General features: G+C 35.2%; 8 protein-coding genes, 1 long non-coding RNA gene, 1 other non-coding gene and 2 pseudogenes across 11 annotated transcripts; 6 read left to right on the top strand and 6 right to left on the bottom strand.

Moving 5' to 3' along the window:
• Positions 1-19,359: 19,359 nt before the first annotated feature.
• Positions 19,360-26,181, bottom strand: LOC132915608 (uncharacterized). The gene is made up of 3 exons (XM_060975437.1): positions 25,913-26,181; positions 20,115-20,440; positions 19,360-19,530 (listed from the first exon to the last, which is right to left on the bottom strand). Exons 1-2 carry the CDS (start codon positions 26,120-26,122, stop codon positions 20,126-20,128), a joined length of 525 nt encoding a protein of 174 aa, XP_060831420.1. The 5' UTR covers positions 26,123-26,181; the 3' UTR covers positions 19,360-19,530; positions 20,115-20,125.
• On the bottom strand, positions 21,936-23,757 carry LOC132915612 (uncharacterized). The gene is made up of 2 exons (XR_009659924.1): positions 22,572-23,757; positions 21,936-22,475 (listed from the first exon to the last, which is right to left on the bottom strand). It is a non-coding gene; the product is annotated as an uncharacterized LOC132915612 (long non-coding RNA).
• A 6,175-nt stretch (positions 26,182-32,356) lies between the features above and the next one.
• On the bottom strand, positions 32,357-39,245 carry LOC132915639 (cytosolic endo-beta-N-acetylglucosaminidase-like; annotated as a pseudogene).
• Positions 39,246-42,243: 2,998 nt separating this feature from the next.
• On the top strand, positions 42,244-42,316 carry Trnaf-gaa (transfer RNA phenylalanine (anticodon GAA)). Its single transcript has one exon. It is a non-coding gene; the product is annotated as a tRNA-Phe (tRNA).
• A 15,549-nt stretch (positions 42,317-57,865) lies between these two features.
• On the top strand, positions 57,866-58,726 carry LOC132915637 (uncharacterized). Its single transcript, XM_060975474.1, has one exon. It carries the CDS (start codon positions 57,866-57,868, stop codon positions 58,724-58,726), a length of 861 nt encoding a protein of 286 aa, XP_060831457.1.
• Positions 58,727-58,734: 8 nt separating this feature from the next.
• On the top strand, positions 58,735-73,522 carry LOC132915636 (uncharacterized). The gene is made up of 4 exons (XM_060975473.1): positions 58,735-59,207; positions 59,276-60,246; positions 72,782-73,056; positions 73,271-73,522. The coding sequence occupies exons 1-4, from the start codon at positions 58,735-58,737 to the stop codon at positions 73,520-73,522; spliced, it is 1,971 nt and encodes a 656-aa protein (XP_060831456.1).
• Positions 73,523-74,337: 815 nt separating this feature from the next.
• LOC132915641 (cell surface glycoprotein 1-like) lies at positions 74,338-76,425 on the top strand. Its single transcript, XM_060975475.1, has 2 exons — positions 74,338-74,781; positions 75,867-76,425. The coding sequence occupies exons 1-2, from the start codon at positions 74,455-74,457 to the stop codon at positions 76,020-76,022; spliced, it is 483 nt and encodes a 160-aa protein (XP_060831458.1). The 5' UTR covers positions 74,338-74,454; the 3' UTR covers positions 76,023-76,425.
• Positions 76,426-83,132: 6,707 nt separating this feature from the next.
• LOC132915635 (E-selectin-like) lies at positions 83,133-254,385 on the top strand. Its single transcript, XM_060975472.1, has 8 exons — positions 83,133-83,142; positions 84,059-84,291; positions 84,893-85,104; positions 85,842-86,056; positions 87,416-87,619; positions 87,711-87,889; positions 88,676-88,960; positions 254,267-254,385. The coding sequence occupies exons 1-6, from the start codon at positions 83,133-83,135 to the stop codon at positions 87,878-87,880; spliced, it is 1,044 nt and encodes a 347-aa protein (XP_060831455.1). The 3' UTR covers positions 87,881-87,889; positions 88,676-88,960; positions 254,267-254,385.
• On the bottom strand, positions 98,924-101,641 carry LOC132915602 (putative serine protease K12H4.7; annotated as a pseudogene).
• Positions 103,072-106,000, top strand: LOC132915607 (solute carrier family 53 member 1-like). 2 transcript variants are annotated; one of them, XM_060975436.1, is made up of 3 exons: positions 103,072-103,361; positions 104,093-104,184; positions 104,768-106,000. In XM_060975436.1, exons 2-3 carry the CDS (start codon positions 104,116-104,118, stop codon positions 105,020-105,022), a joined length of 324 nt encoding a protein of 107 aa, XP_060831419.1. In that variant the 5' UTR covers positions 103,072-103,361; positions 104,093-104,115; the 3' UTR covers positions 105,023-106,000. The 2 variants fall into 2 exon arrangements, with proteins under 2 accessions (XP_060831419.1, XP_060831418.1); XM_060975435.1 differs by lacking the exon at positions 103,072-103,361 and adding an exon at positions 103,431-103,614 and having other exon boundaries at positions 104,768-105,998.
• Positions 108,856-111,497, bottom strand: LOC132915634 (uncharacterized). The gene is made up of 2 exons (XM_060975471.1): positions 111,306-111,497; positions 108,856-110,240 (listed from the first exon to the last, which is right to left on the bottom strand). The coding sequence occupies exon 2, from the start codon at positions 109,936-109,938 to the stop codon at positions 108,856-108,858; it is 1,083 nt and encodes a 360-aa protein (XP_060831454.1). The 5' UTR covers positions 109,939-110,240; positions 111,306-111,497.
• On the bottom strand, positions 175,614-178,236 carry LOC132915610 (uncharacterized). Its single transcript, XM_060975444.1, has 2 exons — positions 177,997-178,236; positions 175,614-177,464 (listed from the first exon to the last, which is right to left on the bottom strand). Exons 1-2 carry the CDS (start codon positions 178,216-178,218, stop codon positions 177,297-177,299), a joined length of 390 nt encoding a protein of 129 aa, XP_060831427.1. The 5' UTR covers positions 178,219-178,236; the 3' UTR covers positions 175,614-177,296.
• Positions 254,386-288,358: the final 33,973 nt, after the last annotated feature.

The following is a 288,358-nucleotide window of genomic DNA, read 5'->3' as shown; positions in this document are numbered from 1 at the left end:
TGGAAGTTACTGTAAATATATATATATATATGTCGGAGATGAAGGGACACCGGGCCCCCCCGTTGGAATTATTTGGAAAAGCCTCAATACTATAGCATTTACGAAATAACCCAGACACAGTCATTCGAAACTTGAGACAATGAGCTTAGGCTCGAGGCGACAACCGGTCGCCGAGCGTAGCCACGGTCACGGGATAAACATTCCACCTAACAGAGATATAAAGTAACATAGCTTTCCTTTAAAGAATTGGCAGTACAGACACTTGACAATAAGACATTCCAACAGCCCCGCAGCTCGCCACACACAGACCCCATTCTTTGGGCCAGATGATCGCCAGATGCCGATGCATCGTTTACAGTTTATGTTCAGATAGCCTGAGGAACCGTTACAAATCTTAGGACCTAGTTAACTAAAGTCCTTCAGATTGACAAACAGTCTTTATTCTATCAGCCTGTAAATCTGTCACCTATTGCGGGAAGTTATGGGAAAACCTGATTTGGTCACGTACGACGTTGCCTGCTAGGAACTCTCTCTCTAGGGCGGCTAGCATCCTTTTCTAACCGCCAACATAGAAATTGACCAATTAACAGCAGCGTCTATTTCCCTCACCCTCCGAGTGGAGGCTTTCTTTGACGAATCCGATGATCTCGTGCCCTTAGGCACACCCCATCATAGTTTTCCTCTGCAGCGTCGTCGCGACGGAAAGTCATTCTTTTCTGGCAATCTGATTAGCTAAGAATCAATCAAGCGTTCCTAGTATCGCGAGTAGTAAGTTGAGTCCGACTTAGACTTTGAAGCAAAGTATATTCGTTATCCCGTTGACCGTGGATTCGCTATATCGAACCTAGGGCCATTGTCATTAGCGTCCAGCTACCGCGTCCGATTGTCAATCTTGTATCAGCCATACTTGTGTAATAAATATCTGTGCGACAACCATGAACAACACTGGTGAAGATTCATTAAACGCCCCTAACGTCAACCCGACATCAGAAGTGGGATCACCACCGTCTACAATTACCGAGCAGCTTCTGGCCATCGTGAGTCAATTGAAAGAGCAAGAGGCGGGTGCGGAACCTAAGGAAGTATCACCACCGTTCTTCATCACCTGAGTCTGCGCGACGAACGTGTCGAGAAACTAGCGCTTACAAGCGACATCAAGACTCTGGACCAATTTTTGACGGAAATGAATGCTTTCCACTACGCGAAGAAGAGGCTGGCGCCTTCGTCAGGAAATCCATCAACGGGCCCCGAAGTTAAACGGCAGAAGCTACCTGACCCCCGGATCAAGTGTCGTCACTGTGGTATTCCCGGGCATAAGATAGCGGAGTGTCGTACGAGAATGAGAACCGAGAGACAGGAGACTGCACGACGCCAGGAGAAAAGCCGACCGGCTGGATCGCCCAAGGTGTCATGCTTCAAGTGTCGCGGAGAGGGCCACATCGCACCCAGCTGCCCGCTGCTGCAGAAAACAAATCGCAACCCTGATAACGAACGTCGAGTCAACTCCTGCGTGGTGGAGTCTTCAACTGGTAAATTAAGCCATCTGGGTGAGTCGTTCTCGTTTTATTTCGATTCTGGAGCCGAATGTTCGCTAATCAAAGAGTCCGTAGCCTCGAAGTTTTCCGGCAAAAGAACGACCTACGTAGTAGTAATGCGAGGGATAGGAAATCACCGTATTAATTGCACGTCTCAAATTGCATCCATAGTACGTATTAATGGTTTTGCGTTGGAGATAATTTTTCACATCCTTGCCGACGGCTATCTAAATTACGACATCATGATAGGCCGCGAAATTTTGAGCCAAGGTTTTAACGTAAATATTACTCAAGATAGCCTCAGTATTTGCAGGGCAAAAGCTGCCAATGTTTACAATATAACCGCCGAAAGTAAAATCGATATTAATGGGGCCGACACCGAGGTGCTCGGTAAAGATAAAGACCGATTGATCTCCATCCTCGGAGAATTTAAAAGTTCGTTTATTACGGGTTTCCCGCGTGCACGTGTAAATACGGGACAGTTAGGGATACGTTTGATTGATCCTAATATCACCGTACAAAGAAGCCCCCACAGGCTTAGCGAGGCAGAGCGAAGCATAGTGCGCGAACGAATAAGCGAATTAATTAAGGCAGAATGTAATTTTCACAGGTAATGAAACCGTTGTACGCACTTACCTCCGGTATTAAAAACCTAACTTGGACAGATAGACACGAAACCATAAGGCAAAAAATAATTTCCATCCTGACCAACGAGCCGGTGTTAATGATATTTGACCCGAATTACCCGATAGAATTACATACTGACGCTAGTTCGGACGGATACGGCGCTATTTTAATGCACAAAATCGACGGCAGAAACCGAGTAATAGAATATTACAGTAAGAGAACGAGCCCCGCGGAATCCAGGTATCATTCATATGAACTAGAGACCCTGGCAGTTGTAAACGCCGTTAAACATTTTCGCCACTATCTACACGGACGGGAATTTCTCGTTGTCACTGATTGTAACTCGTTAAAAGCAGCTCGTAATAAAGTAAGTCTAAGTGACAGGGTTCATAGGTGGTGAGCTTACTTGCAAACTTTCACTTTCGACATTATGTACCGAGAAGGCAAACGAATGGCCCACGTAGATTTCTTCTCGCGTAATCCGGTAGACACCGACCGCGCCCCCACCAACAAGATCGAAGAAAAGAAAATTAATCTGGCCGAAATCTCGGAAGATTGGCTACTAGCGGAACAACGTCGCGACCCTCAAATTTCTGAAATCGTCAACAAACTGCGAAACGACGAGCTTGCGGAAGACATTGCGAGTACGTATGAGTTACGATCCGGTACCCTTTACCGTAAAATACAAAGGAGAGGCAAGACCCTCTGCCTGCCCATCGTACCAAGAGGGTTTAGGTGGTCCGTCATTAACCACATACACCAGTCAATTATGCACTTAGGTTGGGATAAAACGCTCGAGAAACTGTACGAGTATTACTGGTTCGAAGGGATGGCGAAATATGTTCGCAAATTCATAGAGAACTGTCATGCTTGTCAGATTTCTAAGGCGAATTCAGGCAAAGTGCAAGTTGAATTACATCCCATACCTAAGACCAGCATACCTTGGCATACCATTCACGTAGACATAACGGGAAAGCTGAGCGGCAAGAACGACTCGAAAGAATACGTCATTGTCCTGATCGATGCCTTTACCAAATTTGTATACTTACACCACACTCGTAAAATAGACTCACTTAGCACCGTTAAGGCACTTAAGTCCGCCATATTTCTATTCGGCAGTCCCTCTCGGATAATAGCAGATCAAGGGCGATGTTTTACCGGCAAAGAATTTCAAGATTTTTGTAAGGATAGACAAATTAAACTCCACCTAATAGCAACCGGTGCTAGTAGAGCGAATGGACAGATAGAGCGTACTATGGGTACATTAAAGAATATGTTTACAACAGTAGAAACGACCGGGCGATCATGGCAAGACGCGATCGGCGAAATACAGTTAGCTTTAAATTGCACCACTCATCGTGTGACTAAATCGAGTCCGCTAGAATTATTAATTGGTAAAACAGCGAGACCCTACGGGTTACTACTATCTGAAAATACCGAAGAAAAGGAAATAGATATCTGCAACGTAAGACAACAGGCCATACGAAATATGGAAGATAGCGCTAAGTATGATAAGGAAAGATTCGATAAAACGAAAGCCAAAGTAGTTAAATTCAATCTCGGTGACTTTGTATTAAAGAAAAACGAGGAAAGGAACCAAACGAAACTAGATCCGAAATTTAGCGGTCCATTTGTGATAGCGGAAATTTTGGAAGGAGATAGGTACATTTTAAAAACACTAGACGGCAAACGGTCATATAAATACAGCCATGATAGGTTAAAGAAAATGCCAGATAGTCGCGTTCCTACTGAGTTGGACGTCTGCGGTGATGACGAGAACAGTGACCATGACGATGCGAGTACCTCGGTCCCAGAGGATCATGCTGACCACAGCACTTAGCAGAAAGAGTTTGCATATGCCAGTGTGGCGATATGGCAAAGGACAATGTCTTCATACATGTCCAGTGCGGTAATCAGGTGTCGGATCGAACATAGTGGCTCACATACGCCTTACGGGGGGCATACGGCCCAAACAAAGTAAGTGCGGGATCAACACACCGTTACCGAATTCGATTCAAGTATCATGGAAATAACATCTAACGTAGTGTGGCGATATGGCAAAGGACAATGTCTTCATACATGTCCAGTGCGGTAATCAGGTGTCGGATCGAACATAGTGGCACACACACGCTTACGGGGGGGCATACGGCCCAAACAAAGTAAGTGTGGGATCAACACACCGTTACCGAATTCAATTCAAGTATCGTTAACACTACGGAGATAACATCTAACATAGTGTTTGAACAAAAGCTCAGTGTGGTATCATGATCCAGAGAACTGAGGGTCGTCCAGGTGCGAGATCGAGAATGGTCCATCATGTCATTACGCCCAGACTGATGATTCACAAAATGCGACTAGCACTTCGAATATCAATCGTAACGTTACGGATTTCCACTCTCTTTTAACTCTTTCTTTATCAAACGTCCGACCAGAATTTTTGCTGTCAAACTGGACCCTTGACCTATTTTGACACTTAACTAAATTGTAAATAACGACAGTTATATCGAGTCTAACATTGGGGAAACCCAATATTCTAGATACACCCGAGGACGTGTGATAGTCAGGATGGCCGTGTCGGAGATGAAAGGACACCGGGTCCCCCCCGTTGGAATTATTTGGAAAAGCCTCAATACTGTAGTATCTACGAAATAACCCAGACACAGTCATTCGAAACTTGAGACAATGAGTTTAGGCTCGAGGCGACAACCGGTCGCCGAGCGTAGCCACGGTCACGGGATAAACATTCCACCTAACAGAGATATAAAGTAACATAGCTTTCCTTTAAAGAATTGGCAGTACAGACACTTGACAATAAGACATTCCAACAGCCCCGCAGCTCGCCACACACAGACCCCATTCTTTGGGCCAGATGATCGCCAGATGCCGATGCATCGTTTACAGTTTATGTTCAGATAGCCTGAGGAACCGTTACAAATCTTAGGACCTAGTTAACTAAAGTCCTTCAGATTGACAAACAGTCTTTATTCTATCAGCCTGTAAATCTGTCACCTATTGCGGGAAGTTATGGGAAAACCTGATTTGGTCACGTACGACGTTGCCTGCTAGGAACTCTCTCTCTAGGGCGGCTAGCATCCTTTTCTAACCGCCAACATAGAAATTGACCAATTAACAGCAGCGTCTATTTCCCTCACCCTCCGAGTGGAGGCTTTCTTTGACGAATCCGATGATCTCGTGCCCTTAGGCACACCCCATCATAGTTTTCCTTTGCAGCGTCGTCGCGACGGAAAGTCATTCTTTTCTGGCAATCTGATTAGCTAAGAATCAATCAAGCGTTCCTAGTATCGCGAGTAGTAAGTTGAGTCCGACTTAGACTTTGAAGCAAAGTATATTCGTTATCCCGTTGACCGTGGATTCGCTATATCGAACCTAGGGCCATTGTCATTAGCGTCCAGCTACCGCGTCCGATTGTCAATCTTGTATCAGCCATACTTGTGTAATAAATATCTGTGCGACAACCATGAACAACACTGGTGAAGATTCATTAAACGCCCCTAACGTCAACCCGACATATATAATAATTATATATATATATTTATATATATAAATTTGCTCAGTTTCTGAAAATTATTTGTCTCTGAATTAAGATAACTTGCCCATCGATTAATAATGGTTCGTGATTTAAATAAATAAAGGAAAAGTAATTGCTAGATAGCTTAATAAGACGAAGTAATCGCAAATAAACGAGTAATTAGCGGAAGAAATATAATAATATTTTGTTGACTGTTAAACATAACTCAATTCGCATGAAAAGTTGTTCTAAACTGATATTCGCACTGATTTTTTATTAACTCTTTAACGTTCAAATCTTGTTGTCGAGGGACGTTATACACCATCGCTCAAAAGTCATAAAACAGTTATTATATTAGCTCAAAATTGGAAAAAATTAAATATATAATAAAAACATCAAGAAATAGTATTTGTACAGTGAAGAAATTATACACTACTAATATACATAATGATTTTATTAAAACAGGCTTGTAATTGAAAATTCATGATCTATACCAAATACCAACATTTTATTAAAAATACGAGATGTCCTAACACTTTTGAACAAGGGCGTTCAAGAGATAGTTTCGATTCGATAATATCAATGTTTAAATCAAATAAACCGGCACGTGATCAACCTATTGACTCCATTCGTGAATTATACGGACTTGAGCAAACTGGATGTTTCTACTTGCTTGCTGGTTTATGTTATAGGTTTGCACAAACTAGATATTTCCACTATATGCCAATTTATGCAATATAGAAATATATATCTTTTGTTTCCTTTTTTGTTTTTAATTTAATTTTAAATAGAATTTGTCGTTACATTTAAATTAGATTATATATTTTGTTAGTGTATTAATACCTAATTCTAAGGTTTTAACTTTTCAACTTGAAATGTCGCTGTACTTCCATATTTTATTTCCCACTATGTTCCCTCTGTTCAATACATGTGAATTGTTTCAACAATTTAGTACTAATGCACATATTCAACTGTTTTCGAACTTTCATTTAATTATTTGTATTTCGATATTTCATTGGTCGTAAAAATACTTCCTGTTGTTATATTTGATATAACTCTTCTATTACTTCGGGTTAAAAACGTGGAGCATCATTAAATTGTCAGATAACTTTAATTAACTGATATTTATAGGCTTAAATAATAAGAAATAATAGCATGATATAATTATGACTCAATACGATAAAACTGAATGTATAAAATTCCAGCGACATTCAAAATTACCATACCCATTGAGACTGAATAACCTTTTTAAAATTGGACCAAATGATTTGGATTTTTTTTAGAAATTAGGAAGATTATTTTACTAGATCAAGTATAAAAAAATTTTTTGAAAAAACTACAACTGGTCGGAATCGCCAAGAAAGAAAGTAAACATTATATTTTCCGCAACTTCTTTGTCTGAGCTTGTAATGAAAATTGAAACGATACATTTTAGACATTTATATCAGTTACATACATGCTGAAAATTTCATCGAAATCGGTTAACGTTGCTATGAGCTGCAAACGTTTAAAGATGGTGAAAAATGGCCTGAAATTTACGTCTTTCGGTGCCTGTCGCTTGTTTTCGCGTCAACCAATTTTAATAAAATTTTCGGCATATATGTACATGTATAACTGATAGAAATGTTCGAAATGTTGTTTAAAGTTTCATTACAATTCCAAGAAAAAATTTTGGGAAATGCGATCCTTACTTTTTTTCTTGACGATTCCAACCAATTGCAATTTTTTTAGAACTTTTTTTATACGTCATCTAGTAAACCAATCCTCCTAACTTATCAAAAATATTCAAACCGTGCGGTCCTATTTTTAAGCAGTTATTCAGTTTTAAAGAGTGTTACAACAATTTTGGAAGTTACTGTAAATATAGAACTTTAAATTGACAACTAAACATATTTGTATAATCTCAACAAATTAAAATTTACTATCTCTGTATTCACAATTATATCTGTGAATATTAAAATTTATTTAATAGCATAGTTTGATAATGTTTCATAAAGTTTCTGGTTGTACAATAAGCTATGCTGAAGGAAAAATGCGATGATTACTAGAAAATGGCTCACTATATATAGTAAAATAATTTTAATAAAAATCACAAGAGATTTAAATTATAATAAACTCCTAATATATCTATATCTAACTATTTGGTGCTCCTTCCATCTTCAAATTGGTGATGGTATTGCTAATGATTTCACTACAAATTGCTTCAATTACACTTCGCTAAATTATGTTTCCCAAACAAACATACATAATACAAAATGAAACAATCGATTTGGCTTCAGTTTCTCAACTAAAGTGTTATAATAAAAACCAGAAATATTTGAAAAAGAATTTTCTATAAGGAACAATCTAAATATCTGAAAGCCAAATCGACAATACAACAAACCGCATATATATCTTGCTTACTGTATATATATGTTCCTAAGAAGAAAGAAGGAAGATCATAAATTATTAATTAGAAATACACTATGGGTCTAAAGCGAATGAAATCAGCGAGATTCTAAATTCAAAATAAAAATAACAAAATTACATCGAAGCATTTATTTTCGAAAAAATGTATATGTGTTACTTTTCAAGTACATATATATTTGCTTCATTCCCAGCTATACAGGAATAAATAATCGACAAGAGACTATTTTACGTATAAAAATGTAAAATAGAAATTTTTCGTTTGAAGCTTCCTTTTGAAGAAAATAAAGTTTGATCCTATTCGGTCAAGAAATCGCATATTCAACAAACTTTCAAATTTTATTTTCTTGAAAATTAAACTCTAAGCGAATAAATCTTATTCTATATTTTCGGGTCGAAAAAATTTAATTTATTTTCGTATGTAGAATAACATCCTGTCAATTCCTTACTCCTACCCAGTCGAAAATCAATCAAATACATGAATACCTATGTGATAAGTTTCCAAACACGATTTTCTATAAAATGAAATCTTCGACGCAATTTTATCTTTTTATTTTCGTGTTATTTTGAACTAGAGAATCTCTCCTGACTTCATTTATGCTATAAATTTAGATCCAAGGTGTATAAATTAAACACAACAATAATATTGTATTGTTTTCAAGTTAGAAAAATAAAACAGTAATATAAAATATTACTTGGCCCCTCTTGCACAATACAACTAATGTTATTAGTGAAATTTTACATATTACAAATTATAAGTTACCTTCTATACATTAGTTTTCTAGAAAACTACTTCTGTACATCAATTTAACAAATTACCATTCAATAGTCTTATTCGACTAATGTTCTATATAAAATAGAAAAATTGTACAACTTATCATTTTGTCAACCTACAGATATTACCAGTAAATCATTATGCATAAAGGTCTCGAAGTTGAAATAATAATAAATATTTGTTAAACTATTCACACAGAAATCGCGGTAGAAGCAGCAAGCATTACCGACACCGTGCATCTCCAGATTGCAATACCGTGGCCAGCTTTGGAAGCAGTTCCTCTGAGAGTCGAGGAGGACTGAATCGATATTACCGTCAAGCTTGGGAAAATCTGCATGAGACGGCCGGTCATAAGACCAATCATCCTCCTCTTCGTCGCAAGGAGACCCTGGATGAACCAGGATACCGAGAAAATTACCGTGGCAACAACACCGAGAGAGATGGTTCAGAATTAGTTGTGAGCGATGTAGCCACGTACCCGTCTAACAAGCACGCCAGCATTTCTGACAAGAAACGCCATCATCATCATCATCATCATCACCACGGTAACTCTACGCCCGAGTGGAGGCAGTCTCAGTCTCATCACAGATACTAAACATAAAATCGATTACCTAGAACCGCTTATTTTTTTGAGATTTTCGGTGAATCGATTATTGTGACGAGTCGCGATTAGATCACGAGCAAGTTGTATTTTTTATGCTGTATGCATATTTTATAAATGGTGACGCACTGTAAGATGGTGACTTTATGTTAGGAAATACGTACAAAATGTAAGGTAAATTTCTTTCAATATAGAGTTTTAATTTCAGCAAATGTATTTTTGATTATTTGTTGAATGTGAAAGATATAATTAATTGAATGTTTATTTGGTAATATTTGGATTTAAAAATATTTGTACAGACAAATTTGTTTACATAAGTGAAATACTTCTTGTGTATGTGTATTTTTATATATAAGAACATCTCTTTTTTATTTCTTCAATACAGTAGTATGTCAATTTTATATATTAATCTGATTCTTTAAGAAAAAAATTGATGAATTCATACATTGCTTTAATTTCAATTTTAATTTCTAAATAACTTTATTTTTTATAGAAAAGCACATCTATCTCAAAATCTTTTGAGGTGGATCGTTGACATTTTCTATAATATTCTAGATCTAAATTACACATATACATTTTGAAACATGTATAAAATCTTGTGTTTAAAATTCAACTAACTGTTTCTAGTAATTCAGCTAATTCTAAGTTAGAATATCAAAAATGTATATTGTTTTTCATTTACAATTCAAAGTTTACTTAGAAGAATGTATATTTAACATGAATTATAAATCTTTGTCCCAAATTTTTTCAAGAAATATGTATATGTATATCTAATATTCTTAGAACAATATTTTGTAGTCATTTGACGAAGAAATTAGTAAAATAAAATATTACCAAATGCATATATATCATAACAAACGTTTAACAAATATTTAAAATCATTTTTTTTAGAAATAAAGTTTCATGTGGATAAATTTTCTTATATTTCATCTTCTTTTTAGCATTAAATCACCATCCATCCATGTATTCTGCTATATCATTTATGAAATAATTTGTAACTCCATTTAAAATGGAAACTTAAAAGAACATGGTGAACAATTCAAACGTTGCGTAGGAGAATTTTTAAGCGTGATTCATAGATAGAAAAACTAATTCATCCTACATTTATTGTTCTGTTATACAGTAAATTATTTACGACTACCTTGTTACGTAATGTAAATACCGTATACTGCAGTAGCGTAAGTCAAAGATGAAAGTTGTGAATGTAGGAGGATCACGAGTTGATCGAAGGATATGCCAAAAAAATGAGAAAGTAATATATGTATATGTATAATTACTGATCAAACGAATTCTAATAATTTTTAAACGAATTCGATACAAACTATTATAAGAATGTTCGATTATAATAGGATTGACAATATTTTATGAAAATCATACGCATACTCGGTTGATCAATATCTGTAATGGGCACCTTGGCCTCGCCTTAAAGGAATCGAACAAACTCATAACGAAACGATATTCGAAGATGGTACCGTTAAGGAAAGGCCGACGCTATACATATCAGAATCAAAATTCATTTAGTTATGGTGCTCATTTTAAGACACTTTGCACTTATTCAAATTCATGTCGGATCTGTTTTTGCAGATTTTAAAACACCTTAATTAATTATTTGTGTTTAGTATTATTTTAACCAGTTGAACATCTTTTCTCATGCTTGTCAAGAATAGAACATATATAATTAATAGATATGTATTTATTCATTGATTGACGTAAGATATTCGTAGTAAGTTTGTACATGTATTTATTTAATACTTCAATAATCTACAAAAAATTGTAATAGTGCCATTATGGGCAAACTTGTTTGATTGTATCTATACATGCATTCTAGTTCTTTAAACATAAACACAGAATGGTGAACACTCGTGTATCTTCAGTAACTTGTTATGTACGTACATAGTTAGTTTTAGTCTTAGTTATGCACGAATTGTTTCAACTAAAAATATTTATGTATCATAATTGTTTCACAGAGGTTCATAAAGGAAAATACAAATTGTTCAAAAAGTTAATAAGATAAATTTAATTCTTTTAATACATCATTTTTGTTTAAAAAAATAAAAAACTACTTATCATAAAGTAGTTAAATGTAGCACACACAGCGTTAAAAATATCATATTTAATTATGCAGCCTGTTGCGACCGTTCGCGGAGAGACGCGGTCGCGAGGAAACGCGTCAGCGAGAGTCGTAAATTCTCGCTACGATTCGGCTAATCGACGCCGCGAAATGGTCGCTCCCCGCGTTTCGTTTAGGATAACCGGGGTGATTTACTGAATGCAACTTATTCTACGATTGTAGAATAAATATATATTTGTATCACAATAACACTTACAGTTTATATACGGTGTCGGTTTAAATAGTATCGGAAGTTACCGCTAGAATGTTCGAGTTATATCTTATACAATGTGACTGATTTGGACGCGACCGTACAGAGAGTTTTCGACTGCGACTGATCGGTTAGAATGTTAGATTGCGACTTTACGATGCTTCTCAGTGAGTTCGTTGGACTGAGCGATCGTGGTATACGTGTTGATTGAATTGACGACGAAGACGAACTGACTTGATCGTGACGATGCTGTGTCGGAGGTGAGCTAAGGAAGGGTGTGTCTAACGCACGGAATCATCTGATTTGTTGATGACAGTTTTTGGTTGGAGAAGTGAGGGTAATAGAAATTGTTTCTATTGGTTAGTGAGACTATCGATGGACTAGGAAGGGTATTAGCCACCCTCGATGGAAAGTTGGGAGTAGGAGGCATCGCACGTGTGAACACTTAGCGTTCACGTGTTTTCCAGACGTTAACCAGAAACCTTAGAAAACGCTTTCGTGGAAAAGCCCTTGTTTGCAATGAAAGACTTTCGCCAGAGTTTTCTGAGATTTATAGTCAGGCTGCGAGTGTTTTCAAGAGTACGCGATAAGGATGTGCGGACATCTGGCTGCCATCCGTCCGCGATGTGAGGTCCGGCTCAGGTAGAGAGTCGGCCGACGTAACATCCTCCCCCCGTTGAGAGGGTACCGATCAAAATGATGTGATTGATTTGGTGAGGTGGATCTCGCATTAGACCGCGTTGCTGCTGATTAGGTCGGAGTCATCTGGTGTCGATCTGCTCGGTAGTGGTGCCATCCGCATGATGCCAGTTGAAGACAGTTGGATGGGGTATCCCTGTCCAAGAGCGATGACTCTGGATTTTGTGGCGGTTGCGATCCTTTTGCTCGTTGACATAAAGTGGTTTGCAGTGGTTGATTCCGAGGCTGATGAATGGATGCTGTTCCATTCGGAGAGTCCAGATTATATCTGGAAAAATAACAGAGTTATGATACTTTGACAAGTATGTTGTTTATGTCCTGTTCGGGAGTCGTTGGAGTCGCGACCGTCGTGATCCTTGTGGTTGTACAGAAACTTGCGGTTGTGATTATTGACCCAGGAAGTGTCCTTGGATGATCGTGGACCGTCTCGGTCCTGGAATGTAGTGGACCAGCTTGATCCAAGAGGTAGCGTTGAACGGAATTCCAGTGTTGCTTGATGCTGATTCGTCTGACACGATGCGGGGTTCGGTAGTTGATTGGGAGGCTGGGCTCCCCCCGATGAGCCGCCCGACTCGAGTTCTCCCAGTGATGTTCCTTGGTAGTTAACGAGCGTTGGATGTCGCTGCGTTGGGCGTCGCGGCGTTGGACGTTGTGACTGCGACTTGCCTTGGTATTGGCGGGTGTGTTGGCGTTTTGAGTTTTGTTGAATCTGATTGATTCGATAGTAGTATAAACTAAGTGGCACTTGGATCCAAAAAGCTTGCTGCCGTAGAAATGTTGGCTGGTTCGATGATGGCGTCGTCATCAGGGCGAATTCGATTGTACGGCCGAAGGATTGAAGGACCGTTGCGTTGAAGGTGCGTGGCCAGCCTTGGATTTGGGATCGTTGTGATCCTCGGTATTGCCAGGATCTTTGCCGTTGAAGTTCACGATCCATGAAGTGTCGTGATATAGCTCGGTCCCTGAATTATCGTGGAACACCTCGGCCCAGGAGGTGTCGTCATACATTTCACCGTTTTCATCGCGGCAAATGCGATTGACATGTAGCTGATTTGGAGAAGCGTCTTTTTGGTTCAACTCCTTCCACCTGATTGGATACAGTGAGTTAGAATGAACAGTTGCAGACATCTGTAGCCACTCTGCGTTATTGCGTTGATGATTAATCAGTTCTGTATCCTTCTGGAGTTGTCCGTTTGGCATCGTAGTATTGTGGGGTAGAGCGCCCGATGGTTCCGCATAACCCGGGGTATGCCTAAATCTCAGTGTCTGAGGGCAGTGATTAGGCAGGAAATGCGATGATGCGGCCTTACTAGTGAGTTCATTAGAGGTAGGCCAGATGAACCATTTTGATTGCTTCAAAGGTTCTTCGTATTCTGATGGTTTGGGCATTGGAGACCGTCCTGGTTTCGTTGGAGCCAAGGTCGACGCCCGATTGAACGTGGTGTACAAAGAGTTGCCCGATGTAGCGATGTAGGTAATAAGGTAGTGATCATTCCGATTCGGATCACTCGCGCGTGTGGACTCTTTCGGCCGTGGCGAAGGCGGAGTCCTCAGGTCATTTTCTGGAGATTGAGTTTCCGGCATGATATTTGCTTCATGTGTTACAAATGCCGTGATGCAGGATAGGTTGTTAGCCGTCGAAGTGATGATCGAGGAGCACCTGTTCCTGGATAAATCGAAAGTCGTGGATTCCGGAGAGTTTGTCGTTGATTTCGACTTCGGATAGACCTCGGTGCCATTGACGGAGTTTAACACGTTGTTCTCTACTTTATGAATTACCGTGATAGGGCATGAGACATCCTGTGACGGATTCGTAGAGATCAATGGCGGAGCCGAATTGTCGTCTGATGAGATTCTCTCTTCTTCGCGATCCCGCCGATCGTGAAGGATTGTCTGATTCAATGCGTCTGGTGGCGTTGAATCAGAGTGTTGTGGTGCTGACGATGCGAACGTGGTTGTCGTCAGGTCGCGTGTCGGTGACGCGGTGCGAGTGTCGTGCGTTGAGTTCCGTGTATCATGCAACGGAATCGTCACTGGATTTGATAAGATATTCTCCATCGGCGGAGTATGACCATAGTTGTTCTGGACGGGATTCAGTTTTTTCCGGTCCGGAGGATCGTGAGAGGTTGTCCTCAATTCGCGTGTAGGCGAAGAGTTGCGAGTGTTAGAGATTGTCTGATTCAAGGAGTTTGCTAGCGTTGAATCAGATTGTTCCGATAATAATGTCGCGTGCTTGGTCGTCGTCGAGTCGCGTGTTGGTGATGAGAGAGAGGCAAGTCGTTTCATTGCCATTGTCTTAGATGATCCGCGTGAAGGCAGTTTTTCGTTGAAGGGGAGTGCGACGATGGATCGCCCTTCGTTGATGCGTTGGACGTGATTTTGAATGTGTTCCTCGTATTGTTGATTCGCCTCTGATGTGGGTTTTGTTCGTGGTTTATCGTCGAGTTCCCCAAGGCGAGTGATGTCCGCTTCGAGATCTGCTGTGGAGGTGTGAAAGACCCTTGCGGTTAATGGGAAGAATGAGCTCCCCCCGTTGACCCTTCCGAATTGTGTTTTCTGCAGGCGTCGGTCGGGGCCTGTTGGTAGCGTATCGTTTGGATGTTTCAAGGTATTTCTATTTTTGCCAGGGAGTGTCGTCGCGGGTGCCCCGTTGCTGGAAATGGTTCGATTCGTAATCTGAGCGTCGGATCTATGTAGAAGAGTATGATGACGTTGTCCGCAAATGCGACAGGACCCGGCGGAACACTGTGGGAGTGTATGTCCTGTCGTCAGACAGTTAGTGCATGCCGATATTTCTTCGGCGGCCCTGAAACGTTCCTCGATGGTTTTCGTTCTAAAGGTTCTACAAGTCCAGATCTTGTGCGGTCCGCTACACATTGGACAAATTGATGACGATCGTGATGTGACAAACGCCTGCCCGCGTGGCTGGCGCGTCGTCCTTGAGGGTTCGATGATTAGACACCGATCGTTCAAGAAATTGAGGAATTCCGTGAATGTGGGGAACGGTGTGTGTTGTGTTTTATCTTTCCAGATGAGATCGGTATCCCGGTCTAATCTAAAGGTGCATAGATACAATAGCACGGAGTCTGCCGTCAAATGTCCGAGCGATTCTAATGCCTTGTAATGCCATTCTAGTTTGGTCGCGTAGGATTGCAAGTCTAGGTGTGCTGTGCGCGATGCGAGGCCTGTGTTGAATATCTCTTGCAGGTGTCTCTGCACGATCTTCTCTGGCCTGTTATACCTTTTCTCTAGTATTGCCCACGCGGCGGAATAATTGGTTGCTACGTTATTCAAAGATGGTATGGTTAGCGCCGCTGCGCCCGTTAAGCAGGATCGAAGATATGTCAAACGTTTGCAGTCGTCGATTCGCGGGTTGTCGTGAACCGTGTTACGAAATTGATCCGCGAAACCTGGCCAATCCTCGTAGGCTCCCGAAAAGGTGGGTAACTGAATTGTCGGCAACTCGACGGGTTCCGGCGAGGAAATGTTCGAAGTCGGACCTCGGATCGTCGGCTCTGATTGTTTCGTTGCGGTGTCAATGATGGCCGACGCGTCCCCGAAGATAGTATAGAATGTCCGTTGTAAATTCACGCGATCCTGCTGTGTCGGGCCTTCTTCCCTATCGTCTAGGTCACGCTGATTCTTTTTGAATGATGCGAATTCTATCTCTAACTCTTTCAAACTACGTTGGATGGTGTGGATAGGGGCCCCTTCCTCATAACTGTCGAGTATTGCGCGAACTGCCTCTAATTCTTTTCTGAACCCCTCTCGTTTTAGTATCAACTGTTTTGTGCGCTCTTCCAGATTGGGAGCCATGACTGATTTCGATATTTTGAAAGAGCTTACCTTAGAGTTGCGGTATGAGACCGAAGTTGTTCCGGCTGCAAGATATCGCTTGTCACTGTGCAGCGGAATGTGGTTGATGTGCGCTTCGCGAGGAAGGTGATCCTTCCCGAAGGTGACACATTGGTAGTGAAGTCGAAATGGTTGTACTTGCGATGTTGATGATTGTCCCGCTGCGGCGGGAGGTTGAGTGGTTGCGTTCCTCGACCAACGGGTTGTATCTCTTCGAAGGTGATGCACCTGACTTCGCTGGAGTGGTAACGCTTCCGCCAATTATGTTGGATTCACGTGGCACTGTATGGTCACTGATAAGTCCACTTTTTCACTGACACGTGATCCGGCTCGAAGGACCAAATGTTGCGACCGTTCGCGGAGAGACGCGGTCGCGAGGAAACGCGTCAGCGAGAGTCGTAAATTCTCGCTACGATTCGGCTAATCGACGCCGCGAAATGGTCGCTCCCCGCGTTTCGTTTAGGATAACCGGGGTGATTTACTGAATGCAACTTATTCTACGATTGTAGAATAAATATATATTTGTATCACAATAACACTTACAGTTTATATACGGTGTCGGTTTAAATAGTATCGGAAGTTACCGCTAGAATGTTCGAGTTATATCTTATACAATGTGACTGATTTGGACGCGACCGTACAGAGAGTTTTCGACTGCGACTGATCGGTTAGAATGTTAGATTGCGACTTTACGATGCTTCTCAGTGAGTTCGTTGGACTGAGCGATCGTGGTATACGTGTTGATTGAATTGACGACGAAGACGAACTGACTTGATCGTGACGATGCTGTGTCGGAGGTGAGCTAAGGAAGGATGTGTCTAACGCACGGAATCATCTGATTTGTTGATGACAGTTTTTGGTTGGAGAAGTGAGGGTAATAGAAATTGTTTCTATTGGTTAGTGAGACTATCGATGGACTAGGAAGGGTATTAGCCACCCTCGATGGAAAGTTGGGAGTAGGAGGCATCGCACGTGTGAACACTTAGCGTTCACGTGTTTTCCAGACGTTAACCAGAAACCTTAGAAAACGCTTTCGTGGAAAAGCCCTTGTTTGCAATGAAAGACTTTCGCCAGAGTTTTCTGAGATTTATAGTCAGGCTGCGAGTGTTTTCAAGAGTACGCGATAAGGATGTGCGGACATCTGGCTGCCATCCGTCCGCGATGTGAGGTCCGGCTCAGGTAGAGAGTCGGCCGACGTAACACAGCCATTCATCTATTAAATGTCCAACCTCAACTCTGGCAGCTTTCAACTGAAGTGGATCATTTTTGGAAGGAGGATACATGTTGGCACAATGAGCAGTACCTATGGTCATAATAATAAATAAATTTTTTGTATTACACGAAAAATGAAAAATTTCAATTAATATGTACACACCATCAATATAAATGACAGGTATTTGCGGATTTGCTGATTTTGTAATTCCCAAAACATGCCAAGGATCAATTGATCCATGTACAAATACTACATTTGTAGTCTTTAAATCTAATCCTCCATACAGAATATTTGTTCTATTCACTGCCGAATTCAGCAAATGAATATTGTACCTGTTAGAATACGGAAATGTTATAATTTTATAGCTGATGATTTATCATAATTGAGAAATGTATTTATCGTAATTTTAAATAAACCTTGGGCCAAATATATCAATGCATTGTTGTACAAAGAAATCTACTGGGAAAGTTTCACTAAATAATTTTGGGCGTGCTGTCGAAGTTTGAAAGAATCCAAATTCTGTACACGTTTGGTACGTCCATTAACGTCCTACAAGAAATATATTTTAAAATACAATAAATAAAAATTAAAACAGCAATAGTATAAGTAAAAAAATACATTACCCCCTTCTGCTTCTTCGCTAGCCCATGTTATGTTCCGAAGTTTATGAATCATTTTATTATACATATAATCCAAACACTTTTTTTCTGATGCTTGTAATATTTTAGTGCTCAAAATTGCAAGTCTGTCAATAGCAATACCCAATGTTTCGTTCGTTAATATGTCGCAGGCACTATCGATAGTTAAATTAGCCATTGCGGAATTATTACGATTGTCTTTATTGTACTGTACAATACCAGCAAAGATGCTTGCTATTGTTTCATACAAATTCGAAATATCATTACGTTTGGTATGTTCGTTGATTGGATCACATAAACTATAAGTAAAAATAATTTTTCAATAATGATATATTTGATTTGTAAATGAAGAATTTTACTTTTACTTGCATAAATTTTTTAGCTATTCCTTGTTGACCGATAGGACGATGTAACATTATATGAAATTGTTTGTTTGCTTCTAGTATTGCATTTACACATGCTTCAGAATATTCTTTGAGGGCATTTTCAACAACAACAAAGTATTCTATAAAGTATAATTATTAATATAAAACACTTCTGTTTTAAATAAAATATTTTTTATATTTAAGTGTATCTTATATTTACCCTGAAAATCAATTTCTGCTAATAAAGGACCACTAGCAGAAACAGCCCCGTGTACTAAATGAGGATATTTATTACGCAACCAAGCAGCTAATGATCCAGCATATGATCCTCCAAATGCAATCCATTTAGTACCAGCTGGTAACTTGTAATTAATATTCATGAATTCTATAAAGTAAGCCAAATCTGCAAGTGCCTGTTGCGATGAAAGATACATTAAATTTTTCACGCCGAGATCCCTGCAGATAACAAAAACGTAACATTATAACTTAAAATGTATCAATTATATATTTTATAAACAATGTTACATACGAAGTAGGATGACTTTGTCCATAAAAGCGGTGTTCCACTTGAAAACATAGCGCCCCAAATTGCTTAGCATATTCGATCCATTGACCTTCTGCCATCCATTTAGCATTTGCTGCAGCTTCACCACTTATGATCAAAAATACTGGACCACCTTTCTTATAGTGCTCTCCAACCTAACCACAACCTAACGTTTACGAAATATCTCTGAAAAAATAATAAAAAGATTTATATTATAAAATAAAAATTAAGAAATATTTAATATATTCTTATTACCTGTTGCCAAACACGCGCATCAGTTGGATCAAAGTGATCTAGAAACTGTGTAAACCATTCAGCACTTGGAAGTTCATGATCTTCAGATAAAATTGGAGCACCTAGATTACCATATTTGCTTCGACCCCTCATAAAAGTCTACTAGTAAAGAAGACAAACGGGCATTGCTGAAAGAAGAAACAGTTGATATAGATATATCAAATGCCAGTTAAAAATAGTTCAATTGTTTTATTATCAGAACCTACGCAAAGCAATATTATTCCAAATTTAATGTAATTTTTATATAGGCAATAGTTTGCCAGAAAGAGTGCAGGTCGTACTTTATGAACAATTAATATTTCCTTTGTGCATCAAAATTGAAGATTGTGAGGCTGAACTGAACAAGTGCCTTGTATATATCCTGTTTATTAAACTATGAATTTGATAACTTAGTGTAAAGATATAGAAGGGATTCGGAAATTCAAATAGTTCACTTTATTCAACACACAACAGTTATACACATATGTTATACTCTGAAGACCTCGTAAACCTACTCGCACGCTCGCTTGTTGTCAACCGACTCTTCCAGATGCTTCTTAACGACTGCTTATCGGATTTATATGATTCGTCGAATTACTTAATAGAACCTTTAAACCTTATTACTTTATTTACATTCCTCTTAGTTTACATTCATCCATGACCTAAACCTTTCAAATTTCTCTCTACACAGTGCCTTCGTAAAAATATCCGCAGTATTATCGCCTGTACTTACTTTAATTATATTTATCTTGTTTTGTTGTTGAAGAGTGTGCTATATTTCGCGTCCTTTATTTGTTGATAATATATACGTTCCAAGCAAGGCGGTTGAATACCCGGCATCTCGCTGTGTCGGGCGACCCACTGCTGGACCATGTCACGCATCTCGATTTCATCATTGTTTCCTACGTCGTCGATTGTCTCTATTTGGAAACAGCTGTGCACCCTCGGATACAAAGTTGAATAAAAGTGGCAGTTAAGCAGTACCAGGATGAAGTCTGCCAATACCTCACTGATGTTAAGGAGTAACACGATCCAGTTATAGCTTACAGAGTCTGTATTCTGTAAAAAGACAATAGTTCGTAGTCATTTATCAATTTATCATTTATCAACTTGTCATTTATCAATTTTGATAAATAACAAGAGATGTAAAAGACATGTAAACTGCGTAAAATTCTCGGAAGAATTAGAAAGAAGATATTAGTATTAGAGAACAAAGATATATCACGATTATTCTTAAATAGATTGAAAAAGGAGAAAAAGAAGATTCACTGGACAATCATAAACAAAAAAAAAATTATAACATACTAGAAGTATATTATAAATGATGGTCTTTGCAATTTGTAATGGCATACGGTACTTTCATTTTATTAATGATTGATGTTACTTTAATTACGAGGTCATTAGCTACAATTACATTTGATTATTTACATTAATCTGGGTTATTAATCACCTTAGACTTTCTATAAATTTTGGCATTTTATGAACCTTTTTCGACTTTAAATATGGTAATTATCTTCAACAAGGAATTTTAGTGCATATTATATTGTAAAATATATATTTACGATTTATAGATATATAATCTTTATTATCACTAGAATATAAAATATGGAATAATTTATTGTAATAATTAATATAGAATAATTTTTATTATATGGTATAATAAAATTATATATTTATTACTCAATATGTTTACGTTTATTATATATTTTTCAACAGATAAATAATAAATAGTTTTATTACACGTACGATTACATTTGTTTATGGATTATGTAATTTAACTAATGTATTAGTATTTAAAAACACATTAGTATAAATGTCTATCTTCATAAAAGATATAACTTGGAAAACACGAGGCTGGCACCCCGCTGGGGGTGGCCACCCACATGCTATATTTATTTTATTTTATTTTTTTTTTTTATTTACCAATGAGATATAACACTTTACCAAATGTCCTTCAGGACAAATTGTAAAAAAAAAACAACATTAAAGAAAAAAAAAAGAAAAAAAATGTCTATCTTGAAACTTTTGTCAATCGATATTCAGCCGAGCTGAATTTGTTTCCTCTCCTATTATTTCTGCAACCTCACTGCATTGAGTGTCACACGAAAATATGATGTAATTTAATGTACTAACTTGAACTATATAACTATTGTTATATAGTAATATAAACAGCAAGTTTCAATTTTCTTCGTTTGATAAAAGTGTGAGGTTTGATTGATTTTTAAAAAATCTTTTGGTAAAAAAAGGTGGGTCATAAAGTTTAATATTATCTCGATGAAAGACAAATGAGGCATAAAGACGTATGAAATATTCGGAATAATTAACGAGGTACGTTACTGTAGAAGAATGGTAAGCTGGTACTTGTTCGACTGAAAAGTAAAGATAAATATACAGGTACAGGGTACCTACTTCGGAAGAACTCTTGTACTCTTGTTAGGCGGTTGAACGAAACTACTATAGCAAATTTATATTCGTCAAAGTCTATTTACTTTGACCCAACAACGTTACATTTCAGACTCGTTTAACACCAACAACAACAAATTAATTAAACACAAATTATATTTATCTTGTTTTCCTCTAAGCACTCGTGAACGTAGTGGTAATTCATACTTGAGAAATGTATAAAGTATATCATAATAGTTGTACATAGATATTAATGAGTTGTATGTAGAAACAGGGTTGATATTTTAAGATGTTCATTTTGCAACGAGCAACAGTGCAGTCTATCTGTTATTATAGTATTATAATTTTAATTAAAGGGAAAGCGCACATTACATTATAATGTTCATAATTTTTGGTGACAAATATAAGTTCTAGATTAATTGTCACTGGGAAGTGGTATTTGTAGCTTATCTCATCAAACAATTGTATTTATTTTATATGTGATTATATATAATTATATGTGATTACATATAATTGTATGCAGTTTGTAGCGAATTAAATATGTAAATAATACTTGCATATAGGCTATTTATAATTCATTAGTAAAATGTTCAGTATTAAGAGAAGAGTGTGCTGTATTTCGCGTCCTTTATTTGTTGATTATATATACGTTCCAAGCAAGGCGGTTGAATACCCGGCACCTCGCTGTATTCTGTAAAAAGACAATAGTTCATAGTCATTTATCAATTTATCATTTATCAATTTATCATTTATCAATTTGTCATTTATCAATTTTGATGTAGCTTACTCTATCGGAGCCTCTTCCATTTCAATGTCTCCTTCTTCCTCCTCACTAGTCGTGATAACATGAATGGGGGCCTGGTGGTCCACCCCCATCCGGCCACGGTCACAAGCTAACGACACAGCGGAGCCCGCTTGTCCACCCACGTCTGCGCCGGTACTGGGGTATCCCTCCCCTGCACCGTAAACCTCATTATTTATATTTTCCGACATATCATCATTATCTTCATCATCAAGGGTTTGTTTTATCGTCTTCTCGTCTTGGTGCCACTCACTCTTTCGCACCCTACCCCGGTCGGGACCGATGCAGGGTGACGGGGAGCCCCACGTGAAGGTGAGGTGAGTGGTCTTGACAGATATGGGCCCACCAACTTCTCCGAAGTTCTCCGCACCGGATCAGCGATCTGACGGGCGCCACAGCGCCGACCAGCCGCCACCCGACTATAGGTGAACATCAGATACATCGGGGTTTCTCAGGGCATGATGCTACGCACTGAGAACCCATACCCGCCTCGTGCTCCCCATGTGAAGTGTGTATCTATGTAAAGTCCAAGGTATTTGACTTGCCTTGGTATTCATGGTTGCCTTGGTTTCCATGGTATCCACGGTATAACTTAACTTTCTTAACATAACATACTTTCGATCCATCATTAATTCTCTAATTCCTTTTAACCTTTTCACCTTTTCACCTTTCACCTGTATACATTTGTATAGATTGGAATTAAATTTAGAAGATTTATAAATCTTTTAATCCATTGTTATTTTTATAATCCTGCTTTCGTGAAAAATTTCCTAGCTTCGAGTCCTCTTATAAGGATTTATGCATCTTTAAAACGGTGTACTTTGAAGTCATCGTTACTTCGACAATCCTCTCTTCCAGTGCTGTTTAAACTCAAGTTAAATCCAAAGATTTATAAATCCTTCGATGAATTATTACTTTTGCAATGCTCTAGCTTTTTAAAAAGTTTCTCAGACTCAAATTATATTAAAAGAACTTATGAATCTTTCAGATCGTACACCTTCGATCCATCATTAATTCCGTAATCCGCTCTTTCGCGAAACTTTACATTTAGATTCTTATTACATAACAAGAATTTATGAATTCTTAAGATAGTACATCTTTGATCTCTACGAATACACACGTACATATTATTAAAGTTTAACTTTTTACGAACAAGTTTTTACAATAGAAAACTGAGTTTCACAAATAATAACAGACATTTATACAAGTATAGTAATTGAGTAGGTGAATAATTGCTGATATGTATAAATTTTCGGTAAAATTAACAAATTTAGTAACAGTGGTCGTTTTCAAAATATTACATTCAAGGTATAAATGTCGAATTGGAGAATAATATAAAACTATATAGTTCATATAAAACATGAAAAGATTCTCTAATTTTTGTTCTTCTCTTTTTTTTTTTTTTTTTTTTTTTTTAAGAAATATTTTAGTATGAAACAGTTAAAAGAGAATAACCTGACAGATTCAAAGATATGAATCTTTCAAAAATAGATGACAAAAACACAGTAATTTGTAAGGAACGATTAACATTATTTGTAAAATGATCTTATTAATATTTTTTAACTATCCAAGAAGCTTTAATTATCCAAGAAGTTTTAACTGTCCAAGAAGTTTTAACTATCCAAGAAGCCAAGATTTAGAAGCTCATTTAACTCGAAAATAAAATGACAGTATAATTTTCATATAGAATTGCTTGACAGCGTATTTTTAAATTACTCTTCCATAAATGATAGATAATGTGGATTATCATGGTTTTCATCTCAGACCTTCATATATCATTTCAGCCAATTTAGTTGGAATTTCCTCAATATTTTTCTCATTATCATTTCTTTCCATCGTACGATCTTCTAAAATTTTATGAAATTGAAATATTTTGAATCGTTGAGTTTCTATTTCAATAAGATATCGTGCTTTTTTACATATAAACTGCATCAAATTCTTAAAAGAAACAGGAAAAGATATACTGATATACACATTGGAAAATAAAAATCTATTAAATAAGAAAATATTTAAAATACGAAAATTTCATCAAGCTTCTTTACATTCCAATTACGCTATAACGATTTCTTAATCTTTAAAACATTGCAGTTCCGATCCATCGATTCCCTCCTTTAAAATTCAGGTTACTGCATCTCGAAAAATGTATCTCGAAAAATAGATCATTGAGCGGAAGAGGCGCGACGCGTTCCATCGGGGTCTAGAGGCGAAGTAATTTTGTGAAATTTCACGATGGTGTGTGCCCTGGCCGCGTTTTAGCCTTGGCATTGGAAACTTTCTCCGGCGATCGAACGGTTCCAGCGGTTTTAAGCCCTGTTCTGGTTGATTTGCGACGCCGAAACTCATCGACCCGACCGATGAATGAGAAAACGATCGGAAACGAATTTGCGCCACCGACGTTGCTTACTAATTTTTCTTTTTTTTTTTCTTTTTTCTTTTATTTTGGTTTTTTTACAATTTGTCCTGAAGGACATTTGGTAAAGTGTTATATCTTATTGGTGAAAAAAAAATTAAAATAAAAATAAGTATAGCGTGTGGGTGGCTACCCCCAGCGGGGTGCCAGCTTCGTTTCTTCCAAGTTATATCTTTTATGGCTTACTAATTAGCGTATGAATCGATCATTGCACTACAAGCTTAAGCATGAAATATAATATAACGTTTGCTATGTTAATCGCTTTCTGTTTTCGCTTTAAGAATTTTTTTATACGAATTTTTTTATCAGCTAGTTAAAATTCTTCTGGTAGAGGCAATAATAACTTATTATTAGTAAGTAGTAAATATTAGTACATTTTCGATAACAATTTTAGCTACTTTTTTAATATTCGTAATACTTTTTAAAAAAAACATTTAATTAATGTAATAAAGCATTGAATACTTTATCTAAGGCGAAGCTATTTTGATAGATAAATTTTAGTTTAATGAAAAAGCATTTTTAAATATATACAATTTTTATCCGGATGAAATTTAATTTAGCATTGTCCTGGCAACAATGTGAGATTTGGCTTACATGAATGTTATCTTATAATTCAAATCGTAATACAAAATATTATTATAATTGTATCATCTATAGTTCAGCACAATTATTGAAAGTTTTCAATAAAAATATGTATGTCCTCTCCAACATTTATTTGATCGTTACTTCAATACTTGTTATTTACTATATAAATAATTGTATAGATTATTAAATAATGAAGAATTTAACTGAAGGAAAAGAAAACAAAAGTAACGTAGAAAAATAGTAATTAACATTTCAGTAGTGCAACATAGTGTTCAGCAGAGAAAAAGAAATAGGAAAGGACAGTACCGGTGAAAGTACAGACAATACGTACCGAATTAGACTTGTCACCATCCAGTGGCATCCCTACGTTTGTGGAAATACGAACGACGATCACAGATAGAGATGTAAACGAAAGGCCAAAGGCAGCGAGGTCGAATACAAGGAAAGCCATGGTAAAGCCGGAAAATCTGTTGCGTGGCGTCATCAACGCATCAACAATACCAGCAAGTCCTGTCAAACTGGCAACTCCGTCTGCGCACATCTGCAAACTCTGGCCGAGAGACTTATAGGGCGTCAGTAGAACTGTGAAGACCAAGGTAATCAAACCTGAGAAACATTAAAATCGATTTATATTATAATGTGTTTTAGCATGATAACAATTAAAATATGATTCAATTAAGTTTTAATATATAAATGTAAATCGTATATAGAGTTATATAAGTATAATAAGATTACAATTACATAAGTTTAAAATACCAATTAAAAAGCACAAACTATATGAGATACTCTGATTTCAAAATTTTCTTTAATTTTTTAAATGTGTAAAATTTTAAACAGTCTTCAAAATTAGAAAGCAATCTATATTATTAGGATATTTAAAAAGCTTGGGAAACCTTTTATTGCAAAGAATTATACATATACATGGTTATCTTAGTTTACTTTCACTTTAGAACTTAATCCTTCTAAAACATAGTAATCAACTTTTTGAAACATTTTTAAATCAATTATGATTCACAATGCAATGTGAAAGATAAAACGTGTGTCTTCTTAAAATATATGAAATTGATTTAAGAACTCTCTTATTCTACAATGAGACTCACTTTTGTCTCTTATACAAATAACAGAGTACACATGAACATTGAAATAATTGTATTCATTAGAGTGTCGCCAGAAAACATCGAATAACAATGAATTGCAGCGCTGCAATTCTCTACGGTTTGCAAACCCGCGGAAAGAGTTACACAAGTATGACCTTCTAAGTGAAATGTTTTCACTTTTACGCCGATTTCTATGCAGTTTGGAGAAATGTATGCTCGGCCGGTCAATGGAATTCGTGTATTTTTCATGTATAGAAATCCAAACCAATCAAGATACTAAGCATGCTCGTGTTACTTGTTCATGTACTATGTGATAATTTCAAAAATATTTTTCCTTTCTTATCGTAAGTAAATGTTTTCTAATATTATTACGGACTCGATGATCAGAACATCAAGTAATCAAAAATTTAAAGATGCTCCCTTGCAAGAAAAGATTTGAGAAACATTGAAAGACATTGAGAAACAAGAACAGAATGTTAAAGAAATTATTACATTCTTATTGAAAAGCTTTGGCGCTTCTTAATACTAATATTTATAAAATAGTTCAAACTAAATTACCTTCTGTCTTTTATTTACAATAAGAAAAGGTGATGAAATATATGGAATAGATAATATTTCGGAAAAATTCAATTCGACAGCAGATCGTGATCAATTCGGATAACCAAAGTCCTAGGCTTGATAAAAATATAGATCTTTTGTGATTGTATGTAATAAATTGTTCATATTTAAATAAACTACAGGTTACATTATTATTTAAATAAGTACAGAATTACATAAGGAAGAAATAAATATTGTAATATCTGTTGTTTAATTTTTGTCATATTTGTAACATATAGTAATTATTAAGAGAACTAAATGCTGCTGACGAATAAAAATTAATGTAAAAATCTGATTGAGACATTTTAAAATATTCCTCCTAATAATTAGATAAACTACTTAAAATAATTACCGTGTTTGATATTTGCAAAATAAAGTATTAATTGTAAAAGAAATATCATATTTAGTATGTTACAGCATTTTTGCTGTAATTTTTGTGATATGAACGATTTTGAGAACTAGATTTTCCAGCAAATAATTCCCTAATTGAATGATATAAATATGTATCATTAAACTAAAAATTAAGTAGAGTACGTGTTAAACTAATTTTATAACTGTATCTTGTACTGTATTTTTATAATTTTGTTTTTGATTCTCTTTCTCTCTTTCCTTCTCTCTCTCTCTCTCTCTCTCTCTCTCTCTATTTGCATTTCATTCATTAAAATATTCAGACTCTTTGATCGAGATATCTTTTCTCCTCATTTCGTAGCAATCAATACGGATTATTATATATCATAAAGGATGACGAATAACAAATGAATCTGTACTTACATGTGTATTTACATGAAATTAAATAACTGATCACTGATCAATGATGACGTTAATTTAATTAATCTGGAATGCGCTATTTGTCGATATTGAAACGGCTGGCAAACACGTTTGCTGTGAATTTGTAATGTTATTACATAATTGGATTAATTCCGATGAAACAGGTTCTTCCTGTCATCCGGATTTTAATCGGTTTTCGGTTATCGAAGTTATCTTGTTATTATTCAAGTATGTAAATAATACGCAAATAATGTGTCGTTGTTGAAAATTAGATTTGTTAAAGAAGATTGATAATTGTACTTTATTTTATAGTATATTGTATGTAATATAGAATCAATTATTCGTTTTTTAATCAATTTTGATGTTAACATTATTTATAAACGTCTAATTAACTTTCTAAGCAATATTATCTTGTCTAAATGGTTAATAATTGCAGAAATTTATTTGAGAACTTGAGACGGAGCTGTTGATAAAAGAAAAAGCTATTACTTTATTGCTGATAAAATTAAATATTTAGTTTTCTAATGTAAAATTTGCATATAATACAACGAAGGAAATTTAACATTTTTGTAGAAAATAACAAGCTTCTCTTTAATGATAATCTAACAGTAATGAATAATATATATGTTTATTAAATTTATTGTCTACTTAATTTTATTATTAATTTAAGAAATCTTGGAATAATTATCGAAGTAATACATGTGTATACAAAATTATATTCAAACGTAGATTCTATTGTAGTGGAAATCAAATACGCATCCCAAGTATGTCTACTTTCCCTTGCTATACACGCGCCATTTAATTATTTGTTTCTAATATCTTGTTCGTACGTCACTTACGTTGCACAATCCTTTGGGAAATATTTTTACTCTACATATACTGGTATCATTTTAAAAATTGCTTTGCATAAAATATAGAATATATATAATATATCAATTTTTATATTACATATTACGTATAAAATATATAATATATCATATAGAAATGCTTGTATATAATTCGATATAATTAGTTGTATATACCATAACGAGTTTTACTTCTGTTCCTTTCTACAATATAGGATTTAAAAACGTATTTCCTGTACCTTGAAGATTTTATAGATTGTTATAGAACAGCTTTCAGATTATTGTTTCGAGTAATAATCATACCATTGAACAAATTTTTCTATAGCGCGTTCCAATCTATTTTGTTATCACAGAGTTCAATAATTCCAGAAGTTACTTTCTGATATCAATCACTTCTGCAAATTTATCATACTCTTCAAATAAACATTGATATACCGATAAATCTCTAAAAGTAAAACTACGTTTATAATAGTACATTAGTACTTTATCCAGAATAATTATACGCTTTCACGAAAGTATTTCAACACTTATTGCAAAGAACTTTTATGTTCATATTGTATGTTGAAAGTCATTAACATTACAAGATGCCACTATCAGTATTATATCGAATAAATTTGAAACCAATCTAGAAATGTACATAGGAGTTACAAGATATTTATCGTGAACATGCATTTAGTAAAAACTTAGTATACAACATGAAACTATCTTAAGCATATAATAAGTATTAAATATGGTGCCGCTGAATATTGACGCTTATTAATATAGTGGATAATGTTATTGAACGCTTAAATACTTTTCTGGTCTTTGTGAAATATAACTTGGGTATTCAGAAACAGGAAGCGACTTGCGATGTCGAAATGAAGTCAAGAAGATTCTATGACTTATTCTACCACGTACCAAAATAATACGTAATAATAGAGTAACTATTACATCGGAGGTGTTCTTTATTTATTTTCGCATGTTGAATAATCTCCTATCAATTGTTTACTTCTGCCGAATCGAGAATCAAACTCGTATACATATGTAGTTGACAGGCTTTTAAGTTTTATTTTCTCAAAACCGAAACCTCCACGTAATATTGTTATTCTTGATTTCCATATTATCTTGGGTCACAGAATTTCGCTGACTTCACACGGATTTAGAACCATGACGTATATTACACATATATAATATAGATAATATAAGGATAAAGGGAAAATCGAAAGAAAATCGACATACCGTAGGATTTTCTTTTATTTAGCATACAACCATTTTTAAGCGGACACGGGATCCCACGGATACAAGACAGACACAATAGTTTATGGAATGATTGAAAGACGCACGAGAAAAATGAACTGCCTGACCCATTTTCATGAAAATTAAACTATGATTCACGTATATATACAATACTAACTCTTCATTCGTCATTTTCAAAATCAGAAAAACCACACAAATTTAAATAATTCATTTTAACGTTAACGTAATGATTAACATTGTTCAATCTTCGCGTATAATTCATATCGATCAACAAATTCCGAATAAGGAAGAAAAGCTTAATAGGTAAAGGCGAAACACGTAGAAGACCGCGATTACGTGAAAGCCGAGTCTCTCGCGAGTCACGCGTTCGAAAATTTCATGAAACAGCCGATAATCGTTCTTTAGAAGTTCTCGTCGATTTCTTGATCCCTGGCACGGTTGAAAATTTCGAAATCGTCTTCTGGTGCGTCCGATATATCTGATGCAAGTGGTATCTTGGGGAGAAGGGGCACGCAGTCCTCTGGCGAACACTCAGCGTGGCCCTCGGATCCACAGCTGTACTCATTGCAGTTTCCGGTCGAATGCGGAAGTGGCTCGCTCACACGGTATTCCCTTCCTGTAATCAGTGTTAGGGTTATTCGGTGTATGTGGAATTAAAGAAATGCGTGGGTAAATTGTAAGGTATTGAAAGTATATATATTGTGAATAATAAAGTACAAAATGTGAAATACAATGTAAGCCGATCCAGATTCTCTCGCTAGTGTCACGAATCAATTTTCCTTTTGCCATGTGGTACGCCAGATGTAACGATCCTTGCGAGATTCCCCGTAGTCCGGACGCCAAGACCTATCTATTGTTCTATTAACTCGCAACAGGCCTAAGAAGACGACATAAACCGAATCTGTTCAGTTTCAGTTTCCTTCACGTAAACATTTTCGGTTTATGTTTGTTGCACGCTCTTACCTAATACGGAGAAAGCGGGTGTCTGGCAAGATAAGAGTTTTCCCATGAACAAGGATGCCCACGAGCCATATCTAGCTCTCCTTGTCTTTACTACCTAATTCATTTACCAATGGGCATCGCGGATCATTACCCTCACTTTTCCACCAAAAAGTGTGGACAACGAATCTGCGTTCTGAGTTCAAAAGGGAACACCCACGCCGAGTTTTCCTCAGTAAGAGCAGTAGAGCAGTCAGATAGTCTTGAACGGTCACGTCTAGAGCTCGGAAGTGTATTGTAAACAAAAGAGAAAAATAAAAGTTTCTTTTCTCCTTAAATTCATTATTATTTTACGTGACACTAGCAACGTTACCCTGAGACTAAAAGAACCGCCGAAACCAACGTAGCACGTGTACCGCTTATGGTCTGTCATCGACGCATTCTTTTGTGCGCTATCTACGCGCTATCGATGACCTTAGCGCTTGAGAAACCGAAGGAAGACCAGATGTAGAGTTTTCTCAGAAGTGGCGATCACTTCAACAATAATAATAAACGAGAAGCATTCGAAACAGGTGATCCATCTATCTCCCAATATTACATTTATATTAGCAGAATGCGGAATTATTTTTTTTCTCGAAATAACTCTATTGTAATTTGATTGTAACTAGACTACTGAAACACCGGAATTACACAAAAGAAAACGTAGAGACGAATTAACATCTACAAAAGGGGCTACTCCTATATATGTATAATACGTATCGTAAGTGATTAATGTGCACGTGAGATTAGGAATGTCAGCTATCCTCGAGAACTCACTCCCATTCTATGCTTCTGTTATTTAGACATTCGTTAGTTAATTCTTTCATTAAATCGTTTATCATAAAAGATATAACTTAGAAAAAACGAGGCTGGCACCCCGCTGGGGGTAGCCACCCACTATATTGCTATATTTATTTTTATTTTATTTTTTTTTCACCAATAAGATATAACACTTTGCCAAATGTCCATAAGGACAAATTGTAAAAAACCAAAATAAAATAAAATAAAAAAAAATTTAATCGTTTACTATGCTAATCGATTCATCTTAAAACTCTGGTATTTTCTCGCTGATAGTTTATTCATTCATGATATGATGCAAATGTACGAGATGTTCGATCTGATTGACACGAACTTTGCATTTTTGCTCGGTGAATTAAAATTTAATATTAATTGAGCATATGTTTCGAATACGTATAAAATTAAATGATATTAATAAAATAATTTTACTACAAATTTTAGTTTCGACTGTTACGATTATTTAGATATATTTATGCCCGTAGATTGATAAAAAATTATTTCTTAATTAAATTAAAAATCGTTATTCATTTTGCAATAGAACTGTGTGAAATGTATAATATTCCTTTGCAACGGTATTAACATTTACATACTTTCCCACTAATGTTCGCAGCCAAAAAAAAAAATATTCACTTGTTTAATAGAATAAATATTCTTATAGGTTGTAAACATAAATGAGTAATGAATTTAAATTCAGAATTTCAAGAAATTTCTAAAATTATCCAAATTTATTCAATAAAAAAGAATGTCTTTTTTATTAATTCAGATCTACAATAAAACAAGCAAACAACAAAATTTTACAATCAAGTATTATTGAGATCTTTAATAAATTCTTCGATTTTAGATTTTTATTAGCGATTTGAAATTTTTACCTTGCTAAACAAACACGGAACATGATTTCTCGCCGATATCCAATTTCCAATATCAGCGAAACAGAAGCAAAAAGCACAGCTGGAACAATATTTTATACACAGTAGAAGCTAGATGGATCAGCTCTTGCAAAGATCGTTTCACCAGATTGCCAACTTGCGAGCCACAAGCCAATTGAGTTTGTTCAATAAGCTTTCTGAACGTCTCGTACAGGTCGTGATTTCTTCGTAGACTCAAGCTACAAGGCCGAACGTATCGACTGTGAACAGAATATGGTTACGTCTCAACTAGGATATGACGAAAGATATGAATGACACGAGTATCATCTATGATCTTATAACGAAGATCCAGAAATATTTAAGCTCTGTGCTTCTTCCCTTAAGACGGGTACTCGATCCCGAGACCGAACAGGCCGGGTTTCTCATACCCGACTTGTTAATTCGGACGTTGTAGGCTGACGTCTACAGAATTATATAGTTTTGTTCATCGTTTGTGTATCGCTAACATAGTGGGAAGTAACCGATTCCATTCTTCCATTCTTCTCGTAACGCGTACAACATACCGTAAAACAGACAAGAGAACTACAACGATTCCTCATTAAGAGAATTAAAGCACGCGGGACCTATCGTTCAAACTTGCGTTTTAACATCTACGGGTGTCTACATCGAAAGCGTGTGACCAAATTCGCCGAGAGTTCTCACTTAATCACGATACTTAGTGACGATCGTGGCGACGATTCGTCAGTATGAGGATAGATCGCCGGTAGAGAAAAATTGTACCGCTCAAGCAAGCTTTTTCGTACATCATTGTGAGAAATAAGAATATCCTGACCCACTTTCATGAAAATTAAACTATGATTCACGTATATATACAATACTAACTCTTCATTCGTCATTTTCAAAATCAGAAAAACCACACAAATTTAAACACTAACAACAAAAAGGAAAATTTCATGTTAAATAGAAAGGGTATAGTATTACGAACATTAATACGAACGTGACTTCTTCGACGCTTTTAGAATTTCGAGATCACACATCAGACTATATTGGCATTTCTATGTATTGTATGATTTTGTTGGGAAAATCATAAACATACAAAATTTTTCTGTATATTCTGTAAATCTAAGAGACTCTTTTTGTTAAAATGTTCTTCCATTGAAAAAGATTTTTATTTTATAGAATTTAGAAAAGTTTATGTAATTTCAGAAAACGAATAAAAATAAGTTTACATAAATCAATAATTTGAATATTGTTTACTTCCTCTTTTTACATAGAATTAATAGTAAAATTATTGTTAATATTCTCCTGTGTGAATTTTTTTCAATTTAAATTGTCGTTTAAATAGAATATTTTTTTGCATTTATGCAACAGTTAAAAAAGATTATGAACTTAAAGACACCTTTTAAAAACTTCAAATTAATTTTCAAACTAAAGGTTTAATATATCTCCATTTACGATTTGAAATTTAAGATAATACCACAACTATCTTTGTTAAAAGCACCACATGAAGCCTTTTATAGAAAGAAGCTGAAAGTAACAGATATAGAAGAATTGATAGCATAGAATAGAATAGCATAGATAGTATAGAATTGCATAGCTCTCCTTAAACAGAAACAGTTGTACCGACATCCAACAGTAAACATTCCAACCGTCTTTGCCCCGTGGCTCGCCACACACAGACCCAATTATTCCCGCAACATGATTGCCAGATGTCGATGCATCATTCACAGTATATGTTTAGCTAGCCTGAGGACCCGCTATAAATTTTAGGATTTAATTGACTAAGGTCCTTCAAATTGACAAACAGTCTTTATCCTAACAGTCCGGAAGATACGGCAGATCTGCTTTCCTCACGAACGACGTTTCCCGCTAGCAACTTTCTTTCAATGGCGGCTAGCATCTTTCTCTAACCACCAACATAGAAATTTCTGTTTTAATTAACAGATTATTTGCGACCAACTCTTATATAGAATTTTAAGTAAATACATAGAAATTAACCAATTAACGGCAACGTCCATTTCCCTCACTTTCTGAACGAGGGTTGTCCTCGACGAATCCGATCATCTCGTGACCTGAGACACACCCCATCATAGTTTTTCTCTGTAGCATCACTGTGACGGAGAGGAACATTCTCGTGCGATCTCATCAGCGAGTAAAACAACGTCCTTACGATCAGTGGATATTTCACGTTTTTAGCAAACAGTCCGACTTAGACTTTGGAAGAAAGTATATTCGTTATCCCGTTAACCGCGGATTCGTTATTGAACCTAAGATCATTGTTGATAGTATCTCGAATATCTAATTATCACGGCTACTTGTTAAATTCTGTGATAATCATATTTGTACTGGTAGATATCTTCTCTATTGCCTAATAACAATGTCTAGTCCAAATGAAGATTGCTTACAGGCAGCTAATCATAATGTTAACCAGACGCATATATATCTGCTTTCTAAACAAGAAAAATATATCTGTGTGAGGTACATTTATTTAGAGTATAATCATAACTCATACTATATAAATATTTAATGTATTAATGTAATGTAATGACATTACATATCCCTACAATTATTTTATTAGAAGAATAAAATTTTATTCTTCTAATAAAATGTTTTTTAGGTTTAATTATTTTTTGTTTCTTATGTTACAAATATTTCAATTTATATTTTGTAGACTTACCATCTTTTCCAGTTGGCAACCAAATTCCTTGATTTATAATGAACGATGGATTTTAAGCCTGTATTATTGCCGAGAACTAGTATTGGTTCGGGTTGACTTCCATTTGCTATGGACGACTCCATTTTTTTATAAGCAATGATTGCTACAATGTCTTGTTGAAATTCGATGTGAACGAGAAATAGTCTGTAAATGAATTTAAACACATAATTAATATATAAAATACAATTGTGCGAGGTATCATAAATTTAATTACAAAATATATAACTCCTTCACCTGTGATATGACCTAGTTGTAAGATCATTTGTAGTTAATTCTATGCAACCACCACCTCTGAAAGAGAACTCGCTGCAAAATTCGAAGCTATTTACATATAGCATTGGCATTTTATTTTCAATATTTACAACATTTTTTAATACTCGAATAACATTCTTCCTCGTTTCATAAACATATTGTATCGGTTCTTTTGAACACTCACTTCGATCGTTTTCACTTTTCGGTTCTGGAAGTTGAGGCGATGATGTAAATTTCATGTGCGGTATAGGTACTGAAATTTGTGGATTTTGCAGGGATAAATTGTAAAATGGTTTGTGTTTAAATCTTTTTCCATCCCTTTCATATAGTGCCTGCATAAACTATGTGCATCTCAGTTATAATATATTCATGTGATAAATTCAGTTTTTTTTTTTTTTTTTTTTTTTTTTATATATATGGTTTATTTTGGTTTTTACAATTTGTCATGAAGGACATTTGGTAAAGTGTTATATCTCATTGGTAATAAAAAAAATAAAATAAAAATAAATATAGCATGTGGGTGGCTACCCTCAGCAGGGTGCCAACTTCGTGTTTTCTAAGTTATATCTTTTATGATAAATTCAGTTTGTTAAAAATAATGTGTTTGTCAAAATTTGACATACCTGACCACAGCGATAATACATGCTACCACTGCCACGGCAAAATGATGTTTTGAATACTTCTTCTTCCTAGATAGATACATGAACGTATAAATAAGGAAACAACTGTGCCCAAAATAGATCTTCTACTTCTTGGAATGTCTTAGATCCGAAAAATTCGTGAGTCCAACCTGGACCAAAAAGTGCAACAGAAAGTCCTTCGTGTCGTATTTTTTGTAAAGCCTGTAGATTATAATGGTTTAATGAAATATTAAACGATATTATATTATATGCTACAATAAAATAAATAATATTGTAATTACATATGATGAATTAAATCCACCACCGCCAGGACAACCTCTTCACCAAATATCAAGTCCTACATAAATATCATAAATATCTCTGCTGTGATTTTTTGCAAGTGCCAAACTGTTTTTCAATTTTGATTTCATCCAGTTATAATTCAAGTAAATGGCATCGCAGTTTAAAAAGAAATCTCTGAAACATTGTATTCAGAACATTAAATAAAATTTACAAACAGAAACAATTGTAAAAGTATAAGAGTGTAATAAGCTTACATGTTTTTACTGTTAAGCTCATTTTGCCAATTTAATTTTCCTTCATTGGTTACGCTATCGTACCATATAATTTCAGAATTTCTAATTACTTCATGAATATTTTCTGTTAGATATTTTACAAAATAAATTAAATTATTAACTTGCTCACTTTTAATGGTATTTTCAATATTTAATAACCAGCCATCAAACTTATAAAATTTTGCAACAAGTATTAGTGCATCTGCAAATCTTCTTACTTCTTCATGATATTCAAGTATAACATCCCAGATACCTTCTCTTTCCGTAATTACAGTACCAAGAACTTTTACACCATGATTATGTGCTGCATTAATCCATCCAAAAGGGGGCACAGTTATGAAATGATGACTAAAATACACAAAAGTGTCAATAACACTCCAGTGATAAAATAGGTAAGAATCATAAGATTCTGATCCATATATAAATCTGAAAAATCACGGGTATATTATGTATAATATATGAATTAATAAATATAGTGATTTCTATTACCTGTCTTCTAGGTAGCCACCTTTCATATCATGACAGAGCAACGTTTTCGGATGTACTTCTCTATCCAATTTTTCTAACCGCGTTCTTCCTGCGCTTATTTCTAAACCACTGTACACATAATCAGTTGAATCTCGTAGTTCTCCAATTTCTGGCCATGGTTTCAAGTTACCCACGTTATCGAATAATTCTTTTAAGTTTTTGAAAGGTTGTGACTCTGTAACTTCCGTCCTCATCTCTCTGAATTATACTGTTCCACAGATCACTTTCAAATAGTTTTTAATTCATTAACTCAAACAAAGGTTTCTCTTCTTATTTTGGTTCACCGGAAACTTGTATATACATGCGAAGCAGATAGTGTTCCCATCTAACAGAACTGGCATATCAAATTACGTCTCATGATATAATACCATTATCTACCAACTGCTAATGGGCAAAAAGATGTTCATTTCTCTATCAAACAAAGTATACAAAATAAAATTATGAATTTATAATGCTCCTACATCAATGTTTATATGATTGTTTCGACTTTGAAAGTAATATTCTTATTTACGCAAGTATATATTCTTTAATATTTTGCAAAAATTATACCGAAACAAACAATTTGGAATAAACATAACTAAGTAAATACTTTAACTTTTTTTTATATTTAATTAAATATTTTATTTGATTTGAGTAGAATTTAACACCTAACCTTTACGTTTAAAATATTACTCTTTCTCATTCTCTCTTTCAATGTTATTTCTTCTGCTTCCGTTTTATGATATTTATGACATTTCTTAGTTCAGATATAAGTAACTTTTTCGTAATTTATAAAAAATGACACTCTTTTTAATTATCGTACACTATTAATCCATTACATGTAATTTAACTTTGTAATTTAACTTTTAGCAACTTAAGATATGTGCATGTACAGAGTAATTTTCTTCCTAAGAATAATCATTCGATATTACGATAATTCCAAAAACTTAAATTAATTTGCAAATAACGTAATGCACAGCCATACACAAGCCATACAAGTTATACTTATGTCCTTTAAGTCACCAGAAATAAATTTTAAATTTTATATTATATATTAATATATATTATAGGGAGAAGCACTATACAAAATAATAATGTTAAAGACATACATGCAATTTATTAGTATAGATACTTACTATATGCAAAGCGTTCTCTTCAAAGATAATATGTCGGCTACCAAACGATCGACGGCAACCGAACGCATTTCTGGTACTGATAATAATAGTATAGTTACAAGACAGTTGTGTATCTATGTCCAACTATAAAATTTGAAAATCTATGCTTGGTCTCGCGGCATGTCGCATGTCTCATGAGACATAAAATGTATCGTCTACGGTCTACTATGTGAATATATTAATAAACTTAACAAATTTGTTATTATTTTCTCTAGGTAATTTTTCTCCCTCAAGATTCCGAGGAAAGTACTGAACTGTTGACTCGTTACCAGTGTTGACAAAATTTCATCATTTATCACCTTTCCTACTTCGTAGACAGGTTTTTCAAACTAAGAGCCACATATGGTACATTTGTATTGTACGTGCGAGAGTGAAGGAACGTATAGCACAACCACACACAAGTATGTATCCCCTTCATAGTATGTATGCGAGCGTTGTACGATGGCCTAGGACTCCGTTGAGAGAAAAGAGAGAAGCGCAGTGTGAAAATCTTATGCCCTAGATCTCTGGCGAGTATCACACGTGTAGAGCAATTACGTGAATATTAGAAAAGTGAAGTTCCTTATAATACCTCTCCAAGTCCTCTCCATATTTTAATAGCCGTAAATTGGCGCAGCAGCGCCAAAATTTGAAAGAATAAGGAAACACATATGTACGTATCTTTCTTTTGTGAGACAGAAGAGCTTTATTTTTCTGGTCTTCCAACGTTGCCGTCTGAAGCGTGCTTTCCATTTGCGATTAGCCACGCGATTATAAAATCCATTGCCGAATATAGCACAATTTTTATTCCTACTACCGCGATTAAGGATCGCGCGCGACTCTAAAGTTGCGACTTACCTCGGCAAGTCAGTCGCCTGCAACTACAAAGTATACGGAACATGTACGTGCTATTATATCCATCGTCAGAAGAATCGCGCGGGACCGAACGTCATTTTGCTGCTAGAAGTGTGGGCACTCCTCACTAAGGACGTCTTAATATATAACACTATTAACTTAAAGCACTATATAATATTATGTAGTTATAAATTATAATATTATATACTATTATAGTATATACTATTATAATTTATAATACCGTCAATATAAATAATTAATATTATAGAGATAAAAATGACAAAAACCTAAAATTCAATTATTTTATTTATATTATTCAGCTTTTCCAAAGGTTTTTCGTTCAGTACTAATGGTTTCTCGACATAAAAGTTTACTATCCTTTTATGAGAAATGCGGATTGATTAACAGATTGATTAACGTGTTAAGAAATGGATGGTTCTATTAAAAAGAATATAGCTGATCTTCATTGGGTGTCGCGCGTGATACTAGCCAGAAATGAAAAGAAGCTGAAAGACGTCCTTATTCCTTATCATTGTACATGCGTCGTGCAGCATCATCAAGTCGAGTTATCGTCACACGTGCATGTTTCCTAAGAATCAATAAGAAGAATATCGGGATCCTTATCGTGAACCGAAACTAAAACATACAGCCAAATTTACACCTTTTCACTTTGGATAATCTGTAAGTAGTATACGTTTTACAACGGTTTGTAATATTTCTCAATTATACAATTTGAATTGCATTTGCTCCTAAGATGCTCAGCTGGTCTCTGACTCGATACAAAACGAGAGGAACGACCCTCCTACGAATACTCTGTTTGAAATAAACTGGTATGTATTCTGATTGTATAATATAATCGAATATAATCTGATTGTATTAGAAACAAATTCCTAATAGAAACGTTTTTGTATCATATGACTCGGAACGATTCAGATTAGATCATATTACTATATAATCTGTATAATCTAATCTACAAGACAAGCAACTTTATAACTTTATAAACGTCATATCGATTAAATAAAAAAAAACGGGATTTTTTCTTACATTTCCTCTGTATCTTAAAAATTATTTATCATACGTGAAAAAGTGTCAATAGAAGATTGTTGTTAATTCGTGCATTCGCGGGGATACGTGTCTCGGTTAGGCGCGTCAACGGGAGTCGTAAATTCCCGTTAGGATATAGGAATCGACACAGCGAGCAGGGCGATCCCCTGATTTCTGTTAGGATAATAGGAGTGGTTGTGGTAAAATAACTGTCGTCTACAGTCATCTAATATAAAGAATTTATTGCCCTTTACAACACGTGGAACGTATACAGATAAGATTGGATTTCGTCGGACCTTACACTGTTTAACTCGAGAGTTGATGTTGTTAGCGCGTTGACTGTCGGTACCGTGTTAGAATAGTAGACTTGACTACCCGATGAGTGTTGTAGCACTGACTTGATTCTCCGATGTGTAGAATAAACGTAATTTGACTCTACGTGGCGTCGTAAAGCAATGTTTGACCGAATGAGCGTAATGACTTGACTCTTCCGCGTTGTTGAAGAGTAGTGTACTTGACTGTCTGCGGAGTATAAGAACAGAGACTGACCCATCTCGTACTATTTAGGAGGAAAGCTCGGTGTGGGTGTACCCTTGCTGAACTAAGGACGCGGATTCGTTGTTCACACTTTTCGGTAGAATAATGAGGGTAACGATCCGCGATGCCCATTGGTTATAGCCGAAGTTAATAAACAAATCCGCGGAGAGAGGCTCCTGCAGATATGACTCATGGGTGTCCTTGGTCTTGGGAAAAATCAGCTGTTTAGCAGGGCACACCTGCTTTCCCCGTAATTAGCAAGAGGTGAAATAAACCTAATGACTGTTCAAATGACCATCCATAAACTGAAAATATTTGTATGAATCGAAGTTAAGCTGAAAAGATTCGGTTTATGCTGGTTCCTTGGGTTTCTTGCAGGTCAGTGTAACGAGGGGTAGGCCTTGGCGGCCAGACCGAAAGGGACGTCGCACGGACCGTCTCGCGCGACGTAACAATTGTAGATAATAAAATTATCTATAAAATGAGACTCGTTACGTAACGATAAGCTCAATTTTTATGCTATACATTAGTAAATGGTGCAAAGACTTTTTTCTTAAATCGTTTATGACGTTAGTTAAAATTGTCATACAATATTGAGGTTTTATGGTATCAGTCATATCAAAATAGGATACCAAATTTCAAATCGATTCGTTTGTTAGTTTTTGTAAAATTAATTAATTAATTTACGAAACGGGAAATTTTTAATTTGTAAGAAAATTATGTGAGTTTACCTTAGTTTATGCTCCGATTTTCTACGCTATGTAGAAGACTTACTCCTCTATTACTAACATTCAACAGATATAAGTATAGTTCAGTGATTCTTTCAGTCTATTAATGAATGTAACTATAATGAATGTAATCATAACATTGCGTACAAATTTTTCTGGAAACGGGATAAAATTAGTATTAACGTCGAATGTGTTATAAGATACTAAGAGGAATTTATACGACAAACAATTAATTTAATATATTTTTACAAATAATTAATTTATTTATATAGGTTATGTTGTTTTCAAACGTGCAACAAAAAGTGAATCAACTTCAAAACAATAGTTAAAATGTACTTTATACTGAAATAAGACACATTTGTATTAACGATATGCTGATGTTACATTTGTCACATAAAAAATATATTATTTATATTTTATAAATGTTAAAAAGTTGATTAATTTGAATATATATAATTTTGAAATTAAATGGAACCGCCTTTATTACAAACCGAAATAGTTCAGTTGGGAGAGCGTTAGACTGAAGATCTAGATGTCCCCGGTTCGACCCCGGGTTTCGGCAGTTTTCCTTTTCTTTCATCTATTTTCTTTGTAAATATTTACGTCTTATGTTCAAGTACATGCTATTCAACTAAGAGATATATTTTGTATGTCTTTGGACGAATCATTTTCACATATTTCCGACGATTAACAAAAATTGTTAATATTATTGATAAAAATTATTTAATTTTCGGTCTGATACACGTTTGAGTATTAAAAATATCCAAAAAATTATTTTTTAAATAAAAAGTCAAGGCGACCTTGAGTTTTTAAATGGCATTTTGGACTCCACAGAGTAGCAGCTAACGTCAAGACGAATTCAACGTCCTACAATACTATGACTTTTAGATGACCTTCAGATTTACAAATCCGATTTACAAATACGATATGGAAAATTATCCCATTTCTATTAAAACATATATTAGATATAAGACTAATACTGCCAAATGAATAAGTTTTTAAACTTATCCAACGATTATAATAATATTGTCTTGTACTACATCATTACACGTTAGAATGAACTAGTACTGTTAACTTAAACTTGTTAAACTTAAATTTCTGAGTTCAAGATCATCTCAAAATGATCTCAGAATCATAATCAATCATGACGATCTCAACTTTTTATCGGAAAAAAATTTGTAATTTACAAACATGTAGTTGATCGAAAATTATCTAACTTTTGTGCAAAACATTCCTTCCAGAAATTGTAGGAAGTGCCGCTCAGAAATACTTGAGTATCAGAAATATTTGAAAATTGGCGGTTAAACTTACAGGATATACCCTGTATATATTATTTGAAACATACGTTTGAGATTGAAATAATACTGCAGTAAGTAATACTAAATGAATATACATATATAAATAATAATAAAATTATTGAAAGAACTAAAAACATTTATTATATATATTTTATTATGTATTTACATATATATTAAGATCTATGTATTTTTGAATGAAATAAGTATGTATAGTAATAATTACATTAGAGATCCTGTTTACCATTTAATAAATAAGATTTCAATAACTTTCTAGCTATTTTAGGTAGTATAACAATTTTTCAGAAGATTATATGCATTCATCTATTACAGATTATCTATGCTAGCATGAACATGAAAACTTATAGCTTTTTGCAAAATATTTAATATTTGATTACATATTTTTTTTTGCTTTTTTTTGTTTTTATGTGATTAGTTTTTTATTTTATTTTGGTTATTTTACAATTTGTCCTTGTGGACATTTGGTAAAGTGTTATATCTCGTTGGTGAAGAAAAAAAAAAATAAAATAAAATAAAAAATAAATATAGCATGTGGGTGGCTACCCCCAGCGGGGTGCCAGCTTCGTTTTTTCTAAATTATATCTTTTATGTTTTGATTACATATGTAGATAAAAATATAAGCAACAATTTTTCAATAGTAACGGTAACAGGAAAAAAATGAAACTATAAACTTAGTATCGTAAAAACATCGTATCTATAATAATATTAATTAATATATATTAATTAATATAATTAAATTAATCATTGGTAGAAATTGGTATCAACAAAAATCTATTATATTTACATTTATTGTTTCTAGCCAATATACTAACAATATAACTTTTATATAATATAACTATAATAATTTATTATAATATAACTTTTGGAATATTTAGAATTGGATTTTATTCCAGTTGTTAGTGAGTAATATCCATTTTCCATGCCGTTATTTCGTATAATGTTCTTTTTTAAGTATTTATGACAGTGAAAAGATTTTTCTATGATAGTATTTACGTTAATACGTGATCATGTTTATGGTTGAAATAATAACGTTCTTTGAAACCGATGGGCTACATATCTGGCTAATGCGTCTGACAGTTACGAATACTCTCATGCGAGTAAACACTAAACGACCCGGTTTTCGGACGAAAAACAATACAGATTGGAATTACTTTGCGTACATAATACACGAAAAAACTGAATCATGGTTGAACGAGAATTTTCAGATAATATATTATCGTTTTAGAATCGGTAAAAAAATTGATGGAAAGCCAATTTGTCTTTTAAACTTATATCGGTATATACACTTACATATGTGGAACGCATAATAATAATATTTTTTAGTGAGTGTTACTGGTGTGCACTTTTCACTCACGAATGAATCCGGCTCAAAGAACCAAGTGTTACAACCGTTCGTGGAGAGACGCCGTCGCGAGGAAAACGTGTCCGACGGGAGGCGTAAATTCTCGCTACGATTCGGTTAATCGATGCCGCGAAATAGTCGTTCCCCTTGTTTCGGTTAACGTAACAGGGGTGGTTTAATGAATGAAACCTGTTAACACTGTGTTAACAGGTTGATATATCGTCTATATTCAACAATCACTTATACAATAATATAAGCGTCACAAAGTATTTGGCGATACGTACAATTAATGTGTTACAGAGAAATTCTACCCGACTTTACGATGTCTCTCGATGAATTCGTTGGATTAAGCGACTTTATTCGTCAGTATGCAGCTCTCGATGTATGCGGTTATACCTTAGAAACTGATTGATTTACGGGTAGAGTGGTTGTTCCACTTATTGATTGCTTGGACAATCAGAACGAACTAATAATAATATTGTGGCATTTTTTAAAGATATGTTTATGATTTTTAAAGCTACTTTCTATTAAATTCTAATGTAATGATAGAATAATGAAGTTAATATTGGTAATTGTTTTCATTCCTTTTTTCCTTTATTATTTTGATACCCTTTCTTGTATAGAATTTTGATATTAAATAACTTCTCATATCTTTGTTGAAATATCGTACATATAACATTTTGTATTAATATCTGTATTTTGTATTATAATTGTTTCAATATTGGCTATATTAAAGATTGATATGACAATTACAATGTTTTGAAATAAATTGGTATATGTATCATCCTTTTTTAACAAAACAAGGATAACGATATCGACATGTGCTGAAACAACATGTCAAAAGTTACCAGTGTCCATATAAAAGATCTAATTTTCCAACGTTAAATAGTTGTAGCGCATAGATCATGGTTTCAGTGTTAGGAACCCTTAATTAAATCCATTACGGAATACAGTTTCTGAAAAATAAATGAAATTTATGTTGCAATGTATATAACGAGGAGAGATTGGAAACCTAATCGCATTAAGCGTATACTTTGTTTAAGTATAATGAATGAAGATTGAACAATTAAACTTTATATTTAAATTTTATTTTTGATATACATATTTTTTATGAAATAAAATAAACACAAGAAAAAATAATGAAATTATGAATAATTCCATCAAGAATAATATTAATATTATTATTAAATTTTATTATTGTTAATATAATGTATAATATATATAATATAAATATTATTATTAAAATTGATATTATTTTAATTTTATTTAATTAGGTAGCAATTGAATTTATTTTATAATTTTCGAAGAAAAAAGCTACATTGTTACATGTTTTTAAATTTAAAAAATTTTTGTTATGTACATTTCATAGTTACATTATTTAATATAGTTTTTCATATTACAAACCTTTTAATTTTTACTCAGTTTTTTTTTTTTTTATTAAATGTAAGTTTAGTCATTTACGAGTTTTTAACTTCTTCTTTAAATTAAATAATTATGGAATTAATTATTAAGTTACAATCCACTTTTATAAGAACATATTTTACCTGAAAGAAGGATCGCAATTTCAATTCATAAACTGAAAGACTGAAAAATTTCCCAAACAATTTCTCATATTCTTTCATTAGAACTTTTAATACAAAAATTCTCCAAATAATTTTAAAGCATTTAGTTGTTACTTGAATTTGATCAAAAGAGAATGTTTCATTTCAGTCCTTTAAATTTCTTTTTTTTCAATGTTCATCTTTTCAGAAAAATATTCGTAGATGACTTCTTCCATTTCGAATTTGGGACAGATTTTGCATGCGCATTAAATGATTATAAAACCAACGATTTTTGTACAATCTATATCAATACAATCTTAATTTTGGGTCAGCTTATCAAATTATGTAAAGCATATAAAAGCCTATGGTTCATACCACTTTGTTTTTAATATACATATGTATGATTAATGCATGGAAATATGTCTTCCATTAAGTGAATTATCTTCTTGAACTGAAAAATTAAAATTTTGTATTGAAATTAAAACAAAGTTCGCTGTTATAAAAATTTATTTCCATTTTTAGTAATGTAGAGATTTAATGTTATTATCTATTGTTAACAAACTTTACATTCGAACAGAATGATCTTATGTATTTATTTCGAATAGCAATGAATTGTTATTTATCTGATCTTTAATATATTGGCAAAGCATATTTACCTATATCTGTAGATTTCAATTTATCGTGAACAATTCGAAAATTTAATTAACAATTAATTTTTTTGAAGAAAGGTCAAATTACAGTTATTCAGATTCTTCTCGCCTCTACTTTTTATTCGTGTTTAAAAAATTTCGCTTACATTGTTCTTAAGGTATATCCTTTCAAAGTCGGGTAGAATTTCTCTGTAACACATTAATTGTACGTACCGCCAAATACTTTGTGACGTTTATATTATTGTATAAGTGATTGTTGAATATAGACGATATATCAACCTGTTAACACAGTGTTAACAGGTTTCATTCATCAAACCACCCCTGTTATTTTAACCGAAACAAGAGGAACGACTATTTCGCGGCGTCGATTAACCGAATCGTAGAGAGAATTTACGCGTCCCGCCGACGCGTTTTCCTCGCGACGGTGTCCCTCCGCGAATGGTCGTAACACATATTATCATATTATTCTCGTAAGTTACTTACACAACTTATTATATACCTGTGTTTGAGAGTTTCGTATACTAAAAACAATAAACATTTTTTGTTTCTAGAAGTTACAATGATTGTCGCATTCCTACCTTAACCTTTACTCTATTAACGAGCAATCGTCTTTCGAAACACGTCGCAGCTCATAAATATGTAAATGCATAATGTCTATAATCATCATAAATGAGAAAATTACGTTTTTCTATAAATGTGTTTTTCAATCTATAAACTCAGATTTGATGTTCTCGCGTGCCTGTTGCTCTGCAGCGCATATGTATGTGCTCACTCGTTAAAGCATATATACGCACACAAGCACACCCATATGCGCGCACATACTCCCACGTTCGAAGTGGAAATCGCGTATTACACGGGGGTAAACTAGAAAAGGAAAACCACGTCGAATGTCAGATTTGCCTGACAACAGGAGCTTGCAAAGTATGTTTCCATGGTATCCACGGTATCCATGGATCTCATATACGCACACAGGCAAAGGTACTTCTTAAATCTGAGAAAAAATTAGGCGAGGGTTGCGTGGGGTTAATAATGGCCATTCGCGCGATCCTGATTGGTCAATACTCGCTCGTGCGCGTTGCTGCTTTTTCGCAAACGGTGCAAGCAGGCTCCGTGCGCTGTGCTCTGTGTTCAGTCGAGTTCAATCGTCTGCCGAAGAAGGTTGCCAGCTGGCGGAAGCTGAGGAAACGTCAAGCGACTTCTCTTCGTTCTAAGTCGTCATAATTGCCACCATTGTAAGTAATGTTTTTTGTCAGTTTGCTAATTTTTTTATTTTCAGCGGTATATATTTCAGAAATCAGTCGATACTTTTTGTGGTAAAGTGTACATAATTTTGTATTTCCTGATTGGGGGTCACTTTATATGTTTGATTTACTCATCCACAGTGAATAACGCGGTCAAATCAAAATAAGTGGAACATTTGAGACATTGAGAGAAGGTAGAAAATTGTTTGAAATTGAAATCCTCTCATTTTCTCTTCGGTATCATCGACCCGTTTCATAATATCGAAATTTACCTATCAAAAATTTATTGTTAGTAAAAAGTTTCAATATGTGCCGTAGAAATCGGCTAAAAAGAATATCTCTGTCACTCTCGATCCTGGTGAAAATAACTATAGAAATGTCCCAGAAGAGCCTAAGATATTTCTAATTCTTGAGAAAATTATTATTAGTTATTAGTGATAAGAAAAATTGTGTTATTACACGATTGTAAAAACTTCCGATTTCGGAAGAATTTAACGCGATAGACGAAGAGATTAATGGAAAATTGCCTTCTTTGAAAAGTAGATTAGAAAAATATGTAGGTGATAGAAATAACAGCGGATGATCATTGAAAGAAATTATAGATACACATAATATAATTATAATATAATGCACATAATCAAGAAATCAAAATGGATAAGCATTCGAGTATTTTATTTTGGATATTGTATATATGTATTTATACAGTCTACCTATGATCTTCCCTAACACGTAAATTAACAGCATTGCATGCGCTTTTATGCGGCAAACGAGCCGCTTATTTCCCAGATTGGTTAATCCCGCGAAGCAAGTTATATATAAGAAATATAGCAAGTTCGCGTCTCGATTTATAAAAAGTCTATGAAATTTACTATTTCCTCATCTTTCGTTGTCTCTTGAGCGTAATCGATTCGTTTCATCTTACGGAATTGCATATATGAAAAACTTATTAGCAAGAATTTTGAGTATATTCCTTAGGAACCGGTTACAAGGAATATCTCTTCGTTATCTAGGCGAAAATGACCGCGGAAAAGTCCCAAAGGAGTCTCAAATAGGATAAAGCGTATCGCAATAGAAAGACAGAGGAATTTCTCTGTCGAATTTGGCCTAATCGACGGGGTAAATTTTAATATTCCGAAATATATCGTCGTGCAAGCGTGAGTAACTCGTAGCTATTGCACACTGCGTCAGAAGATTCTTGCCAGCCACAAGTCTTGATTAAATTTCTTCATTATCTCGTGATTCGTCGGCTATGCGAATGGATGGCGGTTTCAAAGTCGAGCTTTCGTGGCCTTGAAAGTCTGTCCGGCAAATACATAGCTGGTTACGAACTGCAGTTTTCCTTTTTTCTTCTTTTCTTCTTCCTTCTTTTGTTGTGTTGCCTATGGTGATTGTAGCGTCTTTGACGAAGTCCAAAATGTTTAAAAGATCAGAGAAATTCTTGGTTATAAACTCCGATGAATTTACGAATGTCAGAAAACCTACAAAGATGGTCTTATCACGTTTTTGTGATCTTTATGCGAAGTAGTTGAAGTAAGCGATTCGAAGATATAAAGCCTTTTGAGAGTTGATAAATGTTTTGTGGGAAACGAATAAGATTGGTTTAGTTATCTATATTAATTTGTCTTTTTAATATTATTAGTTTGCATATAGTTAATGTTAGTAATACTTTTTAAATGTTCAAGAAATCAATAGAAACGTGCATTTAATTCTGATATGAAATGGAAAGGTAGTTTTAATGTAAAGTCGATTGACAAATTATTATTGAATTTTGAAATTACTCTTCCATAAAAAATGTCACTTAATGTTTCAGAACTCATTTGAAACGTGGAGGTAGATATTGTTGATTTAATATTATTTTAAACCACAGATGATGGAAGCACGTAATAAAGGAAGGGTGAAAAGGTTATAATCTTACAAAATGTGATTGAAAAGTAGGAAAACACGATAAAGGAAATTTTCATAATTCTTTTAGCAAAGAGGAAAAATTCTATGAAGCGATTTTGTGTGACGGAAGAGTTGCAATGCAAAGTATAACTTTATTATTAAGTCATTTTGTATGGAAGAAAGTTTTTTCTGTTTCGAACTTTCAAAATAATACACAGTTTTATTGGATATTATGAAATGCTAGTAACGAAGAATAAACGCATATATAGTTACTTATTTTTAATTCGTATTACCATTTATCATTTTCATTTTTAAATTTATATTATTGCTTACTATCTTCATTTTGTATGAAAAAATGTTTATTTCTTTTTAAATAATTCGCAGTTTTACTAAATATTCTAAGATAACAGTTGAGAAATACAAGCGCACGGTTGCTCATTATTGTCTTTTATCTTCAGTTTTAAATTCGGATACTTATATTTCTTGTATCTTGATTAAAACGTTTACATTTGCAAGTTCGTTGATGCTTCATTTAGAAAAACGAAGGCATTTTGTGCAAACATCTGCAGCTTAGCTTCCGTTTCTTTTCCAAAGTACATATTTTACTTGAGTCGCCTCTTTGTAATTAGCAAATTAATTAACACATTAAGACTTTATTTTTTACATTCTCTATACATTTTTGTGTAAATAAAGGAAGCTGTTGATGCAATGAATTTTTGCGAAAAGTATCATAAGATGTAGTAAGAATGTTACTGAAAAATTAACTTAACTAAAGCTCATCGGATTTAACAATACGTTTATTGGTCCACCTCGGTATTTTACATATTATCATTTAATTTATTACATTTTAATTTATTACATTTAATTTATTACATTTTACATTTTATCATTTAATTATGTATATATATATATATATATAGTATATAGTATATATATAGTATATATATAGTACATATATAGTATATAGTATATATATATAGTATATGTATAGTATATAGTATATTTATATATATATATATAGTATATGTATAGTATATATATATATATATATATATATATATATACTATATATACTATATATATACTATATGCTATATACTATATATATATATATATATATATATATATATATATATATATATATATATATAGTATATAGCATATAGTATATATATAGTATATATAGTATATATATAGTATATATATATAGTATATAGTATATATATAGTATATATATATAGTATATATGTAGTATATATATATATATAGGATTGGTTATCGTAATTTGCCATTTATTTCAATTACTGAATTATATCTATTTAGTGTACTGTTTGTTGAAATTAAATATAAGATTGATGCAAAAATTTAATAATATACCAACAAATATAAGCAGCATAAATTTTGTCAGTATTGATTTATCGAGCATAGAATTATTTATAATTTGTACGAAAATATTTGTTATTATACGCATATTTGTTATTATACGCTGTCTCGTTAATTCGTCTTCTATTAATTGTTGCAAAATTCATAAATACGATTTGTGATCAGTTTAATGCTTGGTGATCATAATAAGTTAACATAATAAATTCTTTTAACTTTTTCATATTTTGCACCGCTATTATGTATGAATACAAAATTCTAGTGGATCAACTATTTCCTTCATAGTCCGAGTTATCGCGTCTTATATGTATGAAATATAACGATGTATTATACAACACCAACGTATTAAAATTTACACTAGTAATTTTACGTATATATGTATTCGCACGAAAGTATCCGGACATTTGCTTCGATAAGACATATCATCACATTTAAGTAGTATACAATAACATTTAAATCGGACCTTCGGTATTTTAAATTAAGTTGTCCCGTTGGATCTCTTTGGGATGAAAACCTTTAAGGATTTTAATCTGTACGTTATCGATAAATAATGTAGTAACTTTACTTTATGCTACAGCACATTGAAATGAAAGGAAGACACATCGAACGACAGTTTACAGAGGTGAAAACAAATTGTTATATTCTGTATCAAAATATTTAATTCTCTCTTCAGATTGGTTCCATCTTTTGCTCGCTTCAACGAGTATTATAACAAACTCTTAAATTATACATTTTATATATTATTTAACGTTTAATACTTCTTTATTATTATTTATATACTATATCTTTATTATGTATTCCTATATTCAATGTAGCGGCTGATGTCAATGTCATAAAAACGTGTAAAATCTAGTTAACTAAATTCTCTCCTAAATTCATTTGAAAAGCTACGTCCAAACGATTTACCAAAATGATATAGTACTATTTAGCATATCTGAAGCTGCAATACCGCACATCAAATTAATCTCGTGTGGCTAGCATTGCACGATAATTAAAACATACAGTTGGCACGAGGTTAATTATTTCAGCGATATAAACAGAGAAATTTAACTACGATTTAAATATGACATTTATTTGTTATTTAACTCTTTGCAACTAGAATTTCGTTTGCCTACGAAGATGCTCTACTCGTAACACCGGTAATGAAAAAGATATTCTCTGTGACACGTACAATATAAAAGATACCTTATGTTGTAATATAATATGGAATAAGCGTCCGAATGTTTTTCTGAATCTGCCTATGTACAACTTTCTTCCTTCCTCTCTTTAATTCAACGTAAGACTCAAATCGATATCGTTTATTAAGTTGCTGCGATTTTTTTTTTCTCATTCTCCCAAGAAGATTAAAAGAAGGAAGAAAAAATAGCTGCTTCTACATTGGAGCAATTAGCTTTCGATCGTATTGGACCTTCGGCCGAATAGCCTAATTAACTTAATTCCACGATAGTAGACACCGTATCAATGTCGCGATGCGGTTTAAGCGCGCTAATTTGTAAGTGGTATCATGTAATTTGCACTCGACAGTCAAGTGCAATTTCCATGGAATCGATCGTCCGACACGTGTACAACACATTGCGTCGTGGAATGCTTTGAACAATCTGCAGCTTATTGCTTCAGTAACGTATGCTTACACTGGATCAAACGATTGTTTGATATCGTTCACAAAGTTGCTATCGCCTTCTTCGTGACTAATCAATAAGTTTATGATGCTCCGTTCTCTAACATTTCCATCTTTTGGAAAGTTTTCAGTCTTTTGAACGAGCTGCATCGGGGTTAAGTGAATGCTCGAATGAGATCGGTTCGGAGCTTCGATTGTTCGAATGGCGTTGTCTCTAATAAATAAGAAGGAGAAATATGTATTTACGACCTGTTGAAGTGGTCGCCACATCTAAGAAAACTCTACATCTGGTCTTTAGTTTTGGCTTCAAGGTTTTTCAGTCTTTGGGTAACACTGCTAGCGTGCGGATCTGGACCAGCTCACATTGTATTCCACACATTGTACTTTAATATACACAATATATATATGTCGGGTTGGCGTTAGGGGCGTTTAATGAGTCTTCACCAGTGTTGTTCATGGTTGTCGCACAGATGTTTATTACACAAGTATGGCTGATACAAGATTGACGATCGGACGCGGTAACTGGACGCTAATGACAATGGCCCTAGGTTCGATATAGCGAATACACGGTCCACGGGATAACGAATATACTTTGCTTCACAGTCTAAGTCGGACTCGACTTACTACTCGTGATACTAGGAACGCTTGATTGACTCTTAGCTAATCAGATTGCCAGAAAAGAATGACTTTCCGTCGCGACGACGCTGCAGAGGAAAATTATGATGGGGTGTGCCTAAGGGCACGAGATCATCGGATTCGTCAAAGAAAGCCTCCACTCGGAGGGTGAGGGAAATAGACGCTGCTGTTAATTGGTCAATTTCTATGTTGGCGGTTAGAAAAGGATGCTAGCCGCCCTAGAGAGAGAGTTCCTAGCAGGCAACGTCGTACGTGACCAAATCAGGTTTTCCCATAACTTCCCGCAATAGGTGACAGATTTACAGGCTGATAGAATAAAGACTGTTTGTCAGTCTGAAGGACTTTAGTTAACTAAATCCTAAGATTTGTAACGGTTCCTCAGGCTATCTGAACATAAACTGTAAACGATGCATCGGCATCTGGCGATCATCTTGCCCAAAGAATGGGGTCTGTGTGTGGCGAGCTGCGGGGCTGTTGGAATGTCTTATTGTCAAGTGTCTGTACTGCCAATTCTTTAAAGGAAAGCTATATTACTTTATATCTCTGTTAGGTGGAACGTTCATCCCGTGACCGTGGCTACGCTCGGCGACCGGTTGTCGCCTCGAGCCTTAACTCATTGTCTCAAGTTTCGAATGACTGTGGCTGGGTTATTTCGTAAATGCTACAGTATTGAGGCTTTTCCAAATAATTCCAACGGGGGGGGGGGGGGTGTCCTTTCATCTCCGACATATATATAGATGACGCACAAATAATTCAATCATATTTTTATTAACTGTGTCGATAGGTTCGTACTTTTCTATCTAATATTAATACACGATTACCTAGGAATATGTACAGAACTGAAGAAAATTAAGCAATAAAATTGGTATGGACCTACGTAACGATCGATAACGATTAACTTTTCAATTTTCATAGTTGAGTATGCGATGCGATATACGAAATTTGTTTAATCTCTCCTTATTGATACAAGATAATAGGTTTCAATGGTTCATTTTTAATTGTAAAATATCTTTTCTCCTCCCTTTTTAACTAAAAGTTACAAATTTGTAAGTATATATATATATATATATATATATATATATATATATATATACTTATTGTTATTATTAAATGTACAATAATACACATCACTTTCATTAATTTTAAAAACTTTTGACCCTCCAAGAATTGTATCAAACAAAATTATATTTTAATAATCCAAAATATATGAAGCGCTGATGGTTTATTTTGTTTAAATATGTCAACGTTTCTTTTATAAATGTAAAAATATTACAACATTGCAATGTTAAACTCGAGAATGTTCTTTTTTTATATAGATCAGATCGCTTCAAAATTATTTTTTTCTATATATTGTGAAACATTGATTATGGAATTCGTTAAGATTTTAAGAACTGGATCAATTTGATCGATCAATGATTAACAGAAGAGTGTGCTTTAATCATGTATGTTAGATAACAATCCATTAGAAAGTTTTAGCAAGTGAAAGAAGATATATCTTGAGAATATTTTGCAAAATTCTGAATATTATGGCTATAAATTCATTTATAACCTATCAATAAATTACGCTATAAAGATAACACAATTTTTTATTTTAACTCTGTAAGTTACTTGTTTTTATCAAAATTTTCTTATTTAAAAGCATTTGATGAGATTCAAACAAATAATGACAAAATATTGTAACATTTTAACTTAATTGTTTACATTAAATATATAATTCAATACGATACTCTTATAACATGATCACGTTTAAATTTTAATTTTTGCATTCATCTAACTTGCTTTAATTTTTTAGGGTCTTCAAAGTCTCTGGATCTCCAAAACCTTGTGCATGGATTTCGTGTTATTCAAATAAACCTATTCTCCTGTAAGGTAAATCATTATAAATCTTCTCTTATGTTGGTATGGTGAGTCTCTTTTTATTATCTTTATTACGAAATGTATGTAATCATGCGTTCTCCTTTTTATTGTGACGGATTTAAATGATGTACTGCATGCCTTTACCAACGAATGCTTACAAATGGCCATGATGCTGCTCTCAATGCGATAAGCGCTGTATTAAAAATATAATTAAAAACATCAGACCAGCGGAGTGAGATCTCTATTTGTAACGTGCCGCCTGCGTATAGAAAGGAGTAAAAATCACCGTGGACTCGTCGCGGTTAGCGGTTGAACTCCAATTTGAAATTGTTTATGTCATGCTGTAACGCCAATCTGTTAACGCCCAACTATTAACGCCAATCGTCGCAACCTTGGGTTCGCAGGTTGATTGCGCCACTTCCTTTAGCAGATGTTTTCCTATTTTTCTTCGGGTAACTAATCAGTTACCCGATTTTATTTATTTCTTTTTTGGAATTCTTTGGTATATAGTTTACATAAAAATAACGTAGTTCTAAAAAACGTTCTCTTTGTCCAACAAACTCCCGATTCCTATACAATCTCCCCTGGTTATCTGGTGCACGCGTAACATTCACGTACTGTTGCATGCGTTGCCATTCCTATTCGTATCCTTCTTTTTATACTTGAATACTTTATTTGAATATAGAATTATAGAAAACGTTTAAGAATACATAAATACAGAAATATAAAAGATATAAAGATATAAAAATAAAAAAATACTGATAGTAAAATTATGATAGTTTGTTTTTGTTCGTTATCGTAGTCTACCGGCGGATCTTGTCCAAATACCAATTTAATTTGAGGGAATCTAGTCGTTAGAAACCTTAACATGAGTTGAATGTTCATTTTTTCTAGTGTGCTAAAGCTATTGTCATTTATCCCTATATGCAAGTGTCCAGTCTGGTTAATAAAGTGTTTAGTTAATTGATGCAACCAGTGCTGTTGGTTGAAGTCTCCTAATTCGGTCTTTGTAATTTGTTTAAAGTGTGGTCTGTTAGTCTTTTGAGTTATTGGAGCTGGGGTGATGTTTGTTTTCCAGTCGACACATTCGTCGTAATAGTTCGGGTTTTCTAAATCGGATTGAACTTTGTCATTGGTGATAAGATACAGTCGGGACAGAGCATCTGCAGCTGTGTTTTCCCTTCCCTTTTTGTATTCTATTTCATAATCATACTCCTCGAGTCTCAAACGCCATCGCATGAGTCTCGATGAGGGATCCTTAACATTTTTTAGCCATTTCAAAGCTTGACGATCACTTTGAATCTTAAATTTTCTACCAAGTAAATATTGTCTCAGTCTTTTGATCGACCATACTAACGCCAATAACTCTTTTTCGGTTGTGGAATAGTTTTTCTCAGGAGGGTTCAAGGTTCGGGATATGTAATAGCATGGATGTCCGTCTTGGGAGAGTATTGCTCCTAATCCTTCGTTACTTGCGTCTGTTATTAATGTGAATGTTTTTTCAAAATCCGGGTATTGTAGTACAGGAGCTTCACAGCTAAATTCAATTATCCTATCGAAAATACTTATAATAAGCGGAGACGATGATGGGAAATGTCTACAATATCTGAAATCTTCTATCGTTTCCAGTTTTTAATCACCCTCTATTCGCCTAATGGATTTCATAAAAATTGACCGTGCGAATCATAAACTACAAGTGATAATTGCTTCCATATGTCCTGCGAGTATTTCCAACAACAATAACTAAAGAGAAACTAAGGAAGAAAAGTATATTGGATCATGATGATGTGCGAGATACTATTCTTGTATATAGAGAATAGTTCATTTTAATCTATAAAGCCAATTATATTCTTGAATTATTTATTGATTCAAGAATATTTCAAACAGGATTTGTTTGGTTGAGAGTAATGTTGGATATTATTGAATAAATTTTCGGACAGTTTAAATAAGAAGCGGAAACGAATTATTTGTTGTTTGAACAAGTCGAAAGACAACGTGTATTAATGTAACGAGATTAATTGTTATTTACAAATACAATTTTATTTTTTGTTTATTACTTTTATTTGCTATTTATCGATCGTAGAGGGAATTTATCTTTACATAAATATAACGTTTCAATCAGAAAGATTTAAACGTTCCTGCTTAGTTACTTTTCAAAGATTCAATGTTTGTCCAGGCAAGCCACTGACGAAACGTTTTAATAAAAGCCCAATAATATGCATATAGTAAATGACAATTAATATTCGGCAATGTATTATGGCAGATGTTATATTACTGTATCTACAGATACAATTTTGGTGGGTCAAATTGAGATTATATTACTGTATCTACAGATACTTGTCCTACCAAAGTTGTCCTCTTGGAACATCATTGTAATTCCGAATAATGAAGGAAATTATTACTTGCGGAAGTTGTAAGGTATAACGAATGAAGAATGTACCATTCGATTTATATAACAAACGAAATTGTAACATATACTAGGCAGTACCGCTACTCACCGATGAATCAAGAGAAGATACATCATTAATTTGAAGCTCTGTTATTCCAAGAAATAATTAAAAAGCCAAACCAAGTCCATGGAAACTCCATGCGGTAGAAAATTTTCTTACTCCAGAGTCAGAATCCAACAATCCCCTCTACATAAGGATGGAACTGGCCATCGACAGGGGGGACACCAACAGCCCTCGAAGAGGAACGAACCACCCCGGCCCAACGCCACCCAGATGGCGCCTGAAGGAGAGGAACAAACAGATGCTACAGGCGGCAGCCATCGTCTCGGCCTGGAGCTGGGACGCCCAATGCACGAGCGCAACCAGTAGTATCGACGAGGAAGCGAAAGACCTCCGTAAATACATGAACGCGGCGTGCAATGCCTCGATGCCGCGCTCCAACCCGAGCAGTGGACATTTGAACAAAGGAGTCTACTGGTGGACACCAGAGATCGCGGAATTGCGAGAGAGCTGCAACAGAGCCCGCAGAAGATTCGCACAGGCACAGCGTCGCAGACAAACTCGCGACGAGGAAGAGATCTCCCACACATACGAGAAATACAGGGAGGCAAGACGTACCCTCCAACGGGAGATTAAGATGGCCAAAGCGCGGTCCTGGACGGAACTCGTGGACGCGGTCGAGTCTGACCCATGGGGGCGGCCGTATAAAGTAGTGACGCACAAACTGCGTACCTCGGCTCCCCCGATAACAACAAACATGGATCCGATGCTACTGGACAAGGTCGTTGGGACCTTGTTCCCCAGACAGGACGACAGTGCAGGGCAGCCAGAAACGTCCCTCCCCTCCACCACACCCAACGATAACGATGAAGTGGCAACGACGACAACGGAGTGGAGTGAGGAGCTGCATGTCACCGAGGAAGAGCTATTAGAAGCGACGAAGAGGACAGCAGCCCGCGACGTGGCACCAGGCCCGGACGGAATCCCAGGCCGAGTATGGGCAGAGACGATAAATATAATGGCTCCCCGCCTGCGACACTATTTGATAGATGCCTGAAGGACGGCATGTACCCACGGGCATGGCGAACAGCGAGACTGGTCCTGCTACGAAAGGAGAGTCGTCCGCTAGATTCGCCGTCCGCATACAGGCCGATAAGCCTGCTGGACGAGGTGGGCAAGCTCCTGGAAAGGATAATTGCAGCGCGTCTAGAGGCTCATATGGAGCGACGAGAACCTGGGTGGCACGACAGCCAGTACGGGTTCCGCCGAGGACGCTCGACAGTGGACGCGGTGAGACGGGTATGCTCTAAGGTGGAGGATATGGTCTCCCAGGAAGGAGTGGCGATAGCGGTCTCACTAGACATAACTAACGCCTTCAACTCCATCCCATGGGCAAGAATCTTAGAAGCCCTGAACTACTACGAGATACCGGAGTACCTCGTAAGGGTTATTAGGGCATACCTCTGCGACAGGTGGATCATATACAACACCAAGGATGGGGAAACGAGGAAACCGGTCGAGTGCGGTGTACCGCAGGGGTCAGTACTAGGCCCAATCCTCTGGAACACCGCTTACGACCGTGTACTTAAACCGTGAACGCTATCAGGAGACTCGGACTGAGCGTGTCACCAACCAAATCGGAAGCCCTGGGGTTCTTCGACCGGCGACGAAGAGAACCACCACCAACCGGACTGTCCATCAATATCAACGGAGAGGAAGTGCCGGTGCGACACCAGATGAGGTACCTGGGTCTCATCATCGACAGCCAGTGGACCTTCGAGCCGCACATTGAACAACTGGTCCCAAGGGTGACTGCCGCGGCCAACGCCCTATGCGGCCTACTGCCGAACGTGGGTGGAGCGGGAGTGGGCGTTCGCCGACTGTACGAGGGAGTCGTAAAATCCCGAGTACTCTACGGAGCCCCAGTGTGGGCCGAAGACATGATGGAGAGCCGGCGCAGCCGGCTACTACTAAGGAGGCTACAAAGGACGACCGCCATCCGCACAGCAAGAAGCTACAGGACGGTGTCATACGCGACGGCGACCGTGCTGGCCGCGCCCCCCCCCCCCTTCGAGCTGCAAGCCCTCGCACTTCGAAGGGTATACGACAAAAGGAAGATCTCACGCCTGGACGGGCGCGCAACGACGCCACCACCCGACAGCAGACCACCGTCGAGTGCACGGGAAGAAGCCAAACGGGAGACATGGGAGCGATGGCGCTCTCAACTGGTCGAGGAAGACACTACACGGCAACACCGGGCTGTTCGCGCCGTGCTCCCCAACTGGGAAACATGGAGAGAACAAGGCGGGGTACCGCTGACATTCCGTATGACACAGATGCTCACAGGTCACGGAGTGTTCGGTGAGTACCTACTACGGATCCGGCGGGAGGTGACCTCCATATGTCACCAATGCGAGGAAGAGGAGGATACGGTACAACACACGTGGGAGCGATGCCCGGCATGGGCAGACCAGCGCCGCGTCTTGCAACTCGACATCGGCGAGAGCGTAGCCCGAGAAGCGATCGTGAAGGCCATGTTGAGAGGGCACCAGGAATACACCGCCGTCCGCTCCTTCTGTGAGCAAGTGATGCTAGCAAAAGAGCGGGCGGAGAGAGAAAGGAAAAGGAAACGCGACCCAGCAAGAGTGGAGCGACAAAGGATACCCAGGCGCAACAGGGGGGGTGGCACCGCCGCCGCCCCAGCTCGAGCGACAAGACTAGGAAAACGGAACAGAAGGGATGTGGTCCCCTCCTAGCGGACCAACACAAATATGGACGCCTCCCTCCTGATAAAAAAGGGGAGAACACGATTACCATTGATTGAAACAAACTTTACACAATACACCGGTATTAGTTTCTAGTGCGTTTTGATTAAATGTATTGCACCCATAAAAATAGACACAACAATACGACACAAATAATAGTAAATTTCAGATTAAATTTAGAAAGTAGTATTTGTAAGATCGTTACTATTTCGCACTTTTCCATGTATGGAATTGACCGATATGTCTTTTAAGGAATTCGTATCATTGTTTTATATTATTATTATGTACATAACGTGTTACTATGTTTACCCTTTTACTATTAGTTTACTATTATCCTATTAGATTGCGTTAGAACAAGAGGACGGTAAGCAGAATCGTGGTAATTTGTCGAATAATCAATAAAGAACTAATTATAATATTATTTTTGAAAATAGATCTGAATTAATGTCAAGTCTCATGGATATTTTTCATCGAGACATGAATATTTGAAACACGTGCATTCTCGTTTCTCACACAGTCTGACAGGAAGAAAGAAGGAAATTAGTGTATGAATGCGCGGTTCACTCACAATCGATGCAGGTAGAAAGTACTTACGAGGGAGAGTGTAAGGCGAGCGGAGAATGGTGGATAAGAATGGGAAACGAATCAGCCAAATGACTGGCAGTCAGAATAATAATAGTCCTGGTGTGTAATTGTAAGTGTGCCGCGTTTTCATGTCGTAAACAATGCACGTAGTAAAAGGGTAAATAGAGAAACGACCTTGTAAATGATTCTTTGTCGATTACACTTTTGTCACGTTTGTTTACCAGCTAGACTATAGTAAGTGCTATTTTAGTAGAATGCAAGAAAATTGTGGGTGTCACGTTTAACCGCAGTTTCATACAAAAATCTGAACTTTAGAGCGAGAACGTTGTTGTGGAAGTAATGATAAGTAGAGTGCAGATGTTTGTATAAATTCATATTTTTATAAATTGAAAAAATGAAATCTGAGTAGACGATTGTTTTGCTATAAATGTTATAATGAGTACTATGCCGTGTATGTTTCATATTTCGTTCGATCTAATACTTCATATATAAAACCTATAGTACTCATTGCTACATATATATCTATTTAATTAATAGTTATTATTAATATTTGTAATAAAACAATTATCTATACAGGAAGCATAAAAGTTTCAGTAACGATATAGTACATGACATTAGCATTATGTTAGGCATTATTTTACATTAGTTTTGGATTCCCGTTTTCTCGCTTGCATGAAGGAAAAGGATTAGACTCTTGCTTCGTTGGAATTGAAACTTAAATAACTCAGTTTAATATTCCTTTGAAATTACTTAACTTGTGACTTAGAGAGTACACATAGATACCCCCCGACCATTACATTAAACAATTGTACGTCCCTGTTTATAAAATATGTACGTTGTCATTTACTATATAACATTTTGTTCAATCTTAATATCCAACTCAGCGATCTCACACCCACAATGATATACCTTTGCCACTCGAGATATACCGATTACTTGAACGTTATCAGTTTGCTACTAATATTCCCTGCTTTCTGTTCGTTAGCCATAAGCGCGCGTCAATTTGTTCACGCGCCTTGGTCTTTCCTGTAGCTCCCGGCTATACGTCGCATTGATTCGTTTTCGCTTCTATTTCCTCAGCAGTCAGTGTAATTAACAACATTGGATTTGTCAAGATGGTTACGGTTATTGGCGATTTTAAAGTAAGATTTCCTCAAGTCCCCGATCAAGGGAACTTGGATGAAGGTGGTCTTATTTGCGCCTTTTGACGTTATATGAGATTTTCTTATTTCACAAGATCTTTACTAAGCAAATCCTTAAGACACGACCTTAAGATTAATCTTCAGTCGCAGTTATGAAATCAAAAGACATCTGAAGACTGTTCTTGAGACGATCTCAAGTATAAGACTGGGCTATGAATATCATCCATAGATTTATATGAAGCAGGTCATATGGGATGCAATTTTGAGCGTGAGAAACCTATCGTTGTATAGGACATAGTAGCAAAGTTCCTTTTCTCAAATATAATATGTGGAAGACAAAGATATTGTAAAAACAAAAGTACCTTTTCGTGTCTTTCGCGTAATTGTTATAGTTAAAGTATCTTCAACTAATTACTTTTTGACATAAATAGGTTAGTATCTTTTTGTAGGGGACGTTGGTACGAATCAATTACTTTATTTAAATCTATATGATTCAATAAAAAAAACGTATTTTGTCATCATATGATTTGCACATGGCCATATACAGAGAAAATTATTATACCAGATTATGTTTCCTTTGAAACTATTCATTTCTTGCCTTAAACATTTTTTCATACAGTGGGTAGTGTTTCAGTAATTTGCATATATTTCTTGAAATCAAACACCCTATATATATTTTAATGTTGGAAGTATAGCTAGAAAGAAAAATATCTGTTCCTTATACTTTTTATTTCGTATTTTCCATTTATTTCTTATTTTCTATCAAATATTATTATATATATGTCGGGTTCTTATTATGATTAGCGTTAGGGTCGTGTAACGAATCTTCGCCTGGGTTGTTCATCATTGTTGTACAATCGAGATAGCGTTTATTATCACAGACATAGATAGTACAAGATTGACAAGTGGCTGCGGTAACTAGACGCTAATGACAATGACCTTAGGTTCGATATGACGAATCCACGGTCCACGAGCTAACTCTTTGTTAAACTGAGAATATATTTTGAAGCACAAAGTAACGTTCGCTGTGACGCTCGGTATATACTGCACGTAAAGACGATGTGTAATTCTCCAAGGAGATCGCAAAAATAAAAGACTGATGAAAACTTTTCTCTCCTTACGATCGCGTTCGTTTTGTTGAATATTGGCCGGGGATACCAACAAAACTGCAGCTGCCGTTGCTAAACTGACCCGCGTAGCTGCGACATTGCTCCTGCTCGAGGTTTGATTGTCAACACAACGTGTGTCTCATAATACTGGCACTTCTCTGTTAGGTGGAACGTTCATCCCGTGACCGTGGCTACGCTCGGCGAACGGTTGTCGCCTCGAGCCTAAGCTCATTGTCTCAAGTTTCGAATGACTGTGTCTGGATTATTTCGTAAATGCTACAGTATTGAGGTTTTCCAAGTAATTCCAATGGAGGGCCCCGTGAGATTCTTGCCTTTCAATGTAACTACTTATTTTATATAAACCATGGTCTTTGAATGCCATCCCTATCAACTTTCCCTATTTGTTATATATCTTTGAAGTATTTCCTGCTGAGACTACCTTATTTTCATTCGTTACTCTCGCATAGCTAACCAAGTTATTATCCATTTCTTTCTAATAAAACACGTTAGACATTATGATTTTAATCATCCTTTTGTTTACTTCAAAGTAAGTTAGAATTTTTCCGACTTTTGTTCCTTTTAGAATTCTACCGCCTCCTAACTTTACATTTATCGGTTTTTTTAAATTTTCGTATTCAACAAAATAAGAGTCGTCATTTACAATGTGATCTGAACATCCACTATCTAATATCCAATCTATTTTTCGCGTATCGCTAGTATATACCGTAATTTCATTCTTACTATTTTCTCGCTCTACTCTCGTTAGGAAAGATCCAAAATTTTATGGTTGTCGTAGCCTTCGTTGTGTGAATAATTTGCGTTGTATTGACTTGCCCCATTGTAGCGTTGTTGCCAGCCTCTGCCTTGTCCTCGTTGACCATATCGCGACCTCTGTTCTGCTCCGGCTGATACGCACCTCCTTGCCGTTGCGCTCCTCCGTTGTTTCCGCCATTGTTCCCGCTTCTGCACGTGTTTGTACAATTTCTTGCCACGTGGCCGTACTTTCCACAGCCATAGCACTTTATGTCCCTTTTTTCAGCTGTGAATACATTTGACCTCGTCCTATCATTATCCTTCTTGCTATGCGTTTCTCACATTGTAATTTTATTTTTTAAAAATTCACACGTTCGATCACTTTCTTTCACTGAGTCGATTAAGTCACCAATATAGCTCAATAATTCTGGTAGTGCTTTCAACATGTAGTCGAGTTTTTCACGTTCACTTATGTTTGCACCAGCACTCTTTAATTCATTTATCGTTTTTTCAAATTCCGTGAAAAATGAATTTGATTCTTCAAAGTCTTTCAGCCTCATCATGTCTAGTCTACTTCTTATACAGATTTGCAATGCTGTTGATTCCTTCATATACATCTCATCAAATTTTTTCATTATTTTTAAAGCAGTGTTCTGATCACCAACAAATTCTAATTGTTCATTCGTTATACTATGATTTTAATTTACACATGATTTACACATTCACTCCCGGTTACACGTGGCACCTTACCCTTAAATCTCAGTAACCACGCTCTGCTACCATGTTAAGAATTGTGGATCTTTGGTGCCGAAACAATGTTGAATGAACATTGACTACACACTAGGATGTAATATTTAAATAATAATATATTTATTACTAGATGGATTTCTCACATGTTCTTCGATACATACTTGGACGCGTCTCCTCACTTTCTCTACACTCGACTGCTAACCGACTCTTCTTTCTAGATGCTTCCAAACTCTCGCCGATCGTCGTTTGTCCTGACAAAAGCCTGGACGCTCATCGACGCTTACACACATGTATCCACACACTGATACTCACATACAAGTAACTCTAACACGCATTTAACCCAGTCCAGCACGAAAGATTATACATATCTCAACAATTTCATTAAACCATTATAATCTACAGGCTTTACAAAAAATACGACACGAAGGACTTTCTGTTGCACTTTTTGGTCCAGGTTGGACTCACGAATTTTTCGGATCTAAGACATTCCAAGAAGTAGAAGATCTATTTTGGGCACAGTTGTTTCCTTATTTATACGTTCATGTATCTATCTACGAAGAAGAAGTATTCAAAACATCATTTTGCCGTGGCAGTGGTAGCATGTATTATCGCTGTGGTCAGGTATGTCAAATTTTGACAAACACATTATTTTTAACAAACTGAATTTATCATAAAAGATATAACTTAGAAAACACGAAGTTGGCACCCTGCTGAGGGTAGCCACCCACATGCTATATTTATTTTTATTTTATTTTTTTTATTACCAATGAGATATAACACTTTACCAAATGTCCTTCATGACAAATTGTAAAAACCAAAATAAACCATATATAAAAAAAAAAAAAAAAAAAACTGAATTTATCACATGAATATATTATAACTGAGATGCACATAGTTTATGCAGGCACTATATGAAAGGGATGGAAAAAGATTTAAACACAAACCATTTTACAATTTATCCCTGCAAAATCCACAAATTTCAGTACCTATACCGCACATGAAATTTACATCATCGCCTCAACTTCCAGAACCGAAAAGTGAAAACGATCGAAGTGAGTGTTCAAAAGAACCGATACAATATGTTTATGAAACGAGGAAGAATGTTATTCGAGTATTAAAAAATGTTGTAAATATTGAAAATAAAATGCCAATGCATCGAACTGTCAGAATTTGATATCTTTGTCCACGGGGATAAGACCACTGAGACAACAGTAACAACATAGAGATCGTCCTCCAGACCATAAATAATAATAATCTTTAAAATTGCTACAAGACAAACACCGAATCTTCCGCACCTTAAATCGGCTGAAGAAGCTCTTCGGTACTCTATGTTACTCTATCCCATCGGTCGTCGAACACGGCAAGGGATATAGAGCCATAAAAATGCTTATCAGTAAGGCCTCTGATAGATCCCGAGTTCTCTGCACTCAGAGAATTAAAGATTCCAAAACCACGTTTCCGCAAGTAAGACGAATGCTATACCTCTTGATCGGCGCCCTCAAATTTTCTTCGGACGATTCTCACCGTCTTCCATAGTTGAATAACCTCCTCGTATGACAGAACAGAAGATACATCGTTACTGGTACCAAGTCGACAAATAAGTCCACTTCGTGACGTCTCCGGTACCGCCGGCTTCCCAGAATTTACTAGTAACGCGATGACATGCCAAGAATAAGAATAAACGTCTACGCAACACGTGCTTCTGTTATTCACGATCTTGTGTCGTTTCTTCCTTTCAAGTTATAAACTGTTCTTTGTACAGGTCTTTAATTAGTATTGTGCTTGCGTGCTATTTCATCACTTCAAACTTGTTAAACTTTTATCACTCGTTCCAACAGCATTTGTTATTTGTATGTAGCGAAGCATTCTTTATCCGGTCTCCTTTCTACCGCGCGAAAAGTTTCGTGAATCCCACAAGACTACTGGGGACAAATTTTGGGAGTGTGCGCCGAAATGTGTATAATGATCTTCTCAGATTCCCAAATTTCATAATCTTGAAAATGCAGATTTTCGTTGAGCCGCTGGAACAGGGTCTGTACCTTCACCTGAGGAAACAGGGCTAGTAACCGCTCCGGCTCCGATGTCTCAGAGAATTATTTCACATCGGTAGATTCGTTAACGATTCAATTTAAGTTGCTGAATGGGATAGGTTATCAGGCTTCGATATCTTCAACGCAGTACCAATATAGCTATAGCTCCCGCAAAGATGCACATTCTTCTTCTCCTTGATGCTCAATGATCTCTGATACCAGCATACTTTTCTAAGATATGGAAGATGGGGAAAGTAGTTCCCTTGCTGGGGAAGGATAAGAACAAACCAACAAACCAAATCCAGCCAGGTACAGATCAACGAGTTAGCTGTTTGCAGAGTATCCATTAGTAAGGTCTTTGAGAGTGTGATACAGGTAGTCTCCTTGTATCTTTAACGGGTACCCTTACCTCGAGTAGAAACTCATACAGGGCCCGGGTCCCCGGACAGGACCAATCGGGGTCGGGATCACGCCCGACCGACGCACAAGGCACCCAGTGCACTTGCTTCCTTTATTAGCTAGGCCTGGCAGGAGCTTTCGCTCGTCTAAGGTAAAACAGGGCCACCTTCCCTTAGGCCTTACCGTCTCCCGGGACGGTTCCGAAGCAGTTGGTACGCTGCTCACCCGCCGGCGTAACCGTTTCCGGAGTACGAGTGGGGAGGCTCGCACCCGGGGGACCGGCCGCCTAACCAGCATTCGGCTATGAACCACGCCACCACGAGTCCATACCCAGTTTCGGACGAGCAGAGGGGTCGCTACTCCCTCCGGGCTAATACTCATCCTGCCCGTGGTACCAGTTTATGTCACTGGTGGGACCACCGTGTGGATGTACGGCCACGTCACTGCTGGCACCTGCGACCTGCTAACAGGGCTCTCAACAGACCAAGAAGGGACGCTCGCAAGCGGGGACCTGCGACACTTTTGTGCCCAGGGATATATCCCGGCGGTCCCCTCATTCGCGTCAGGATCGTGGGTGCGCTACTACCCATGACCGCGTAGAGAGAGCATGGCCGCACTTAAGCGCACGCATACTCCCGGCGATCATCCTTGTGGAGTACATAGGGACTCACGTAAGCGGAACGCTTGTTCCGACGGTCCCCCTGGCTGCGGGAACGTGGGTTTGCCAGCCCCCATAGGCTCACGCCCTCCCTGCGTGTAGAGTGTGATACAGAGACTCATACCGTTTCATTGTAAAGAGGCTGCCATTCCTCCCGATCAGCAATTTGGCTTCCGGGTCAAATACAGTAAGGTCCACGCCATAATAAAATTCGTGACAGGCGTCTGCTGGTAGCAAAACTCTACTCATAGTCCTGGAAAGGGATTTTGAGATGTTTCGATCGAGCGGTTTGCTATAAAAGCTGATACGATACGGTTTCTTTAAACATGCAGTTCAGGTGATTTGGTCCACAATCTTCGAAATGTGTCTCATTGGATGTCAAGCTCGAATATCGTCTTCGGAGTGAATAACGGTCTGCAACAGGGAACGTTCAACACCTCCATCCTGTTCAATTTGTATTTTAGTCGTGCTTCGAGCCTCTTCCATCTGAATAGCGACTTTAACCTATGCGCGTTAGCATTTGCCAATGGCCTCCTCATTTACGCGACGGGAATGTATTCATCCAAAATTAATTCCAAGCTACAGGAAATTTTCGATCGAATTATGGTTTGCTGTGGTAACTGAAAGTTCCGTACATTCTCGCTGATTTCTTATCACCGGCAATAGCCCCTATCCGTTCCGCATAAGAAAATGGTCAAATATCCCGGTATATATTTGTATTGCAAATTACAGATTACACAGCACGTTAAGACGCAAATGTAAAATAAATCAGAAAAGACTATTATAGCAAATAAAGGTTCGGTCCTCTCAAAGCATTTCTGCGTGAAATGTAGCAAATTGGGGCAAATCGGAATGAGATATGAGAAATGCACTGTTTACACAAATATTAAACGTTGCTATTTTATCGTTTGTTTGCAAAGGTGTATCTGAAATGACTGGCATTTCCTTGAGTCCAATTCACGTTAGCTTTTCCTTCTGACATGCATCGCAATTTTTGATACAAGTCTCTACCCTTTCCATTAATCCTGGTATTTTCTATTTTTCTTCAATTCTTTGATAAGTTTTTTGTACTCCCAGGTGTCCTATAGTTTCGTTATGGTTTTCACATAGAATTGTATCTACTTCTTCTTCTGTCGACTCTTTTATTGGTTCCCATGCAAAACTTAATCTTTTGTATGTATCATTGAAATAAAGAATTATGAGTTTCAACTGAATTTTTACAATTTACCGACCAAGCCGTACAAATATACTGTGATATAGCTTGTGAAACTGTGTGACCATATGTTCCGAAATCTCTGCGATACAATGTATTTGATTCGTTACACGGGCTTTCCCATCCAGGGATACGCACCACGCAAAATTTGGTGACGACGCGTTTCGTTTGACCGTCGATAAACAAGCATTGTCGAAACAGGGCACGGCAATGTATCCCCTGCCAGCGATGTAAGGTCACCAGGCACATATCCACGCCCGTTGTAACATTCAAAAAACATATTAACCAATCAACAATATACACAGAGACATTATCGTGATGCAATACCACGTTTTGGCGTACCCTCGAAAATAAGAACCGATCAAGGACGTCAATGTGAATCAAAACTATTCGATGAATTATGCAAGCTGTTCGGCATCAAATACCATTGTAATGGTTTTCTACTGCTTTCCTTTTCAATAATGAATATCATCTATTCCTTTTGAAAAGGTTAAACTGTTAATATGACTTCAAACATGGTATACCTTGCTCCATATCACATTGATATATAGAAATATATAGCAATATAAAAAAATTGAGATTTTAGATAATTTTGTTCTTATAACACTTGGTATAGTATTAACATCATGCACAATACTGAACACAATAGAATCTAGTTAATTAATATAAATACTGAAGTATTTATATATAAAATTAAACAAGCATGAAATTTGTCTTTTGCATTTGAAATTTGTAAATAATAATTAGGAAAGGTAATGAATAAATGGAATTCATCACCTTTTTTAAATGGAATAGCGCATTCTACAATTAAGAGTGGATAAAAGAAACGGACTTACCGTGGCAGCATGGCGAAGAATTTATAAAGTCTTGACTTGCTCAGAAATCAATTTCAATCAGTAGACTCTTCAAATAATTTCCTAAAATATTATAGTCAATTAGAAGAATGAAGTAACTGTCGAAGTAAGAGCTTGAAGAAAACTAATATTAAAAGAAACAGAAATAAGGGAAGATTTGCATGCGAAAGGATGCGTAAGTGTTCATTGACAAAAATCAAATTAACTGATAATATAATTAAAAAGTGAGAAAAAAATATCGTCCCGTTCATGTCAGGGGCATAAATGCGGGATTTTTCATCTAATTGTTTCTGTATGAACTGAAGTATCCATTGAATGTCTCCCTTTCCTCTTAATTTTATGTGACGATGACATATATAAAGTCGATTACAAAGATGTTGGGTCACCAGCATAATTTTGTCTTTTAAGCTCTATATTTTGAGTAAGTGTGCAATTATATAGGAAAATGTATTGAAGTATGTTAGAGTATAATATAGAAAATCTATGAATACCAAAACGACTGATTTATTACATATGTTTCAAGAAACATCAGAAAAATGCAAAATTTTATATCACAAAAATTTGAGGCATTTTATTACTTTGTTACAAAGTAAAAGTTATGCCTCCGGTATAATTCTTTAGTATTTCGTCAGATATTCTTTATTTTTAATTATTTCTCTTAAACGATTGGTATGTATAAGTTACTTTTGTGTGTGTGTGTGTGTGCGCGCGCGCGCGTGTAATTGTGTGTGTAGAAATATACTATAAACAAAAGATAAGAGTTAGATTTCATTTGAATCATTGTACCTGTCGCTATAAGGCTGCCGGCAACTAATTCCGACGCGTACGTTGTCACAGACGCACAATTATAGGCAGAATTCACTGAAGCGGTCTCGACAACTTTTTGCGCATATTGGGGAAACTATGGCCAAACGGCAATTATATATATAGACAAAAGTTATACAAAAAGTTAATTTCTATAACATATTCAGAAATCATCGAAATCAGTAAAGTGGAAATCTTTGAAGGTAGTTTCCGAGATATTATTAAAAATACTTTCGATAGTGTACATTGAACTTTGCCAATATAAACGTTACTAATATAACCGTCTTAAAGCAATATTACGATACGTTAAACACTGTATGTAATTAAATAAACAAAACAGTGTACCGCCTAAATCTTTCTCACGTTAAACTAAACTTTAGTAACTACTAACTAGTAACTAAACTTTATGCAAGTTATGTCAGACTTCAAAAATACACAACCAATGCATGCTTTTGAACCAATGGATTCCTAAACATAAAATCGTTATATTTCGTTTTTATCCATCGAGTACTACCAAAAAACATAAAAAATGTTTGCAAGAAGGCGATGATCTGAAAGCGATATTGCACTGCACGCTACCAAGTGTAAATCTGTATAATACGGAAGTAGAATCTAAAACATTCCTTAAGTGAGCAAAGTTTCAATAACCGATTTTACGTAGGATATCCTGTAGTAACGAAACCAATATCGCTATTGTGTTATATTCGTCGTTAAGTATAAATAGTACGAATATAACCCCTTTCTGTTTCTGGTTCTTTTTAATATGTGGACTTTTCAAAATGGCTTTTAACACTGTTAAGCTCGAATTATAGTTTTACTCAACGAATACTTAAATCTTTAATGGAAAATACGAAGAGGATAATCTTGCAACTCTTGAATACAGTTCTACAGAAGAAGAGATACTTTTAAGCTATTAACCAAGTATAGTGGTATAACATTCTAGCAGTGTATAACAATATACTGCCAGAGGATCAAGCATGATTCGAAACTAACAAATTCTGCGACTACAATATTTCTAGTGCTGGAGATTAAGATAACAGGAATAATGGTGAAACGAAAGCACACTATTATTGGACTCAATACTTTATAGATGTGTATTTTGCAGACAATGTAATGAGAAGGTCAGGAAACTTAATACATTTACATGGTAAAGGGGGCATATTTTAAAGTTATTGTATGCAAATCCTCCTTGAAAAGATAGATAAGCTAAAAATATTAATATAAAGCAAAAAGGAAGAAAATAGAGAAATAAGAATGAAATAAATGAAATTCAATGAAGGAGGTAGCGCCTATTAGCAGACCACCACTGGGATCTCGGTTGTTGTTGTTCTATCGAACTATTATGTTCACAACAGGTGTCCACAAGTTTCGAATGCTTTCTGCACAAAGGATTGGGATTATATATAATATATGTGTGGCAGTTTTTTTTTTTTTTTTTTTTTCTTTTTTTAGTATAACATTAGATTGATATAAATTATTTCATAACGCTGATTAGTATTTTTGCATTAAATTTCAAAATTTCAAAATTTCAAAATTTCAAAATCGTTACGTCATTTTATTGTTTTTCTTAAATTAAGTAACTTTAAATTGTAACTTTTTTCATTGATTCTTTACAGTCGCATCTACCACTATAACAACTTATTAGCCACTTAGTTGAGATCATAGAGTTTTATCATTTTTGGGAAAGATTGATCCGTTGTAAAAATTTCAGCAATTACGTTTGATTAAAAGTTTGCAAGCGTTAGAACATTTTTTGTATTAATTCAAAGGGAAAAGACAAATTCTTTATTCGACAACTTTTATATTTCCGATTTTAATGTTTTAAGAAGTAAGCAAATGTTGCATGATAAAACATGTATCTTAGTATTATTGTTATCTTAACAAATAGATAAATTTTCCACGATGAAATATACATTCCAATATATTATTATTATACTTATATAACTCTATATACGATTTACTTTTATATATTAAAACTTAATTGAATCATATTTTAATTGTTATCATGCTAAAACACATTATAATATAAATCGATTTTAATGTTTCTCAGGTTTGATTACCTTGGTCTTCACAGTTCTACTGACGCCCTATAAGCCTCTCGGCCAGAGTTTGCAGATGTGCGCAGACGGAGTTGCCAGTTTGACAGGACTTGCTGGTATTGTTGATGCGTTGATGACGCCGCGCAACAGATTTTCCGGCTTTACCATGGCTTTCCTTGTATTCGACCTCGCTGCCTTTGGCCTTTCGTTTACATCTCTATCTGTGATCGTCGTTCGTATTTCCACAAACGTAGGGATGCCACTGGATGGTGACAAGTCTAATTCGGTACGTATTGTCTGTACTTTCACCGGTACTGTCCTTTCCTATTTCTTTTTCTCTGCTGAACACTATGTTGCACTACTGAAATGTTAATTACTATTTTTCTACGTTACTTTTGTTTTCTTTTCCTTCAGTTAAATTCTTCATTATTTAATAATCTATACAATTATTTATATAGTAAATAACAAGTATTGAAGTAACGATCAAATAAATGTTGGAGAGGACAATACGTACCGAATTAGACTTGTCACCATCCAGTGGCATCCCTACGTTTGTGGAAATACGAACGACGATCACAGATAGAGATGTAAACGAAAGGCCAAAGGCAGCGAGGTCGAATACAAGGAAAGCCATGGTAAAGCCGGAAAATCTGTTGCGCGGCGTCATCAACGCATCAACAATACCAGCAAGTCCTGTCAAACTGGCAACTCCGTCTGCGCACATCTGCAAACTCTGGCCGAGAGGCTTATAGGGCGTCAGTAGAACTGTGAAGACCAAGGTAATCAAACCTGAGAAACATTAAAATCGATTTATATTATAATGTGTTTTAGCATGATAACAATTAAAATATGATTCAATTAAGTTTTAATATATAAATGTAAATCGTATATAGAGTTATATAAGTATAATAATAATATATTGGAATGTATATTTCATCGTGGAAAATTTATCTATTTGTTAAGATAACAATAATACTAAGATACATGTTTTATCATGCAACATTTGCTTACTTCTTAAAACATTAAAATCGGAAATACAAAAGTTGTCGAATAAAGAATTTGTCTTTTCCCTTTGAATTAATACAAAAAATATTCTAACGCTTGCAAACTTTTAATCAAACGTAATTGCTGAAATTTTTACAACGGATCAATCTTTCCCAAAAATGATAAAACTCTATGATCTCAACTAAGTGGCTAATAAGTTGTTATAGTGGTAGATGCGACTGTAAAGAATCAATGAAAAAGGTTACAATTTAAAGTTACTTAATTTAAGAAAAACAATAAAATGACGTAACGATTTTGAAATTTTGAAATTTTGAAATTTTGAAATTTAATGCAAAAATACTAATCAGCGTTATGAAATAATTTATATCAATCTAATGTTATATTAAAAAAAAAAAAAAAAAAAAAAGAAAAAACTGCCACACATATATTATATATAATCCCAATCCTTTGTGCAGAAAGCATTCGAAACTTGTGTACACCTGTTGTGAACATAATAGTTCGATGGAACAACAACAACCAAGATCCCAGTGGTGGTCTGCTAATAGGCGCTAATAGGCGAAGCTATAGCTGGTTCGTGTTAATCCTTAGCATCAGTGAGGTATTGGCAGACTTCATCCTGGTACTGTTTAGCTGCCACTTTTATGTAACTTTGCATCGGAGGGTGCACAGCTGTTTCCAAATGGAGACAATCGACGACGTAGTAAACAATGACGAAATCGAGATGCATGACGTGGTCCAGCACAGCGAGATGCCGGGTATTCAACCGCCTTGCTTGGTGCAGCCGCTTATGCAGGTGAGGCCGAATCCTCTCCCACGACCCTTCTCGGCTACTTACGGCTCGACCTTACTTAAATCGACGCTCATCGCTGAACCGACGCCCAGCGATGATCTGACGCCCAGCGATGAACTGACGTCCAGCGATGAACCGATGCCCATGGCTCGACCATCTCGTAGAACTTCCGCTATTATATCACGAAGCTGGCAATACCCTCATCCATTGCACGAAGTAGGTATTTCATTCGTCATCCTTCACGCTAGAAGATAAGTATCGCCGTGTAAAAATAGCCATCAGTATCTTTGACATCGATTTCTGCCGTTTCCCTTTCCATATATAATTATATGCGTAACCACGGAAAAAATTCTTGAACCGTTCTTGTCGCTCCTAATTGCTCTTTCGAAATCTTTTTTGGCAGATTTCAATATTTGTGAAAGCGAAACGTAGCGAATTCTATTTCTTAAGATTCCTTTTGTACTTGATTTGATACGTAAGTGTTCTTAAGATTGTTGAAATTCCATGGAAAATGGTTAATCCCCTACTTACTGTGGCTATTTCATACGACTCGTATGTCATTTAAACGTTTCATTTAAAAATGAGAGTATGTGTCAATACTTGTTATGGCCATTGTATTTATTTGAATTCATTGAGAAAATAATTGTCATATAATTAAACCATCAGATTTAATAGAGGTGAAATTCATTTAAGAAATTCATTCATGAAATTAATAAATTCATTATGTCACTTCAAAATTTCTCTTGTATCTTCTTCGAAACTACAATGCTCTCTGATCCAGCTATCGCGAAATTTCTAGAACTATACATCAAATTTTCATCAAATTTTATTCTGCATAATTTACTATTATTTTTGCAATTTAAAGCTTTATATCTTCGGAAGAAATTCAAAACCAATAATGTAATGGCACAAACTCTCCTATCCTACCATACTACCATTATATTTATTATTTCTTAAAAACAGACCAATGAAAATAACATACAAAATTGTTGTATTTTCATTACTGCAAGGAATAAGAATAGGCACATAGAATTGTCATTTACAAATCAATTCAGTTAATCAGTTAACTATTTAGTATTTTTTGATCTTTTAAATAATTAAATATAAAAACAAAAATATATGTGGAATGAATATAAGTTTTGGAAATATACTTATTATACACATATATTTACAGAAAAAATTTCTTTAAAAGAAAATTAATTTAGATAGAATATCATTTCATATATTATCATTTATATTCTTTAACGATAGTTAAAGGAATAATGAATAATGGTATTTAATTTTACATTCGACCCAAACAGAGATTTCAACAACGTACCAGACGGCCGATAATGAGAATGCCGACTATCGGCGAAGAAGAGGAGCACCATATACACTTGTATAATGGTATCGACGGTACAGCGGCAGAAGACTTTGTGCTGATATTGATTGCACCCGGCCGACAGTGGGACAATTAATTTCCGATAATGAAATGTATTTAAAACATTGTTAAACACTGTATCAATTTCTATCATGTTGCAATTGTTCTCTATTGTATCTATTGTTATGTATCATATCCCTTAATTGATTTTCAAAATTCTTCTTTCATTAACGTATCTAAATTTGGTTGATCTAGTATTAAAAGTAGAAAGTTTTTATCATTTCAATTATCAACGCTTTGAAAATTTGTTAGACAATTGTTGTTGTTACACATAGATACATAGAATAGATATATAGATACATGTCGTGTTACTCGATGTATAGATATGATTATATTTAATAAGTAAGATTTAAAAGTTAGTAAATTTATATATTTTTTCTGTTGTTTATCATGTAGCTCTGTGTATTTGTTGTGAAATAAATTCCAAATATAAACTATAATTGTGATATTTCTCGCCAGTCACTATAGGTTCTTACCAGTAATAGCATTTCTTTGTTTAATTAATGAATATATTATGATTTATTTCTTTGCAATATCATAAACAGCATAAGTTAACTTAAGGAAATTGTATTTTCGTCCAGTCGCGGGGAGACGCGTTCGCTTTGAGACGCGTCAACAGGAGTCGTAAATTCCCGTTACGATGTAAGAATCGACACCGCGAGCAGGGCGATCCCCTGATTTCAGTTACGATAATAGGGGTGATTGTGTTGGAATAACTGTAGTCTACAGTTATCTAGTATATATTTATTTATCACCATTAACAACACGTGAGACTTACAGAAATTATTTTTACATCTTACCCGATCTAACCCAGCAAAAGAAGAAAAATTACAACAAACGCAAATACTAGGAGGGCTGCAGAAACAGAAAGTAAGCAGTGGCTCCAAGAAATCCCACTACAAAACCCCTTCAGCATACTACCACAAGAGAAGGAACCAGAAACAATTGAAACAACTGAAAAATCAAAACATAACGCCAAACCACCACCAATATACATCGATGCGCAAGTAATAGACCCCCTCCTCGAACTGCTAAACAATACGGCAGGCAAAGAAAACTACTCAATAAAACAATTAAAACTGGACCAGGTAAAAGTGCAAACCAACGCCCCAGAAACCTACAGAAAAGTGGTAAAAGTGCTAAAAGAAAAAAACGCCGGGTACCACACCTACCAGCTAAAAACTGACAAAAGCTATAAAGCAGTTATCAGAGGGCTACACCCAAGAACAAACACAAGCAACATATGCGACGAACTAGCCAAAATCGGACACCAGGTAAGGGCAATAAACAACATAACAAGATTTGATACCAAACAACCACTACCGCTGTTCCTAATAGAAATAGAACCGAACAAAAACAACAAGGAAATCTTTGACATTAAACAAATCTTAAACACAATAATCACGGTTGAACCACCCAGACAAAAAAAAGACATACCTCAATGCATGCGGTGCCAACAATATGGGCACACAAAAAATTACTGCAACAGAAACCCGGTGTGCGTCAAATGTGCAGAAAAGCACCTGACAACTTACTGCCCATATACGGGAAAAATAAACGAGGTAAAGTGCTACAACTGCAACGGAAACCACCCAGCCAGCTACAAAAGCTGCCCAGCCAGAAAAATACTCCAACGTAAATTGTTTCCGCCGCTTAGAAGCAGGACATATAACTACCACCACACACAACAAGACAGGGCAGAAGCTGAGACACCAATAAAAGTACAGTACGTAATGAACAACAACCACAACAATATCAACACCACTGGCAGTCGAAGCTACGCGCAAGCAACCAAGGAAGTAACACCCGTAGCCAACCAAAACCACAACAATAACACCAACGACGCTACAGAAATAAAAGAACTATTAAAATAATCCATCAAAAGCACCGACATGTTAACAAGAACGATAAGCGAACTAAACGAAGCATTCAAACAGCAATCATTACAAATCACAGCTATGATACAACTGATAACAACCATGCTAAGCAAAAAGTAAAAACGGACATACTAAAAATAGCTGCCTGGAACTCTAACGGCCTACAACAAAGGGCCATTGAAACCAAAGCATTCCTATACCACAACAACATAGACAAACTACTCGTATCAGAGACGCATTTCACAACAAAAAGCTACACAAAAATACCGCACTATACCATATACGATACCAAGCACCCCTCAGGAAAAGCACACGGAGGAACCGCAGTGATAATAAGAAACGACATTAAACACCACCTACACAGCCAAGTTAGTAAAGAACACATACAAGCAACTACCGTTACCGTACAAACTAGCAGCAACCGTCTACAGCTGTCAGCAGTATATGCACCACCGCGACACAAAATTACAGCACAAATGTGGGAAGAATACTTCCAACAACTAGGCGACAAGTTTATCGCAGCAGGAGACTACAACTCAAAGCACACAACATGGGGATCAAGAATCACTACACCTCGAGGCAGAACCCTGGAAAAACACATCAGGAAAAACAATCTCAATATATTATCCACAGGAAGACCGACATACTGGCCGACAGACCTGAGCAAAATCCCTGACCTACTCGACTTTGCAGTCACAAAGGGATTAAACGGAAATAAAATAAATATAGCATCCAGCCTCGAGCTTAGCTCCGACCATACACCCATAATAATAACATACAGAAACAAGCCAATACTCTACAACAACTCAGAGACGCTATGCAAGAAATCCACTAATTGGCAAACCTTCAAAGAAATAATTGAAAGCAAAATCAACTGCAACATCCCACTGAAAACGCCCCAACACATCGAACAAGCTGTAACAACACTTACAAAAACTATACAAGAGGCAGCACGGGCAACCACAAAACCAGCAACTACCACTAGACCAACAAAACAAATCCCATCAGACATCCTCGAAAAAATTAGAGATAAAAGAAAAGCGAAAGCAAAATGGCAAAAACATAGAACAAAAGAAAACAAAAAACACCTAAACAAACTCGCAAAGGAAATAAAAAACGAAATAAAAGAGCACAACAACAACGAATTCACAAAGTTCATAGAGTCACTATCTGCACACGAGAACTACAACTACTCACTATGGAAAGCCACAAAAAAAATAAAGAAGGCGATAAAACCAGCCCCAGCAATCAGAAAAGCAGACAACACATGGGCAAGAAGCAACGAAGAGCAAGCCGAAGAATTTTCCATCCACCTATGCAACACATTTACACCACACAACATCAATAACAGCAACCAGAACAGCCATACGGACGACGACGCGATAGCCACTAGCACTGCAATCGACAAGCAATACACCATACCCAAAACAACAGCACAAGAAATAAGAAACATAATAGAAAAAACAAAAAACAACAAAGCACCAGGAATCGATCTAATCAATGGCAAAATATTGAAAAACCTCCCTCCAAAAGCGATACGGCTAATTACAATAATATTCAATGCAATACTAAGAATACAATATCATCCTACATTATGGAGGCACAAATCATAATGTTACCCAAACCAGGCAAAGACCCACATGAAGCAACATCCTACAGACCAATATCACTACTCCCCGTGCTCTCCAAAATACTAGAAAAAGTAATATACGCCCGACTAAAACCAATAATAGAGAATGAAAAACTAATACCAGACCATCAATTTGGATTCAGAAATAAACACTCCACCATAGAACAAATGCACAGGCTTGTCAACGAAATAATACACACAATAGAAAACAAACAATATTGTACAGCCCTATTCATGGACATAGAGAAAGCTTTCGACAAAATAAACCACGAAAGCCTAATACAAACAATCAAGAAACAATTCCCGGAAAAAATATACCAAATAATAAAATCATACATAAGCAACAGAACCTTCACAGTAAAAATCAAGGACGCACACTCCGAAGCAAAAGACATCAAAGCAGGTGTTCCACAAGGAAGCGTCCTAGGACCCATACTATACACACTATACACGGCCAACATTCCAGCAACTACCAATAGCAAAATACTGACATTCGCAGACGACACAGCCGTGCTAGTCAGGCACACTAACCCTGTAACAGCAGCCACAATACTACAAGAGCACATCACAAAAATAGAAAAGTGGCTACAGGACAAACAAATCAAAGCTAACCATGACAAATGCAACCACATTACATTCACATTGAGAAAACAGATAACACCAAACATCTTCCTGAACGGCACGCAAATAACACAAACAAGGCAAGTCAAATACCTTGGACTTCACATAGATACACACTTCACATGGAAACAGCACATCAAATCAATAATAGACAAGATACAGATAGCAAGGAGACAAATGCACTGGCTAACAAGCCGAAAATCCAAACTAAGCACAGAAAACAAACTGAAAATATACAAAATAATCATAAAGCCAATCTGGACATACGGAATTCCACTATGGGGAACAGCAGCAATGAGCCACATAAACAAAATAGAAACAATCCAAGCCAAAATCCTTAGAACAATGGTAAACGCCCCGTGGTACGTTAGAAACGAGGACATAAGGAAAGACCTCGGAATATCAACGGTCAAGGAGGAGATTACCAGATTCGCAACAAGATACAGAACAAGAATAGAAACACACCCGAACCAGCTGGCAGTTGAAACGTGCAACACAACAAACATCGCAAGAAGACTAAAAAGGAAACACCCAATAGACCTCATAAAAGATATAACTTAGAAAAAACGAAGCTGGCACCCCGCTGGGGGTAGCCGCCCACATGCTATATTATTTTTTATTTATATATTTTTTTTTTCTTCACCAACAAGATATAACACTTTACCAAATGTCCGCAAGGACAAATTGTAAAATAACCAAAATAAAATAAAAAAAAAAAAAAGAAAAAAGACTGACTCGAGATGCTACAACGGACTGTTTTAGCGCTGGTTAGGAAGGTACTTCTACCGAGGGTCTAGTCCCTTTGGAAAGGCCTTTTTAGTTATTGTTTCAACAGACGTGGCATGCAGGGTGTTCGGTCTATTTGGTTACTGAGCGAATGGTTTCCTTGAGTGTGTGACACATGCAACGTGCATGGAATGCTGTGTTCTCCTTCGCTGTTCTAAAAAAGAGATATATTTTAAATAGAGATCGCTTTATACATGTAACGCATACATGTAACACCGTTTGACTTGTATAGATCATGCGCGGTAAATATTTTTAAGAGTTTTGACTGAAACTTATTTGGATTAGATTTAAATTTATTTTTTGTTACGATACCGGAGAACGTAAGAACACTTTCTCGTAGAAACAAGGAAATATTGAGTAACATTAATTGAAAGATCTGAGAGAAAGATCTTCTAGGTATACAGGTATTATCTTTTCACCGACTTTCCCTTTTTTCATTTTTTAAGCAGATTCAGATTTGTATGCAATTTAATATTATCACGTATAAGTATCAATCACCTACTAATCTATGTATCACAACTCACTAATCAATTCACTTACGATACCTCCATACTAATAATAATTTTCTAATTATAAAACCTGCTTATTCCGCGTTTTTATAACGTTATGTCTTCTTTTTAATTATTTAATTTTTTGCGTTTGTTCCAACATTTTTTCTAATATATATAAAGCACTTTGATAACAATCTAATTTTTTTAATTTCCTGTTTTGTTTGATTGTTCAATTTATTTGATTTCCTGGAAAAAAAAGTTACACTTTTGCATTAGAAATCACTTCTTGTTACATCTGCTACAGACTGTTTAGAACCGAAAGTTAGGAAAATAAATTAAAAGGCTAAAATTAAAGTTTTAAGTTATAGTTTTGCTTATCCAAAACTTATTATCTGCGTATATAATGCTTATAGAAATTCTATAAGTTATTAGCTCTGGAAAACGTAATAGGAAATTTTATTAACGATATTTTATTTTATCTATTAATTTCTAATTATCTGTTTATCATACAATTTTATCAGTTTTACGGATTCAGCACCTTAACGCACCCGTTTATTTTAATAAAAGTATGAGAGATCGTCCGCGAAAAAATGTTTGATACATATTTTTTTTATTAATAATATGCAAAACATCTTAAAAACCAGAAGATACAAGAATAAATTTCCTTTAAATCTCATATTGTCGAATAAGGATCCAAAAATTTTAAAAACAAAATTCTCCAAGCAATCATTTATATATGTAATTATATATGTAATATGAATTATTCAGATAATTTTTCTAAATGTTAATCCACTTTCGCGTAAATTTTTGTATGTGGACGTGTATTTTTCGAATGTGCCATATTGTAGATTTTTACTGCTGTAGATAGATACTGCTCACCTGTAAAATACTTTAGTCGCAACCTGTATACAAATAAATCAGGAACAAAATAAAAATACAAGTAAAATATTTAGCAGATAATATAAATATAAATTTATATTCATAAAGTTCGAGAAAGATTTCAGAACAAATTTTCTTATTTTTATTACATTACATTTTATCTGATTCACACTAAATTCAGCAATCGTCTTCAAAAATAAGTGACATACGTGTGTAAGGACCCTAATTTCAACGCTATTTAATATACTATACAAATTAATTCAAATGATTATTAATATTAAGAATATTGTATATAATTATAAATAAATAAAAATAATTATATTATTTCATAAATACCCAATTATACTAACACATAAATAAATGAACACATAAACATGTAAATAAATATATATTAAACAAATTCAAAGAAGCGGAAACTAAACTATCGCTGCAACGATGCATCGTTAGAAACGCGATTTCTAATATCGCAGAATGACTCGAGAAATTTCTCCGGCTGGATACTTTTTTATGTAAACGAGTAATTGTCGCCATTTCGAAGACGATTACAAGGGACAAAGCGTGGAAAGCATGTAATTGGAGTTGGTGGTGGCTATGAACTCGGCGACGACTTGACCATCTGGTCACACCTGAAATGTTTTCCAGGTCGGAAGATGTAGTCCTTACCTAGCAGCGGATTATTGCAGATGATTTTATCCGTTCAAATGCAATTGCCGCGACAGGATAGCAATTTGAGACGCCAGTGAAAGCCTAGATCGATGCGAACTGCATTCTACTAGATTGTTTCTGAAGTATCCTCTTCAGTAATGTAATATAACACATTTTATTATCTTAATATCAGGGTATTCTTCTTCCGTCTTTGATCGATGGAAGCTTGTGAGTAGAATCGAGTTTATCGATAGAAATAAAGAGGGTTATTTTCTGTATATTCGTTCTTGTCGATTCTAGTCTTTTATTTGTTGTATCGTGCATTACTACAATGTAGTTGTTTCAAAACTTGAAATTTCATGAGATCATTTTCTTCCACATTTAGATAAAGGCAAATTTGTCTCGTCGGTGGAAATAATTGTTCTTCGTATTATGGAAGTTTCAATTTGAGGGCATTAGATTCTATCTAACGATTTTGCCAATTTATGATTTTAAATCACTGTAATAAAAAACTGTGTTTTAATGGAATACTAATATAGGAATACTAATATTTACAAGAAAAGGAAATCGGGCGTTTTATTTAAATTGAATTAAAATACTGATAGGATACTAATATATTAATATATAGCTATCGTCATATTTTTTGCTTCTCAAATCACTTTCTCTTTCGTTAGTAATTACAATATTCGTATTTAATTACGATTACCACACTCACAGATATTAAATTTAGGTACTTTTAATTAGCAATAATCGAACATACAAATAAATTAATAATTTAACATTATTACCCAAGTGACTGAAAAAATACATCAATTTCTATAACAATGTTAAAAAAATTACTTAAATAACAATAAAAGTAATACATAAAATAAGTCTAAAAGTATGCAAAGTGCATTAATAAAAAAGTTCCGCTAATCTACATTTTCGAAAAAGCTGATATTTCAATGAAAAACTTGATCTTTTATATATATACTTGATTTTATACACGTATGTATGCATTAAATCAAATATCAATAACTCACTGAAGATATTATTATACACAAATAACGGTGCTTTTAAATTGTCGAGAAATACAATTTCTGAATCACTTTCTATCACTCGAAAGATATCAAGTTCAAATTTTTCACACGTTCTCTGATTGCAGGTGATGGTATACCCGGAACAATTGTTGTTCGTGTGGGAAACAATCGGCCGGACTTGGGAACGAATCCAATTTGCAATCGTTTCACCGATCCCCTCGAAGAAGGGCAACCTCTTTTTTTACCCTGTAATCCGCCTATGCCTGGAACTTTCGTTTCCGTACACTTGGAAGCAAATACACCGGCACTAGTTCCAGTGCAACTTTCATTGTGCGAGTCCTTCGTGTACACTGATCAGGTACGATCAATTTGCTCTACCTGTTTCAAACAAATAAAATTATCCAAGTATCATAAATAGCTTTGTTGTAAGTTATATAATCTATACAATATATATAATATGCAAAAGATATACAAAAACTACGTATAATGCTTGTTATAATATTTAGCAGGTGCAACAAATCTCCACGTAAGTTCAATTTTTTAAATTGTGTTTATAAAAATATAAACTTTCACGAAACTTCCCCTTAGTTACCTTCATAAATTTTGAATCCATGAATGTGAATTATGTTTACTACAGAAGGGACTAATTAATGTGAATTTCAATTGTTAAAAATGGATAATCAAGTTTTAAAAAATATCACATTTCAAAAGACTCTTTATATATACCTTATTTATCATTTCTTATATATATTTTGATAATGTAATTCATTTTGTAGATATAATCAGTATTTTAACACTTTCTACTAATTAAAATGTACCAGGGTTATTAGAAAAACTTGAGTTTTAGGGTTTTTATACTGACTTTTACACCGATTATTCTTTTCTTATGTGTATATTCTTCTTTATGTAAGGTTTTTCCTTTTTATAATTTAAAGAAACGTGACTACTTTTTTATATAGGCTCTTCCCATCGAGAGGTGTCCACAATTTAGAGATCAGCCACCAGGTTCGACAGCAACCTACAATGGAAAATGTTACATATTCTACAATCGCCAACCGATGATATTCCGAGAAGCATTGGCATTCTGTCGTGCACGAGGTGGTACTTTAGTGGATGAAAGTAATCCTGCGTTACAAGGGTTTATTTCGTGGGAACTATGGAGGAGGCACAGGTACCGAATTCATTAATTGTCCACCTCTACGCTTCGCTATCTACTTTCAACTCTTTTCTGTAACATATAACTAGTTCAATTTAATCAAAATCAGACTGATCTATCTAGTTCGTTACAATAGACAATTTATTATATTTAATACTAATAGCAACTTTCATCAAACTGTTATTTTCATATTTAATAGTTAATAAAAATGCTACAGGAAAGGTACAGATATTATTCTATACGGTAGTAATAAAATTTTAAAATAAACACTTTAGCTTCAAAACAAGTCAATTTTCCTATTGTACCATTTGTACCTTGTAATTTGAAATTACTTCTATTACTACCATGAAATAAACTAAACCTACCTTCTGACGTAAATTGTTTACAGTGGCGAGTATAAAAATAGGATAACTTGTACTCATAAATACAAATAACATTAGAGTGAAAACTTTCGTTTCTATTCTTCTTCTTTTATATAGAATTCAAAAATACATCTCTTGTAAAATATTAAATAAATTTTAATCAATATGTAGCAGTTAAATACGAGCAATAACAAATACAAATAATTAGATTAGAATCTTAGATTCTGATACATAGATAATTTAATAAATTATTATAGAAATAGTTTAAGCGAAAGGTAAATTACCATAAAGAGAGTTATTATCATAAACGAAAAAATGTTCAATGTTCATTGTGTAATAAGTGTGTTTTCAACAAGCATTTCTAAAAAGATATACCTTATCTTTATTAAGGAGTGATACTTCGAGTCAATATTGGATGGGTGCAGTAAGAGATCAAAAGGATCGTACGGTTTGGAGGTGGACAGGAAGCGGCGACGAAGTTTCTGTTTCTTTCTGGAGTCTACCTCAAGGCAGCGAAGAAGACTGCGCCCGATATGATGGTAGTAGAGGATGGCTTTGGTCTGATACTCCTTGCACAGCTCGATTAAATTTCATCTGTCAACACCGTGAGTAACAAGTATTTTCTCATTACTATCGAATTACTATCGAATGTCATCTATATAAATGTCATCTTCATTACTATAGAAATATATATATATATATACTTAATTCTTCATAGATATCTTAATACGTACATGATGACACATTGCACAAAACAATTAGAGGACCTTTTCTCATATCACTTTGTCTTTTATATTCGCTTCTTGTGTTTGTACATTGTTTTTTAATTACCATTCAAGATCAATTTTTAGAATACATCATGATATCGTACGAATAGCATGTTGATATATTAGGTTTATAGAACTTCTCCGCTTTTATTTACTTGATTGGTGCGATAATATAGTCAATCCGTTTACTTTTTTTTAGCAACGCGTAAAGAATAGAAAGATATTAAATAAAGGGTGAAAAATATTATGCGAGCCTCTCAAAAGCTAAACTGAACAACTTGGCTTATTGTTCATTTCGTAATTTCATTACACAAGTACACGATTAACGTTCAACTCTCAAGACACGAATGATTTCCTTCCATCAGTTCATTTATCGCAAAATGATGACACTAATGATAGTAAATTCTGTGATAGTAGATTTAAAAAATAATGTTTATATCATCATCAACTTGTTGTATTTTAGAATTTATGGAATTGATCAATATGGTTGCTGAAAAGCTTATGTATAAAAAATGAAGTTCTTATCTCTCTCTTCTGAAAAAGATAGATAGAAAAAGATAGAGAAAAGTAAGCAAATGTATGGAATATCATCTTGTTTTTTAAACGTTACTCATATAAAATCAGTCACATAAAATACAAGATTTTTGTAGGTATTCAATCATACATTTACACTCAATTTAAGAGCAGTCCCATATTCCTAACGTTACGAGCAATCTTCAGTATTGAACTAACATTTAAAAACGCATAAATTATATCTAATAAGAAACAGGTACTCAACTACTGGAAGCTTAACATCAGGTACAATATTTTCATGGAAAACAAACAAAGAGTATTCTTTTTATTAATTATTCTCCTTATTAATTAAGAAGCTACTTTGCTTATAAAATTTTTAAAAAATTACATACCCAAGTATCAAACTCTCGACCAATACGTTCGTCATGTGCACAATGTCCGCGCTATTTTTCTCCGTCAGAGTATCGCGAGAGAAGTTATTGGAAAAATAAACGGTGCCAAGTGAGGCAGTGAGAGAGCCTCATGACGTTTCACAGATAAGTCACCTGTCAGATTCGATTCGTACAATTTATTTATCGGATTTTTACAAATGTCTCTATTCTATATTAGATAGATACTATTCCATACTTGGTCAAACAATGTGAGACAACAAGTAAAACCAAGGAATTCTTTGTTTGCTCTTAGAACCACGAGCGTGTGGTCGACCAGAACAGCCTCCGAATTCCACGATGACGGTGACCACAACAACAGATCGGAATTCCGGAAATGCATATGAAGTTGGCGCGACGGTGGATTACACTTGTAACGCCGGCAGCCTTCTTATAGGACCGTCGACTCGTACATGCCTCGATACTGGCTTCTACAACGAGTTTCCACCGGTGTGCAAAAGTAAGAGAGCAAGAATTAGACACAGAGGCCACTCGGTGAACCATACACGATCGTCCTATCGATGTTAAATTCAACATTCTGCTCGTTTCAGGCATCGAGTGCGGTTATCCAGCGAACATAAAACACGGAGGTTACACACTTATCAACAATACCGTTAGTTATCTCAGTCAGGTGCTTTATTCCTGCGATGAAGGATACGAGATGACTGATGTAATATCGTTTGATACCTGTGTTGAAACGCTTCGCCAACGAGCATTTTGAAGGAAATTGGTAAGAATATTAGTTGGTGTTGGATCCTGATGACATCATCTTTCTGATTGTTTATTGATCCTCTCGTTGCGGCTTGATTTTGTTCCTGATTCTAGAATCGTTTAAATTGGTTTATCATTTTTAGAGATTTATGGTAGAGATTGAAATTAATCTGATTGAAGATAAGCTTTGAATGCGTGCATGATTTTAATATGAGAATTTTTATGTTGCACAACTGACAAATTCCTGTGTCAGTTGCACTGTGTAGTGTTTATTCATGAAAATGAATAAATAGTGTAATAACGTAATGCAATGAATCTTTTCCTTTTTTTCTCCCCATGTTGCGAATCATCTACACAAGCGTTTCATGCGACCGTAAGCGATAAAAGTAAAAAGAAAATCATGGAGTACATTCAGTTTAAGCAGATATAAATATAAATATGTACGCATGTACATTTTCCAAGATACTCATCGATACATTATAATAATATATTATGATCAGATTTTTATACTTTCTCTCTAAGATTTCTAATTTGAGATTAAAACAAAATATTTTCGATTTTTATGAGACATTAAATGCTACAATATTTATTAATGAAACACCGATATAGTAGTAATAAAGCCAAAATGTTGTATAAAACAATTTTATAAAACGGTTTTATAAAAAATAATATAGAAGGATATGTATAACTTATATAAATAGACTTTTCATTTTTAGTTTAACGCTACATAGACATTGTTTACAGCTTATTAATAAATTATAATGGATTAGTAATTTGCAGAAGAAACAATTTGTTCCGATTACAGGTCGTGCAAGACTGACATGCGATATCGATGAGCGCTGGAACGGACCGCCACCACGTTGCGAGCCAATTCTGTGCGATCCTCCTGCTCCTGTTCCACATAGTTATATTCAAATCGATGAAGTCAACGAGACCGAGACAGTACCATCGAAAACGAACTTCAGTCGAAGTCTTCTCGTAGGCAGTATCGTTACATACACTTGCGAGAAGGGTTATAGACTTTCTGGCTTCCGACAAATATTATGCTTGCCTACTGGCTTATATAATCATGTCGCACCCACTTGTACGGGTATGTGATTTAATTATTTTTATGGAATAAATACAAATTTAATTATTTCTTTAGAAAGAGAAGCAAGTCATTTTTCGTGATAGTGTTTGCAATCTTCAAATACGAGGATAATTTAATTTCATAATTAATTATTGAATCTTTATTAATGTAAATGATATAATATGAGAATATTCAAAGGTTGTTTTTCAATCCAATTCATGAGATATTTATTTTATACTTGGAACTTAAATTCATTTATGCATATAACTGTTATGCGCGTAGCAACTCAAAGAATTAATAAGTAATTCATAATTGTTTTAATATATACATATATAAATTTCAAAATGAATTCTGATTTACAACAGTATTGTTTTCAACCAAATTCTACTTAACTATTGTGTACCTTCTGTACCTGACTGTTATATGTGTGTGTCCGTGCGTGTGTGTGTATAAAAATAGTATAATACATATACTATTAATATAATATAAATGCTTATATATTAAAATATTATTTTAAACTAAATCACATATAATACGTATGAAATCTGTATTATAATATATCTGCAATAACTGTAGTTGCAATAATTGCAATAATTAATTTCAGTAATTTCAATAACGATATATGTAGATTATCATTTACATTTAATTTTTTGTTGAAATCGCAAACAATAATCTTTTGTCGTATTGACCTCTTAAGGACTCTTGACCTCTTACTCTACAAAATTCAATCAAAAATGTACTCAATTTTTTCGTTATCAATTTAAAACTATATTAATACGCTAATATATCATAATTAGAATTACAAAAAGGCTCTTTTCACTTAAACCAATACAGGAGGTCTAAGATAACTTGGGATAAAAGAAATTTTACATATGATTGGAAACTGGGAATTTATATATTCCTAAGGGATTATGTGAATACATAATAATAATAATCATTAAATTTTCTTTAACAGAACCTATGTGAATGATTAGAATTACAAGAGAATCAACGTCTCCAAAATTCCTTTATTACAAAAGAACCACGTACCACCGTGACTGTGTCTTCGATGGCAACCTACTTATTTAAAAGACTGGTTTTCTCGTCCTTACCATTGACTGACTATCAATTACCGTAAATATTCAAATATACGTAGCGTAGATGCATGTTACATTGTTCCCATTTTGACTTTTAGATTCTTGTGTCATGAAACATGTTATATTGGTAATCATCTGATTCTCTTGTTATCTGCAATTTAAAAATTGTATTGCCTTCGACTTCTCTAACAGGCATTATTTCTTGGACAGACTATGCATAACTGTAGCTTCTATATACATACAATACATTCGCTCTTTGACCCTACGTGTATATATTGTATCGCTTACTCTACATTTGTTTAAACTTTCTTTATTCTTTCATCTGTCTTCTTGCCTATTTTCTTCTTATCTAAACTCGCGTTTCGTAGCTCCCTCGAAATATTGTAATTTGTAATTCATTCCGGGTGTTGTAATTAGTGTAACAAAGAGTTGTTACGTAAACAGTCTTTGCAGAAGAAAACGTGTAAGAATCAATAACCTCCGAGCCCTCTTAATTTCGATTATATTTTTGTTTTTAATATTGTCGACTGGTAATATTATAAATGTTGTTTCTATGCAGCATGCTGTAAAACATTACATTTTAAGTGAAAAAATACAACGTTACTAGACCAAGATATCTTCTGGAAAATTTCCATCTATATCTAAAATACGCTTTTACGATGTGCATTGTGAATTATTTTGGATGCAGATTAAAAGTTTACAACGAACTACGCTCCAGGTTTTGGTTGATAAAAGAAATATTGTAGAATCTTTGTTATTCGAAAGATTGGAAATTTTTGAATTCATGGAAACGCAATATATTTGTTCTCTTAGTTTCATACATTTTAGAAACATAGGAATCGCAATTTCTTTTTGAATGCAGTTTTAATCCAAACGTTAGTTTTTATAGACATTGAAATCATTGAAATTTCGAATCTGCATAACATTATAATATAGAACATTATATTACCATTGAATTCGTGTAAAGTAATCTGGTTTTGAAAAAAAAAAAGGAAAGAAAAAGAGCAAAAAATGCGTTATAAAAAAATTACGTACCTTATAGAATGATTTAACACGAATTCTTAACAGAAATTCAAATGAGAGGTTCTATTGCATCTTTTATCAAAACATGAATTATTTTGTTTGATTAAAAAATTGACATAAGACGTACATATGATTTTTGCGTTAGAAAATGTAGAACAAGATTTTTGTAAATTTTTGTTATAAGAGAATACAATTATAAGAAACGGCAAAATGATCGACCCTTTCGAAGGTGATTAACACTTTCTAAATTGAAAGTCCATGTTTGTTAATCAAACCATACATGTTCCTAATTATATTCATTACAATTCTTTAAAATTGATATTACTAACATGATCTATTCTTTTCAAAAAGCATAATAATTTAAAAAGTTCTCTGCATCTTTCATTACGTCGAAGATAATTTATTAATGAGATTGCGTACGATATTCTTTTTTTCTCAAGAGAACAAATTATTGTAGATTATTTTCCGTGACGAAAGGGTTAGAAATTTAAAATTAGACAAACTTGTCTACATGGGACATTCAAACTAATCCTTTCATTGCTGTTAATTACCTATTTACCTACACGATATACATATAAAAAAATTATAATTAACTATAACATCGAAAATTACAAATTTTAAAGTATAATATAACATTTACCTCAATATTTACATTGTATAATTTAAAAAGTTAACAAATCCATTTATACACTGCGTTTCATAATTATAAAACCATCCAAAAACTTTCAATTTTTATGTGTCATATTATAATTTTTATATTTCGTCATAATGTCATATTTCAATAAGCTTAATTGTTCGATTTTGAACTTTCGAATATAATTCTAATTTATTTGTATAAGAATTGAAGAGTTTAGAATGGTTTTATAGTTATGGGACGCAGTGTATATAGTGTCTAAAATACTCACTTTTCTTTAACAATATATTTGCCATGAAGATTCAATTATTACATACATTAACAGATGAAGATTTACATTTAAAAATTATCTCAGCAACGAAAGGGTTAATCCAAACAATCATAATAAAACAATCATTCAAGGGAAGAGAAAAAATATCAGCATTAACCCTTTGTGGTCGTATGTTTATTCTCAGCTACCAAAAAGAAAAAGAACCGTTCTAATTGTATAATAATATTAACTTTTCATATTGACAACATATTTCATTTCGAAGATACACCCTAATAGGATTCTGCAAATTAATACAATTAAATATTTTCTTATCTTGAATTATTTGACAAAGGATGCTCCAAAATGCTCCAAATGCAAAAAGAAAACTGAATGATATAATACATATATATATACAGTAAACTGCGAATTTTTATGCAAATGCATATTTTGCATATATTTTTTACATATATCAATATAATTAAAAAGAAATAAAATCAAGACAGATATTTGTTTCATCTATTAAGTGTTATAATGAGCACAGTATTTGGATTATTTTTTATATATTTTCGCACATTATTTCGCACATTCTATAAATTTTTACGCCCTCGAATTTGCAATTTAATTACCAGTATCTGTTCAATGAAAATTAATTCCAACTAGCACGGTGCCCATATCTCGGCTGAATAAGATCGCAAAGGGTTAAAAAAGAAATAGTAACGTCCGCAAAAAAAGAAATAATTTTAAAAAGTGGAAAAAATAAAAGAAAAAAAAAAAGAAAAAAAAGGAAAAGATTGATCGGAGGAAACTAGGTAACGATCAAGAAATAACAATTAACACTGAGCCCATTTGCGTTGCGGTGGCTAGCGGCAGTGGCAGCGTCAGAGGAAGGCGTCGCAGGGGGCTTGGCGGGATTGGTGCGTTGAGGGGTGGCGGTAGTGGTGGCCTTGGAAGGGGTGACACCGGGATGCCCTCGCGTTGGTATACGCTACTGGCGCTGCCCTTCCCCGACCAGCACCTGGGGCGCCGCGACTTGACGGCTCGCCGCGGCACCGATCATCCTTATTCCTTCGGCCTCTCGGCGGCCCATCGCGCTGGATACCTTTCCAACCCTGTCCTTTAAGATTATCAAACAATTACTTCCTATATAGTCTATATATATACATATATAGTCCACCATTATCGCCTTCACCCTCCACGCAACCACCGCCCACCACTACATCAACCATCACCACGTACCACTACAACCGCCATGCGCCACCCTCGCGAGTGATTACTAGTCAAGGTAAACGAGCAACGTTTATAATGAGCACCCATATATAGCGATAGCTCGTTCACCACCGCTCACCACGATTACCACGTATTTTTAAAGCTTCTCCTCTTCTTCCGGACGCACACAGGTCAATGCAGCGTTCACGCACTTTCTTCCCCCCAAGTAGCTTCATCTATGTGTACTGTTCTCTTAGCACATCGTTTAAATAGGATTGGGCACTATCCTTAATGGAAGAGATTCGATTTAAGGGAAGAATATACGTATAGTGAGAAGTTTAGAGTTTGATGGGATGAAGTGTTCTATGAAAAAATTTGCTCAGTTTCTGAAAATTATTTGTCTCTGAATTAAGATAACTTGCCCATCGATTAATAATGGTTCGTGATTTAAATAAATAAAGGAAAAGTAATTGCTAGATAGCTTAATAAGACGAAGTAATCGCAAATAAACGAGTAATTAGCGGAAGAAATATAATAATATTTTGTTGACTGTTAAACATAACTCAATTCGCATGAAAAGTTGTTCTAAACTGATATTCACACTGATTTTTTATTAACTCTTTAACGTTCAAATCTTGTTGTCGAGGGACGTTATACACCATCGCTCAAAAGTCATAAAACAGTTATTATATTAGCTCAAAATTGGAAAAAATTAAATATATAATAAAGACATCAAGAAATAGTATTTGTACAGTGAAGAAATTATACACTACTAATATACATAATGATTTTATTAAAACAGGCTTGTAATTGAAAATTCATGATCTATAACAAATACCAACATTTTATTAAAAATACGAGATGTCCTAACACTTTTGAACAAGGGCGTTCAAGAGATAGTTTCGATTCGATAATATCAATGTTTAAATCAAATAAACCGGCACGTGATCAACCTATTGACTCCATTCGTGAATTATACGGACTTGAGCAAACTGGATGTTTCTACTTGCTTGCTGGTTTATGTTATAGGTTTGCACAAACTAGATATTTCCACTATATGCCAATTTATGCAATATAGAAATATATATCTTTTGTTTCCTTTTTTGTTTTTAATTTAATTTTAAATAGAATTTGTCGTTACATTTAAATTAGATTATATATTTTGTTAGTGTATTAATACCTAATTCTAAGGTTTTAACTTTTCAACTTGAAATGTCGCTGTACTTCCATATTTTATTTCCCACTATGTTCCCTCTGTTCAATACATGTGAATTGTTTCAACAATTTAGTACTAATGCACATATTCAACTGTTTTCGAACTTTCATTTAATTATTTGTATTTCGATATTTCATTGGTCGTAAAAATACTTCCTGTTGTTATATTTGATATAACTCTTCTATTACTTCGGGTTAAAAACGTGGAGCATCATTAAATTGTCAGATAACTTTAATTAACTGATATTTATAGGCTTAAATAATAAGAAATAATAGCATGATATAATTATGACTCAATACGATAAAACTGAATGTATAAAATTCCAGCGACATTCAAAATTACCATACCCATTGAGACTGAATAACCTTTTTAAAATTGGACCAAATGATTTGGATTTTTTTTAAAAATTAGGAAGATTATTTTACTAGATCAAGTATAAAAAAATTTTTTGAAAAAACTACAACTGGTCGGAATCGCCAAGAAAGAAAGTAAACATTATATTTTCCGCAACTTCTTTGTCTGAGCTTGTAATGAAAATTTAAACGATACATTTTAGACATTTATATCAGTTACATACATGCTGAAAATTTCATCGAAATCGGTTAACGTTGCTATGAGCTGCAAACGTTTAAAGATGGTGAAAAATGGCCTAAAATTTACGTCTTTCGGTGCCTGTCGCTTGTTTTCGCGACAACCAATTTTAATAAAATTTTCGGCATATATGTACATGTATAACTGATAGAAATGTTCGAAATGTTGTTTAAAGTTTCATTACAATTCCAAGAAAAAATTTTAGGAAATGCGATCCTTACTTTTTTTCTTGACGATTCCAACCAATTGCAATTTTTTTAGAACTTTTTTTATACGTCATCTAGTAAACTAATCCTCCTAACTTATCAAAAATATTCAAACCGTGCGGTCCTATTTTTAAGCAGTTATTCAGTTTTAAAGAGTGTTACAACAATTTTGGAAGTTACTGTAAATATAGAACTTTAAATTGACAACTAAACATATTTGTATAATCTCAACAAATTAAAATTTACTATCTCTGTATTCACAATTATATCTGTGTATATTAAAATTTATTTAATAGCATAGTTTGATAATGTTTCATAAAGTTTCTGGTTGTACAATAAGCTATGCTGAAGGAAAAATGCGATGATTACTAGAAAATGGCTCACTATATATAGTAAAATAATTTTAATAAAAATCACAAGAGATTTAAATTATAATAAACTCCTAATATATCTATATCTAACTATTTGGTGCTCCTTCCATCTTCAAATTGGTGATGGTATTGCTAATGATTTCACTACAAATTGCTTCAATTACACTTCGCTAAATTATGTTTCCCAAACAAACATACATAATACAAAATGAAACAATCGATTTGGCTTCAGTTTCTCAACTAAAGTGTTATAATAAAAACCAGAAATATTTGAATAAGAATTTTCTATAAGGAACAATCTAAATATCTGAAAGCCAAATCGACAATACAACAAACCGCATATATATCTTGCTTACTGTATATATATGTTCCTAAGAAGAAAGAAGGAAGATCATAAATTATTAATTAGAAATACACTATGGGTCTAAAGCGAATGAAATCAGCGAGATTCTAAATTCAAAATAAAAATAACAAAATTACATCGAAGCATTTATTTTCGAAAAAATGTATATGTGTTACTTTTCAAGTACATATATATTTGCTTCATTCCCAGCTATACAGGAATAAATAATCGACAAGAGACTATTTTACGTATAAAAATGTAAAATACAAATTTTTCGTTTGAAGCTTCCTTTTGAAGAAAATAAAGTTTGATCCTATTCGGTCAAAAAATCGCATATTCAACAAACTTTCAAATTTTATTTTCTTGAAAATTAAACTCTAAGCGAATAAATCTTATTCTATATTTTCGGGTCGAAAAAATTTAATTTATTTTCGTATGTAGAATAACATCCTGTCAATTCCTTACTCCTACCCAGTCGAAAATCAATCAAATACATGAATACCTATGTGATAAGTTTCCAAACACGATTTTCTATAAAATGAAATCTTCGACGCAATTTCGATTTAACGACGACGATTTTCTGATTTAACAAAATTTTTCTACCGATAAATTTCTAGTTTCGCAATTCACTAAAAAAATAAATATGATATTTATAACCGAAAAAACTTCGTGCCTGTTGAAATTAACATTTCACACGATGATGATTATCTGATTTAACAAAACATTTCTACCGATAAGACATTAGTTTTCTAGAAAACTACTTCTGTACATCAATTTAACAAATTACCATTCAATAGTCTTATTCGACTAATGTTCTATATAAAATAGAAAAATTGTACAACTTATCATTTTGTCAACCTACAGATATTACCAGTAAATCATTATGCATAAAGGTCTCGAAGTTGAAATAATAATAAATATTTGTTAAACTATTCACACAGAAATCGCGGTAGAAGCAGCAAGCATTACCGACACCGTGCATCTCCAGATTGCAATACCGTGGCCAGCTTTGGAAGCAGTTCCTCTGAGAGTCGAGGAGGACTGAATCGATATTACCGTCAAGCTTGGGAAAATCTGCATGAGACGGCCGGTCATAAGACCAATCATCCTCCTCTTCGTCGCAAGGAGACCCTGGATGAACCAGGATACCGAGAAAATTACCGTGGCAACAACACCGAGAGAGATGGTTCAGAATTAGTTGTGAGCGATGTAGCCACGTACCCGTCTAACAAGCACGCCAGCATTTCTGACAAGAAACGCCATCATCATCATCATCATCATCACCACGGTAACTCTACGCCCGAGTGGAGGCAGTCTCAGTCTCATCACAGATACTAAACATAAAATCGATTACCTAGAACCGCTTATTTTTTTGAGATTTTCGGTGAATCGATTATTGTGACGAGTCGCGATTAGATCACGAGCAAGTTGTATTTTTTATGCTGTATGCATATTTTATAAATGGTGACGCACTGTAAGATGGTGACTTTATGTTAGGAAATACGTACAAAATGTAAGGTAAATTTCTTTCAATATAGAGTTTTAATTTCAGCAAATGTATTTTTGATTATTTGTTGAATGTGAAAGATATAATTAATTGAATGTTTATTTGGTAATATTTGGATTTAAAAATATTTGTACAGACAAATTTGTTTACATAAGTGAAATACTTCTTGTGTATGTGTATTTTTATATATAAGAACATCTCTTTTTTATTTCTTCAATACAGTAGTATGTGAATTTTATATATTGATCTGATTCTTTAAGAAAAAAATTGATGAATTCATACATTGCTTTAATTTCAATTTTAATTTCTAAATAACTTTACTTTTTATAGAAAAGCACATCTATCTCAAAATCTTTTGAGGTGGATCGTTGACATTTTCTATAATATTCTAGATCTAAATTACACATATACATTTTGAAACATGTATAAAATCTTGTGTTTAAAATTCAACTAACTGTTTCTAGTAATTCAGCTAATTCTAAGTTAGAATATCAAAAATGTATATTGTTTTCCATTTACAATTCAAAGTTTACTTAGAAGAATGTATATTTAACATGAATTATAAATCTTTGTCCCAAATTTTTTCAAGAAATATGTATATGTATATCTAATATTCTTAGAACAATATTTTGTAGTCATTTGACGAAGAAATTAGTAAAATAAAATATTACCAAATGCATATATATCATAACAAACGTTTAACAAATATTTAAAATCATTTTTTTTAGAAATAAAGTTTCATGTGGATAAATTTTCTTATATTTCATCTTCTTTTTAGCATTAAATCACCATCCATCCATGTATTCTGCTATATCATTTATGAAATAATTTGTAACTCCATTTAAAATGGAAACTTAAAAGAACATGGTGAACAATTCAAACGTTGCGTAGGAGAATTTTTAAGCGTGATTCATAGATAGAAAAACTAATTCATCCTACATTTATTGTTCTGTTATACAGTAAATTATTTACGACTACCTTGTTACGTAATGTAAATACCGTATACTGCAGTAGCGTAAGTCAAAGATGAAAGTTGTGAATGTAGGAGGATCACGAGTTGATCGAAGGATATGCCAAAAAAATGAGAAAGTAATATATGTATATGTATAATTACTGATCAAACGAATTCTAATAATTTTTAAACGAATTCGATACAAACTATTATAAGAATGTTCGATTATAATAGGATTGACAATATTTTATGAAAATCATACGCATACTCGGTTGATCAATATCTGTAATGGGCACCTTGGCCTCGCCTTAAAGGAATCGAACAAACTCATAACGAAACGATATTCGAAGATGGTACCGTTAAGGAAAGGCCGACGCTATACATATCAGGATCAAAATTCATTTAGTTATGGTGCCCATTTTAAGACACTTTGCACTTATTCAAATTCATGTCGGATCTGTTTTTGCAGATTTTAAAACACCTTAATAAATTATTTATGTTTAGTATTATTTTAACCAGTTAAACATCTTTTCTCATGCTTGTCAAGAATAAAACATATATAATTAATAGATATGTATTTAATCATTGACTGACGTAAGATATTCGTAGTAAGTTTGTACATGTATTTATTTAATACTTCAGTAATCTACAAAAAATTGTAATAGTGCCATTATGGGCAAACTTGTTTAATTGTATCTATACATGCATTCTAGTTGTTTAAACATAAACACAGAATGGTGAACACTCGTGTATCTTCAGTAACTTGTTATGTACGTACATAGTTAGTTTTAGTCTTAGTTATGCACGAATTGTTTCAACTAAAAATATTTATGTATCATAATTGTTTCACAGAAGTTCATAAAGGAAAATACAAATTGTTCAAAAAGTTAATAAGATAAATTTAATTCTTTTAATACATCATTTTTGTTTAAAAAAATAAAAAACTACTTATCATAAAGTAGTTAAATGTAGCACACACAGCGTTAAAAATATCATATTTAATTATGCAGCCATTCATCTATTAAGTGTCCAACCTCAACTCTGGCAGCTTTCAACTGAAGTGGATCATTTTTGGAAGGAGGATACATGTTGGCACAATGAGCAATACCTATGGTCATAATAATAAATAAATTTTTTGTATTACACGAAAAATGAAAAATTTCAATTAATATGTACACACCATCAATATAAATGACAGGTATTTGCGGATTTGCTGATTTTGTAATTCCCAAAACATGCCAAGGATCAATTGATCCATGTACAAATACTACATTTGTAGTCTTTAAATCTAATCCTCCATACAGAATATTTGTTCTATTCACTGCCGAATTCAGCAAATGAATATTGTACCTGTTAGAATACGGAAATGTTATAATTTTATAGCTAATGATTTATCATAATTGAGAAATGTATTTATCGTAATTTTAAATAAACCTTGGGCCAAATATATCAATGCATTGTTGTACAAAGAAATCTACTGGGAAAGTTTCACTAAATAATTTTGGACGTGCTGTCGAAGTTTGAAAGAATCCAAATTCTGTACACGTTTGGTACGTCCATTGACGTCCTACAAGAAATATATTTTAAAATACAATAAATAAAAATTAAAACAGCAATAGTATAAGTAAAAAAATACATTACCCCCTTCTGCTTCTTCGCTAGCCATGTTATGTTCCGAAGTTTATGAATCATTTTATTATACATATAATCCAAACACTTTTTTTCTGATGCCTGTAATATTTTAGTGCTCAAAATTGCAAGTCTGTCAATAGCAATACCCAATGTTTCGTTCGTTAATATGTCGCAGGCACTATCGATAATTAAATTAGCCATTGCGGAATTATTACGATTGTCTTTATTGTACTGTACAATACCAGCAAAGATGCTTGCTATTGTTTCATACAAATTCGAAATATCATTACGTTTGGTATGTTTGTTGATTGGATCACATAAACTATAAGTAAAAATAATTTTTCAATAATGATATATTTGATTTGTAAATGAAGAATTTTACTTTTACTTACATAAATTTTTTAGCTATTCCTTGTTGACCGATAGGATGATGTAACATTATATGAAATTGTTTGTTTGCTTCTAGTATTGCATTTACACATGCTTCAGAATATTCTTTGAGGGCATTTTCAACAACAACAAAGTATTCTATAAAGTATAATTATTAATATAAAACACTTCTGTTTTAAATAAAATATTTTTTATATTTAAGTGTATCTTATATTTACCCTGAAAATCAATTTCTGCTAATAAAGGACCACTAGCAGAAACAGCCCCGTGTACTAAATGAGGATATTTATTACGCAACCAAGCAGCTAATGATCCAGCATATGATCCTCCAAATGCAATCCATTTAGTACCAGCTGGTAACTTGTAATTAATATTCATGAATTCTATAAAGTAAGCCAAATCTGCAAGTGCCTGTTGCGATGAAAGATACATTAAATTTTTCACGCCGAGATCCCTGCAGATAACAAAAACGTAACATTATAACTTAAAATGTATCAATTATATATTTTATAAACAATGTTACATACGAAGTAGGATGACTTTGTCCATAAAAGCTGTGTTCCACTTGAAAACATAGCGCCCCAAATTGCTTAGCATATTCGATCCATTGACCTTCTGCCATCCATTTAGCATTTGCTGCAGCTTCACCACTTATCATCAAAAATACTGGACCACCTTTCTTATAGTGCTCTCCAACCTAACCCCAACCTAACGTTTACGAAATATCTCTGAAAAAATAATAAAAAGATTTATATTATAAAATAAAAATTAAGAAATATTTAATATATTCTTATTACCTGTTGCCAAACACGCGCATCAGTTGGATCAAAGTGATCTAGAAACTGTGTAAACCATTCAGCACTTGGAAGTTCATGATCTTCAGATAAAATTGGAGCACCTAGATTACCATATTTGCTTCGACCCCTCATAAAAGTCTCCCATGATATACTATTATTTATAAAATTAACGAAGAATAATAATAGTAGTAAACGGTTCATAGTATCCTAGGTTTGGATAAACTATAAAATATGCATTCTGAAAAAATAAAAACTAAATTTATTATTTATATTACACATAAAAAATTAATATATTACGAATATTATTTTATCAATTTTATTCTCTAATAAATTAAAACATAACGATAACATAGTTAATACTACCTTTTTAAAATACAAGTTGTCTTACATTTATTATTTACAGAAATGATATTTTTAAAATTAGTTCTTATAATATAGGCACTAATATTATTCTTGTACAAATTTACACGTGTTTTTTATATATGAGTACTACAATTTATTAACTTGAAACCATGCTTGGAACAAAATTCCAATCTTTCCAACATGATAAAACTAAAAGAATATAAATATAAAAAGCAGAGGAATGTACTTACAAATTTTATAGTAATGATAAGTTGTTCTTTCCTGTTTAGAGCTTCTTTTTCTTTATAGTACTTATTGAATAATTTACTTAGTTCGTTTTAATATATACAATATTTAGAGAAAACATTATAATTTGTAACCTTGATGTAATGAACAATTTTGCTGCTTTGCAAAGGCACTATATGTGTATTGTTAACTTGACTTGTAGCAGCTTGTAGTACGTGCAGTCTAATATATATATATATATTATATGTATAGCTGATATAGTATGTGCATTTTTTGTATAGCGCCCCCTATAAAACGGTTTATTACAATAAATATATATATATGTATATCATATACACGAGTATAAGTTAGCAAATAAAAGTGCATAAATCATTTTACGAAAATAGTTCGTGAAAAAAAGACAGATACAAAAGTTCCAGATAACATTACCAAAAATGGCTCTAAATATATGAAAACATTTTAGATTTTAAATAAATGATACATGTAGTTAAAATATTATCAATGTAAACTTTGTAGTGTTAATTGTTAACGTAACTCGTAAGTACACTTATTTGTCTTGTATTACTTTTTGTTGTACTGGATATTAATTAGATTAAATATGTTATAATGAATAAAATCCAATTTTTTTTTCATTTGAAAAGAGTTACATTAAGAATCTTCTTCTATTATTGATTATACATACACATAATTACTTCTTAAAAGATAATTATCATACAATCTACAAAAACTATATTTTTAATGTTTTATACATTTTTCTACGCATTATACTATTTATCTTATGATATTATAATATTTTATTTTTTATATATTTAATAGTTCCGTTTATATATATTTAAGTATATATTTGTGCATGTTGCAATCTTTTACAAAGTAGAAGATTGAATTCACATATATATTTAATAAAATTTTATTATTGTTATAACATTTAAAAATGCTTGACAAGATCGAAAAAATGTTTTATTTATATCAAAAATTAAATTCAAAGTAAATGTTAATTGAGAGAATATTCTGAGGGTAATAATATAATAAAAGATTGTCTCAATATCTGATAAAAAATACAAAAATCCACATAGCCAACTTCAAATAAAAATGTTCGTAATTATTTGTGTGCTATAGTTCTACTTTCTTATATATAATTAACTATTTGATGGATATAATTCGGTTAAAAAAAATAAAAATAAAACGTTTGTACAAAAACAATATACATAAATATATATATATATATATGAGGATATATTTTTTACATTCAATATGCATGTATACATATGTACGTAAACATATAAACAAAATCTTTTTTTGTAAAGTAAGAATCGAAATATGAATGCTTAACATTATAAACTGCATATAACTATTATAGATTATATACATATCACATATAAGCATTTTATCTAACTGAAATAAATCTTCGAGCGATGACATTATCAAAGGTATTTAATCGGAAAATTCTCGTCAATCCTTACTAAACAGATGGACACTAGAAGCTATCTATATTTGCGAAAAACGTTCTAAATTAAGTAATAAAAAGACTTGTAGCCGTCTAATGAATATCGCCTGTGCGTATGAAGAAACAATGGTGCTATGTGTCGTGTAAAGCTTGACAGTTAAACATAAGAAGTAAGAATAAAGACATCCATATATATGCGTCAGGAAGATGATACAGTTCCACTGTATATGCGAATGTGTGTGTTCAAGCGTCAGGGCGTGTCCAGGCCTGAGTTGAGGCAAAGGACGATTGGCAGTCGTTTAGAGGCATCTGGAAGAGTCGGTTGACAAGAAGCGTGCGTGCGAGTGGATTTACGAGGTCTTCGGAGTATAATACATGTGTATAACTGTTGTGTGTGAAATAAAGTGAATTATTTGAATTTCCGAATCCCTCCTATATCTTTACAATATGTAAGTAATAATAATTTATCATGAAGTAAACGAATTCAGAAAATATTGATTTAGTACTGCCGACAAAGGTTTTAAGTGCATTATATGTGTATGTGACCTCTTTCGTGGTTTAATTCCTTAAAGACGAGCGTGAAACGAAACATTTGGTTAAATTGTTCATCTTTTCATTTTCTACTTTGCAATTATATTATCATAATATTTCACTTTGCTCATTTTATTATATTGTTATTTTTTTGGTATACGCTGTTCGTAATAATAAATTAATACATCGAGTAAATGTTGTTTATGAAGATATATAGACTATAGAAATAAAAAAGTTTCTTCAATTATAATGTATGATTTTCTCACTTTGTACTTCACTTATATATCTCATTCTTTTATGTATGCTTTATTATATACATAATTATTTTATGGAAATTTTTAATATTATACATTTATATCGCTTTAGCAATAATTTAAACGAATTTGTTTATTGCAGATTATTGCATTAATTGAAGCAAGATGAAGTTTGCAGAACATCTGTCTGCTCACATTACGCCTGAATGGCGTAAGCAATACATAAGCTACGAGGTAAAATAAAATAGCCTTGGAAATTAAAATATTTATATTTTAATTGTCTTTGTTAAAAATTTATTTCTATGCTAATGGAGATATACAGGGTGTTTGAGAATAAGTAGGAAATATTTTAGGAGTAGCTTCTGCATATATAAACAATAGAAAGACTTTATATAAATATATGTTACTTGAGTTTGTTTTCGAGTTATAGTGGATTTAATTTTTATTCTTTTATTTTGTATACTACAGTATATACTGCTTTTCATAAAAGGTATTTGAGATGGTATTTTTATATTCCAATGCAAGCTTGCAGATATCTTACCAATGACTGTCTTACCATGTTTAAATATCCAGATGTAATCTGTATTTGCTGGAAACTTGAGAAACACAATACTTGTCTATGGAAAGAAATATGAATTGCAAAAGAAAAACCGTTATAATTTGAAAAGAAAGTCAAATAGGACATATCCTCATATGAACTTTTTATGGTTTAGGTATACAGAAGCCACTCCCAAAATATTTCCTACTTATTCTGAGACACTCTGTACAATGAAAGATCAGAACACTATTAATTAAAATGACCTCTTTGGGTTAATAGGAAATGAAGGCAATGCTCTATACTGCTGTAGAAGAAGCACCGTCAGCTGAAAGTGTTGTTCGTGATATTTCGATCGCACCGATAGAAAGTTCTGATCAAACGCAAATTTTGCGTATGATGGGTGAAGAAGAAAATGGTGTACTCAATAGAGGTAAACGTAAAGTTGGTGGTAAACGACAAGCTACTAGTAAAGAAGACAAACGGGCATTGCTGAAAGAAGAAACAGTTGATATAGATATATCAAATGCCAGTTAAAAATAGTTCAATTGTTTTATTATCAGAACCTACGCAAAGCAATGTTATTCCAAATTTAATGTAATTTTTATATAGGCAATAGTTTGCCAGAAAGAGTGCAGGTCGTACTTTATGAACAATTAATATTTCCTTTGTTCAAAATTGAAGATTGTGAGGCTGAACTGAACAAGTGCCTTGTATATATCCTGTTTATTAAACTATGAATTTAATAACTTAGTGTAAAGATATAGAAGGGATTCGGAAATTCAAATAGTTCACTTTATTCAACACACAACAGTTATACACATATGTTATACTCTAAAGACCTCGTAAACCTACTCGCTCGCTCGCTTGTTGTCAACCGACTCTTCCAGATGCTTCTTAACGACTGCTTGTCGGATTTACATGATTTGTCGAATTACTTAATAGAACCTTTAAACCTTATTACTTTATTTACATTCCTCTTAGTTTACATTCATCCATGACCTAAACCTTTCAAATTTCTTTCTACACAGTGCCTTCGTAAAAATATCCGCAGTATTTTTGCCTGTACTTACTTCAATTATATTTATCTTGTTTTGTTGTTGACGAGTGTGCTGTATTTCGCATCCTTTATTTGTTGATAATATATACGTTCCAAGCAATGCGGTTGAATACCCGGCATCTCGCTGTATTCTGTAAAAAGACAATAGTTCGTAGTCATTTATCAATTTATCATTTATCAATTTGTCATTTATCAATTTTGATGTAGCTTACTCTATCGGAGCCTCTTCCATTTCAATGTCTCCTTCTTCCTCCTCACCAGTCGTGATAACATGAATGGGGGCCTGGTGGTCCACCCCCATAGCGAGTAGAGTTGTAGTTCTCGTGTGCAGATAGTGACTCTATGAACTTTGTGAATTCGTTGTTGTTGTGCTCTTTTATTTCGTTTTTTATTTCCTTTGCGAGTTTGTTTAGGTGTTTTTTGTTTTCTTTTGTTCTATGTTTTTGCCATTTTGCTTTCGCTTTTCTTTTATCTCTAATTTTTTCGAGGATGTCTGATGGGATTTGTTTTGTTTGTCTAGTGGTAGTTGCTGGTTTTGTGGTTGCCCGTGCTGCCTCTTGTATAGTTTTTGTAAGTGTTGTTACAGCTTGTTCGATGTGTTGGGGCGTTTTCAGTGGGATGTTGCAGTTGATTTTGCTTTCAATTATTTCTTTGAAGGTTTGCCAATTAGTGGATTTGTTGCATAGCTTCTCTGAGTTGTTGTAGAGTATTGGCTTGTTTCTGTATGTTATTATTATGGGTGTATGGTCGGAGCTAAGCTCGAGGCTGGATGCTATATTTATTTTATTTCCGTTTAATCCCTTTGTGACTGCAAAGTCGAGTAGGTCAGGGATTTTGCCCAGGTCTGTCGGCCAGTATGTCGGTCTTCCTGTGGATAATATATTGAGATTGTTTTTCCTGATGTGTTTTTCCAGGGTTCTGCCTCGAGGTGTAGTGATTCTTGATCCCCATGTTGTGTGCTTTGAGTTGTAGTCACCTGCTGCGATAAACTTGTCGCCTAGTTGTTGGAAGTATTCTTCCCACATTTGTGCTGTAATTTTGTGTCGCGGTGGTGCATATACTGCTGACAGCTTTAGACAGTTGCTGCTAGTTTGTACGGTAACGGTAGTTGCTTGTATGTGTTCTTTACTAACTTGGCTGTGTAGGTGGTGTTTAATGTCGTTTCTTATTATCACTGCGGTCCCTCCGTGTGCTTTTCCTGCTTGGTATCGTATATGGTATAGTGCGGTATTTTTATGTAGCTTTTTGTTGTGAAATGCGTTTCTGATACGAGTACTATGTCTATGTTGTTATGGTACAGGAATGCTTTGGTTTCAATGGCCCTTTGTTGTAGGCCGTTAGAGTTCCAGGCAGCTATTTTTAGTATGTCCGTTTTTACTTTTTGCTTAGCATGTTTGTTATCAGTTGTATCATAGCTGTGATTTGTAATGATTGCTGTTTGAATGCTTCGTTTAGTTCGCTTATCGTTCTTCTTAACATGTCGGTGCTTTTGATGGATTGCTTTAATAGTTCTTTTATTTCTGTAGCGTCGTTGGTGTTATTGTTGTGGTTTTGGTTGGCTACGGGTGTTATTTCCTTGGTTGCTTGCGCGTAGCTTCGACTGCCACTGGTGTTGGTATTGTTGTGGTTGTTGTTCATTACGTGCTGTACTTTTATTGGTGTCTCAGCTTCTGCCCTGTCTTGTTGTGTGTGGTGGTAGTTATATGTCCTGCTTCTAAGCGGCGGAAACAATTTACGTTGGAGTATTTTTCTGGCTGGGCAGCCTTTGTAGCTGGCTGGGTGGTTTCCGTTGCAGTTGTAGCACTTTACCTCGTTTATTTTTCCCGTATATGGGCAGTAAGTTGTCAGGTGCTTTTCTGCGCATTTGACGCACACCGGGTTTCTGTTGCAGTAATTTTTTGTGTGCCCATATTGTTGGCACCGCATGCATTGAGGTATGTCTTTTTTTTGTCTGGGTGGTTCAACTGTGATTATTGTGTTTAAGATTTGTTTAATGTCATAGATTTCCTTGTTGTTTTTGTTCGGTTCTAGTTCTATTAGGAACAGCGGTAGTGGTTGTTTGGTATCAAATCTTGTTATGTTATTTATTACCCTTACCTGGTGTCCGATTTTGGCTAGTTCGTCACTTATGTTGCTGGTGTTTGTCTTTGGGTATAGTCCTCTGATAACTGCTTTATAGCTTTTGTCAGTTTTGAGTTGGTAGGTATGGTACCCGGCGTTTTTTTCTTTTAGCACTTTTACCACTTTTCTGTAGGTTTCTGGGGCGTTGGTTAGCACTTTTACCTGGTCCAGTTTTAATTGTTTTATTGAGTAGTTTTCTTTGCCTGCCGTATTGTTTAGCAGTTCGAGGAGGGGGTCTATTACTTGCGCATCGATGTATATTGGTGGTGGTTTGGCGTTGTGTTTTGGTTTTTCCGTTGTTTCTGGTTCCTTCTCTTGTGGTAGTATGCTGAAGGGGTTTTGTAGTGGGATTTCTTGGAGCCACTGCTTACTTTCTGTTTCTGCAGCCCTCCTAGTATTTGCGTTTGTTGTAATTTTTCTTCTTTTGCTGGGTTAGATCGGGTAAGATCTAAAAATAATTTCTGTAAGTCCCACGTGTTGTTAATGGTGATAAATAAATATATACTAGATAACTGTAGACTACAGTTATTCCAACACAATCACCCCTATTATCGTAACTGAAATCAGGGGATCGCCCTGCTCGCGGTGTCGATTCGTACATCGTAACGGGAATTTACGACTCCTGTTGACGCGTCTCAAAGCGAACGCGTCTCCCCGCGACTGGACGAAAATACAATTTCCTTAAGTTAACTTATGCTGTTTATGATATTGCAAAGAAATAAATCATAATATATTCATTAATTAAACAAAGAAATGCTATTACTTGTAAGAACCTATAGTGACAGGCGAGAAATATCACAATTATAGTTTATATTTGGAATTTATTTCACAACAAATACACAGAGCTACATGATAAACAACAGAAAAAATATATAAATTTACTAACTTTTAAATCTTACTTATTAAATATAATCATATCTATACATCGAGTGACACGACATGTATCTATATATCTATTCTATGTATCTATGTGTAACAACAACAATTGTCTAACAAATTTTCAAAGCGTTGATAAATGAAATGATAAAAACTTTCTACTTTTAATACTAGATCAACCAAATTTAGATACGTTAATGAAAGAAGAATTTTGAAAATCAATTAAGGGATATGATACATAACAATAGATACAATAGAGAACAATTGCAACACGATAAAAATTGATACAGTGTTTAACAATGTTTAACAATGTTTAACAATGGGTTAGTTTTCGGGCTCCTGCCACCGGGCACTTGACCCACGCAGTCCCGAAACCGCTTCTGGTTGTGCCGATCTCCCCGACCTGCACCTCCGCGTTTCCGCATCCAGCTGCCGATGCCAGCGCTCGCCGCAATTCTTCCTTCCTCATCGAAATGTCAATTCCTGCCAGTCTCAGCTCCGCTGTCTTTATTGGAGCTGCTATTTTCACCACTGTTGGGTCCAACACCTCGTTGAGTTTTGCCGCTAGACGCGACGCCTTCCCTCTGTCTTTATCGCCGGGGACTCTAATTACTATTGCCCCGGTCATTGCTTTCCGCATTTCTACGGCCTCTACGCCGATCTCCTTCAACGGGATCTTCTCCCTCGCCGTTGCGAGCACGTCGGCGTACGACATGTTCGCTCCCTCCCTTATCGTTATAGTCACCGCCGACGTTCGCGGTGTGCGGGGTAGCTTAGTCGTCCTTTGTGTTTTGGCCGCTTCCTTCCTGGTAGCGGTCGTGGTGTTGGTGCTCTGTTTCGGTGCACCTGTGTTCCTGACCTGCGTAGCCGAGGTCGCCCCTTTCTTTGTTTCATCGCCGGCAGAGGCGGGCGTTTTCTTCTCCTTCCTTTTCTTCCGCGACTCCACCACCTTCCATTCATCGTTCCCCTGTTCTTTCGGGGGTGCCGACTTCTGGATGGTCTTGGGGGTGGCAGAGTGGTCTGCCTTTCTTCTGGGTTCTGGGGTGCGCGGTCGTCCGCCCCCATTTCTTTCCTCGATGGCCTCTCGTATTCTTGGGCCGAGTTCCTTGAGCTCCTTCTCGAGTGCGTCTATGCGCGCGCTCTCGCTCTTGCTTTCCCGCGAGGTGGGGTCCGGCGCGGGCCTTCGTGCTAGTTCTTGACGAAGGGCCGCATTTTCCTCCTCCAAAGCTAGCAGTCTCTCTTCCACTGTCCTCATGGTCGCGGTGCCGCCATTTGGTGCTGGACCAGTCTCCTTCATTCCCCGGTCCTTCCATGCGATGGCGATATATGCCGCTGCATCCCTGAGGACTTTTACGTACGTCCCCTTGAGGTTAGACGACGTGTTTGCCACCCTCATTATTTCCGCTATCCGCCGAGTGACCTCGGCGCTAACGTCCGCCGCTGAACTTGTTCTAACCTCCAATGTTAGTTCAAAGGCGGTTGAATACCCGGCATCTCGCTGTGCTGGACCACGTCATGCATCTCGATTTCGTCATTGTTTACTACGTCGTCGATTGTCTCCATTTGGAAACAGCTGTGCATCCTCCGATGCAAAGTTACATAAAAGTGGCAGCTAAACAGTACCAGGATGAAGTCTGCCAATACCTCACTGATGCTAAGGATTAACACGAACCAGCTATAGCTTCCAGAGTCTGTATTCTGTAAAAAGACAATGGTTCGTAGTCATTTATCAATTTATCATTTATCAATTTGTCATTTATCAATTTTGATAAATAACAAGAGATGTAAAAGACATGTAAACTGCATAAAATTCTCGGAAGAATTAGAAAGAAGATATTAGTGTTAGAGAACAAAGATATATCACGATTATTCTTAAATAGATTGAAAAAGGAGAAAAAGGAGAAAAAGAAGATTCATTGGACAATCATAAACAAAAACAAAAAATTATAACATACTAGAAGTATATTATAAATGATGGTCTTTGCAATTTGTAATGGCATACGGTACTTTCATTTTATTAATGATTGATGTTACTTTAATTACGAGGTCATTAGCGACAATTACATTTGATTATTTACATTAATCTGGGTTATTAATCACCTTAGACTTTCTATAAATTTTGGCATTTTATGAACCTTTTTCGACTTTAAATATGGTAATTATCTTCAACAAGGAATTTTAGTGCATATTATATTGTAAAATATATATTTACGATTTATAGATATATAATCTTTATTATCACTAGAATATAAAATATGGAATAATTTATTGTAATAATTAATATAGAATAATTTTTATTATATGGTATAATAAAATTATATATTTATTACTCAATATGTTTACGTTTATTATATATTTTTCAACAGATAAATAATAAATAGTTTTATTACACGTACGATTACATTTGTTTATGGAATATGTAATTTAACTAATGTATTAGTATTTAAAAACACATTAGTATAAATGTCTATCTTCATAAAAGATATAACTTGGAAAACACGAGGCTGGCACCCCGCTGGGTGTGGCCACCCACATGCTATATTTATTTTATTTTATTGTGCTATCGTCTATGGAGATGACATATTAAAATTTATAGATTTATTTTATATAGATTATTAAATAATGAAGAATTTAACTGAAGGAAAAGAAAACAAAAGTAACGTAGAAAAATAGTAATTAACATTTGAGTAGTGCAACATAGTGTTCAGCAGAGAAAAAGAAATAGGAAAGGACAGTACCGGTGAAAGTACAGACAATACGTACGTTTGTGTAAATGTGAACGACGATCACACATAAAGATGTTAGCGAAAGGACAAAGCTAACGAGGTCGAATACCAGGAAAGCAATGGTAAATCCGGAAAATTTGTTGCGCGGCGTCCACAACGCATCAAAAATACCAGCAAGTCCTGTGAAACTGGCAACTACGCCTACGCACATCTGCAAACCTTGGCCGAGAGACTTGAAGGGCGACAGTAGAACGACGAATACCAAGGTAATCAAACCTGAGAAACATTAAAATCGATTTATATTATAATGTGTTTTAGCATGATAACAATTAAAATATGATTCAATTAAGTTTTAATATATAAAAGTAAATCGTATATAGAGTTATATAAGTATAATAAGATTACAATCACAAAAGTTTAAAATACCAATTAAAAAGCACGAAGTATATGAGATACTCTGATTTGAAAATTTTCTTTAATTTTTTAAATGTGTAAAATGTTAAAAAATATCATTTAATTGCCATACATATATATCCTAGATTTGTTTCAAATTTTACAAATATAATCATGATAAGCGAGTTTGCCATTTATAGCCAATACTAATTAAAAATCCAAAATGTTTCGTATAGCACATATAATTACAGTAACACACATATATTCTTAAACGTGTCTATAGGTGTGCGAATATTTTTTTGAGCCTGTGTACTTCAACCTGATCATATATGAAATATGAAATAGTTTTTCAAATGATTATCCATAAATGTGTCAAAAATAGACTTACCAATAAAGCTTTCGAGCATCAATGAAAGGAGGTAGCGCCTATTAGCAGACCACCACTGGGATCTTGGTTGTTGTTGTTCCATCGAACTATTATGTTCACAACAGGTGTCCACAAGTTTCGAATGCTTTCTGCACAAAGGATTGGGATTATATATAATATATGTGTGGCAGTTTTTTTTTTTTTTAGTATAACATTAGATTGATATAAATTATTTTTGCAACGATTTCCGTCAGTAATTTTTATATTTCATATAATAACAGCTAAACTAAACCTTCTTATAGTAGTTCACTTAAACAAGAATTTGTCAATTATTAACAACAACTTCATTAACTTCTCAAACGTGTCAATTTCTAGTTTCACAATTCACTAAAAAAATAAATATGATATTTATAACCGAAAAAACTTCGTGCCTGTTGAAATTAACATTTCACAGGACGACGATTATCTGATTTAACAAAATCTTTCTACCGATAAACCTTTTTTTCAATATAATTCACTAGATTATAATAAGCCAACATCTTTTTCTTTCTTATTCAACAGTGTACATAGTTGTTAAAATCAAAATTATAAAAGAAAATCTCTTATCGTTAAACAACCTACAAGTTAGAAGCAAAATTCGACGTGATTTAATTTTTTGGCTTAAAACGTTCCCAACGATCAGAAATCTCTTCTACTTAAAAAATTTTCTCTTTCAAAACGAGCGACCATTCTACTTGATTTTCTCTGTCAGAACGATCATCCGCCAATCAAATATCATTCGTCGGCAAATTAACTATCGCACGATTCCGTCACCTTCGAACTCAGCCTCGAATAAAATCGCCCGATCTTCACAAACGAATCATTTCTTCGTCAGAAAAATCTCTCACTATCTGAACGACTCGTCGAACGATTCATCAAAAGATGGCAGCGTCAGAAACATTGAAACTGTCGCGGCGCTTGGAAGTTTCGGATTGTCAACTGATAGAAAAAAATCTTTCTTTTTCGAATGTTGGAAAATTGGAAAATTGAATTTTAGCAACGAAATATCGCATTTTAAAACATCGCGCGCTTGTAGGTTGCAGATAAAGTTGCGAAAGGCTCGTGAATATACGTACCAGATAGATGTAGCTGTTCGAAGTTGCTGGTTGATAGGGCCGCAAGAAATCGTAACACGCCTCACTGGTCGAAAGTCACGCATATAATTGCATATAAATGCAAATAAATGCGTATAGATGCGTATAGATGTTGCGGATGCGCCTGGTCCAGATCGCAGTCAGATGCTGAGACCGTGAAGCCAAGGGATGCTTGTGCAAAGTGAGAGCTCGACTGGTGGTGATGTTCTTCTATGACCGCCTTCTTCAACACCCAATCGCTGACTGAAGTCGGAGCGTTGTTGGCTCGAAGAGGACAACTCGCAACTGCTGTCTTCTCGCTCGGGATAGCTCGTGACTACAACACTCCACGCACCTTTCTGCGCCCTTTTATACTTTTCCATCAAGGTATAACCCCTGGTGATTGCCCCCCACTATTCCGATCCCCTCTCCGTACAATAGCCGTCGTTCTTTCCACCATGGAACACCCCTAAAATTGCTCAACGACCGATCAGAAATCCTTGCGCGATACGTGGTTCGCTGGCAGCGTGCGCGCGTGTCGAGGGCGGAAACTAAAGGTTTGCGCCTGCTTGCTTTCCATTTTAATTACGCTTGCAAATTAGGCTAAGCATGTCTGTGAGTTCTTTATGTAACTTAAAAACGGAACGCCCTACGCATAACATATATAAATATGTAAAATATTTTTCGTAGAGTACTTGAGATATTTAAACGAAATAAATCGCTATTTTCGTTTCATTTTTTTAATCGAGTACACAAAGATAGGAAATTGCACAAAAATCCGTTTATCCTAATTATTATATATCAAAGCGTGTAGTTTGAGATTAAACGGACATTATTCGGCTCGTTCGATGCGAAACTGATTGATTTGATTCTGTGCTGAAAATTCGCGGCAATTCCTTGGTTTTTAGCGATCTATAAGTAAAAATAGAGAAATTGCTTTTTTTTTAGTTTCTTTTTTAAAGTTTCTTAAAAGTTGCTTGCTCAGGTCAGAGGAGAACGCGTACAAATAATATTATAAATTCTACAATTTGAGGAAATTCTATAATGCGATAAAAATATTTGTACGTTCTAAAATATTAAACTTGCTGCGCTCTTTGAATTTTTGCATCTTTTGTTTAAATGCATAAAAACTTGAACGCACTCAATTTAATTAATCTGATATTAAACATATCAACAATGATTCTTCTATTTTATCTTCAGTCTTACAAACTGATAATGATTAAATGATAGGAAAATGCGACAGAATTGCTAATGATTTAAAAAAGTAGTAGGTAAAACAGATAAAACACGTTATTATACATATTTATAAAGAATTGGAAATCTATAATAAGATCTTCCAAACACAGTCGTTTTAATCAAATTTTGTATTTATCTTAGTTGTACAAAAAATTATATCCCGTCTTCATCGAAGCTATTGCGATTATCGTATTTAAAGATTTCAATATTTTCAATTTTCAATCTTTAATTTATGTTTTAGATCGACCAACTTTGTCGAAAACTTTATCGAGTTATGTAGAAATCTGAACTGCTACGAGAAAAGTAAACTAGAATTCAATGTTGATCTATAGTTATAGCTAAGAAACTTCATTTTTATTGGTACTGATTTTAACATTTACTTTCGCTAAAGGTGACTATAGTCTTTCATTATTCAACGCTAGCTGAATGCGAAGGGTGTAACTCATAGTAAGGAAAAGATTAAGGTCTTAACTCTATGTTCTGATGTATTATGGTTCTAGATGCTAGATGCAGTTGTTCAATGCCATGCATTATTTGTCATCGTGTTCTTTCGAATTAATATATATTATTTTTCTGAAAGCTTTTTCGTTCACGGATTTTTCTAAATTTTCTAAATTCTATATACGTTTCTATATTATTATAAATTTTACGAATCTAACAATCCATATTTATTCAATTGCTTTTAATTAATATGGAGAATCAGTTTCCTTAATAAACTGTATTGTCTGTACAATTTATTTTTGGAATTTAAGTCCGATGACCGATAAATTTTTTCAATTTTTAAATAAGTATTTCATATATTCTTGCATACGATTTGTATTTTCCATGTTTTTCTAAACGAAATTTCCCATAAATGCATAAACATCCATAATCTAGTAATTAATAAATAATATCTTTTAGTATATTAATAATTATATTAATTATCAATTTCCTAATTAAAATTAACTGACTAATCAAAATATAATTAACCTGGCTGAATACCCTGAGCTAATTTTGATTGTTTATTTATTATTTACGTTAAGGGAATAAAATAAAAAACTAAAAGTATAAAATAAAAATAGAAACGTTAATAAAATAAGATAAGAAATGGTGGTTTAGACGATGTGATATGCATGAGAGATACATTTTCTCATGAAAGAATATAGATGTAATATATTGTCAAATAAAATTATTATTACCTATATAAATTAATCGAAACTTGCTTCTCAATCTTTTCTTGTATAAATGTATGTATAAACATTTATTTATTTAGGAGAATCCTTTTTGCTAAGGATCAAGTATCAAATTCAAATAAATAATGATAGCAATAAGTAATGAAAACGGAATTTCAAATATCAAAATAAACAAATTGATCGCAGTACCACTAACAGCACAATTTCTTGAAATTTTATAAAATTGTACAATTTGAGCGAAAGGGGAAATAGCGACGGAAAAAATACTATGCAAATCCTTCAAATTTCCTTTCGTAATCACAATGTTGCGAAACGGAATTGAATGATATAAATATTAAAACAATTTTATATACCGCTCGATATTAACAATAAGTTTATTCCTTTGATAATCGAAAGTTTCTGAACTTTTTTCTAAGCTTTTTCTTAAATGTGATAACTTTTTACCTCTGATTTTGCCTTTATCTCTATCTGCAAGTATGAAACCGAAATTGGCCAATAGATGGCCCTAGCTGTTCGTCTCACGAACATTTTCCGCTTACACCAATTCAAGTTTCATAGAACAGCATAGTTCGTAATAGCGTTGAATATGTCGAATTTTATGCCTGGAAACTACGACTTGCGAACAGCATTGATTTTCTGTTCACATTTGAAGGAAACTGCTGCAAAATCGCATCGAATGCTTGTCGAAGCTTACCGGTCAAGTAAATTATCTTGGTAAATCACATTGCTGTGAGTGCTTTAAAAAATTCAAAAGTGACAATTTTGACGCTAGGAACGAATGACGTGGAAGATCACGGAAAAAGTTTTAAAGCAGCGAATTTCAAGCATCGTCGGACGAGGATAACGCTCAAACGCGACAACGACTCGCTGATCGATTGAACGTGACACGAGAAGCATACGTTTGAAAGCCAGCAGGAAAACGGAAGAACCACTTGCGAAATGCTGCTCGCTGGATACAGAAGAAAATCGTTTCTCCACCGAATTATGACTGGCGATGAAAAGTCGATATATTTTGAGAATCCTAAGCGTGAAAGATGACGAGCAGCTGCAGAACACCAGAACCATCAACATCGACTACAAGACCAAATTCGTTTGGTGGGATAAGAAGGGTGTGATATATTACTAGCTTCTAAAACCTGACGAAACCGTTAATACCGAGCGCTGCCAGCAACAAACGATCGATTTGAATCAAGCTTTGCGCGAAAAACGAGCAGAATATGAAAAAAGGCAACACAATACTTCGAATAAAATATTTTTAATCATTTTCATACAATAAACGTGTATTTTCTATATAAAAATTCCGGTTTCATGTTTGCATACCTGGTAGAATACATTTTTTAAACTTTAAATGTGCGTTTTTAAACTGCGATATATGAAATCTTTTCAATTGAGAATCAGTTTTCTAAAACTGTTTTATTCAGACCGTTTTCTATCTTTTTAAACTGTTTCTATCCAATTATTTAAATTCCTATCTAATCGTCTAATTATTTACGATACCTAATTCTTTCACAAGACTTCTTTGACCAATGCAATTGTTTTTACCTTTCTTTTGTGGTTGAATAAGAAAGTTTTTAAAGCATAACTGATAATAGATACGACCTGTGCTTTCCAATTCAGATTAAAGTTGTTAATAGTATTAATTTTCTTATAAAGAAAATTTTTCTATCTTTAAATTTCTTATATAAATGAATATAAGCGTCTACAGTGTAGTTATCAAATTCCCATTGTTTAGCACACAATTTGTAATTTTGTTCTGATTGCCCTAAAGCAGTATCCATCCATAAGCACGTATTGATTTCTGGGGCTTGCCCTTCGTGCGTTGCCATATTATTTTATTTGCGCATGTGATATTTCAGGCAAATACACGTGCTTATCTTCATGATCGCGTTATTAGTGAGCAGTCGTATTATAATTTACCAGCCACGCATTATACATATTCCTTAATTTTGAAAAAAGTTTAAAGACTTCAAGAAGTCTACACGTTTATATCTCGATCGCTACAGCAAATATTTTTCTGTTATCGGTTCATTATCATTTACGCTTTCTAAGAAAATATATTTTCTTAGAAATGTTGTTTAACTTGCGTCATGCGTCCTTCATTCGCACGATCCATTAGGAGCGTTTCAATAAGGATTATTCCTAAATTCCAAACATTCCCTCTTCCTCTAGAATGTGCGCTCTTTTTGCGTGCAACACGCTATCTCTCGTGTGTATCACGATATCATGCGCATCTTCCGCATTTGCCTGAGCGAACTCTCACAATTGATGGATCTGTTTTACGAACGTCAATCTGCCACACTGGGTGAAACTAAAACCTCATAATTCTAACAGGTCAGATTATTGTTAACCTTTCACCTTACCGGTCTTCGTAAATTTATTTTGCAACTTTACCCTCTCTGCTGTTACATTTTACTATTTTACTGAACAGCAAAAAACTCTGACTAGGTAATAAAAAACTGAAAAAGGTAATACAAATACTAGGGTTATAATATCAGTATGAAATATATTTCTCTACTGCTTTTTAAAACATCAATCTGATCTATAATATATGCAGACCTCATAACGTAAACTTTCCTTAATATCGTATTATACCTAATATACCTGTTGTGTCATTTCAAGTTTCTACAGTAGCGATTTGTAATTTCATCTATTTATGTTTGAAAAACAATAACTTTACAAGTTGAGAGAACAATGTATCCGTAATTGTAACGAAGAGCGTTCAAAGTAATGTGCGAAATAATTTCATCATGAAATCAAAGGAAAGTTCTTTGTGCAGCTCAACTCTGTGTTATTTAATTAAATTAAAATAACATACATACATACCAAATACTAAAAAAAAAAAAAAAAAAAAAATATTATACCTCGTATCTTTTATACTATTTTTGCATACGTTGCTAAAGGTGTATTCTTTACATTTTTGTATGTTTAGCTTTTTCATAAACGTATAAAAACCAACCAACGTTATTGTTTTATTCGCGGAATAGAACAATGCTACGCAGTTCTCGCTTACGATACGTCTGGCAACAAAAAATTTCACTTCAATATTTTACGCGCACGAAACATTTTTGGAATCAGACAATCGAGATCGCTCATTCACAATAAAGCCCTTCCTCCTGACAGGAGATCGTTACGTTACGTGTTGCACGCTCATCTTATGGTATTAAACTCGGCTCGCTTATGCCTCCCTTCATGTTTATGTATCAAAGTGATCCGTAGGCAGTTTACGCACGAATGTATAATTCATTCTATGTGTATACATTGCTTGGAGTTAGCCGTTCTCTTGCGAAACCTTCTTCCGAGACAATCTCGAGGGCGTGAACATTGGCCAAAATCGCTTCGTAAACGCGATGGGCCAATTAAAAATCAATTTTGCTCGAGAAACATGCTCGAACGATTTGCAATAAAGTTGTTTACTAATTTTTCGTGTTTTACGCGATCGTCGAAGACATTTTTTTTTATATTTAGTTTTATTTTATATTGTTTATTACCAATGAGATATAACACCAAATTACCAAATGTCCTTCGGGACAAATTGTAAAAACCAAAATAAACTAAAAAAAAAAAAAAAAAAAAAAAAAAAAGAAAAGAAGATATCAGATAATTCGCAATCTTCGGTACAGCTTTAATATGCGTAGGAATTGCGTGGGGGATTTATTAAGCTTTTCTTTGAATTCAATAGGCAGCTTATATTGTTTGACAGACTTCCCCTTTGTTGAGTTACTGGATACTGATACATTTAGCGAATGCCTATAAATTTTGTATAAATATCCACGGTGTAGGTGTTTACGATGATGATATCAATGAATGATAATATGATAATATGATATTGTTTTGTTTGATTCTGGGAACTGTAAGTGGGGAAAATATTGGGCAAACTGAGAACATTATCGTAGCAGTTCAAAGGAAATTTTATTTCTGTTTTAAAAATTAACGATGGCGATAGAAGTTTATATGAATTAATATTGGAGAAATACTGGCAATACCGGTTTATAGTGAATATTGTATGTTGATGTTTATATTAAAAATATGAACGTTCACATAATGGTATTTAAATATAATATAATAATATAATATAAATATAAGTATTGAATACAAGCATCGTTAGAAATTAATTAACGGAGGAATGTTAAATATTATGTTCCGTTAAAATTAAATTAATTGTAATTCGGGATTTAAAATAAAATAAAATGAATTAATTCATTTACTGTTTATAAATTTCATTTTTCTTCTACATAGAAAAGAATATACTTCTATAGTTATGCACTAACATTTTAAGAGGCACCATATCTATATGCGTTTCAATCCTTTCAATCATTTCCGTAATATCATGGAATATATCATGTCGGAAATGAAAGAGCACCCGGGCTTCTCCTTTGGAACTCTTTAGAAAATCCTCAATACTTTAATCTCTATAAGTTAACCCGATTATAATTATCTGAGATCTGTGCTAATGAGGTTGGGGGCTCGAGGCGACAACTAGTCGTCCAATGTAGCCGCGGAGTACTCGCTATAAATCTTAGGGACTTAGTTAACTAAGGTCCTTTAAACGGGCAAACAGTCTTTATTCTAACAGTCCTTAAATCCACCACCCACTACAAGAAGGTACGGGAAATCTGCTTGTCTTATTAATGAAGCTTCCCGCCAGTAATTTTCTCTCGAGGGTGACTAGCATCTTTCTCTAACCACCAACTAGAAATTAACCAATTAATATAGGAACGTCCATTTCCCTGACTTTCCGAGCGAAGGTTTTCCTCGACGAATCTGATAATCTCGCGCTCTTAAACACACCCCATTATAATTTTCCTTTGCAGTATCACCGCGACGGAACACGATCTCTCTCTTGCAATCTCATCAGCAAAAAAAACGGCGTCTTTACGATCAGTGAATATTGTTACACGTTTTATTTTAACCAAGACTCAGACTCAGACTTTGGAGAACCGTATCTTTACTATCCCGTTGACCGCAGGTTCGTTATCGAACACCTAAGACCATTAGGCGTCTATATAATCACCTCGGTTGCTTGTCGATGTTGGGATACACTTGTGTTAGGTTAATCAATACCACCTCGATTTGTATAACACGATGACCACCTCCAGTGAAGATTCATTACACACGCCCCTTTTTTTTTTATTTTTTTTATTTGCGTGTGGAGGGGAAAATGTTGTGCCTGGGCGTTGCTTAATTAAATTTTCACGATCGGACGGGTACGAGTGCACTTAACGCGATTTGAGCGTCGGCCCCGTTACACACCCCTGCCCCTTAATCATAATTTCGACCCAATATGTAGAAAAATTAGTCTCTATACTGTATGTATACGTATCAGTAATGAAATTTTTGACACTGCCGCAAAATTCATTTTCATGTATGTACCTAGTATGCATGTAGAAAGGATGCGTAATAATTAATAATATGTATACCAATAGTAAGGAATTTAAAATGATATACGATTGCACGAAGCTGTGCAACGTTCGACTTTCCTGCAACGATAAGCTATTGACATAATAGCAAATTGACGGTAATAAGCAAATGATAATCGTGACTTGAATGAAAATCGACGATCTCTCTACGATTAACGGATACACGATTATTCGAATGATCGCTTATTCAACGAACCGTTTGATTAATTAGAACGTAACTAGCGCGAGGAAATTTCTTTCGCTTCTTATCACTTCCGATATTTACGATCAAATTTCTTTTTATGATACTTCACTTGCATATTATATTTTTATTCCATTTATTAATTAACCGTGATAATATGTTTACTAATGAATTACAGTAATGTTTACTAATATTATTACATTATTATATTTTAATCAAGAAACCAATTAATTAATAGTAAATTACTTCATTTGATTGTTTCTTCTCATATTGTACGTATCGATCTTAATTAAACGTTTTTATCCTACAATATAGAAAAAGAAATAAATGTGTTTTTGATTAATTACATTTAATTCATATATTCCCGAGCCTTTTGTCATATTTTTGAAAATAATGTCACATTTTTATTACTTGGTATCCGATTACAATTTATTATCCAAGTCCTTTTAGTATATTTACAAGAATCACTTAGTTTACAAGAATATACGAATCATTTGAGAAGACGTTGAGCTGTGTCAATAGTGCTCCAGGAATCCTCCAGGAAACGAAATAAATTTACGAAAATAAACAAAATAAATAAACAAAATTATGCTTTCGAAGAAACGATGTTGCATTCCTGGGGTAACAGTTATAATGCTTTTCTTATCGCGTCTTTCTAAATAATCGATATTTATTAGCAAAGTTTCCTCAAAACTGAAAGAATTGGAAATTTCTATTCCTTTGGTGAATTTAATTGTTAATTTCTTCGATTTATTCTTTTACATAGTGATAGTTTTATTCTTTCATCGTTATAAACTTATAAACTTTTAGGCCACCACCAAACTACAGATTTTTATGCATCATTATAAGAAATTTGAAGCAAATAACGTTTTAAAATATATGTAGATGTGTGTTCAAATCACAACGGTGTCACTAATTGTGGAGAATCGTTGGTCCTGTTCAACTCACCACTGGGTTACCAGTGTAGGATTGTAAGCGATCGATAGAATAGCGAGAGCTTGCTGTTGCAACCCGTCAAATATATTTAAAATAATTAAATAAATAAATATAAATGGTGTCGTCGAGACGCTCGTACAGCGTATAAGTCGCAAAATAAGATCGCTGATAAATACTCGATAAATGCTCGATAGATACTGCTCGATAGCTCTAGATAATTAACTCGCTCGTAATCGCATCCGTTGGGGGAAAGACGATTGCACGTAACGGCGACGTTGTTTTGCCCGGAGTTTATTTATTATTATGCTGCGTGTTTCCTAACGATATTAATACTTCGAGGCAAAACAATATGACTTGAATTGTCCTCTGACTCATGTGCTGCTACATATATTAGGTATTTCATATTTTTTAATTTATAGATATAAAAATATGAATTTGCATAGATATCGGTAGTCTAACGAATAAAATTTCAGAGATTTTTGATATTTTTACATTATGCCAGTTATATTAAAAAACGAGTATTCTCCTATTGGAAAATGCTGCGTTTATGGTACAAGAACACATTTGCTAACATTTTCATAATAAGTGAAATCCAATGAAATGTAAACGTTGAGCTGGAAAACAGACGAAAACACTTTAAAACGGATATAAAACGTCTGATGAACTTTAATTAAATTACGTTGATGCCATTGTTTGTTTCTTTCCCCTTATTCAGGGTTCGAGGGTTGAATTACGGAACATTCCACAGGATTAATCATCGATTGATTAATATCGGCTGAAATAACAGTGAGGTCCGTTGCAATGAAAAATGGTAATTAAGTGTTCGCTCTTACAGGAAGAATCTAGTTGAACGATATACATACGTGTGTAGGTATGTGTATGTATCTTCAATGAAACGGTATAAAACAGCAAGATGTTTCCGCGGCCTGGGAAAATCACAAGCGCATATCACTCGTAATTAAGAAATCTAACTTCCGGGTGTATAAATGCAGTATTTAAGTAAAACCTCGTTGTATACGATATTTTACTACAAGACTTTAATTTAATTTACTTCTAAACACTGCATAATTACAACACTTGATAAGCGAAATACGAATCGTAAAAACAAAATCGATCTGTTAGGATCTTTTTAATAATTATTTCCTACCACCGAAATTCATATAGATAGAATACATATAGACGATCAATCAATATTTCAGAAAAATCTCGCCGACAGCTTTAATACAGCATGAAAAGTAAAAAAATATACGTACTGACATAACGTTGATTCCTGCACTCAAAATCAAACGGATACGATCGTTCGATAGAACTTTTAAAACTCTGAACTTATTTGGCCTGCAACATTTTTGGCAAAAATGTTTGAAACAGTTTTAACATTCTGTGTAATAATACGATACATAATACATAAGAATAATTGATTTGGGAACACGTAAAATCACGTAATTAGTTATTCGATCGTCATTTGCGGTCTTATCAAAAATTATTCGATTCACTCGGAGTGCCAGTAGGAAATGAGATGAGACGAATCACAGATAACGTCGCGTTTCGCACGAAAAGTTCGACAATCCTGACGCTGGCTGGCCAAACTTATTTACGATATTTTTCTAATTGACATTCAAGACAGTTTCTTTTAAGAAAAATATTTCCTTAATGTTTCATAATATTTTGTTAATACCTTTTAATGCTTATCTAAACAAAACTCAATAAATCGTTGAATTTAACAAAAAAAGTACTTTAGAAGGTTTTTAACGTTTAGAAACCAGAATCCGAAATAGAATGCGAAAACTGTTCTGAATCAGATGATTTCTTATCTTCATCGTGGCTTACGGTTCCATCGTAATGAGTTTCTGATGGCACAGGTATTTCTATGATTTCTTTTAAAAACGGTTTACTTTCTTTCGTCGGTATCTGTCTCACGCCAATCAAAAGTGGATCTGATGTAAAAAATTATCCGTCAATGACGTCCAGGTCACATGTTTCTGTGGAAAAGTTCGTGCAATAATTTTGCCAGCGCGATCAAAAACGCTTACTCTACGGCTTCAACCGCTTCTTTCGCTAACTGACTGATAGGAAATAAAACGTTCTGTATTTCAATGGAATTTTCTACGTGATTGATACAAATCTATCGATATAATTTGCCAGTGGCCAATGTCCGTTTTGCAAATTTCTACGTATTTATTTTATGGCCAGCACCAGAGATTACTTAGATCCATGTCCATTATTTTTACTTTTGTAAAATTGTTGTAAAATTGGAACATTTTCTAGTAAAATGAAGCGATAGTATTATATATTTTATCATCAACGATAATTAATATCGGAGATGTGCTGGTTAGGATTTTGATTGGCAGCTGATCATCCGATCAAGAAGCCGTCTCCGCCGAAGATTTTCAAACACCGTCAACGAACAAGACGCGTCAAATTTAAAGTTATTTAATATTACAAACTCAAAAAGAAAATTCGTTAGCATCGTTCGCCATGTTTACTTTTTTCATTGCATCTTATTTCTTTTAAAGACATTTCTCTTTTGGAAAGTTTCTTGTTATGGTCAAATTAAGAAATAATTACGGATATAATTTTACGGATTCTAATAAACTTATTGTACGTAACGAAAAAGATATTGAAAAAAATTGGAATTCAATTTCATAAACGCGCTGTAAATTTAATAAAATGGAATAATATTAATCGACTAAAAAGAAATTACGAGTTATATGTTGTTATTAAATCAATATTAGATCCGTGCAGTTTCTACAGTCGAATATTCAGCAAATACGTTCAGCAAATACGTTGAACAAATAGTTGGAAAATTTTGCGCGAAAGTTCCGATTGAAAGTCCGAAAATATAGGAATCGTAGAAAGGTCTGGAAAGTCCAATAACTCCAAATTAACTCTGAAGTCCAAAGTCTGGACGATTTACTCTTGCAATTGTAGAACCTATTACATTTCTAATTCAAAGTGCCAATGTCCTAATTCTTTAAATGACGCGTTAACGTAACTTTAGTCCTTAACGAGTTAATATCGCGAACATTCGGCTGGAAATATTCGCCAGAAAATATTCGAGGTGAAATACTGAAAAATTACGCGAACGAAATCGACGTGCACCGGTAGCTCTGGAAAATCTTCAACGAACGAGTGTTCGTACACGGCCTTCCAGACGTTTTTCCCTCCGACCTTCCTCAAGCGACCTCGAGAGAAATGCACCACCGACGAGAAGCCGGAATCCTCCTTTTAATCCGACCAAGTCAGATCTTTTAATATTTTCACGATTTCTTCCCTCGACGTTTTAAACCATTGTTAGTTGATCTATAATACGTGAGCTTTTAATATGAACTCTTTCCAGAGGAGATTACAGGAGAAAAACATGACAAATACACACGTTTGTTGATGTTTCCGATTTTATGATAGAATAGGATGTTCGTGATTAAATAAAAAGGATTTCAATACGAACAAACTTGCCAGAGAAGTAAATCTGAAAAATAATTTATAAGTTGGTGAAGTTTTGCGAAAGATAAATATTCAAATATACGTACGAGATAAGTATTTTTTGAATTTTTTTGTTTTATCGACACCGTTTCAATTATGCATGAATAGATTAAATTGCAGTGGCGATTTGTAACAACAGACCCTATTCATTTTTGGAGAACTGTGATAATCTTCGTTGATATTTAATACATATGATACGTAATGAAAAACAAAATGTGACTACGACGAATGAGAATAAAGTTTCGAAATTTGTTTGCTTTTCCATCTCCAATTCAGTCATACATGTTTCATAATGCATGACGTAAAAGAAAGATCTCGATATGAAATATAATGTCATACGATATTTCTGTTACAATGCATAATATTCTGTGACGTAGATGCGCGCGCTGCGTCGCTTTGATGAACAAATAAAACGTAGCGAAGAATCGAAAGCGAGGTCGGCACGTGCGGCGCAATTTATTGCGTATTTCGAAAGAGACTCGCGAAGCTTTTGTGCTTTTTTAAAATAAAATTGAAATAAAATGAAATTGTGGAGGTCTTACAGCGTTATTGAAATACTATTTATCAAAGTAAAATACTGCTATATGAATATTACTAAAATATTAGTTATTAAATATAATATAGGAAATTTATAACATTTAAGAAAATATAATATAAAACACAATAAATTTGCATGAAAAAAAATGGTATAAAAACGTAGAATAAAGTAATACCAATCATTAAATTATAGTAAGTTAGTGAAGATAAAGATCGAGAGAAGAAAAAGAAACATCTTTCTTAAAGTCTTTTGTAGACGAGCATAATTTATTAATACATAATAATGCATGATTTTGATATTACTTTTTTTATATATATATATGTATTTAACATTACTTTGATAATGCTGATCGTTAGCAACGCAGGACAATTGACAGTCGCATAATTTCAGACACAATTTTGTAGATCTCAGAAATTAAAGAAGACTCGGCAGATTTTCACTAGAATCCAACAATTCGGTTATTTTGTTAAGCAGTTTAGCGATTTTTCTCTCGTGTCACCAATTCAGAGGGAACATTTTGATATAAATGTATCGTACGTATGGAAATTTCCACGCAATAAATGACAAAAATGAAGCTGCAGAAACGAGCGATGAATTTGTAAAACATGATAAAAGGACGTCATCACTAATTATGACAGTTAAACTCTCTGAAATACAAGAGGAAAGTGGAAACATAAAATTAACGTAATTAAAACTTCTTTCGGAGAAATTCGAAATAAATATGAATATTTTACGCAGCCAGAGTAATTTAAAAAAATATTCAAATTAAAAACATAATATAATGTTTCATCGCTTCGTTTGAATTTTATTGTCTTCTACTTATATGGTTATCATTCTAAGAGTACGCTTCTAAAATAAATGAACGTAGAGAAGGCATGTTTTGAGCAACGTTTTATACGTGAGCAAAATAACATATACGTATAACGATCAGAATTAGGCGAAGTTTTAAATATTTAATAGAAAGGTGAAAATCAAATAATATTATTTTATATTATAGACAACCGTTATATAGACACGTCACACATCAGGACCCGAAGAATGTCAAATTTTTTAAACAAATCTCAAATACTTCGGACAATGATCAGTATACCTAATTCAATTGGTATACTTAATTTTCAATAATAAATACTTTTCTTCACTATATAATTCACTTAAATACTTTACCCCGAAGTAGAATAAACAAGACTAAAATGTAGATCTAACAGTTTAAACGTTTTAATTATTTCGCACCTCTACAATTAATTTGGGAGAAGAGAAATTAAGAGCAAGAAAAATTAATTGCAGCTTTTTCTTGCTCTTTACAAGGAATTGTCCTTTTATTCGCGGTTCGCAAGTTGCTCGACATTCTGTTTACCGAGGAAGAAATTGGAAGATGCTACACTGGCGAAAGTTCCATGTCGTGTCTCTGTTTAATCCTTTATTTGACGAAGGTCAAAGAAAGTAGTCGTTCAAATCGCCAAGCAATCTAATTCATTATTCCTGTCTGTTTGTCTGCTGCATCTTCGGAGATTCACTTTTGACGCGGCTTTTTCCACCTTCTGCAGCCGATTGTATCAAAAAATAAAATTATATTCGCGAAAGTTTCACAAGTATAAAAATTCATATTTTTAGGAACAACATTGAAGAAATGAAACTTGAGTAGAAATTTGCTTCGTATAAATACTAAATACGTATTATTATAATTGATATTCTCCTTTCATATTTATATAATGTTATATAAATATTTTTTATATTCTCATATATGGTGTGTCTACTCCTCTATGGCAAGTATCGAAATACTTTCGCAATTCGCTGTATACATAATATATTGTATTTTTCATTTAATATTATTTCATAATATTTCAATTAAATAATATCTCCAAAGATAAATTTAACGAATTCCCTCAGACTTCATTTTCACAATATCGTTTACGACGTTGCGTCCTATTATCCAACCGATATTAAATCGATACCTCTTTCCTTAACGAGCACTACCAGGAAAGTTTAAAATTATACTTCAGATTCTGGATCTATGTCGGCATAAGTTATTCATTAAAGGATGATTTATGCACAGATTACGAGGGCATGGGCGAAAATTCTACGCGTCTGACTTTTTTCCTTTTCTGTCGCGTCCATTTCTTGAAAATTCATCTTAGCTGAATACCGATGAATGTTAAAAAACGCCGTTCGTGGAAAATCACGAGGACGTTTAACGTATAGAAATCGCAATAGAACACTACAGCGACTATGCATATAAAAGAGCAGATTATCTTTTCTATTACAAACATAACGATGTGCATTTTATATGCATATACGTGCGAAGAGCTCACAGGAAAAATGGGGAAATGTCAAGTTTTAGCATTTCTCAGGAAATAGAAATTTATTTTTCAATATACAGAGTGCCCCGATTTAACTTTGACAGCGAAATATCTCGAAAACTGAATTTTAACGAAAACAATGTTTTAAAGAAAAGCTGTAGAGTTCTGAGGCACACGTTCGATATCAATCTTGTCTCAAAAATCAAATAAAAGAATTAAATACTTTTTATTCTCATTGGCTTTTTTCAATTTGACTTTTCTGTTTTCTAGATACTTAATTTGAAGATTAACCTTCGCACGGCGAGTAAAGAATAGAAACTATGGAAATGACTGATAAAACTTATAACGTTTACGGTGCAGGGGAGGGATACCCCAGTACCGGCGCAGCCACGGGGTTGTAAAGCGGGCCCCATTGCGTGGTCATTGAGCAACCGTGGCAGTCCGGGGGTGGACCACCAGGCCCCCGGACGCGCTCAAGCGTCTGGTGAAGAAGTCAAGCGACCAGTGAGGTCCCGGGGCCGAGGAAGCAGCGACCAGTGAGGTCCCGGGGCCCGGCAAGCGGCGACCGAGGAGAGAGGTCCGACGACGGTATGGCGTCGTGCACCTCCTCTTCGACGATCAAGAGCGCGCCTGGTAGGCGTGCAAGTAGGAGAACTATTGGGCAGACAGACCGCGGAAGGATGATTGGGAGGGCGGTGCACCGTGGCGTCCCGCAGGTACTGGGCCCGTTGCTGTGGAACATCGCGTACGACACGTTACTTCGGACGCCGATGCCCCCGAACTCGGCGCTGACGTGCTACGCCGACGACACGTTGGTGCTAGTATGGGAATCGATATGGGGCAGGATCGTCCGTCTGGCGGAACTGGCGGTGGCCGGCGCGGTGGACGCGATCAAAGGGCTGGGGCTGGATGTATCCCCCGAGAAGTTCGAGGAGATGTGGTTTTGCCGGAGGGCCGATTACGGGACGCCTCCGGCGGACTATCGCCTGAGGTTGGCGGGGGCAGAGATCCGGGTCGGGACCAGTATGAGATACTTGGGCCTGACTCTCGACAGTCACTGGACGTTCGGCGCCCACTTCGAGCGTCTTATACCGTCTTATATCGAGGCGACGGCGAACGCCCTGGGACGTCTGCTATCTCGGCTGGGCCGGTCCGGTGTCGAAGTGCGTAGGCTGTACACCGGCGTGGTGCGAGCAAAGCTCCTCTACGGAGCTCCGATATGGCCAGGGATCGGGAGGCTGCATAGGTGGGTGATGCTTGCACCGTTTCAGCGGCGGCAGCTGCGACAGTGACCTTGCTCGTTGACCTTCCCCTGTTCGAGCTGCCGGGTTCTCCCGGGCAGAGTTGCAGCGAGCAACGCGGATGCGGAGGCGTGAGCTCGGCGAGTACTGCTCAACAGATAGGCACGCTGGCCTTGACACAAGAGCTGGCGCGCCAGGGGTTGAGAGGGGTTGAGAGGGGTTGAGAGCCCTCGGGCGCGCTCCCCTGACCTATAGAGTGACGCAAGTTCTCCCGGGGCATGGAAGCTAGGCGCTGAACTTTCCAGCGCCCGGGAGGCACCAAACAGCTCGGTTGGGGATCCGGACTCGTGTCGCCGCAACGGTTCCCGGGCTCCCCTCGACACAGTAGAGAGACAGTCTTCGTGGAGATTTTAGTCAGTTGGAATCCGACACTACCACACCGCCCTCCCCCCTAGAAGCGGCGGGTGACCGTGCGGATTTCCTCGAAAACATAAAAAAAAAAAAAAGAAACGTCCATCTACGTATCTACAGATCGTTCACGATCCAGGGCTAATCAGAACGATTATCTGTATTGGTAAAGTCTGAGAATTCGACTTTTCGATTTTCGAAGAATTCGATTTTTTTTCTTTCTTTTTCTTTTTTTTTCTATTTTATTTTATTTTATTTTGGTTTTTACAATTTGTCCTGAAGGACATTTGATAAAATGTTATATCTCGTTGGTAAATAAAAAAAAATAAAATAAAATAAAAATAAATATAGCATGTGCCAGTTTCGTGTTTTCTAAGTTATATCTTTTATGAGGTCTATTGGGTGTTTCCTTTTTAGTCTTCTTGCAATGTTCGTTGTGTTGCACGTTTCAGGGAAAAGAACGTGTATGAACGAAATAACGATACTCGACATAGTAGCATGTGGACTGCAGTAAGACGATGTAACTTAATACGACACGCTTGAAGCTCAAGCCAAGACTTTATTTCCAAGAATTGGTGGAGATATGGACGTAAGCTAGACTGGATAAAAATCCGGACGCTAAAGTGGACTGAACAGATACTTCCGTATCTCATCCTTTCAGCGCACAGACATTGTCTTATTGCTCTACGGTTGAAGCAGACATGTAGGAGCGAGATATCTGTCTTTCTTAGACATTTCTTTCTTAGACATACGACTAGTGAATATGACTGAAGAAATTTCTATTTAAATTAATACAACGTAGCCAAAGATAAAGAGCACAGACGGCAGCACATGAAAAAATGTTAAATTCAAAATTCGTTAAAATTTACATTCTCCGTCTTTTGCTGTAGGCCCTTCGTCCAATTATCCCATCAGTTAACGTAAAAATTTTACTTTTTTGCCGGCCGATTGTGGAATCGCGTCAGAGCCAACCACTCGTAATATTCGTATCACAGCATTCGTAATTGTATTAGGAAAACTAATTAGGTTCATCATTTACAAATTCATATTTTTATAAACATAAATAGAAGAAATAAATTTTAAGAAACGATTCATCTACAGTATATATTGTATATGTTCAGACATTTTTTTTATTCAATTTTAAGATTCTACAGAATGCAGATAATATGAAAAAATATATATAATATCGAAAGCAGAGTACTTATTATGATACTTTGTAGGTGAAACAAATTTTTATTCTCATGAAATGCTAGCAAATTTCGGGTGAATGAGAGTTTCATTTAATTTAATCAATCCTGGCCGACCGTGAAGTAACCACCTTTTAAAAAAAAAAGGCATCTATGGAAATCGATGCAAGCGGATACGTTCGGTCCGGTGCCATGCGCCTGTGCAAGAAGAAGCGCGGGTCAATGCAATTCAATACGAAAGCGATAAAAAGGCAAAATCGGCAAAAATTTCTCATTTTTTCTTCAGTGGAAAGTCGTATAAACCGTAAGGCGCGTAATGTAAGCCGCAACCCGACAAATGTGCACGCTTGCAAAATTCTAATTTACATAACGGCTAGCATACGAAATGCGGGAGGCGATGAAGTAAATACTTTACTCGAGACAAAGGAGGATCTCCGTGACGTTGGCAGTGTGTTTCATCACTGTCCTTAGTTCGCGAATTGGACCGACTTTGGACAAACTTCGTGAGAATATTTCTGTTTATTTTCTAATTAGCAACATTATGAGAGAATATTCTAACGTGCGAAACATTAATATCATACTGTAGTTTCTGGCTATCGAATTAAGATCGCATACAGAAGTTTCATTTCTCTAATTACAATATATCGTGCAGAGGAGAGTCGCGCAGTATCGACTGTTACAGACAACGAACTAAAATTAGTTCTGGCTGTTTCACCAAATATTAGCACTTTTATTTGAATAAACAAACAAATATAACAATTCTGTGTAACGTACATAGAGATATGAAGATGGAGTGTACGCGAGCGAGCTAAGAAAGCGATATAGGAATAGAAAGAGAAAATCGTAAGACGAAATGTATTGCACAACTGTCTCCTAAATCATAAAAATCCAAACATTCATGTAGTATATATAATGTAAAAAATGTACAGAATATCCGAAGTATAATGCTCTTTATAATATTTAGTGGCTGAAGGTATTTTTAGTTTCGTTCATAAGAAAGTGAATTTGCATAAAAATACAAGTATATTACATGTAAATGCTATAACAAATACTGTTTGTTCGTCCAGTCGCGGGGAGACGAGTCTCCGTTAGGAGCGTCAACGGGAGTCGTAAATTCCCGTTACGATCTGATGATCGACACCACGAGCAGGGCGATCCCCTGATTTCAGTTACGACAATAGGGGTGGTTTATTGAAATAACTGTAGTCTCCAGTTATATGTTTTTATTTATTTCGCCACTTTTCACAACACTTGGAACGTATATATAAATATGTTATAATGGATATCGGTTAACGTGATGAATCCCGATATCGTGTGAAACTATTAGACTAGCTTGCCGAATGAATGCAAGAACCGTCCGACGTATGTTGACGCGAAGAATCGAATGTCTCGTTCGCGTGAATTGAAGTTACTACTTAGTGCCTCGATGGCTAGAATTATACTTGAATGACTTGCCGAATGTTAGATTGCGACTTTGCGATACTTCTCAATGAGTTCGTTGGACCGAGCGATCGTGGTAGACGTGTTGATTGACTTGACGACGGAGATGAACTGACTTGATCGTGACGATGCTGTGTCGGAGGTGAGCTAAGGATGGGTGTGTCTAACCCACGGAGTCATCTGATTTGTTGATGACAGTTTTTGGTTGGAGAAGTGAGGGCAATAGAAATTGTTTCTATTGGTTAGTAAGACTATCGATGGACTAGGAAGGGTATTAGCCACCCTCGATGGAAAGTTGGGAGTAGGAGGCATCGCACGTGTGAACACTTAGCGTTCACGTGTTTTCCAGATGCTAACCAGAAACCTTGGAAAACGCTTTCGCGGAAAAGTCCTTGTTTGCAATGAAAGACTTTCGCCAGATTTTTCTGTGATTTATAGTCGGGCTGCGAGTATTTTCAAGAGTACGCGATAAGGATGTGCGGACATCTGGCTGCCATCCGTCCGCGATGTGAGGTCCGGCCCAGGTAGAGAGTCGGGCGACGTAACATCCTCCCCCCGTTGAGAGGTTGCCGATCAAAATGATGTGATTGATTTGGCGAGGTGGATCTCGCATTAGTCCGCGTTGCTGCTGATCAGGTTGGAGTCATCTGATGTCGATCTGCTCGGTAGTGGTACCATCCGTTTGATGCTCCGATCTATCGAATTCGTTGCTGTTCGAACGGTAGCCGTCCGGATGATGCCGTCTGCGCCGGGATGGACCTTGATGATTCTGCCCAGTGGCCATTGCATTGGGGGGGCGTTATCGTCTCTGAGGAGGACGATGGTCCCTTCTCGAATGTCGTGACTCCCCTTGCTCCATTTGTTGCGTAGAAACTTGCGGTTGTGATTATCGACCCAGGAAGTGTCGATATATGCCTTGATCCTGGAGGTGTCGTGCAGCACCTCGGCCCAGGAAGTGTCATGGAACACTTCTGCCCATGAAGTGTCATTAAACGTGCCGATCCTTGGATGATCGTGGACCGTCACGGTCCTGGAAATGTAGTGGACTAGCTTGATCCAAGAGGTAGCGTTGAATGGAACTCCAGTGTTGCTTGATTCGTCTGACACGACGCGGGATTTTGTAGTTGATTGGGAGGCTGGGCTCCCACCGATGAGTCGCTCGAATCGCGTTCTCACAGTGATGATCCTTGTTAGATAACGAGCGTTGGATGTCGCGGCGTTGGGCGTCGCGGCGTTGGGCGTCGCGGCGTTGGACGTTGTGAGTGTGACTTGCCTTGGTATTGGCGGGTGTGTTTGCGTTTTGAGTCTTGTTGGATCTGATTGACTCGATAGTAATATAAACTAAGTGGCCCTTGGATCCAAAAAGCTTGTTGCCGTAGAAATGTTGGCTGGTTCGATGATGGCGTCGTCATCAGGGCGAATTCGATTGCACGGCCGAAGGACCTTTGCGTTGAAGGTGCGTGGCCAGCCTTGGATTTGGGATCGTTGTGATCCTCGGTATCGCCAGGATTTTTGCCGTTGAAGTTCACGATCCATGAAGTGTCGTGATATTGCTCGGCCCCTGAATTATCGTGGAACACCTCGGCCCAGGAGGTATCGTCGTACATTTCACCGTTTTCATCGCGGCAAATGCGATTGACATGTAGCTGATTTGGAGAAGCTGGAAGGCGATCTACAAATGACTGGGTGGCAGGGCTCCCCCCGCTGTCCCACCCGTAGCGCGTCTTCTTGATGATATTTGATGGTTGTGCCGGCGTGGCCCCACGATCTATAAAAGACAACATAAGTGACGACTTACCGTCTTTTTGGTTCAACTCCTTCCACCTGATTGGATACAGTGAGTTAGAATGAATAGTTGCAGCCATCTGTAGCCACCCTGCTTTATTGCGTTGATGATTAATCAGTTCTGTATCCTTCTGGAGTTGTCCGTTTGGCATCGTAGTATTGTGAGGTAGAGCGCCCGATGGTTCCGCATAACTGGTGAGTTCATTAGAGGTAGGCCAGATGAACCATTTTGATTGCTTCAAAGGTTCTTCGTATTCTGATGGTTTGGGCATTGGAGACCGTCCTGGTTTCGTTGGAGCCAAGGTCGACGCCAGATTGAACGTGGTGTACAAAGAGTTGCCCGTAGTAGCGATGTAGGCCATAAGGTGGTGATCATTCCGATTCGGATCACTCGCGCGTGTGGACTCTTTCGGCCGTGGCGAAGGCGGAGTCTTCAGGTTATTTTCTGGAGATTGAGTTTTCGGCATGATATTTATTTCATGTGTTGCAAATGCCGTGATGCAGGATAGGTTGTTAACCGTCGAAGTGATGATCGAGGAGAACCTGTTCCTGGATAAATCGAACGTCGTGGATTCCGGAGAGTTTGTCTTTGATTTCGACTTCGGATAGACCTCGGTATCATTGACGAAGTTTAACACGTTGTTCTCTACTTTATGAATTGCCGTGATAGGGCATGAGACATCCTGTGACGGATTCGTAGAGATCAATGGCGGAGCCGAATTGTCGTCTGATGAGATTCTCTCTTCTTCGCGATCCCGCCGATCGTGAAGGATTGTCTGATTCAATGCGTCTGGTGGCGTTGAATCAGATTGTTGTGATGCTGACGATGCGAACGTGGTTGTCGTCAGGTCGCGTGTCGGTGACGCGGTGCGAGTGTCGTGCGTTGAATTCCGTGTATCATGTAACGGAATCGTCACTGGATTTGATAAGACATTCTCCGTCGGCGGAGTATGACCATAGTTGTCCTGGACGGGATTCAGTTCCTTCTGATCCAGAGGCTCGTGAGAGTTAGTCTTCAAATCGCGTGTAGGTGACGAACGACGAACGTTAGAAGTTATCTGATTCAAGGCGATCGGTAGCGTTGAATCAGATCGTTCAGATAATGATGACGCAAACTTGGTTGTCGTCAAATCGCGTGTAGGCGATGAGCTGCGGACTTGATAGTTGTCTGATTCAAACCGATTGGTAGCGTTGAATCAGATCGTTCAGGTAGCGACGATGCGAGTGTCACGTAATTTTTAAGTAATTACACGACTGTTGATTTTTTAGTATAGTCTTTATTCTTTAGACTCAGAGTTTTATTACAAAGGTCAATATTGTGACTGAATTGGAATTAGAAATAGAACCGGATTGAAATTAGAAATAGAACTGTCTAAACGGACTCGTACCATCAAAGAAGAAAGCTCGGTGTGGGTGTTCCCTTTGGAACTCAGAACGCGGATTCGTTGTCCACACTTTTTGGTGGAAAAGTGAGGGTAACGATCCGCGATGCCCATTGGTAAATGAATTAGATAGTAAAGACAAGGAGAGCTAGATATGGCTCGTGGGCATCCTTGTTCGTGGAAAAACTCTTATCTTGCCAGACACCCGCTTTCTCCGTATTAGGTAAGAGTCGAGTGCAACAAACATAAACCGAAAATATTTACGTGAAGGAAACTGAAACTGAACAGATTCGGTTTATGTTTGTCTTCCTAGGCCTGTTGCGAGTTAATAGAACAATAGATAGGTCTTGGCGTCCGGACTACGTGGAATTTTACAAGGACCGTCACATCTGGCGTACCACATGGCAAAAGGAAAGTTGGTACGTGACATTCCCCCCTCCTTAGATTGAACTTGGTCCCTCAAGTTTTCTTCAGGAGGCCCTTTGTGAAATCGCACTCGATGTGATTTGAAATTGCAGCTGATTCCTCTTCTCTTTGGGGGTGGCATGTATTGGTTGAGGTACAGGTGTTGGGTGTTGGTGGAACTGTTAACTAAGATTTCATTTCGGCGAAAAGAAAAGGTTAGATTGATACATATATGGTTATTCTGGCAAAGAGAAGTGTCGACCTGGAAAGTAGGGTTTTAAACGATTCCCATGTATTTTTTTTTCTTGAATTAAATAGTATGGAGTACATACTTTATCAATCGTGTACGGTCCCAACCATTCCACATCGAGTTTGTGTCTTTTATGGTCGTTATGTATTAATACGGAGTCTCCTTCTTTGAATACTGATTGCGGCTTTATGATTTTTCGTTTCTGATCGCGCTGATATCGCTGTTTGCTTTTAATTAATGTTTTACGCGCGCGTTGGAGTCTGGAGTCCCATTCCTTTTTACGGAACGTGACTTCGTCTGCGTATGTGCGTTGGGGATTCTTGGATATTGTGGAAGGGAGATTGGCTTGGTGTCCGAATGTGAGTTCGAATGGCGTGTAACCAGTGGAATCATGTATCATGGTATTGTATGCGAGGCATACAAAATTAAGCTGATCGTCCCATTCTTCATCTGAATTTCGCTGTATAGATTTCAACATGTCCGTTACTACTGCGTGTGTTCGCTCTAAAGATCCGTTACTCTGTGGGTGGAAGGATGTCGTTTTGATGTGTTTAATTTTAAACGCGTCTTCGTACTGTTGCATTAAACTAGATATAAAATTCTGTCCGCGGTCGGTTAGTATTTTCTTTGGAGCGGAAAAGATATAAATGTAGTGGTTCAAGAGTGCGTTCCAAATTGTCTCCGTTTGTTGAGTCTTTAGTGGCACGAGTATTAAATATTTTGTCAGTTCGTCATGTATGGATAAAATGTACTGATTGCCTTTCTTTGTCTTTTTCAATGGCCCTAGTAAATCCATAGCAATTTTATCGTTCGGTTCGAAGGGTGTGTCAGTGATACAGGGTTCTTCGCGCGGTCTGATGCGCGTGGTTTTAGATATTTGGCAGGTGTCGCATGATTCTACGTGTTGTTGTACGCGTTTCATCAAATCTGGTACTCGGTGCCGTTCACGAATGCGGTCGTATGTTTTTTGTATGCCGGGGTGTCCTACTAAGTCGTGATTTTCCTTCAATAGTTCCTCTATTTCCTCGTCGCGGTATGTTTTAATTGGTTCCCACGCGAAATTTAATTCTCTCACGGTGTCGTTCAGGAATAATAAAATTTGTTTGATCGCGTTCTTTTCTGTTTCTGTGAAACTGTCGTCGCCTATACCTATCTTTTCGTTTGCATGGATAATCTCGTTTAACTTGTTCAACCATTTAGTTTCGTCGTAATTCCCTAGCTCTGTCTTGAATAATTGATAGAAAGATTTATGGTTCGGAGGCATTTTGAGAATTTTGGGTAACGCGTCGGTAGATTTTTTCCAATCGTGATATTTTTTTTCGAGTTCTATGTTCAAATTTCTGTTTCGTCTAGTTAAAACATGTATCCTAGATAGTGCGTCGGCTGCGGTATTATCTTTTCCTTTAGTGTACTCTATATCGTATTCGTACTCCTCTAGTTTTAGTCTCCACCTCATCAGGCGTGACGAGGGGTCTTTGCAATTTTGTAGCCATTTTAGCGCTTGGTGATCGGTTCGAATAAGGAATTTCCGGCCTAACAGATATTGTCGGAGGCGTTTCACGGCCCATACGATTGCCAAGAGTTCTTTTTCGGTTGTGGAATAATTCTGTTCGGGTGGGTTCAAAGTTCGTGAGATGTAACAACAGGGGTGTCCGTCTTGTGATAAGATAGCACCTAAACCTTCGTTACTAGCGTCAGTCGTTACTATGAATTGTTTTGTAAAATCTGGGAATTTTAACACGGGTGATGAGCAGAGTTTGTCTTTTAGTGTTTGGAATGCTTCTTGGGTTTTATCTGTCCAATGAAATGGTGCGTCCTTTTTCGTAAGTTCGGTCAATGGTTTCGCGATTTTGGAAAAATTTTTGATGAACTTGCGGTAATAACCCGCTAGTCCTAAGAAACTTTTGATGTCTGTGGGATTGCGAGGCTGTCTGAAATTACTAACGGCTTCTAATTTCTTGGGATTTGGTTTTACACCTTCGGCGGTTACCAAATGCCCGAGATATTCCAGTTCGGGTTTAAGGAATTCGCATTTATCAGGCTGTATCTTGAGTCCGACTTCGCGTAAACGTTGCAATACTATCGCGAGATTGTTATTGTGTTCCTCGATTGACTGTCCGAATATTATGATATCATCCAAGTAAACAAAGCAATGTTTATTTACGAGTCCTCTTAAAGCGGTGTCCATCATCCGTTGGAATGTGGCAGGTGCGTTTTTTAAACCAAATGGCATTCTATTGTAATGGTAATGTCCTTGTGGCGTTGAGAATGCTGTGTATTTTTTAGAGTCTGTGTCCATTGGGATTTGGTGGAATCCAGAGGATAGATCGAGGGCCGAGAAGAATTTTGCGTTGCCTAGTTGGGATAATATGTCGTCTATGTCGGGTAATGGGTATGCGTCTTGGTCAGTTAGTTCGTTTATTTTCCTAAAGTCTATTACAATTCGCCATTTCTGTTTCCCTGAGGCGTCTGCCTTTTTTGGTACTACCCAGACTGGTGAATTGTAAGGGGAGTCAGATGGTTCTATTATGTTCTTTCGTAGCATTTCGTCCGTTTGTCGTTTGATTTCCTCTTTGTGGCATTCGGGTGGTCGGTAAGATTTTGTGTTAATGACTTTGTTTTCTTTTAGCGTTATTCTGTGTTTAGCAAGGTTAGTGCACGGTAAAAGTTCGGTTTCTAGGTTAAATACGTCGAGGTAAAACAGCAATATCTTTTCGATTGGTTCACGGAGAGTTTTCTCTATATGCGAGAGTCTGACTAGATCTTTAAATGTGGAGACTTGACCGTATGTATTTGAATTTTCAATGAGATTAGTTATTCTGGTTGGGTACTTACCACCATTGATAAAGCATATCCTCGTCGGTTTTCCTTCCAGATAGACCATTTTTGACAATGCTTGTTTAGGGGGTACGTTGTTTTCCTGTTGCAACAGGAGAATGTTATCGTCCAGTTTGAGCTGTTGGTTTGAAAGTTCGAATTTAAATTTAGATAGCGCCGGCACACCGAGTATGCCGTCCTCTATAATCGGAAAGTTATCGTCTACCACGAAGAATTCTATGACCTTACCGAATAGTTTTATTAACGCGTGTTCATTAGTCCTAAACTTAGAATGTCCCATCGAGAATTTTTGTTCTTTCACTATTGTTGGTCGTAATACACATCGTCTTTTGAGCACATTAATTCCTGCTCCGCTGTCAACGAGGAGTTCATGTCGTCGTCCGTCGGATCGTAGAACCACTGTGGGTAGTCTTCCTGTTGTGGCGTTAATTCGAAGGTCTGGTCTATTGGTTCCTTTGTTTCCTCCTTGTGTGTCTCGAGATTGTGGACTGCCGGTGGTCTCGGGTGTTGGCTGGGTGTTCGAAAATTTTTACACTGATTGGAGACATGTCCGATTTGGCTGCATTTGAAGCACTTCAGTTGAGTTCTTTGGGTAAGTGGCGTTCGCTCAGCTTGCTGGAAGTTTCTTGGCATTGGTTTAGGTGTTCCTTGGAATCGGGTTTTAGCTCTCTCAATTGGTTGATACATTGTTCTTCCTAATCTTTTGTTGCGTTCGATCTCCCCTATGACTAATTCCGCCTCGAAAGCTGCATCTTGCGCTTCTTGAAGATTCTTCGGCCTTGTAGCTGATGTGCGTATCTCTATTTCGGGTTTTAAATTCAGCACGAAAACTTTGGTTGCTCGTTCAGTTTCAAGATCTATGGCGACTGCTCGGCGTACTGGATCGCGAATTTCATGTTGAAGCGCGTATATCAGTTCGTTGAGGTTGTGTCGGAATCTCTTCACATAATTGTGTACCGATTCGGTTTGTCGCGTACGTTGCAACTTATCACGAGCTCCATTGGAAGTAATACTTACGGATACAAATTTTCTGAGGCTTTCAAATAGGTCCTCGTAGTTCTCGATTTCAGAGTGGCGGATACTACGTTCCGCTTCTCCAATGATTCTTTGTGTTAAAATTAGTCGTAGTAATATGCGTTTTTCTCTACATTCGGCTCGAGCTTCCCTTACCCGTTTAATAAACCCTTCTACTCCTATATCATCTTGTCCGTTGAGTATGGGGATAAAGTCTAAGCAGGTTTTTGCGCTGTACATGGGGTTGTCAACACTTATTACTTCTTCTTCACTGTCCATATCGTCCGTTTTGTCAGATTTTACAGGTGGTCGCTTTATCTGAGTACTGCTGGTATTAATTTCATCTATCGTAACATAGGAGTCTAATTCGGTAGTAGCGTCACGTCCTGAATTTATTTTAGACATATGTTTTCCCAACAGTTCTATCTCCGCTGCAAGTTTTTTGTTTTCACTATCGGTTATTCGTTGCGCCTCTTCCACTCGTACCGCAAGAAGTTCGAATCGTTGAATAAGGTTCTCGCTTTGCTTTTTCATCGTGTCGAATATGTTACGAATCGAATTATCCATAACTCTGGTTGCGGAAACGGTCTCGGTTTCGTCTTTTCGCGATGTAGACATGATTCTGATTAAATTCACTGAGTCTGAACTATTTATTTGAGCTCGAAACGCTCGAAACGCTTGAGAAACTTGATTTTCTCGTACGGTAATGTACAAATGAATCTAGATTTCCAGCTTACCGTAGTAGCTATGGCCGTTGAGGAGTCTCTGGGATGTTTCCTCTCTGGTTGGTTCTAGATTCCGAATCTTATTCGTAGGCTTGCTCTGCGCTGACCGTAGTCCTCTCGTCTAGTTTCACCGTAGTGGAACGTTGAAAGTTGCTGCAGGGCTTCGTAGTAGCAAAGATTCGCAGTGGTCCGCTGATCCTTCAATCTTCAATGATGCGCGTACGCCGAAATCGTAATTTCGTTTTCACTGAAGCGAATGGATCCTGGCAGGATCGCCAAAATGTCACGTAATTTTTAAATAATTACACGACTGTTGATTTTTTAGTATAGTCTTTATTCTTTAGACTCAGAGTTTTATTACAAAGGTCAATATTGTGACTGAATTGGAATTAGAAATAGAACCGGATTGAAATTAGAAATAGAACTGTCTAAACGGACTCGTACCATCAAAGAAGAAAGCTCGGTGTGGGTGTTCCCTTTGGAACTCAGAACGCGGATTCGTTGTCCACACTTTTTGGTGGAAAAGTGAGGGTAACGATCCGCGATGCCCATTGGTAAATGAATTAGATAGTAAAGACAAGGAGAGCTAGATATGGCTCGTGGGCATCCTTGTTCGTGGAAAAACTCTTATCTTGCCAGACACCCGCTTTCTCCGTATTAGGTAAGAGTCGAGTGCAACAAACATAAACCGAAAATATTTACGTGAAGGAAACTGAAACTGAACAGATTCGGTTTATGTTTGTCTTCCTAGGCCTGTTGCGAGTTAATAGAACAATAGATAGGTCTTGGCGTCCGGACTACGTGGAATTTTACAAGGACCGTCACATCTGGCGTACCACATGGCAAAAGGAAAGTTGGTACGTGACACGAGCTTGGTTGTCAAGTCGCGTGTTGGCGAGCTGCGCGTATTATTATTATTATTATGCAATGAACTTCGCTTGTCATGCGACGGAATCGGCGCTAGATTCGATACGACTTTCTCCATCGGCGGAGTATGAACATTGTTACTGTTATTATTGAAATTATTCTTACGTCTCTGGACACTGCTGGAAGTGTTGCTGCAGCGTTCCGGTGGTTTTGGATTCGCCACTGTGTTGGAGGTATCCGTTGAGAAAGAATTAATTTCGTTGAGGTTGTTCAATCGTGTTACCAGCTCTATATAAACATCCCGTAAGTCCTCAGGTTCGTTGTCGTCGATCTCAAGCAATTCGTCAAAGACAATGTTGAATCGTCTCCAAATGTCGTCAACTAGTTTTCGGTAAGTTATTAAGATGTCCTTGTTGTGCTGACCGGACAGTTCGTATTTGTTGAGTAGTCTCCTTATGCTCTTGAAGTCGTCGCTTAGATCGTTCCACTCCTCATGCAAGGCGGTGATTCTTGTTTCGTTTGCCATTATACCGTCGAATGTGGGTATGTGAATTTCTGGCAGCGTAGTCGTCACCGGCTCGGCGATAATGGATGACTTGTTGTCTAATTCATGATTAGATGGCATCCAACATGTTGATTGTTGATTTTTGTCTGCGATGTTTTGGATTCGCGAGCTCAGCTCAGCATAATCCTTCCAGGCTTGCCTTTCCTGTGCGAGGTCCTCGTCATCTAATTCGTCTAATTCTTGTTGGCAGGATTGAAATCTCTGCCACGCATACTGAAGCTGGGATTGAAGTGCACTCACAGACGTGATGTGTGATGCGACGGGTTGATCGGAATCCTCGATGCTTTCCCTTAGGTGCTTGAGGGCAACTTCAAACTGCTTATCGCGCCTTCTTCTGACTTTATTGGCTTTGGCGCTGGTCGGCATTATTATTGACGTAGTTCAAATTGTAACTTCTTATCTTTTGCTTTTTGCCGTCCAAGCGTGGAATGGCGGTGGGATCACGTGGCACTGTATGTTCACCGTTTGGAACACCTTTCGCTGGCACGTGGATCCGGCTCGAAGGACCAATGTTTGTTCGTCCAGTCGCGGGGAGACGAGTCTCCGTTAGGAGCGTCAACGGGAGTCGTAAATTCCCGTTACGATCTGATGATCGACACCACGAGCAGGGCGATCCCCTGATTTCAGTTACGACAATAGGGGTGGTTTATTGAAATAACTGTAGTCTCCAGTTATATGTTTTTATTTATTTCGCCACTTTTCACAACACTTGGAACGTATATATAAATATGTTATAATGGATATCGGTTAACGTGATGAATCCCGATATCGTGTGAAACTATTAGACTAGCTTGCCGAATGAATGCAAGAACCGTCCGACGTATGTTGACGCGAAGAATCGAATGTCTCGTTCGCGTGAATTGAAGTTACTACTTAGTGCCTGGATGGCTAGAATTATACTTGAATGACTTGCCGAATGTTAGATTGCGACTTTGCGATACTTCTCAATGAGTTCGTTGGACCGAGCGATCGTGGTAGACGTGTTGATTGACTTGACGACGGAGATGAACTGACTTGATCGTGACGATGCTGTGTCGGAGGTGAGCTAAGGATGGGTGTGTCTAACCCACGGAGTCATCTGATTTGTTGATGACAGTTTTTGGTTGGAGAAGTGAGGGCAATAGAAATTGTTTCTATTGGTTAGTAAGACTATCGATGGACTAGGAAGGGTATTAGCCACCCTCGATGGAAAGTTGGGAGTAGGAGGCATCGCACGTGTGAACACTTAGCGTTCACGTGTTTTCCAGATGCTAACCAGAAACCTTGGAAAACGCTTTCGCGGAAAAGTCCTTGTTTGCAATGAAAGACTTTCGCCAGATTTTTCTGTGATTTATAGTCGGGCTGCGAGTATTTTCAAGAGTACGCGATAAGGATGTGCGGACATCTGGCTGCCATCCGTCCGCGATGTGAGGTCCGGCCCAGGTAGAGAGTCGGGCGACGTAACAAATACAATACCGCGAAAATACTCTCTATAATCATATATACATTATATATATATACATATATATTCATATATATATTATTTATTTTATTACTATATTTTATCGAAAAATATCTTTACATTCTACCGAATCGCCTGCGTACTGATTTTTCATTATTACATTACGCTCTCTGAGGGCAAACATTCAGAATATTGATTAAAACGCCGACGCAAAGCACCATATATGGAATATGATAAAAAGAATATGAGCTGTAAAGAGCGAATGGTGGAAAAATAAATTATTAACAAAATTGTGTATGACATCAGAGAAGTTAAAAACGTTTATTATTAAAATTCTCTCGTGCGTTTTAACTTTGTTAAAAATATAGGAAATATCGGAGGTTTCGACAGGTTTTAATACAGTGGATAACTGACTCTTTATGCTTTTTGATCCTATTTAATTAATTAATAAATCTTATTCAAACAAAGGGCGAACGTACAGAATCGATATTAATACCAATGAAAACATCACGACCAAATACGCCCGCAGGGAAACCTTGTAAAAAAACCGTACAGCAAGAACCATAAAAGTTGCATCGAATTTATCTTCGGAACTAATTTATTGATCGGTTAGTTGCTTGTGTGAGTGTACTCGTCGTGAGGTAATACCAATATTTTATGTTATAACGAGCCTTATCGGTAATAAAATTACAAAATAAAACATAATAAATAAATTTTATTGCAATTTAGTACCATATTATAACAGCCACACATACTTCCGTATTTACATTTTACGTACATACTTTTCAAAGTTTTCAAGGAGGTTGCAACAGTTAGCTAACTGCTTGATACGTATTGCACTTAATAGGTCCCCTGTGTTTTTGAGCGCTGTATTGGTAATTAGTAGGTAAGTTTCACGAAGTAATACATTTACAGTTTCTATTCGTTTTATTGTAAAGCAAGAGATCGTGTTCGTACGTCACGTTGTCGGGCAGAATTTTGCACGAGGTTACATCAGCATGCGCAATATCGTACGCCGAGTTCCATTGCCTAGCAATTTTCGTCCCGTAATTTGTTTGGTAAATCAAAGAGTTGTGGATTTAAAATTTTAAACATAAGGTTTTATATACATGTATGGGTTTGACAATGATAAAATAACAATAATAAAGATTCCAATATCAGCGCGTATTATTTTCAATGCAAATGAACGAACGCATTCTACATTTGCATTCGCTGAAACAGCTTAAAAATGGAAGGTAAATCGCGGGATATGGAAACTGATCGAATGGAATGTAATCAATCCTCCATTATAAGCAGATAATATCCGCTGGCAAGTGCAATGATCCTATACTGGTACGCGTTAAAAATAAATTGGCCTCGGTTTGCTCTTACTTTCGTTCTGCCTCGAATCGAATCGCTGCATTTCGACTTTCTTAGAATCGAAATCGTCCACTTCCTCTTTGGATGCTTCCGCGAATCGACATTGCAATCTGTATTGGAAAAGCTTGTCTACGTCTCAAGCTGTTAGCTTTCTTTCTCGTGAAAAGCGGATTTTGATAAAGCTCTCACTGCTTATTTTAAAGTTCAGATTGCGATTTAGTTTAGTTCTAGTTTAGTTTTAGTTTAGTTTTAGTTTAGTTTACTTTACTTTACTTTACTTTACTTTACTTTACTTTACTTTACTTTACTTTAGTTTAGTTTAGTTTAGTTTAACACCGAATTTATTGATAACACGATATTATACTGACATTATTATTCTGTTGGAAATAGTTCTTAAAATGTAGATATTGATAAATAGAGTAACATTAAAAACACTAATTATTATTATTAAACAAATATATTATTAGTAATTATAGTAATACTAGTACATTATATATATATATGTACACATTATTACATTTTTAATACACCATTTTGCGAATGAAAAAGCTATTTACAAAAAGATACTCGTAATAAATAAAATCTTCGAAAATTTACCTAGAGATTTCATGGAATACATGTATACACACGCCCACCATTGCATTCTTAGTACACGGTTCTGCAAAGGCAAAACGCTATTTACAAAACGATATTCGTAGAAAATAAAATTATCAAAAATTCATCTACGGATTTCGTAGAATACATGTATACACACGCACACTAGTGCATTCTTAGTACACGATTTTTCAAAGGTAAAAGCTATTTGCAGAAAAATATTTGTAATAAATAAATTCTTCAAAAATTCATCTACGGATTTCGTAGAATACATGTATACACACGCACACTGGTGCATTCTTAGTACACGATTTTGCAAAGGTAAAAGCTATTTGCAGAAAAATATTTGTAATAAATAAATTCTTCAAAAATTCATCTACGGATTTCATAGAACACATGTATACACACGCGCACTAGTGCATTCTTAGTACACGATTTTGCAAAGGTAATAGCTATTTGCAGAAAAATATTCGTAATAAATAAAATCTTCAAAAATTTATCTAAAGATTTCATAAAATAGTTCAATAAGAAGGAGTCGAATATACATTAAAATACGAAGTATTTCCTCCGTCGTTGATATCTAATTTGCTATCCCGTAGTCCCGTAATTGCCTCGACGCGCGTACCTGGCATTTTTTCCTTCGAATAAAATTTAAAGGCGAACAGCAATGGTGAACGTCGCGCGAAAAGCCAAAGAATGTAATCCATGTTACACGAAGTGATCGTGCAGGAAATGTACAGGATCTTGCGTGATCCCTTAGCTGTGTACGGAAAAACAAGTTCAGTTAACAGCTATTCCCGAGTATTGAAATCTAAAAGAATTCAGTTAGACATTCGATGCCATCATAACCACTCTTTAAATTCATAAGATAAATAAAAAATAACGTATAAATTTAATTTTATATCCTAATAAACAAGAAATATAGATATAGGTATGATATTTATGCAAATGAAATATGCAAAGTATGTCGGAAAGATATTTGATATATGTTTATGTTATCGAATATTATCTAGAATATTTTGTTCAGATTTGCAGTTATCAATTGACGACGTTTACATCTATTAAGATATATTCAACGTCTACCTACCTTTTAAAATATTCGTTTATAGAAAGAATTTCCCGTACATGTTTCTTCACTAAAAAGGGAACGCCCAATAGGCCTCATAAAAAATATAATCTAGCAAACACGACGTTGGTACCCTGCGAGGGTAGCTACCCTCAAGCTATATTTTATTTTTATCCTTTTTTTTTTTACCAACAAGATGTAATATTTTACCAAATATCCTTCTGGACAAATTGAAAAAACCAAAATAAAATAAAATAAAATAGAAAAAAAAAACATGTTTCTTGTTTGCCATACAATTTACGTTGCAGATTATGATGCTATGAATTTGATCAAATGGAACTGTCCTGATTCGAAACAAACCCATGGCACGTTATTTCTAACCAAACACTACAAATCGCAAAAAATGTATGATTTCATTTGGTCTGTATCATTTTATATATCTTGAACTATATATAATTTGATGAAATAAATAATTCATGCAATTACGTGATGATATGGAAGTATATCCTCTTACAGTACTTTTACAGGTTTTATTAAATTCTCTTAATCGACATTTCCGATACGGTTTCGAAATGAACGAACGCGCTAATTGTATGCAATTTATAAAGCAGAACTTTAAAGTCCACTCGTACGATTACCTGCCCGGTGAATTATTCTGTTATTTCATTCTGTTTGAAACGCGCGAGCCGAAAGAAAAAAAACACCGTCGACGGGAAAATCAAGTTTCTGCGATGTTTCCCTCCCTTTCTTCTCTGCGAATCACGATAATGTGTTATGAAACGCAACATCCAGTAAAGCCAGGAAAGGGAAAGCCAGGAAAGGGGAAGCCAGGGTAACCTTATCCGATACTATAATTTGAATTTGATTATTTGAATATTTTATTATTTGAATTTTTGATTATAAAATCGAAACGCAGTATCGAACGTGAAAGATTAAGCTGTAATCGGTTTGGATCGTTTGATCCTCCTTTTGAAAATGTGCCCCCGCGAGAAAGGAAATCATTACTTTGAAATTCTGTCAGTCGCCAGACTTTATTTGATTTTAATTTAGCATGCACTCATCGCGTCGTTCAGCTTGCAATTATTTTCGTACCGAGTGTGATAAAATACGTAACGTAATTGTAAATTGTAGACGAATGCTCTCGAGAGACTAAAGGCGTAGGATGGAACTAAGCTTTCGAACATAGTCTTCTTCTTTTTTTTTTCTATTTTATTTTATTTTATTTTGGTTTTTTCAATTTGTCCCGAAGCATATTTGGTAAAGTATTATTTATGATGTTTTAGTGATTAGGGAAAAAAAAGGAAATATAGCCTGTGGGTAGCTACCCTTAGCGGGGTGCCATCTCCGTGTTTGCCAGGTTATAAAGTTTATGGAACATACAGTGGCTTACAAAAATGGATTTATGAATACATTACGTGTTATACGAAATTTTTTGAAATTTAGTCAGCCCTGAAAGAAGATAAATCTTTTCTAAATTATCCGATTTTAAGAGAAGAGGATATTTCCTTCATTTCATACTTTCATTTCATACTTTCATTTCAGACTTTCATAAATTATATTTATACTCTTTCCTACGAACTGAAAATATCTCAAAGCTTTAAAATCTCACATTTCTTCTTCCATGTTATCTCGAGATATAGTATGATGTAAATAAAGTCGTGGAGCTTTACGTGCAACTAATTGCGTTGATCGTATTCGTATTTTACTTATTTATACATATGAACATTTTTAAATTAACGTAGAAACCAGCGCAACCTTTATGATAATATAAATATACTTTTTTTCAGTAATAACGTGATAGACTTTCCTGAATTATAAATTAAATTATTTAATTATAAGTAATATTTAATATATATTTATTACTATTTTAATAAAATTATGACTTTCAATGCCGAGTTGCTCAACATCGAAATACATTCTCATTTTTGATCGTGTTCAAAGTATAACTCGTACTTCGTTATTCGAGATATTTCAATATCTCGTTATACGTTAAACGTAACATTTTCAACATTTCAGCTTCATAATTTTACATTGAAATATACTAAATAGAGTAATAAAAAGCGTTCTATATTTCACTTAACAGAGTAATAAAAGTCGATGCATCATATAAATGCACGTCTGTACGTCTTAATAGTCCCTGCATTCTGCAAAGTTCATGCATCACATACTATTCATCATGTCCGAGCAATTACTTCCTGCTTATATCTTACCCATCGATCCTTTCGATAGAAGAATGTTTGATATCAAAGAGCTACCTATATTCGGTATAATTAAGCAATTAAATAGAAAATTCTATTACAATTTAACGAGAAAAAAAAAAAAAAAAAAAAAAAAAAAAAAAAAAAAAAAAAGAAAAATACAGAAAAATAAATACAAAATTATAAAGATACGAGAGACAAGCTAGGATAATTCAACCAATTCTGCCTCGAAGAATAGATCGATCGAGGATAATTGATAGGCACGTCACGGTCTCTACGTTTCTTCTTAACAATCTATCTATTTAAGGTGCAGTGAGATGAAAGTCTATGTACTCGTACAGTGATTTATGAAAGTACTGAAATATTTATCACAGACGATTTCGACTACGTTGTATCTACAAATATTGTTGTACAAAAGTTTTGAAAATTAATGTTGCAATATAATACTACAATTGTAAATGAAAAATATATAGGTATGTGAGTTACAAGAAATTTATTGTTAACACACATATTTAGGTTAAAAAATTGAGCACAGCACGAGCAGTTGTTTAAACGTAATATTTACGTGTCGCCGCGCCAAACAGCGAAGCTTATTAACAATATGAATAATTGACCGCACGAACATATCAATGTACCATTTGCGAAGTGCACGTTTGCAATTGTCTTGTAGCTTCTATGTAGGTATGTTTCAAATTTTACCAACAATGGTATCATGACTGTAATCATTTATGTTTCAATGTTTCGTTATAGTATTGTAATATTTTATAACAAACATCAGCGTAAGAAGTATTTGTATAGTAATTAATTTCAGCAAAACTATCGTAGAACATCGTTTATTAATAAGAAATATAACGGATTCGATATTGAACATATTCTTACAAGCCTTTAAAATAATTATCATAACAGAAAGAGCGATGTATCTATGTATTCTGTGAAAATGTTAACAAATATTTAAAAAATTCTACAAACATGTACGTAATAAATATTACCTTGTATTTGAGCAAACGAAATTTATTAATTTTAGCTTCGTTCCGCTAAAATTAATTAATTTTTTACTATAATTAATTTAATTAATTTTAAATGTTGGTTTTATTCCGCTAAAATTAATTAATTTTAAATGCTAGCTTTATTCCGCTAAAATTAATTGATTGTAACTTTATTCCGGTAAAATTATTTTATTATTTAGTCGGTTTGTCCTTCGATTTTGTTACGGTTTAAAACCGCCGTAGTATTGAATTTATCAAATTAAAAAGGACTTATAATAATAATCTGAAATATCTTTTCGTTCTTCTCATGTAAGCTCTTTGAATTATTTCTTGACCTGAATCGGATGCAAGATAACAATCCAAAGCAATAATACTATTGATACGTAAGCGTTCAACTTGTTAGGAAACATTTAAAACCACCTACGCAATAGTTAAACAAAAGACGTTATTGGAAATATACGAGACCGCTTGAAAGAAAAAATACCTATATTTCCAGGAACCCATATTTTACAAAGAAATGATTTAGAGAGAGAGAGAGAGCTCTTTTCGAAGAACGGAAAAATATTTCGCGTATTTATTCGTCAATTTGATAAATTCAATGCCAGTTTTTAGATATTTTTTAATATTTTCACAAGGAACATAGATATCTTATGTTCTGTTTTCTGGAAATTATTGTGCAGACTCCTAAAACTATATACATATTTTTTTAGTTATTAAAATTTCCTTAATAAGCGATATTCTACATTTTCTTTTCAAATCAATTACTGTACAAATATTTTTTACTTTGGCTGTATTCCATTCGCTTCCTACGTTCGATTGCACGTGTAGTATTGCCTTTGATATCCTTTACATGTCACTACGTCTAAAGTAAAGGAAAAGCAGAATACAAACAGGAAGAATATTTTCGCTTCTCGATTCGTTCCGTTCATTCTTTTTCATATTCTTTCGTAATACGGTGCAAATGAAGCGTGTTTTTTGCGTAGCAGTCAATATTTTCAACTCGTTTAAAATCGTCAAAGGATGGAAAATCGAGAGATAGCCGTGTGACCAACAATTAGCAAATGCAGCGTTAGCAGCTGCTGGTTCGCCTATGACAGCATTGATCGAAGAACCAGACGGTATCGATAAGGTTCACTCTTCATGGAAAAATTACACAATGCAGGGAAACTCGTTACAAAGATTATGCATGATCAGACTGAATGAAGAAATTTTTTATTGGAAGAATCGAGGGAGCTAAAGTAGTGGGCACAGTAGCCAACTCCTCTAAAAAGCAATTGTAAAACTCAATCCAGTTCAGTTTCGATATCCAGACAATCTTTGAACTGTTAATCAAACGACCGCCCTTCCGGACGAAGCAGTCATCCGATAACAGGACACGATATCAAGTATACATCAAAGTAACAGGCCAAATTAGGTTCAAATGAATGTAGGCTTCGCCGCTGTTAGGTTGAAATATTTTCTTAAATAATTGGAAGCAAATTACGTGAGGTCTTTCATAAAGAAGTTAAACAGACTTTATCTGTATCAGTGAAATTGGGTTCAGTGGAGAAGACTAAGCCAAGATACTGATATATTACGTCTTTTTGCGCTAGGAGGGGAACATGCTGTGTTACGCATGCCCAGTGTGACCCGCGCCGCTGGGTTATGTGGGGGACTCGGGCGGATGTGTTGCCATACCCCCACTAAAAACCTCTCCCTCCTACTTCCACTGCTTCAAGGGCGGACAAACCCCGGTAATACCTGTCGGCATTCATCAGGGTCGTCCTTCCTTTCATGCCCCATTGTATCTTCTTCTTCGGGCAGTTGCTACTCGTGTCATACTCTTAGCTAGTTCAAATACTGGGCTGATGTAAAAAAAAAAAAAAACCAAACACCACACACGGAGTTCCCAAGCGGTCACCCATCTTAGTACTATCCATCCGTGCTGCCCAGCGCGTTGCTTAAAACTTTCGTGATCGGACAGTTTTTTTTTTTTTTTTTATAACGTTTATTGTCCAAGAAGATAAGTATTACATGTGTATGTTATTCACAATAAACAATGAATTTCGGTTGTAGGGTGGATTAGGCAAAAGTACCGATACGCGTCGGTACGACGTAGCCATGGTCTAATATGTGTCGTGGGTTTTAGGTTTTTGCGTTTATTTTTTTGTTTTTTTTGGGTTTAAGTCGCATTGGTGCGTGATTTTTGTGTATTCTTGTGTGTGTTGTATTTTGTCCTGAAACTTGGCCGCAAAACAGGACTCCTCGGTGTATTACTTTTATGCGTCGTGATCGGACAGGAACGAGAGTGCTTTTTTTTTTTTTTTTTTTTTTTTTTTTAACATTTATTGTCCAAGAAGATGAGTATTACATGTGTATGTTATTCACAATAAACAATGAATTTCGGTTGTAGGGTGGATTAGGCAAAAGTACCGATACGCGTCGGTACGACGTAGCCATGGTCTAATATGTGTCGTGGGTTTTCGGTTTTTGCGTTTATTTTTTTGTTTTTTTTGGGTTTAAGTCGCATTGGTGCGTGATTTTTGTGTATTCTTGTGTGGAACGAGAGTGCACTTATCGCGGTTTGGGCGTTGGCCACTGATAAATTGCATCCGAAAGCAAGAAGGAACTGCAAACTAAACAAAAGACGATTCCTATGAAATTACTCCCTGGTCTCAAAGCCAGATATATTGTCAATTTGCCATTTAACAATAGCTGCTATTGCTCACCAATTTTACTAATACAGTCATGATGATCCTATCTCGTTACAGCGTACATGAAATTTCAAAATGTTTCATATGACACACGTACCTAATACATACATTAAAGGTGTCTATGAACATTCAAATACTTTCACTATACACACCTGATGAAGACAAACGAGAAAAGTGTCATGAATTTGTATTGAGGGAAGTTAATGATCGTTCCTCCACCCTGATACGGACTTCCATTGCGCGAATTCTGTCGGCTGATCTTTTTAAATTTCAATCAAGATGTTCGCCGACCGACTGTACGAGCCATTCACTCGTCACTGCCGGTGACAGCATTCGTTTCTTGCGTGACGTGTTATCGATCGCGAATTTTAGGTAGTTCTTGCGCTGGAAGTCTGCGGTTAACACGTATAGTTTCTTTCGCAAGCAATTATTAAGACATTAAGCCTTGTTGCAGCATGCAAGGATGCACTTTAAGAAAATTTTCGTAAGGAACTTTATGATAATTGAAGAAATAATACGTACATATATCAGCAGTTCTAAATTTCTGATATATGAAAGACAGTGGGGTGAATAATTTGTGCGATACACTATACAAGTCATTTATGAATAAAAATTGTATTATCGAAAAATTTATTTTGAATGTTAACGTATGTGATAAGTTTAATTTTGAGCGATTATGCTAGGAGCAATGTGGTAAGGTTGAAGATTGAATGTATCGATCGTAGTAAATTGCTACCTATTGTATACATTATATTTTATACTTCTTTTTGATGGTACGTATTTATAAAAAGGCTGAACTCCTCTTAAATGGCATAAAAATGAATATAGACAGTTATTTTTATGATTTCTTTCTATTAAAATTACGCAACTGATATACGTAACGTTATGCAATATCACGTAACTGATGATAGAAATTGTTTACTTCCTTTTCACAAACCTTTGACAGTATTCCAATTTAAATATGATGTTCCATCAAAGAGAAACTACGATTTTAACGCAATTAATTAAATAATAAACCAGATGTAGATGCTTTTTTGAATAAAAATAGTATAACGATAAAAAAAAAAAAAGATCTTAATATATATTAATAAAATTTCTTTGAATTTTTCGAAATATTCGATAACTCATTGAAATAATACACTTGTGTAGCTTGTATGATCTCGTAAAATTTTGTGCAGCCCTAATCAATAAACATTTCGTAGGATCATTCACAGAATTGCTTTTATGAAATTGTGCTTGAATTATGCCATGTGTAAAACCGGATGTTTAATTAAATCCTAACTTCAAACAGTACGTAATTCTGGGCCGTAATTTATATGCATATATTCTGATATATTTGATGATGTATTAAGTGAAGTACCATTTTAATTTTCAATATCAAACTCATTTTTAAAATCAATTTAATTTCACGATACAAAAATTGGAATAACAAAAATTGTGTAATCACTTCGATGTATTTCAACTGAAATGCAATACTTGCCTTTCGTGTATGTATAAGATCTAATATTATCTTTTAAAAGGGTGAACAATTGTTTCCTTGAAACGTTGAGTTTAGTATTTCGTAATTTCACAAAAATTCATAATAAGACAATTATTTTTCTATCACGAAAACGCAACCAACTCTTGTTAACAGGCTAATATTTAAAAAGGTAATAAAACAATATTTGATGCAACAGAATACTCGTTGTGAGTTTATGAGATCATTCTGATCTTCTAGTATATACAAATGTCCCAAGGGTTTATTTAAATTCCGATCCGTTAAATTTGCATTGTACTATTAAGTAAAGTAAGTGGCACATTAGCGATATTTAGATAAATGATCTCGTACTTCCTGTTATTTCAGGGCTAAAAGAAATTGGCTTCCGTAATTTCATTTACAAACACGAGAGACGAAAGGAATTTGTCCCGCTGTCGGTGTATCTATGCTATTAATCACACGGTTAAATCCCCGGATTTAATCCAAATGTGCTTAAAAGTGAAACTTCTCTATTAATATCTCCGTGGAATTTTATTTTTAGCTCTTTTCTTTTGCTGTAAATCTAACGGATAAATCGATTACTTTGATCTTAAAATTCTGCGAATAAATTGTTTAAAGTCAAAATATATGGACATTACGTCCGATCAAAAATGTTATGAAAATTATAATTATGGGTTGTTCAGAAAATTTACAGCGAAAGTTAAAAAAGTAAAAAAAGAAGTTAAACGAATAATATATGCACCGATTGAGTAATATATTATAGATGACTTTTAATATTTATAATTTCATGAGTCTTCCTTGAAAAATTGTTCGCCTTTTTCGGGAATAAATAATAATTTTTATAGACTTCTAAAGTATCTCGTTTCTCACCGTCGTTTTTTGACTAAGCTTGCTACGTAAATGATACGATAAATAATAATGAGATTATACTATATTCAACGAATGAAACAGCTAAACAGCAACGATGGACAGCTAAGAAGTAAGAATTTCTTTAACATCGTCTGTCACTAAAAGAAAGAAACCAGTTTTATTAGCGAATTTTGGATATTTCTCCTCGATTCTCTTTCGTATTCAGTTCGAAATAACATTTGTTCGAGCATTTCGTTATTTAATGGAAGTTCACAACAAAGACGCTACGATGGTTTCGAACAATACGAAATAGAATTCGAAATGTAAATGAATATATTTACGTAAGTAGATAAGCATGTAGGTGTGTGTAAGCAACTTTGTAGTATAATATATTCAAATAATGTCAAAGCTATTCTCTGTTATTTAACTATAACAAAATGAAGTATAATAGAAAGTGCAAATTGTACCTTGCAATACAGATTTTTAAAATAAAACGAAGAGCATAATTGAAGGTGATCTCCTTTGTTCTATCGTACTCTCGACCTTTATTCTTACAATTTAAATTACACGATTCATTAAATCATATAACGACGTACATTTTCCTCGCTTTCTCAAACAGTTCATGTCCTTGGTATTTTACAAAGTAGCGTAAAATAGACTCTTTTTTTACCAGATAATTATGAAAATATAATACAATAACTGTATTATTATAATTTATACAGACAAATACTTTTAAATAATAGAAATGTAATTTTTCTTAGCAACATTAGCGAATCCTTGCTATAATAACTTCAGCGTGAAGATCCGTTTGATACCTTTCATTTAACACCCTTTAATACGTTTTATTCAAATTTCATTGACTGTTCGTTAAATATACCTGTAACGACTAATGATAATACATATTATGCGAGTTAATTAATGCACGATCGCTTGTATCTCGAGTACGAAAACAATTATTCAAATGAAATGAAAACAAAAGATAAAGTATAATATAATAAATAATGCAATAACACTGTATCATGAAGACGAATAAAAGCATAATTTATTGACTACAAACTTTCAATATAATCGTCGTTAACATTGATACGTTTTTGACGTGTAACAAATTTTTTTTATTCCGTCAGCGGAATTCTGCTGGCCTATTTTTGATGAAAGATTTCACAGCTGTCTTCTGCCCATCGTCGGGCTTCAAATGAATACCCTTCGATATCTTATTTAACTTCAGGCAAGGAATGGAAATTCGATGAATTTTTGTACGTATAACAGACAGTTCAGATCGGGTTGTCAGTTCACATCAGATATGGTTTTTCGATCGGTTCAGAATCTTTGCCGAATTAATAATAACCGAAAATAGCTTTCGCGCAGTGCCGTATCTTCTGAAAATTCAACTGTCACGCGTATGATTACTTCCTTTATTTGTTCGTTCGTTCCGATATTTGTAGTTAGGAAAAATGAATTTAAATATTATTATCGGCGTCGTAGAAAGACAATCAACAGAGGAAATTGGTTATTTCTTATCGTAAAAGATCAACTGAGTTTGTATCGAATTCTCATGTCTCAACCAAGAAGAGATGAAATAAGAGTTTTTAATTATTTCCGGATGTCAATATTTTGATAATCTGTTAAAAAGAGTGGAAAAAGATTTAACAGAAGAGAACACAACTATGAGAACAAGCATCGGTTCCGAAGAGAGATTGATGATATGTTTGAGGTAAGTAAGTTTTATTAAATTTTATACTTAGTTTTATAATTAACTATAATGGCGATGTATTGATGATTTAATTAATGCAGACTGTTATCTTTATAAGGTTTTTATTCATAAAATTCATTTGGTGGTCTGGAAGCCAACCAGCCAATTTCGACTTGTTGGCAACGTCGTTCTAATCGAATCTCCCGAACGAAATTGATTGAACATAAAATATAGTCAAAATTGAACTGACTAAACTTTACTACGTGGCGAAGTTTACTCAACTGAGCAAACTCGGTGATGCGCTTTAACTTCTAATCTCACTAGTGATTTCCATGAAAGGCTCTTACAAACAATCAAAAAACACTTCCTGCAACAAATCCACCGCTCACTCAAATCATACCTAAGCAACTTTACAGTAAAAATAAAAGATGTATATTCTGAATTAAAAAAACATCAAGGCATCAAACACATTGTTACGACCTTTCCCGGCGAGAGCCGGTCGTGGGGGAACGCGTCAACGAGAAGGGTAACTACGATTCTACTAATCGATGCTGCGAAATGGTCGCTCCCCGTGCGGTTCCGGTAGAACCGGGGTGGCTCAATGAATGCAGCTGTGTTCTACATTCACATGCTTCTACACATATTCCACTCTCAACTGTAGAATACAGTTGCATTCATATATATATATATATATATATATATATATATATAACTTATAAGTATATATAAGTATATATGTATATATATAAGTGTTAATCTCATATAAATATAAATATAAATATATATATTTTTTTTTATATCAGATTAATACTTACAGCTTATACAGAAAGTATTGGTTTTAATCGTATCGGAAGATACCGATAGAATGTTCGAGTGAGACCTTGTAAAATGTTACTTTTCGGAATGACAGTTCGCTTTAGACTGACTATCTTAGACCGATTCTTTGTTTTTCGGGAAGACAATACCCACCACCCTAGGATTACGACACCGCACGCGCCAATGATCACGTAGGCCGATTTCTTTATAAAAACGAACAAATCGCAATCGATCTTTCTGGAAGTCGCGGCCAAGTGGCAACCAGACGCTCGTCGATACATTGTATGTTCATTGTATACCCGCCGGGAATGTAATACAGGAGACCCCGGGCGATGGTTAAAAATATGATCCGTAATGAATTCGCGGCGCAAAAACATCCTACGTGGCAAAACGACCGTTTCTGCAGTAACCATAAATGTGGGTCGTAGAGATTATTGAAGGTGCAGACACGTGGATGCCCGCTTGGCCCGGGCGCATGGCGCGTGGCGAGGCAAAATCCCACTCGACGTTACGCCCACCACAGAAAATAAATTAAAAGTCTACAATACAATGGTAAAATCAATTTGGACGTACTGAATACCACTATGGGGGACAGCAGCAATAAGCCACATGGATAAACCAGAATTTCTACAATCCCAGATACTGAGAACAATAGTCAACGCCCCATGGTATGTCAGAAACGAGGATATACGCAGAATTAAAAATACCAACGGTGAAGGAGAACATTTTGGCAGGTATGCAGAAAAATACAAAAGACGAACGACAACACCTCGAAACCAGCGGGCTGCTGAAGCGAGCAAAATTCTCACAGAAAGAAGACTAAAAAGAACTGACCTCGCTGAAGAAATAAAATAATCAAACTCGAATATGGTATTCCGCTGGAGGTAGCCACCCACATGTTATTTAGCAGTTAAATTAAGAAAATTTACCAAATGTCCAGCTCGACAAATTGTAAAATACAAATTAAATAATAAAAAGAAGAAACTAATGATTGACTTCCGACCTTAACTCGAAAAAGCTAAAACTGTTCTGCTGCTCTCACCCGAGATCACGTCAACGAAATAATACACACGATGGAAAATAAACAATACTGTACAGCCGTATTCCTGGACATAGAGAAAGCATTCGACAAAATAAACCACGAAAGCCAACTACAAACACTCAAAGAATAATTCCCGGAACAAGTATACCAAATAATAAAATCATACATAAGCTTACAGAACCTTTACAATAGAAGTAAAGAACGCACATTCCGATGTCAGACATCAAAGCAGGGGTGCCGCAATGAAGCGTCCTAGGGATCGTACACGCTACATACACGGCCAACATACCAACAACTACCAATAGCAAAATATTGAGATTCGCGGACGGCACAGCCCGTACTAATCAGGCATATTAACCCTGTAACAGCAGCCAAATTGCTACAAAAACAGAAAATTAGATACAAGACAAACGAATTAAAGCTAACCCTAACGAACGCAATCACGTCACATTCATATCAAGCTGAGAAAATAGATAACAGCTTCCCGAACGGCACGCAAATAACGCGAACAAGACAAGTCAGCATATCAAATCAATAGTAGACGAAATGCAGGCAGCAAGAAGACAAATGGGCAAATGTTAACAAGCCGAAAATCCAAATTGAGCACAGAAAACAAACTAAAAATATACAAAATAATCATAAAACCAATCTGGACAAAATCTAAACAAAATCGAAACAATTCAAGCCAAAATCCTTAGAACAATAGTAAACGCCCCGTGGTACGTTAGAAACGAGGACATACGGAAAGACCTTGGAAATACCAACGGTCAAGGAGGAGATTTCAGGTGGCAGCTGAAACGTGCAACACAACGAACATCGCAAGAAGACTAAAAAGGAAACACCCAATAGACCTCATACAAGATATAACTTATTTATTTTTATTTTATTTTTTTATTACCAATGAGATATAACACTTTACCAAATGTCCTTCAGGACAAATTGTAAAAAGCAAAATAAACTATTAGAAAAAAAAAAAAAAAAGAAAAAAAAAAAGACCGTGAGGAAGACCGGGAGTGCTCGATATCACTAATTGGCTTGCTCGCCTAAAAAACGAGGATGAATCAGGAATCCCTCCTTTCTGGAACGCGAGCGAAGTGATTCGAGGAGTGGTCGAACGTGGCGGCCTCTCCGGTTACTGTGAAATGATTCCTCCGAGTCTCGATAATTGCCCCTGGTACTTGACACCAGTCGAGATCCCTCGGAATTCTTAATTTATGGCGCGAATACGTGTGGCAAGAAAGAAATCGACCTTTCTATGCGTGAAGTGTCAGCTTATATAATCGCCGAGAGACTTTAACACCGGATTAAACAGCACAGCGAACAGATCGCTAACAAAATTAATTTAGTAATGCAACATGTAATTCATCTTTTAAATATTTTTTGATTACCTGTACGAAACACGTACTTGCATTAAATATTTTGTAGCTTTTACGTAAATTATTGGTTTTCTCTTATATTCATTATTGCATGATAATCCCCATAAAATTCAAAGCATTACGTATTCTATACTTGATATATTGTTAACATCAAGATCTGTATTGATTGTATGTGAAGTTTGACCTACATACCTTGATGGCTGAATATCGTGCATTCTACTTATTAAATAAATAATTATTGAAAGAGTACGTACGTACTCGTATAATCTGTACAGAATGCATCACAGCTTGTTTAAAATTATATTCTCGAATAATTAACAAAACAGTGGATGTTAATTGAAGTAAAGAAAGAAAGTGCGGAAGGGATTATCTACTTTCTAGGTAAGCATAATAAGTTAACAATTAACAAACAATTCAGGATGCAGGAAATCCTATTATAATAAAATACATGTCTATTCAGTGAAAACATTATAAATATTTATTATTATATGTTTAAGATGACTATTCATGCTGTATATTAATTATTTTTTAAATATACAGAGTGTCTAGAAATTTCTGTCATTTGAAATAACTACCAAACGCGAGAGTAAATAACACGAAGAGGTGTTTTTTAAGCTTTTTTTTACGTGGATTATAATAAATATAAAAATTCCAGTTAAAAATTTTCACGTCGCGTTTTTTAAATGGAACATCGTATTTTTGTTCTCGTACGATGAAAGGTCCGAGGACGAATTCGATGCCCTGTTTTCAAGTGGTCTTGAATTAACGCAACGTCGCAACAGAGGAAATGTCGAAACACACAAGGGCTGAGTTTTTTGTTTCTCTATTTTTTCACTTTACATTGCACGTTCGAAATTCGCATATCGGTTAAAACGCTGCAGCACTCTGTTTGAAAATGGAGAACAACCATTTGTTTCGATACACCTACGCGTGTGACACCATACGCGAAAAGCATTGTCTACGAAACAGGACCAACAGCTCTTGAAAATAGGAAGAATCGAATTACTGATACACATGCAAGTGTAGTAGAACAAATGGTTGAAAAATTTGTCCGTTTCAACGATACTTTTTCTATAGCGACGTTGCATCAATTCAAAATTATTTGTCAGTAGCGTTTTGAATTTTTCTTTTTTTTTTTACTCTGTTATGACATGCGAATTAAAATGTGATATCCCATCTAAAAGATGCAAAACGACCTTCGACTGGCTTTGAAAATTTTTAACTTTAACATTTTACATTTTTACACTTCTTATTACTATTTTATTTTATTTAATTTTATTTTTAATATTTTTTTTTCCACTTATTACATTTCTCCGTATCATCTATCGTTTGGCAGTTATTTCCAATTGCAGATATTTGTACAGACGCTACATATTTGGTGTAAACATTTGGCAATCTCTGTGTACATTTTCACATTCGTCTCGATCAATATAATCACGATAATTGCGTCTCATTGGTGTATTAATGACATTTCAGTGTTTTATATAGGATACAGAATGTATGCGAAAATGGATTGATAAATAACGCTCACGCGTCACGTAGCTCGAGGACAAAAATAGATGCAATGGTACTGGTAAGCCGGGAGCTTGTAGCTTCATTCCTCCCCTATACCATACCAAAAATCAATAACTGTACATGACGCAATTACAGATACCGTTTATGGGGAAGTTGAATATTGACACGATGTCAACGAGACTCAAGCAACGTGCAATAATCGATTTAATAACGAGAAACGTTATAACCGTTATATTATAATATTATTACCGAATCGATAATGAATAGCCGAGAGCAGCAGTTCTGTATTTACGCCTTACCTTCAGCTGCCGAACATATGAATTGATGGATTCAATATAGTTTGTAATAGCAATTACCATAAAAGCTTATTCACACTATGGTGGATCATTCATTCACCGCACAAATTATTTGTTTTGCGTAGTACCGCATGACACACACATTTCATATGCGGGCGCACAGTAAAGTTAAATTATTAAATGAATTTACACAAGCCAAGTTCAATTACAATTGTATGTAGCACCTTTTCCGAGGAATCAATTGCCAGTATCCTTTCTTAACAGAGTTGCCAACATGTTCAAAGCAAATTGGAAATCTCAAATTGCGCTCTGCCATGGTATTAGTTTAGAATATTGCCGTTATTATTTAAACTTAATTAGTTAATTGGGAAGCGAGAAACTACAGGAAACTATAATCGAACTTCACTTAAGTGAATTCGTTTAATTATCGCGTTGTATTTGGCGCCCCTTTCTCAAGATCGATTGGCGAATGTTTAAGGCATCTAATACCAACGGACAGAATGTAAATTTAATTCTAACAAAAGGGGAAGAATTAAGATTTATTATTATGCTTAAACATATTATAATATAAGGCATTCAATAATATTCAAATTGCGACTTCTAAACGGATTACAGATTTTTCCTGACAAAGTTCCACCGTTCCCTCGAAAGCCCGTCATAATTCCTTCGGGAACATCTCTTAAGCGTTTCAATGAAATTGTCGAGCACAGCACTCTTCTGGTCCCCAGCAAACTCAATTTCAATAGAACTACATTTAGCATTAATTATATGCGTAAGATGGGATTTATTCAAATCATGTCGTATAATAAATATTCACAAGATATATGTATACATTAAATATATTGTAATTTCTGTTTTCAGCAGTTTCGCTACTTTTATATAAAACAATATAAAAATGTAAATGTATGTAAGGTGGTTGAAACGACATAGCGAGATCATAATATCGGTCAATAACTATTTAAATATTTTTGTGCTAAATATATTATAAAAAAAATATATATGTTTATATGTACTTGTATTAAATATTTGTAAATTCTATATACATTATTAGATTGATTGCAAACTTTACCGATGACCGTAATAGTCGTCTACGTCGGTTAAAACTAAATCATAGATATTTATGCAAATTTTTGTAAATTTCAATATTAAATTTTTGTAACTTACAGAATGAAATTTAAAAAATGTTGCATCTACTAAATATTATAAAATCTACTATGTTCTCAATGGAGTTTACAATAAAACTTTACCGTTGAACAACGATCGTCTAAATAAACATAAGTCTGGCGATGTAATTAAACCTGTGTTTTATTTTGAACTACTGATAACGATGAAACTTTTCATGTTGACGATGGTATAAAGAGATACGTGCATCCGCAAAACGAGCAAATGTAGGAAGCGAGTAAATAAATTTCAGAATTGTTAAATATGAAAATTACCGTTACACTGTGGATTTTATCCAACATCATGTATTCTGAACACGACTAAAGGATTAAAACCCCGACAGATATTTGTTTCGTCCGAAACAAATATATATATATGTATATATATAGAGAGAGAGAGACAGAGTAACATAGATATGTATAGTAACATAATCTCTAAGCGACCTTCATCTCGTGAAGTTTATGCCTATCGAGATCGCAGGTTTTAGCAAACGTGGACGTTGAAACCAAAGAATATAAGGAAATATCTTCTATTGCAGTAATATCATTTATCCCTTACTTTCTCTTAGATTATCGTCTTTCACTTGCTTCGGCTAATTCATTACGGACGGTACTCGACTCGCTGACAAATTGAAAGCGATTACGTCTTCGGATCCTCTCGCGTGTCGTTTCAGATTTCAGGTTTAATTTTCGAAACTAAATTCCACTTCAGGATCTTCTTACGTTATATACATAATCCTATTTTATCATTAATTATTCGAGGCGATAGAAAGCAGAAATGTATGTAGTTGTTCGTGTGCTAAAATGGCCTTGTAAATTCTAAAAGAAAAAAAGAAAAAGAAAAAGCCTTGGAAAAATGAAAAAACCTTTCTCAATACTGGCCGAATTTCATGTAAAATACTTTTCACGTTGTCACAGTTGAAAGAGATACTTTAGTAGACTTACTCGGATGGATCACCTAGCAGATTACTACACACATACGTTCATCCATATACACACACACATACGCTTCTACTATCGTGAAACATATTTTGCGTTAGTTAAAAACTACGCGTAGGAGAAGAAAACATTTTTCCACACAGTTGTTTGTAATACAATTTGGACGAGATATTTTGCAACGCAATATCGTTTACATGACGCTTTGTACGAGATAGCTCGCAGAGAAATATCGCTCATGTGGCGCTTTGAACGTGATATGTATGTTACACGTTTTTCACTAGAAAGAAAGATCTCGCAAATTCGAGGAACGAATCTCGCAGAATGATTCGCAGAAAAATTAATTTGTAAAATACTGCGTATTTATGAATATAAAAGAGCATCGGTTTCCACGAACAAGTAATCCTATTCCTTTGTCGTATGAAATAATTCAAAGCACGGTATTATGCATAATGGTACGTTACAATCGTTACAAAAGTACCTCGTTTTTTCTACGTAACTCATTCTCCTCACAACGTACGCAGTATTTTGTAGGATGGCATTTCTTTATCGTAGGAGCTATTTTCTTAGGGAAACATCGAGATTTAATGCAAAAGAGGAACTTTTTCTGAGATCTTTTTGTTTTGCGATAAAAATTTTCAACTGGTGTAAAATACTTCTTTAATGATCCAGAAATAATGTCTTCTTTTATCTCGCGAAAAGTTTTTCCATCTTCGTGACAAGAGAATATTACAAGACAATTAAATATCGTTATGTTAAGCAAATGTAGAAGATACTTCTCGTGCCATTTCATAAATTTACTTATGGTCAGATTCTCCCGTAAAATTTGATGGATTTCATTTGCTCCACTCATGTATGTGTTATAATCTAGAACGACATTGAGTTTCTGCCGGTATTGTCCCGTACCGTGATCGATATTAGTTGACATCACCAAGCGAGGAGAATGTACAGTAGCAAGGGTTGATACTAGCTTCTTGTCTTCCCACGCACAAAAAGCCACCGTTTCGCTATATCTGACTAGCATTTGTCCTTTTTTCAATTTTTTTATATCTCTTGCAATCGTCCCGTAACGTGGCATTTCCTTTCGTTTTAGACGTACAATACCGCAAACGTTAGTTCCATTTTTATGTAATATTTCGTACAAGGCAGGAGACGAATGGTAATTATTGAGGAACAGAGTTCTTCCTTGTTGAAGCAAATGTTTCGTTAAATGTAATACAATTGAACCGTAGGCATCAAGTGGTTTGGAATTCAAGTCACGTAGCAATTGTCCACTTCGAATTGTATACATAGCCAGTTTCACATTCAGCCAAAACAAAGGTTTTTAGTCCAAAAGTTGCTCGTTTGTTAGGAATATACTGGTTATATGGCAGTCTATCTTCCCATAGCATCACGCTTTCATTAACGACGATATTTCTTTCTGGCCGATACGCGCTTTGAAAGCGTAACGGTAATCTGTCGATAACAGGTTGTACTTTGTACGTTACATCGATGTCTTTTCCATTTATTTTTCTCATTATCCTCGTCGTTAAAATTTAAGAATCGCAGGATTCGCAAGAATTTGTCTCGTGACATAACGTTTCTTATAAATTGAAAGCTGTACATGGGATCGGTATTCCAATACATAGAGATCGTAGGTAAATGGACTATACACGTGTAAATAATAATAGGGATGGCGGAATACATATCAGTAACGGTAATATTATAAGGAACCCTGGAGAAACCGTATTTCTCGAACGAAGCGAAGGAAATATCCCGCGTATTCGTTTATTAGTCAACGATATTGCGTCGACATATGTGTCTCTTTCGTGTTCCAAAGCGATTAACAACATTTGAACCTGAGATATTTTGTTCAAAGCATCGCATGAATAATATACCGTGAGGTATTTCGTATAAAGCGTTATACGAAACGACATTGCGTTGTAAAATATTTCCTTCTCAAATACGAGAGGATTAAAAGGATAAACATAACAAATGGAATATTGAAACGACGAACAGAATAACAAAATAACTGTTTACTTGGAGGTATAAAGTCTGATGAATTTGTTTTGTCCTTGTTTATCTTATCGATTTGAATTAAACGTAATTACCTTTACGTAATTATTATGAATACCTTGTACAGAAACCACTGTACGTTTCAAAAGTCTAAGAAATGAATTTTCGTTTGCAAATTTCACCTATAAATTAGTATACACAAGCAACTTGTACATGCAGATAGAGAAATTCCACTTATTTCCTTGCATTTTGTTTTAAGGATGAAAGGATAAAATGGCTGAACGTAATAATCCTTCTTTCATACCAATTTAATGTAAGAATCGTATCGTTGAATAAACACAAATACCTACAAATCGAAAAATTCTGTTTAAATGAATATGTATGTATACATGCATTTACAATCAAGTTCCATGAATTCGTATCCATGAATTGAAATTATTTTCATATATTCGAGAACAAAAGGACACGTATTTATACGTAACTATCGATACTATCGATTTATACGTAGCTATATATAAGGAAAAAGTATGCTTGTTTCTTTCGTGAAATGCAGATATACACAATTACGTATAATTTCATGGTAAATAAATGTTTAAATAAATATTGCAGAGAGTAATTAGTCGATATACCAATAAGTATTTAAGTATTTATAAATATCGTGTACCAATAAGTATTTATATTTTATTTATTTCATATTTTTAATTTTCTCTTTACGTCAAAAGTTCTCTTCTCCTATCTCAATTATCCCAGAACTTTTCAGGTTTTTCGGCGAAAAACTTTATTGTATAATTTCTTGTGTCGACCAAAGAGTTACGGTCTTTATCATTAAGGGAATTTTGTAATGACCTGAATAGGGGAAAATTTGAGGGTCCAACGTCTGTTGAACACGGTGGGCGTGCTTCAACATCTTTTGTCGAGTAATCAAAGACGCGCAAAGCCACGCATTGTTCTGACGAAACTGAAACTTCTGGACGTTTTTGTTCAATTGCTGTCTCTAATTCGTCTCATTGCGAGCAATATCCTTCCGAATTTATCGTCTGGTCGTTTGTCGTCATAAACAGCGGATATATTGTTTCCTACTTGTGTAGCATTTTTGCCTTTTCGGTAAAAGAAAAGCATCAAATGCCTATAATGAACTTTGTTTCCTTCCATATTTAGATTTGAAACTAACAAAAATTAATGTATTCTAAGCAAGACTTTTTCTAAAGATGCATCAAATATCACCTTTTACGATATGTACACAATTCATTTGTTTTCAATCATTCTGATATATTCAGACCTGTTTTAATGCCACCTACTGAACATCGGCACGAAATTTCCCAACAACCCAATGTATCACGTAATATATAATTTAAATATCTTTATAAAACAATCTCGTAACTCCTGTATATATTGCGTATGATGGAGGCAGACATAGTTTTGCTTCTTTCTCCTTTTTATAATTTATCACGTGTCTGATAAAATCTCATACGAATAGTTCATAGAAATAACTCAAATCTAATTTCTATATCACAATATCGAATCTTGATTCTGTAAGTATGATAATATAACCATAGTGTTCAAAGAATAGGAAATCAAAATATATGACTATTTCAGCTTGTTGAAACAGTTTAATAATATGTAAAAATACAATTTTATAGTTTACATGTACATCTATGTTTATATGTATGTAAGTACATATATACCATTGATCGTTTTAGATAATAAATGCTGTAAACATACTGTAAAATAAAAATAGGGATAGATAGAAGCTTTTTAAGTTTATGTAATATGTAAATAGCAAATCTGAAAGATCCTAAGAAGTGTATCAGAAAAAGTATAGAATCCAAAAATGACCAAATATTATTTCATTTTATAAGAGTTTTATTTGAAGAAGCTATTACATCTTTATATACTGTAACATTAAATTTGAATACAAGTTTATCTTAGGATAAGTTAAGTTAGTAATTTTGTTATATACGTACATAAAATAATACAAAATATATAAAACTAAATTCTATTTGTTTGTTGCTCATATTCTGGAAATATATAAGTGGAGTATAAACATATAAACATATTGTGGAGTTCTCTGATTTTAATACCACCCAATATCGATAAATGTTATATATATACATATACATATATATATATATATATATATATATATGCAGTATCGAGGGAAAACCCTAAGAAATTGAGATCTACTTGACCATGGATTGTTCACGTCTCTGAAACTTGTGCGTGCCGGGCATACCGGAGTCATGTTATAAGGGGAGGCCGTTAATTAATTGAAAAGCGAGTATTGTCAGGTTGCCAAGGAGTGTGGTCAGCGTGAAAAAGAGCGTTGGAACCGTTGTAACGAGAGTAGCGAATGACAAATGGTGACTACGTGTATATAGATTGGCCGTACATCATACTTGATTTTGTGTTGACGTGAACGATATTAAAACCTACTAGCACTATACTCTCCCCCATTACATTACACGATATACACACGTGTACACACACACACACGCACACACACACACACACACACACACACACACACACGCATACACACACACACACACACACACACACACACACACACGCATACACACACACACACCATATCATATCATATATCGTGTAATGTAAAACTTATATACTCCTCTCCGTACCTCTCTGTACCCCTCGGATCAATCTTTGTTTTTAAAGAGAGCTATTCATTTACTTCATACCTCTATTAAGTACACGCCCTTGCCCTGACCGTGACCGCGTCCCATTAATCTAGGGCATCCATAAATCTAGGGCACCCATAAATCTAGGGCACCCATATTCGGATTAAATCATAAATAATTATTTCTCAGCTTTATTATTTAAATACAGCTATAATAATAATAAAAAAAAAACTGGACTAAAGTATCGGGGACCTTTCCAAACATTTCAAAAGAAAAACTCCAATGTCCTTTCATCTCCGACATATATGTATATGTCGGGTTGGCGTTAGGGGCGTTTAATGAATCTTCACCAATGTTGTTCATGGTTGTCGCACCGATATTTATTACACAAGTATGGCTGATACAAGATTGACAATCGGACGCGGTAGCTGGACGCTAATGACAATGGCCCTAGGTTCGATAAAGCGAATCCACGGTCCACGGGATAACGAATATACTTTGCTTCGAAGTCTAAGTCGGATTCGACTCGTAGATTATTCACCGATCGTACAAGCACACTAGGCGTATAGCTAATGAGACTGCCAGAAAGGGAATGACTTTCCGTCACGACGACGCTGCAGAGGAAGACTATATGGGATGTGCCTAAGGGCACGAGATCATCGGATTCGTCAAAGAAAGCCTCCACACGGAGGGTGAGGGAAATGGGCGTTGCTGTTAATTGGTTAATTTCTATATCGGCGGTTAGCAAAAGATGCTAACCGCCTTTGAGAGAGAGTTCCTGGCGGGAAGCGTCGCACGTGAGGAAATCTGATCTCCCATATCTTTCCGCAATAGGTGACAGATTTACGGGCGGATAGAACAAAGACTGTTTGTCAATCGGAAGGACCAAGTCCTAAGATTTGTAGCGGCTCCTCAGACTATCCGAGCATAAACCGCGAATGATGCATCGGCATCCGGCGATCATCTTACTCAAAGAATGCGGTCCCCGTGTGACGAGCCGCGGAACTGTTACAATGTTTCATTGTCAAGTGTCGGTACTGCCAATTCTTTAAAGGAAAGCTATGTAACTTCATATCTCTGTTAAGCGGAACGTTCATCCCGTGACCGTGGCTACGCTCGGCGACCGATTGTCGCCTCGAGCCTAAAAGCTCATTGTCACGAGTTTCGAATGACTGTGTTTGGGTTATTTCGTACATGCTACGGTATTGAGGTTTTCCAAGTAACTCTAACGGAAACCCGGTGTCCTTTCATCTCCGACACGGCCATCCTGACTATCACACGTCCTCGGGTGTATCTAGAATATTGGATTTTCCCAATGTTAGACTCAATATAACTGTCGTTATTTACAATTTAGTTAAGTGTCAGAATAGGTCAAGGGTCCAGTTTGACAGCAAAAATTCTGGTCGGACGTTTGATAACGAAAGAGTTAAAAGAGAGTGGAAACCCGTAACGTTACGATTGATATTCGAAGTGCTAGTCGCATTTTGTGAATCATCAGTCTGGGCGTAATGACATGATGGACCATTCTCGATCTCGCACCTGGACGACCCTCAGTTCTCTGGATCATGATACCACACTGAGCTTTTGTTCAAACACTATGTTAGATGTTATCTCCGTAGTGTTAACGATACTTGAATTGAATTCGGTAACGGTGTGTTGATCCCACACTTACTTTGTTTGGGCCGTATGCCCCCCGTAAGCGTGTGTGTGCCACTATGTTCGATCCGACACCTGATTACCGCACTGGACATGTATGAAGACATTGTCCTTTGCCATATCGCCACACTACGTTAGATGTTATTTCCATGATACTTGAATCGAATTCGGTAACGGTGTGTTGATCCCGCACTTACTTTGTTTGGGCCGTATGCCCCCCGTAAGGCGTATGTGAGCCACTATGTTCGATCCGACACCTGATTACCGCACTGGACATGTATGAAGACATTGTCCTTTGCCATATCGCCACACTGGCATATGCAAACTCTTTCTGCTAAGTGCTGTGGTCAGCATGATCCTCTGGGACCGAGGTACTCGCATCGTCATGGTCACTGTTCTCGTCATCACCGCAGACGTCCAACTCAATAGGAACGCGACTATCTGGCATTTTCTTTAACCTATCATGGCTGTATTTATATGACCGTTTGCCGTCTAGTGTTTTTAAAATGTACCTATCTCCTTCCAAAATTTCCGCTATCACAAATGGACCGCTAAATTTCGGATCTAGTTTCGTTTGGTTCCTTTCCTCGTTTTTCTTTAATACAAAGTCACCGAGATTGAATTTAACTACTTTGGCTTTCGTTTTATCGAATCTTTCCTTATCATACTTAGCGCTATCTTCCATATTTCGTATGGCCTGTTGTCTTACGTTGCAGATATCTATTTCCTTTTCTTCGGTATTTTCAGATAGTAGTAACCCGTAGGGTCTCGCTGTTTTACCAATTAATAATTCTAGCGGACTCGATTTAGTCACACGATGAGTGGTGCAATTTAAGGCTAACTGTATTTCGCCGATCGCGTCTTGCCATGATCGCCCGGTCGTTTCTACTGTTGTAAACATATTCTTTAATGTACCCATAGTACGCTCTACTTGTCCATTCGCTCTACTAGCACCGGTTGCTATTAGGTGGAGTTTAATTTGTCTATCCTTACAAAAATCTTGAAATTCTTTGCCGGTAAAACATCGCCCTTGATCTGCTATTATCCGAGAGGGACTGCCTAATAGAAATATGGCGGACTTAAGTGCCTTAACGGTGCTAAGTGAGTCTATTTTACGAGTGTGGTGTAAGTATACAAATTTGGTAAAGGCATCGATCAGGACAATGACGTATTCTTTCGAGTCGTTCTTGCCGCTCAGCTTTCCCGTTATGTCTACGTGAATGGTATGCCAAGGTATGCTGGTCTTAGGTATGGGATGTAATTCAACTTGCACTTTGCCTGAATTCGCCTTAGAAATCTGACAAGCATGACAGTTCTCTACGAATTTGCGAACATATTTCGCCATCCCTTCGAACCAGTAATACTCGTACAGTTTCTCGAGCGTTTTATCCCAACCTAAGTGCATAATTGACTGGTGTATGTGGTTAATGACGGACCACCTAAACCCTCTTGGTACGATGGGCAGGCAGAGGGTCTTGCCTCTCCTTTGTATTTTACGGTAAAGGGTACCGGATCGTAACTCATACGTACTCGCAATGTCTTCCGCGAGCTCGTCGTTTCGCAGTTTGTTGACGATTTCAGAAATTTGAGGGTCGCGACGTTGTTCCGCTAGTAGCCAATCTTCCGAGATTTCGGCCAGATTAATTTTCTTTTCTTCGATCTTGTTGGTGGGGGCGCGGTCGCTGTCTACAAGATTACGCGAGAAGAAATCTACGTGGGCCATTCGTTTGCCTTCTCGATACATAATGTCGAAAGTGAAAGTTTGCAAGTAAGCCCACCACCTATGAACCCTGTCACTTAGACTTACTTTATTACGAGCTGCTTTTAACGAGTTACAATCAGTGACAACGAGAAATTCCCGTCCGTGTAAATAGTGGCGAAATTGTTTAACGGCGTTTACGACTGCCAGGGTCTCTAGTTCATATGAATGATATCTGGATTCCGCGGGGCTCGTTCTCTTACTGTAATATTCTATTACTCGGTTTCTGCCGTCGATTTTGTGCATTAAAATAGCGCCGTATCCGTCCGAACTAGCGTCAGTATGTGATTCTATCGGGTAGTTCGGGTCAAATATCATCAACACCGGCTCGTTGGTCAGGATGGAAATTATTTTTTGCCTTATGGTTTCGTGTCTATCTGTCCAAGTTAGGTTTTTAATACCGGAGGTAAGTGCGTATAATGGTTTCATTACCTGCGAAAATTTAGGGACGAATTTTCGGAAATAGGAGGCTAAACCTATGAACTGCCTAAGTTGAGCGACGGTCGTTGGTGCCGGTAGAGAACTCAAGGCTTGTATTTTACCCGGATTTGGGCGAACTTCTCCGTTATGAACTACGTACCCGAGATAAAGTACAGACGTCTTGAGAAAGGAACACTTCGAAAAATTGAAGGAGAACCCGGCGTTTACGAGGGTACCTAGTACGATGCGTAATCTTTCTAGAGCCTGATCTACCGATTCAGCGATGATTAGGACGTCATCCAGGTAGACAACGACGTACGAGTGGGCGAGGCCGCCCAAGGCATTGAGAATAGCCCTCTGGAAAACGGACGGTGCGTTTTTCAATCCAAACGGCATCGTCGTATACTCGTATTGCCCGTCGGGGGTGACAAACGCTGTATATTCTGTCGAATTGGGATGAATGGGGATTTGATGGAACCCGCTGGCCATGTCGAGGCTAATGAAGTACTTCGCCCTTTGCAATCTCGCGATTTGATCCGCGATAAGAGGTAGAGGATATCGGTCCGCGACCGTATTTTTGTTTAGCTCTCGAAAATCTACGCACAACCTATCCGAGCCGTCCTTCTTCTTTACGAGTAACATAGGGCTCGCGAACGGTGAGTTACTAGGCCTTATAATTTCTGCCTTAATTAATTCGCTTATTCGTTCGCGCACTATGCTTCGCTCTGCCTCGCTAAGCCTGTAGGGGCTTCTTTGTACGGTGATATTAGGGTCGATCAGACGTATCTCTAACTGTCCCGTATTTACTCGTGCACGCGGGAAACCCGTAATAAATGAACTTTTGAATTCTTCGAGGATGGAGATCAATCGGTCTTTGTCTTTGCCGAACACCTCGGTGTCGACCCCATTAATATCGATTTTACTTTCGGCGGTTACATTGTAAACATTGGCAGCTTTTGCCCTGCAGATACTGAGGCTATTTTGGGTAATATTTACGTTAAAACCTTGGCTCAAAATTTCGCGGCCTATCATGATGTCGTAATTTAGGTAGCCGTCGGCAAGGATGTGAAAAATTATTTCCAACGCAAAACCATTAATACGTACTATGGATGCAATTTGAGACGTGCAATTAATACGGTGATTTCCTATCCCTCGCATTACTACTACTTCGGTCGTTCTTTTGCCGGAAAATTTCGAGGCTACGGACTCTTTGATTAGCGAACATTCGGCTCCAGAATCGAAATAAAACGAGAACGACTCACCCAGATGGCTTAATTTACCAGTTGAAGACTCCACCACGCAGGAGTTGACTCGACGTTCGTTATCAGGGTTGCGATTTGTTTTCTGCAGCAGCGGGCAGTTGGGTGCGATGTGGCCCTCTCCGCGACACTTGAAGCATGACACCTTGGACGATCCAGCCGGTCGGCTTTTCTCCTGTCCCTCGGTTCTCATTCTCGTACGACACTCCGCTATTTTATGCCCGGGAATACCACAGTGACGACACTTGATCCGGGGGTCAGGTAGCTTCTGCCGTTTAACTTCGGGGCCCGTTGATGGATTTTCTGACGAAGGCGCCAGCCTCTTCTTCGCGTAGTGGAAAGCATTCATTTCCGTCCAAAATTGGTCCAGAGTCTTGATGTCACTTGTAAGCGCTAATTTCTCGATACGTTCGTCGCGCAGACTCAGGTGATGAAGAACGGCGGCGTTGATCGTCTCGTCCACGTTCAGATGACCCCACCTTGCCCCGAGGAGGGAACGGAGACGAACACCATAGGCTCCTATGGATTCGTCCTCCTGCTGAGGTTCGGCCACCATCTTTATTAGCGCTGAGGTTGTCGTCTCTTTACCACCATAGCGCATAAAGAAAAATTCCTTAAATTTGGTCCAGGTGAAGCCCTTACCGAACGGTAACCGCGCGAACCATGGTGCGGCACTACCGCCCATTGTACGGCTTAGAATGAAAAATAGCTCGTCGCTACGGATGGGCCTTTCGTCCATGAACTGACTAACAAGTGAGCACCACGCGAGCGGATCGGCGCCCTCGACTTCGGGATTGAAATGCGGCAATGATATTTCCTTAGGATCCGCACTCACCCTTTGCTCTCTCAATTCACTCGCGATGGCCAGAAGCTGCTCCTTAATCGTAGACGGTGGTGATCCCACTTCTGATGTCGGGTTGGCGTTAGGGGCGTTTAATGAATCTTCACCAATGTTGTTCATGGTTGTCGCACCGATATTTATTACACAAGTATGGCTGATACAAGATTGACAATCGGACGCGGTAGCTGGACGCTAATGACAATGGCCCTAGGTTCGATAAAGCGAATCCACGGTCCACGGGATAACGAATATACTTTGCTTCGAAGTCTAAGTCGGATTCGACTCGTAGATTATTCACCGATCGTACAAGCACACTAGGCGTATAGCTAATGAGACTGCCAGAAAGGGAATGACTTTCCGTCACGACGACGCTGCAGAGGAAGACTATATGGGATGTGCCTAAGGGCACGAGATCATCGGATTCGTCAAAGAAAGCCTCCACACGGAGGGTGAGGGAAATGGGCGTTGCTGTTAATTGGTTAATTTCTATATCGGCGGTTAGCAAAAGATGCTAACCGCCTTTGAGAGAGAGTTCCTGGCGGGAAGCGTCGCACGTGAGGAAATCTGATCTCCCATATCTTTCCGCAATAGGTGACAGATTTACGGGCGGATAGAACAAAGACTGTTTGTCAATCGGAAGGACCAAGTCCTAAGATTTGTAGCGGCTCCTCAGACTATCCGAGCATAAACCGCGAATGATGCATCGGCATCCGGCGATCATCTTACTCAAAGAATGCGGTCCCCGTGTGACGAGCCGCGGAACTGTTACAATGTTTCATTGTCAAGTGTCGGTACTGCCAATTCTTTAAAGGAAAGCTATGTAACTTCATATCTCTGTTAAGCGGAACGTTCATCCCGTGACCATGGCTACGCTCGGCGACCGATTGTCGCCTCGAGCCTAAAAGCTCATTGTCACGAGTTTCGAATGACTGTGTTTGGGTTATTTCGTACATGCTACGGTATTGAGGTTTTCCAAGTAACTCTAACGGAAACCCGGTGTCCTTTCATCTCCGACATATATATATATATTAAAATGTCACACCTACTTTTATCATCAAGTGACATTAAAATCAGAAAATCGAGCAAAATGTCATAATCCACAATTATGCTTGTTTCATCTTTAGTTAAAAAACACAATGTATTGCGTTATACCATTCTCTGCAATTTCCGTATTATTAGCGAGAAGGGAGGTAGTATATTCAGGTAGATTACGAAAGGAACTAATATAATTGTGCTCGACAGAGATGTAACAGGTGCAACTACGCTGCGTGTTATTCATAACGAACAGTGCTTCGGCATCTCGAACATCTACACATCTTGATTTCCAAATAGCTATGCACAGTTGCAACAGATTTAATAAGGTCTCAGAACACTTAACTCGTCCTTCAACGTTTTACAACTTGCAAGATTTCTACGTTGAAAGATACATTATCAATTTGCCAATAAGTTACTTTCAAACACAAACTTATTATTTGTATATTAATTGTTGTTAATATCTTCTCTCATTATAGATATACTTATTATTATTTTTTTTTTGCATCGTAATAATTATTATTACGCGTTTTCTTATTATCTGAATGATATAATTTTATTACAATTATTAAGTTGTAAATACTGAATTTATTCAAAAATAATGAAGCAAAGATAATTGTTCAGAATCAATTAAATGTATGAAGCAAATTCAATACATTGTACATTATGCATCGCAACATTTCTTTCGTTACAAAAAAAAAGTTATTAATTCATGAATTTAATTAGTACTGATTAGTATTTTCCTTCTCAACTATAAACGAGTTATATAAGACCTATGTTTAATGAAAGGATATATCTGTTACCCACATAAACTCGTTATTCTCAATAAATTGCAGACATTCGATATTTTATTAAGTTTCCTCATCCACTAGCAGCAGCTCATCAATAATGAAAGTTCGTTATTGATCCAAGAATTGATATATCATAAAGAGTATGTGCGTATAGCAGCATCGAGAAAATGTTCAAAATCGTTTCTTTTTTCTTTTTTCTTTTTTCTTCGAAAACGAAGCGTCTTCGACTTGTTTTCTCACGATTGTATGAAATAGATACAATGGCTCATAAAAGTATTTTGCAACTACTATTTTTATGATAGAAAAGCCAAAAACCAATCTGAAAATATACATAAAAGTTATTTACAAACATATATTTAATAAAGATTAGCACACAGCATTAATAGCCTCCTTGGTATGCCTAGAAAAAATCTCAAAAGTGGTTCCAGTAAATATTTAGGCTTATTTCATACATATGGAAAATGTTTGATGAAATGTTAAATGACTGTTTAAATACTTTATTGATTTCTACAAAATATCTGCATACTTGTGTTAGGTGTTTTGTAATATCTATGTATATTTTCAGATTTGCTAAAAACTTTACCAATATAGCTATGACAATCGGATTTTGTTACAATACTAATGACATTTCAAAATGTTTCTTTCAAGACATATAGTATATTCATAAAAGGTGTCTTCTGCAAGAATATGAATACCTTCATGAGCAACTGTATAAAAAGAATGCCGTTACTTGACTCCTATTTTAATCTTCTAAAAGCTTTCCTGATCTTTCGTGGATTGAGTAATCGAGTGGGACTGATCATTGGGCGGTAATTGATGGTGGCAGTATTTTGTTGTACTAGAGTAGACGCAGTATTTCGTTGTACTCGAGTAGACGCAGTATCTCGTTGTACTTGAGTAGGTGCACTAAAACAACACATGGCAACACATTTTTTTATGGAAAAAAGATCCTGCTATTAATGTGTAAAATAATTTTATATTTTGTAGATACTTAAATTCATAAACACTAAAACGGAACGATGGTCTAGTATTGGGATTAAAATTAAATCCTTCGGACTGGATTGAACCAGGTTCCTAAAAAGGAAATCATATATTAATCATAATAATGTTAATCATTTGTAAAACACAATCATTAACATAGTTGGTATCGCGAACCTCTAATATACTACAATACAATTTTGTAAATTTCTTTCTATACCGCTGTAAAAGTGCTTTCAAAAATAGGAATACGGTAACTCTTATCAGGTCATCGCATTATTCGAAATACTGTTTATCGACAAGTCATGATAGTCATATCTTATGATAGTAGCAATGGAATTTGAAAATGTTACGTATAACGTATATAATATTAGGTTGTCCGAAAAGTTTCTTTCGTTTTATAAGGAAATAATAGATGCACAACATTTTCTGTTTTATATTATTTTACTGAATTTTGAATGAAACGAAAGAAACTTTTGGGACAGCCTAATCTATTGCTAAAAGATTTTTACGAGTGTTCGGTGTGTACAGAAGAGTGTACAAAGGGTGTACAGAATACAACAGAATAAATCGATTATCGAATATGCTAGGAATTTTTTCAGTGACTTAATACTTTTAGTTTACTTACAGCTGTATGATCTCCTGGTGACGAATCAAAATTAAACGCGCATTCTAGAGGAATAGATGATGAAGTAGACAATTGTTGACTTTGGGTAACAGGTTGCGATATAGAAAATGAACTTGTAGTTGGACATTGCGGAAATGCTGCTAGTTCCGGATTAGGTCCGTTAAATGTATAATCGGTGGAATCAATCGATATTTGAATCTGAGTCGATACAGGAGGTATCATATTCGTAGGAAAATTGAATCGAGTCCCATGCATTACAGCCGGTTCAGTAGGAATGGCGTTAAATATAAATTTTTGATGTACACGTATAAGAGGCGTTGACTCGCCGGTAGACGTTCTAACAGTACTATCACCAGATACTACTGATGTCACTGACAATGTGCCACGTACAGTTGGCATCCCGAGTGTTGTATTATATGTTGTTTCTTTTTGGTTTGTTGGTGTTGAATCGCAAGCTGCAGGTTTATTTTCTAGCACCGGAGAAGTGCAAGATTTACGTGAAATTGCGCCACCAAATTCACATTGTTTATTAGATAAACTAAAAGTAGTTGGTACCAAAATCGATGATTCGGGTGTTCCAGAATTATGCAAAGTTTGTGATGCATTAGGTACTTGGAATGCTGGACTTGATAATGTTGTTGTCGTTGTTGATTTCCACCAGAAAGGCGTAGATCTACTTTCTGCGTTATCACACGCTGACTCTTAACTTTTTGACGTTGGAGAACAAAGAAACTGGCTCGTACTTGTGTCACCAAATGAATATTGTTTTTTAGATAAATTAAAAGTAGGTGGTTTTAAAATTGATGATTTGGATGTTCCAGATTTATGCAAAGTTTGTGCTGCAGTAGGTACTTGGAATGCTGGACTTGATAATGTTGTTGTCGTTGTTGCTTTCCAACAGAAAGGCGTAGATCTACTCTCTGCGTTATCACGCGCTGACTCTTTACTTTCTGACGTTGGAGAACCAAGAAACTGACTCGTACTTGTGTCACCAAATGAATATTGTTTTTTAGATAAACTAAAAGTAACTGGTGTTAAAATTGACGATTTGGGAGCTGGAAATTCAAGGTTATTCCATTTATCGGTCCATTCTTCTTGGCATGCACGTGAAACTGGTTCAAGTGTTTGTGCAGTTTTTACGTATTTATTATTTGACAATGTTAGAGCATTAAAAGCGTTGGAAATATGTAATGTATCTACTATTGTACTAGAAGTCTTAATCGCTGGAAATTCTGGCATTGAGTCTTTCTTCAGATTCTCTGAATCTTGCTTTACATCGGCCTTTGCATCATCACCTGCAATTCTTCGAAATTTATTTCTATTTTCTGAGATCGACGAAGCTGTATTTTCAGCTGTCTTTGCTGTATTTGTATTTTTTCCTCCTTCAAACATTGTCGCATATAAAGTTACTTTTAGATATTGTAACATCAATCTCCTGTTGGCCATCTCTGTTAATATCAAATTTAACATTGGCAATATTTACAGAGATAGATTTAGTCGACGTTGTACCTGGAAATGATTAAATCCTGATAGCAATATTAGCAGTACAGTTAGCTATATTACAATTTGGACAAAAATAACAGAAATAATCGAATCAACAATTAATGCAGTGAACTGTATAGAAAATGTTTTATTATATATTTCACATATTTTTATAACGTCTTCCTTTTTTAATTGTCCTCGTAATATTATACAAATTCGGAAATTTTAAATTGTACAAAATAGTAGGTCACATTAATATTCGGATCGTCTAAACCAGAATTACTTTTTAGAAATTGGACCAGAGGACTTGAATTTCTTGGAGAAGTTAAAAGGATTAGATTACCAAATGATATGGAAGATAGACTTGGAAAGAAATTGCAATTAGTTGGGATTGCGAAGAAAACAGTAATAGTCATTTGTCATGACATTTTTATCTAAACCTGTAATGACTATTACGATCTTCTAACGATACGTTTCGTAGACTTATGTAGGTTATGTACATGCTTCAAGTTTCATCGAAATCAATTGATGCAGAAAGATGTAAGAATTGTTAGATAGATGTAGAATTGATAGATGTGGAAAACAGGTTTCGTTATTTGCAATTTTATAAATATTGCAGTTTTCGCCATTTTGAATATTTAGTTTATACCAATATTGATCGACGAACATTGAGCGCACAGTAGGGGTTAATTAATCAAAATGAAACATTTCATACCACATTATTTACGACGATTAAAAGCAGTTCAGTGAGCATTTAAAGGATTAATCAATTAGAATATAGCACGATTTACATATCCACATTTAACACATAGTTAGACAAGCAGAATACACAAATCTGTAGTTAACAGTTATTTTTTTTTTTTTTTTTTTTAAATAGTTTATTTAGCCAATATTTGATTTTTTGTACATTTTTGAGATTCACAATAAACAATGAATTTGAGTATACCGTGTTTAGGCAAAAGTACCGATACGCGTCGGTACGACGTAGCCATGGTCTAATATGTGTCGTGGATTTTCGGTTTTTGCGTTTATTTTTTTGTTTTTTGGGTTTAAGTCGCATTGGTGCGTGATTTTTGTGTATTCTTGTGTGTGTTGTATTTTGTCCTGAAACTTGGCCGCAAAACAGGACTCCTCGGTGTATTACTTTTATGCGTTGTGGGATTTTTTGGGGGGGGATGAGAGGAAAGGGGAGGGGTAGTTAACAGTTATAAATCAATATGAATGATATATGAAATTCGAGATAAAACACAGGATAACCGAATAAGCCAACGCCCAAATCACGTTGAGTACACTCGTTCCCGTCCGAACACGAGAAACTTAAGCAACGCTGGGCACGGGTGGGGTAGTACTCTAAGATAGGTGACCACTAGGGGGGAACTGCGTGTGGTGTTGGTTTTTTCAGAGGAGGTCAGCCCAACATTGAACTGGTTGAGAAGATGAAGCGAGCAGTAATTGAACGAAGAAGGAGATACGGAGCATGAAAAAGGACAACCCTGATGATTGCCGACGCCGGGTATTACTGGGGTTGTCAGCCCTCAAAGCAGAGAAAGGAGGGCGGGGAAGGGTTTTTAGTGGGTATGGCAACAACATCCGCCCGAGTCCCCCACATAACCCCAGTGATGCGGGTCACTGGGTATGCGTAACAGCATTTTTTTCCCCTCCTCACGCAAAAAAAAGAAAAGAAGGACAATCGAATAAAATAGCCAAGCATAATATGATAGTTTGATAATGGAATCTTGAAGCAGTTTCCTTCGTTCAATGTTACACTATTTTCTTTTACTATTTATGAACAAGGCAATTGTCGAAATGATTGCAAAATGTATTATAATAAAACAGATCGTATTTTTACGGATTGGCAGTTGTGACCGATTTGTAGATTTGTTTAACAATTGCAGTGACATCGTGATGAATTGTGGGGATACACTCCGGCATAATACAGGCTCAGAATCGCGTAATGATAGAAAAACTTTTCCTCCTTTTCCTTTTTTTTTTTTTTTTACGAGATTTTAAGATCATCATTTTCCGAAAATGGAATTCTATCGTATGTTCTTTTATATTTTCTCTAATCGATACATTTATTTATTCTTTATAGAAGAATATTGAGATTCTTTGCCTTAAAATGCCTTCGTACTTACGTAACTCATTTTGAGATAGCAGAGGCATGATCATTATGAATATGTTTTCACACACGGACAATAATTCAGTCACGTAGCAGGTGGCAGGTAGCAGGTACATAAAACATATAATTTAACAAACACGAAGATGGCACCCAGCTGGGGGCAGCCACCCACCTGCTATATTTTATTTTTATTCTTTTATTACCAATAAATAAGATATAATATTTTACCAAATGTCCTTCAGGACAAATTGTAAAAACCAAGATAAACTAAAAAAAGATAAAAAAAATAAAAAAAACGTAGCATGCAGAGCTGAATTTTATCTGTCCACTTTGAAGAATCACTACGGTTGAAACGAGGATAAAAAGTCGCATTTATGTTGTTTCATTTTAGTACACACAAATGGAAACAGCGTTTATCCGTCGCATCTGTGCGAAGTGAAATATAAATTCGCCGAAAGCGACGTTTTCCGACGAATCGTCCGCTGTATCGATCCGCAGTGAGAGAGTGTAAATTTGACTTTACTTAGAACTCGCAACTACGAAGGAACAGTAAGTAATTCCAACATAGAAATTCTCCACGAATTCCAATCTAAAACCTTAAGATCCTTAATAAATGCACCTTTGTACGTAAACCCTCCAATTAGTCAACTACTCGAGTTGTTGGAACAGATCCGCAGGCTAAAAAGACATTATATCTTATACCTAAGCACTAGATTCAAATAGAATCAAATATATTATAAATACTTCTTAATCATGTTATAGTACCACGTCAGATAAATTTATTTAAAATTCTCTAACGAGAATTGATTGTAAAATAAACGCAAATAAAAAAAAAAAACATATAACTTGACCAAACTACTGACCATGTTTGACTGACCGCGTTTATACAAAGCATCTGTCGATAACTGCTGCTTAAAACAACTGCAAAACGATTGACAAAGGAAACTAATGTATAAGCATCTTTTGTGTGCTTTATTGATACCGTTCAACGTTCAATATTTTTCATCATATAATTGCAATCCTCTAAAGTTACCTCGAGAATATCGGTATTAAATAACTATTTAATTATTTAGTTACAACTAAAAGTTCCTAACATAATTACAATGTTTCATCTACTTTGTTACAAATGCGTAGCTGATAAAGTTACCTTATTGCAATTACGACGCAATAACTGCAAAATAAAGACTGTACGTATACTTGTATTATAAAAATCGTGCAAATAGAATAACAACGGATTGGTGTCCATTTTTTTCTTTTTCTTTTTTCTTTTTCGATTACCGATAACTGATAAATTAACGTATTACGAACGTTTTACAGATTAAAACCACTAACAAGCTTTAGGATTTTTATCTGATTTTAGTAAGCTCGGTTACCTTCGAATAACAGTAATCCTGTTTTCAACTGTGCATTTTTACACCCGGATGAATATATACTGGAGCAATCGCTTGATGTAAGTTTACCGTTTGACAAGGCACATCCTTGATAAGATCCTACTTACTACCAGTATTATATTCCACTAATTATGGATTAACGAGGCAGCCATTCTACATGGCAGTATAAGCAGGAAATGTAGAGTAGGATTCGTTTATACGATACTAGGTTAAAATTGACTTGAACTTCCCTTGAAAGCTTAAAATGGAGTTAAAATCTTTGCCAAATATGTCTTGAACTTGTATGATTCTGAATTATTTATTAATTCGGTTTGGTTTCTAAAGTGGGAGTGAACGATCGATAAAAGGTTCTACATCCTGAAATAAGTCAAGAATTTATAGAATGTGTTTTCACACGGCGCTTAAGTGAATACAGGCAAAAATGAATCAATAAGAGAAGTTATTCTGCATTTCAAACTAAATCGAAAATGTAGAATAAAATTTCATAGTACCGTTTCTGGGAAAATAAGATTTGAAAATTTATCGAGTAGACGTGCAGCAAGTCGATTCTTAATTCAACGCATTAAACTCTATTTTCTTAAAGACGAAGCTTTACATAGAAGAAACTTGTTTTACATCTTTATTTTCGCAAGCAATAGCCAAATTCACATACATTAAACGAATTCGATTCTCTTGAAAAATCAGATAAATGGAAGAATGTTATTCTTTACTGCATACTTTTTACTTATTTTTGGAGATGGAATACCTCGTATTCCACATCTATCCTTCAAATTTTATTTTCCGTATAATATCTCGTATAATTTCTCGTACTAAGATGCAAGCAAGATGCTAGCAAGCCGCCCTTGAGAGAAGGTTGCTAGCGGGAAGCGTCGTTCCGAGAAAAGTAGATTTCCCGTACCTCCTCTTAGATGGATGGTAGATTTAAGGACTTATTAAAAATAAAGACTATTTGTCCGTTTGAAGGATTTTAATTAACGAAATTCTAAGAATTATAGCGGGTGTTCGGTCTAGCTGAACATGTCCCGTGGAAATGCATCGCCATCTGGTAATTATCTTGCCCGAAGAATAGGGTCTGTGTGTGGCGAGCCTCGGGGTAGATATCCATTACAACGTTCACTGTCAAGTATCGCTACGACTATTTCTTTTTAAAGGGAGCTATACAATTATTCTGTACCTTTGTTAAGTAAAACGTTTATTCCGTGGTCGTGGCTGCATCTGACAACCAGTTATCGCCTCGAATCCAAACTCGTTATCGCAAATCTCAGACAATTATAATCGATTTAATTCACAAAGGTTTATAATAATCGGTTTAATTTATAAAGACAGTATTGGGATATTTTTCAACGAATTCCAAGGGAGGAGGCCCGGTGTCCTTTCATCTCCGACATATATATATATATATATATTGAGGTTTTCACGTACGAAAAGTTAAATTTATATATATTCTATACAATATTCTATAGAGTAACATTAGAAAGCGTTTTGCAATAATATCTTCAATCGTAGTAGTGTACATATTCTTCCACTTAATTTCAATTTCGATTATGCTTTGTGAAAAGGCAGTAGTTCCTACGCTCGATAAGAACATAAAATTACAAATTTCACGTTTTCAACATTAACTGATAATTTAACGGGTAAAAACAATTTTAACGAGCGTTCGATCTAATCTTCAAATCACGTGTTTTTCTATAAATGCATCGAACCACTTCGAAACAATGATGGAAAGATTTTACGATAAAATACAAATATACATAAATATCTTAATAATTACCGTTAATAATTACCTAAATCGTCTAACAATATAATCACGCGCTATCCATTGCAACACGAACCAAATACGCTTAACTTTCAGATTGTAGAAGTTTGATAAAACGTTTCTTCATATATATATATTTCGTTGCATAATTTCGATACGAGATTAAATATTTCTTGTTTGAAGTAAAAATAGCAAATAAAAAGATTAATTACTCCAAGTAACTTTATTTGAAAATAACGCTTGAAAACGAATTATTATTGCTAGAATTGCATTTAATATCGTGCAAATATACATACAATTTCGCCATTACTAGCTTTATTACACATTCTGCAGTAGGTATTCTCAGAAGTAGGTATTTAAACTAAATACTGCGAGATAGAATGCTTGTCTTGTGAACAATTTAAGTTTCCAAGTCTGTGCAAATTATTGCGAAGCTTATAAAACGAGGTATGTGAGATATTCATAAGCTTATTCCACGGAATTTAATACACGGTTATACTGTAAATTTAATGCTTGAAAAGAGGAAGGTTTTTCTTCGAGTCGGGTTGTATACTACCGCATAAAAATTTAATCCTTTACACCACGTTAACGGTTAGATACATTATTTCATTATATATTTCGTCATATACTTTGCAATATATATCGCAAGATATATTTTATTCGCAACATTATTGCAATGATTTTATTCTTTATAACCAATATTGCAATATTCTATTTAGAAGTATTAGGACATTCGTGTGAAATTTGACGATTAACATGCAAAATATAAAAGTCAGAGTATCAACAGAAATCCACTTATATTTTCTCACGTGATCTGTAATTAGAGGTAACTTCAAAATCGTAATTTTATTTTTATACTTCCATGTATAATTCGTTAATTATTATAATAATCTTATAATATAGAATCACTTATTAATCAATCAATAACCGCTGTATACATATCTTGTAGTTTTATCTTTGTATCATCATTTCGTAATATGTTGAATGTAATATACGATAATGTTATTGTATCTTCATGTTAAATAATGTATTCTACTTATTAACTTGCAGTATGATATGATTATGTATTATAATTTAGTCGCTGGAACCGTGTCATTTGCTATTGCCAATAATTAAATTCTGGACGTTTGTGCATATTAAATTTACAGAAAACGTATGATATATATACGCATATAAAATATGCGCAGTACGTCAGCAGTACGTCAGTACATCATACAAGCTAATATGTCGAACATTATTATACATATAATATTTAACGATCAATATTTAACAGCACTTCTATAATTATTCTGATATGCGCAGTTTGCGCGATAAATTATCAGGTTTTTGCCCAAATTTGTAAATGTTAACTGATGAAGTTTATGCAGAACAAGGACGTAAAGTTGGATATTCACTATTATACGCGTATAAGATGACAGTTGGATACTGTTGAAAATATTGATGATAGAAAAAAATGTTAAGAAAATCAAAAATTTTGCACGGGGAAGAAAATTTAGTGTAATTGAATTTTTTGCACGAGGGCATTTCAAGTTCGCTAAACATAATGATGAATTCAACGACTATACTCATTCAAGGTCATTCAAAATCAATCTAAGTCACAGAAAATTTGGTGGTGTTCGTGGTCGATTTTACGAAGCCCACAAGGATTCTCTGTTGCTCGGTACATATTTCCTTGTTCCTTTGATTTTGTTGGTTATGGTACACGATCGCTATCCACGAGGTTCCGCGAAAGGAAATCTACGTGGGCCATTCGTTTACCTTCTCGGTACATTATGTCAAAAGTAAAATTTTGTAAATAAGCCCACCACCTGTAAACCCCGTCATTCACTTTATTACTGGTTCCCTTCAACGAATTACAATCAATAACAACAAGAAATTCCCGTCCATGTAGATAGTGGCGAAAATGTTTAACGGCGTTTACAACTGCCAACGTCTCTAGTTCATACGAATGATACGTAGAATCCACGGGACTAGTTTTCTTACTATACTATACTATTCTATTAGCCGGTTTTTACCGTCGACCTTATTGGTCAAAATAGCCCCGTATCCACGCGATTTAACGTTAGGATGTAATTCTATGGGATAATTAATTAGGGTCGAACATCATTTACGCCAGTTCATCAGTCAGGATGGAAATTACCTTTTGGCTTATATTTTCATGTTTATCTGTCCAATTTAAGGTAAGCAACAAGATACGAGTAGGCGAGGTCGCCCAAGACCTTGGGAACAGCCAAACGACGTCGTTACGTACTCGTATTGCCCGTTGGGGGTGAAAACTGCTGTACATTCTGTAGAATTAGGATGAATGGGAATTTCATGGAACCCGCTGGCCATGTTCGGGCTAATAAGAGGTAGAAGATATCGATCCGCGACATTATTTTTATTTAGTTCCCGAAAATCTACGCACAATCTGTCCGAGCCGTCCTTTTTCTTTACGAGTTTTCTTTACATAACCGTGAATTACTAGGCCTTATAATTTTTACTCTAATTAATTCGCTTATTCTATCACGCATTATTCTTCGCTCTTTCTCGCTCAATCTATAAGGGCTTCTTCCTTGCGCGGCAACGTTTGGATCAATAAACCGTATTTCTAGCTGGCTCGTATCTACACGAGAGCGTGGGAAGCCCGTAACGAATGAACTTTTGAACTTTTCGAGAACAAAGATCAAACGACTTTAACCATGATCAAGTACCTCGGTATCAACATCATAAACATCGATCTTCTTCTCAGCGGTTTTGTCACAGACATTAACAACTTTTGTTTTACAAAGAGCAAGAAATTTTCTGTAATATTCACGTTAAAAGCTTGTCTTAAAATTTCACGATCAATCATGATATCATATTCCAAGTAAGTAACTATCAGCAAGGACATGAAAAATGATCTCCCATGTAAAACCATTAATACATACTGTGAACAAAATTTGTGATGTACATTTAATACAAGTGTTTTCTATCTATACCTCGCAGTATTACTAAATCACTCATTCTTTTGCCGGAAAATTTTGGGGCTACGGATTCTTCAATTAGTGAGCATTCAGCTCCCGAAACGAAGTTAAAGTGGAATGATGATTTAATGTACCAATTGGATCTTCCTCTACGCGGGAGTCTACTCGACGTTCGTTATTACAATCGTAGTTTTTCCTCCACAATAACGGACAATTAGGCGCGACATATCCCTTCTAGCGGCACTTGAAGCAAGATGCCGTCGATGATGTGGCTGATCGATTTTCATCAGAGTTTCGTATATTCTTCACCTGCTCCAATTTTATCCTCTTGCGACAACCCGACATTCGATGTCCGTAGTGGCCACAGTGATGGCACTTTATCCGGGGCTTTCTGACGAAGCCGTCGACTTCTCCTCGTCGCAGAGAAATCACATTTCACTCTGAAATTGATCTTCCGTCTCTATGTCATTCGTGAGTGCTAGTCGTTCGGAGAGTCGATCTTGTAGACCGAGGCAAAGAGCGGCGGCATTAATTATTTCGGCCGTCAATAAATTTTGCCATCTTGTCTTCAGAAGGGAACGGAGACGATTACCGTAAGCTCCTGAGGATTCGCTCTTCGACAGTCCTTCCTTGTATATCTCCATTAGCGCCGAGGTCGCCGTCTCTTGGCCACCAAAACGCGTGATGAAAAGTTCATTAATTACCGGCTAGGTAATTTCTTCATCGTTCAGTACTTGCGTAATCCAATGCGCTGCAGAACCCTCTAAAGCACGATTCAAGGCAGAAAATAACTCGCTGCCTCGTAAAGGATTTTCTTTCATCATTAGGTTAACGATTATGCACCATGCAGCCGGGTCGGGGTTAAAACGCGGTAGCGTTAAATTTCCAAGTCCGCCGCTCGATCTTTGCTCTCGCGGCTGAGTCAACTCGCGCACAATAGGTCACGAGCTGTTGCATCGTTACAATCGGCACTGATCCCACTTCTGTGATGTCTGGTTATCATTAAGATTAAAGTTAGGGGCATATAATGAATCTTCAGAGGAATTATTCATCGTTGTCACACAATCGAGGTAACGTTTATTAACACAAGTATGGATGTGACAATAACTATATAATAAGTATGGATGTTCGATAACGAATCCGCGGTCAACGGGATAACAGATGTACTTTGCTTAGTTTTTATCATTTTCAATAACTATCATCGACGATGGAAATTCTTTTTGACTAAGAATAATCACTAGCGTTATCGGCGATAAAAACATTTTTGGATTATTTCTGACCAAATGGTTGGCAAAGCTAACCTAAGCTATTCTAAGAACAATTTATTTGTTATATATATGCAAAATGGAGAGGATAGTCGTAGTACAATCGGAAACAGGCTGATTCTACATGAAAAAATAAGTCGAAACTGTACAATAAAATTTGTTCATATGACGCTTCGTTTCTGAGAAAATCAAATTTGAAAATTTGTCAAGCATACTTTAATTTTCCTATGTTTTTCCTATATTTTTTTACTTATTTTCAAATGAAATTTAAATCCCTGTCGATTATTTACCCTTATCCGGAATTAAGCAAATTTAGGTATATTTGTCAAATCTTCAAAGTCGATTTTCTTGAAAGCGAAGCCGCAGACGAACGAATACCATACGAAATTGCTTTCATATTTTTCACGTGGAATCACCCCTGCCGGGTCGTACTGCGACTACCGCTCCATCTCGTGTAATAAAATTTTTCGATATGAAATAGCATTTATATTAACTTTTATTCTTACAGTAGATTTCAATTTAATATCTATAATTCGAGAGGGTAACATTTTTGTCCAAATATTGGCTTCGTAAAGACGTCAAAATCCGTAAACGTCAAGCTTTGACAAATAATTTGAAACTTGGTAAACTAGATTGAAGATCTTTCAATTCGTTACGTTTCTATGTTCTCGTGATCCCACGAAAAACAGTTTACAAGCTTCAACGTTCCGTCTCTCATGTTACAACCCCTGGTTAACTCCCCAATCTAATTTTTCTGCGCTGATTTGATTCGCTTGCCGAGCGGATTTCAAATTGTATCGATTTGTTGACCAGGCACGTTTCACTTTCGCGACACGACGACTGCGTTTATTCGCAGCAAACGTATTACGTTACATGGAATGTAAACGCTCCAACACGATACGAGAACAAAGAGGGGCTCTAGTCCCGTTGAAAATGTTTCCGCGGTCGAGGCATACGAGCCGACTCTCCACCTCACTCGCTTTTTCCCTGCCTCGTCCATGATAAAACCAATAGATCGCCTTGGTCGAACAGGAAAAAATTTGATCTCATCTTGTTAATATGAACGTTCCTCCTCCTTAAGCACCAAATGCCGAAGATTTTATGGAAATGGCACGGCTGTTATATTCCTTCGAGGGGGAGCAATGATCGCATAGGCACTATCGGTTTCCATTATACGTCTCGATTCCATATTGTCGATCGCCTATTTGAGGGGGTTGAACGATAGGCGGAAGTATCAGAGGTCGAGGGTTGAAGCTTAGGGAAACGGAGATTGTAACTACAGGTCGGTTAGAGGTATTGCATCGTAATGTTTCGTTGCAGTGTACCGTTGCTCGTAAGTATAGTTCATAAACGTTGGTTAATCTGTGACGATATCATTGATAGCTGATAATGTATCTAGGCAATTGAAACGATTTGCGACAACATTATTTAGATTTATTTGAAGTGTAGAAATTAATGGTAAATATGATTATAATTAGAAATCTAGTATAGTAATTAAAAAAACTATTGGCACATACTGTTATTCTCCAATGAAGCAGTTTTCCGTCAGATTTTGTTCGTCAAATTTTTGTAACCATATTAAAGTACTACTGATATGAAAATGATATTGATAATGAAATGTAGTATATTTTGACCTAATTAATTAGCATGTAAATGCTGTAATAAATAGAATGGTATGCCGATAGTTTCTGTAGCCACGTGTGCCTTTTTATGCAATCACCAAACTATAATAATAAATTATCTATTAAAAAACAGCAACATTATATTTTCCTATCTAGCGTGTACAATTTGCTATTTAAATATCGCTGATTTTAATATCGGAAGTCAAATTACAACTGAAAGAGATCTGCAAGATTTCTCTTTATCTAATTTATAATCAAAAGATTAAAAAGTTAAAAAATTTGTAGCTGAAGACTTCGTCAATAGTTTTGTAATATTTTACGATTACAAACACCAGTTTTATTGTTGCGTATTAGCTTCGAAAAATTAATTCAATCCGACCATAATATATTATTATATGAAACTAAAGTAATTACGAATGTAGTTATAATAATTTATTCTTAATTTTGTAAAATATACATCAAAAATAAACAAGTGTCTTAATACTTTTTAAGAGTAATGCACACTTTGGTCGATTTGTATGAACAAGACACAAATGCTACTAAAACACATGGTAGAACAAATAAACATCCAGGACCACTTTATTCTCTGTTACAGTCATCCCTGAATATCATAACAGCCTGTTATGCCCGGAGCTATCAAATATTATGGAAGAGTCTTGTTACCGAAAGAATCCATTGTTTTTAGCTCACTCGGTGATAAAGCTATATATACAGTAGATATGATGGAAACGGATTGAATAAATTGATAGATAGAATATTGCGATTAACCGAGGCAATAATATTTAATGTTATTTAACACCTAGATCAATCACGTATTCAATTCAATCAGTACGACACTGATATAGTTTTAAATGAATAATTATTCCACAACAGGATTATGAAAGATGATTAATTCATACGTTTTAGTAACATTCGTGCATTGTCAAAACAAATCAATTAACATATCCAAATACATAGGAGCGAAATCCTACGTAAACATTACAATTTGGTTTAGACACATGTTTAATTTCAGAATATTATAATTTTAATTGATGTTCTACACTTTATACGACGTATGTTATTAATAATAACATGCACAGATTTTGTTATATAGTATACTTTAATGTCACGATCGTTTATCATATATATGTGAATTTTTAACAAATTAAAAACGGATAAAATGTAGAATATAGATAAATAAATATGACGGATGTAAGTGCAATGAAACAAATCAGCCTATTTCTACAACAAACTGAAATTTAACTTTCAGAAAGACTTTTAACAAACTAGGATTTAACCTAGCCGTTTAGAATGTTGTTCATCCTTATAAAAAGTAACCAATTTTTGTTCTCTTTCCATCAATCACGTACGTATTACGCGCAAATTCTGTCAAACATTTTTAAATACAAAGTGTAAGAATTGTCGATATTTCCAGGGAAATTCAAATTACTTTTCACTGAAATTTCATTGAAGCTTTGGAACGAAATATTTTATTTTTTGTTTCGACATAAATTGATTTATTTTTAGACATTTACAATTTCTATTTATTTGACAATCATCAAATAACGTGTCACACAAACTGTTGTCGTTTAATATTTTGCGACAGTGCTTAAAGAATTCATAGCTAGAAGATAATGTACGCATTATAGGACTGTGTAAAATAGTACGTAGCAATTGAAATGCTGCACAAAGGAAATTATTTGATCGTTGACCCAATAGAAGTGAAATAGAAATAATTATGTCGTGTCTTATTATCGAGAAATAACCCTTTATCCTTGTTGAAAAATGTATAATAAAATTGGCCAAAATGTACGCCATGCTGTTGTGAGAAATTTATACGTTTCTAACGGATATTCCCGCTTTAAAATTTCATTAGTTACCGCTAAGGACATTTCATTAAATCTTCCGACGAGAAGAGTAAACAGAAAAACAAATTTAAAACCAGAATAATTATTTGCAGAAAGAGAGGAATGTGTTTTTCGATCAAATATGAGAGCATATACATCAGAAAATTTAGTCCACCGTAAAACCAGAGAAAATTAATACCGCTGCAAAACAAATACACGTAATCCCCTCAGATATTAAACCGCCAATGTAATTTATTTTTGCTCCTCGCTACTTTTAATTTAGTTTTTATCTTTCCGCTAAATTTCATAAGATTTTTCATAAATTTTCATAAATTTTCACAAGTCTAATTTCCATATGTGCATAGTATTATAATATTTATACGTATCTAATATTTGCGTATTATTTTTCTATATTATATTATATTATATTAATAAATATTTTTACGTTATCCCTTTTATACGTATACACCTGCTAAATACTATAAAAAATACTACACTTTGAATGTTTCAAATATTTGTATATCGTCTCTTCAATTTTTACGTCTTTAAAATTGAACATTATTGATTATGACATTATTTCCTATTATATCCTATTATGGAAATTGTTAATTTTAGAGTCATCATTCTTGTGGATCTGAATACATTTCTATGTGTACATTATTTTCGTTATAGTCTCCCTATTATCGTATTACAATAGACAGATCCATTGGTTATAAGTTAGACATATACGTACATTCTGCCTGTTTATTCTTTCCAATTTCAAATCTTAGTGCACAAATTGCAGATTTTTCGTATCTGTAGTCAATGATTGACCGGATTTGAAAGTAGTATATAAAAACTGACTGTTGCAGTTTTTCAGCAATGTCATATGATTCTTACAATATGACGACCAGATGCGTAAGTAGATGTGTAGAAAAAAGATGAAAATAGTATAATAAATAGGAACAAGTTATATACATAAATAGATAATATATACACTATATATATATATATATATATATATATATATATATATATATATATATTGCTCTCAACTGTTACAAAGACTTCGCGATATCAATGCTAGTAATATTTACTTATATTTTTATAATTATCGATAAATGTACTACAGAAATTGCGAACCACGCGAATAAGTGATCGCAAAAAAAAAAGAAAAAAAGAAATTTTTTCAGGAAGTACCGAACCCTCTGATAATTCCTGTAAAATTCTACCGTAATTCAACACTCACTTGTAAAATTCTACCGTAATTCAACCCTCACTGTGTTGCTTCCTACGCGCGAATAGAAGCTGGAGGATGCGCCAACGCGGTATGGATGACGGAAGGGGGAAGTTATCGATCGTCCGCCGCAAACACGGTCGAGGAGGCACGCTTCAAAAGAAACGTCCAAGCTACTGATGTTTAGAATAGTTGCGAAAGAACGTTTATGCAATACCTTAAGGACTAGAGACGATATTCTTTCGCTTTACCGACCATAACAGAGCCGATCCTCGCTGTCGAAGATTATACATTCCGTGAATCGACGAGCTGGCCATCGTTGACGTAATTTAACACCGTATCAAAGACCTTAAAAGTATTATAGTTCATGTCAAACGAGCATCTGGTATCGAGATAACGAACCATTATTTTCCTATAGTACGTCATCATACGCCGTTTTATAATAGGTTCGATGGCGCGATGTAACACGATTTTGGTACCGTTTATCGTCTCACATGCGAAATGAATTTTACTTTTACTATGCATGACTTTCTGTATCAAGACTCTGATGAATTTTAACCTATTAACTAGGGTCATCCTTTGATCAAAAACTTCTATAACCGATCAAAGTCAACGACAAAACCAGCACAGCATAGACGCAATAACTTATATTATATTATTATATTATAATAATATAATAATTTTTGTAACCTCTATATAGATTTTCAGACTCGTTACAAATTTGAGCAGCGTAGTCACGATATTTGTGTGTTATTACAATATTGGCGAAACTTCAAAATGTTACGTATAGCAAATAGAATATATGTGAGTCGCAACATGTGGACCATTTTGTCGATTTACATCAACAATTCACGAATGTTACTAAAATATATAGATAAATGACAAATTAATAATCAAAGCCATATTTATTATCTTCTTGTGGAATCATTAGATTTTTTAAATTACGCATAACGGTTGTTACGTCGAATGACACCCTCATCGACCGGATCATCTACCGCGGGCAGACTGGCAACCAGATGTTCGCACACTGTCACGGCGCCCCTTCAATGTCGTGTTTCTAACCGTCGCTAGCGGTCCGCCGGCGTCGTATATCAATACAATGTATCGACGAGTGTATGGTTGCCACCTGGCCGCGAGTTCCAGAGACTTTTATCTCTTGTGACGCTCATATTAGTGTATGACTAATCGTTGAATATAGACGATATTTTAACCTATTAACACAGTGATAAATTCATTAAACCGCTCCGGTTATCCTAATCGAAACACGAGGAACCACTACTTCGCGGTGTCGATTACACGAATCGTAGCGAGAATTTACCCCTCTCGCTGACGCGTTTTCCCCGCGACCGCGTCGCTCCTCGGCCGCGTCTCTCGGCAAACGGTCGTAACAACGTTCGACGAGATAAATACGTCACATAAATACGTGATAGATACGTTTGCATATGGCCTTATACATAAATATGCAAAACATGCATCATACAAATAACGTGAAATAAAACAATACATTTTTATAGTCTGCTAATCATTCTAACAAACTTCTATCTTTATATATTTCATTTTATTTATTATTTATTCATTAATTTCGTTCTCCTATTTGCATTCTATAAAAAAGCACATTTGCATAAACGTCAGCAGTGTCATAACATGTACAACGTACATATCTATAAAAATGTTCTATGGTAAATGTCGGAAAACTTTCATGAGCCACTGTGTGTAAGTAGTACTTGACGTAACTGACAAGCAAAACATACATGGTGAACAAAGGAAAGAGAGAAAAAGAAAAAGAAAAGGAAAAAAAGAAAGAAAGAAAAGGAAAGAAAGAGAGAAAGAAAAAGAAAGAAAAAGAAAGAAAGAAAGAAAGAAATATTATAATGCAAACTGTAACAGCAGGTAGAACCGCAGAAAAATTCGACTCGATAACCGCAGGAATATCAATGAACCGGTCGCATTCTTCGATTACAAATAGTTGTTATTGTGACACACAGCAAGCAGAACGTAATTTGCGTTGCTCGTTCGCGATGTGACTGTTAAAACAAACGAGTAACCGGCCCGTGGCTGTTCACTTCGAGAACATCAGAGCTCGTAATGGATGACAGCTATTAGTGTCTGGTGCACGCCCGAAAATTGCTGGCGTTAACTTTATCATCGTGGTCAGTGAAACTGTTGATTATTGTCGGTTACGGTTTAGACGGTATTGGACCATGCTGCAACAAATCATTGGAACGCATCGATTGCCCGGCTAAGCTTCACGCGATTGCTTTTTTCACGCACCGAGTGTGCCGATGGATACGATTAAAAATCAAATTTCGAATAATTTCATACTGGCCAAGGCAGATAGAAAATTGTTAACCTGTTGATAACTAGGTCATTTCTTAACCAGAAACGTCTACAATTAATAAATTAAAAATTTACAAAAAGAATCAACCTCGGTTAAATTAATTATAGTATTTGCAAATATACGTATATAAGTATTGTATACGTATGTACATATGTATGTACGTATGTACATCATTCGACAAGTAACGTCGAATTTTTAAAATGTAAAAATTTAGTTACATTCATTGACGAGTATATACCACCATTTGTTTCGTTCCTGGAACATGTTCTACCACTGAGCTAATTTTTAAATCCCTCTTTTATAAATATAAATAATGGAAAATATTCCTCTTAACTGGAAATTTTTCCGTAAATGAAACCTGTTAACGTAGCGCTTGAAAATAATAGCATTTATTCTTTTAATTACCAATTCTCGGTTTCTGCAGTTACCATTTCATTTTTATATTGAATTTCTATATTGAAAACATTGATACGTATATTAAATCCCAAATTGAAAACGATATTGATACAATATTTAGCTATTAACCGGTGTATACGGCAGTACACAATGTAGAATATACTAAATTTCATTTTTGGAAGAAATAAAAATTACTCTATAATTTTGAATAAAATTTATATTTAATGCACTAAAATATTGTTTTAAACGAAATAGTTTACTTTCGTAATTTTAAATATACACAAATTCATGTTGTTTCGTATAAAGGAAAAATCAAGCTCTGACTAACAAAACTATAATTATTTATGTTTCGGATCAGGAATCGTAAACGAACAAGTGAGATTTTTATCGGCAAAGCAAAACTTATAATTTGATAGCAAAGGAAGACTATTTTTTAAAGCTGTATAAACCTGCAATATCTTAGTGATTCGATATATGTATCAATATCTTGAATATAAAAATTGTTTTATTTAGGTATAAGATAAAAGTTTGAATATCTAAGCTTAAATGAAGAAAAAAAAAAAAAAGAATTTAGTATATCAACTGAGGTTTTATTCCACGTTTTCATCTAATCGGTGACTCTACTTAATGTTTTCATCGAAGGTTGGAAATTTTAACCACTGTCCGATTTTATGATAATATTTTCACCTAATATTAATATTCGGATATTAATCCATCGTAACCAAGTCGTCCATAGTTCATTTACGCGACTAAAGCGCAAATGTCGTCGCTATATTCAAAATGCCGCTGATTGGAAAATTAACGGTGTACACGGCAACCGATCAATATGCGTCCTGTACAAACCACTTTCAGATGGATGCAAACGAAATCAGAGTTAAACCTATACTGAAACGGTTCGGTGCAATCAAAACGCATAAACGCTTGTAATTTTAGTAGCTCATCGAAGTGATATAATTTACGGGAGACGTCATTTCGACGTATTTCGAATTTCATGCGGAAAATTACACGAGCCATTTACATTTCTCTCCCATTAACTTTTATCCATTTAGCAATATAAATGTATATCGAAATTCATTTTTTGCAAAGCTTTCCAGTTTCCAAGCTTTCTGTGTAGTATACCTATATCTATACGCGTCTATTTGACGCATTCGAAATGTGCGTAAACCTAGTGTTAAAGTTGTTATATTTTAAAATCAAACAAACGATCATCTCCAATCAATTTCCTTAATCCAACAGTTCTCGGGGAAATAAAGAATATCTAAGTTTTTCAAGTTGGAACTAGATGAACAATCGGAGACAGATACGGCAATCCAATTTACACGTTTTGCATCGTTTTGATAAATAGTTACACGAGATATCTCCTCCACAGTGTCACCCGAGGAATATTATCTCGACCATTTATTAAATATTTCAGCCATAGAAACGAAAGAGTTAAGTAAATACCTGAGCTGCTGTAATTAAAAACTGTAACTGAAAAAGAAAATCGTACAATCTGTGTAACCTAACCCCTCCCTATCTCATAGGTACTATATCTTAAAGGAAAAGCTTCTTATCGCTAAAATTTACTCGAAGATGTAATTTAATTTAACAGGAATAAAAAAGTGAAACACAGCGCACAGATTAGTTGATGACACTTTTGTCACGACATTACGACTGTTCAAAATTCTACAGATATTATCAATATATACATAAACAAGTATACACATATACGTAAATATTTCTGTTTTTTATAAAGATAAGGCTCATAACCGCCAGAAATAAAATTTGAATCAAAAATGTTATCCAAATAACATTTTCTAAAGTAAATATCTACAACAAATATTGCAAGAATTATCCGGTTCTAAAATTGTTTGTTCGCTGATATTTCAAGTAGCGCACGCTTTAAATTCTTCCTCCATTTCAGCAGATCTCGAATTTAATTTATTACGAATACAGAGCTTTATCGAAGTGTTGCTTCCTGACCTAAATAATATAATCAACCATAAGGAAACCTTAAAGGAATTTAATAAAACAAAGTCGTAAGAAAAATTAAACAAGTTACCTACCTATTATTGGCATATACATGATACTTGATACTTAAAACAATTCATGGTAATTATTTAGAAAGCTGCCGCCGTCTTGAATTTTTATGCTTTTTTAATATATTGTCGGGCTCATGATTCTAAACAACTTTTTCCAGCACGTATAACCGCTGCTCGGTCTTAATATCCGAAAATTTCATGTTAAATAGAAAGAATATAGTATTACGAACATTAATACGAACGTGACTTCTTCGACGCTTTTAGAATTTCGAGATCACACATCAGACTATATTGGCATTTCTATGCATTGTATGATTTTGTTGGGAAAATCAGAAACATACAACATTTTTCTGTATATTCTGTAAATCTAAGAGACTCTTTTTGTTAAAATGTTCTTCCATTGAAAAAGATTCTTATTTTATAGAATTTAGAAAAGTTTATGTAATTTCAGAAAACGAATAAAAATAAGTTTACATAAATCAATAATTTGAATATTGTTTACTTCCTCTTTTTACATAGAATTAATAGTAAAACTATTGTTAATATTCTCCTGTGTGAATTTTTTTCAATTTAAATTATCCTTTAAATAGAATATTTTTTTGCATTTATGCAACAGTTAAAAAAGATTATGAACTTAAAGACACCTTGTAAAAACTTCAAATTAATTTTCAAACTAAAGGTTTAATATATCTCCATTTACGATTTGAAATTTAAGATAATACCACAACTATCTTTGTTAAAAGCACCACATGAAGCCTTTTATAGAAAGAAACTGAAACTAACAGTTCAACATAAGATCATAATTTATCAACTATTTCCTCTGATTTCATTTGCTTAATTTTCGACATTGAAATAGATGCTTTTCTTTTACTGTTATATAAGTTCTTAAAATATGCAAACGAAAAGTCTTGTAAATATTTCAAAATTTCACGTAATGCAATATACTTTCATTCGAAAATTTCGTTTTCTTAACTTAGAAGTTAAAAACTGTATTTTGTGTCTTATGTCGTAGTTCTAAGTACTTAAGCTCGAGCCCTAGTTTATCGTACTTTAAAATGGCAGATCCCAAGAGCATAGCACAATGAAAAATAGTCTTAAAGTTATATGCTCCTGAGAATCATGTAATTTCAACACGTTCCTTATATTGAATAATAGCTATTAATGGTAATAACTATTGCTAATTGTAATTAGTCCGTTTGTAGCATGTAACCAATTGCATATATATGTAGAAGATGAAAGGACACCGGGCCTTCCCCTTGGAATTCTTTGGAAAATTTCCCAACACTATCTTTATAAATTAAACCGATCATCATAAATCTGTAGTCATCAGAAATCTTTATAAATTAAACTGATCTTTATAAATCTTTAGTCCTTATAAATCTTTGTGAATTAAACCGATTATAATCGTCCGAGATTTGCGATAATGAGCTTGGGCTCGAGGCGACCACTAGTCGCTGAACGTAGCCGCGGTCACGGGATGAACGTTTTACCTAACAGAGGTATAGAATTGCATAGATCTCCTTAAAAAGAAACAGTTGTACCGACATCCAACAGTAAACATTCCAACCGTCTTTGCCCCGTGGCTCGCCACACACAGACCCAATTATTCCCGCAACATAATTGCCAGATGTCGATGCATCATTCACAGTATATGTTCAGCTAGCCTGAGGACCCGCTATAAATTTTAGGATTTAATTGACTAAGGTCCTTCAAATTGACAAACAGTCTTTATCCTAACAGTCCGGAAGATACGGCAGATCTGCTTTCCTCACGAACGACGTTTCCCGCTAGCAACTTTCTTTCAATGGCGGCTAGCATCTTTCTCTAACCACCAACATAGAAATTTCTGTTTTAATTAACAGATTATTTGCGACCAACTCTTATATAGAATTTTAAGTAAATACATAGAAATTAACCAATTAACGGCAACGTCCATTTCCCTCACTTTCTGAACGAGGGTTGTCCTCGACGAATCCGATCATCTCGTGACCTGAGACACACCCCATCATAGTTTTTCTCTGTAGCATCACTGTGATGGAGAGGAACATTCTCGTGCGATCTCATCAGCGAGTAAAACAACGTCCTTACGATCAGTGGATATTTCACGTTTTTAGCAAACAGTCCGACTTAGACTTTGGAAGAAAGTATATTCGTTATTCCGTTAACCGCGGATTCGTTATTGAACCTAAGATCATTGCTGATAGTATCTCCAATATCTAATTATCACGGCTACTTGTTAAATTCTGTGATAATCATATTTGTACTGGTAGATATCTTCTCTATTGCCTAATAACAATGTCTAGTCCAAATGAAGATTGCTTACAGGCAGCTAATCATAATGTTAACCAGACGCATATATATCTGCTTTCTAAACAAGAAAAATATATCTGTGTGAGGTACATTTATTTAGAGTATAATCATAACTCATACTATATAAATATTTAATGTATTAATGTAATGTAATGACATTACATATCCCTACAATTATTTTATTAGAAGAATAAAATTTTATTCTTCTAATAAAATGTTTTTTAGGTTTAATTATTTTTTGTTTCTTATGTTACAAATATTTCAATTTATATTTTGTAGACTTACCATCTTTTCCAGTTGGCAACCAAATTCCTTGATTTATAATGAACGATGGATTTTAAGCCTGTATTATTGCCGAGAACTAGTATTGGTTCGGGTTGACTTCCATTTGCTATGGACGACTCCATTTTTTTATAAGCAATGATTGCTACAATGTCTTGTTGAAATTCGATGTGAACGAGAAATAGTCTGTAAATGAATTTAAACACATAATTAATATATAAAATACAATTGTGCGAGGTATCATAAATTTAATTACAAAATATATAACTCCTTCACCTGTGATATGACCTAGTTGTAAGATCATTTGTAGTTAATTTTATGCAACCACCACCTCTGAAAGAGAACTCGCTGCAAAATTCGAAGCTATTTACATATAGCATTGGCATTTTATTTTCAATATTTACAACATTTTTTAATACTCGAACAACATTCTTCCTCGTTTCATAAACATAATGTATCGGTTCTTCTGAACACTCATTTCGATCGTTTTCACTTTTCGGTTCTGGAAGTTGAGGCGATGATGTAAATTTCATGTGCGGTATAGGTACTGAAATTTGTGGATTTTGCAGGGATAAATTGTAAAATGGTTTGTGTTTAAATCTTTTTCCATCCCTTTCATATAGTGCCTGCATAAACTATGTGCATCTCAGTTATAATATATTCATGTGATAAATTCAGTTTTTTTTTTTTTTTTTTTTTTTTTTTTATATATATGGTTTATTTTGGTTTTTACAATTTGTCATGAAGGACATTTGGTAAAGTGTTATATCTCATTGGTAATAAAAAAAATAAAATAAAAATAAATATAGCATGTGGGTGGCTACCCTCAGCAGGGTGCCAACTTCGTGTTTTCTAAGTTATATCTTTTATGATAAATTCAGTTTGTTAAAAATAATGTGTTTGTCAAAATTTGACATACCTGACCACAGCGATAATACATGCTACCACTGCCACGGCAAAATGATGTTTTGAATACTTCTTCTTCGTAGATAGATACATGAACGTATAAATAAGGAAACAACTGTGCCCAAAATAGATCTTCTACTTCTTGGAATGTCTTAGATCCGAAAAATTCGTGAGTCCAACCTGGACCAAAAAGTGCAACAGAAAGTCCTTCGTGTCGTATTTTTTGTAAAGCCTGTAGATTATAATGGTTTAATGAAATATTAAACGATATTATATTATATGCTACAATAAAATAAGTAATATTGTAATTACATATGATGAATTAAATCCACCACCGCCAAGACAACCTCTACCTCAAACATCAACTCCTACATATATATCATGAATATCTCGACTGTGAGTTTTTGCTAGTGCCAAACTGTTTTTCAATTTTGATTTCGTCCAGTTATAATTCAAGTAAATGGCATCGCAGTTTAAAAAGAAATCTCTGAAACATTGTATTCAGAACATTAAATAAAATTTACAAACAGAAACAATTGTAAAAGTATAAGAGTGTAATAAGCTTACATGTTTTTACTGTTAAGCTCATTTTGCCAATTTAATTTTCCTTCATTGGTTACGCTATCGTACCATATAATTTCAGAATTTCTAATTGCTTCATGAATATTTTCTGTTAGATATTTTACAAAATAAATTAAATTATTAACTTGCTCACTTTTAATGGTATTTTCAATATTTAATAACCAGCCATCAAACTTATAAAATTTTGCAACAAGTATTAGTGCATCTGCAAATCTTCTTACTTTTTCATGAGATTCAAGTATAACATCCCAGATACCTTCTCTTTCCGTAATTACAGTACCAAGAACTTTTGCACCATGATTATGTGCTGCATTAATCCATCCAAAAGGGGGCACAGTTATGAAATAATGACTAAAATACACAAAAGTGTCAATAACACTCCAGTGATAAAATAGGTAAGAATCATAAGATTCTGATCCATATATAAATCTGAAAAATCACGGGTATATTATGTATAATATATGAATTAATAAATATAGTGATTTCTATTACCTGTCTTCTAGGTAGTCACCTTTCATATCATGACAGAGCAACGTTTTCGGATGTACTTCTCTATCCAATTTTTCTAACCGCGTTCTTCCTGCGCTTATTTCTAAACCACTGTACACATAATCAGTTGAATCTCGTAGTTCTCCAATTTCTGGCCATGGTTTCAAGTTACCCACGTTATCGAATAATTCTTTTAAGTTTTTGAAAGGTTGTGACTCTGTAACTTCCGTCCTCATCTCTCTGAATTATACTGTTCCACAGATCACTTTCAAATAGTTTTTAATTCATTAACTCAAACAAAGGTTTCTCTTCTTATTTTGGTTCACCGGAAACTTGTATATACATGCGAAGCAGATAGTGTTCCCATCTAACAGAACTGGCATATCAAATTACGTCTCATGATATAATACCATTATCTACCAACTGCTAATGGGCAAAAAGATGTTCATTTCTCTATCAAACAAAGTATACAAAATAAAATTATGAATTTATAATGCTCCTACATCAATGTTTATATGATTGTTTCGACTTTGAAAGTAATATTCTTATTTACGCAAGTATATATTCTTTAATATTTTGCAAAAATTATATCGAAACAAACAATTTGGAATAAACATAACTAAGTAAATACTTTAACTTTTTTTTATATTTAATTAAATATTTTATTTGATTTGAGTAGAATTTAACACCTAACCTTTACGTTTAAAATATTACTCTTTCTCATTCTCTCTTTCAATGTTATTTCTTCTGCTTCCGTTTTATGATATTTATGACATTTCTTAGTTCAGATATAAGTAACTTTTTCGTAATTTATAAAAAATGACACTCTTTTTAATTATCCTACACTATTAATCCATTACATGTCTTGTTGTAATTTAACTTTTAGCAACTTAAGATATGTGCATGTACAGAGTAATTTTCTTCCTAAGAATTCTTCCATTTGATATTACGATAATTCCAAAAACTTAAATTAATTTGCAAATAACGTAATGCACAGCCATACACAAGCCATACAAGTTATACTTATGTCCTTTAAGTCACCAGAAATAAATTTTAAATTTTATATTAATATATATTATAGGGAGAAGCACTATACAAAATAATAATGTTAAAGACATACGTGCAATTTATTAGTATAGATACTTACTATATGCAAAGCGTTCTCTTCAAAGATAATATGTCGGCTACCAAACGATCGACGGCAACCGAACGCATTTCTGGTACTGATAATAACAGTATAGTTACAAGACAGTTGTGTATCTATGACTAACTATAAAATTTGAAAATCGATGCTTGGTCTCGCGGCATTGTCGCATGTCTCATGGGACATAAAATGTATCGCCTACGGTCTATTATGTGAATATATTAATAAACTTAACAAATTTGTTATTATTTTCTCTAGGTAATTTTTCTCCCTCAAAATTCCGAGGAAAGTACTGAACTGTTGACTCGTTACCAGTGTTGACAACATTTCATCATTTATCACCTTTCCCACTTCATAGTCAGGTTTTTCAAATTAAGAGCGGCATATGGTACATTTGTATGGTACGTGCGAGAGGGAGGTAACGTATAGCACAACCACACACAAGTATGTATCCCCTTCATAGTATGTATGCGAGCGTTGTACGATGGCCTAGGACTCCGTTGAGAGAAAAGAGAGAAGCGCAGTGTGAAAATCTTATGCCCTAGATCTCTGGCGAGTATCACACGTGTAGAGCAATTACGTGAATATTAGAAAAGTGAAGTTCCTTATAATACCTCTCCAAGTCCTCTCCATATTTTAATAGCCGTAAATTGGCGCAGCAGCGCCAAAATTTGAAAGAATAAGGAAACACATACATATGTACGTATCTTTCTTTTGTGAGACAGAAGAGCTTTATTTTTCGGGTCTTCCAACGTTGCCGTCTGAAGCGTGCTTTCCATTTGCGACTAGCCACGCGATTATAAAATCCATTGCCGAATATTGCACAATTTTTATTCGTACTACCGCGATTAAGGATCGCGCGCGACTCTAAAATTGCGACTTACCTCGACAAGTCAGTCGCCTGCAACTACAAAGTATACGGAACATGTACGTGCTATTATATCCATCGTCAGAAGAATCGCGCGAGACCGAACGTCATTTTGCTGCTAGAAGTGTGGGCACTCCTCACTAAGGACGTCTTAATATATAACACTATTAACTTAAAGCACTATATAATATTATGTAGTTATAAATTATAATATTATATACTATTGTAGTATATACTATTATAATTTATAATATCGTCAATATAAATAATTAACATTATAGTGATAAAAATGACAAAAACCTAAAATTCAATTATTTTATTTATATTATTCAGCTTTTCCAAAGGTTTTTCGTTCAGTACTAATGGTTTCTCGACATAAAAGTTTACTATCCTTTTATGAGAAATGCGGATTGATTAACAGATTGATTAACGTGTTAAGAAATGGATGGTTCTATTAAAAAGAATATAGCTGATCTTCATTCGGTGTCGCGCGTGATACTAGCCAGAAATGAAAAGAAGCTGAAAGACGTCCTTATTCCTTATCATTGTACATGCGTCGTGCAGCATCATCAAGTCGAGTTATCGTCACACGTGCGTGTTTCCTAAGAATCAATAAGAAGAATATCGGGATCCTTATCGCGAACCGAAACTATAACATACAGCCAAATTTACACCTTTTCACTTTGGATAATCTGTAAGTAATATACGTTTTACAACGGTTTGTAATATTTCTCAATTATACAATTTGAATTGCATTTGCTCCTAAGATGCTCAGCTGGTCTCTGACTCGATACAAAACGAGAGGAACGACCCTCCTACGAATATTCTGTTTGAAATAAACTGGTATGTATTCTGATTGTATAATATAATCGAATATAATCTGATTGTATTAGAAACAAATTCCTAATAGAAACGTTTTTGTATCATATGACTCGGAACGATTCAGATTAGATCATATTACTATATAATCTGTATAATCTAATCTACAAGACAAGCAACTTTATAACTTTATAAACGTCATATCGATTAAATAAAAAAAAACGGGATTGTTTCTTACATTTCCTCTGTATCTTAAAAATTATTTATCATACGTGAAAAAGTGTCAATAGAAGATTGTTGTTAATTCGTGCATTCGCGGGGATACGTGTCTCGGTTAGGCGCGTCAACGGGAGTCGTAAATTCCCGTTAGGATATAGGAATCGACACAGCGAGCAGGGCGATCCCCTGATTTCTGTTAGGATAATAGGAGTGGTTGTGGTAAAATAACTGTCGTCTACAGTCATCTAATATAAGGAATTTATTGCCGTTTACAACACGTGGAACGTATACAGATAAGATTGGATTTCGTCGGACCTTACACTGTTTAACTCGAGAGTTGATGTTGTTAGCGCGTTGACTGTCGATACCGTGTTAGAATAGTAGACTTGACTACCCGATGAGTGTTGTAGCACTGACTTGATTCTCCGATGTGTAGAATAAACGTGATTTGACTCTACGTGGCGTCGTAGAGCAATGTTTGACCGAATGAGCGTAATGACTTGACTCTTCCGCGTTGTTGAAGAGTAGTGTACTTGACTGTCTGCGGAGTATAAGAACAGAGACTGACCCATCTCGTACTATTTAGGAGGAAAGCTCGGTGTGGGTGTACCCTTGCTGAACTAAGGACGCGGATTCGTTGTTCACACTTTTCGGTAGAATAATGAGGGTAACGATCCGCGATGCCCATTGGTTATAGCCGAAGTTAATAAACAAATCCGCGGAGAGAGGCTCCTGCAGATATGACTTATGGGTGTCCTTGGTCTTGGGAAAAATCAGCTGTTTAGCAGGGCACACCTGCTTTCCCCGTAATTAGCAAGAGTGTGAAATAAACCTAATGACTGTTCAAATGACCATCCATAAACTGAAAATATTTGTATGAATCGAAGTTAAGCTGAAAAGATTCGGTTTATGCTGGTTCCTTGGGTTTCTTGCAGGTCAGTGTAACGAGGGGTAGGCCTTGGCGGCCAGACCGAAAGGGACGTCGCACGTGTCACGTAATTTTTAAGTAATTACACAAAAGTTGAGTTCAGACTTAGTGTTTTATTACAGAGGCCAATATTGTAACTGGATTAAAATTAGAAATAGAACTATTTGAACGGACTCGTACCATCAAAGAAGAAAGCTCGGTGTAGGTGTTCCCTTTGGAACTCAGAACGCGGATTCGTTGTCCACACTTTTGGTGGAAAAGTGAGGGTAACGATCCGCGATGCCCATTGGTAAATGAATTAGGTAGTAAAGACAAGGAGAGCTAGATATGGCTCATGGGCATCCTTGTTTATGGGAAAAGTCTTATCTTGCCAGACACCCGCTTTCTCCGTATTAGGTAAGAGTAGAGTGCAATAAACATAAACCGAAAATGTTTACGTGAAGAAAAACTGAACAGATTTGGTTTATGGCGTCTTCTTAGGCCTGCTGCGAGTTAATGGAACAATAGATAGGTCTTGGCGTTCGGACTACGTGGAATTTTACAAGGACCGTCACATCTGGCGTACCACATGGCAAAAAGGAAAGTTGGTACGTGACATTCCCCCCTCCTTAGATTGAACTTGGTCCCTCAAGTTTTCTTCAGGAGGCCCTTTGTGAAATCGCACTCGATGTGATTTGAAATTGCAGCTGATTCCTCTTCTCTTTGGGGGTGGCATGAATTGGTTGAGGTACAGGTGTTGGGTGTTGGTGGGACTGTTAACTAAGATTTCATTTCGGCGAAAAGAAAAGGTTAGATTGATACATAAATAGTTATTCTGGCAAAGAGAAGTGTCGACCTGGAAAGTAGGGTTTTAAACGATTCCCATGTATTTTTCTTTCTTGAATTAAATAGTATGGAGTACATACTTTATCAATCGTGTACGGTCCCAACCATTCCACATCGAGTTTGTGTCTTTTATGGTCGTTGTGTATTAATACGGAGTCTCCTTCTTTGAATACTGATTGCGGCTTTATGATTTTTCGTTTCTGATCGCGCTGATATCGCTGTTTGCTTTTGATTAATGTTTTACGCGCGTGTTGGAGTCTGGAGTCCCATTCCTTTTTACGGAACGTGACTTCGTCTGCGTATGTGCGTTGGGGATTCTTGGATATTGTGGAAGGGAGATTGGCTTGGTGTCCGAATGTGAGTTCGAATGGCGTGTAACCAGTGGAATCATGTATCATGGTATTGTATGCGAGGCATACAAAATTAAGCTGATCGTCCCATTCTTCATCTGAATTTCGCTGTATAGATTTCAACATGTCCGTTACTACTGCGTGTGTTCGCTCTAAAGATCCGTTACTCTGTGGGTGGAAGGATGTCGTTTTGATGTGTTTAATTTTAAACGCGTCTTCGTACTGTTGCATTAAACTAGATATAAAATTCTGTCCGCGGTCGGTTAGTATTTTCTTTGGAGCGGAAAAGATATAAATGTAGTGGTTCAAGAGTGCGTTCCAAATTGTCTCCGTTTGTTGAGTCTTTAGTGGCACGAGTATTAAATATTTTGTCAGTTCGTCATGTATGGATAAAATGTACTGATTGCCTTTCTTTGTCTTTTTCAATGGCCCTAGTAAATCCATAGCAATTTTATCGTTCGGTTCGAAGGGTGTGTCAGTGATACAGGGTTCTTCGCGCGGTCTGATGCGCGTGGTTTTAGATATTTGGCAGGTGTCGCATGATTCTACGTGTTGTTGTACGCGTTTCATCAAATCTGGTACTCGGTGCCGTTCACGAATGCGGTCGTATGTTTTTTGTATGCCGGGGTGTCCTACTAAGTCGTGATTTTCCTTCAATAGTTCCTCTATTTCCTCGTCGCGGTATGTTTTAATTGGTTCCCACGCGAAATTTAATTCTCTCACGGTGTCGTTCAGGAATAATAAAATTTGTTTGATCGCGTTCTTTTCTGTTTCTGTGAAACTGTCGTCGCCTATACCTATCTTTTCGTTTGCATGGATAATCTCGTTTAACTTGTTCAACCATTTAGTTTCGTCGTAATTCCCTAGCTCTGTCTTGAATAATTGATAGAAAGATTTATGGTTCGGAGGCATTTTGAGAATTTTGGGTAACGCGTCGGTAGATTTTTTCCAATCGTGATATTTTTTTTCGAGTTCTATGTTCAAATTTCTGTTTCGTCTAGTTAAAACATGTATCCTAGATATTGCGTCGGCTGCGGTATTATCTTTTCCTTTAGTGTACTCTATATCGTATTCGTACTCCTCTAGTTTTAGTCTCCACCTCATCAGGCGTGACGAGGGGTCTTTGCAATTTTGTAGCCATTTTAGCGCTTGGTGATCGGTTCGAATAAGGAATTTCCGGCCTAACAGATATTGTCGGAGGCGTTTCACGGCCCATACGATTGCCAAGAGTTCTTTTTCGGTTGTGGAATAATTCTGTTCGGGTGGGTTCAAAGTTCGTGAGATGTAACAACAGGGGTGTCCGTCTTGTGATAAGATCGCACCTATACCTTCGTTACTAGCGTCAGTCGTTACTGTGAATTGTTTTGTAAAATCTGGGAATTTTAACACGGGTGATGAGCAGAGTTTGTCTTTTAGTGTTTGGAATGCTTCTTGGGTTTTATCTGTCCAATGAAATGGTGCGTCCTTTTTCGTAAGTTCGGTCAATGGTTTCGCGATTTTGGAAAAATTTTTGATGAACTTGCGGTAATAACCCGCTAGTCCTAAGAAACTTTTGATGTCTGTGGGATTGCGTGGCTGTTTGAAATTACTAACGGCTTCTAATTTCTTGGGATTTGGTTTTACACCTTCGGCGGTTACCAAATGCCCGAGATATTCCAGTTCGGGTTTAAGGAATTCGCATTTATCAGGCTGTATCTTGAGTCCGACTTCGCGTAAACGTTGCAATACTATCGCGAGATTGTTATTGTGTTCCTCGATTGACTGTCCGAATATTATGATATCATCCAAGTAAACAAAGCAATGTTTATTTACGAGTCCTCTTAAAGCGGTGTCCATCATCCGTTGGAATGTGGCAGGTGCGTTTTTTAAACCAAATGGCATTCTATTGTAATGGTAATGTCCTTGTGGCGTTGAGAATGCTGTGTATTTTTTAGAGTCTGTGTCCATTGGGATTTGGTGGAATCCAGAGGATAGATCGAGGGCCGAGAAGAATTTTGCGTTGCCTAGTTGGGATAGTATGTCGTCTATGTCGGGTAATGGGTATGCGTCTTGGTCAGTTAGTTCGTTTATTTTCCTAAAGTCTATTACAATTCGCCATTTCTGTTTCCCTGAGGCGTCTGCCTTTTTTGGTACTACCCAGACTGGTGAATTGTAAGGGGAGTCAGATGGTTCTATTATGTTCTTTCGTAGCATTTCGTCCGTTTGTCGTTCGATTTCCTCTTTGTGGCATTCGGGTGGTCGGTAAGATTTTGTGTTAATGACTTTATTTTCTTTTAGCGTTATTCTGTGTTTAGCAAGGTTAGTGCACGGTAAAAGTTCGGTTTCTAGGTTAAATACGTCGAGGTAAAACAGCAATATCTTTTCGATTGGTTCACGGAGAGTTTTCTCTATATGCGAGAGTCTGACTAGATCTTTAAATGTGGAGACTTGACCGTATGTATTTGAATTTTCAATGGGATTAGTTATTCTGGCTGGGCACTTACCACCATTGATAAAGCATATCCTCGTCGGTTTTCCTTCCAGATAGACCATTTTTGACAATGCTTGTTTAGGGGGTGTTACGTCGGCCGACTCTCTACCTGAGCCGGACCTCACATCGCGGACGGATGGCAGCCAGATGTCCGCACATCCTTATCGCGTACTCTTGAAAACACTCGCAGCCTGACTATAAATCTCAGAAAACTCTGGCGAAAGTCTTTCATCGCAAACAAGGGCTTTTCCACGAAAGCGTTTTCTAAGGTTTCTGGTTAACGTCTGGAAAACACGTGAACGCTAAGTGTTCACACGTGCGATGCCTCCTACTCCCAACTTTCCATCGAGGGTGGCTAATACCCTTCCTAGTCCATCGATAGTCTTACTAACCAATAGAAACAATTTCTATTACCCTCACTTCTCCAACCAAAAACTGTCATCAACAAATCAGATGATTCCGTGCGTTAGACACACCCTTCCTTAGCTCACCTCCGACACAGCATCGTCACGATCAAGTCAGTTCGTCTTCGTCGTCAATTCAATCAACACTTCTACCACGATCGCTCAGTCCAACGAACTCACTGAGAAGCATCGCAAAGTCGCAATCTAACATTCTAACCGATCAGTCGCAGTCGAAAACTCTCTGTACGGTCGCGTCCAAATCAGTCACATTGTATAAGATATAACTCGAACATTCTAGTGGTAACTTCCGATACTATTTAAACCGACACCTTATATAATCTGTAAGTGTTATTGTGATACAAATATATATTTATTCTACAATCGTAGAATAAGTTGCATTCAGTAAATCACCCCGGTTATCCTAAACGAAACGCGGGGAGCGACCATTTCGCGGCGTCGATTAGCCGAATCGTAGCGAGAATTTACGACTCTCGCTGACGCGTTTCCTCGCGACCGCGTCTCTTCGCGAACGGTCGCAACAGGGGGTACGTTGTTTTCCTGTTGCAACAGGAGAATGTTATCGTCCAGTTTGAGCTGTTGGTTTGAAAGTTCGAATTTAAATTTAGATAGCGCCGGCAAACCGAGTATGCCGTCCTCTATAATCGGAAAGTTATCGTCCACCACGAAGAATTCTATGACCTTACCGAATAATTTTATTAACGCGTGTTCATTAGTCCTAAACTTAGAATGTCCCATCGAGAATTTTTGTTCTTTCACTATTGTTGGTCGTAATACACATCGTCTTTTGAGCACATTAATTCCTGCTCCGCTGTCAACGAGGAGTTCATGTCGTCGTCCGTCGGATCGTAGAACCACTGTGGGTAGTCTTCCTGTTGTGGCGTTAATTCGAAGGTCTGGTCTATTGGTTCCTTTGTTTCCTCCTTGTGTGTCTCGAGATTGTGGACTGCCGGTGGTCTCGGAAATTGACTGGGTGTTTGAAAATTTTTACATTGACTAGAGAAGTGTCCGATTCGGTTACACTTCAAACATTTCATTTGAGTCCTTTGGGCGAGTGGCATTCGTTCGGTTTGCTGGAAGTTCCTTGGCGTCGGATAAGGTGTTGGAATTGGTTTCCTTATGGCTGGTTTAGGATAATTGGTCGTCGGTTGTTGCTGTTCGGGGAATCGTGATCGTTCCATTGGTCTTGGTCGTCCCATTGGTCTTGGTTGTCGATTTCGATCTTCCCTGAAGTATCGCTCGATCTCGGAGGCTTTCTTTTCGGCTTCGGCGATGTTGGACAGTGGATAACCGAGTAATATCCGTCCTATTTCGGGTTTGAGTCCCTTTAGGTACACACGAACAGTCTTCTTCGTGATTTCTTCGGTCATAATTTTACGTGTCAGTGGTTGTGGGTACTCATTGGTTACTGCGTACAGCAAACGGTTGAGTATTCTTCTAAACCGAATATTAAAACTTTGCACTGATTCCTCGCGCCCCTGTCTCAACTCTCGTAATTGTTCTTGGTACTCATCCGAAGTCACTTGTGCTGCTAAGTTATTTCTCAGTGCGTCGTACAGATCACTGTAACACTCAATAGGAATGTTGCGAATACTTTGGGCTGCTTTTCCCACGATTTTTTCCACTTTTATTGCTTTTAGCAACAGATCTTGCTCCATACAGCGATCCTTCATACTTCTCACTTCTTTGATGAAGTCTTCAACTCCTACATCATCATCTCCGTTGAGCGTTGGGATGTAGCGTATTGCATCCTTAGCTCGTAGAGTGGGAGAAGCGGGCGGAAAATAGCCTCTTTCTTCCACCTCGGGTTGTTCGATGTTGGGGTGAACAGGTGGTCGCTTTATCTGAGTACTGCTGGTATTAATTTCATCTATCGTAACATAGGAGTCTAATTCGGTAGTAGCGTCACGTCCTGAATTTATTTTAGACATATGTTTTCCCAATAATTCTACCTCCGCTGCAAGTTTTTTGTTTTCATTGTCCGCTTCTTCCAGACGTTGCATAATAAGTGCGTTTTGTTTTAATATCTCGTCGAGTGTGGCACGAATCGGATTATCCGTAACTCCGGTTGCGGAAACGGTCTCGGTTTCGTCTTTTCGCGATGTAGACATGATTCTAATTAAATTTACTGAGTCTGAACTATTTATTTGAGCTCGAAACGCTCGAAACGCTTGAGAAACTTGATTTTCTCGTACGGTAATGTACAAATGAATCCAGATTTCCAGCTTACCGTAGTAGCTATGGCCGTTGAGGAGTCTCTGGGATGTTTCCTCTCTGGTTGGTTCTAGATTCCGAATCTTATTTGTAGGCTTGCTCTGCGCTGACCGTAGTCCTCTCGTCTAGTTTCACCGTAGTGGAACGTTGAAAGTTGCTGCAGGGCTTCGTAGTAGCAAAGATTCGCAGTGGTCCGCTGATCCTTCGATCTTCAATGATGCGCGTACGCCGAAATCGTAATTTCGTTTTCACTGAAGCGAATGGATCCTGGCAGGATCGCCAAAATGTCACGTAAAATAATAATGAATTTAAGGAGAAAAGAAACTTTTATTTTTCTCTTTTGTTTACAATACACTTCCGAGCTCTAGACGTGACCGTTCAAGACTATCTGACTGCTCTACTGCTCTTACTGAGGAAAACTCGGTGTGGGTGTTCCCTTTGGAATTCAAAACGCGGATTTGTTGTCCACACTTTTTGGTGGAAAAGTGAGGGTAATGATCCGCGATGCCCATTGGTAAATGAATTAGGTAGTAAAGACAAGGAGAGCTAGATATGGCTCGTGGGCATCCTTGTTCGTGGAAAAACTCTTATCTTGCCAGACACCCGCTTTCTCCGTATTAGGTAAGAGCGTGCAACAAACATAAACCGAAAATATTTACGTGAAGGAAATTGAAACTGAACAGATTCGGTTTATGTTTGTCTTCCTAGGCCTGTTGCGAGTTAATAGAACAATAGATAGGTCTTGGCGTCCGGACTACGTGGAATTTTACAAGGACCGTCACATCTGGCGTACTACATGGCAAAAAGGAAAGTTGGTACGTGACACTAGCATGAACATGAAAACTTATAGCTTTTTGCAAAATATTTAATGTTTGATTACATATTTTTTTTGTTTTTTTTTGTTTTTATGTGATTAGTTTTTTATTTTATTTTGGTTATTTTACAATTTGTTCTTGTGGACATTTGGTAAAGTGTTATATCTCGTTGGTGAAGAAAAAAAAATAAAATAAAATAAAAAATAAATATAGCATGTGGGTGGCTACCCCCAGCGGGGTGCCAGCTTCGTTTTTTCTAAGTTATATCTTTTATGTTTCGATTACATATGTAGATAAAAATATAAGCAACAATTTTTCAATAGTAACGGTAACAGAAAAAAAATGAAACTATAAACTTAGTATCGTAAAAACATCGTATCTATAATAATATTAATTAATATATATATTAATTAATATAATTAAATTAATCATTGGTAGAAATTGGTATCAACAAAAATCTATTATATTTACATTTATTGTTTCTAGCCAATATACTAACAATATAACTTTTATATTATATAACTATAATAATTTATTATAATATAACTTTTGGAATATTTAGAATTGGATTTTATTCCAGTTGTTAGTGAGTAATATCCATTTTCCATGTCGTTATTTCGTATAATGTTCTTTTTTAAGTATTTATGACAGTGAAAAGATTTTTCTATGATAGTATTTGCGTTAATACGTGATCATGTTTATGGTTGAAATAATAACGTTCTTTGAAACCGATGGGCTACATATCTGGCTAATGCGTCTGACAGCGACGAATACTCTCATGCGAGTAAACACTAAACGACCCGGTTTTCGGACGAAAAACAATACAGATTGGAATTACTTTGCGTACATAATACACGAAAAAACTGAATCATGGTTGAACGAGAATTTTCAGATAATATATTATCGTTTTCGAATCGGTAAAAAAATTGATGGAAAGCCAATTTGTCTTTTAAACTTATATCGGTATATACACTTACATATGTGGAACGCATAATAATAATATTTTTTAGTGAGTGTTACTGGTGTGCACTTTTCACTCACGAATGAATCCGGCTCGAAGGACCAAATGTTACAACCGTTCGTGGAGAGACGCCGTCGCGAGGGAAACGCGTCCGACGGGAGGCGTAAATTCTCGCTACGATTCGGTTAATCGATGCCGCGAAATAGTCGTTCCCCTTGTTTCGGTTAACATAACAGGGGTGGTTTGATGAATTTAACACTGTTAACAGGTTCAAATATCGTCTATATTCAACATACTTCCCCCGTTGAAAGGCTACCGATCAAAATTCAATAGAGGTAAAAAGTTGAACTCGGTGTCATTGACGGAGTTTAACGTGTCGCTCTCTACATTATGAATTATCGTGATAGGGCATGGGACATCCTGTAACGAATTCGTATAGGTCAATGGTTGCGACGAATTGTCGCCTGGTGAGGTCTTCTCTTTCGCCCAATCCATATCATCGTGAATGATTGCCTGATTCAATGCGTTTGGTGGCGTTGAATCAGAGTGTCGCGATGCTGCAAGTATTATTATTATTATTATTATTATTATTATTATTATTATTATTATTATTATGCAATGAACTTTGCGTGTCATGCGACGGAATCGGCGCTAGATTCGATACGACTTTCTCCGTCGGCGGAGTATGAACATTGTTACTGTTATTATTGAAATCATTCTTACGTCTCTGGACACTGCTGCAAGTGTTGCTGCTGCATTCCGGTGGTTGTGGATTCGCCACTGTGTTGGAGGCATCCATTGAGGAAGAATCAATTTCGTTGTTGAATTGTATTATCAGTTGTATATAGAAATCCAGTAAGTTCTCAGGTTTCTTGTCGTCGATCTCGAGCAATTCGTCAATGACAATGTTCAATCGTTTGCAAATGTCGTCAAATAGTTTTCGATAAGATATTAAGACGGCCTTGTAGCGCTGACCGGACAGTTCGTAGCCGTCGAGTAGGTTCCATACGCTCTCGAATTCGTCGTTTAGATATTGCCACTCCTCATGCAAGGCGGTGATTCTTTCTTCGTTTTCCATTGTTTGTGAAGAAGATACTTCGTTGCCGAAGGTGATGCTTATGATGTGCGATCGGTGATTCCCGATGCGGAGTTGTTTCGGCTGCAGTGGTCACTCGTCACTGTGTAGCGGAATGTCGTTGACGTACGTTTCGTGAGGAAGGTGATCCTTGCCGAGAGTGACGCGTTTTTTCGTCAGATCGAAGTTGTTGAATATCGTTATGTTGACGATTGCGGCGTTCCAGTTGCGGCGGGAGGTTGCGTGGTTGCGTTCTTCAACTATCGGGTTTTGCCTATTCAGAATTGACGGCTCTGGCGTTACCGACTTCACTCAAGTGGTAACGCTTCCGCCGTTGATTATGTCGGATTCAAGTGGCACTGTATGTTAGTGAGTGTTACTGGTGTGCACTTTTCACTCATCACTGAATCCGGCTCGAAGAACCAAATGTTACAACCGTTCGTGGAGAGACGCCGTCGCGAGGGAAACGCGTCCGACGGGAGGCGTAAATTCTCGCTACGATTCGGTTAATCGATGCCGCGAAATAGTCGTTCCCCTTGTTTCGGTTAACGTAACAGGGGTGGTTTAATGAATGAAACCTGTTAACACTGTGTTAACAGGTTGATATATCGTCTATATTCAACAATCACTTATACAATAATATAAGCGTCACAAAGTATTTGGCGATACGTACAATTAATGTGTTACAGAGAAATTCTACCCGACTTTACGATGTCTCTCGATGAATTCGTTGGATTAAGCGACTTTATTCGTCAGTATGCAGCTCTCGATGTATGCGGTTATACCTTAGAAACTGATTGATTTACGGGTAGAGTGGTTGTTCCACTTATTGATTGCTTGGACAATCAGAACGAACTAATAATAATATTGTGGCATTTTTTAAAGATATGTTTATGATTTTTAAAGCTACTTTCTATTAAATTCTAATGTAATGATAGAATAATGAAGTTAATATTGGTAATTGTTTTCATTCCTTTTTTCCTTTATTATTTTGATACCCTTTCTTGTATAGAATTTTGATATTAAATAACTTCTCATATCTTTGTTGAAATATCGTACATATAACATTTTGTATTAATATCTGTATTTTGTATTATAATTGTTTCAATATTGGCTATATTAAAGATTGATATGACAATTACAATGTTTTGAAATAAATTGGTATATGTATCATCCTTTTTTAACAAAACAAGGATAACGATATCGACATGTGCTGAAACAACATGTCAAAAGTTACCAGTGTCCATATAAAAGATCTAATTTTCCAACGTTAAATAGTTGTAGCGCATAGATCATGGTTTCAGTGTTAGGAACCCTTAATTAAATCCATTACGGAATACAGTTTCTGAAAAATAAATGAAATTTATGTTGCAATGTATATAACGAGGAGAGATTGGAAACCTAATCGCATTAAGCGTATACTTTGTTTAAGTATAATGAATGAAGATTGAACAATTAAACTTTATATTTAAATTTTATTTTTGATATACATATTTTTTATGAAATAAAATAAACACAAGAAAAAATAATGAAATTATGAATAATTCCATCAAGAATAATATTAATATTATTATTAACTTTTATTATTGTTAATATAATATATAATATATATAATATAAATATTATTATTAAAATTGATATTATTTTAATTTTATTTAATTAGGTAGCAATTGAATTTATTTTATAATTTTCGAAGAAAAAAGCTACATTGTTACATGTTTTTAAATTTAAAAAATTTTTGTTATGTACATTTCATAGTTACATTATTTAATATAGTTTTTCATATTACAAACCTTTTAATTTTTACTCAGTTTTTTTTTTTTTTTTTATTAAATGTAAGTTTAGTCATTTACGAGTTTTTAACTTCTTCTTTAAATTAAATAATTATGGAATTAATTATTAAGTTACAATCCACTTTTATAAGAACATATTTTACCTGAAAGAAGGATCGCAATTTCAATTAATAAACTGAAAGACTGAAAAATTTCCCAAACAATTTCTCATATTCTTTCATTAGAACTTTTAATACAAAAATTCTCCAAATAATTTTAAAGCATTTAGTTGTTACTTGAATTTGATCAAAAGAGAATGTTTCATTTCAGTCCTTTAAATTTCTTTTTTTTCAATGTTCATCTTTTCAGAAAAATATTCGTAGATGACTTCTTCCATTTCGAATTTGGGACAGATTTTGCATGCGCATTAAATGATTATAAAACCAACGATTTTTGTACAATCTATATCAATACAATCTTAATTTTGGGTCAGCTTATCAAATTATGTAAAGCATATAAAAGCCTATGGTTCACACCACTTTGTTTTTAATATACATATGTATGATTAATGCATGGAAATATGTCTTCCATTAAGTGAATTATCTTCTTGAACTGAAAAATTAAAATTTTGTATTGAAATTAAAACAAAGTTCGCTGTTATAAAAATTTATTTCCATTTTTAGTAATGTAGAGATTTAATGTTATTATCTATTGTTAACAAACTTTACATTCGAACAGAATGATCTTATGTACTTATTTCGAATAGCAATGAATTGTTATTCATCTGATCTTTAATATATTGGCAAAGCATATTTACCTATATCTGTAGATTTCAATCTATCGTGAACAATTCGAAAATTTAATTAACAATTAATTTTTTTGAAGAAAGGTCAAATTACAGTTATTCAGATTCTTCTCGCCTCTACTTTTTATTCGTGTTTAAAAAATTTCGCTTAAAGTTAATTTTGCACACGGGCAATGCCACCTACTGTCAGCTTCCCTCCAAGGGGTAGTTAAGACCCTTCCTAGTCCATCGACGATTTTAGTAGCCAATGGAAATAACATCTATTACCCTCACTTTTCCGGCAAAAACATGTCATTAACAAATCCGCTGATTGTGTGCGTTAGACACACCCTTCCTTAGCTCTCCTCCGACACAGCATCATCACTTTCAAGTCAGTTCGTTCTGATCGTCCAAGCAATCAACAAGTAGAACAACCACTCTACCCGTAAATCAATCAGTTTCTAAGGTATAACCGCATACATCGAGAGCTGCATACTGACGAATAAAGTCGCTTAATCCAACGAATTCATCGTAAAGTCGGGTAGAATTTCTCTGTAACACATTAATTGTACGTATCGCCAAATACTTTGTGACGCTTATATTATTGTATAAGTGATTGTTGAATATAGACGATATATCAACCTGTTAACACAGTGTTAACAGGTTTCATTCATTAAACCACCCCTGTTACGTTAACCGAAACAAGGGGAACGACTATTTCGCGGCATCGATTAACCGAATCGTAGCGAAAATTTACGCCTCCCGTCGGACGCGTTTCCCTCGCGACGGCGTCTCTCCACGAACGGTTGTAACATTTGGTTCTTCGAGCCGGATTCAGTGGTGAGTGAAAAGTGCACACCAGTAACACTCACTAACATACAGTGCCACTTGAATCCAACATAATCAACGGCGGAAGCGTTACCACTTGAGTGAAGTCGGTAACGCCAGAGCCGTCAATTCTGAATAGGCAAAACCCGATAGTTGAAGAACGCAACCACGCAACCTCCCGCCGCAACTGGAACGCCGCAATCGTCAACATAACGATATTCAACAACTTCGATCTGACGAAAAAACGCGTCACTCTCGGCAAGGATCACCTTCCTCACGAAACGTACGTCAACGACATTCCGCTACACAGTGACGAGTGACCACTGCAGCCGAAACAACTCCGCATCGGGAATCACCGATCGCACATCATAAGCATCACCTTCGGCAACGAAGTATCTTCTTCACAAACAATGGAAAACGAAGAAAGAATCACCGCCTTGCATGAGGAGTGGCAATATCTAAACGACGAATTCGAGAGCGTATGGAACCTACTCGACGGCTACGAACTGTCCGGTCAGCGCAACAAGGCCGTCTTAATATCTTATCGAAAACTATTTGACGACATTTGCAAACGATTGAACATTGTCATTGACGAATTGCTCGAGATCGACGACAAGAAACCTGAGAACTTACTGGATTTCTATATACAACTGATAATACAATTCAACAACGAAATTGATTCTTCCTCAATGGATGCCTCCAACACAGTGGCGAATCCACAACCACCGGAATGCAGCAGCAACACTTGCAGCAGTGTCCAGAGACGTAAGAATGATTTCAATAATAACAGTAACAATGTTCATACTCCGCCGACGGAGAAAGTCGTATCGAATCTAGCGCCGATTCCGTCGCATGACACGCAAAGTTCATTGCATAATAATAATAATAATAATAATAATAATAATAATAATAATAATAATAATAATAATAATAATAATAATAATAATAATAATACTTGCAGCATCGCGACACTCTGATTCAACGCCACCAAACGCATTGAATCAGGCAATCATTCACGATGATATGGATTGGGCGAAAGAGAGGACCTCACCAGGCGACAATTCGTTGCAACCATTGACCTATACGAATTCGTTACAGGATGTCCCATGTCCTATCACGATAATTGATAATCTAGAGAGCAACACGTTAAAGTCCGTCGATGACACGATAAAAGAGTTCGATCTTTTATCTCTATAGAATTTTGATCGGTAGCCTTTCAACGGGGGGAGTATGTTGAATATAGACGATATATCAACCTGTTAACAGTGTTAAATTCATCAAACCACCCCTGTTATGTTAACCGAAACAAGGGGAACGACTATTTCGCGGCGCCGATTAACCGAATCGTAGAGAGAATTTACGCGTCCCGCCGACGCGTTTTCCTCGCGACGGTGTCTCTCCGCGAATGGTCGTAACACATATTATCATATTATTCTCGTAAGTTACTTACACAACTTATTATATACCTGTGTTTTGAGAGTTTCGTATAATAAAAACAATAAACATTTTTTGTTTCTAGAAGTTACAATGATTGTCGCATTCCTAGCTTAACCTTTACTCTATTAACGAGCAATCGTCTTTCGAAACACGTCGCAGCTCATAAATATGTAAATGCATAATGTCTATAATCATCATAAATGAGAAAATTACGTTTTTCTATAAATGTGTTTTTCAATCTATAAACTCAGATTTGATGTTCTCGCGTGCCTGTTGCTCTGCAGCGCATATGTATGTGCTCACTCGTTAAAGCATATATACGCACACAAGCACACCCATATGCGCGCACATACTCTCACGTTCGAAGTGGAAATCGCGTATTACACGGGGGTAAACTAGAAAAGGAAAACCACGTCGAATGTCAGATTTGCCTGACAACAGGAGCTTGCAAAGTATGTTTCCATGGTATCCACGGTATCCATGGATCTCATATACGCACACAGGCAAAGGCACTTTTTAAATCTGAGAAAAAATTAGGCGAGGGTTGCGTGGGGTTAATAATGGCCATTCGCGCGATCCTGATTGGTCAATACTCGCTCGTGCGCGTTGCTGCTTTTTCGCAAACGGTGCAAGCAGGCTCCGTGCGCTGTGCTCTGTGTTCAGTCGAGTTCAATCGTCTGCCGAAGAAAGTAGCCAGCTGGCGGAAGCTGAAGAAACGTGAAGTGACCTCTCTTCGTCAGAAATCGTCATTATGGCCACGCTCACGATCATCCTTGTATACTGGCTCGAAACTCACATCGGCAGTCGATACCATTGTAAGTAATGTTTTTTCGATTTAACCCTCGATTTAACCCTCATTCATCCCTCGTGTCAATTTGACACCTTGCCATAAACGTAAAGAAATATACGTACATGTTGCTTTATTACTGGTGGAGGATGCGTGTAATTTTATATTAGAATGTATACAATTTTTATTTATCTTATTTTTTACTTTCAACAAACACATTCACGAATTTATAACTATTTATTTCATTAGACAAATTAGCTTAGGAAAATGCCAGTTAAAAATCCACTATTACATATTTCACTTAAAGTTCCATGTGTCAGTGAAATCTTCGTTAGAAAAGAGCCGAGTAATTTCCAGGGAAATTTTTGAAGTTAAAGTAATGCCGGCACAATTTCAACGATAACCTTTTTTCTCTACTCTCTTTCTCTCTCTCTCTCTCTGTTCTTTTTTCTTCAACCTTTCTTCCTTTTTTATATTTCCTTCTTTTTTTCCTATTTTCTCTGTTCGAGTTGGAGATTTTCAATTGTTAAGAGTAACAGGTTTCGAGAAAACGAAGAACATTCCATCGAAATCGGAATTGTGAAAATTTAACGTGTTAAAAGTTAGCTCGTTAATTTGAAAAAGGATTGCATCGTTAATTTGAGAAAAAACATCGACTTTGTATAAAAAGGCACAAATATTCGTCCAAGAACCTAAAGCATTCGAATCTTCCTTGGATCACTAGTATATGCGTTAAAATTAAAATTTCTTGTGCGACAACTTCGTCAAAGGAATTCTTCAAAGACCCGTCTAACGATCCTTCGTTAACAAAGCGTGTTCGAAAATCTATTATTAATCCATGAAACCCGTAACTCTATACTCTATACTCTTGGCTAGTGAACAGCAGTGAACAGTACTCGTAAAAAATACGACCACTTGACCCTTTTATAATTAGCGCTCGTTGCTCTTTCCTTCTCCTCTCATTTTCTCTTCGGTATCATCGACCCGTTTCATAATATCGAAATTTACCTATCAAAAATTTATTGTTAGTAAAAAGTTTCAATGTGTGCCGTAGGAATCGGCTAAAAAGAATATCTCTGTCACTCTCGATCCTGGTGAAAATAGCTATAGAAATGTCCCAGAAGAGCCTAAGATATTTCTAATTCTTGAGAAAATTATTATTAGTTATTAGTGATAAGAAAAATTGTGTTATTACGCGACTGTAAAAACTTCCGATTTCGGAAGAATTTAACGCGATAGACGAAGAGATTAATGGAAAATTGCCTTCTTTGGAAAGTAGATTAGAAAAATATGTAGGTGATAGAAATAACAGCGGATGATCATTGAAAGAAATTATAGATACACATAATATAATTATAATATAATGCACATAATCAAAATGGATAAGCATTCGAGTATTTTATTTTGGATATTGTATATATGTATTTACACAGTCTACCTATGATCTTCCCTAACACGTAAATTAACAGCATTGCATGCGCTTTTATCATTGCCGCATGCGGCAAACGAGCCGCTTATTTCCCAGATTGGTTAACCCAGTTCTGCCTATGGTGATTGTAGCGTCTTTGACGAAGTCCAAAATGTTTAAAAGATCAGAGAAATTCTTGGTTATAAACTCCGATGAATTTACGAATGTCAGAAAACCTACAAAGATGGTCTTATCACGTTTTTGTGATCTTTATGAGAAGTAGTTGAAGTAAGCGATTCGAAGATATAAAGCCTTTTGAGAGTTGATAAATGTTTTGTGGGAAACGAATAAGATTGGTTTAGTTATCTATATTAATTTGTCTTTGTTAATATTATTAGTTTGCATATAGTTAATGTTAGTAATACTTTTTAAATGTTCAAGAAATCAATAGAAACGTGCATTTAATTCTGATATGAAATGGAAAGGTAGTTTTAATGTAAAGTCGATTGACAAATTATTATTGAATTTTGAAATTACTCTTCCATAAAAAATGTCACTTAATGTTTCAGAACTCATTTGAAACGTGGAGGTAGATATTGTTGATTTAATATTATTTTAAACCACAGATGATGGAAGCACGTAATAAAGGAAGGGTGAAAAGGTTATAATCTTACAAAATGTGATTGAAAAGTAGGAAAACACGATAAAGGAAATTTTCATAATTCTTTTAGCAAAGAGGAAAAATTCTATGAAGCGATTTTGTGTGACGGAAGAGTTGCAATGCAAAGTATAACTTTATTATTAAGTCATTTTGTATGGAAGAAAGTTTTTTCTGTTTCGAACTTTCAAAATAATACACAGTTTTATTGAATATTATGAAATGCTAGTAACGAAGAATAAACGCATATATAGTTACTTATTTTTAATTCGTATTACCATTTATCATTTTCATTTTTAAATTTATATTATTGCTTACTATCTTCATTATGTATGAAAAAATGTTTATTTCTTTTTAAATAATTCGCAGTTTTACTAAATATTCTAAGATAACAGTTGAGAAATACAAGCGCACGGTTGCTCATTATTGTCTTTTATCTTCAGTTTTAAATTCGGATACTTATATTTCTTGTATCTTGATTAAAACGTTTACATTTGCAAGTTCGTTGATGCTTCATTTAGAAAAACGAAGGCATTTTGTGCAAACATCTGCAGCTTAGCTTCCGTTTCTTTTCCAAAGTACATATTTTACTTGAGTCGCCTCTTTGTAATTAGCAAATTAATTAACACATTAAGACTTTATTTTTTACATTCTCTATACATTTTTGTGTAAATAAAGGAAGCTGTTGATGCAATGAATTTTTGCGAAAAGTATCATAAGATGTAGTAAGAATGTTACTGAAAAATTAACTTAACTAAAGCTCATCGGATTTAACAATACGTTTATTGATCCACCTCGGTATTTTACATATTATCATTTAATTATGTATATATAATATATATATATATATATATATAATACATATATAGTATATAGTATATATATATATAGTATATGTATAGTATATAGTATATATATATATATATATATATAGTATATAGCATATAGTATATATATAGTATATATATATAGTATATAGTATATATATAGTATATATATATATAGTATATATGTAGTATATATATATATATATATATATAGGATTGGTTATCGTAATTTGCCATTTATTTCAATTACTGAATTATATCTATTTAGTGTACTGTTTGTTGAAATTAAATATAAGATTCATGCAAAAATTTAATAATATACCAACAAATATGAGCAGCATAAATTTTGTCAGTATTGATTTAATCGAGCATAAAATTATTTATAATTTGTACGAAAATATTTGTTATTATACGCGTATTTGTTATTATACGCTGTCTCGTTAATTCGTCTTCTATTAATTGTTGCAAAATTCATAAATACGATTTGTGATCAGTTTAATGCTTGGTGATCATAATAAGTTAACATAATAAATTCTTTTAACTTTTTCATATTTTGCACCGCTATTATGTATGAATACAAAATTCTAATGGATCAACTATTTCCTTCATAGTCCGAGTTATCTCGTCTTATATGTATGAAATATAACGATGTATTATACAACACCAACGTATTAAAATTTACACAAATAATTTTACGTATATATGTATTCGCACGAAAGTATCCGGACATTTGCTTCGATAAGACATATCATCACATTTAAGTAGTATACAATAACATTTAAATCGGACCTTCGGTATTTTAAATTAAGTTGTCCCGTTGGATCTCTTTGGGATGAAAACCTTTAAGGATTTTAATCTGTACGTTATCGATAAATAATGTACTAACTTTACTTTATGCTACAGCACATTGAAATGACAGGAAGACACATCGAACGACAGTTTACAGAGGTGAAAACAAATTGTTATATTCTGTATCAAAATATTTAATTCTCTCTTCAGATTGGTGTGTTTAGCAGCATCGAATTAACCCTTGACATCTTTAATGAAAGATATGGTTGATATTGGTTGAAGGAGGCGGCGGAGCGCATGACAGAAAAGGATTCTCATAACCAGGAACCATAGAGAGTTCTATCGTGAACAGGCATTGATTTGATATGTCATTCTCGCTAGAATTTTCTGAGGTTTGTGGTCGGTCCACGAGTGTCTTCGGGGGAACGCAATGGAGATGTGCGGGCGTCTGGCTGCCGTGCGTCCGCGATGTGAGGTCCGGCTCAGGTAGAGAGTCGACCGACGTAACCAGTAACCGTCGAACCGAGTATTTGCTTATTTTCGACAGAATATAATTTTATTACAATATCACGAATGATAATTGTGTATTAATAAATAATGACTATATTCTTTATTATTATTTGTTATTACGAGAAAAATTCATTTTAATCAGGTAGAAGATATGGAATGAGAAAATTTCATGTGTAAGTGCGAAAAAAGGTAGGGCGCAATTTTTGAACAAAATTTATAATAAATATATTTTAGCAATATTATTTACTCTTAAAGTATCTACATGTTCTCTGAAGTGTAGATCAGATAAGAAAAGTTTTCCTAAACTTATATTGTAATTAGTTCAGGCAATAATTCTTCGAAATCGGTAGAAACACCGCCGATGTATTTTTAAAGGAAATAATTTTTGCTACATTAATTTGGTTCCATAAGAAGATGACAAGTATTGTATCACTAAATACTACTAACACTATTGCTACAAATTAGCCAGTGTTCGGATACTTTTGATTGGTTGTTATAAGTATGTACTTTAACTACAAAATTTTGGACAATTTTCAAACTATAACATCTTTATACTTTTTAATCAGCATAACCACATATAATAATATATTATATTTCGAGTGGAGTGATTTCTGAAAATCAACATGTAATAATAAAATTGGCATTTGTAATTGCCAAAAGTACTTGACAAACTCTTTATCTTCAGACCTTTCGATTGTTAAATTATAAATTAATTACATTGAGAAGGTTCTTCTAAATTGATAAAAAGGTGTTGATATAACCAATGATATTTAAATAGTAAATGTATCTATGTATAAGTACAGTAGTATATGCATAAAGTAAATGGTAAAATATATTTTTGGTGTTTTCTAATTATTTTGGTGGCTCAAAAAAGTATTTGGACATCTACCATAGAAAACATTCATGTGTATATTATGTGTGTTGTATAAAACATTTTGAAATTTGTTTCACGTAATGAGATATTATTAACGTTAATTAATGAGATATAACTATCGTGACATTATTATTGGCACGTATATAGAAGTTACTATATATGCATAGTAGTACTTATGTACATAGTAGAAAAGATATCTTTATACAGATCATAGTATCACATATGTAGTAAATATCTAGTATAAATAGCCTATTTAAAAGTGGAATAAGTAAATTAACGTAAGTTATAGTTCCATTGAATATTTCGACGTATTAGTATACCAGATAGGTGTCTAAATACTTTTGTAATCTCTGCGAAATATATGTAAATGCACTAAATATCTTGTAATTCCAATATATATCTTTAGATTCGTTTCAAAATTGATCGATACAACCATGATAGCCAGCCGAGTCTCACGATAATGCGAATAAAGTTTCAAAGTGTTTTATGATATTATACGATATATTTATAAACAGTTGCTATATGTGTTCAAAGACTTTCGTGGGCATCTGTACGTAATCTGCACGAACGAATAAATACATACAACGCGCTAATATCATAGTTTCGTTGGCTTTCGACCTTTGCCGGATATTAGCACGAATTTAAATGTCCTTTCTCGCAAGCGAAGTGGAAAAATCTCTCGTTATCTTTGAAAGCCGTTTCGTCCCGTTGCAGAGCCTCGAAGCTTGCCACACACCGCGCCTCAGGGACGCGAAAACGTGTCGAGTTATAAAGTGAAATTGAAAGGAGACCCCAGGAATTTTCTCTATCTGCCTCTCTGTCTCGAATCCGGAATCGTCTTCTTCTTACCAGACGGCAAACTGCTATACGAGAACGTTTGATACGAGGTTCGTATAAAGCCTCAGGCTTTGCCGATGTTATTTAAACAGTGGTAGAGCCGTACGTACGGCCAGACGAACCACGCTCACTGTGCCTTATCCTTTGCCACTCTACTTCTTCGGACGTCGTGATGCGAGTCTCGCGTCGCGTGTTATCGATGCTTCAAATGCACTGTTCCTTGGTTGATCAATCGTTCTTTGATTTATTTCGTAATTGGTTAATTTTCGATGCTGAAATCGCGTTCTACTTATTCTGTTAATTTTTGTGGCCGCGCTCTTTTTATCGTATTACGGTATTCGAAGCTTAGAACGACTTTCTTACGATCTCTTTGAAACTTGGACAACGCGTTATTTAGTATATTATTTATTCACGATTGAATTTTTAGAAAGTCTAGCCTTAGGAATGGATTCATCTTCAAAGTTAAAATCTTAACGTGTAATCCCTATAGTCACAGTCGATTCGACTTCGACTCGATTCGATTTCGATTAATTACGGAAAAGCCTTTCTTACAAAGTTCTTAAGAAACTATTGTGTTGCGTAAAATGCTTTTCGAATAAAAGTAATGTGAAATATGTAACATCAGTAATTTCGGCGTCCAAAATGTTATTCGTAATACGCATTATTATGTGAAGTTCTGTTCTTCTCTGAATTATCTGTTAGTGTGCGTTTGTAAAAAGCGTAGACAACCAAGAAATTTCTTCCTAGAAATACAATTTGAGACGTGCACAGAAAATACGACTTTCGAGTCTCGGTGTGTTTTACTTTCGGGAAATATCGTCCCGCTACAAATCCCTTAAAAGTCTCTTTATGATAATCCTATATAACATGTAAATTTCATCCGCGACTTTCTATAGGGAGATACGAAAATCGCCGCCGGCTAATAATTGTTGATGTAGGAAATGTAAAGACGTGATTGATAGTTGGTAACTGAATGTTGTTGTTTTCATTTAATTTTGTAGAATTTCATAGGTTGATATAAAATGTTTTTAATTGAACAATTATGAAATACATATTTCATGTGAGAAATTTCAAACAAGAATAAAAATGTATATAAATTTCAGCGAGTTGCAGAATATCGGGGATAATTTATAATACATGAATTCAATGTTATTCGATTCTGGAAATAAATATAAAAATAGTGCAAATAATTTTTATCTAACATCTAACACATTTTACAATGATTGGTGATTGCTTGATTTCAAGTACGTAGTACGAGTTTGAATAAGTTTCAATGTAAAATATAATACGCCTAATTAGTTTTGAAAATTGTGTTGAAAGAGACTTAATGTTGAAGCTATCAAGCTAGCAAGAAATCAAATAAACAAAGTTCTTTATGTACAAAGAGAAATAAGGAAAAAATTGATACAAACATTGAAAGTTTATTTAGAAATTGTAACAATTGGAAAAAGATAATATTTCTAAATATTCTACTTTAATCGTAAAAGGTTAACGTTAATAGCCTGCTTTCACCGATACATGGTATATCCTTCACCCTCTTCTGTATCTTTTTGTAGGTTATTAAATACTATCCGTAATTTATTTCTATCGCACGATGGTTAACCACAACAGTGTAAAATCTAATTTTCTCACGTTATTGTAATTTCCTAATAAACTGCTTGTAGACCTACAACTAAAATTTTATCTAACAGACTACAATTAAATCTAAAATTAATACAAAGTTTTGTCACGAATATAATTTCTATTTATGTGGTGTATGAGTGTACCTTATAGCAAAAACGCAATCCGCGATAACGCGAAACAAGTGGTTTTGTTTAAAACGTATAAATATAGTTTTTATTACGTGGAGATAATTCGAGTCCTAAGGCGTTTAGGCTGAATTGCTGTCAAGGATTAGAGATTTATTTTTCTGCACATATTTGCGAGAAGCAATATATAATTGCTTTTTATATGACCTAACTGAAGATCTTATGCAATATACAATAATATTATCTGTAGATTGATGCACTTTAATAGATTAATACATTTTCAGTTATTTTTTATGTATAGATATACAGTGGGAAAGATCTTTATATAATTTTCTAATCTCGTTATCTGTGTTGATTATACTAATTTAATACTCCATCTAATAGATTAAACTTTGGAATGATTAAAAAGTAGTTATATACTCTTAAGGAAATATCATATCTGAAACAAGAAATAAAGCTTTCTTGTATTAAAATGTTAGTTCATATGGTAAGACGTCTGATTAACGGAGACATGATACTTAAAATAAAGTATCGCGTCCTAAACAGTAAATAAACCTTTTTTGCATTAGAAAATCAATTGGTGCGATGAAATACTTCACTGGCGAACGCTTGAGCTCACAAGTATCTAAATTAGTTTGGGATCCATATCGCTGCAATTTTTTCATCACGATATCATCACGAACCCAAGTAATACAAGAACCGATTCTCTATATATGTTATTAGTTTGATTAAAATTTGATATCTTTCAAATGCAGCCATCGAGAAAATTGTTTCGAAGATTCGTTTTATTGTTCGAACGTTCATCGATGTTGGCCAAATATCAAACTTTCGACGTTTTCTGTTACTTTGGCCAGCGACATTGCAGCGCGATAAATATTTGAAGGTTCTGTTTCAATCATCGCGGAACGTGAATGGTTTCAGCAATTTACCAAGCTTGCGTGGTAACTGGGTCTAATCGTGTAAATCTGTAGCTGCGCGATATTTGTTTTTCAGTAAGTTGTAAACTTATGAAACAAGTCTCGGGAATATCCTCTTTCAAATGTCATTCCTATGAGCATACTTTTGCCATTACCTCTGCCTGTACTTTTACCTCGCAGTTCGCCACGCGGTTATACTTATCCTGTTTTAGTTCTTCAGAGCTCGAGTTGCTCGCGCTCGGGCATGTCCAGACGTTAAAACTGCCGCCAAGTATTGTTTCTCTTGCAGCAAGTAAGAAAACAAGAGGATCGGCTGTTTGTGTTATATAGAATCGAACGTTTTCGAAAACTTTGTGCGATTTTATAGTATTAGATATATTTACGTTATTTATTTACAGAAGTTATGCACTAATCGTGGATATTTATAGCAATTGAAAATAATCTATTTCTAGTAATAGTGATTCTCCGTTAATCTGTATTATCGTTCCCTTTTGTAAGGACTTTATTCGTTCGTTCGTTGGAGAAATAATCTCGAACAATGGTATTGTCTTCTTTGTAGACTTTGAATGTCTTTTTCATTCTATGACAATCAGAACAAGTGGTATTCGGATGGTAAACCAAATGAAGTTATTTTGTAGTTTAATCCTTATTTTTAGAACAAATATAAAAAAGACACTTTTTTTGCCAATGAAATATTATTAGCTTTTTATTAGATTTTTTGAAGTATATGCAAATATCTGTAATCATATTGGTAGAATAATAGGCGAGACTAATTACTAGCGAATTACTTATCGTTAGTAGAACATTGAAATATTGAACGTTGAAATGTTGTAAAATTTTATATCTAAAGAGATTATAGTAAGAAAAAGAAAGACTATTGAAGCGAAAAGGTATAGATAATTTTAATTATTTCAAATGATCTGTTATTACTAAATTGATTGGTATTTGTAAAACATTTCTGTTAATAAAAATACATAGCGATATAAGTCGTGTTACAAAGTTTAAGTATCATACTTTTTATCGAGAGAGCCGTTCTGTAGCACTGAAAGTGAAACGTTTGCTCACCCAATAATGAATTTATAAAAGTTCCATTATATTATTTTATAACATGAGATATCCGTTTGGACACTTCAGATTCTTTTTGTAAATTCCACCACGAAGGAATCTTCATCTACGTAACTATTATTATCATTATTATATGTAACTTCTAATACATAGTTTAATAGTAATAAGAATTCGTATAGTTGTGAATAACACGTTCATCGCACAATTCGAGACATTATAATCGGCAAAAACAGATTATGACGTGGCACTGCAATTTGTCATAATGGGAGCATAAAATTTTTAACTGAGACGTTGAAGTAAAATTCTCGCTCGTAACAGTTTTTGTCCTACTTGAAAAACTTATACCGAGCCATATTTTTCACGTTGGTTTATGCGGTCGTTTGCTTGATCTGGCGCGATTTCGCTTCTCCTTACATCATAATGTAAACTCTCTAGACTTGCTATTTTCTTTCTCTGCTCCCCTTTTCGGCGTGCTTTCTTTTCAATTGCACAGCCGTTACACGCGTGTTCGTTTCTTGTACTATTAGCACAAAGGCAAATTGTTGGCCTGCTTTGAAGTCTTTAGGTAAAAAACTGTAGTCCTTCATTCCGTAATAACATAACTGCTCGCTGGACCCGTATAGGTAAAGCACTTCTTGTTCTAAGGAAACACGAGTTTCCTGTCATTTCTTTGCTTTTTCGTATCTCCGCTTACATTTTAATGACATTTTGACATTTACATTTTTATACAATTTTATGATCTTACAATATGCAACAATATTTATTATTCCCTGTGACATTTCCTATGTTCCTTTTCGTTCACACATATTGAATCGTTGAAAAGAATAGAAGAACTAAACGGTTAATGAAAAGTCGAGGGGTTTATTTGAACATTTACAGTTTACATAGAGTTTAACTAAAACATTAAATTTACGAAAAATGTTTAGGCTGCGAGGAATTCTTTCGCGAATAAAACTTCCTCCGAGCAATATTGAATAACGAATACTCGAATAACGAACACGATGAGAGAGTCGGTAACAAATACCTTACGAATAATGTAGAAAATTCCTGAAAGTTTGATGGATGATCGGTAATTATAAATTCGGGAGCGAGTAACGTGTCGTTCAGTTACGTTGTTGACTGCCAGCGAATCTGTCTATCTCTATTGAACATTAAACAGATAATTAATTCCCTTGCAAGAATATTCTTTTTCCGCTTCTCTTCTTACAAGATTATATTCATATATGATATATTGCTCCACTTTCGTGTAATTTAAGTGACCGAATAAACATAAAAATTCATTAATTCTATTATTCATTTTATTAAAGAGATTTTAATTCAATGAATTCAGCATGACAAGTTTCTCGACAAGTTTCTCATATGTAGATATTTGTTAAATTTTCAAAATAGAAGGAGATTACTTCTATAAGATTGTGACTAATGTTATGACGTTAGCTTCGACATGAGCTTCAGGAATTGGCAAAATATAGAAAATTGGGAGAAAATTTAAGAACTTTGGATATTCTTGGATATCTTTGGATGATAGATTTAATAACTAATTTAAGAAGATGAGATTCCACGTGATATATCAACGCGTAGAGCGTTGAGAACAGTTTATATCAAGATTATATTATATGCAACTATTAAAATATGTTTGAAAAATCCAAATAGAAATTTAATTAGAGAATTTTTCAAGTAATTGAATTTTTCCTGGCGCGGAGAGACGTCTGGTCATTGGTAGTCCACTATCACTGATGCCTCTCTATTCCTTTATAAGTTTCGTTTGCCTTTCATGTTTCATTGGTCAAATTAACCTCGCTTTCATAAATTTCATTAAATTATAAGACTGTAAAATCTTGGAAAAATAATGTTTACTTTTTAAAAAAAATATTATGAAATATTTCTGCATTATTGGTACGAATATAACATCTCAAGCTTCATCTTTCTTCGTAATCTTTGAAAAGACTAGAAAATTGATCTTCTCTGTAATTTACAGGAATTTCATAACTTCGAGTGCGAATAACTGCAACAAAAGACTGTTTACAATAGAGTTATTACAGTACGTTAGTTCGCATAATATTCTTTGAATATTAAAAATTACAATTTTTGAAGATAAATTGAAAATAATTTTCGAAATTTTCTTTGTTATTATATTTTAATTTTAAAACATATATATATATATATATATATAAACGGAAATAACTATACTTGTATATAATCTTTTAGTACAATTCAAGACTAAAATTAAAGCTAAATTCTAATCCTACATTTATTTAAAATGCTATATAGACGAAAACTGTATCAACTTTTTTAGAGCTGTTTTAAAGTACCGTTGAAGATTACATTTGTAGAGCGTTTCATCTTGAAGCAAACGGTATCGTCTTCTTATTTCGCTGAGACACTTTTCGTTTCATGCGGTTACCGAACGAAAGCTTCTTCTTTATTCTAACGATGCAGTAACTGTAAATTCTCATAATCAAGGTCTTTTTGTAGCGCCATCCATCTTCTGATTAAGTATTAATTTTTGAGTCGTAAATTTATACTTATATAATAATTTAATTTAATCCTATTGCGTTCCTTTGGTAATTCTCGACTCAATCGGTTTTACATCAAAATTTTCGTTTCATAAAAAAGCGTCTTTGCGTACCGCTATCTGTGTATGGTCACGATCTAATCGGCCGCCTCACGGCAACCTGCTAATAAAAGCTAACCCAAATCGAATCCAATACTCGCGATTCAAATGCATTGAGAGTAAGCCATAGAACAGATAAAACTACTAAATTTTTAATAAAAGTATCGTCAAAATCCATGAGATCGTCACGAATCAACAGGTTGGCCAACATTTTTTACGGTAACCTAGAAAACTCCTAAAAAGTGTCATTCTAACCGAATGTTTTGCAGCGCGGATGCTATACCAGAAACATAACTTTCTCACCTTTTATTATTTTAATTTTAAATTAGTCCTCCCATTACAGCACTATTCAATTTTTGTTTCGTCACATTTTTAATTAAGTTGTTTTTTCCCTCGTATCGTTAGACTTTCAGCTTAAGTGTTCTACTTTTTAAACCGATTTTTCCAAATATATATTTCGTTTCAATTAACGTTTAAGATGAAATTGACGGTTTAAAAGCAAGGCAGATTTTTTAATTTGAAATCAAACATGCTTTTCACTTTCCAAAATTGTTAGAAAAAAGAATTGTTTGGAAAAGGTAACACTAGCAGTTTGACGAATAAAGTGACTTTTTGCTATATTTTAGCATTTTTCTTTGCCATCATAAAAGAAAATGACAGAACTTCCTTGGTTATCTGATAGGTACATGCGTCGCAAGATAACTCGCGCAAAGCGTTACACGAGCCGCATTATAAGTACGTCAAACAAAATTGATTCCAAAAGTGAACTATTCGCTATGATAAGAGTACCATAATTACATATCCGATAAAAGTATAACGTTTAACGAGAAAAATGTCATAACGAGGAAAAACTGTTTTACTATCTTTTTTAATAAATAAAATTTAATAGCGAAAAATATTTATAAATTTCACTAGTTTATTATTGGTACGCATAATATTTTATTAGGGCTAAAGAATTTTATCTAAATTGAAAAAGAGCGCAAATTCTTCTTGCTAGGTTATTGAGGAATTAATAAGTCTCTGCTTATTATTATTAATTATTGCTTATTGTTAGCCTAATTTTCTATTTTAAAATTCACTTTTCTTAGTTATGTTACTTCTTTTTAACAGATCGATGATATCTATCTTGCTTTACTTTAACTTAAGCGTAAAACATCGTTATAGATAAATACTTCCAAGTGTATGAAATTCCTTTCACAAATATTCAACTTCAGCGACCAATGCCACGCATGGCCACACTATTTTTCTCAGAAGCAATAAAAAGTTCTCGTCTTTCTCGTAATATTAATAAATTTACCTTCGAACAGAGGAATTCAACTTTTCAATAGGATTCTCACTTTCCCCCTGTTACACTCGTCATCTTCTGACGAATCATTTTATTTTGCTTAATACGAGGTTGGCCAAAATGTTCGCTTTCTAAGTAACTCGATGGGATCTAAACATCAAAACGATTTACACGAGGAAGCTGGTGCAACTGATTTTCTGCATTTGACTTTAATGTTTCGAGTATGTCGGTTATTTGCCGCGTGGTATAACGTTGAGCATCCTCAATTAAATTGTTCGCTATCAACCTTAACTGGTCTACTCGAACCGCGGAATAACGCCCAACAAGAAATGTCCAGCACGAAACTTGGCAAACTACTTTTGACACGCTTGATCAGTCACAGCATTTTCTCCATACACTGGACAAATCCTTTTTCGCGTTGTTGTTATTGCGTTCTTACCTTGTTCAAAATAATACAACATAACATCTAGAATACATACTACCTGTTTTCTTCTATCTTTTTTTCTTCTATCTTCAATGTTAGCACAATCGCAGCCATCCCTGTCAGGCGAGTCTATAATTTTCAAAAATCCATAGCCAAATGTCGCACGATTATTACCATCTCAGCGTTGTTATTCATTTGTTTATCGCTGAACGAACGAAAGTTTTATCTGTCGTTCGTGCTCTAGTAACGTATCATAAAATAACTTTTTAAAGATCCATTCGATAGGCTATCCAACGTTTTGCAAACCATAAGTTATGGCTTATGACTGTAATAGCGGCGCCATTGATGATTTAGAGAAAGCTGTAACAATAAATAATAAAGTTCTAATCGTTGTGAAATGCACATATGAAATGGACGTTGCACGTGGATATGAACAAGCAGCCATAGATTTTGAAATATTAACAAATAGAACTACGTGGCCAGTTGGTGAACGTGTTAAAATAGCTATGCAAAAATTTGCCAATCTTTATAATTTTTCTAAAAATGCAAGCTATTACGATAAATTTCATAGCATAACTACTATATTGGACAAAGTGCGAGACGTCTAAAGCGTTGCTAAAGTCACCTTGTGGGAAAAACTGAACGAATAATTTTGGCCATTTATAGGCCAAATATAACCCCGATATAATCTCATTCTTCCGGAATCACGTAGCCACAAATTTTGTTTTCTTTAAACGACCAGATGCATTCACGAGGATGCGGTTGTATCAGCTGGCTCAGCCGCGGCGAACGATGACCGGCGTATATAATTTTCGACAGGATAAATGGCGCGGTGTATAAGGGTAATTTAATGGGCGTAAAGGCAATGAACCGGTGGCAATTTATCTTTCCAAGAAAATTCTATGCAAATAGTATGAAATAAGATTCGTGCGATATAAAAACATAAATATAAGGAACGAACGCATTAATAATAAAATAATGATGTATTTATTCCAGTAAAAGTTATCAAAAGAATCGGTTAAAAATGACTTACCTTTGCAAACTTTAAGATAACAGGGAAGTTAAACGAAGCAATTTCTTTTATCTCATTTCTTCTCCGTAATTAATATCCTGAAAAATTTTGCAAAAATCTAGCTCATTCTTCATAAAATCTTGCTCTTCTTAATTTTCAAATTACTCAAGGCCTGAAATTTGCTTCTGAATTTAAGATAAAATTAACATTCAAACATCGTTTTAACGCGCGCATACGCAATCTAATGGAATAAATTTCCACAAAGCTGTTAGCCATAAAGCTCGCGTCTCATCGTAATATAGCAAAACATCGAAGAATACAGTTCCTGTGTTTGACTCGTATGACACGAGAATAAATATGACTATTCGAATGTAATCCATCCTTTATGAGCTTTTGTTCTATACTATCGATGAAACTTGGTAACCAATGACCGTATTTAGTACCGAGCTCGACATACCGACGCAAACTATACCGCGTGTTTTATTACCTACATCGCCATTAGAGCTTACCTATCAGTCCACAAAAGAAAACAAAACTCACCATTCAAATAATATGTTAATCTTCTGCGTTCTTTGGATTACTTTCAACGCAATTACATCTTTCTGTTGCTAGAAAGTTTCGTGTGTACGAGAGAAAAGTTGTTACTGACACGTGTGATGTATCATTTCAATTTTAGATTTCCTTCGAACACTGCAAGTCCTTTCGCTTTTTGAAAAGAAATGAAATGAAATGAAATGAAATGAAAACGTTGAGGTATTTGGAACCCAGCAGAGTTACAAATTGAAAAAGTAGGTAATTTTCAGTCAATTACCTTGAAAATTTTCTTAAAGCATATCTCTTTCGTTCTATCGTTATAACGTTCTGTACAAGTACTAAACCTTTCAACGTTCAACAAAATTTGTTTCACCCACTTTTTAATGCATTTCTAACACACGGCAAAGTTGTTCATGTTTTGAATCTAGCATAAATGGAACAGCATTTTAATCATTTAAAGTGCACCTCTCCTGTGGACCTTGAAGTTTCAGTACGCGGAACATTCGATTCAACGCGTATATAGGAAGTTGATGAAATAAATATAAACTTTTCGCGTAATAATGTTTTATCCTATCTTAAAATACGAGAGAAACGAAAGAGGAATAGCGAAAGTTATGCAGTTATGGTTAAATAGAATACGTTTAGGAAGTCAAATGTAATAGAAAAAATAATATAAGCAGCTTCGTGTAACGATTTTATTTTGTAATTATCTTTATTTCCGATGAACAATGGGGGTTGTAAAACAGTTTTATGCGTGAAATAAAATAAATATATCGTTTGGAGCAAATTTCAATATCACTCGACGACACAAAACAATGTAAAATGTCTTTGCTATACAAAGTTACTCGATAAGACGAAATAGCTTTTCGCTCACAATTCCATTCGACAATTGTTCCGTGCACGCACTTTCCGCATAGTATATAGGATGTTTCGTTTCGATATTTCGCATTGAATATAGATACTTTCTTAAATCAATATTCTAGACAAAAATAAGGAAATGTTTTTCAAACTATCAAACTATTTTATTACTTTATATCATTTGAAGATCGACGTATTATGGATAATTGAAACCTATTCTTCGTCAGATGCAATAATACGATAATAAAAAATATATTATTACGAAACTGTGAATGTTTAGCTTTTTATGAACACAACTAAAGAAACGAAACCTTGATAGAAATTTGTTTTACTTATTAAATATTATAACGAGAATTACATCTACTCTTGCATATTAGACACGCATATTCTGTACATTTAAATTCCTCATAAATGCATACAAGTTTTCAACGATCGTAAAAAAATCAAACGAAAAATCAACGATCGAAAGAATCAGCTGGAGGGAAAAGATCATCGATCATTAACATTTATATCGTCTATTAACTTGGCATGTTTTCTACTTCGATAGGAGTAATGTAGATATTAAAATGTTTGAAGAAAATGAAACTCTCTTTTACTGAATCCGGGGAAGCTGACAAACGTACTCAGGACACATTTCGTAACGTCCGCCTAAAACCTTGGTTGGCTTTTTACGCTTTTCCTTTACGCCCTAATTCCGTGTATGTACTAGAGGTCCTTTCCTGCATATCTAACACTGCAAATCGTGTGATTAGAAATAAAGATTCATTTTCATTTATCAAATTCCCACGTTCGTGAATATTACGTAATTTTTGAAACATTAAAAAATAACAATTTAGTAGTTTCTATTTGCAGATTTATTATTAATAACGTTCGCCGTTACTCTTTCAAAATATGTATTTTGTACTTTTCCCCTAATCTAAAAATCTTCTATTTTCTTTCTAAATAACTATTTGTAACACATGTACCGTATATTAGCAAGGAACAATGTAACTGTTAGCGTATCATAATTCCTTTCTAAAAAAATGTTTAAAGAAATTTTCTTTCTGAAGGAAATTAGAGACAATTTGAAGGGAGATTGAAAGAAAGAAAATTAAAAAAGATTAACGATCCTTAGAAAATTAAACGATATAATGGAAAATGACAGAAGTTGAAAATATTTTTCACAAACGTCTAATTTATGCAGCATATTCAAACCAAATCGTTTCTGAACCATTACCATTATTAAAATAGCTGCCGCTTTAATTATTTTCAGCTGCGCATTAAAATAATGCTTTAAAAATTTAAATATACCTTTTAAACTGTCATGCTATTTTGTAGGAAAATGGATTTATTAATATTCCCGTTAAGTAGTTATTTGTATTATAAAAGAATTAACATCAGAATGTAATTATTTGCAGCAATGGTTGTTATAGTAATAAATAAAAATATCAGAAATTTTGGAAACGTATGATTTTATTATTAATTAAATTTACTTTCTGCCGATATTTTCCGGAGAAACGAATAGCGTAATAGCGGAGAAACGAATAGACACAGTACCCAGTACCGAGAGACTACAAATTAATTAAATTAAAAAATATTTCGATATTTCGAAATATTCAGATTATCCTGTCAATCTTTAACCATAATTTCAAAGATTTCAGAGAGCAAAGATTTTCCAAAGTTCTCGAATTAAAGATTTCATCCGGGTTTCTCTTCTCCCCTGAGCCGCTCGATTATTCATATGTTCGACGTAGCACAGACATTCGCGAACCATCATGATCGACAGTGAAATGGAAAAGAGGGAAGTAAAAACGGAGGAAACAGTCGAGAAGTGTGCGTCAATAAGGTTCCATCTAAAAGTGGAAGTGACCTGCAAAGTATCGATACGACAAGTAGATCCGGTCAGACCTCGAAATACGTACGATGAATACGTATCTCGTTTCTGTCCCGATACGGTTTAGATCACAGAGAGAAGTTGTTTCGTTGGACGAAGTATCGTGAGGTGAATAGATTTTGAACACAGAACTTGGCACGAAGTTTGCGCAGCCGGAACACGAAAGACAGAGACGAGATGACCTTGGACTTTCGCTAGCGAAGCTACCTTGAATTTAACTGTAAGTTTGATGCAGTTACTCCGACGAGAAATAAATTGCTCGATGAATTTTTGTATTTGAACTTTTGTAGTTGACAACAATTTTGTAGTTGAATTAAAATCTTGAACTCTTTCTTTCTTTATTGCTTGTAACTTGTAAGTTAATGAGTTTTTAAGCATTTCTCTTAAGCAGTTTGTTTCCGTTGAATCTCGTAAGTTTTGCTTTAAAAGTTACCGTCTATGTACTATTCTCGGACAATATAATTAATAATACGATATAGTTTTATTCTAAATTTTTGAAGTTCTGTTCTTTTCTAACCAAGCACGCTAATTACATATTCGTTTATTTTGCAGCATAAAATTAAATCTACATTAACCTTAAAGTTACAAAATAGTTAATATACAAAATGTTGCACTTTATTCTAATCTTCAAACACTCAAAGATGTAACAGAGATACCTATCGTCACTGAAAAATTGTTTATGAAACAAAAATTTATAAAACGAATCGTCAAATAATAATAATAATAATAATAATAATAATAATAATAAAAGTTAAAACCGAACGACCGTATATATTACACAATATGTATAGGAAAAAGTTGTTTAAAACGTTGATCTTGGCAACAGGTTTCAAAGTCATCGAAATCGGTGAGATCGCGGTCTATTCTCGATAATTACCAAAAATAATCTGCATAGGTATCCGCAGTCTAGTTATTCGTAACCAAATATCAGTTATGACAACTATGGTCCCTGTAACTAACATCGTTGGTAAAAACTAACATCGTTCGAGTGTGATTCGAACCTATTCACGACACACGCGTATTATCGACGCGCAGGAACAGAAAAGAGATTACGAACGTGATGTGGAGAGTAATCAAGCAGAATATGAAATATTAAAGGAAACGGGCGTCTTTTAGTTCTTGACACTTGAGAAGATAACGCGGGAGGCGCGTGCCTGTGCCAGTACCGTTTTTCGCCTAAATGTTCTCCGTGGCTGGCCGCTTTAAGCGAAAAAGCCCTCAGCCTTGTGTATAACGCTCGCTCGTTTGTCCGTGTGTTCGTGACCGAGACTTTTTATCCAGCCTGTACACTCGTGTATACCTTCATGTACGACGTACAACACGATGTCGCGATTTTAAGCGAATCTGGTCGCCTTGGGAGGTCGCTTTATACTCGTTTAAAAGTGGAAAATATCCTAACAGGCTGAAAACTAGACGCACTTTTAAGGCAATTTTCATCGCATAAACAACAATACAAGTAAATCAATTTATCGCTTATTACGGTTTGCTACGCCCTTTGAATCATTTCCCACCTGATCGTACTTTCCTATGGTTGATAAACTTTTTATGTTTGAAGGAAGTACGAGAGATGGTACGAGGTGAAGGATAAAAGGTTGCTACCTTTATCGAGTGGTTGTTGATGACGCTGTTAGTCGTTCAAGAGTTTTCGGGTGCAGACCCCTCTTAGGGCCCATTCTGCAGTCTCATAAATCCTTACCTTTTCAATGGTCTTGAAATTGTAATCACAATTACAATTACAAAATAACGAAAACAGAGTCGTTTAAACGGAAACGTGTACACAGAGTTACTATCTATCATTTATCGGCGCGTGATATTAACAATAACGAAATAATTTTTCAATTTCAACAATAAAGCTTTTGACGTTTTTAATTAGTAAACGTGAACGTCGAAATCAAAACACGATGTTCTTTTATTAATACATTTTCATATTTCTCGTAACGTCAATTAAATTGTTTAACTTTTTGGTAAATCATTTTGGAATAAACATAGTTTATCTCTACAGTGCTAACGAACGTGTCGAAAATGTATCAATTTGTCATTGTTTTAGAACTGAATAATTTGTATTGGAATAAAAAATAAAGTATAATATTTGTTACCGATTTGTTTAATTTAAGAGGTTACAAAATCATGTAAATAATATAGCTATACGTATAAATTTAGAAACTTTTATACATTGTTGTTATGTGTTCCATTATTTATATATATTATTTAACATTTAATACTTCTTTATTATTATTTATATACTATATCTTTATTATGTATTCCTATATTCAATGTAGCGGCTGATGTCAATGTCATAAAAACGTGTAAAATCTAGTTAACTAAATTCTCTCCTAAATTCATTTGAAAAGCTACGTCCAAACGATTTACCAAAATGATATAGTACTATTTAGCATATCTGAAGCTGCAATACCGCACATCAAATTAATCTCGTGTGGCTAGCATTGCACGATAATTAAAACATACAGTTGGCACGAGGTTAATTATTTCAGCGATATAAACAGAGAAATTTAACTACGATTTATATATGACATTTATTTGTTATTTAACTCTTTGCAACTAGAATTTCGTTTGCCTACGAAGATGCTCTACTCGTAACACCGGTAATGAAAAAGATATTCTCTGTGACACGTACAATATAAAAGATACCTTATGTTGTAATATAATATGGAATAAGCGTCCGAATGTTTTTCTGAATCTGCCTATGTACAACTTTCTTCCTTCCTCTCTTTAATTCAACGTAAGACTCAAATCGATATCGTTTATTAAGTCGCTGCGATTTTTTTTTCCCATTCTCCCAAGAAGATTAAAAGAAGGAAGAAAAAATAGCTGCTTCTACATTGGAGCAATTAGCTTTCGATCGTATTGGACCTTCGGCCGAATAGCCTAATTAAATTAATTCCACGATAATAGACACCGTATCAATGTCGCGATGCGGTTTAAGCGCGCTAATTTGTAAGTGGTATCATGTAATTTGCACTCGACAGTCAAGTGCAATTTCCATGGAATCGATCGTCCGACACGCGTACAACACATTGCGTCGTGGAATGCTTTGAACAATCTGCAGCTTGTTGCTTCAGTAACGTATGCTTACACTGGATCAAACGATTGTTTGATATCGTTCACAAAGTTGCTATCGCCTTCTTCGTGACTAATCAATAAGTTTATGATGCTCCGTTCTCTAACATTTCCATCTTTTGGAAAGTTTACAGTCTTTTGAACGAGCTGCATCGGGGTTAAGTGAATGCTCGAATGAGATCGGTTCGGAGCTTCGATTGTTCGAATGGCGTTGTCTCTAATAAATAAGAAGGAGAAATATGTATTTACGACCTGTTGAAGTGGTCGCCACATCTAAGAAAACTCTACACCTGGTCTTTAGTTTTGGCTTCAAGGTTTTTCAGTCTTTGGGTAACACTGCTAGCGTGCGGATCTGGACCAGCTCACACTGTATTCCACACATTGTACTTTAATATACACAATATATATATGTCGGAGATGAAGAGACACCGCCCCCCCCCCCGTTGGAATTATTTGGAAAAGCCTCAATACTGTAGCATTTACGAAATAACCCAGACACAGTCATTCGAAACTTGAGACAATGAGTTTAGGCTCGAGGCGACAACCGGTCGCCGAGCGTAGCCACGGTCACGGGATGAACGTTCCACCTAACAGAGATATAAAGTAACATAGCTTTCCTTTAAAGAATTGGCAGTACAGACACTTGACAATAAGACATTCCAACAGCCCCGCAGCTCGCCACACACAGACCCCATTCTTTGGGCAAGATGATCGCCAGATGCCGATGCATCGTTTACAGTTTATGTTCAGATAGCCTGAGGAACCGTTACAAATCTTAGGATTTAGTTAACTAAAGTCCTTCAGACTGACAAACAGTCTTTATTCTATCAGCCTGTAAATCTGTCACCTATTGCGGGAAGTTATGGGAAAACCTGATTTGGTCACGTACGACGTTGCCTGCTAGGAACTCTCTCTCTAGGGCGGCTAGCATCCTTTTCTAACCGCCAACATAGAAATTGACCAATTAACAGCAGCGTCTATTTCCCTCACCCTCCGAGTGGAGGCTTTCTTTGACGAATCCGATGATCTCGTGCCCTTAGGCACACCCCATCATAGTTTTCCTCTGCAGCGTCGTCGCGACGCAAAGTCATTCCTTCCTGGCAATCTCATTAGCTAAGAGTCAATCAAGCGTTCCTTGTATCAGGAGTAGTAAGTCGAGTTCGACTTAGACTTTGAAGCAAAGTATATTCGTTATCCCGTTGACCGTGGATTCGCTATATCGAACCTAGGGCCATTGTCATTAGCGTCCAGTTACCGCGTCCGATCGTCAATCTCGTATCAGCCATACTTGTGTAATAAATATCTGTGCGACAACCATGAACAACACTGGTGAAGATCCATTATACGCCCCTAACGCCAACCCGACATATATATATATTTTCTATCTTACATTTTATCCACGCGTTTCTTTGTATCCACATACATAAAATAACCTTAACATGTCCAATGTGTGTATATGCTGTGTGTTTATTTTGACGATGTCTTTGGGTTATTATCAGCATTTATACATTTGATTCGATCAGTAATGTTCGTATTTCTTACTATATGAAGATGTCAGTGAAAGAAAAGCGTGTAGTCTTATCTCTAGAAACGAAAAATGAAATAATAAATGGATTATAACAGGGTGAAATTATAACTGACGGATATGGGAGTGCTGACGGATATTAGTGTCCGCGCAAGCGTAACAACTAAGCACGACCCAATTCCGTAATTAAAACGAGCGTTAAGCGCGTCTGCCAATGGCTGGATGTTCGGAATCGTGAAGAGCAACACGATGTCGTTTCGCAGCCCTTTGCGATCAATCGTCGTCGATCGAGCGAAAAGGCGGTAGAGAACGGACTCGCGCCGTGTTAAATGCGAACCTCTTCCACTGGATTGAATCCTCGAACGGGGCGGACAGGCTGGCGGCGGTTGCCGTGCCACGATTCACTGGCTTGAATAATTTACTCCATCGTCCGGGAACCACCGACGCTGAAAGCGTCCCGCGCTGACTTTCGACTTTCCCTTATATCGTCGGATCTCTCCACCTTATGTGACTTTTTATAAGAATTTCTTTTTTTTTGTAAGATAAATTGGAAGTTTCCCATGATATAAATGCTAGACTGCGATTTAGGGAATCTTGATGGTACTATAAACGTATTTGGAAGAGTCGCGCAACAGGTGGAATCCGTTATATACTTCTCGTTCCTGAATTCTTCACTCGCTGTTGGAAATGTTTACCCTCGTACACATACCTACACACACTACCTTTTCATCCACTATGCTGTTAGGCTACTGCGCTAATAAGAATTTCTACTCTGTTGCTGCATAATAAGACCTCGTTTTTTAAAATAAAGTATAGTTAATCTTACATAGTACCTTCGAGATATCATGTTATTTAATCGAAAGGTAATTATTTTGATAATTCCAGATTTATAAAAACTATTATCCGTAGTATTTAAAAATTCTTAAAATGGAACCGTTATTAATATATCTGGCTATGCTACCAACCAAACAGCTATGCGACTTAAGTCAGATAATCAACAACAAAAATGGACTTATCATACCTTTTTCCGTATGCTTTTTATTTCCTATCGTTTTGCCATTGCTTCAGTCACGGTATAAGTTGACCATTAATTGCTGACAGGTACGAACAATCAACGGTTATAATCAAGTCGAATCAGTCATCGGTACGACGAACCGCAGTTTGGCGGAAATTCGAGTTTACGAGCGGTCGCTTCGATTTCACGTAAACGTTCCTTCTCGACCGATAGGAAATTTCGGAAACATCTAAAGTGACAATTAGGATAATTGCCGTGTGATGTCGTCGTTAGAGCCGATTTTGGTTACGTACATCCACTCGGTAACAGAATAGAAAGTAGGATTTACTTTAAAGCGGAGCTTCCAATTGAACGTTGTTTCTACCACCACTATACAGAACAAAGATGCGAATATTCAAGTAATTACATTTACGGATTGCCAAGGATTATTTCAACTGCTCAGTTTCAGTTTGTTCCAATCTCTGAGCTAAATAATACACGCGTCATCCATCTTAAAGCGGAAGTAACGAAGTAAAATGTTTTCGTATGAAATATAATGGCTCGTGGAACCATTTGAACGCTACATTATGTGTATTACGCGAAATACTTTGAAATTTCATTAATGTTGTAATAAGAAAGGGCGGTCGTGATTATATGTAGTAATTAAATTTGAAATCAATCTGGGAAAAATTGCAGGATTTATTACGAGCATAAATTTAGTAAAACAAAAGACAACACGAATGCAATCATCTCAAATACAATTATTATAATAAGCATTGGAGATGGTCCTGTTTAAGTAGTTTTGTAAACTCTGCGAAATATCTACTTACACTGAATATCTTGTTGTTTCTATATGTACATTTTTTAACTTATTTCAAACTTTACCGATATAATCACGATAATCGTGTATCATTACAGTGCTAATGAGACTTCAAAATGTTTCGTGTCTCATGCTGAAAAAAGTAGCTTCGAATCGATAACTCACACTCTAGACGAAAATAGAAGCCACTTAATTCGAGACTCCTATCGTTAATTCTTCGCGATCAATTTTCAAAGGGCAGTGTCAGATGTAGCGTATATACGTTCTTTGGAATGTTTTTCCATTTATTTCTGTTCAACAAAGTATATGATCTAATGTTTCAATGTAATGGATACAGTAGAAAGAAATACTTTAAACAAATTCTGTAATGGAAGAAGTTTTTATATGTTTGATGCTATTAAAATAAAATTATTGTTTTCGCTAGAAGCGCCATTACATTGGTACAAGTAATAGACTGATTTAAGTAACGTCTAGATGCACTTTACGAAGATTATTTATAAAAGGTAGGAATGAAAAACCATAAACTAAATTAAAATTACGTAAATTTCAATAATAATTGTAAATGAATGAAAATCACGAATGATACGTTGAAGTTGGAGTTGGTGAAATATAAATAGTTTATATCCTTCTTAGAAAATCAATAATTTCCTTTATTATTATTTATCTTTTCAATGTCCTTTTTATCCTTTATCAACAGATCTTCAGCATCTAAAGACGAAAACTATCTGTAACTATCTCTAATTTTTTATCTTCTTCTTTGTCAAAGTAGCAGTAACAAGACATAAAAATAAATTTTTCCTAATTAATACGAAGCTCTATAAAATAACCTAAAGTTCAGTTTATCTAAATTTATGCTTAAATTTACATTACTTTCTGTTTTTTACTTTCAAATAATTTTGCAATCTTCTTAAACAATTCTTATAATAATCTCACATGTTGTTATCTCTTTCTCATTTCGTTAACTAGTTTTCTCAATCTTTATGTTTATTTATTCCTTTTACCTCCGACCATTTTAAATGCAACTTCAAAAAAGACAAACTGTTTTCGTTACTAAGACAACTTGAACAAAGAAGACATTATATTCGTGTTATGTGTGTACATGTACATAGGTATGCATATCAAAACTCGTAGAATATTTTGAGCGTATTTGTTGAAAGTTTCTGAGCAGTCACCAAGCTTCAAACAAAACCTGTTGGTACTTCAAAAGGAGACGCCTCACTAATTAAACGTGTTTCATCCTTTCGGTACTTCCAAAGGATGTCCCCCCTTTATTTGCGTCCTTTTTTTACATCTTTTGCCTCTCCCCTCTTTCCTCTTCCTTTCTTCTTTCACTTCTCTTCTACTTGTATTTTCTTCTTAATCTCTCCTTCAGTTTTATCTATGAATATTTCGCTCCACTTTTTCTATATCGTCGCAGCATGTTTCATATTTTATTTTTTATTACGTTCCAGCACAGTTTCTGGTATTTTACATTCTACTACCCCTTCTCTTTGTTTTTTTTTCTACCGGGGGAAGTTTTCCATATTTTTGCTCTTGCTTCTTCGCGTTTTTCTTTATTACTCTTAACACTATTCTTTGATTCATGAGTTCTCCTTGGTATTTCCATTTGTTCTTTATAGACAAAAAAGATTATCATCAGGAAACGTTTTATTGTTTCATTTCCAAATTGCAACGTTATTCTTTGGTTTATTAATTTATTTCGTTTTGGCATTCTATTATCACGTTTATCAAATTGTTAAATTTATATGTAGTTTGTTTGCATTAAGTTAAGAGAAGTTTGTTTAATATATTATACGTTATATTCTGTCTTTTCCCGCGAATCTTGAGCTTCATTCGCAATAGCATAACCAGTGTGAAGTTATTTTATTTGATACGAAACGTTCTTTGAAGTTTCAAATGAAGTTGAGGTTCTTTCAATTGTACCTTCAAACTTTATTTTTTATTAACCTTACTCAAATCTTCCTTTTTTGAGAGCCTTACGCAGCTATATAAAATTAACTGAATATGGTATTAGATTACAAAGTTCGTACAAGTACATTCGTTTAAACTTGGATATTACGTTGTCTGGAAACTCGAAACAAATGTTAGACGATTATAAATTACGTATAGCGGGAATTGAAAACAAACTCATAAAAATGGGCATTTCCTACTTTTTCTTGCGTGAAGGAAATTTCAGTATTAGCAATATTTCAGCAAATATGATCTTCGTTATTCATTACTTGAGGTCAGTTTATTCGAACTGAAGTAATTTAACTGCTATGAGCGCAAGCTTCTAAATCGTAACTAGTAGTGGCTGTTTGTTTGATTTTATCCTGCGATCTTCGTATAATTTATATGTCGGAGATGAAAGGACACCGGGCCCCCCCGTTGGAATTATTTGGAAAAGCCTCAATACTGTAACATTTAAGAAATAACCCAACACAGTCGTTCGAGATTTGTGACAATGAGCCATTGGGCTCGAGGCGATAATCGGTCGCCGAAGCGTAGCCACAGTCGCGGGATGAACGTTACGCCTAACAGAGATATGAAGTTATACATAGCTTTCCTTTAAAGAATTGGCAGTACCGACACTTGACAATAAAACATTGTAACAGCCCCGCGGCTCGTCACACAGAGACCGCATTCTTTGAGTAAGATGATCGCCAGATGCCGATGCATTATTCACAGTTTATGCTCAGATAGTCTGAGGAGCCGCTACAAATCTTAGGACTTAGTTAACTAAAGTCCTTCCGATTGACAAACAGTCTTTATGCTATCCGCCCGTAAATCTGTCACCTATTGCGGAAAGATATGGGAGATCAGATTTCCTCATGTGCGACGCTTCCCGCCAGGAACTCTCTCTCAAAGGCGGTTAGAATCTTTTGCTAACCGCCGATATAGAAATTAACCAATTAACAGCAACGCCCATTTCCCTCACCCTCTGTGTGGAGGCTTTCTTTGACGAATCCGATGATCTCGTGCCCTTAGGCACACCCTATCATAGTTTTCCTTTGCAGCGTCGTCGTGACGGAAAGTCATTCCCTTTCTGGCAGTCTCATTGGCCATACGCCTAATGTGCTTGTACGATCGGTGAATAATCTACGTCTTAACAAAGAGCTAATCAAGCGATCCTTGTATCACGAGTAGTAAGTCGAGTCCGATTTAGACTTTGAAGCAAAGTATATTCGTTATCCCGTGGACCGTGGATTCGCTATATCGAACCTAGGGCCATTGTCATTAGCGTCCAGCTACCGCGTCCGATCGTCAATCTTGTATCAGCCATACTTGTGTAATGAATATCTGTGCGACAACCATGAACCACACTGGTGAAGATTCATTATACGCCCCTACCGCTAACCCGACATCAGAAGTGGGATCACCACCGTCTACAATTAAGGAGCAGCTTCTGGCCATCGTGAGTCAATTGAAAGAGCAAGAGGCGGGTGCGGAACCTAAGGAAGTATCACCACCGTCTACAATTTCGAAGCAGCTTCTGGCCATCGTGAGTCAATTGAAAGAGCCAGGGGTGAGTGTGGAACATATGGACATACCATTACCGCCGTTCGATCCCGATATCGTGGGTACCGACCCTGTCGCATGGTGCTCACTTGCCAGTTGTTTCATGGAAGGAAGGCCCATGCGATACAATGAGTTACTTTTCCCCATAAGTCGTGCGCTGAAGGGCGCTGCCGCGGGGTGGCTCACGCAGGTGCCGGTCGATGCAAGCCTTACCTGGCCAAAATTTAAAGAACTTTCTCTTACGCGCTTTGGTGGTATCGAAACGACAACCGAAGCTCTAATGAAGATGGTAGCCGAACCTCGGCTGGAGGGTGAATCCATAGGAGCCTATGGTGTCCGTCTCCGTTCCCTCCTTGGGGCAAGGTGGGATCATCTGGGTGGGATCGAGATAGTCAACGCCACCGTTCTTCATCACCTGAGTCTGCTCGACGAACGTGTCGAGAAACTAGCGCTTACAAGCGACATCAAGACTCGGGATCAATTTTTGGCGGAAATGAAAGCTTTCCACTACGCGAAGAAGAGGCTGGCGCCTTCGTCAGAAAATCCATCAGCTGACCCCGAAGTTAAACGGCAGAAGATACCTGACCCCCGGATCAAGTGTCGTCACTGTGGTATTCCCGGGCATAAGATAGCGGAGTGTCGTACGAGAATGAGAACCGAGAGACAGGAGAAAAGCCGACCGGCTGGATCGCCCAAGGTGTCATGCTTCAAGTGTCGCGGAGAGGGCCACATCGCACCCAACTGCCCGCTGCAGCAGAAAACAAATCGCAACCCCGATAACGAACGTCGAGTCAACTCCTGCGTGGTGGAGTCTTCAACTGGTAACTTAAGCCATCTGGGTGAGTCGTTCTCGTTTTATTTCGATTCTGGAGCCGAATGTTCGCTAATCAAAGAGTCCGTAGCCTCGAAATTTTCCGGCAAAAGAACGACCGACGTAGTAGTAATGCGAGGGATAGGAAATCACCGTATTAATTGCACGTCTCAAATTGCATCCATAGTACGTATTAATGGTTTTGCGTTGGAGATAATTTTTCACATCCTTGCCGACGGCTATCTAAATTACGACATCATGATAGGCCGCGAAATTTTGAGCCAAGGTTTTAACGTAAATATTACCCAAGATAGCCTCAGTATTTGCAGGGCAAAAGCTGCCAATGTTTACAATATAACCGCCGAAAGTAAAATCGATATTAATGGAGTCGACACCGAGGTGCTCGGTGAAGATAAAGACCGATTGATCTCCATCCTCGAAGAATTTAAAAGTTCGTTTAATACGGGTTTCCCGCGTGCACGTGTAAATACGGGACAGTTAGAGATACGTTTGATTGATCCTAATATCACCGTACAAAGAAGCCCCTACAGGCTTAGCGAGGCAGAGCGAAGCATAGTGCGCGAACGAATAAGCGAATTAATTAAGGCAGAAATCATAAGGCCTAGTAACTCACCGTTCGCGAGCCCTATGTTACTCGTAAAGAAGAAGGACGGCTCGGATAGGTTGTGCGTAGATTTTCGAGAGCTAAATAAAAATACGGTCGCGGACCGATATCCTCTACCTCTTATCGCGGATCAAATCGCGAGATTGCAAAGGGCGAAGTACTTCATTAGCCTCGACATGGCCAGCGGGTTCCATCAAATCCCCATTCATCCCAATTCGACAGAATATACAGCGTTTGTCACCCCCGACGTGCAATACGAGTATACGACGATGCCGTTTGGATTGAAAAACGCACCGTCCGTTCTCCAGAGGGCTATTCTCAATGCCTTGGGCGGCCTCGCCCACTCGTACGTCGTTGTCTACCTGGATGACGTCCTAATTATCGCTGAATCGGTAGACCAGGCTCTAGAAAGATTACGCATCGTACTAGGTACCCTCGTAAACGCCGGGTTCTCCTTCAATTTTTCGAAGTGTTCCTTTCTCAAGACGTCTGTACTTTATCTCGGGTACGTAGTTCATAACGGAGAAGTTCGCCCAAATCCGGGTAAAATACGAGCCTTGAGTTCTCTACCGGCACCAACGACCGTCGCTCAACTTAGGCAGTTCATAGGTTTAGCCTCCTATTTCCGAAAATTCGTCCCTAAATTATCACAGGTAATGAAACCGTTGTACGCACTTACCTCCGGTATTAAAAACCTAACTTGGACAGATAGACACGAAACCATAAGGCAAAAAATAATTTCCATCCTGACCAACGAGCCGGTGTTAATGATATTTGACTCGAATTACCCGATAGAATTACATACTGACGCTAGTTCGGACGGATACGGCGCTATTTTAATGCACAAAATCGACGGCAGAAACCGAGTAATAGAATATTACAGTAAGAGAACGAGCCCCGCGGAATCCAGGTATCATTCATATGAACTAGAGACCCTGGCAGTTGTAAACGCCGTTAAACATTTTCGCCACTATCTGCACGGACGGGAATTTCTCGTTGTCACTGATTGTAATTTGTTAAAAGCAGCCCGTAATAAAGTAAGTCTAAGTGACAGGGTTCATAGGTGGTGGGCTTACTTGCAAACTTTCACCTTCGACATTATGTACCGAGAAGGCAAACGAATGGCCCACGTAGATTTCTTCTCGCGTAATCCTGTAGACACCGACCGCGCCCCCACCAACAAGATCGAAGAAAAGAAAATTAATCTGGCCGAAATCTCGGGAGATTGGCTACTAGCGGAACAACGTCGCGACCCTCAAATTTCTGAAATCGTCAACAAACTGCGAAACGACGAGCTCGCGGAAGACATTGCGAGTACGTATGAGTTACGATCCGGTACCCTTTACCGTAAAATACAAAGGAGAGGCAAGACCCTCTGCCTGCCCATCGTACCAAGAGGGTTTAGGTGGTCCGTCATTAACCACATACACCAGTCAATTATGCACTTAGGTTGGGATAAAACGCTCGAGAAACTGTACGAGTATTACTGGTTCGAAGGGATGGCGAAATATGTTCGCAAATTCGTAGAGAACTGTCATGCTTGTCAGATTTCTAAGGCGAATTCAGGCAAAGTGCAAGTTGAATTACATCCCATACCCAAGACCAGCATACCTTGGCATACCATTCACGTAGACATAACGGGAAAGCTGAGCGGCAAGAACGACTCGAAAGAATACGTCATTGTCCTGATCGATGCCTTTACCAAATTTGTATACTTACACCACACTCGTAAAATAGACTCCCTTAGCACCGTTAAGGCACTTAAGTCCGCCATATTTCTATTCGGCAGTCCCTCTCGGATAATAGCGGATCAAGGGCGATGTTTTACCGGCAAAGAATTTCAAGATTTTTGTAAGGATAGACAAATTAAACTCCACCTAATAGCAACCGGTGCTAGTAGAGCGAATGGACAGGTAGAGCGTACTATGGGTACATTAAAGAATATGTTTACAACAGTAGAAACGACCGGGCGATCATGGCAAGACGCGATCGGCGAAATACAGTTAGCTTTAAATTGCATCACTCATCGTGTGACTAAATCGAGTCCGCTAGTATTATTAATTGGTAAAACAGCGAGACCCTACGGGTTACTACTATCTGAAAATACCGAAGAAAAGGAAATAGATATCTGCAACGTAAGACAACAGGCCATACGAAATATGGAAGATAGCGCTAAGTATGATAAGGAAAGATTCGATAAAACGAAAGCCAAAGTAGTTAAATTCAATCTCGGTGACTTTGTATTAAAGAAAAACGAGGAAAGGAACCAAACGAAACTAGATCCGAAATTTAGCGGTCCATTTGTGATAGCGGAAATTTTGGAAGGAGATAGGTACATTTTAAAAACACTAGACGGCAAACGGTCATATAAATACAGCCATGATAGGTTAAAGAAAATGCCAGATAGTCGCGTTCCTACTGAGTTGGACGTCTGCGGTGATGACGAGAACAGTGACCATGACGATGCGAGTACCTCGGTCTCAGAGGATCATTCTGACCACAGCACTTAGCAGAAAGAGTTTGCATATGCCCAGTGTGGCGATATGGCAAAGGACAATGTCTTCATACATGTCCAGCGCGGTAATCAGGTGTCGGATCGAATATAGTGGCTCACATACGCTTACGGGGGGCATACGGCCCAAACAAAGTAAGTGCGAGATCAACACACCGTTACCGAATTCAATTCAAGTATCGTTAACACTACGGAGATAACATCTAACATAGTGTTTGAACAAAAGCTCAGTGTGGTATCATGATCCAGAGAACTGAGGGCCGTCTAGGTGCGAGATCGAGAATGGTCCATCATGTCATTACGCCCAGACTGATGATTCACAAAATGCGACTAGCACTTCGAATATCAATCGTAACGTCACGGATTTCCACTCTCTTTTAACTCTTTCTTTATCAAACGTCCGACCAGAATTTTTGCTGTCAAACTGGACCCTTGACCTATTTTGACACTTAACTAAATTGTAAATAACGACAGTTATATCGAATCTAACATTGGGGAAACCCAATATTCTAGATACACCCGAGGACGTGTGATAGTCAGGATGGCCGTGTCGGAGATGAAAGGACACCGGGCCCCCCCGTTGGAATTATTTGGAAAAGCCTCAATACTGTAGCATTTACGAAATAACCCAGACACAGTCATTCGAAACTTGAGACAATGAGTTTAGGCTCGAGGCGACAACCGGTCGCCGAGCGTAGCCACGGTCACGGGATGAACGTTCCACCTAACAGAGATATGAAGTAACATAGCTTTCCTTTAAAGAATTGGCAGTACAAACACTTGATAATAAGACATTCCAACAACCCCGCAAGTGTTAATAGCAAGTTGACTGATGGAGAAGCTGGTCAAATTCGGTTCGAAGATGTAATAGCAAGTGAAGTTATGAAAAGCGATATTTATATGGGATTAGCGACGGACCAACGGTCGCTTGCAGGTGGAAATGACCGTTGAATATAAAAACACCGGCTTTTTCCACTTTTACCGGATTGAACAATAACCCCAAGAAACTTTTCGACCTGAAGGATGTTTTGAAGCAATTAAGTACCTTTTTCTTTTTTTTTTTTATTTTATTTTGGTTATTTTACAATTTGTCCTTATGGACATTTGGTAAAGCCTTATATCTTATTGGTGAAGAAAAAAAAATAAAATAAAAATAAATATAGCATGTGGGCGGCTACCCCCAGCGGGGTGCCAGCTTCGTTTTTTCTAAGTTATATCTTTTATGAGGTCTATTGGGTGTTTCCTTTTTAGTCTTCTTGCGATGTTTGTTGTGTTGCACGTTTCAGCTGCCAGCTGGTTCGGGTGTGTTTCTATTCTTGTTCTGTATCTTGTTGCGAATCTGGTAATCTCCTCCTTGACCGTTGGTATTCCGAGGTCTTTCCTTATGTCCTCGTTTCTAACGTACCATGGGGCGTTTACCATTGTTCTAAGGATTTTGGCTTGGATTGTTTCTATTTTGTTTATATGGCTCATTGCTGCTGTTCCCCATAGTGGAATTCCGTATGTCCAGATTGGCTTTATGATTATTTTGTATATTTTCAGTTTGTTTTCTGTGCTTAGTTTGGATTTTCGGCTTGTTAGCCAGTGCATTTGTCTCCTTGCTATCTGTATCTTGTCTATTATTGATTTGATGTGCTGTTTCCATGTGAAGTGTGTATCTATGTGAAGTCCAAGGTATTTGACTTGCCTTGTTTGTGTTATTTGCGTGCCGTTCAGGAAGATGTTTGGTGTTATCTGTTTGCTCAATGTGAATGTGATGTGGTTGCATTTGTTAGGGTTAGCTTTGATTTGTTTGTCTTGTAGCCACTTTTCCATTTTTGTGATGTGCTCTTGTAGTATTGTGGCTGCTGTTACAGGGTTAGTGTGCCTGACTAGCACGGCTGTGTCGTCCGCGAATGTCAGTATTTTGCTATTGGTAGTTGTTGGAATGTTGGCCGTGTATAGTGTGTATAGTATGGGTCCTGGGACGCTTCCTTGTGGAACACCTGCTTTGATGTCTGTGGCTTCGGAGTGTGCGTCCTTGATTTTTACTGTGAAGGTTCTGTTGCTTTAGAACCATGACGTATATTATACATATATAATATAGATAATATAAGGATAAAGGGAAAATCGAAAGAAAATCGACATACCGTAGGAGTTTCTTTTATTTTGCATAATTATACAGTAATTTACAGTAATAAATATCAAATCCTACGGTTACAACACTTACACGACATTTTATTATATTTTATTTTAACACGCAAAACATGTATGTATAACATCTACATCTAAAGCATTTAGTACTAATACGGCGAACTTCTTCACCTTCGTCATATGAGCCTTTCCGGTCCGTGGTATTACACACCTGTAATCAGAAAATCGTATCCGTCCGGACACAGTATTTTATATTTGGCCTACCTATAAGTTGTTTGAAAATAAGATAAGAGAAAAATGTAAAGCCGAAGGACCTTACCCCTTCTGTTATGCGTCCTAATTGTGGCCGGAGCGGCCACTACTCCACCGGTTGCTATTTGTTTAAAATCCAATACAATCTCGCTTCCTTCGGGCAGCGGAGAATAAAATATTTCGAGGACCGGAGGTCGGTGGACCTCGTTGTTGTTCTCCCGCCGATATTTATATCCGCTTACACGGATCATGCGTAGATCAGGATAATGGTCTACGATCTGGAACGGAAAGAGAAAATTCATACGTTTAGTCTCGTATGATTGCATGCCATGTTATATTCTTGTGCGAAACGATGCCACGACAGTTGGATAAGGTAGTTAATACGAATATACGTTGTTACAGGCAGATATATCTTTTTCATTTTCAGCTATTTTACGGGGATGTTGAAGAAGTTACAGTAACGAGATATCTTAGTAGGATTATAGTAATTTAAACTTTGATATTGCTACGTCCTTCTATATGATATAATTGATTTCAGAAATGTGTAATATTGTTCAAAATATAGTGAGAAAAAATTCTGTTAAATATTTATTAGATTTCGATTTAAAATTTGAAGTTAAGCGAACGCAACGTCCTTAACCTTAAACTTTATTATTGACCTTATATTATATTAACCTTATTTGAAGATAGAGATATAAAGGTTTGAAGATATCACCAACTTTTCTCATTAAGAAAGAAAAACGCATAAATTAAATGAGAAAATCAATATTTCCAAATAGCATTGGAGGATTTCCCTTAATTTCCACGACACTTTTGAATTTGAAAAAGCATAAAACATTTGAAAATCTATGGAAACGAATGCACATACAGAGCTTAACGAAACGGCTCATACCTTCTATGTACACTCGACGGTAGAAAAAGATCGCAGAAAGAACGAATAAAAAGAACGCGATGAGTCGGCGGAACATGTCATTAATTACTATACACGGTTCGTACCTAACGAAGAAACGTGAATCCGTCGCGACGGCGGCATTGCTACTCGAAGTTCATTGGAAGTCGTCCCCTAGGTCTTACATTAATTAACAATGTCAAGGCTTGATATGACATCGACGAGTAAAAGAACGCTTCTAAAAAAGGTAGAAAGAGAAAGAGGAGAGAGAAAATTCGAGTAAACATCAAAGAAAACCATATAGAAAAAAAACGGAAATGATCATGTACAGGCTGTTGATATTTATACAAATTCATATTTTTATGAATATAATTAAGAAAACGAAACGTAGGCAGAGAACTGTTTCACGTATTAAATATCATAAGAAGTATTTTATTAGGCAGTTTTGAAAGTTTATAACGAAATTTAAGAAAATTTTAAAGGTATTGTGCTTTCATTACAGAATTAGCGTATCATTAAGCGGCACATTCGATAATATTTTGTTATCTTTCTGGGTAGCTTCACGATTTTTTTCTTCTTCTTTTTTTTTTTTTTTTGATGTAAAAACTATTTTAGAAATGTCAAATGTCATATGAATAAAATGGGGTAAATTCTCAATGAATACCTTCGTCTACTTTTCATGGAAATAATATCTTTTTTCCTTGCTGGAAATCACACTGTTTCTATTACCCAGAAATATTGCTACAGAAAGATATCTGTAATTGACACATTTTTGACGTCTAATTAAAAAAACTGTTTGTCAAACAGTATTTTGCAAAATTACGTAATTTTTTTATTAGATAATTTTCTTTAGATCTGATAAATATATGTAATATATAGAATATAATAAATATCAGGTGTGTAAGTATAAAACCGGAATTGCGACTGGCGATGAAAAGTGGATATATTTTGAGAATTCTGAGCGTAAAAGATCATGGGTAGCTCCAGGCGAACCACCGACATCGGCTACAAGAACAAATCGCTATGGACGGAAAACGATGCTCTGTGTTTGGTGGGATCAGAAGGATGTGATCTATTATGAGCTGTTAAAACCTGGCGGAACCGTTAATACTGAGCGCTACCGACAACAAACGATCGATTTGAATCAAGCTTTGCGTGAAAAACGACCAGAATATGAAAAAAGGCAACACAAAGTAATTTTGCTCCATGATAATGCACCATCGCATACAGCAAAACCGGTCAAGGAAACGATCGAAGCGTTCAGTTGGGAAATACTTTCGCACGCGGCTTACTCACCAGACTTGGCTCCGTTCGATTACTATTTATTTGTATCGATGGGACACGCACTTTCTGGCCAGCACTTCGCTTCTTACGAAAATGTACGAAAATGGCTCGATGACTGGTTTGCCTCAAAAGAGAGACAGTTTTTTTGGCGTGACATCCAGCAATTGCCAGACAGATGGGGAAAATGTATAGCTAGCGATGGGCAATACTTTGAATAAAATATTTCTAATCATTGTATTTTCTATATAAAAATTCCGGTTTCATATTTACATACAACCGGTACATCAAGCTGTAGAACATAAATTTACTTATTATGTAACATGGAAATGTCAAAAGCGCTAGGAATTTTTCAAATATTTTCGATATTTTATATATAATAACTTTTGCAGCTTTACATTTCTTATAGATGGATAAAAATGTGTACTGTACTGTACATGTGACGTTCGAAACTTGAGAGAGGCCTCGTCGGAAGAAACGACACAAAGAACAGAAAAAAAAACAGTAGCATGGCAAAAGAGGGTGCAGAGTCAGACGAACGATGCGAGGTGATTAATATCACCTGAGAAATTCGCGATCCAACGACGACTTTCCATCTATTCTCGCAGGTATCGCTCGATAACGCGCCTATTAATTGGATACCGATTCCTATCTCAAGAGAGACATTGTTACTCGTATATAGGTGTCTCGACGAAATTTCCATGAAATATTTACGAGACGCGTTGCGAATATTTACGAATCGTGACTTTTATGCATGGTTCGAAATTTTTCACGCGTCCATTCCATCCTTTGAATTTTACGATATGAAACAATGTCGCATTTTGACAATGTCTCAGAGTACGATATACTATATACTATATCAGTGTTATTTCCAAACTTTTGCATAAATATTCGGACACTTGACAATTATTGCAGATATCAAGATAATGCATACGAAATGTTGTTTCTCTAAAACTTCAATTTAGCAAGCAATATTACTAATTATGAAATTTTCTCATATCGTTAAATATCAACAGTATTATGGATGAAGAAATTTCTTATAAATGACATACATTGAACGTTAGAGAGATTTATAAGGAACACATCGAAAGTTCATTATTGGTCATCATAGATAATCGCTATGTTCGTATGATCCTGTTACAGAAGTTCAAAGTGGAAAGAAGAACATGAAAGTTGCTAGAAACAAACCTAGTATATAAGAAGACTTTAACACTTTATCTACATCACTCAGTCAGGTCTTTAACACAAAAAAGCTGTAAATGAAGAAAATTATAACAGCTGTATTATAAGAAATTCTTCATCTTAAAATTGGCGATTCTTACAAACCTGTAATAACGAAACTGAATATTCACTGAGAAAGTACCTTGAATGAATTGGAAATTGACTTCCACAACATTTACGCGCAGTTAAAGGTTGTGTATTTTCGTGCAGTCGCGGGGAGACGCGATCGCGTTGAGGCGCGTCAACGGCAGTCGTAAATCCCCGTTACGATTATACGAATCGACACCGCGAGCAGGCCGATCCCCTTATTTCTGTTAGGATAATAGGGCTGTTTGTGGTTGAATAACTGTAGTCTACAGTTATATAATAGAAGTATATTTACACCAGATTACAACCCGTAGACCGTATAGAGAAAATCTTGGAGGTCGTCGGACAGTACAATGTTTGACCCGAGGGTGGATAGCGTTAGCGCGTTGAATGCCGAGACCGTGTTAGAATAGTAGACGTGACTGGCCGATGTGTAGAAGAACAGTACGGGGTATGTTAGAGCAAAGTATTTGACTGTCCGAGGAGTGTAAGAGCAGTGACTTGACTGTGAAGTGAGGGTAACGATCCGCGATGCCCATTGGTTATAGCCAATGTTAATAAACGAAATACGAGGAGAAAGGCTCCTGCAGATATGGCTCATGGGTGTCCTTGTTCTTGGGAAAAATCAGCTGTTTCGCGGGGCACAGCTGCTTTCTCCGTAATTAGCAAGGACCGTTCAAAGGACCATCCATAAACCGAAAATACTTATGTGAATAGAAGTTAAGCTGAAAATATTCGGTTTATGGTGGTTCCTTGGGTTTCTTGTATGTATTATGTATATATGTATTAATTTAATATTAGAATACACATATAAATATCATAAATATCATAATATGTATCTAAATAATAATCTAATAAATAAATAAATATGTCTAAATACAATACGCAAATTCTTTAATTTTAGCTGTATGTAATATTTGTGTATATATATTATTTGAATCATAATATGCTAATTTTGCGAGTAGTATATGTATATTTATGTATACCTATATAACTACGTAAATCTAAAATCCTAATGGGATAAAGCAATTACAGTCTTTAATGACTAAATAACTTGTGACAATGGTGCGCGTTTAGCTACTAACATTTTACTAAAATTTATTATCTATCCATTAATATTACCATCATTATCTGTCACGAATAAAAGAAATGATAAAAACTGTTCGGCTTTTTTCATAATAGCTACAATGGTAAAGCTATAATAATACTATAACTAAAATCGACGAACTGTTATGAAGCAGATATTGAAGAAAACCTAGTCACCCAAATAAATAATTAATAAATAAATAAATAAGTCACCCAAATAAATAATAAATTTCCCAGCAGTACCATTGAGATTCTATTCCACGAAAAAAGAGTACAGTCTGCACTTTGAAGCGACAGACACGCGTGTCAACTCTAACAAAACACATAAGTACTAAGATATTTTGTTTCCATGTCAATCTTCTGTCCAGAATCATGCCCGGATATCCGACTGACTCTTTATCTGGGATAGGTATATTGTTTATCGTCACCTGTGGGCATGTTTGTTTTCGTAGCGTGAAAGTTATGTGGCTGGATTTGTTAGAGGAAGATTTGAAATAGAACTGCGATACATTCGATATGGAAGAATGGTTTTTGGGTCGTCACACACACACACACAGAAGTCAATGGCTGGAAACGTTTGAAATATACACGCGAATGCGTGAAAATGGAGTAATCGAAGCCAGTTCGGGATATTTTTCGGTTTTAAATTATATCGAATCTGCTTTACCTGTTCCTGTGCTACTTTTTTTATTAGATCGACGAAACAATGATTAGAAAACGAAAAGAGGACGGTTTGAAAATTTAAAAAGAATATGACTCAACAATATCGCTTGTAGTTTTACATCGAATTCATAGATTGCCTGTTTTAGTACATCTTTTTTATATTTCAATCTTGTTCTAGTTTTAACAAAGAAAGGCTCTTAATGGTTTAAAAAAAAAACTTTAGCGCAAAATAGAATCAAAAGATCGTCCATATTAACTGTTAAGGTTATTCGATGTATGTGGAATTAAAGAAACGCGTGGGTAAATTGTAAGGTATTGTAAGTAAGTAAGTAAGTAAGTAAGTAAGTAAGTAAGTAAGTATATATATATATATATACACACACTTATGTTAACAATATGTATATATATATATCAAACATATTGCTAACATACTTTGCATAGTGCTCGTGCAAATTTGCATATTCTATATGCATAGTTGTTGTATATTTCTTACACATTTACGATGCATAAACATCCGCCATCTACTCATCACAGTGCTAACGAGATTTCAAAATGATTCCTATAACACGAATAATACATTCATAAAATATGTCTGCAAATATCTGAATATTCTTGTGTTGTATAGCAAAATATACAATACGGACTCCGCCATTAAAATGCAATACAGCCAGCCTAATTTCTTCTTCGTTCCATGCAAAAGAAGAAAGAAATACGGCAAACGGAAACGAAAGAGGGCGGTTTAGACAGAGACAAAAATTTCGTACGTATTCGTCCTCCTTTCTTGTCGAAATGCGAAACTTTTCAACTTGAAAGCCAGCAAGTCAATGTGTTTCCTGGCGAACACGCAAAAGTGCGACCATGTCGGCCGAGATTTCCAGCGAAACGAGATCACCAACATGACGTGGAAACTTTTCCCAAGTTTCATCTCGTGAACGTCGCGTCGATTTGTTATGCTTCCTCGTAAGAAAGATTGCTCAATTTCGAGAGGAACGTAGTATTGATCAAATTAGGACTGTGAAATGAAATCGCAACCAGCCAAATAATGATTCATGGCATGTCTGATTATCGATATAAAATATCAAAATTGGAAAATCAATGACAATGGTTGAATAAGATGTAATTAAAAATCTCGTAAAAAAAATGTAACGATATTGTATCGATATGAATTCAATTACTATTTCAAATAACTACGATTTCAGTATCGAATTTGCCAAAATTTGCTCCGCTGGGCAATGGCCATTTATGTATATACTATGCGTGTTAAATATAAATACGTATATGATATTTTGAAACTTTATTGACATTGGGACAGGATTATCATGCTTATATTGGCAAAAATTTAAATCAATCTAGAAATGTGTATAATATACGCAGTAAATTAGTACACAGCCATGGCGAGTATTTTATAATAAACGTTTAATATAAAGAGCATTTAATATAAACGGATAATTGAGTGTTTAAATTTACTTTTCCATCTTTACGAAATATGTACCTGCACCAAATAGCATCTTGCAGTTCCTACGTACATTTTTAGATTTGTTTCAAACTTTATCAGACGTAACCATGATAGTTGGATTGTAGTGCTAATTAAATTTCAAAATGTTCCGTGTCACACACGATATATTCATTAAAAGTCTCCATAAATGTTCGAATACTTTTTCGAACCAGTGTAAACTTACGAGATCGTGTGGTGTGAAGTTTTTTTCTAAATTCGTCAATTTCTAAAAACTAAACTCAAAATGTGCGCTCAAGTCGTTTAACACTTGTTGAAACAATTTGCTGCACGTTCATCGTGCAATTAATTGACAATACGGAACAATAAGAAGATCGAGCAGCCGCCACATGGAATCAATGAACACGTGCCAATTAACGCGATGCAGTTAATAGTTTGGCAGTCTCGATTGTCTCTCCTAATATTTATTCATTCCTTATCTCGTGCATCCTGACGACGTATTAATAATCACGCACGAATATTCGTAGATACGCGCTCGCACGCGTGCTTCTATTGCTTCAAATAGCACGTGCCTCGAATATGATAACAGATAGACACAGGCCGGTCAGCATACGGAAATTTCGTTCCTTTCATGTTTCAAACATCTCCTATGGCTCTGTGTGTGTGTCCCATTCGACGAGTCGACAAAGTCAATTCGAACAATACTTTCGACAGAGACGTTTCTTCCGGACAAAGAAGCTTTCAAATAAAACAAAACGAACGCTTTAAAACGCTCTCTCTGTTTGTGTTATATGTACCTTGTAGAGTGTATCGAGACGTAGCAAAATGTTTGTCGAGCTAAAATTCTCGCATATGAGACACAGGTTGTTTCACCTTTTCAAATCTTCTGCGAACACGTGCGAGAACTTAAGACTTTCTGGTTATGGTTCGATTATAAATTCCTCAAGCGATTCAATGGATTCGATGGATTTATTTATCATGTAGGATATAGCAGGATAAGACGTCCAGAATAAAAACCGATTTTATCAACGCACCATTCGATAATTTACCGGAAGCAAACGTTACAAACCTATTTTCATCACTCTGTCTCAATTTTGTTCAACTACGGTGCATCTTACCAACAAGTTTGAAAAAGGTTGAGAATAATAGTTATGCCAATATGTTGATATCGTAAATACAACAAAGTAAACGCTCTGAAACTTCAATATTAACTCCATATTTTTCAGCACCTTTTAGCGTTTTTCAATTTTTATACTTGGGATTTGTAACGAAAAAATCTAACAAAAATTTCTCTAACCTAAATCACTTGTTTACAATGTCCTACGATTTTTTTTTAGAATTTTTGCCTACCATCAAATAGAAAAAATAGGAAAAAGACGGAAAATCCGAATTTAGCCTATAACGACACTTCCGGTTGAGTTAAAGGGTTGGAATGGAATTGGTTTATGATGCATCGATGCTTCATCGAAGCTTCGGGATAGATGGTAGTTATGGAAAGTTGATTGAAAATTATGATACAGGTATCAGTTTGAGGACACATGTGGGATATTTGTTGCATCTGGAAAAGAGATAGGTAGATAGATGCTTAGGATCGAAAGAAAGAAGAAAGAAGAAAGAAGAAAGAAGAAAGAGCAGAAAGACAGGAAACTTAATATTAAATAATTAAATAAATGACAACACAAGTACTCAGGGAAAACGAAAATCTAAAGTAGTATTAATATAAAGCCAATATAATTATAATAACAATTTTTTAATAGCAAAGCGATAATAATCAATTGATATTGATATAAGCAGTGAAATTATAAATGGCAAAATGAAAATAAATGTTATGTACATGTTACATTATTAGATACATACAATATTAAAAATCATATAAATCTGTTGTATTGTTACATAAATTGTATGGAATGGAATTTTCTCTCGTAATAGGCGATGATGTATTATTACGATCAAAGTATGTTTATTGAGAAATGTACTACGAGTGAGATATCAATTCTGACACTGAGTGTTGTAAATGATGAGCGCATGATGCGTAGTATCATACTGTGTATGATATTTTTTATCAAAATATTTATTATTTAACAAAATTTATTTTCACCTATCGTAGTAGGTTGAGCAGGTGTATTTATGAAATTCAATAACGAATCTTCTATTGTTTGTCTAGGGTGGCGTTTCCTAGGTAGTTCAGTGGTGACTGAAATGTTTCGTGTATTTGAAATATGTGCGCCCTGCGTGTTTGAATTGTTGTTGTCCTGTTATATGTAAGATCGTATTGCATACTATTTTCTGAATTTATTGTATCTTTTCTTCTTAATCAAAATGACAATTATTCCTCCCCCCACATCCACCCACACACACACATATTTTTTTTTCCCCATATCGGCTGCCTATCCAAATCTCAACTTTCTACTATGTCCTTAATATTTCCCCACTTATTAACCAACTTTTTAAAATGTTTATTTTCTTACAAATACTTAAGTAACGTATATAGCTCAATAGATCTATTATACAGTTATAGAATTGGACATACCACAATTGCAAGAAAAGTTTGTAAGGCTATTTGGTTCTACCTTAAAAAAAGAATGTTTTCCTGTATCTTCCAAAGAGAAATAGTTATAAATGTCTGTAATAACATAAAATAATATAAAAAATAATATAAGAAATAATATATGAGGATTTCTAAAATGTTTCCAATTTTCCAAATTGTGTAGGAGTCATAGATCACAAGCACGTGAGAATAATAAAACCAGAAACGTCCACTACGTTGCATTACAATTATAAATAATATTTTTCTGTAGTACCGCTCGGAATAATGGATTATTATATTTCAAATTATATATAATATAATTTTATGTAATTATTCTATAAATTAAAATTAATATTACAATAATATTACATAGATGTAAGAGCTGCCAGAAAATAATCTGACAGTTACATTTTTGAAAGAATTGAATTTTGTAAAAAAAATTACAAGTGTTCCGAATATTCCCAAAAATTAGCCACGTAATGAAACGGAATACAGCGAGAATACGTTAACATAAAGAAAGTATTTTTAATTACCGACTAACTCGAGCCTTTTATTTTGTTGGAACATGCATTTTATCGAATAAATGGAAAGTTTTCCGAAAGCCGCTGAATATAAAATTATCTTTTACTGTAGATGTTATAAAGCGTTGTTGCATTCTACATAATGCGAAGTACGAAGTAGAGATGAGTATCACTAAGAAGATTTAATTATAAAGGGATTGCATAATAAAACTTGTACTGAGAATCAAGACAAGCAGGTTTAACCATAAAACAAATAAGAAACAACCTCGCGGACTATTTTGTTAGTGATAATGGAAAAGTGTGCTGACAGAACGAACACATTCAGCGTAATGTTGACGAAGAATTACATCAACATAACGATACTTATTTTGTATAAAACAAAAAAATATACATATGCTTGGATTCGTATCTATCGTAGAGAATTATGTTTTTTATAAAAATGCTAAAATATTGAAAAATGCTGAATAATATTAAAACGATCGTCAATTTTAGCATTTGCTTGCAAAATATACTTTTTAAGAAGAAAAAGGCTTACTAGCGCAAATTTTCTCCGCTTCAAATTCGAATGTAAGTTTCTTCGTACTTGTAACCGAGTCAAATTTTCTTTACTTTTGTCATGGCATGAAATGTTGGGTTGTCATGGTATAACGTTTTCACGGTGAATTTTCGGATAATTTCCAACTTCTTCGATAAACAATTCCGTGTTGAAAGAATCTGCTCCATTCCGCTTCTTTTTTGGCCATTACACGCCAGTACGATCGTTTTACAATTTGGCAAAGGGCATACGATCATTGCGACATCGCTTGTTCAATTGCAGTGTCACGGTCGTCGCATGCTCGTGTTTATTGCACGATTAAAAACATACGCATACGTATACTTGTCGAATCGTACACCGTCACCCCGTGGACGATGTCGCGACGCCCTTTGCATCGACCGTAAATAGACCGTGGAACAGCGAGCGAAGCGAGTATCGCGGCTGCAGTGATTGTGTACACATTTCCACGTATACTCGTATGTATAAGTAGAGTGAAACGTAATAGCAGTAATATATTTTTCTTAATAACTCGAAAATTATGAGTTTGCTGCATTTCGTACCACCACCGTTATATTTCTTGAGCAGAAACTTTCGAACAAGGTATCATACGCTTTAATATTCGTCAAGGCAGCAAATTTTTAAGTAGTGTCAAATTTTATTCGCTCCCCTAAGGAATATAAAGGACTTTTACTCTCACATGTATAACTCGGGCAGCTCGAAAATTTCAAATATTGTGAAATTTTACGTACAAGTAAGCCATCCGTAATATTTTTCGTTGCTGCCATAATTCGATCTTAAGGGGTGAAATCGCTCCTTGAAGAAAAATTCAGAATTTTCTATCTGAAGCGAAATATTTAAAAAACGGTGAAAGATATGTAGGAAAAAATGTGAACGAAAATTGCATCGTTTTATCGTATTCACTTAACTATGTAAACAAATTTTCGAAAAATTCATGATTTTCAAGTTACCACTCTCCGTTCCCCAAACTACCCCATAAAAAAATGTTGTTTACTATACATACTGAAACACCACTGAATACCTTCGTTTCATATCTGTAAATGATTTATACGTTAACTAAATTTAACGTTAAATAAATAAAAACATTAATTATAATAAATAAAACCAATTTTGACGCTTCTCTTTAATAAACTGATCTCATAACGCAATACTTAAATAATTTACATTATTTAAATAATTTACATAAAGATTATCAACAAATCTAATTACAACGGTATAACAGTTTTACTAATAAAATTGACTTTTAAACATTGAATTCCTTTTTTGCATATTTCTGCATAACGAAGAGTTGTATTATAAATAATAAACGATAAAAGCAGCGAAAATCGCGGTTTGTAATTGGTACCATAATGATATTCCTCGTAGAAACGCTTGAAATAAAGATACAAATCACGTAAATGGTCTTTCACTACAAAAGTAACAGAAATCTACAAAATTCTGGAACTCGCTGCTATGCGTTTTTAAATATCCGCTTTTAAACCAAGCTTATTGGGAGATATGTTTGAAGTGAACGGTGACATTATTACGGATCACATCTCCTAATTGTACGCAAGCTTTCAGAATATTTTGATTTTTCCGCTTGCCTAACTTTCCCTGTTACATTTTATTGCATTACAGTACTGTATTACAATATAAATCGCGAAATAAATTGCTACATTTTTATCGCAGCATGTCATCTTCTCTGCCTTTCTCATTTAAAAACTGTTGTTCTATTCATAACTCATAAAATCTCTGTAATTTACAATTTAGTGAGATTTCAATTTGTTTAAAATTTGTAGATATCTATATGAAATAATCCTTTGAATCCTATTGAATCTTATTTCCGGCCCATGAAAATTAGTACATTTCCTTTCTAGAACAAAATATTTCGTCAACTCCTCATTGAGAAAATCAAGGTAGTCAGAATATAATGTCCAACTAATTTTCCATCAATCTTTTAAAAGAAGAAGATTTCTCGTAGTTCGAGTAATGTAAGAATTCCAACAATTGAAATACACATATTTATAAAAATTGTACATGTATGCTCGAAAGGATCACACGCAAAGGATCAAAAATATCGGAAAATACTCAATATCGTAATTGCAATACGCTTAAAATGTAATTCCAGTACACAATGTGTTAACGTTTCAGAATCAATGCGTACTTTGTATCGATGTCGATATTGTAACAATGTTGAAAGCTACGGCCACAAATTGAACTTATACAGGGTGTCTCACAAATGAGATCACCTAAATATCTGCCTTATTTACGATTGTGCGAAAAAACACTTCTGAAGGCAACTATTGTATTTCAAGGGTAGCTCGCAACGATGATTTTTCACGAGATTTCAAGGGGTGATCGATACACTCTTCATTCTTTATATAAAAGTATTAAGGTATTAAGGTATCTGAAAATGCTTAGTTTAAAAGACCTTAATTTTGACCTTAATTTTGTAAAACTCGTAAAACGGCGCGAAGTGATACACGGTTTATGTTTCCCTGTCTTTCCTACGCTACATTCGATGAAATTAAATAAAATCGGAATATCTTTTAAACAAGCATTTCTTACGCAATTACCTTGATACTTTCGCGCAAAGAACAATCCATTGGTATAAACAAATATATGGAGCTCTATTTAACAAAAATACCGATAACTTGAAACGACTAGAAATCTCCTAAAAAAAAAAAAAAAAAAAAAAAAAAAAAAAAGAAAAGAAAACGAAAAATTTCTTTCTAGCATTACACACATGCCCATTGAAATGGTTCAACTTTGTCCTGAGAAGTATTTGCATACAATCGTAAATAAGGTAGATATTACGTTTAATTGGGACACCCAGTATAGATCCAAAACTTGCTATCCAATCCCTTCAACGTGTAACCACCAAGACGTTGGCAATGAACTTTATAATCGTTTCGTTGCACGTATTTCATTTCAACGGTGGAATTGTCGTCAGAACCTCGTTCAGATCGTCTTTCGTTCGTTTATTCGTTCGTTATTGACCTTCTATCTCATCCGTGTGTTCGCTCGCTCAGCGTTACGCCGATATCATTATTGGAACGTGACACGCCTGTTGCTCTCGACACGGTGACGCACAGTTTACGGAAACTTTTGTAAGGTAGCAAGATCGTAACGCAATAATCCAGTCGATAAAATGACGGAACTTGTTTCGAATCCGTGATACTATCCGACACTGGATCGAACCAACGAGATTATTGAGTTTTTACACGGTGAAGCTTGTTTTAATGTGATTTGCTTTAGCTACTAGCGTGATTAAAATTATCAACCAGCAATTTTTCTTACCATTGCGTTTTATGACCATATAATAAATGATATAGTTCATACAAATGCACAAATTATTAATAAAGATATATCCTCGAAGCGGTGGAATTATTAGAATCATCAAAATTACTAGTTTTTAATTTTTCATACAGTTTACATAAAAATGAAATATATGTTAAGAAACTTTTGATGCTAGAATTACTTGAATGATTAAAATTACCAATTTATAATTCCTTTCTAAAAGTTTAAGAAATGTACAATAAGTTGCAGCAAGTTATATAGTTTATATAAATATAGAAAACCAATTTAGTAAATTACATTCTACTGCTATCGATTATTATATCTACTACCATCAATAATTAATGAAATGATCATTTTTGTTATAGATTAAAAACATATTAGTTCTGAGATTATTAACTCTTTTTCGTACTTCTATTCAACGTTATCAACATTTTTTCTTGCTCCAACTGTGCAATTTCCAATTTCTGCAGAATATTTATGTCGCTTTTTCTAAAATTTGATTCGATATAGAATGCCGATAGGATGAACATAAATATATGAAATGATAAGAGAAAGTAAAGAAATATTGAAAAAATACGTTGAATTAATGAATTTTTCGTAAACTTCCATGTCTGTAAAATATCATTATTTCAATATTATTTGACAATATTTAATCATGTCATCGGTAAATAAAAATTGCTGTTTCAAGAAAAATTTCCCCCAACTGCTTAACTTAAGTGATATACTACTTTCAGTATCCCTGAATACATAATATTTGATAAAATTAGTCAAGATTCCAGTTTCTATATTAAAATCAAAAATATTAGAAGATAGAAATAGCTATGTTAAAGTAAAAAATATTAAATTATTAAAGCTTGTATATAAAAATAACCTAATGATATTAGAATAATACCTAAATTATCACGCACATAGCTTACATTCGTAAATAAAAGTTTCACGTCGTGCAGTTGTAATTGGCTTAAACATGGCTAGACGATATTGCGACAGATCCAACGAATATCCTATATCCGGTGCATTTTTCAAAGCCCTTTATCCAACGATATGTGTAAACATTTCATTTGACAGCAGGAGCAAACCTCTGTTGGATTTCATATGTATAAATCCTGGTGGACGCAAACATTATCAAAGTATTTTATTCTTTTTTACTTTTTTTTATCTTTTATTCTTCAAAGTATCAAGATATTTTATTTTACACAGAATATGAAAATAAGAACCGTTTGGCATCGTTCCATGGACAGTGATCATCTCGTTTTCTGATCATCTCGTGATCAGAAAAGTCAATTTGCTGAAGTACAAAAAGCGAAAAAAAGGATGAGAAATTGATCGTAAATAGATTTGTGTACGTACCACTTCGTTACGAGGTTGCATATTGTTATCGTTGTTGGACCTTCTCGAGCCACTCGGGCCAGCCGAGCCACTCGGGCCAGCCAAGCCACTCGGGCCAGCCGAGCTACTCGAGTCATTCGAGCTACTCGAGGCCTCGTACGTCGACGATAATGCAATTCCTTCATCCACACTGTCCTCCTCACCAGGTTCATCTAAACAGTTGGAACCAATGTTAGAGAACGAAGTCGGTAGACAAAGTGGCAACTGAAATTGACTGAAACCAATCTTTTGATCAGCTTTTTGACCAATCAAAATCAACGGATAAAGGCAAACTTTTTATCCTTTGATCATATCGTAGGAATAGTTTTAGAAGAACGAATGTCGAGGACTATTTTACTTTTATGGAATGATGAATGATGGATTATCTAGAATTTTCAGAAGTAGAAGAATTTCGTCAAGTGGGAATTCTCTGAACGGAGAAATGGCAGGATATCGTTAATTCAAATATTCGTTGGAGAAATAAAATTATTGGAAAACGTATACGACAGGAAAGATTTAAATCTATTGCCGTCTTTCGGTCATTTTTTACCCAATTGTACCTTTTTAGCGGTAAAAATATCTCGAGTTTGAGCTAAATATGAAATAAAAATTTGTTATTGAGATGCGTGATATGTTTTGTAAATTTTATGTTGAACATTTCCTTAAAGGATTGCGAATCATTTTTATCTGTCAAGGTGAGAATGAGATTGAGGTACAAAAATCCGAGGTTAGCAACATAGGAGTTAGCAATACATTCGTATAAGTTATGTACAATATGTCCGTTTTAAATGTGTACACACGATTATTTCTATAAGTAACAGAAATGCTAAAAAATGTTTCAAATGAAAGCCGTTTGACTTCATGGCAGAAACTTAATAAGATATTTCGATTTTTTTTTACACTCTTGTTTGAAAAAATTTCAACGCTAACGTATCTTTTCTAAATTATTACTGTTATTATTAAAGAACAAAATTATTGTATAAATGTGCTACACATAAATATAATTTAATCATGTAATTATAATTATAATGATTACAATAAAGAGAATAATCATTAACTAATAACTCTTTTAGCAATTAGTACATATGTATATAGTTGATCGATCGACCGTTTGGGAAGAGAACGCGGTCGCGGTAGAGCGTGCCAACGAGAGTCGTAAATTCTCGTTACGATATGTTTATTTATTCAGAAATATTAGAAATTTCGGATTTCCAATAATTTCTATCCTTTTTGTTGTTTTCTTTTTTCGCGGAGGAAACCTTCATAGGCGTCCCGCGCCTTCCGTGGAGAGAACACCGGGTAGTGCCGGATTCGTACAGGCTAAAACCTCCACCACGATATGATCATCCCGACGTTTGGACGTTTGTAATATACTATAGTACTTGTATATAGTTTTAAGTATGTATAATGACTCTTTTTTATTCATTTTCTAGCTATCTTTTGATACATATTTATTTATAATTAAGAAAAATTATTCGTGTACTCTTCATGTTTAATAATATTCATGAAGAATACCATTAATATAATTGCACACTTCATTAATATTTCATATTTGAGCAACCTTCTTACACACATGCCTGCCTATTTTCTTATAGGCGTATGTGTCTGATTATAAAGCTGTCTCTTCTACTTGATCTTATGCTTAACCGAAACCTGTTCTTCGTTATTTCAATTTAATTTCTCATCTAGTCTCGCTTGTACAGTTGAAGAGAAAAATATTACTTAACAAAGTTAGAACAATTGACCAAATGTCCAGTTGGCCAAATTGTAGAGTACAAATTAGATTAAAAAAAGGTATATAAATCTAATTAGTTATTACAAATATAGCAATAATATATTTGAATATTTACTATATATACTACTACATACATTAGATATTTAAATATCTGACTGTATTAACATTTGAAGCTTTTTTGTCAGTTAAAAAGACCTGCCTTAATCTACCTTATAATGTTTTTTTTATTTGGAAGTGGTTTAAAATCAATTCTCATTGAGAATTATAAGTAAATTATTCTGGCGTGGTACTATAACGCGTATAATAAATGATTATCGTATGTTTGATTCTAGTTGAATCGAATGTTTAAATCTAGAGGGTAATGTCTTTTTAGCCTGCGGATCCGATCCGTCGTGTCAAGTACTTGAGTAACTAGTGGATTTTGGTGGTTGTTAATTTTTGTGTTATATCTATTACTGAATTTGGATATTTCTTCTTTAACTGTAGGTATCTTAAGGTCGCGATGTATCGTTTCGTTGGTAACATACCAAGATGCATCTATTAAGGATCTTAGAGTTTTTGATTGGAATCGTTGGAGAATTTCTATGTTGGAATTACTCGCTATTCCCCATAATTGGATCCCATAGGCCCAAACAGCCTTATATGGCTTTATATACCTTAATACGGCTTTATATACCTTATAATTCAGAAATGAAAGGATCTGCAAATATACAGTGTGCAAAATGATTGAATAGGGTTATAATATACTATTATAGGTAGCTATGTTGATTATGCAGCACAAAATTATTGCAGTTTGACTTCATTGCAATTTTGTAATTAAAGTACATTTTGTCAAAAATAAGCAAATGTTTGTTGTAGGTATCAATGTGTAGGTATCAATGAGTTATTCTGAGTTATTTCAATTGAAAGTTTACGCTATGAAATATCGAATAGCGTAATAAGTATATAATATCTCTAATTATAAATTTTTGTACCAGGAAATTCTATTAAAGCTATTAAGTGATAGTAGAGGCGAACCTCTTCTTTCATTTTCTTCGTTCACCTGTCACTTACGCGAAAAACGGTCGCTGGTAATAAGATGAACACTCTACATTTTAATGAAGAAAGCAGTCTCTTCGCACTAACTTGAGTTACTTGCACTGACAAAGCACTCCGAGTTAACGAATGGAAGTGGGACACACTATTTCTGGTTTTATTCCAAGAATATAAACCGTCTCCCTTTTGAATTTAAATGGGCGAAATGGTTCGAACTCCGACTGCCAATGAACATTGGTCTTTATCACAGTATTGATTTAATATGATAACTTCCATATTCATCGCTTATTTGCAATTATTCTTCCTCTATATCATCTTTTATTGTTTTCGATTTTCAAGTCTTTATATCTAACTTCTGATTATTTGCATATTAAATTTAATATTCAGCTAGTGTATATGCGATGTTCTTTGATTTAGTAGTGCATATTATTAGACTAGTGCAAAGTGTATTTGTGGAATAATGTATGACTTGCCACAAGTAATCGGGTTCGATTGTGATAGTTGTATATGAACGAATAGATTTCTAAATCTTCGAAGCTTAACAGCTATTTATAGAACAGTCTACAAAAGGAACTGCGAGTATTGAATTTGACTTAGATTTATAAGTAGGTACTAGGTACGTATTGAACTTTATCCCATCGCTAGATATCAGCATAATTCAGCATCGATGTTTATCATATATCGATTTTTCATCGATGTCGACGAAACGAAATTGTCGCGGCACGAAATTATCGCGCTCTGTTGATTCGCTGATTGGATTCATTGGTGTGAGTGCAACGATTCCGATTTACGGCGGCGCATGGTGTTGTATCGTTTTCCTGTATTTTAAAAAGCGCGCAACACCGCACGGCTGAAATTATCGGTGAATCGCGTATCAAATGTTTCATTCGTGCGAGCGAAAGTTTAATCACTTGTAGGATACAATGGTGTAATGAATTTTATAGTATTTGTCCAAATATAGGTCCAGAAATATATAATAGTTATATTATTGAAAATAATGTAGAAATATTTTCGAGAAAAAGATAAAACTTTCTATTAATAATCATTCTTATTTTTTTTTTATTACTGATTGTATTATTTATTACTGTTTATTATTATTCTCTATGTTACTCTTATTATCTTTATTATCTATATTACTTTTACTATCGTTATTGTTTATGCAAGTATTTTAAAAGTATTAAAATATTAACGAAGCCATAGTTTTGCGAGTTATTTTAAGCAGCTTTCATCATGGGACGGGTAACATTCCTGTATTTTCTGTAATTAGAGACAATAAATTATGGCCCGTTATCGGTGTAGTTAGTATTCGATCGAAACAGAAGGAGAATTAATTTCAATTTCCTTGCAATTAAATTATGTGTTTGTAATTGTGAAAGTTCGAAATTTAATCTATGCGTTTTATAATACTTATGGATCAATTTATCCAATTTGTTCCAATTATTATATGACGTAGTTGCGTAACAAATGTCGTTTCAAGATAAATGGTATCACATTTGCTTACGACACTCGCGATACTGTGAGAATTGACCATAATTAATTTGAATAAATGAAAATAAGAGAAGCATAATTTGTTAATGATTCAGCGAAATAAACAAAGTAACTCCGTTAATAGTTGTTATACTAAATTAATATGAATAAATATCTACATTTATTCATATTGATATTAATATAAAGCCTACGTTTATCGACGAAACCCCTCATCAACCGCAAACAATAAATCCATCCATGTAGTTAATCATTTATGTTACTATATGTAAGAATATAAATATAAAAATAAATTCCAAACTACTCGTACTAAATCATTCACGAAATACATCGTACGAAATCTCTTCTGTTCGAACCTAATTTTAAATATTTTCCAACTATTTTTTCATGCTTTTACAAAAAAAAAAAAAAAAAAAAAAAAAAAAAAAAACAGCAACTTGTCTGATACGCAACACGTCTCCATCTATAAGAGTGGAAAGATTTCCGAGCATTAAGCAAGTATGTATGCGTCAGGACGCGAAGATCGAGAACATCCGGCGCTATATTTCCGCGTCGATGGGAAAAAACGCGAGCCATTCGTTGGGCGAGAAAACTGCACGCGGCTAAACTTCGTGATTTAAGGGTACTTTGAAAATCTTTCAGCATTTCCTTGTGGAACATGTTGCCTATTCCTACGCGAGTTTTCTTTTGCTTTAGCCTACTTTTAACCCGTTCGTCGAATAAGGGAGAAGGTAACCGTGATGAATCGCTTTGAACGATTCAACAACTCCACTTTTAAGGGAAACCTGCACGTTTACAGAATTCGTATTAAAATCTAGTATCGTCAACAGTCTCGAAAATAGAAGATTATATTTTATTCGCTAAATATCTCATTACGTCGTTTCATAAATTTTGTCGTTTATTAGTTCAGTAACATAACTTAATTGTCGTAACTACTGATACAGGAAATTTTCTAACAAATTTATATAGATATTAAATATATTTTAGGGAAACACGAGATTAATGTACGGAACAAATATAACTGTAACAAATACTTGCTCTATATAAGCCCTATTCTTTATTTCTTTTTTTAATTTAAATTTAATGTATGCATGTGAACGGGAGAATTTATATATGTATATACTCTAATAGCTGAACGTTCTACTACATATCCATTATCGAACAGAATGCCTGTTACTTTTAAAGATTTAAGCGAATATTTGTTTCTGTTGCAGTATGTCGTCGATATCGGTCAGTGGTAACCGAAAAAATTTGCCGCCTTCCTTAACGCTTATGGATAACCAAAATAAAATTCGGGCTATCGATAATGGTCACTGGTCAACCAGTCAAAAAATCCTGGTCATTTATATTGGTTATCGGTAACCGAAACTAAATTTCCGCCATGAGTAATGGTTACTGGTAACCAGAATTAAATTTCTGTCATAGTTAGTGATTACCGGCAGTAAAAATATTTTTAATCATTCATATTGATTATTCGTAATCAAAACAAGTAAAAATTAATATATTTTAATCATTTATTTTTTTGAGAAATTTCATTGAAATTTATTGGTAATTGGCTTCCACTTAGATGAAAATTAATGTTTACAGATTGACATTTCTCCAAAAAGTGTTTAAAATAACTATTATTTTGGATTTCTGGATTGTTCTGTCGTCGAAAAATTCAATTTTTGTTGTTAATTTCGAGAATGAAAAAATCAATTTAAACCCCTCGATAAACTAATTAAAAAGCCGCTTTGGCTCCATTAAAGAATGCAGTTATGTGTAAAAGTTAGATTTGTAATCTACCGCGGAAAAGAAACTTAGTTCTAGCGTAAAATTTTCTTGTAGAAATAAACACGTAATTATTAGGTCGTCTAAAAAGTTTCTTTCGTTTTATAAGGAAATAATGGACGCGCAACATTTTTCGTTTTATATTATTTTACCGAATTACGTATAATCAAATTTATTCCATCAAAATAAAGATCACAACGTTCGACAGATCAGATTTCATGTTTGTACAAAGATGCGTCGTTGTAAAAGACGTGTCTGTAAAAGAAAGCCACTTTTCAGACAATCTAATATATTAGAATTAAAAATATTTAAAACTAAGCAATCATACATGCTTAAATAACTAGCAAGATATAGTGAGATATTCTTAAAATGAAGATGACACTTATAACGAAGCTTCATTTGCAAAAAAGACTGTAATCATCGAGGAAATTTTTACTAATCTTACGAGATCTTTTTAAATTAAATTGAATTAAAAAGTTTCATATTTTTATGATAATCTAAATTGCAAATTTTTAATACAAAGAGTCATACGAATCATAGATTTCGAAGGTAATAAAAAAATTGTGTTTATTTTAGCCGGAGTTACTGTACACGATATTAAATAACTTTCAAATATCCAAAGCTTAATAGAAATTTGTAATACAAGTTATATTAACATTGTCCCGTGTAAAGCGTGGAAACATAAAATGCGTTATTCTTTAGCCTCTCTTTATAATTGACAAAAAAGGTTCTAACACAGTCTTTGATCTGCCTTGGAAATTCATTGCAAATTTCCCAAGTAACGTAACGCTTCACCACGTTATTATAATCCTAACAAAACGACTACTTTTCATAATTCAAGCAATCCATCTTATCGTGTATAATATATTATAATATATATAATATATAATATATTCGTGTATATATATATATATATATATATCGTGTATATAATTCAGAGGGGGGAAAAATTGGAAGGAAAATAAATCCAAAAAGCGAGAACGGTAACTGAAGTGAGAGAAACACGACGGAAAATCGTTCCACGCAGGTTTTTCATCGACGTCGGATGAATAGCGAACGAGCAACGAGAGCAAATTCACGAACGATTTCTATTTCTCGTGGACAAACACGAGTCGCGTGAACACGCGAAAGTAAATCTCGATGCGTAAAGTACACAGGATTATCGTGACAGTCGCGTCCACTCGCGATTCCATTCGATTTAAATTGCGGCCGCTTGCCAGCACGAACCTCAATTGGACCGATTAATTTCCCTGTCGCTGTATGAACATAACAAATAGTCAGTTGCTGATAAATTCCGCCCGATCAGATGCATTTCATAGATTGACATCTATCGGTCGCGTCCGACCAATTGTCGGTATCGATCACTGACCAGAGAAGAAGCAAGCGGCGCATTGTCGGACCAGGAACGGTTGCTACTACTGTTCATCGAGCACCTAATAGAGGAGCAGTCCGGTTACTCGAAACGCTTAATATTTTACACGTTTGCCAAACACTCTATGGAATACAAAAAAGCCGGCTAAGTATAAAAAAAATTCTTCCGTCAAATACGTTTCCCAAGTGCCCTTCCGTCAAAGAGACAATTAAGTGCCACAACGCCATTCTATCGTTCCTTATTGCAACATGTATAATTATTTTGGTAACCGTGCATAAAAATGCACACCTCAACGATTTTGATGAAATTGAAATACGTTATTAGGATGAAAATGCTGAATGATTTTCTCTTATAAACGTAACCACTGTTCGATCTTGGTTCCGAAATATTTGCAACAAACTGTATGTAGTAAAGCCGATAAGTTAACAGGAGCCCTTAGGCCTTAGGCATTTTATCGAACATCAACGGGCCGCCCAACTTGCCTCGTAGGCTTTACTACAATGTATGGGAGTCCATCGTGACATACGGTGCACCGGTGATATAGAACCTTATAAAAAAACGTCTCATTTAAGAAATCGAATATATTCTCAAAATTACAATATTCGATTTGTCAGGAGAAAGAAGGAATTAAAAGGACCCTACAATCTAGTTACTCCGAAACAAGCAATTTCAATCTCACGCAACCGATCAACGATTAAAATTTATCACCCCCTGCACGCGTCGCTGTTGCGTCGTCGATTACGGTTCCTAGATGCGATGATCGTGAGCTAACCATCACAAATTGGATAATGCTGGATTCCGTGCTCATTAACGGAGCCCTTAATTCGATAAGAGCCGCAGTCGATCGAGATTCACGAACTCGGGGATTCGCATCTCGATTAATCAAAATTATGGATTTTATTGTTCCACTCGAGTGATCGCGTTTCAACCAAATGTCGAATCGCACCTTACCGTTATCCAGTTTATTTCATAACCCGCCAATTAACGACGCCAAGTGACGAAATCAATAGATGACGAATTAACGCAGCCGATGAATTGATACGTTCATTCGAAGCGTGCTCGTTTCAAATAGCAAGCGACTTTTTTGCCGTTCGGATATTTCCCAGCTGGATCCTTTCACCTCTGATAGCCTTTTAATTGAAACGTGCGAAAGTGCCGTTTAACTGTCGCTCAAGCTTTCTAGCACAAGCTTTTCGTTTTCTGGTTCATGAAAGATCGGGATCGTTTAAGTTTATCGAGGCACCGTATTAAATTTAAAAATAATCTTCTCAGAGTCATGGAATTGCCAATTCTATATATCTGGAAAAATTCTTCTTTTGCCTTTAAAAGTGACTTAACATTTGCAAAGTGTATTTTATAACATACACAGTAAACCGGAGTGACATTGACAAGTTTTGGTAATATTTTGCAGTGTAATATAAACTACAATATAAAGATGGTGTAATTTCTTCGTTCATATTTCTTTAAAGGAGATCTTTTTTCGAAAATCGTTCCTCTATGTAATCTATGTTAGATCTACGTAATCAGTAATGTAAATATTATCTTGTTTTATTATTCCTTGCGAGTGTGTTAAGTGATCAAGTACTTGCTGTGTCAGTGCAAAGCTTTTTCTTCTTTTATTAACAAATTTCTATATGTGCTGAGACAATTTTGTAAATATTAAAACAATTAATACTCCAAAATTAATAATACAATAAATCTTCTGAAATCTGTACGAATGAAAGTAATCTGTAATCTAATGTGTATAATATTCCTTTTCTTTCCTATTGCTGTCATTGAACGATGCAATAATATTTAATCGTGTTACCTATATTTACCCATTGAAACTAATGAAAGTAAAGAATTTTAAAATATAATATGAAGAAAAAAAATGCAACCTATCGTTTTTCCCTTGTGGTCTTGAATTTGAATATTTACAAGAAGAAAAGAGAATGTATTATTTAAATTAAATTAAAGTATTACGTGTTACTTTCTCAAACTCTACGTGTAACACAGGTTTCAGCAGATATTATCCTTGTGCAGCGTCACACGTTTTTAATCGTTAATTTATATTGATTTAATCATCATATTCATATAATTCTAATTACTTTTTACGAATAATTTATAATCAAATATACAAATAAGTTAGCAATTTAACTAAAAGCATTATATAAATCGTTAACAAAATATGTCTATTCTTATAATATACATATTTCTAGAAGAATTTTGTTCTTCTTACTGTCACTGGATGTAGCATCGATTTCGATTTTAATATATCGTTTATGACCTAAAATGTTGTTTCCCTTATTAAATGTTAGTATTATGTATAAATATTTTATCTTACACACTTATTTGGTCTATTAAATGATTGTTATATATCACTGCAATACTTGTAACAATAGTTTTAATAAAATTTCATTTAATAAGTTCCGAGAAATATTTCTTTGCATTTTTGTGAAATTCTTATTCGATCGTTATATGTGAAACATTGACATACATACTACTTCTTTCCGTCATCTAATTAGAATATAAAATTAGAATTTAATAGCTCAAAGTCTTATAACACAGATTCAGGGGTACAAGAAACTTAATCGATATTTACTGATTATTATATATTATGTAATAAAATAATTCCCTTGCACATCGATATCGATGCATTAAAAGTAAATACAAGAACTGGAAATAATTTGGAAATACATTTATAGAAACTAAGCACGAAATACATAGCTAACTAATTCACTGTTTCTTACCATAACCACAAAATATTTATTCAAGATTTCCATAGAGAGTTAAACATTTACATTAAAAAGTTTCGAAGAAAGACAAGCAAATCGTACATTTAACGATTCCACATATTATCCACAAACATAAAAGCTTTGTCTATTTTATACTGCAGCCAGTGTCGTGCATTTTCTAATATTTTTCATCGAACCGATATAATGTAATCGAGCGTTCGTATTTAGGTATAGACTGTAGAGGATAAAGCACGTAGACTGTCTCCATTATGCATATCGTAGATTCGTCAGGCAACCGATTAATCACTGTCTAGTCGCGTCAAAGTCACGTTTAATCACTTGGTGGTGCGTTCGTTGCACCGTCACTCGGCGAGACGAGCATCAGACACTGATTCGATATCGATCATCGGGCCTAGCGCGCCCACCCGGTGGATTTACCTACTAACCTAAATATTTCAAATGTGCCTAAAGCCGATGGATTTGTTTACCCCGAGTTCACAGAGGAATGAAGCTTCTCTGCTCATTCTGTCCTTTTCGAAGGTATTCCAAACGTCCGACCGCTTTCCGCTGTTCCAGTTTAATTGTTATTTTAATATCATTCACAGAAACCAGTGTTTTTAGCTTATTAAATATTAACAATACCGTTTCGTCAGGCTTTTTAACGCTAGAACTAACCATCTTTAATATGCACACTGGCTAACAGAAGCGTTTCAACACTTACTCATGTTATATGAGACATTCTTACATTTTAGCACTGTAAGACACGATTGTCATGATTATACGACACTTTTACAGAGAATTTATTTGGTGTTAAATGAATAATATAATAAAAAAAGTACAATCTAGCCAACGAAACAAACAGATACTAAATAGATTGCCAATAGGAATTGCTTTTAATAAATCTGAAAATTATTTTCTCCATATTTTTATATTTATATCTAAGTTATTAACGAACACAAATTGCAAGTCTATATCGGTTTCATACACGTTAAATATAGTTTTTCAAAGTTTCCGACTAATTAGTGTACATTAAATTTTATTCGTTATTCAATTCCTAGAGAACGCGAAAAGAGTAGAAATTTACTATAATTGCACGTCTGTTGAATATTTAAAGTGCTATGAATATTAAATAATAGTATTAAAAGCTACCATCTTTTTTATGAGTTCCAACTTGAAAAATACATCGTAAAAGCTGCTGAAAGCACAAATTTAATATTCGGGAAGGTTCATACAAACGCTGAAACACTTTATCGTTGATGTTTAGAAATCAAGTTTCATGATTAGATTGAAAATTTATACTTGTATGAGCGTAAGGGAAACAGGCCTGGATATAAATTTGTCTCACTTGTTGAATATCGAAACATGTACTTCCGATATTCTATGTACATTTGCATATTACGTTCCATCTTTTCCACAACCATTCCCAAAGCCTCCCACTAATAAATTCCAGAGGCCAGGTAAAAACCTAATTAATCTCCGTGTCTAACTCAAACATACAATTTTATTCTCGTTTGCTCTTTCGTAATTATGACAACGTACCATTGAGGATCAAAACTACAGAGACTCTTTTCTTTTTTCATGCCATTCGCATGGACTTTTTATCCGCGCTTCGTAGCCGAGCTGCGGTGGTCGCTGAAGGATTCTCCGTGTAATTCATAAGTTCCTTTTGTCTTCGTTGGCTCGTGACGCAAGTATTTTTAATTAGGCTCCTAACTGCCACACCTCGCTATACGCAACCAGCTTCTTCGACAAGAAGTGACACTGTTTCATGCTTAGGCAACATTTCGATTTATTCGCGAGATTCGATTTTATCGCCTGTTCCTCTTTTACAGCGTTTCATGCTTATTATGCCAAGTCTGACTTGAAAAAATTATCATTGCCAGATACTATGAAACTTGTAGAGGAGGAATTCGATGATGGTTTCAGATGTAAAGTTGTTTCAAATAGATTGAAATATGTAAGCGATTACGATTATGTTAGGTTGTCCGAGAAGTTTCTTTCGTTTCATAAGGTGATAATAGAATTTTTTTTTATTTGGTAGACCATTTACAATCAATTCTCATTGAGAACTAGAAGTAAATTATTTTAGCGCGGTACTGTAACTTGGATTATAAGAGTTTATAGTACGTTTGATTCTAGTTGAATCTAATGCTTAAATCTAAAGGGTATTGTCTTTTTAGCCTGCGGATCTGATCCGTCGTGACAAGTAATTGGTTTTGGTGGTTGTTAACACTCTTATATTATATCTCTGTTACTGAATTTGGATATTTCTTCCTTAACTGTGGGTATCTTAAGCTCGCGATGTATTGTGATAATAGATGAACAACAATTTCTGTTTTATATTATTTTATCGAATTAGGTATGATCCGTTTACGTTATATTTCTATTATTATTATTATTGAAACCTATACATTTTTCTAACGGATCACAAGATTATTACCTGAGATTCTGTAAGGTTTTCTAACTAGTCTCATTGCACCATAGATAGTGATAATATTTTCGGGTCTATATAAGTTACTTAATCTCACGTAGTAAGTGCACTTTGAAAGTTAATGCTCTTTATCGCGTAAAATACAAAATACAGATTAAAGTGAAATATTTAAAAATTAAACTAATTAATTCGGTTTATGTTGCGATAACTATAAACCCAATTCATTTCTTTTTACGGCTGTATAATTAGCGTAACAGAATGTTTTATTATATAAAAATCGAGAGCTGTATCAACAAGTGTTATAAGCTTAACTGTTCAACTCTGTATGTTTTCAATCAAATTTTATGCTATTCTATCTTGTTCTTCGTGTTGTATAAGAACTGACAAAGTTGGAGTGATTTTATAGTTACAGTATGAGGCTCAGCGTATTGTGGATCATCCACGATTCGGTGATATCAACCGAGTCTAAAAAATTCGGAAATATCAGAACTGCTAAATTTTTCAGAGCTTTTCACGAATATTGATCTCGCAGGAAAACTTTTTAATACGGTTCCCCCAACAAATATTCGACGAAATACAAAAATCGTAGATATATGAATTCCTCAATAATTTATACTGTATGTAACGTTAAAGAATTTAATATTTATAATATAAAAATGTGACAATATAATTGTCAATATAATTCGTTTATTCGCTCCTAGATATTAACGAATTTCGACGATAGATTAATTGAGCACTTAAATTTCGTTTTACTATGTATTATTCGATTTCTAAAGAACTATTACCTTGGACGTTAAAACCGAACTTGCCACAGGATTCGCACCCTCCCACTTGATTCGTTCCCGCCGGAGTAACGATGCCTGTCCTATGTCCATCGGTGGACGGAAGTTCACTAACGGACAGAGTTTCCTCGAGAGTCTAAATTATATTTTGAATGAAAATATTCTAATAAAAAATTTGGATGTTTAAATAATAATACATTTTTATAAAATAATTATCGAATATATATTATTACAGAATTAGAATAAAATATTTTATCTTCGAAAGGAGAATTTTTGAAATTTTAGTTCGTATTAAAAGATCAGAAAGTGTTTGAGAAGATATATTACTGTTATTCTTAACAGACGTCAATGACGTGGTTTACAGAGGTTTAAACGTTCTGTATTTACTGATTAATCATTTTAATTATTATATTCTAGCAGAGAAATCGAATCTCAGAAATGATAAATAAACTGTTAATCGTTGGTAATCGCTTTTTATCGAAGTCAAGCGTCGAATAGCATAGCATAGATTATCGAAAAGTTGTTTAAATATTTCATTTGAGTACATAAAAGACCTTTTTGAAAAATATGAATTTTTAATTTTAATAAAACATATTTAATGTCTTTCTATTTTATATTTTTATAAACAAATACGAAACTTGACAAACTGTAATAAAATTAATTTAATAAAATTCCAGACTCAAACAGAACAATTATCGTCTATTTCCTGGTCACAGACGCGAACAATTTACAAACTGATCTAGAATTCTGTACCCACCTCATACAGACAGAAAGGGTACATGGAATTCCATGGAACTGTAATTAGACTACAAAGCATAATGAGAACAATTAAACCGTAACTCTGTTGCAAAAGTAACGAAAGTGTTTACACGCTACAGTTTTAAATTAATTTTTTATATTTTTTAAACTTTCGCTTGATTATTCGTTCATCTATTCAAATTCGTATTACGTTAATTTATTTTATATAATACCTGGAATGGGAAAGGGTTAAAATCTCCTGTAAGAATGTCTATCGACGTTATCAGTTATTTAAGTAATTGATTTGAAATACATTGGACGTTTGAAACAGCAAGCATCATGATTACTTCTGTAATCGATATACCCAAATCTCCGTACACCATCCGCCACAGTCGTAAAATTGACACGAAACCATAGGACTTAATATACGAACAAATGGCTAGATTAAATGATTTCTTCTAAAGCTTTAACATATTTTAACCATGATTAGAACGATTGAATACTTGATCAGAATCATTTGCAAAATGATATTTTTTTACTCTGCGGATTGAGTCGGAAATGTGAAAATTACGTTCGTCCACAAATGTCATTGGTTAATAATAGGTCTTCCGTCTCTATCAATTACGATGTTACAAATTAGATAACGTTAGTCATTTTTCAGATATTACTCGATATACCAAATTAACGACAGTAATCCAAATATGCTGCACTTCCTTTACGTAACAACATCAAACTATAATCAAATATCATAGCGCGCGAGATAAAGTGTTAAACAAACTGTACCTATACAGTACATGAAAATAGTAAAAATTTTCTCTAGTAAAATTCCCTAGTAAATTTTCTCTTACGGTTAATTTTTGTTGAAAGATCCTCGTAAATAGCGATTGTATTGAAGTAAAATAAACACAAAGTTAAACCTTTAAAAACATCTAAGACTGATCTTATCAAGAAACCAGAGTCAGGCTAGCAGTAATTCTTAATTAGAGCGGCGGGGGCTACTACGATCTGGATGAGAACCTGCTTCTTGATATTCTCCACGTGAGAAAGATCTTCTTAGGCATCGGGGATTTCAGGATTAGGGTCGTCCATGACCTTTCCCTACTGCGAATCCAGCTGTGCCACGAATCTCCGAACAAGATTACATATAGTCGCGTCGAGCAGAAAATCGAAAGTCTCTACATGTTCCAGTTACACATTTTATTCTCTTTTCTTTCAACGTGATAGTACCTATATCTTTGATCGTGTACTATGCTACGATACGATACGATAGTTTATATTCTTGTACTTATCGATGAAAGATTTTATCTAAGGATTTTGTTAAAAGGATTCGTGATTCTCGGATATCCATTTATCCTTGCATATATTCTTGAGATAATAAACATAGACAATGTCTTGTTAATAGACTATAGATATTTATACAAATTTCCATCTTTATTACGAACGTGTTAACGAAAAAAATGAAATCTAGATAGGAAATTGGTTTTCCTATTAAATATTACAGAAAATATTCTATTGCGGATATTTTATGCATTTTTATATATTATCTGTATTTTTACATCTTTATATTTTTCACAAATGCATAAATATCCTTATGAGATACTAATAAGTAGAAAAATGCGGATGATCATGCATTTATGGAAAATTTAATGATAAAAATATGCATGAAATACTGATACGATATTTAAAAACATAATAAAAATATCTAAAATACAGTTAGTCAGATGAATGTTAGGAATATGTGTATAAAATATAACAAACTTATATAAATACAAAAATATATTAAATACTTGCTGTAATATTTAATGAATGAAAAAAAAAATTTGTTTACATTCTATTTTTTTCGTTGCTTGTAGTCATATAGAAATATTAAATGGTAACACCTGTTGAATGAACAGGTGACACCTGTTGAATCACAAACTAGTTACTACGTTTAATTGAAGTTTGCACTGAATTTACATACTTGTATAAATAATTTACTATCTTAACAATTTCATATTTACTGTTCGATTGAAAATGTATTCTTTTTACCATAGTTACTTTAATATTTTAATGTAAAATTTCATTCTTTTAACGATTTTCACAATTTACACGGAAGATCACTTGCATTATCAGTTAAAAATGGTCGAATTGAAATATGGAAAGAATACGATGAAGTTTCGTTATGTAACGATGAATCTATTGAGATATATGTAATTTTGTGTGTTACTCCGGATTAGCTGCGAAGCAGCGACACGCATATAAGTATGAGTGTGTGGGGGGGGGGATACGTGCATGCGCAGTGTCCCGCAGAACAGAGGAATGCAACTGTTACATACGCATGGCGGGAAAAAGATAGTGAGACGTGCTGAGACACGTGCAATGGGTATCTACGAATATTTTGTAAATCACATATTAAATAAATATGAAACTATTTTAATATCATTTCTACGTGTAATGTAAATGGTTCTATACATTTATTTCGGCGACTAAGATCCACAATTCTCAACAGAATCATTACTATCATATTTTGAAAGAAACTGTTTTCTGCGCAGCAGCAAAAAGTGTATATCGTTTTTATCCTAAGTATTCAATTGAAGCGTGGTTTAAGCTTGAGTAGATTTGCATGTAGGCTTTAAAGCGAAATCTTTATTACCTCTACGATAAGACACTTTAAAGGCTTTTTATGAAAGTAGGTATACACATTAAAATCAGTACTCTTTTCCTTTTCCATTTATTTTTTTTTTTTTTTTTTCATTGCCTTGTTACGTAAGTGCAAGACAAAAATTACGGAGACTGAAGAAGATAAGTTTATTGTCTTTTATCTACGCTTGAATATATGTGTTACGTCGCGCGAGATGGTCCGTGCGACGTCCCTCCTTTCGGGCTGGCCGCCAAGGCCTACCCCTCGTTACACTGACCTGCAAGAAACCCAAAGAACCACCATAAACCGAAGCTTTCCAGCTTAACTTCTATTCACACAAGTCTTTTCGGTTTATGGATGGTCCTTTGAACGGTCCTTGGGTTTATTGCAGACTCTTGCTAATTTCGGAGAAAGCATTTGTGCCCCGCGAAAAAGCTGGTTATAACCAATATAACCAATGGGCATCACGGATCGTTACCCTCACTTTTCTAACGAAAAGTGTGAGCAACGAATCCGCGTGCTTGGTTCCGAAAGGGTACACCCACATCGAGCTTTCCCCCTAAATACTACTCGGAGAGTCAAGTCACTGCTCTTACACTCCTCGGTCAGTCAA

This window comes from Bombus pascuorum, unplaced genomic scaffold, assembly GCF_905332965.1.
Source record: "Bombus pascuorum unplaced genomic scaffold, iyBomPasc1.1, whole genome shotgun sequence".
In the NCBI taxonomy this organism is placed as follows: Eukaryota; Metazoa; Arthropoda; class Insecta; order Hymenoptera; family Apidae; genus Bombus; species Bombus pascuorum.
This window is presented reverse-complemented; position numbering and strand designations above follow the sequence as displayed.

Excerpts from the sequence above, each read along its gene's own strand:
- LOC132915608 (XM_060975437.1), bottom strand. The coding sequence starts at position 26,122 with ATGTGCGCAGACGGAGTTGCCAGTTTGACAGGACTTGCTGGTATTGTT. Across the intron at positions 20,441-25,912 it reads ATGGTGACAAGTCTAATTCG|AATACAGACTCTGTAAGCTA; the intron begins GTACGTATTGTC and ends GTCTTTTTACAG.
- LOC132915637 (XM_060975474.1), top strand. The coding sequence starts at position 57,866 with ATGGAACTGGCCATCGACAGGGGGGACACCAACAGCCCTCGAAGAGGA.
- LOC132915636 (XM_060975473.1), top strand. The coding sequence starts at position 58,735 with ATGTACCCACGGGCATGGCGAACAGCGAGACTGGTCCTGCTACGAAAG. Across the intron at positions 59,208-59,275 it reads GAGTGCGGTGTACCGCAGGG|GAGACTCGGACTGAGCGTGT; the intron begins GTCAGTACTAGG and ends GAACGCTATCAG. Across the intron at positions 73,057-73,270 it reads ATGGTGACAAGTCTAATTCG|AGGACAATACGTACCGAATT; the intron begins GTACGTATTGTC and ends TAAATGTTGGAG.
- LOC132915641 (XM_060975475.1), top strand. The coding sequence starts at position 74,455 with ATGGAGACAATCGACGACGTAGTAAACAATGACGAAATCGAGATGCAT. Across the intron at positions 74,782-75,866 it reads ACCCTCATCCATTGCACGAA|AGATTTCAACAACGTACCAG; the intron begins GTAGGTATTTCA and ends CGACCCAAACAG.
- LOC132915635 (XM_060975472.1), top strand. Across the intron at positions 85,105-85,841 it reads GAACTATGGAGGAGGCACAG|GAGTGATACTTCGAGTCAAT; the intron begins GTACCGAATTCA and ends ATCTTTATTAAG. Across the intron at positions 86,057-87,415 it reads AAATTTCATCTGTCAACACC|AACCACGAGCGTGTGGTCGA; the intron begins GTGAGTAACAAG and ends GTTTGCTCTTAG.
- LOC132915607 (XM_060975436.1), top strand. The coding sequence starts at position 104,116 with ATGAAGTTTGCAGAACATCTGTCTGCTCACATTACGCCTGAATGGCGT. Across the intron at positions 104,185-104,767 it reads AGCAATACATAAGCTACGAG|GAAATGAAGGCAATGCTCTA; the intron begins GTAAAATAAAAT and ends TTGGGTTAATAG.
- LOC132915634 (XM_060975471.1), bottom strand. The coding sequence starts at position 109,938 with ATGAGGGTGGCAAACACGTCGTCTAACCTCAAGGGGACGTACGTAAAA.
- LOC132915610 (XM_060975444.1), bottom strand. The coding sequence starts at position 178,218 with ATGATACCTCCTGTATCGACTCAGATTCAAATATCGATTGATTCCACC. Across the intron at positions 177,465-177,996 it reads CACCAGGAGATCATACAGCT|GAACCTGGTTCAATCCAGTC; the intron begins GTAAGTAAACTA and ends TTTCCTTTTTAG.